A 265,839-nucleotide genomic window follows, 5' to 3' on the forward strand; every position below is an offset into this window, starting at 1 on the left:
AAATGATATCCATTACCGGATGGCAGTCGGCGGCTGTCACTGGTCATGTGATCTGCAGAGGCTCACGCTGTCATGCAGAAGTTTCCCCACCTCCTGTGTAATAACTCCCTCTAGAAGCCAGGAGTGATATTACCTCATTAGGTCACACAGATGCAGGTGTAATAGCTCTAGTGGTCAGCAGGGGTATGACATTATACCTGGGTCAGAAGGGGTAACATCACTCCTTAGGGAGACCCCATAGAAGGTGAGTGAGGAGACTTATAAGGCCATGCATGCTCCTCTGGGTAATATGCAAATAGGGAAGATGGAACAATACTTCTGCAGCGCCACCTATTGGATGGCGGCATTCCTGCAAATCAATGCTTGACCCTTTATACAGGTCTGTAGAGCAATGATTGGGAATTGAAAACCAAGCCACAATCCATACACAGACAGCTGTTCCGGGGGTTCAGACCCTCATCAGTGCAGTGTGCCGTCTGTGTGTGGATTCTGGCTATTGGTTTTCAATTCCCAATCGTTGCCCTACAGACCTCTATAAAGGGTCAGGCATAGATTTGAAGGAATGCTGCCATCCACTAGGTGGTGCTGCAGAGGTATTGTTCCATCTTCCTTATTTGTGTACCTGTGTGACAGCTCCCCCTAGAGGTCTGCAAGGGTATATCCTCATTGTCCCCATGTATCCGTGTGTAATAGGTCCCTCTAGAGGTCAGCAGGGGTAGACCATGATTGTCATGAGCACATGCATGTGACGGCTCCCTCTAGAGGTCTGCGGGGATATGACATTACACATATATGTGTGTGTGATGGCTTCCCCTAGAGATCTGCAGGGGTATATCCCAGTTATCTCACATGGATCCAGATGTAATCGCCCCCTATAGAGGCCAGCAGGGGGATATTCATATTATCTTACATGGATCCAGATGTTATAGCCCCCTCTAGAGGCCAGCAGGGGGATAACATTGCACATATGTATAGTGTTTATACCTGTGATAGCCCCTCCTACAGGTCTGAAGGGAGATGTACTCATTATCTTACATAGATCCATGTGTAATGGCTCCCCCTAGAGGCCAGCAGGGGGATGACATAGCACATGTGTATAGTGTATATATCTGTGTGTCTCCATTGCCCACTTTGGGGAAATCTTAGCGCTCCTCCTCCAGTACGAGGAATTATTTATGACCCCAGAAGACTCTCTACTCCTCGCTATCCTCTGACTGTTCGCCGCCGCGTCCTGCTGTACGTTGTATGTTATTATACTCCTATATCGTATCACGCACTCACATAACCGGAGGACCAGACTGGAAACGCTATCAGAATGGACGTCTTGATTTCCCAGCACCCTCCCTGCTCTGAGCAGTGGGACCGCCTACGATCCGCGCACCCCAGGGACGCCAACTGAAGACGGACAACACTTCGGCCAGTCGCTGTCCACCACTAGTTCGGTATTTTTCATTCTCCGCCCCGTCGCTGTATTCAGTACTCATGATGTAGGATACGTTCTGCCTTAACCCTTGTAGAGCTGGGACACTGGAGAGCGCCGGGTCTGGAGGGGTTTTGGCTCCTCGGCTGGCGCAGGGTCACGTGACCCTTTGGCACAGAAGAGGTTAAATGTCATTTTTCAGATTTTTTTGCGTCGTATTATTTATTCGGAGATCCGGTCGGATCTGTAAACTTGTATAATATTTTTTTTAACATTTCCATCGCAGTATTTATCCGTGTTACTGGTGTGTGTAGTGTAACATGACAATATTAAAGCATATCTATCAGACTCCGCCTCCTTGACTCCTTCTATTGTCTCAGGTGATCCACAGGTGGGCGCTGTGCAGGCAGTGGAAACATTACAATGGCCGCAGGTTAGTAAATCAGACGGTGGAGCCATAGACAGAGGTTGGCTATAGATTTTCATTGTACTTGCGGAAATACCCTGCTTGCTATCAATGAATGGAAGCTGAAACCCCTTCCTGCCCTACAGATACAGCGGACATGATTAACTGGATGTTTGTTACATTTTGGTAATTACCATGCTGGGAATCGAGTTATGAGGCTGTGCCAGTCATGTTAAGGATTGCTACATCTGTCTTATTTTGCGCAGCAGAGGGTTTGTTACAATGTATTGGTGCTGCCAATCCTCTGTGAGCACACATCTCTTGCGGACTCTAGACAATAGATACATTGTAACAAACTGCAGAGAGATCTTCAGCTGCATAATGTGAAGCTAGAATGGTTCCATTCACTAACAGCAAGCAGTGTTTCACTGATCCAGGACTGCCTGCACTAAGACACTGTAACAAATCTATCAGCTGTGGGAGCAGAACTCGGTCAGGAGGATGTTGTTATTTTTTAGCTTCTCAAGAATATTTCCGTTCACTAACAGCCGGCAGAGTTTGTGATAACTGGGGAGATATGAAACAAGAAGCCGACGGATGTGGGAAATTGTAAAAATTAATGGCAACTGTTAGCTAACGTAGATTTCCACTATAATTTACGCCAGTTTCTGCTGTGGGAGGCCACACCCCATTTAGGCCCTGCCCACTTTAACAAAATTAAAAGGGGCGCTAAAAAGTTTTTTAAATGTTTCACATTTCTTTACACGTTTGTGTTTTGCGCAAAAATTGGGGACGGTTTAACACCAGAATTCTGGCGCAAGAAATTTCCCACTTTGTGTTTCAATTCTTTGACATATTTAAGATATCTCTGCTGGCTGTCAGTGAATGAGAGCGCTGTGTCTATTCAGCTGAGAGGCATCCAGTGTAGACAATGCTCTGTGAGCTAAATAGCCCAGACTAAACACTGATACATTGTAGCAAACTAGCTGAGAGATCTGTGCAGAGGATTGTCTAGACCGGATGTGAATATATTCGCTAAAGTCCATTTACACCAAATGATGGTTTACATGAGCGAACGATGTCCGGGGTCATCCGCGCAGCCAGTGTATACAGCAGATACAGCGTCGGCTCGGTCAAACAAGAAATCCATCAGTTGTTCACATTCACCGTATAGGTGAGAACGACCGACGGTTAAACCGAAAGATTAGTGAAGCGGCCGGTGATGAGTTTAATGCCTACATAACCGAATGAAAAGCAAACAATTTATCATTCATGGTTGGATTGTTGGCTGCAGCTAGACAATGCTCTGTGAGCTGAACAACCCAGACTTCAGACTGATACATTGTATCAGAGATTTGTGAAGCTGCGGCTGATGTTTTTGAGTCACAGAGCATTGTCTACACTGGATACAATTCTATCTGCTTAGCTAGTCCTGCTCTAAGCTAAGAAGTGGATACAATAATATCCAGTCTAGACAATGCTCTGTGAGCTGAACAGCCCAGATTCCAGAATGACACATTGTACACAGCTAGTCCTTCTTTCAACTGAAAAGTGGATACAATTATATCCAGTCTAGACAATGCTCTGTGAGCTGAACAGCCCAGATTTCAGACTGACACATAGTACACAGCTAGTCCTGCTCTCAGTTGAGACGTGGATACAATTATATCCAGTCTAGGCAATGCTCTGTGAGCTAAACAGCCCAGATTCCAGACTGACACATAGTACACAGCTAGTCCTGCTCTCAGTTGAGACATGGATACAATTATATCCAGTCTAGGCAATGCTCTGTGAGCTAAACAGCCCAGATTCCAGACTGACACATTGTACACAGCTAGTCCTGCTCTCAGTTGAGACGTGGATACAATTATATCCAGTCTAGGCAATGCTCTGTGAGCTGAACAGCCCAGATTCCAGACTGACACATTGTACACAGCTAGTCCTTCTTTCAACTGAAAAGTGGATACAATTATATCCAGTCTAGACAATGCTCTGTGAGCTGAACAGCCCAGATTCCAGACTGACACATTGTACACAGCTAGTCCTTCTTTCAACTGAAAAGTGGATACAAGTATATCCAGTCTAGACAATGCTCTGTGAGCTGAACAGCCCAGATTCCAGACTGACACATAGTACACAGCTAGTCCTGCTCTCAGTTGAGACGTGGATACAATTGTACCTAGACCAGTGTTTCCCAAACTCCAGCCGAGTGTGATTGTTCACACTTTGCTCTACTGGTGACACCGGACCAAACCTTTTTTTTTTTTTCGTTTTACCAAACTTCAGTCCTCAGGGACCCCAACAGCTCATATTTTCAGGATATCATTTATCAAGAACACCTGTGGCAATGTCTGAGGACTGACAATAATTACATCACCTGTGCGACAGTGAGGAAGTCCTGAAAACATGACCTGTTGGGGGTCCTTGAGGACTGGAGTTGAGAGACACTGATCTAGACAATGCTCTGTGAGCGGAACACATCAGCAGGAGTTGCACAAATCTCTGCTAGGTTGCTACAATGCATCAGTCTGGAATCTGGGCTGTATAGCTCACAGAGCATCGTCTACGCTGTATACAAATATATATATGCTTAACTAGCTCTGATCTTGGCTGAGAAGCAGATACAATTGTATCCAGTCCAGACAATGCTCTGTGAGCTCAACAGCCCAGGTACCAGACTGATACATTCTAGCAAACTAGTAGACAGATTTGTGCAGCTGCTGCTGATGCGTTCAGTTTACAGAGCATTGTCTACACTGGATACAATTATATCCGCTTAGGCGGTTCTGCTGTCAGTTGTATCCAGTCCAGACAATGCTCTGTGAGCTCAACAGCCCAGGTACCAGACTGATACATTCTAGCAAACTAGTAGAGAGATTTGTGCAGCTGATGTGTTCAGTTTACAGAGCATTGTCTACACTGGATACAATTATATCCGCTTAGGCGGTTCTGCTCTCAGTTGTATCCAGTCCAGACAATGCTCTGTGAGCTCACTCTCTGTACGGCTCATTACTTTGGAAACGTCCAATAAAAAGTGCCTGAGTGCTGAAGCAGAAGGATGATGTTATCGGTCGGCTCCTGCACACGGCGCTCGGTAATTGCCTCTTTGCACGTTGGCTCTTAATGGCCGCGTCTTCCCGAGCGCAGACCCTCCTCAGGGATGAGCGGATGATCCAAGTCACAGGAAGTGGATATAAAGTGGCGTCTTCCCCACTGTGTATTACACCCAGCCGCTGTCTGTCACAGCTATCGCCAGACGCCAGCTTATGTCACATGGCTGCAGAATGGAAATGAGCGCGGTGCAGTCATGTGACATCCAGGGGGAACTTGGGCAGAACTAAAACCTATCACAGCTGAGGGTTTGTTACAATTCTATCCAGTCTGGACACTTCAATATGATCCGAACATCTGGATACAATGTAACGAACATCACAGCTATGGGTGTGGGTGGTTGGCACAAAGGACTGTCTAGACTGGATACAACTGTAACAAACCCTCCGCTGTGCCAAGTATTAAGTCAGGATGGTTCATTCTGAAGATTTCGGGTGGATTCACCCATCGAGGATTCTGCTGCGCGTCCGGATCACGGACCAACGGCTGCAGATTGGGACGCAGGGCTTCCATCGAGCGGCTGAAGTCTGCGGCCGATCCGCCACAAATGTTGCTGATTTTGTCTTGGTTTTTGCTGCAAAATTCGCTGCGGACTTTCTGCTTCGTGCGAACGCGCCTTTAACCCCTTAGTGACGCCGCCCATCATGGCCAGAAGGACGGGAGAATATTATTGGGATTTTCATCTCCACTTTTCAGAAGCCGCACCTCTTTTATTTTCCGGCGCCGCGCGGTTTTTGGGTGCATATAATGTATTGTGGAACTTTTATTCATTTTTTTTGGAGGGCAGCGAGAATTCGCCATCGTCTATTGTGGCATTTTTTGGCAGCTCTGTGAGGGCTTGTCCTTTGTGCTACGCGGTGGAGGTTTTATTGCTGCCATTTTGGGGCACATTTGGCTTTTCTGATCACTTTTATTGCATTTTTTGTGAGGAAAAATAATTTAAAAAAAGAAAGCAGCTCCAATTTTTAGCTTTTTCTCTTTTTTACAGTGTTTGTTGTGCAGGATAAAAGGCGATTATATGATCAGCATTGATTGTGGTGTGTAAGCAGTTAACAGCGGGGATCTGTGTTCTCACCGATCCCCGCTGTTGCAGTTCAAGCTTGACGAAGACCATCAGGGTTGAGACGTCGCGGCTGGGGCTGAGCTGTTTGGAGTGCTGCCTCTACATACAGATCCCCGCTGTTGCAATGGGAGGACGACTGTCAGTCGCCGCTCACTCCCGCTGCGGATGGCGCACGCTCAGCTGCTGAGCCCATTCCAGCTATAGGATGTACGGGTACGCCCATTCAAGGGAAGAACGGGGTCAAAAGCAATCTGCCAATTCTGGAGAAACAAAGATGGCCGCACCGCCGCTCTGACTACCAGATGCACGCTGTGTATTAGCATGTATTGGTAGTCTAAGACACCACATGCTGCTCTGATTGGCCAGTGCTGCTTACATACTAATACATGGTGCGCGTCAGAGAGGCGATGTGGCCATCTTTGTTTCTCCAGGATCGGAGGGTCCCTTTAAGAGAAGTGGGGGTTGATTGTAATTTTTTATGGGGCGTTCCCCTTTAATGTCTCTTCTTTCAGGGTCTTCCCTGGGTAGGAGGGTCTGCGTCCTGTATACGCCGTATATGACTTCCCATATACCAGGCGGGTCAGACACAGATTAGCCGCAGATTAGGCAGATGGTGTCAGTGGGACGATGAGACGGTCAGTAATGAGCTGCACTATGTGATCCGTCGGTGGCCATAGAGGAGCAGCAATGAATGACTGCAGCTCCCAGCAGGGCCCCTTTAAGTCCAGGATGATGGGAGTAGTAGTTCTCTTGTCCCTGCTCCCCGGGATGTCTGCACTGGAGTTCACGGTCTACCGGATGCAGCAGTTCAGTCTGGAGGGTCGCAGCCATGGTGAGTGGATCCATGTATGATGGGATCTCCTGACACACCTGGGGTGATAGCAGGAGTGAGCGGGGGAGGGGTCCTCCGTCAGATCTAGATCCACTACAGCGATGTCATCTGTATCATACGTTCAAGAAGGACTCCCATCGTGACCCACTACCTTCAGTGCAGATGACTCATTACGAGGCCTGTGAGAAGGTAGCATAGTGACTCCCATCCAATAGGTGGCGCTGTGGGGGATTATTGCATCGCTCATTTGCATAGCTTTTTCCCATGGAGCATTGCATGGTTTCTGTAACATCTTTCCTGAGCACCGGTGACCAGAACTGTACACAGTATTCCATGTGAGGCCTGACAAGTGCCTTATATAGTGGGAGGATAATGATCTCGTCCTTCGCCCCTATACCTCTTTTAATGCACCCCAAGACTTTATTAGCCTTTGCAGCAGCTGACTGGCATTGGTTACTCCAGTTTAGTCTACAATCCTCTAGTACCCCCAGGTCTTTTCCATATCACTTTTCCCTAGCAGAACCCCATTTAGTGTATATTGGTGACATCCGTTTTTGCTGCCCATGTGCAGAACCTTACATTTATCAACATTGAACTTCATTTCCCATTTTTCTCCCCCATCCCCCGGCTTATCTCGGTCCGTTTGTAGCCGCACATTGTCCTCCGTTGCATTAATTATATTGTATAATTTTGTATCATCTGCAAATATTGATATTTGCTGTGCAGCCCCTCTATCAGGTCGGTGATAAATATATTGAACAGAATGGGGCCCAATACTGAACCCTGTGGCCCCCCGCTAGCGACGGGGGCCCAATCAGAGTACGAACCGTTTATTCCCCCCCCCCCCCCCCCCCCCCCGCTGCTTTCTACCTCTGAGCCAGCTCTTTACCCAGATACACACGTTTTCACCCAATCCGAGCTGCCTCATTTTATATATTAGCCTATTATGTGGCACGGTGTCAAAGGCTTTAGAGAAGTCCAGATATACAAGATCAATAGACTCTCCCAGGTCCAGCCTAGAGCTTACTTCATCATAGAAGCTGATCAGATTGGTCTGACATGATCGCCCCCTCATGAATCCATGCTGGTGAGGAGTTATTCCGTTGTTCTCCTTGAGGTATTCTAGGATTGAATATTTTTCCAATTATTGAAGTGAGACTTACCGGCCTGTAGTTACCAGGCTCTCTTTTGGACCCCTTTTTGTATATTGGAACCACATTGGCAATGCGCCAATCCAATAGTACAGCCCTGGTCTCTATAGTGTCCATAAATATAAGATTATGGCCTAGCTATCACATCACTTAGTTCCCTTAGAACCCTTGGGTGTATTCCATCTGGACCCCGTGATTTATCCATTTTAATCCTTTTTACCCGGCTCTGCCATTCCTCTGTCGTGGTGTAGATTCCACCTGGTGATCAAACCATCTTGCAGGTATACCGGCCCCTGCGGCCAGGAAGCTTCTTGTAGTTGCCGCAGATTAGATGGCAGTACTGACATGTTCTGAGCAGCTGACAGGAAGGGGTCAGCGATTCATGCTGCTTGTGCCAAATTCTGATTTCCCATCAGCACGGGGCAACAGAAATCTGGATCCATCTGACCAGGCGAGGATCACTATAACTACCGACAACTGGTCCCAGCCATATGGACAGGTTTGAGTTGCCATGTTGGTTGTGGTAGGTCATGTGACCACACTGTACATGGGTGCCATTCTCTCTGCAGGGTGCAGGTCTGTGCAGGTCAATGCCGAGAGCCGGACTCCGGACGCTGAGCTCCTGACTCGCCGTTGTGTCCTCATGAGAGTCACTGACTTTTCTATGGAGAAATGGACCAGAATCTTGTCCCAGTCTGCAGCTGCCATCCTCATCCTGGTGCCAGCATACCTACCCGCTGAGCTGACCGGACCAGAACAGGTAGGTACAGCATCAGCTCTAACCAGGAACATTCTTCACGGCCCCAATAACAGTGCATTGCAGGTCCATGCCAAAAGTCGAAAACTGCTGCGAAACGTAGGCAGACTCTAGGACCCAGTGGGCTTCTGTGGGACCCAAAGTAATCTGGGCATCCATAATGTATGCTTGTCAACAGTGGTAAAGACTCCCAATGGCCTATGTTTGCCCCGAGTTGGCATTGCCAGCATGATGGATCATTCCAGGGCTGAACTCGGATTAAAAAGCAGCCCTGGTACACAAAATCTCAGCAGCCCACATACAATATCGCCCCTCCCCCTACTGCAGGAGACATAGAGGCGCGGAATGCATGATACAACGAGCTTTACTTTACTCTGAGCTGAAGGTATCATTGGCTGTTATTGTTTGCCACCAAAGCTGATGTCATAACATAAGTACAGGTCCAGAACCAACCTGAGGACTGAGGTTGCATAAATACAGCACCAGAACAAAGATCAACAAAGGGATACATTGTAAAGTTCGATCATCCCCGGCTATTTAAGCTTGTACCACGTGAAACTACACCTAATATGAGCTGAACGATGGTGAAGTATGATGGGAGTTGTCAGATCAGGAATAGGAGGATTGTTACCACCCATCATCACTCCACAGTGACCATATGACTGATCAGAGGCAGCCAGTGCTAGAAGAAACACATGATGTCACCCCTAATTAGTTGTGTGGTTTTCTTCTCCATCTAGTCCAGATCAACATGATAGTTTCTCCCGAACACAACTTGCCACACAGATCTCTTTTGGCTCTTTCATTTTCATATCCGTCATCCCTATATTAAGATAATCTCTCTTAATAGTGCTGCACACCAGTGCAACATACAGCGCCCCGAGTAATGAATAACAGGCCACAGTCCCCATGTAGTAAATAAGGAGGCATACTGCCCCCCCTGTAATAAATATTACACTGTACTGTCCCCTGTAATACTGAGCCATATTGGCTCCTGTAATAATTATCTACAACGAGGCACCCAAAGGAAGCGGACTCTTCTTCAGGTGGGCGGATGTTACCAGTACCGGCTTCTGTTCCTAGGTGAATGCCCACGGACCCCTCTGAGGCGGGACGCCTGCTGACGTTGTTGGCGACGGCTGCGTTCGGCTCCAGTGACTTTCATTTTTTCCCCAACATGTTTGTGATCATATGAAAAACATGCAGCTGTGAGGTTTTGTTTCCTTTTCAGCACGGAGTGAGATCAGGTGAATGCGGAGGGTGAGGCGAGGGTGTCATGGCATGGTTCATCAAAACTGTGTGAGCAAACAGGTGACTGGTCCTCCATCATGCCAACGCATCTGCCAACACAGCGCTGGGGGTTGAGCAACGTTTGATGAAAATAGCATGACACCCTTGCCTCACCCTCCGTAATCACCTGATCTAATGCCCCCCCCCCCCCACTGATCAGCTGTTCTCTGAGATGATTCCTGCAGGAAGAAGACAGCTCCATTCTCCCTGCAGTGGCCAGGCTTGGTATTACAGGTCAAGTCCCCACTAAGGTAAATTGGAACTTTTTCTGTAACACCAAGTCTGGCCGCTGTCTTCTTCCTACAGGAATCCTCTCAAAGCACAAGATCCAGATATCAGCTAATCAGCAGGGATCCCAGGCAGCAGATCCCTGCTGATCTACTGCTGATAGGCCATTGTACAGTATGTGATATTTGGGGTCCCTGTTATGGATTTTGCATCAGGGCTTCAAGTTGCGATCCTGGTACAAGTCACCAACGTAACCGGTAACCAGTATGGAAGGACAACAAGACACCTGCACACAACATGGGGCACTCTTCCAGTAGTAGTTATCATCACCTGTCCATCTTCCCTCAATGTCATGAAATGCTAAGATCATCCTGAAAATGGCCAAAGCTCCACCAAAAATGATGAAGACCTGGACTGTGGTGGTCTGACATGACTCCCCTCTATTATTCATCCACCTCATGCCATTCACAGCTTTTCATGGAACGAGAGATGGAGATACTCAGGAATGAGACCCTCCTGCCCGTCTACTTCACTCTAGAGGATCCAGACCTTCTCGAGATGTATAGGGAAAGCAGAGCAGTCTCTCTGTCACTCACCTCCTCGTCAGCCTTGGAAGGTAGGTTCATGTCGACTTGTTGGAACAGATCCGGATCTGAGGATGCCCCTGGTAAAACAGAACAGAGTGCCCATAATATGCCCAAACACCTTCCAGATAATACCACCATATAGTGCCCACAATGCTTCACTCCTCAACATTCAAATTGCAATACTACGAAGGAAAAGTCGTGAAATTATGGAAATCTCCGGCTGGATAGACATGATATATAGAGACATACTGATATGCAAATGATGAAGAAATTAATAAAAGATATTAAAAACATCTGGATTTATTTATTATCAAGTATAAGTGCCACACGCAGAAATACCCGCGCCTACAGATGCCAACAGTGAGGTTATTGAGGAATGTTCTGCTACTCTGAACGAACTCGGGCACACGAATCATTCCCTGCTGGCGGCTCCCTTTGCAATTGCCGACCAATGCCCCCCCTAGATGTACTCCATGGGAGACGAGGCCGGAGACGCTGCTGGCCATGGTACCATGTTTAGGCCACGCAGGCTGCTCACAGCTACATGAGCAATGTTTGGCCTGGCGCTGTTGTGTTGAAAAATGGTGCTTCGGTCACTTTGGAGAAATGGCAGAACTGCTCCACAACCAAATCAACGCTAAGCTGTTGGTATACCTGGGATGAAGCCCAGAGGGGTGCCGCTACCGTACATTATACCACCCCACATCATAATCTGTGGAGTAGGACCACTGTGACGTTCCCTCGTGAAGGCCTCTTCATGGTGTTGCCCACATGGTCTGAGACAAAGGCCGGACTCATCGCTGAACAGGACAGACCTCCATTCCAGCCTCCATTGCCATCTTGCTCTGCACCATTATAACCTTAGAGAGCAGTGATGTAAGGTCATGTCTGCTCGTGGCCCAATGACATGCAAGCGTCTTCTGATGGCCCAATGACATGCAAGCGCCTTCTCATGGCCCAATGACATGCAAGCGCCTTCTGATGGCCCAATGACATGCAAGCACCTTCTGATGGCCCAATGACATGTAAGCGCCTTCTGATGGCCCAATGACATGCAAGCGTCTTCTCATGGCCCAATGACGTGCAAGCGCCTTCTGATGGCCCAATGACATGCGTCTTCTGATGGCCCAATGACATGCAAGCGTCTTCTGATGGCCCAATGACGTGCAAGCACCTTCTGATGGCCCAATGAAATGCAAGCGTCTTCTGATGGCCCAATGACGTGCAAGCACCTTCTGATGGCCCAATGACATGCAAGCGCCTTCTGATGGCCCAATGACATGCAAGCGTCTTCTGATGGACCAACGACATGCAAGCGCCTGATGATCCGTCTGTGCAGAGGTTTGACTCTGAGCACCTATTGCTGTCATTCAGGTTCGTTGGTGTTCTCCCAACCACTGGGACCAGGAATGTTGGACACTGCTGACATCTCGGCCTACAGTATGCGCAGAGCAATCTGCTGGGCGATGAACCAAGATCTCTCGGTTCAAGGATTCTGTGCCGATCATGTGGCAAACAAGTGGCAATAAATGGCTCGTGGATGAACAGGAGGCATCGCACCTTCACACAACAAGAGTCACCTGATTTCTGAGGTTTCATGTGGCTGAAAAAATGTGCTTTTAATCTGGCTTTTATACCATTGAGGCCCCTCCCACATGCCACAGATTGCAGATAGACGCTTGAACATTTGCATATTTTACCTAAACGTCCTCGATTTGCATAGCCTCATGGCTCGTCCTTCTGGGTGTTGCAACTTTTAATGTTGAAGAGTGTATAAAGTGCAAACGTAAGTGTCTCTGATCACCGTGAGGTTTGATTGGTTGTCTTATGTATCTATATTGTATCATCTTAAAGGGCCAGTATACTTAGAGGGATAAAATAATAAAAGTGCAGTCCAACAAAGTCATCTGCTCCAACAATAGCAGGAAGAACGTGTCAATCGTATATTACAATGCCGAACAATATGTTCATTTGTACTTAAAGTATATTTCCATAATGGGCAGATTAGGAGGTGGGGGGAGGGGTGCATTGGGCTTTACATACACAACATGTCTATATATTAATGACCCCCTTCAGAAAGTAATCTTTTGAATGCTGCCTTCTGTTGGACCTCATGGGCCTGTTATGCAGGCCTCCATTATCATGTCACTACTTGGCCTAGTGGACCATCATTTAGCCCACTGGTGGACCAGTCCAAACATGGCCATGGGATTCAAGACACTTCCATACAATGAATACAGTGAAAAAGTGACCTCCTAATACAAGATCCTCATTTTTCAGGAGGGCAGTTGTAACCTGGGATGATTTAGTGATCCTGCACTGAGCAGGAGGTTGGACCCGATGACCCTGGAGAACCTGATGACCCCGGAGGACCTTTCCAACTCTACCAGTCTAGGATTCTATGACCTAAACAGCAGGCAGGGCGGTGGGGGAGGGGGGGGGGGTTGTAGGGATGTGGAGCTGCATGTCTGAGTATAATAGAAGAAGAATCTAGATGTGAGCAGTTGTGTAACTATAGGTGTCACTGCTGTAGGGGTTTACATACACCTAGTTTAGGTTTCCTGAGGACTGCCATATATGCATTTTAAAAGTCTTCAGCCCCTTTCATCTTTTACATCTTGTTATTTTGTGGCCTTGTGTTTCCCCATCATTCTCAACTCAATTCCCCACATAATGGGAAAGTTTGGAATAATCTATTATACTTGTCATTCATGCCTTAATACAAGGGGTCATTGTCTTGTTGGGTGACCCTTCTGCCCGGTCTGAGGTCCCTTGCACTCTCAATCAGGTTTTCATTATTTCTGCACTTTGTTCGATTCAGCTTTCCATCCCCCCTAACCGGTCTCCCCTCCCCTGTACGATGCTCCACCACCAGGTAATGAGCGGCGCCTGGTTTCCATCCACCCTGACCCGTCTCCCCTCCCCCAGCATAATGCTCCATCACCAGGCTTCACTGTAGGGATGGTATTGGGAAGGTGATGAGCGGCGCCTAGTTTCCATACACCCTGACCGGTCTCCCCTCCCTCTACATGATGCTCCACCACCAGGCTTCACTATAGGGATGGTATTGGGAAGGTGATGAGCGGTGCCTAGTTTCCATCACCCTGACCGGTCTCCCCTACCCTACCCATCATGATGCTCCATCACCAGGCTTCACTCTAGGGATAGTATTGGGCAGGTGATGAGCGGCACCTGGTTTCCACCCACCCTGACCAGTCTCCCCTCCCCCAGCATGTTGCTCCACCACCAGGCTTCACTATAGGGATGGTATTGGGCAGGTGATGACCGGCGCCTGGTTTCCTACAGACAGAATGTTTACAGGCCAAAAAGTGAAATATTGCTTCTATCAGAGCAGAGAATCTTGTTTCTCACAATCTGAGAGCCTTTAGGGTCCTTTTGGTAACTCCAGGCGGCTTTCATGTGTCTTACTGAGGAAGCTTCTTTCTGGCCGCTCTACTATAAAGCTCCGATTGGTGGAGGCTGCAGTCATAATTGACCTTCTGGAAGTTTCCCCCACACAATCTTTGGAGCTCAGGCAGATGACCGTTGGGTTCTTGGTCACCTCTCTTACCAAGACCCTTCTCCCCTTTAGTCTGGTGGGTCGGCAGCTCTAGGAAGAGTCCTGGGTGTTCTTCCATGTAAGTATTATTGAGGCCGCTGGGTTCTTGGTCTCCTCTCTTACAAGACCCTTCTCCTCCTTAGTTCGGTGGGTCAGCGGCTCTGGGAAGAGTCCCGATTGTTCTTCCATGTAAGTTATTATGAAGGCCGCTGAGCTCTTGGGAACTTTCAGGGCAGCAGAAATGTTTTTGTAGCTTCCCCAGATCTGAGCCTCCACACAATCCAGTCTCTGAGCGCTACCGTAAGTTTTGTCCTCCTCGTGGCTTGGTTTCGGCTCTGATCTGCATTGTGAGCTGTGAGACCCCAGGAGGGTCTTTTATGTCTACTCAACTGAATTTCCCACAGGTGACTCCAATCAAGGTGTAGAAACATCTTGGAGGTGATCAAGAGAAATGGGAGCCCCCAGAGCTAAAGGTCAAGTGTCAGACCACAGGCGGTGAATACTTCTGTCAGTGTAAAATGGTAGTTTTTCATTTTTTAAAAATTTCTCCCATTCTGTTGTCACTTTGTCATTTTGGGGTACTGAGTGCAGAATGAGGGGGACACAATGCCACAAGGTAACGACATGTAAAATAAAAAGTCTGAAGGCTTTCCAACTTAATTGTAAGCAGTAATATACGCTAGCGGTACTCTTAGTGACATGTGACATACTTGAACCCCTAGTTTAGGGCCCACGAGCGTTTGGAGTGCGACCTATAGCACAGGCTGGAACCTCATCGTCTCTCCCTCTATATGTTCTCAGTCATGATCGGCATGGTGATGGGAAGCGGCTTTCAGATGACGACCAGTGAGGTGCAAAGTAAGCCCATCAAGAGCCCCGCCATGGTCACCCTGGAGGTAAGAGGCCGACGCAATGGGGGTCTTGTATGGAGACAGCTGTTGTATCTAAATGCGGCTCTGGATGTTTTCGGTCACCTCCCTCATGGAGTTACCTTTCACTCTTCACATCTGATATTTTTGGTAATTTGTTTTCTCATTTCACATGTTTTTGTCTTAACACATTTTTGTTTTTATATCAGACCCCATTATAAAAACTGCTCTGTCTCCAAAAATGTATCTGGGGCCCCCAGCCTTCATGCTGCCGGAGGTGAAGTGTGAAATGCTCCCCCCCTGCAAAATGAACCCACTCATATTGCAGGCATTGAAAGCCCCAATACACAAGATACCCAACACATAACTGAACCACAGAGACTTGTCGGAAGTAATAGAGTAACAGTGTCCCCTGAAGTAATAATAGTGTATCCCTTAGTGTCACCAATAGTATTAGTGACCCCATTAATAGTCTCAGTAGCAATAGTGACCCCAAAAGTGGTCTTGGTAGTAATAGTGGCCCTATTAGTGCTCCCAGTAATGATAGTGACCCCTGTAGTATTAGCATCCCTGGACCTACAGCTGGGTGGCAACCCGACAGGCATGTTCCTCATTCACTCTGTAGTACCAGTCCAACAGCGGCCACCACTGCTGACTCTACGACTCCCGACCTCTCCAGTGTCTGCGCTCTGTACAGGCCAGTGTCTGCATTCAGGAATACAGAGATCAGGGTTTAGAGACTCAGACTGAATGATGCTGCAGACTGAAATGCCTGTCAGGTTGCTGCCCGTCTGGCTCCCAGCTGGCAATTATCTTTTATCGGCCATTGATATGGTTGGTAAAAGGTAACTATTGGCTGGGTGGCAACCTGCCGCCACCACTTTGATGTCCTACAGGCTGCCATTTGAGGCGGCAGTCTCAGATGGCTTCATGGTAGGGGCGCCCTTGATCTGGGGTAATACAGTAAGTAACATGCAGTGGGAGGAGGAGGGGGATGAAGCTGCAGTTACTCTTTCTTTCATTGAGACTGCATGCTGTGAGAGGGGAAGCAAAGCAGCATAAAAGAACATCTTCTTGGCTCTGAGCACAGAACTGTTATCAAGCAGCCTTAAGAGAAGACAAGCACATTTAGGCTTCATGTACATGGCTTTATTAAGGTCCACTTAGACACAACGATTATCGCTCAAAAGATGTCTCTCAAGCGACTTTTGAGCGATAATTGTGTCATTTGCAGCCCAAGATGATCGCTTAAGATGACACCCCGCTTGTCTTCTGCATCCTACAGTTCCCCGCTCCGAGCTCCGGCTGTTATACAGCCGAGCGCTCGGAACAGAGGATGCAGAAGACAAGCGGGGTGTCCCTGCTTATCTTCTGCATCCAGGTGTTTTCTGCACGGAGCGCCCAGCTGTTATACAGCCGAGCGCTCCATGCCAGCAATGGAGTACACAGCTGGACCGTTGTGTTCTTCATACCCCGCCTGTTATCACGGAGCAGGATACAGCTGAAACAATAGTATCAGCTGTATCCTGTGTAAATCCCTGATAAGGCTCATCGTCAGCATGCTGAAAGACAACGATGAATGATGGTTTAATGAAAACTGGACGATGTCAGTGCAGTTACAAATAACGATTATTGCTCAAAAGACGGCTTTTGAGCGAATTTTGAGCGATAATCGTTGTGTCTAAATGGGCCTTTAGAGCTGGCATAGAGGTGAATGAGGCCTTTATTGTACCCCTGAATGCCATCTGTACCCCTGATGCCATCTGACTTCATACAAAGGTTTTTCCTTTTGGATTACAGATAAAAATTAGGCATAAACCTGTCTGGTCCTTCCAGCCCCACGGCTTCTAGGGGGTATATATCTAGACCTACGGCACCTGAGGGGTCTGTAATACATGATCACAGAAGGAAGGAAAAGACCCCAAAATGTACACGTTACACACAACATTATTGATTGTAATGGTGGGGAGAGAATGATACAAAGTAACAATCCCAGTGATACAAAGTGTTGTGGGGTCTCCCCCAGCCACAGTACTGGAGAATCCTCGTGTATACAGTACGATGGCACATTAGAGGGGTCTCTGCTGCCGCCGCGTCCTTCTGGGTCAGGATGTGATGGGGAGATCCTGTGTAAGGTACCGGTAGCTGCGCACATTCTGGAGGGACGGCTGGATTACATGTAGGAATAGGAGGGTTGCCTATAAGACAGAAAACCCGGATGATGATGACTTTCCCTTTATCTAGGGCCAATTATCAGGACATGAAGGAACCGCAGAGCCCCCCACAGTTGTGGTGGTTGCACATTATGACGCCTTCGGAGCCGCTCCGGTAAATATGGTTCATGGAATGAGATCTCACAACACATCTATCCCTCTCTCTCCAATATGTCTTCCACCTCTTCCCGCAGCTCCTGGCGCACGGTGCGGACTCTAACGGCAGTGGAGTGTCGGTGCTTCTGGAGATGATCCGTCTTTTTCACTTTCTGTATAATAGCCCCCAGAGCCGCGGCAGGTGAGGCGCTCTATTCCCCTCTGATGTCAGGCGTTGGCAGTTCGGATGTTTTCTGCATCTTTCGCTTTTTTCAAGGTTACAGTCTCGCTGCGATGAGTGGAAGTCAATGGACAGAGAAGTGTCCAGACTATTGCAGAGTACCCAGGAGTGGCAGGGGTGCTGCATACAGAACCTTCTCTGGGTGTACGAGTACTAGCCTGGCTCTTCTAGGCTTCAGCAGCCATCATGAAGGGATGATGTTTCATCCATAAGAGGTCCAGCTCATTTCCCCACATACCCAGCATTGTGCCTGGTACTGCAGCTAGAGGTAGTTGAGCTGATTGGGGCAAGCAGGTCACCTCTAGGATTGGGCTGGTGGTGCTGCCACAACTCCTCGGGGGCCACAGAGTTAGAGGCGGCCACATTCTGGCTTCTTGGACTGCAAGGAGTGGAGTGCGCCCCCCACTGAGCAGACCGAGCGCACAAGGTCCTGGCGGCAGCTGGACGAACGCACAAGTGATGAGGACTCAGGAGCAACAGGATATTGGTCTGGGGTCTGAATTTACTTTAGGGGTCTGTAGCAGATAAGTCGATAAAGGGATCTCAGTTTAACCCCTTGAGTGGCACGCCCGGAAATTTTCCGGGACGAGCTCCACTGCTCATAGTGACATAGCCCGGAAGATTTCCGGGCTATGTATCACTATGGGAGCTGCAGAGCTCAATGCCACAAGCTGTGACATTGTGTTCTGCCTGCACAGACCCACATAGAGCAGTGCAAGGGCTTTGAAAAACCAGCAGAAGATATTGCCGATCTGCCGGTAATCTCCTGCTTTGTTTACAGGTTGCCATAGAGACCATCGGCTTGTCAGAAGCAAGCCGATGGTCTCTGTGGCAGGGAGAGCTGGTACTTGGCTGTCAGAGGACAGATAGGTACCAGCTCTTACAGCAGAGATCATAGAAAACCTCTGATCTCTGCTGTTAACCCTTTACATGCTGCAGTCTATGTGACTGCAGCATGTGAAGGGCTGTCACTGCAGCATGTAAAGGGCTGTCACCATCAGACCCCCGGAATGTGATCAGGGGGTCCTGATGGGTCCCTGTGGAAGTCCCCTAAAGAGACAAAAAAAAAAAGGGAAAAAAATTATAAAAAAATAATAAAAACACTTGTCTCCCGTTACTTTGTAAAAAATCAAAAATACAATCACACATGTGGTATCCATGCATCGTAATGACCCAGAGAAGGAAGTTAATACATTATTTAACCCCTTAATGACATGGCCCCTTTTTTTCTTTTTTCCCCATTTCTTTTTTTCCTCCCCCCTGTTTAAAAAATCACAACTTGTCCCGCAAAAAACAAGCCCTTATATGGCCATGTCAATGGAAAAATGAAAAAGTTATGGCTCTTGAGACGCAACTGCAAAATTAGTTGAAATTCAATGATTAGACCATTTTATAAAACCTGCCCTGGTGGGTCTGACAGGGTGGCAGGAAACCCGCCACTCAAGGGGTTAAATGTCGACGTCTTGATGAACAACATAATGGAGTCAGTATTTGATCTACTAGAGAATGATATCAGCATTATTTCATGCCGGGGGGATTTTTTATGTTGTCCTGAAGGCAAAATCACCCGAAACAGTGGTGGGAACAAGTGTCAGTACCAGGCAGTGCTCCCTCCATTGTGATGCCCACCACCCTTTAACCCCTTAACAACACAGGCCTTTTTTTAAATCATTTTTGGTTCTCCTCACCACTTTCATTAAAACATAACTCTTTTATTAATCCATCGACGTCGCAGTCTGAGGGGTGTTTTTGGGGGGACGAATTGTATTTTTCAGTGGTTCTATGTAATGTACCGTATAAAGAACTGAAAAACTTCTAAAAATTTCTAAGTGGAGTGGAATAAAAAAAAATGCAATTCAGCCATCTTTGAGCAGGGCGGGGGGGGGGGGGGTCTTGTTTTTAGAGCGTACACGCTGCGGCAGGAACAATCTAACGTTATTAGATTAACTTCAGTGCGATTACGATGACACCAAATTTATTAGTTTCGGTTTTTTTGCTGAACTCCTTTTCAAAAATATAATCTCCTTGGAAAAAAAATAATTTTCTGATTCCGTCTTCTGACCTATTTGTTGTGCGGGGACTCCGCAGGACATCCTGATGTTTGTGTTGGTACCATTTGGGACTACATACGACATTTCGATCAATTTTTATTAACTTTTTTCTTGGAGACGGGGGGTCACAAAAAAAATGTGAAATTCTAGCGTTGCGTCTCCCCCTGCGGGATAAATAATGCGTGACTTTGATAGATCTGACTTTTACGGATGCAGCAATCCCAAATATGTTTGGTTGGTTTTTCAGAAGGTTCCAGGCTGCCATGGCAACCGAACAGCACCTTGCGATCTTATAATGGGTTGACAGGGATTGACTTATTGTGGATTGACAGAACCATTTAAAGGGTTAACAGCTCTGATCACCATTTACACTGATCAGCTGATTGTGGCCGTTGCAGGCGAATGTCAGCTATCAAAAATAGGGGTTAAATTGCCATTGTTTAATGATATGGATTTGCTGACATCTCCCTCTAATCATAGTGAGGGAACTCTGTTCATTCTGTCCAAATCTACACAGCAAAGCTGACAAGTGAACTGTGAAAAACAGGACTTATCAGCCCTTTGTGACTGTTCTAGTCCTATATTTGTTGTGTTCCTCCAGGTATAACATCCTGTTCTCGCTGACTGGAGGGGGAAAATTCAATTACCAGGGCAGCAAGCGCTGGATCGAGGAGCATCTGGACCATTCCGGTATGAGATACGTGATGATATCATCTCATGATGTGGATTTTAATCTACATAGGTCTGAAATTCTGATTTCATCCTATGTCATTATTGGGCTCGGGCTAATTTTTCTGTGTTAGAGCCAGGAGTTTACATAGAACTCATAGGGCCTTGTAGGACAGCTTGGAATTTTGGTCCCCGCAGTCCCCTGATCCCCCTCCCCCCCCCCCCCCCCCCCCCCCAACAATTATACATCTATATCTCAGAGACGGCATATCTAAAAGACAACCTTTATTATACGCTGTACCTTTATACAGCAGCTTAGCCCTAACATACCTCTAAATAATACCGTCATATAATAGTGAGATACCAGTTCTACACATTGATAGTGATTACAGTGCAGTTACCTCCAGTGATCGTGATGACAGTGCAGTTACCTTCAGTGATAGTGATTACAGTGCAGTTACCTCCAGTGATAGTGATGACAGTGCAGTTACCTCCAGTGATAGTGATTACAGTTACCTCTAGTGATCACAGGTGGCATCTTTTCTGAACGGTGACATCCGGTTTATATTTTCTTCTCTTTCTGGGTGCAGAATGCCATGAAGAGCTCTTCCAGCCATGATTCAACTCTGAACACACTTCCCATTTTGCCACAACCTCCCTGGTCATCTCAGTATGCTCACCCATAGTATTACTGTCCCCTCTGTGCCCCTAAAAGTTGTAATGCCCCCACTGTGGCCTTACAAAGGAATAGTTTACCCTGACGTCCACAGCTCATCAGCAGCAGGAAAATGTTGATAAATGACACTACTGCCGGTCCAGATATAGCGTGGATCGGGACGAGAGTCTGACTCTTCCCCCAGTCTTCTGTTCTCTGGCATGGAGCCGGGTGGTGTCCACCACTGTTTATTTGCTGAAAGTTCCGTGTTTCTCTCATACAGTCATAGAGGTAAATGATAACATCTTAGCTGCCACTAGGGGGAGCTCATCGAGGACTGATTTATTACTGAGTTCAATGGGAGCTGAATAAACCCCTAGTGGTGGCTGCATGGGGACAGAATATTATCATGTACTTTGTCACAGCCTATCTGTAATTTTAGATAGAGGAGTAAACCCATGAGAATACGGAAAGAAAATACCAATTCTATGCAGATTCCCTGATTGGGTTCAAATATTGGACCTCAGAGGCGCAATGAAACAATACTGACCACTGAATGTAGCGAAGACAAAATAACAGGAGGGGGTGGAGTATGGCACCTGTCTTCTGTGCCATGACCCCAATGGCTATGAGTTGCCGCAGTGTAGAAACTAGACTGTATAAGAGGCTGAGGAGCCATAGAGACTTTATGTATACTACAACGTGAGAAACCATAGCAAGCTGATGAGTTCATCGTCCCGTATATACCAACCTGACACTATAGATCACCGGTTACTGAGTTATTCTCTGATCCTTTAGAAACAAGCATCCTTCACGAAAATGTGGCTTTCATCCTGTGTCTGGACACATTGGCCAATGGGGACTCTCTCCACCTTCACGTCTCTCGACCTCCAGCGGAGGGAACGGCTCAGTGGAAGTTCATGAAGGAGCTTCAGTCGGTTTGTGAACTTTGACGTGTAACTCCAGTGCAGTAAGCACCCATGCACACTGTGCTCTGCATTACTAGAACGTATGCTCGTTCCTCTTGTAGCCCCTCCCAACACCTTAATGTAATCTACATTCTATTGATTGCTTTCATTGTGTTTGCCGTTCAACCTTCTTTGAGGTAATCTCCTGTGAAGTCCCTCGCAGTGAACAGTTGATGATGTGGACTCTTTGGTCATTGCAGGTCGTTCTGTCACCTCCGTTCCTTGGTGTTAATTTTTCAGTTGTTCACAAGAAGATTAATTTGGGGGAGAACATTCTGGCGTGGGAACACGAGCAGTTCAGCTTACGGAGACTCCCGGCTTTTACAGTCTCCCACCTGGACAGTCACAAGAACGGTTTGAAGAACACCATCCTAGACACCAGGTAGAGGATCTTCTTCTCCTTCACTATTCGCCTTCCCCATCTTCTTACTTCATCATCGGTATCTTTTCCTCCTTGTTTTCTTCTTTGACAACTTCTTCTTTTTCTCCTTCCTTCACCTTCTTTCCACTCACCTTCTCAGTCTTCTTATTCCTCTTTTCCATCATCCTCATTTTCTTCTCCACCTTTCGTAATATTCTTCTTAAACTTTTCCTTCTTCATTATCTTCTACTTCACCTTTCGTTCCAACATCATGATTCGGTTCTCCTCTTGTCCTTCTTCTCCACCTTCTTTTTTGTTCCATCTTCATGATTCTGTTCTACTCTTCTTACTTCTTATTCTTCTTGTTTTCCATCATCATTTTATTTTCTGCATTTTCATCGTCTTCTTAACCTTTTTCTTCTCCTTCTTTGTTGCTTGTTCTGTGATCATGCTCTTCTCTTCTCCTTCCTCACTTTCTTTCTGTTCAGCGCCTCCACCCCCTTATGCTTCTTTTCCATCACCATGATTTTTCTGTCTTCCTTATTCTTCACCTATTTTTTCCTTGTTATCTTCTTCACTTTCCTTTTTCATTTCTGTTCCACCCCCATGGTTGTGTTCTCCTCTTCTCATTTTGTTCTCCTTCCACCTCACCTTCTTTGTCTTCTTCATCACCCCCAGTCTTTCATGTTTTGTTTGTTCTTAGCCTTTGTTTTTACTTCTTTGTTCTTTGCTCTCAATCTTCTTTCTCCGTAATGATTTTATCCTCTGTCTCCTTATTTGTTCTTCTTAACCCCTTATTGACGGGGGCCATTTAGGCCTTAAAGAACAACCAATTTTCAAGTTTTTTTCTGTCGTGACTCTTCTACCTAATTTTTCCATTAAAATGGCTGTATAAGGGCTCTTGGCGGGACAAGTTGTATTTTCCAAAGCCATCATTTTTGAGTTTATAGCATTTTTTGTGATTTATGGTCATTGTAGACCCACACAACATCAATTCTTTAGAAGCATTATACATTACAGTTAAGTGTTAAACTTTTCCCATTGAATGGGCTGGATCTTCTTTTTTCCGGCACATTTGACAATCATGTCCGTACGTCTGTCCTCTGGCGAGTTTGGTTGGTGAGCTGATGTTTCTCTTTTTATTCTCTTTTGTATTGCATTGTGTTATTGTATTCCATAGCTATTATTGATTTTTGGGGGGGAAGACGGGAAAAAAAATAAATTCCACAATTGTTTTTCTTTATTTCATTTTTACAGCATGCAGAATGAATACTGTGATCCCATTATTCTCCGGGCCACGCCATTCCCGGCGATCCCAGGTTTATTTTTTACGTTATGCTATTGTCGCCCGTTCTCCCACCGACGGCGCTCTATCTTCATTCATCCCATGTTTGGGAACAGACAGCATTTTGCTCACTTTTTATTTAGATATTTCTAAAGCCAAGAATAACAAAACCGCCATTCTGGCCCTTTTTTTACGGCGCTCATCGCGCCATTTAAGTGATATGTTAAATTAATTCTGCGGGTCCGTGCGATTACGTCAGTACCGGATTCATATCATTTTTAATATCTTGCTACTTTTTCACAGGTGTATATTTTCGTTTTGTCGCATTCAAAGACCCCTACAGATTTTTTGTCTAGGTGCTGTTTTGAGGTTTTTTTATTTTTCGGGACTAATCATAGTTTTTCTTGTCCCAATTCATGATCCATATGACTTTTTGATCACTTCGCATTCCGTTTTTTTTGTGAGGTGAAATATACAAAATTATCTATTTTCGCAGAATTTACCGTTCGAGTTAAATACTGCACTGACTTTTTTCCATGAATAAGTACGAATACGGTGACACCAGATCTGATATATATATATATATATATATATATATATATATATATATATGTATATATATATATTCTCTTTTAAATAGTAAAGGGGGAGTGAGAGTGCAACGGTTTTATTATATTTTTACTTTCCACTTCTATCCCTCTAGGGTACGTGAGGATCTCCACCTTTGATTGTTCTTTTAATACACTGCTCTACTTCAGTTTTATTACTATATTGCCTATGAAGCTCAGCCAGAGGCTGAACCTTATAGGCCATCATAGATAGAAGGCCTGGAGTCCATCTTCAAGCCTCCAGGTGCCATAGCAACCCATCAAGACTCCACGATTGCATCCTGGGGGTACGATGGGTGACAGAGGGAGCCTCCTCCCTCCGTTAGGCTTTTAGATGTAAAGATTTAAAGAGTGGGGATCTGAGGTTTCTCTGGTCCCCACTGTTAGAACAGATGCCAGACAGTCGGGCCGCCGTGCTTGTATGCTGATGGAGTGCCGAAAAAAGGAGGTGCATCATAATAAAGCCCTTTAGCGACCACCATCAAAAGGCATATAGACTAAGGGGTTAACTATAACTAAGGGGTTAACCTTTGTCTTTTTTGCTATTTTCTTCCCCGTCTTCCTATTTTCTGATCGATCATCAGGATTTTGTTCTACTCTTCTCCTTCCTCAACCCTAATTTTTATTCCCTCTTCAGCTTTTCTTGCTCTTTCTTCACATGCTTCTCCACCTTCTTATTCTTTTTTCTTCCCACCATCATGCTGACTTCCTTCTCTTCTTCATACTTCTACAAAACTTCATCCTCTTTTAATCTTTCAGTCATAGAATCTCCTTAAGGGAGTTTTCCTATGACTTAACAGGGTTTTCTGAGAACCCCAAATATTGGTGCCAGTAGGGGGGGGGGGGGTTAGAGGATGTAGTAAAATAAAAACATTACATACTGGCTTCACACTGCTTTCCCCCTGTTGTGCCATCCTTCTGTTTACATTGGCTGCAGCGGTGATGCGGAATGCTTACTCATGTGACCGTTGCAGCCAATGGGAGGCCAGCAGGGAGGTTACATTAGAAGCCCATGTGACAGGTTTACGGGATGTCAGCTGGCCTTCGGCGGTCCGGCGTCATGTTAAGTATATTATTTTTATATAGTTTTTGACATGGGGGATTCAAAACTGCATGAAAATAATAACTTGGAAAACCCCTTTAAAATATTTTTGCAATCACTCTGTGACCAGGACATGTGACTGCTGCAGCCAATCACGGTCGCAGGTCCTGGTCAGCAGCAACAATGGTGGACAGAATGATTGGGAAACAATTTTAAATTGTAGGAAATCCCCTTTAAGACGCTTGTGGTGATCAGGTTTGAACAGCAATCTTCAATTGTCTATAACAATGCCTCCGAGTCCTATGGTGCCAGTGGTTTCATCTTATACTCCAGGTGCCCGGGCCTAGAAATGCCCAGTGAACTGCGCCAACTACAGTAGTAGCTCTCAATAAAAGGGTTGTGGTAAGATGGCTTCCCTGTTCATATGCCATATTAGAACATATGAACGTCATGGAGCAAGAACCCCCTGTATGAAGAGATGCTCAGTAAGAGCGCCTCCTGTTCTGGCGGACCTTCAGCCATGCTGCTATCCTGCACCTGCCCTGTAGTGGCCGCTGTAGCGTACATGTGTAGCCGACCACAACCTCCCCAAACAAGATTGGCTAATTTCCAGGGGTGCTGGAAACAGGACCTGGGGTGATTAATAGTTCACATTCTGGAAGGGGTTACATCTTGGCACACCAACTTTACCAGTGCCAGCGAAGTAGTGCCCATTTACAGAACCAGCCATATCTTTTACACTAAGCTATAGCATTTCCATCTGCTCACAGGAGGGTTGCATCAACCCGAGTCTGTAGAAGCGTTTTGTGGCTACTATACAATACTGTTACATCAGCACTATATAGCACTAGTATACGGGTAACATATGGCAGTATTATGTCATTGCTGTATAGCACAAGTATGTGGCTATGATCTAGCACTAGTATAGGGGTACTCTATGGCACTGTATGACCCTATGTGAGTACCATACTGATCTATTTCAGCACTGTATGCCAATGCTGTATGGTGGCAATAGTTATACCCCTGTTATGACGTAGTACCGCATGGCAGTATTATTTGGATGCTGTAAATGATTCAGACATATGAAGCCTAATACACAAACTTGCTCCCCGTAGCCGAGGTCCTCGTTAGTTGGAGAATCCCTACACTGACAATTGCCAACAGATGATGTGATAATGTGTGCAGGTAGAATATTAGACCCCCCACCTCTCATGAATGCAGGGATGCTCATCAGTATTTTGTACCCGCACCACCCATTCCCATCGGTCTGCATCCTGCGGAGATTTACTGCACTGCCCATTCCCTCCGAAGACTGGCAGATAACAACCATCATATCCCCCCATGCAATACGCCATTTATTGTGAAGATGAGGGAGCAGAGCCCATCCCAGCCATCATCATCATCGTCATTATTCCACCAGATCCCGCGTCGATGTAAAGAAGCTTCGGAGGAACGCTGAGATGCTGTGCGAGGCGCTGGCCCGGTTTCTATACAAGGACACCATGAAGGTAACCGTAGCATGTCAGTTCTTTTCTGTTTTCCGTAGCGGCCTCTCTGCTCTCTATGGGGAGGGGAAGCCACAGCGGGATGCGGACGGTGAGACCCCTCCAGAAGGTTTGAAGCTGCGCTCTTCCAGTACAATTCTTGCGGTTTTTCGGTGCGGCCATTCCACGACAATTCCGCTGAAGTTCCATCCTGTGTGACCCCAGCCGTATTCCTCCACAGGCTGGTGGAACGTTGTGGAGCTTCATAAAGACCACAGGGGTCGGAACGTCACATCATTAAATGGGGGAATGAAAAGGAAATTACAATGTTTGCACCCCTCATTCTGCTACTTCTCTGGATTATCTCATGTTCTGACCGGCTGACAGGAAGGGGTCAGCGATTCATGCTGCTTGCACCAAATTCTGTCCTCCCATCAGCAGCAGAAATCTGGCTCCATCTGACCAGGAGGTGTTTTTCCGCTGCTCAGTGATACAAGTTTTGCGCTCTTTTGCCCGCTGGAGTCTTTCTGTTCCTCTTAGACACAATGGTGCTGGAACTGGTCGCCCGCTGTTATACCAGCCGTGCGGAGGAACGGCGAGTTGTGCGTTCGGACACGTTAGTTGGAGCTCCAGCGTTGTATTCAGCTGACTGTGCAGCCTGTTGGTCAGAACGATTCCTGACATCCTCCTCCGACCCCTTTCAGTGATGAGTTGTTCCCGCCCACAGGATCCCCTTTCGCTGGATGTTTTCCTCAATCGCGCCATTCTCTGTATACTCTCCACACTGTTACACGAGAAAACCCCCCGTGGTTGGCGGTGAGCCCCCGGCTAGTCCAGCACCGATGACCGGCCTCGTTGGAAGTCGCTCCGATCGCTGGATCTTCCATCTAATGTGGATTCACACTGAAACTGATCCACGGAAACTTGTCACGTGAGTTGATGCTGCACTCCGGGGTCACGGGGAGAATGACCATACAGGGGAGCGCCAATCATGAGAAGGCCGGGGCTCTAATAAGGGGCATATTCAGTGTGGTCAGTGGCCTCTAACCTGTGGCTCTCAGCTGATTAGTCTGTTTACTCTTTATGCTGGGTCGCGGTCAGGGAGGAGAATGTGATGACCAGCAGCATGGATGACCACTTACTCCCCCACCACTCCCATGTTGGCTATGGAGAGGATAACTCACCCAGCAACATGAACACGAACCCTTCACCACCCGAGACCACCGGGAACATAAATCAGCCGCAGCCACTGGTGGAGCGCCGTCTCCCTCCTACTACTCATCCCCAAACATCCCACAACTCCAGCAATCTCACTTCCTTTGACTACGCTTCGTACCGTGAGTTAATACTGAGCAATGAAGTGACGAAGCGGTTGATGGATCGGGGCGCGTTCAAGGCTCCGTCCCCATTATCCTCCGAAGACGACGTAAATGAGACGTTATTATTATGATGGAAAGAGACCTTCTGGATAAATGATCTGGAGATGGCGACCTCTGGGCGCGGTGATTACAGCCGGCGGAGGGCACAATGCACTGGGCGGAGCCTCCACTAATGGCGCTGGAGATAGGAGGGCGATAGATGAGCTGTAAATATATGAACCCGCCAGGACACCAGTCCATCCATGTCATATAGACATCCACAATAAAGAGGGAGGTGCGGAAGATCTAAACAAAAAGCCTTTCTTAACCCCTTAATGATGCAGCTTTTTCCCCCCACTTTTGGTTTTTCCACTCCACTTTCAAAAAATAGTAACTCTTATTCACCCGCCGCCGGGTCTTGTTTTCCGCCGGAAAACTGCACTGACTGGGCAGTTAAACCCCGGAAGATTTCCGTGGACAGCTCTAGTGCTGAAATGTGCAAAGCATTGAGCTGTCATCTGAAGTCTTCCAGGGTTTTTACTGCATACTCAGCGCAGCAAGCCCCGGAGATTTCCCTGCCATAACACCAAATGTCAGAGTAGTGCGGCACTTTCAAGTACTTGCAAGATTAAATTGCATTGTTGACTCCTTTAAAAAAAAAACTCTCCCTGTTAGGCATGACATGGTAATAATAAACCTGCCACTGAAGGGGTTAACAGCCGCGATCACTGCTGGTGTGCGCGGATGTCAGCTGTCATCCGATACCTCCTGTGCATAGAACAGGATTGACCCCATATCCCACTTTATATCAATCCCGCACCCCCATGACGCAAATATATCTCCTGGAGAGTGAAGGGGTTAAAGGGGCTCCACATCTGACCCAGGCTATGTCTGGTATTGCAGCTAAGCTCCATTCACTTTGGATTCACTCAGTGCAGACCTAATGATGGGGGAGCGGAGAGAGAATGACCATGGCCAACCCCCAGTCATTCTCATGCAGCTAGGAAGGGGTTTGGGCTGTGACATGGCAACAATCCAAGAACGCCCTGACAACCACAGATTGGCACTATCCTGATTTCTGTTGTCACTGAATGCTGCCCAGGCTACTTGCTATAGATGGTGTCAGATTATTACCAACCAATCATCTCTGTACGTGCTGCAGAGGGCGGAGCTTGCTCATTGCCTGCGACATGCTGCATGCTGCTGCACCAAGTGCAGTCTACAGCCTCTCCTGGGCGTCTTCCTGCATGTGTGTCTCTGCAGCCTGCTGATCACATTATAGAATTGTCTGTATAACTATACACTGACCGACCCCTTTATTATAGACCCCACTCCTTTATTAGAACCTCGGCCCCTTTATTATAGACCCCACCCCTTTATTAGAACCTCGGCCCCTTTATTATAGACCCCACCCCTTTATTAGAACCTCGGCCCCTTTATTATAGACCCCACCCCTTTATTAGAACCTCGGCCCCTTTATTATAGACCCCACTCCTTTATTAGAGCCCCTGCCCCTTTCATGAGTGGTGCTTCCCTGTATGGAAATTCTCCCTGTGACGCCGGAGCATAAAATCACATGACAAGTTTCCCGCGGTTCAGTTTCAGTGTGAATCCACATTAGGTGGGAAAATCCAGCGATCGGAGCGACTTTCATCTAGGCCGGGTCATCAGTGCTGGACTAGCCGGGGTCTCACTGCCAGAATGGCATGGATCAAGTAAAATATCCAGTGAAAGGGGATCCTGCGGACGGAAACAACTCATCACTGAAAGGGGTCGGAGGAGGATGTCAGGAATCGTTCTGACCAACAGGCTGCACAGTCAGCTGAATACAATGCTGGAGCTCCAACTAACGTGTCCGAACGCACAACTCGCCGTTCCTCCGCACGGATGGTATAACAGCGGACGACCAGTTCCAGCGCCATTGTGTCTAAGAGAAACAGAAAGACTCCAGCGGGCAAAAGAGCGCAAAACTTGTATCACTGAGCAGCGGAGAAACATCTCCTGGTCAGATGGATGCAGATTACATTGGTGATGGGAGGGCAGAATTTTGTGCAAGTAGTATGAATCTATGAGCCTTCCTGCCAGCTGGTGGAGGTGCAGTAATGGTGCAGGGAGAGTTCTCTTATCACATCCTGGGTCCTCTGATAGCTGGATATATATATATATATATATATATATATATATATATATATATATATACACCACGACAAATTGCTGCTGTTGTGAAGGCCAAAGGAGGTCCAATGCAATACTAGATGGGGTTTTAATAAGGTGGCCATTCAGCATATAGACTGCTGACTTTTTCTCATACTTCATCACTGCCCCCTAGTGGCAATATTGTAACATGCATGATATGAATTCTTCACTTTTCCAGAAAACTCCAGGAAACCTTCGCATCTTTCAAGGAGACCTGGTGAGTCCGATATAGAGATCTCATAATCTTATCATGTATTATCTGATCTTCTGCAAAGTTCCCCCTGATGTGTACGCAGGGGGTCGATGAGGGGCGGTTATCAGCCATTCTGGACTGGTTGACCTTGCAGCCTCGTGCAGCGCAGCTCATCACAAAGAGCCACCCAGTACTGTCCACCATGGAGCATCTGTTCAGAAGACACCTGAAGGATGTGAGGCGCCATGTCTTCAAGCCCGATGAGAGGTTGGTGTCTTCACTAAAGGGGGGATCCCACCTGAATGCATCCTTAGATCTGTCCTCTCATAGGACGACTGATCTGTCGTTTCATGACTAAGGTCTCCAGTCTGGTGAGGACCCCACGGGTCATTATTGACTGCCCCCATTGGTATCAGTACAGTGTATACTCCCCTCTCTTCCCAGGAATCCGGAGTTTATATTCTATGACCAGATGAAGCTGACGATGACATCACACAGGTGAGTCCGCGCCTCACACTATCCATTCACTGCATACAATATGACAGCTGGGACTTAAAGGGGTTGTCCGGTTGTAAAACTATTGCTGGCCTATCCTTAGGATAGTCCATGAAACTTGATTGGTAGGGGCCAGCACCTGGTATCTGGGCCATTGTGCTCATGCACTAAGCTGACAGCTCCATTCTCACTGTAGGGGCTGGGCTTTGTATTTGATGCAAGGTTTCCATTGAAGTGCATGGCCTGCAATACCAAGCCTCACCACTACAGTGGAAATGGAGCTGTCTGCTTCCTGCAAAAATCAGCTCAGTGCATGAGCACATCGACTCAAAAGCAGCTGATCTGTGGGGACACCCGGCGACACACTCCTGCCAATCTAGTATTGATGGTCTATCCTGAGGATAGGCTATCAATCAAACCCTTCAAGAGAACATATTAACCCATTCAAGACCGGAGACTTTTGGGCTTTTCCTTTTCGTTTTTTTGTCCCCACCTTCCAAGAGACTTAGCTTTTTATTAACTCTTCCATTGCCGGGCTTGCTTTTTGTGGAGCAAATTGCATATTTTCATGGTAAAATGTCAGGGACCACATAATGTCCTAAAACTTGTAAAAGTCACTTTTTTTGTACATTGCTCTTTGCCCCGCCTCCTGAACACATGACTTTATGTTTCTGTCAGCTGCGGACGGGGAGGACTACTTTTTGCAGGACAATCTTTCTATTCACAGTTTTTAAGAGGAGGGGTGCAGAGCGCCCCCTGCAGGATAAACGGGGGATATTTTATCAGTTGAGGCTTTTACAAATGCTGAAATACCAATTTAGTTTATTTTTCTGCATGAAAAATCAGAAAGGGAGTGTGGGGGGGTGATTTTTTTATATTTTGAAACCTTTTCTTATGCTTTTAATGTTTTTTAGATCCATTGGGGGACTTGATCTACAAATCCCTCGTACCATATACTAGGATACTTCTGTACAGCAGTATATAGTACTGTTACATGCTGCCTGTTCAGCATGCTGCCTGTTCATCCTGCAGGCTAATGCATGGCCACGCTCTGCTCACATCCCTCCCCGGCTAGCTACTTAGATGCTGTGGTCAGGATTGACTGCGGCATCCAGTCTGTTGAAAGCAGCTGGTGGTGGTGAAGGGGTTAAAGACCCCCTGACACCCAATACCTGGGCAATGCCCGCCATCTTTCCTCCCTGAACGACTCCAGCTTCGCTGTAAAGTCTGTGGCAGGCAGCCTGAAATCCCCTGGAGCTTGCCCTCGGCGCTCTGGTCCTCCGCCCCTCAGGCCCTGCACAGTCTATAGATTCCATGCAGGGTTAGGGGTTGTTTATTTGGATGTCTTAGGGGGGGGGGGGGGCTTTTAATTCTCCATTTAACCCCTTCTGTGTTACAGGGTGAAACCTGCGGTGTTCGATCTGTTCATGGCTCTGGTTATTGCTGCTTATCTGGGGGTCATTCACCAAGCCATTCAGGTGAGGATCTCTGCCAGACATCTAGGAAGATGTTCTAGGGGTTAGAATACTATCTGCAGTGCATACGGGGCAATAGAATGAGCTCCGCAGCGTATACGGGGGCAACAGAATAAGCTCTGCAGCGTATACGATGGCAACGGAATGAGCTCTGCAGCGTATACGGGGGCAACGGAATGAGCTCTGCAGCGTATACGGGGGCAACGGAATGAGCTCTGCAGCGTATACAGGGCAACGGAATGAGCTCTGCAGCGTATACAGGGCAACGGAATGAGCTCCGCAGCGTATACGGGGGCAACGGAATGAGCTCCGCAGCGTATACAGGGGCAACGGAATGAGCTCCGCAGCGTATACGGGGGCAACGGAATGAGCTCCGCAGCGTATATGGGGGCAACGGAATAAGCTCCGCAGCGTATACGATGGCAACGGAATAAGCTCTGCAGCGTATACGATGGCAACGGAATAAGCTCCGCAGCGTATACGGGGGCAACGGAATGAGCTCCGCAGCGTATACGGGGGCAACGGAATGAGCTCCGCAGCGTATACGGGGGCAACGGAATGAGCTCCGCAGCGCATACGGGGGCAACGGAATGAGCTCCGCAGCGCATACGGGGGCAACGGAATGAGCTCCGCAGCGTATACGGGGGCAACGGAATGAGCTCTGCAGCGTATACGATGGCAACGGAATGAGCTCTGCAGCGTATACGGGGGCAACGGAATGAGCTCCGCAGCGTATACGGGGCAACGGAATGAGCTCCGCAGCGTATACGGGGGCAACGGAATGAGCTCCGCAGCGTATACGGGGGCAACGGAATAAGCTCCGCAGCGTATACGATGGCAACGGAATAAGCTCCGCAGCGTATACGGGGGCAACGGAATAAGCTCTGCAGCGTATACGATGGCAACGGAATAAGCTCTGCAGCGTATACGATGGCAACGGAATAAGCTCCGCAGCGTATACGGGGGCAACGGAATGAGCTCCGCAGCGTATACGGGGGCAACGGAATGAGCTCCGCAGCGTATACGGGGGCAACGGAATGAGCTCCGCAGTGTATACGGGACAATGGAATGAGCTCTGCAGTGTATACGGGACATAGGAATGAGCTCTGCAGTGTATACGGGACAACGGAATGAGCTCTGCAGTGTATACGGGGCAATAGAATGAGCTCTGCAGTGTATACAGGGCAATAGAATGAGCTCTGCAGTGTATACGGGACAACAGAATGAGCTCCGCAGTACATACGGGCCAATAAAATGAGCTCCGCAGGGCATACGGGCCAATAGAATGAGCTCCGCAGTGTATACGGGACAACAGAATGAGCTCCGCAGTACATACGGGCCAATAAAATGAGCTCCGCAGGGCATACGGGCCAATAGAATGAGCTCCGCAGTGTATACGGGGCAATAGAATGAGCTCCGCAGTGTATACGGGGACAACAGAATGAGCTCCGCAGTGTATACGGGGCAACGGAATGAGCTCCGCAGTGTATACGGGACAATGGAATGAGCTCTGCAGTGTATACGGGACATAGGAATGAGCTCTGCAGTGTATACGGGACAACGGAATGAGCTCTGCAGTGTATACGGGGCAATAGAATGAGCTCTGCAGTGTATACAGGGCAATAGAATGAGCTCTGCAGTGTATACGGGACAACAGAATGAGCTCCGCAGTACATACGGGCCAATAAAATGAGCTCCGCAGGGCATACGGGCCAATAGAATGAGCTCCGCAGTGTATACGGGGCAATAGAATGAGCTCCGCAGTGTATACGGGGACAACAGAATGAGCTCCGCAGTGTATACGGGGACAACAAAATGAGCTCCGCAGTGTATACGGGACAATAGAATGAGCTCCGCAGGGCATACGGGCCAATAGAATGAGCTCCGCAGTGTATACGGGGCAATAGAATGAGCTCCGCAGTGTATACGGGGAAATAGAATGAGCTCCGCAGTGTATACGGGGACAACAGAATGAGCTCCGCAGTGTATACGGGACAATAGAATGAGCTCTGCAGTGTATACGCGGCAATAGAATGAGCTCTGCAGTGTATACGGGGCAACAGAATGAGCTCTGCAGTGTATACGGGGCAACAGAATGAGCTCTGCAGTGTATACGGGGCAACAGAATGAGCTCCGCAGTGTATACGGGGCCGTAGAATGAGCTCTGCAGTGTATACGGGGCAACAGAATGAACGCCGCAGTGTATACGGGGCCGTAGAATGAGCTCTGCAGTGTATACGGGGCAGTAAAACATACTTGGCATTACAGTCTGGACACGCTTGTTCTACTGGTGTAAGAATCAGAAAACGGGCTTCCAGGTATGAGTATTAGTCAGGAGGGAGGCTGCTCCTTCGGTGGAGGGGACATGTTTGGTGGCACTTTGACCTCCACCATATTGACCTCAGGTTTTTCACATTAGAATGGGATCATGTGACATCTCCATCTTGGCTAGAAGGTACTTAGTACCACCCCGGAGTGTCAGCTGTGCGCCCCCTTCACTTGTTTAGGAGTTACGTGAGGGCAAAGTTTCACAAAATGCCTTACATGACGTGTCGATGTGACCACCGGTCTGCCAGATGCCCGTGGGTAAAGGTCCAGTCTTCAGGAACATCCTGAACGGTGACCCCTCCAATACTGCCCCCTGTGGTACCCCACTAGTAACAGTGACCCCTCCAATACTGCCCCCGTGGTACCCCACTAGTAACAGTGACCCCTCCAATACTGCCCCATGTGGCACCCCACTGGTACGGGTAACCTTTCCAGTACTGCCCCCTGTAAAACCCACTAGTAGTGGTGACTCTTCAGATACTGCCCCCTGCGGTACCTCACTAATAACAACGTCCCCTCTAATACTGCCCCCTGTGGTACCTCACTAGTAATGGTGACCCGTCCAGTACTGACCCCTGCAGTACCGAACTAGTAATGGTGACTGAATCAGAGTATGTACCATTTCTAGCTGCCCTCTGCTCTCTATCACCGACCACTTACCCACATTCTTACCCAGACCCAGCAGTCTCATGTTATAGACCAGCCTGCCGTGGGGCACAGGATCAGACACCTTGGAGACGTCTAGATATAAGATTCAGGTTCTCCCTGCCTCTGTAGGAGTCACCATGTCAGGTGAACCGTACGGCATGTTTTATCCGCATACACAAGAGACTTTAAATGACCCCAGAATTAAAAGCCCAAGGCCTTAAGTCCGGCACCCTGACAGCTATTCTACAGAACCTCTATGCCCAAGCCAGTGCCCGGGGAGGAGCGCCATCCTGCTGAAAGTTACCTGGAGACTCCCTGAGTATGGTATTCTGCAATGGCGGAGGGCCGACAGGTTGTCATGGCCTGTGATCCCTGTGATCACCATGATCAGCCATAAAGCATTGCAGTACAGAAGTATTGCAGTGTATTATCAGAGCGATCATCGCATCACAGCTTCAAGTCTGCAGGGACATTAAAAATAGCAAAAAAAACCCTTTTGTGCAGTTTCCCCTCTTTGGTATCGTTGCATCCGTAGAATATATTGAACACGCTGTTTATCCCGCACGGCAAATGTGTAGAAACATGAAAAAAAGGTAAAAAACAGGAACACTATAAAAGTGAACAAAAAAGCCATATGTACCCCAAAATGATGATAAAAACTCCAACTCTTCACACAAAGAGCAAAAATCCCCCAAAACTCGTTGCCTCCTTAGGTCCAAAATAGGCCAAGTCACTAAGGGGTTAACGATAGAAACCCACTGGGAGTGTCAGGCTTGCCCTAAGTAAATTTCAACCAAGACCCCTTCCTATTAGAAAAACCAGAGCAGAATTCAATATGGCGGATTTCAGAATGGCCACAGAGTCCCCCCCCACCAACAATGTGCCCTCCCCCCCCCCCCTCCAATTAATACTGCCACACTGTGTGGGCAAATTTACTCCTAATTACAGCAGTTTAACAGGTGTGTTCAGACTTTTGCCTCACCCCTTATAAGGGACAATAGAATGAGCTCTGCAGTGTATACGAGGCCCTCTACAGGCACGTATGATTATAGCAGGCCCAGTCCCAGGATCAGCGGTAGTCTGACAGTTACGCGGGCCCATTAACCCTTTCTCCTCCTCCTTTACCAGAATTTCGGACCGGCGTACCGCAAGTTTATCCAACTGATCACCAAACAGAAGAAGAAATAACACGAAGCTCAACAGGAGAAGCGGAGATCAGTGGCCATCGCCTGCGTACCAGATGACTGATGACTGATCAGTGGCCATCACCCCCGCCCACCGCGCCTGCGCACAAGATGACTGATCAGTGGCCATCGCCTGCGTACCAGATGACTGATGACTGATGAGTGGCCATCACCCCCGCCCACCGCGCCTGCGCACAAGATGACTGATCAGTGGCCATCGCCTGCGTACCAGATGACTGATGACTGATCAGTGGCCATCACCCCCGCCCACCGCGCCTGCGCACAAGATGACTGATCAGTGGCCATCGCCTGCGTACCAGATGACTGATGACTGATGAGTGGCCATCACCCCCGCCCACCGCGCCTGCGCACAAGATGACTGATCAGTGGCTATCGCCCCTGCCCACCCTGCCCGCATACAAGATGACTGATCAGTGGCCATCGCCTCCGCCCACCGCGCCTGCGCACAAGATGACTGATCAGTGGCCATCGCCTCCGCCCACCGCGCCTGCGCACAAGATGACTGATCAGTGGCCATCGCCTGCGTACCAGATGACTGATCAGTGGCCATCACCCCCGCCCACCGCGCCTGCGCACAAGATGACTGATCAGTGGCCATCGCCTGCGTACCAGATGACTGATCGGAGGCCATCGCCCCTGCCCACCCTGCCCGCATACAAGATGACTGATCAGTGGCCATCACCCCTGCCCACCGCGCACAAGATGACTGATCAGTGGCCATCGCCTCCACCTACCGCGCCTGCACACCAGATGACTGATCAGTGGCCATCGCCTGCGTACCAGATGACTGATCAGTGGCCATCGCCCCCACCCACCCTGCCCGCATACCAGATGACTGATCAGTGGCCATCGCCCCCGCCCACTGCGCCCATGTACCAGATGACTGATCAGTGGCCATCACCCCCGCCCACCGCGCCTATGTACCAGAGGACTGATCAGTGGCCATCGCCCCCACCCACTGCGCCCATGTACCAGAGGACTGATCAGTGGCCATAGCCTCTGCCCACCCCGCCTGCGTATAAGATGACTGATCAGTGGCCATCACCCCCGCCCACCGCGCCTACGTACCAGAGGACTGATCAGTGGCCATAGCCTCTGCCCACCCCGCCTGCGTATAAGATGACTGATCAGTGGCCATCACCCCCGCCCACCGCGCCTACGTACCAGAGGACTGATCAGTGGCCATAGCCTCTGCCCACCCCGCCTGCGTATAAGATGACTGATCAGTGGCCATCACCCCCGCCCACCGCGCCTACGTACCAGAGGACTGATCAGTGGCCATAGCCTCTACCCACCCCGCCTGCGTATAAGATGACTGATCAGTGGCCATCGCCTCCGCCCACCCCACCTGCGTACCAGATGATTGATCAGTGGCCATCGCCCCCACCCACTGCGCCCATGTACCAGATGACTGATCAGTGGCCATCGCCCCCACCCACTGCGCCCATGTACCAGATGACTGATCAGTGGCCATCACCCCCGCCCACCCCGCCTGCGCACCAGAGGACTGATCAGTGGCCATCGCCTCCGCCCACCCCGCCTGCGTACCAGATGATGGACATCTTACAAGACTCACTTAAAGGAAATGTATATTTTTCCCCTTTTTGTGGAATTATAAAACACACCTTTTTGTAACCCGTTTTATTTCTTGGTTATGGTTTTTCTTTTGATTATTGCTCTATTTTATGTGCAAACGGCCATCTCGTCCCTTCCACAGATTTGCTTTACAACAATCACATAGACGACAGAACTCTTAGTCAGAAACGGCGCATTGCCTTATATAGTAGAGTGCTGGCGGCATGCTCTGTAGTCTATGCAGGGAGGGGGAGGAGGTGAGCTATGCCCATCACTTATTGGGCTTCTATAAGAGAGTGTTGTGGGGATGCTCACCTACTCCCTGGACAGTGACCTGTGCACAGAGTTAGACCTCTATGGGAAAATGTGTTGTGAGCATGCTCTGTGACCTGCGCAGAGAGGGGGGAAGAGGTGAGCTGTGACCATCCATTATGAATGGTGGGTCTTGTGTTATCTATGTATATAGGCATCACCCCTCGTGGTAATCCTGCCAGTGAGGAGAATGATATATAACGGTTCCAATGTTTAATCTACAGCAGAGGGAACTATGAGGCTTAGTGGTCATTGTGAGAACTACATGCATGATGCCATTGAAATAAAAATCCCCAAAAATGAAAATATAAAAACTGGATTTAAACAAGTCATGTCAGTGGTACTGTCCCTTTAACAGGCCCATAGTGTGCTTACAGCGTGGGAGAATCTCCTGCCCCCCCTTCTGTAGCCGCAGCGGGAGAAGGAGCTCCGAGGTCGCGGCAGGGAACGCGTAATCATCCATATAAAGGTCCCAGCGGTTCAGAGTTTTTGCAATAAAACTGCTACATTCATTGAGTAGAACTGCAGCACATCTGCTGAGAGTACAAGACCGGACCATCCCGAGTAGATCTTGCACACAACCCGGTCCAGCGGACAGCTTGTTCTGTAGCATCCGATGCTGCGGTACATCCACGGAGCCGCAGATCACACCCGCATGAGTCCACGGAGCCGCAGATCACACCCGCATGAGTCCACGGAGCCGCAGATCACACCCGCATGAGTCCACGGAGCCGCAGATCACACCCGCATGAGTCCACGGAGCCGCAGATCACACCCGCATGAGTCCACGGAGCCGCAGATCACACCCGCATGAGTCCACGGAGCCGCAGATCACACCCGCATGAGTCCACGGAGCCGCAGATCACACCCGCATGAGTCCACGGAGCCGCAGATCACACCCGCATGAGTCCACGGAGCCGCAGATCACACCCCGATGAGTCCACGGAGCCGCAGATCACACCCCGATGAGTCCACGGAGCCGCAGATCACACCCCGATGAGTCCACGGAGCCGCAGATCACACCCCGATGAGTCCACGGAGCCGCAGATCACACCCCGATGAGTCCACGGAGCCGCAGATCACACCCCGATCAGTCCACGGAGCCGCAGATCACACCCCGATCAGTCCACGGAGCCGCAGATCACACCCCGATGAGTCCACGGAGCCGCAGATCACACCCAGACGAGTCTTCCCCAACAAAATGAGCCAAGTCCAAAGATTCTTCACATGAGAAACTGTGCGATGAGGTTGGCGACACCGAGGAGAATTATGCAGACATGTATGATGACGGAGTACCACTTCAGTCGCTGACTGCGGTACAAGGCAATCATGTGGATCAGACTGGGGTATACAAAGACGAACGCGAGACCGCAGGCAGCTCCGGAGAACCTGGCGCAAAATAACCAAAAACAGTTAAGACTTCACAGAACGCAAATCACAAGCGCAAACACTAAAAAAGGTAGCGACTGCTGAGGGAGAGTAGCTGCATAGCATGTAGAATAGTGAGTGACGCTCTGGGGTATAATACAGGATGTAACTCAGGAGCAGTACAGGATAAGTAATGTATGTACACAGTGACTCCACCAGCAGAATAGTGAGTACAGCTCTGGGGTATAATACAGGATGTAACTCAGGATCAGTACAGGATAAGTAATGTATGTACACAGTGACTCCACCAGCAGAATAGTGAGTGCAGCTCTGGAGTATAATACAAGATGTAACTCAGGGTCAGTACAGGATAAGTAATGTATGTACACAGTGACTCCACCAGCAGAATAGTGAGTGCAGCTCTGGGGTATAATACAGGATGTAACTCAGGATCAGTACAGGATAAGTAATGTATGTACACAGTGACTCCACCAGCAGAATAGTGAGTGCAGCTCTGGGGTATAATACAGGATGTAACTCAGGATCAGTACAGGATAAGTAATGTATGTACACAGTGACTCCACCAGCAGAATAGTGAGTGCAGCTCTGGGGTATAATACAGGATGTAACTCAGGAGCAGTACAGGATAAGTAATGTATGTACACAGTGACTCCACCAGCAGAATAGGGAGTGCAGCTCTGGAGTATAATACAGGATGTAACTCAGGAGCAGTACAGGATAAGTAATGTATGTACACAGTGACTCCACCAGCAGAATAGTGAGTGCAGCTCTGGAGTATAATACAGGATGTAACTCAGGAGCAGTACAGGATAAGTAATGTATGTAAACAGTGACTGCACCAGCAGAATAGTGAGTACAGCTCTGGGGTATAATACAGGATGTAACTCAGGAGCAGTACAGGATAAGTAATGTATGTACACAGTGACTCCACCAGCAGAATAGTGAGTGCAGCTCTGGAGTATAATACAGGATGTAACTCAGGGTCAGTACAGGATAAGTAATGTATGTACACAGTGACTCCACCAGCAGAATAGTCAGTGCAGCTCTGGGGTATAATACAGGATGTAACTCAGGAGCAGTACAGGATCAGTAATGTATGTACACAGTGACTCCGCCAGCAGAATAGTGAGTGCAGCTCTGGAGTATAATACAGGATGTAACTCAGGATCAGTACAGGATAAGTAATGTATGTACACAGTGACTCCACCAGCAGAATAGTGAGTGCAGCTCTGGAGTATAATACAGGATGTAACTCAGGATCAGTACAGGATAAGTAATGTATGTACACAGTGACTCCACCAGCAGAATAGTGAGTGCAGCTCTGGAGTATAATACAGGATGTAACTCAGGAGCAGTACAGGGTAAGTAATGTATGTACACAGTGACTCCACCAGCAGAATAGTGAGTGCAGCTCTGGAGTATAATACAGGATAAGTAATGTATGTACACAGTGACTCCAGAGCTGCACTCATTATTCTGCTGGTGGAGTATTAAACCAGCGTGACTCAAACAGGACAGAAAAAAAAGTAATATGAAGAGTGCCTAATTGTGGTGATTAGCATGGAGTACAAACCGCACCCCTTTTTGCCCACATAAACCTGGTTGGCTTGTGACCACCGACAGATATACTCAGCCCTACCTGATAATGCTTCCAATATTTGGGTAGAATCTGGCCATGAGGACCCCAAAGCCAACAACGACAATGTTAAGTCCCAGAACGTGGAAGATGCTGAAATAAGAAGGTCAACAACATGAAGGAGCTGCAGAAGTAAGACCCAGCATTCATAGCGTCATTGTTGTCAGCAGACATTGACCTCTGGATACTCCGGTCCAGCGTGGAGTATCTTCAGCCTGTAGCAGACACAGATGGCATGGCAGAAAGTGTTGGCACATCACAAGGGAATGCCTATGCTTTCTGATCATGGGGGTCCCACTACGATAGACCCGAGCTGCAGCTTACTGAACAAGGGCGGAGAGAAACCCCAGTTTACAGGGAATGGGCCAGCAGGCTCCTCATTCTCAGAACTGCAGCGGTCCCAATGCTAGCAGTATGCCATAAGCCTGTACTGAAACCCCTAATATAATGCCGCCCCTCACCCAACTATTTATGTATCGTGCAACAACTCTGTAAAACTTCTGGTGTCATCAGAAGTTTTGATCCGTGGGGGTCAAAAGGGGCAGATGTGAGGAGCTGAGGGCTACGCCTCTTTGGCTATAGCCATCCTGCAGTATACAGGCCCCTAAAACTTAACGGAGGCTGTGCACCGCTCCAGGCAGAGCCGGAAATACCTGTACGGCACAGCATTCCCATACCTCCACCCCTTCACTTTAGTGATCGGTGAAGATATCAGAGCTTGAGTGGGCAAATAAGGGAGATGGAACAATACCTCCACAGCGCCACCTATTGGAAGGCAGCAATCCCTAAAGTCAATGTTAGACTCTTTATACAAGCCTTGTAACAATGAACAGAAATTGAAAGTCATTGTTACAAGGCTTGTATAAAGAGTCTAACATTGACTTTAGGGATTGCTGCCTTCCAATAGGTGGCACTGTGGAGGTATTGTTCCATCTCCCTCATTTGCATATTACCCAGAGGAGCGTAAATGGCCTTTTAAGTCTCCTTACTCACTCACCTTCTAGGTACTCCCCCTACAAAAATCTAAGTATAAAACACTTGGTATCACTGTGTCCCTAAAAGTCAGGTCGATCACAGTGACACATGGCCAGGATTGCACTTGTTTGGTCACCACGTCTCTGAGAGAATCAAAAAGTCTCATCTTATGGACTCTAACAACTAAAGGGTTAAGCAACTGGGAACAGAGGCAATTCCGATCCTAGCCGTTGGAATGGGATGTCAGCTATATATTGTACAGCCAGAGGCTTAACTAGAAGCCCTTGGGCCCTAATGCAGAATCTGTATCAGGGCCCTCTCCCTAACGAGCTTCAGTTATAACACTGGTGTCTTCTTATGTGATAGACGCACCTATTGTTACAGTACTAGTAGGGTGCACAGGTACGCGCGGCGCGGGACCCCCTGACCCTCACCAATGCCCCTTCCTGGAGGTAGCCCCAAAGGTGGACAGGTCCAGGCCGCCAACACTGACCCTACGCTGCCTAGTGGCAGGACAGGGAGGAACCGCCGTCCCTATGCAGATGACAACTTACTAGTACCGACAAGCCAGGCCGAAAGAATAAACAAACACGGCAGGAAACCACGGAACAGAGGGAGCGCTGGATGAGGCAAGGTAACCTCCACTGGAGCAGGAGCGAAGTCAGACACACAGGGAGCAGAACCAATAACTGGCAACTGCCAGACTATATTTAGGAGTCTCCGCCCCTTGGACGGAGACCAATCAATCCCGCTGACCGGAGTTCCCAGCCAGCCACTATAACTCAGAGGCAGAGCGCGCGCTTCTCATAGCAGGCACGCGCGCACCACACGCCGCGCCCGCACACCGGAACATGGCGCCGCCATTCGCCGACCAGAACGTAGGCGCAACACCATCCCAGAACGCTGCGGCGAACCGTGCCACGGCCACCCGGGGTCCCTGACCGGTCTCATGGTAACGCCTATGGGCCTGGTCTGACCTGCTTCCTCTGCACCCCCTATAGCTACGCCACAGCATCCAGGGCAAGTACAACTCACCTTGGATAAGTGTCTCCGAACACATGACCCAGAAGCTGCACCCTGACCAGATAGCCCAGCAGCGGGAACACCGTCATCATTTGGAAGAGCAAGAATATTCTTGCGATGAATGATAGGATGTCGTTACTTGGGAAATTATCCAAAAAGTTCTACACGGGGGAAAAAAAGAGATGAATTTAAAAAAAATTCATAAATAAATAGTTATAAAATTAATAAAAAGGAAAAAAAAACAAACATCTGAATATGGAAACCCTTAATAATGAGGCCGTTACCAAGGAGACCGTCGGACAGAAAAAGTGTATTTTTTGAGAGACAAACTGAAAAATTAAAGTGATGCAGAATGTACCCCAAAATGGTAACAGTAGAAACTGCAGCTGTCCACACATAAAAACAAGGCCCGACGGCTCCGTCCATGGAGAAATAACGCTCTCAGTCGTAGAATAAAGCGGTACAAAAACAGCAGCACTTTCCAAAAAGAGCTTTTATTGTGCAAGTTTTAAAGTTACATAATTCTTCATCTTCACCATCATCATCATCGGCTATCACCCGTGGCCGAGCAGGATTGTCTCCCAAGTATAGGGGCTTATTGGTGGGTCCGTAGGGGACTATAGAGACCTCTTCTTGATCCGCAGGTTCTTTCGCAGTGGGGACATCGGTTTACAAGTGGAAGACAGTCCAGACAAGGGTTGACTTGACGTTCTTTCTTCTTAATACATCTCTTCCTTTTGCCCTCCATTTGTGCCTCTTCAAATTCACAGTGCTGTTGGTAATGGCTGACCCCCAAATTGAGCGCTCAATGGCCAGGGCTTCCAAGTTCTCAATGTCTATGCGTAGTGGCCCGAAGTACATATATCTGGCTCCTCCATAATCATCATACATGTCATGCCTTCAATGTGGATGCACTGTGCAAACGGTTTTGTCTTTAGTTATGCGAATTGCACATCTGCAGCGTGTAAGAGGTTAATGTCTGTGAACGTCTGGGATATGTCTGGAAATTGTAACCAATTGTCATGTCACGTAGGTATGTAAGATATAAATATGAGTGAAAGGTTGGTGAGAATGACAGGGTTCCAGTTCGTCAACAGTAGAGTGTGGAAGGAGAGTGCCAGCCACATGGGGGTACCTTCAACCCTCATGTGGTGAAGGGATAGAACAGGAGACGTTCCCAGATGTTCCAACTCCAAGACCTCTACCCTATGTGAGAGTAAGAGAAGGAGCCGCCGTGCAAAGTCCAATTATCCATCTGCAAGTGAATGTCTGCGGAGTGTTCTGTCCTCCTCCGGGTGTGTGTCCAGGAGTGGAGTCATACAGATAACTAGGACTGTAGACCCGGTGTCATCCTGTGTCCCAGAGTGTGTGTGTCCAGGAGCGGAGCCATACAGATAACTAGGACTGTAGGCCCAGTGTCATACCGTGTCCTGGAGTGTGTGTGTCCAGGAGCGGAGTCATACAGATAACTAGGACTGTAGGCCCGGTGTCATCCTGTGTCTCAGAGTTTGTGTGTGTGTCCAGGAGTGGAGTCATACAGATAACTAGGACTGTAGGGCCGGTGTCATCTTGTGTCCTGGAGTGTGTGTGTCCAGGAGTGGAGTCATACAAGTAACGTGGACTGTAGGCCCGATGTCATACCGTGTCCCAGAGTGTGTGTGCCCAGGAGTGGAGTCATACAGATAACGTGGACTGTAGGCCCGGTGTCATCCTGTGTCCCGGAGCGTGTGTGTCCAGGAGTGGAGTCATACAGATAACGTGGACTGTAGGCCCGGTGTCATCCTGTGTCCCGGAGCGTGTGTGTCCAGGAGCGGAGTCATACAGATAACTAGGACTGTAGGCCCGATGTCATACCGTGTCCTGGAGTGTGTGTGTCCAGGAGTGGAGTCATACAGGTAACGTGGACTGTAGGCCCGATGTCATACCGTGTCCTGGAGTGTGTGTGTCCAGGAGTGGAGTCATACAGGTAACTAGGACTGTAGGCCCGGTGTCATCCTGTATCCTGGAGTGTGTGTGTCCAGGAGTGGAGTCATACAGGTAACGTGGACTGTAGGCCCGATGTCATACCGTGTCCCAGAGTGTGTGTGTGTGTGTGTGTGTGTGTGTGTCCAGGAGTGGAGTCATACAGATAACTAGGACTGTAGGCCCGATGTCATACCGTGTCCTGGAGTGTGCGTATCCAAGAGCGGAGTCATACAGATAACTAGGACTGTAGGCCCAGTGTCATACCGTGTCCTGGAGTGTGTGTGTCCAGGAGCGGAGTCATACAGATAACTAGGACAGTAGGCCCGGTGTCATCCTGTGTCTCAGAGTTTGTGTGTGTGTCCAGGAGTGGAGTCATACAGATAACTAGGACTGTAGGCCCGGTGTCATCTTGTGTCCTGGAGTGTGTGTGTCCAGGAGTGGAGTCATACAGGTAACGTGGACTGTAGGCCCGATGTCATACCGTGTCCTGGAGTGTGTGTGTCCAGGAGTGGAGTCATACAGATAACTAGGACTGTAGGCCCGGTGTCATCCTGTGTCCTGGAGTGTGTGTGTCCAGGAGTGGAGTCATACAGGTAACGTGGACTGTAGGCCCAATGTCATACCGTGTCCCAGAGTGTGTGTGTCCAGGAGTGGAGTCATACAGATAACTAGGACTGTAGGCCCGATGTCATACTGTGTCCTGGAGTGTGTGTGTCCAGGAGTGGAGTCATACAGATAACTAGGACTGTAGGCCCGGTGTCATCTTGTGTCCTGGAGTGTGTGTGTCCAGGAGTGGAGTCATAAAGGTAACGTGGACTGTAGGCCCGATGTCATACCGTGTCCCAGAGTGTGTGTGTCCACGAGTGGAGTCATACAGATAACTAGGACTGTAGGCCCGATGTCATACTGTGTCCTGGAGTGTGTGTCCAGGAGCGGAGTCATACAGATAACTAGGGACTGTAGGCCCAGTGTCATACCGTGTCCCAGAGTGTGTGTGTCCAGGAGTGGAGCCATACAGGTAACGTGGACTGTAGGCCCGATGTCATACCGTGTCCCAGAGTGTGTGTGTGTGTGTCCAGGAGTGGAGTCATACAGATAACTAGGACTGTAGGCCCGATGTCATACAGTGTCCTGGAGTGTGTGTGTGTCCAGGAGCGGAGTCATACAGATAACTAGGACTGTAGGCCCAGTGTCATACCGTGTCCTGGAGTGTGTGTGTCCAAGAGTGGAGTCATACAGATAACTAGGACTGTAGGCCCGGTGTCATCTTGTGTCCTGGAGTGTGTGTGTCCAGGAGTGGAGTCATACAGGTAACGTGGACTGTAGGCCCGATGTCATACCGTGTCCCAGAGTGTGTGTGTGTGTGTCCAGGAGCGGAGTCATACAGATAACTAGGACTGTAGGCCCGATGTCATACCTTGTCCTGGAGTGTGTGTGTCCAGGAGCGGAGTCATACAGATAACTAGGACTGTAGGCCCAGTGTCATCCTGTGTCCCGGTGTGTGTGTGTCCAGGAGCGGAGTCATACAGATGACTAGGACTGTACGCCCGATGTTATCCTGTGTCCCCAGGAGCAGAGTCATACAGATAACTAGGACTGTAGGCCCGGTGTCATCTTGTGTCCTGTAGTGTGTGTGTCCAGGAGTGGAGTCATACAGGTAACATGGACTGTAGGCTCGATGTCATACCACGTCCCAGGGTGTGTGTGTCCAGGAGTGGAGTCATACAGATAACTAGGACTGTAGGCCCAGTGTCATCCTGTGTCCTGGAGTGTGTGTATCCAGGAACGGAGTCATACAGATAACTAGGACTGTAGGCCCAGTGTCATCCTGTGTCCCGGTGTGTGTGTGTCCAGGAGCGGAGTCATAAAGATGACTAGGACTGTAGGCCCGATGTTATCCTGTGTCCCCAGGAGCGGCGTCATACAGATAACTTGGACTGTAGGCCCAGTTTCATCCTGTGTTCTCCTCCCTGACCTCTGAACTGTTTTCCCTGCAATGGTGTGTGAAGTTCTCCAGTCACTGCCCGTTCCCAGTGATTGAGGCTTCAAAGTTAACTGTGTGTGGACCCGGACATCCACTAGAGTAAGGGAACGGTGGCATCACGCATGAGATGTCTTCAGGTCCACCACACCACTATTCAGGTAACCGCTGTCACAGTGTTGCCTGTAAGAGGCCCAGCCGTATCTTGACTGAGGCTATTTGAGTCCGTCTGGGGAGGAGTTTGGTAGAACCAACGTGACAAGTGCCATCTCTACCCCGCCAGCTCCTCAGCTTGTGTCTCGGTCGCCGCATATGCCACAGTTTATATAATTTATGTATGTAATTTATAGCACATCGTTGATGACATAAAAGAAAATCCAATGGCAGGACTGGATTTAATCTTTCTTCCCCCCTTCCCCAAAATACAATGTATTATATTTGCTCCAAAACATTACCCATAAAAACTACACTCGCCCGCAATAAAAGTCCTCATATGACCAGGTCATCACCGGAAAGAAAAAAATTACGACTTTTGATTGGAGGTGAAAATCCCAAAAATCGTTGCGTCCTCAGGTGTGAACTAGGCCGGTCCTAAAGGGGTCTGGCACTGCATACATAGTCGCATGTAACCCCCCACTGACATCACAGATACTGCCAGTCATCGGACACAAGATGTGTACTCACTTGCTGAATGCAATCCTTGGGCAAAGGAGGAGACGGGAAGGAGCCAAAGATCATCACCCCGACATACAGGTAAGTCAATCCAACCAGCAGGTAAGCGACTGACAGATCTCTTATCTGTAAGGACATAAAGCACACATAAATACCGTCCTTCAGGCACCTACAGATCTAACGGCGTCTGTCATCTGATAGCGGTGTCCTCCTGTGTGATAGCTGTGAGCCCAGCCCATGGGAGAAGGCTGCTGCCGTCAGCGCTCGCTTATAGAATCTGCCATCCTACCCCATCAAACAGCCCCATCAGGAGGGAAGCATGGCGGCAAATCTATGACATCAACAAGGATTTGTGTCCTTGTGCATGGCTTCATCTGAGAGGTGTAATGAGAACAGGATCGGCGCTCCTTTACTTCATGCCCAGCATACAAGGGGAGTCCTGGGCACGTGGGGTTTGTATGCAGCGGGATGGGTAGCTGGTCCAGCTCCATACATGACGGATGCCGCGTGTCTGACAGCTGACATCGGCCCGCAGCATTTAAATGCCCCGATTGGTGTTCAAGGGACTAAACTTTTTCCCACATAGCAAAAAAAAAATATGTCAGAATTTCAGTTTTTTCGCTCAAAGACAAAATGAAATAAAAAGCAAATCAAAAAGTCATGTGATCTCCCAAATAGAAAAGGTACCAATAGAAACTACAGGACGTCCTGCAAAAACACCGGCTCTTCCACACGTAAACCAACCGAACTATAAAGGGGACCGCAGCAGAAAAGGGGATTTTTTTCCAAAGATTTTATTTGTTTATAGTACAGCAAAAAAAGGAAAAAAATCTATAAAACGTCTCGTGGTAACGGCACGGAGCCGCAGGATAAACATAGTGGCCTTTTTGTGGCAGTACCCATTCTGTAAAAACAATGGATAAGACCAAAGATGGTGGAATTAAGGTTTTTTTTCCATTTCACTCCACGTAGAAATGTTTTAAAAGTTTTTCAGTACATTGTATGGCACATTAAATAATACCATTTAAAAATACGTATCAGCCCACAAGACACAACAACAAGCCCCAGACAGCGACGGCGGGAGATAAATTAGTTATGGCTTTTTGAAAGTGGGGAAAGAAAACCCCAAAAACTATTTTTTTAAAAAGGGGCAACATTAACCCCTTAATGACACGGCCTATTTTGGCGTTGAGGACCAAGCGATTTTTGGTATTTTTCCATCTCCATTTTTCAAAAGCCATAACTTTTTTATTTTTCCGTCGCTGCGGCCGTATGAGGGCTTGTTTTTTGCGTGGCGAGCTGTACTTTGTATCGGTGCCACTTTTGGGTACATAGACTATATCGTAAAACTTTTATTATTTTTTTTATGATAATGGAGAGAAAACGCATCAATTCTGACATAGATTTTTTTTACAGCGTTAATCATGCAGCATAAATGACACACTAAATTTTTTCTGCGGGTCGGTACGGTTACAACGATACCAAAATTGTTACTTTTTTTAAGGTTTTTACACTTTTTTGCAATAAAAAGCCTTTTTTTTTGGAAACCTTTTTTTGTCTCTATAGCTGCATTCAAAGTCCTGTAACTTTTATTTTTTGATGTACGGAGCTCTATGAGGGCTTATTTTTTGCGAGACGAGCGGTAGTTTTTATTGGTACCATTTTGGGGAATGTACGGCTTTTTTGATCACTTTTAATGCATTTTTTGTGAGGCAAAATGCTAAAAATTAGCATTTTGCCTCTGTTTTTTAGCGTTTTTTTACGCTTTTTGCCGTACAAAATAAAAAGTGTGTTCAACTTTTTGTACACGTCGTTACGGACGCGTCAATACCCAATATGTGGAGTTTTAATTTTTTTTAACCTTTTTTTATGCTATTAGAAAAAGCATAAAAAAGGGTAATTTTAACTTTTTTTTTACATTTTTCTTTTTTTTTTTTTTACACTATTTGAGTCCCTCTGAGGGACTTACATCACTGTGCCTATGATCGCTGTCATAAGGCATGGCAGAGCTACTGCTCTGCCATGCCTTATCGCTTATACAGCGATCTCAGGCACTGGTAATACAGGACGCCAGTGTCTGGCGTCCTGTTGCCATGGTGACAGGCCGGGCTCTCGCGATGACATCGCGAGAGCCAGCCGGAGACACAGAGGGAGTGCGGTCCCTCTGTGAACTCTTTCCCTGCCACGATCTACTTAGATCGCGGCAGGGAAGGGGTTAACAGCGGGGGGTGGGGGGGGGGGGGTACATCTCCGATGCCCCCCCCGCTGCGGGATCATATGTGATCTCGCGCTATCCCCAGGACGTACCGGTACGTCCTGTTGCGGGAAGTACCAGGCTCCCAGGACGTACCGGTACGTCCTGGAGCGGGAAGGGGTTAAAAAGTACAGCTTGTCTTTAAGGGAACTGTACCAAAATTACAAGCTAACTCTATCCATAGAATAAGAGCTAACTTGTTGATCAGTGGGGGTCTTATTGCTGAGTTGGGGTCTCATTGCCGAGACCGTTTCTTCACTCGCATTGACATCAGCATAAAGGGAGCGTTGGACAAGCATGCGTGGTCAGCGCTCCATTCATTTCAATGGGGCTGATGGAAATATCCAAGCGGGTGCTGCTCGGGTACTTCCAGGGTCCCACTGAAACCCCAGCAATCAGCAGGTTATCCTCCGTCCTGTGGATGGCAGACAGAGTTATGGGCAGCCGGGATAAGCACATGAACTTACATTGTTCTCCGGCTTCTGGTTGTTCTTCAGTAGTGTAATGATACAGTTGTGAATGAAGAACGCCAGCGTGAGGATTCCCGATAGCTGGGGGAAGGACAGCCTGAACTCTGCAAGATACAAGAATCATCAGCCATTTAGCCTGCAGCCCTGAAGTGATCAATGACCGGTATGAGATCCGAACCCAACCGAAGCCACGATCCTTAACAACAGGCGGTGGCTGCACAGACGACCATGTGTCCCTCCGATTACTCTGCAACGTTTGTCCATATGTAGGGTTGTCTCACTACTAGGGCATATTACCAACATAGATGGGGACCCCAGGGCACGAGCCACTAACGTGGATGGCAGGGTGACAACCTCTATGGAGGTGTAAGTGATGGCACACTGGTTGTCAGTAGATACAAGTCAGCCTTCATGAGACGAGGCCTTTATGTGGTCTGGGGACAGCAGGGTGACAACCTCTATGGGGGTGTAAGTGATGGCACACTGGTTGTCACTAGATACAAGGCAGCCTTGGTGAGACGAGGCCTTTATGTAGTCTGGGGACAGCAGGGTGACAACCTCTATGGAGGTGTAAGTGGTGTCACACTGGTTGTCAGTAGATACAAGTCAGCCTTGGTGAGACGAGGCCTTTATGTAGTCTGGGGACAGCAGGGTGACAACCTCTATGGGGGTGTAAGTGGTGTCACACTGGTTGTCAGTAGATACAAGTCAGCCTTGGTGAGACGAGGCCTTGATGTAGTCTGGGGACAGCAGGGTGACAACCTCTATGGAGGTGTAAGTGGTGGCACACTGGTTGTCAGTAGATACAAGTCAGCCGTCATGAGACGAGGCCTTTATGTAGTCTGGGAACAGCAGGGTGACAACCTCTATGGGGATGTAAGTGGTGTCACACTGGTTGTCAGAAGATACAAGTCAGCCTTCATGAGACGAGGCCTTGATGTAGTCTGGGGACAGCAGGGTGACAACCTCTATGGGGGTGTAAGTGGTGTCACACTGGTTGTCACTAGATACAAGTCAGCCTTCATGAGACGAGGCCTTTATGTAGTCTGGGGACAGCAGGGTGACAACCTCTATGGAGGTGTAAGTGATGGCACACTGGTTGTCAGTAGATACAAGTCAGCCTTCATGAGACTAGGCCTTTATGTAGTCTGGGGACAGCAGGGTGACAACCTCTATGGAGGTGTAAGTGATGGCACACTGGTTGTCAGTAGATACAAGTCAGCCTTCATGAGACAAGGCCTTGATGTAGTCTGGGGACAGCAGGGTGACAACCTCTATGGGGGTGTAAGTGGTGTCACACTGGTTGTCATCCAGCTTTCCAGAGTGACGGAAGGAAATAAGTAAAGCCCGCGCGGCGGACGGATGAGAAGCACCAAGAGACACAAGTTGACATCCTTACCAGGAAGAAAGTATTCTTGTGCTTTATCCCAGTGGAAGTCAAAATGAAATCCAATGCGAACGGCTTTGTAGGTGACCAGACACACCAAGTAGAGCACCGAGGCCGTCCCTGCAAGCGAGAAGAAAAGGCTTTTTTTAAATGCATTCCATTTTCACTGTCATTATCAGATTGTTCCTTTTCTTAACCCCTTCCGCCCCAGAATGTAGACGTACGTCAAGGAGTTCCTGTGAAATATAGTAAATTTACGGCACATGGATGGCACGGGTTAAGAAGCTGAGCCGGCGCCATCCGCAGCGAGGGCCAGCTGTGACTGATAACCAAAGTCCCGCTGCAATGGTGGGGATTGCAGAAAACACCCATCCCTGCCGTTAACCCCACACATGCCATCAATGTTAATCGTTGCATGTATGAGGTCCCTCCGACGTCATTGGCCCTCTGCCAGCCAATTGCAGAAGGCTGATGGATTGCCATGGCATGTAATGGTAAAGAATACATTACCTGTGCAATCTTAACATCACAGGATCAAGTCCCCTAACAGGTACATAAAAGGTAAAAATAAAATAAGAGAGTCTTTTTAGAAAAAAAGACTAATTTAACTCATGACTGCTTTCATTTTTAGAGGGGACTTCTAATTTGTATTGCTTATAGACAGCGGGGTTGTCCGGTGAGAGATACTTTTTTCTTACAGGCTGGCACAGGTGTGAAATAAACCGGAGCTATACTCACCTGTTCCGTCCCCACGGCCTGAACCCCCCATGCCACTGCATTACTGCAGGCAGTGCGGTCACATCCCGTCTAGGCTTGTGACCGCTGCAGCCCATTGTTGGTGCCACCGAGGCCTGCGATTGGCTACAAGAATCATGCTGCAGTTTTCCACGCCTGTTCTTCATCGTTTGATTCCTGGGACCCGGCGGCTCCCCCTTTTCTGGCCATCAGTCGGCGAGCTGCATTAGAGCTTTTTTATTGCTGTACTTTCTACAGAAGTCACATGACCATGCTACTCGGCAGTATGCCGGAGGGGGCTGGAGCGGCTAGGAACCAGAGCATTGGGGGATGGGAGAGCTATAGAACTGCTATTTTACATCTGTGCCAGCCTGTAGGGGAAGAACATAAGTACCACTGGACGCCCTCTTTAGGGTCCGTTCACACGTGCTGGAAATACTGCAGATTCTCCGTGGCAAAATCCACAGCGCACACTGTTTCCCGCACTGGTAAGGTGATGTGGAGGTGGCATCACCTGCCCGGTGGCAGCAGTGGCACTCAGGCCTTGAGGCTGGCAGCATGCAGTAGTCAGAGGTGAGGGGAGCTGAATCCACCCCAAAGGTGTATGTGCTCTCAGGGAGGAGATAAGCTGCAGCCAGACACCAGGGACAGCGGGTTATCCCCAGTGAGGATACAGGATTGGGGTGTGCTGAAGTCCTTCCTCCTCCACCAGACATCTGGCATCAGGACACCCTACACACATTAGAGAACGGACCGGTCCTGCCCAAACTGGTGGGTTCAGCAGAGGCTCCTCTAATGTGTAAGGTCACCTCCAGGCTGTGTTCATACATCGGAAGCCACGCCGGATATTACCACGTGGATTCCTCCTCAAAATCCACGGCGGAGATGTTGGTTTCATGCGGAATTTCTGCGGATTTCAAGTCAAATGCACAGCAAAATCCACAGTGTGACCCGTCCTCGGGCTCTGTCCGCAGCCACGGGCGTGGGTTACATGAAGCTTTCCAGAGTGTTTGACAACAAGAATGGCGCAGTCTGCAGATTTGTGTCATCACCGCCACAATACAGGACTCGGCCATTGACTATAATGTGCCCCACGTCACGTATCGCTCTCCCGGATGATGAAAATAAACTCAATCGCAGCGTTTACCACTAAGGATGCAGAAAATAGTTCTAAGCGAAGAGTATACAAACACCACTTTCCCAAGAGCACGCCGACAGGCAGACCGCTATAGAGGAGCATCGCACAGGTGAAATATACTGATGAACAGCCGCTTACACCAGTACCACATATTGGGGGCGCTTAGTATCACACTTGGCTCCTTGCAATGATTTCTGAGTTTATTTTTCCTGACGCGTTTGCAAATATTAGTGTAGAAACTTGCAAAATAACGAGGCGCCTTGTTGTGGGCTCGCGGGCTTATGTAGTTTGGCCAAGATATGAACTAATATCTTGTATTAATCAGAATATCATTGCTCTTCTGCAGCAGGTAGTCAGGCTGTAGTTGCTGGGGAGCCCGAGGTGTTGGTCCAGTATAATTCACTTTACGGGACGACCCGCCGGGCAGAATCGTATGTGGCATTATTGCGCTTGCATGGTGCACTATGTGCAAGTATAATAAGCAGATGCCTGTTGATGGGAAGTCATGTCTGTACCGCCCTTCTGCACCCATTGCCAAAAAAATCAGTGTGCCGCTCCACAGCATAGGCAGGATTGATACGCTCACCCCTGAGATCTTCAGATACGAACATGGCCCCAAACTAAACCTGGATTCCTCGCTGAAGACACCCGATTACCCTCCGTAGCATCCAGTTTCATCGTTCATGACATCACTGCGATCAGAGGCGATGGTGGGTGTCAGAGGCCGTAGATGTAATGGGGTCCGGGAGACCAAATGTCCTTTAGCCAAGGGCCTGGAAATGGATCCGACAGACACAGGGGTGTAATGATGGCGCCCCCCATCTCTGGATGGCAGAAAACAGCTGGAGCTGCTGGTGCTTGTCAGACGATCAGACGCTCCTCTCTACTGGTGGTCTGTAGGGGGTGCCCTGAGCCCGGTCACCTTGTGTGCCCTCATCCACTGGTCCAAACACCTCCTAATAGTCGGGTCAAATGCTCTTCTCTTCTGGTGGTCTGAGTGGGGGGCCTGCTCACCTTGCGTACTCTCACATATTTGCGGGTCCTAACAGTCTGGTCAGAACGGCCCGGTGGGGACAATTCGTTGATACGACCATCCAGCTTCTCACATCCCAATAATGCGCCCCTCTCAGACTCTGGTAATGGGGGGAAATCTCTTCTCTGCGTCATAGAGGCGTCTAGTGGCCAACAAGCTCTACAAGCGGGGAGCCTCCGAGAGCCTCTTATTGGCCAAGGGGGAACCACTTCAAGGGCCTCCGGTGACAAGACCGTCCATCTAATCACCACAACTGTCATCATTTACAGATCTGCCTGAGATGGAGCCGCATGCTGAGTACTGCAATAACATGATAACTCTTTCTATGTGCTTGTTTTTTTTACATTTTGTTTTATATATCTTTGTATTAGGATGTAGATAAATATGGCCACTAGCAGTGATTTTTGAGTAGATGTTCCCTTTGCCTGATATGTTTTGGAAGCAAAGACTAGCAGCACCCCCCTTAGTTATGGGGGATATCAAATGGCACCGGATCTATTGGTTCCACTATTAGGCACCCAAACATGCGATGTATTCACAAAGAGCTGCACACGCTACAACAAGGCGCTTGGTAAGGCAACGTTTCGGGCACTGGGAGCCTTTAATCAAGCCGGTGGGATAAAAGGAACGCAGACCAGGAGCGCCATGCTGAGTAAGCTGTGCCACAAGATAATTACATCTAACACAACATGCGAGCCACATACCCAAGACGTTGAATTTAGCAAAAAATGATGGAGAGCGGAAGTTGAGGAGCGGCAAGAGAACAACTATCAGGTAGAGAGGAACGGTATTCGTTTTACTCCACCACTCTTCAAACTGCAGCAACCCGGTTCCGTTTCCCGCAGACAAGCCCACCGTATGATTGGATGGTGGAGGGTCTTCTGTGTCAGGGCAAATAACTAAAGAAAAAGATAAGCAGAACATAAGTTTTCAGTGTCACTGCTGGTCCAGTAATATGTGCAGGATGGTCGGACAGACAGAACAGTCGCTCTCTCTGCTCAGCCTTCTGTCTCTACAGATTACCATGCCGTCTGCTGGCAGAAACAAGCACCGGATTATCAAGCGTCTGGACTATTGGATGGTGGCATAATGGATGTCACAAAGTGGGATCACTGAGCTAGAATATGCTGCAATGTAAAACAGTTTTCCAGACCAATAAAAACAGATCAGCAGGGGTGCAAGGAAGTGTTAGCAAGGGAGCAGCAAAAAAGCCAATTTCGGTGGGTCTGGCCTATTATCCAATGTGCATGGACGTCTCCTGACTCTCCGCCATCTGCAGTTGGATTTCAACTGTCTGATCCTTTTGTTATCAGGAGATATGCTGCTTCCAAAAAAAGACTGCCAACAGTGGCCACAAGCAGCCTCCAGGGGGCAGCCTTCTCCCTTCTCTATTCAGAAAACTTGCATGATTGGTCAAGTCAAGCCAGCATATGTATGGGAAAAGTGGGGTGTTTGTGTTGGGCGGGGCAAGTGTCACCCGAATGCCCATGCGGCTGACAGACAGCATGAACCCGAGACAGAGATGCCCAATGCCCCCAGAAGGGTTTCATTCTGAAGCGCTGCAGCATTTCAGAATAAATGCACTTTAAAGTTTGACCCAGAGCTGAGCTCTACTTCATGGGAGTGGGATGCATCGGTCCCTCCCTGCCCGTTGCGTGAAGACTGACAGCTTATCTCCCTAGTCACAAACAGGGAGATAAGCTATTAGTCTTCATACTGCGGGTGGGTATAGGCCGATGCGTCCCACCCCCTTGACGTAGAGCTCAGCTCCGAGCTGAACGTCAAAGTGCATTTATTCTGCAGCGCTTCAGAATGAAACTCTTCTGGGGGCAACGGGCATCTCGGTCTTAGGTTCAGGCTGTCTGTGATTCAGGCAGCATGAATCTGATGACCGTCTCCCTTTAACTACCCTACTCCAGTCACACTACATACTCCCTGCACAGAGACTTAAGGGCTTCTTCATACCTCTGTCACTGCCGTTGGTGCTCAGCCCGATTTCTGTAACGTTGACGTGATGAACATAATCTGAAACAGACAGAACACAAGTCTAAGATCAGCGGGACGGCAAGGCCTCACTGCTTCACATGCTCCTCCCTACTTACTGCCCAGGGAACAATGCCATCCAAGCACCCACTGAGCATTGGGGAGCAGCTGCCTGGCATTAGCAATCAGATTGGGAAAGTACACATAGCAGTAGCATACCAAAACTGCGCACATCTTAACACCTTGAGGACACAGGCTTTATTTTTTTTCCTCCCAGTTTTCAAAAAATCCTAACTTTTTTGTCTTTTCTTCGACATAGCCGAGTTCTTGCTATACGTGGGACGAGTATTTTTCAATGGCTGTTAAAAAGGTCTATATTTTGATTGCTTGTACAATATACTGCAATGCTTCAGTATTGCAGTATAGTGTATTTGAGCAGGCACTCTAATAAGACCTGCCACTGGCAGGGCTTAATAAGCATACAGCCATGGCAGCCCTGGGAGATTCATAGAGCCCCAGGGCACCATGAGAAACAAAAAAGCTGTTTGAGCGACGGAGCCTCATCTCTCTGTCGGGCCATTTAAATGCTGCTGTCAATATTGGCTCCTTTTAGACGAGCCGATATCGTTTCAACGAGTGAGTGACATCATTGCTAGCCCGTTCAAGCCCCGCTTCCAGAAAGAAATGCTCTGTCAGCGTGGAGGAGGACGCGGCAGCCTGCAGCAGCACCGCAGATTATCGCGAGGACTGGATCTCCGGCGGTAGGCGAGTATTGAGGTTTGTTTTTTACACGTAGTGTAGTCAGTTTTCCCATTGAAATGAAACATCAGTCTGCAACTCATAAATAGGAATGCAAGATGGAAATCACATCATCACACAAAGAAGCGACGTTTTGACCATTAAGAACAGGTCTTTGTCAAGCTTCTCTGTGTGATGATGTGATTTCCATCTTGCATTCCTATGGAAGCATAAAATTGCCTTTTTGCACCTGAAACTTGGAATCTGCTGCCTGTTTTTTCTTTATTGGACTTTACATTGTTTGGGATCTGGATTCAATCCCAGTTCAGGCGTGCGGTCTATTTCTAAGAAAAGCCCCCCCCCCCCCTCATGGGTTGTGGCGAGTGCTGCTGAGTCGTCCGAATCATTAAATGGTAGCACCAAAAAAGAGTAGAGCCTGCCCCCCTGCCGCCATGAACAGGAGTGCCGCAGGACTGGCAGACGCCGACACCTACTGTATATAAATTTTCCAGTGTTAAAGAAGAAGTTGGACATGAGCACCCAATACACGATCATCGCCCCAACCAGCGACACCAGCGAGAAGAGGAGGCTGGACCAACGTCCGAAGGAGCCGAAATAATACTGGCAAACGTCCGGAAACTCCCAGTGAGAGGTGTCAATGGACGCTGCAAGAGAGAAACGAGTTAGTAGTTTACAGAGTCTATCCATGTAAACACGATGGGGACAGATCTGTGCGCTCCGACCGCTCCGGTGATCTCACAGTCATACGGATCTCCCATGTATGAGAGCAGCACAGCGATCAGAGGAGCCTTGAGGCCTGCGGCTTTATCACATACCAGAAGAGAGAACAGCAGGAAGACTTAGGAGAGCTGTGCTTACCTATATTTTAACCGTCCAAATATATAATATATATTATATATAAAGTCATTTATCTCTTACACTGCTTTTCCTATACCAATCCAGACTGACATCCTGTATTATACTCCAGAGCTGCGCTCACTATTCTGCTGGTGGAGTCACTGTGTACATACATTACTTATTCTGTACTGCTCCTGAGTTACATCCTGTATTATACCCCAGAGCTGCACTCACTATTCTGCTGGTGGAGTCACTGTGTACATACATTACTTATCCTGTACTGATCCTGAGTTACATCCTGTATTATACCCCAGAGCTGCACTCACTATTCTGCTGGTGGAGTCACTGTGTACATACATTACTTATTCTGTACTGATCCTGAGTTACATCCTGTATCATACTCCAGAGCTGCACTCACTATTCTGCTGTGGAGTCACCGTGCACATACATTACTTATCCTGTATTATACTCCAGAGCTGCACTCACTATTCTGCTGTGGAGTCACTGTGTACATACATTACTTATCCTGTACTGATCCTGAGTTACATTCTGTATTATACTCCAGAGCTGCACTCACTATTCAGCTGGTGGAGTCACTGTGTACATACATTAATTTTCCTATACTGCTCCTGAGCTACATCCTGTATTATACTCCAGAGCTGCACTCACTATTCAGCTGGTGGAGTCACTGTGTACATACATTACTTATTCTGTACTGCTCCTGAGTTACATCCTGTATTATACCCCAGAGCTGCACTCACTATTCTGCTGGTGGAGTCACTGTGTACATACATTACTTATCCTGTACTGCTCCTGAGTTACATCCTGTATTATACTCCAGAGCTGCACTCACTATTCTGCTGTGGAGTCACTGTGCACATACATTACTTATCCTGTATTATACTCCAGAGCTGCACTCACTATTCTGCTGGTGGAGTCACTGTGTACATACATTACTGATCCTGGGTTACATCCTGTATTATACTCCAGAGCTGCACTCACTATTCTGCTGGTGGAGTCACGGTGTACATACATTACTTATCCTGTACTGCTCCCGAGTTACATCCTGTATTATACTCCAGAGCTGCACTCACTATTCAGCTGGTGGAGTCACTGTGTACATACATTAATTTTCCTATACTGCTCCTGAGTTACATCCTGTATTATACCCCAGAGCTGCACTCACTATTCTGCTGGTGTAGTCACTGTGTACATACAGTACTTATCCTGTACTGATCCTGAGTTACATCCTGTATTATACCCCAGAGCTGCACTCACTATTCTGCTGGTGGAGTCACTGTGTACATACATTACTTATCCTGTACTGCTCCTGAGTTACATCCTGTATTATACCCCAGAGCTGCACTCACTATTCTGCTGGTGGACATCATGACATTCCCTATACTGTATTGATCCAGGGTGAATTAGTCGCAGGCTATAGATTTCCCTCTGTAGTAGGTGCTACACATGTATATGAAGCTCACCAATCACAATGATCTTGTGATAACACGGAGATGCGTACGCCTCTTGGCAGCAGACAATTAAAAAAATGAATGAATAAATAAAGCTAGCAAATAAGGGAAAAAAAGGCCCCAAAAAGGCGACTTTCTACCTAAAAGTGCTGTGTTAGCACCTTCAGTGTTGCAGCACAGTGGGGTTTCCTGCGGTGGTCACAGGGGGCGCCCGTCCGCTGCTACATTCACTGCTTGAACTTCAGAAGTCCATGAAGATTCCTCAGACTCTTCATCTTTTGATCTTTTCCCCAGGATGTTTAGCAGATTATAAAAAGGTAAAAATCTAAAAGCATCAAAAAACATCAGTTTAAGGTCAATCAAGTGGAACCTTACGTATCGCCCCTCGGGACTTCACAACCCTGTAGCAGCAGTAAAGAGTCAAAAGGCCCATCAGGAAAATTACAGAAACTCCAGTTGTGAATCCGGCCTGCAAGAAACAGTCAAGAAAAACAGACGTCAGACGTTTGTGTAAATGTGGACACAAAAAAGTGTAGCTAAGCTGTCAGAACAAGCGGTTACTGCGTACATGAGGGATGATGCTGCACCCACCATTGTAGGGCGGGAAGCCTCTATTCAGCTCCAGTTTCCCCTTTGTAGGTTGCACCTGTAATTTTCAGTTTCCCTGAGCTGGTGGGTGTGGACTGCTCCTACGAGGTCTCCACACACTGCACACAGAGGGGAGGAGATCCAGCTCCCCTATCTCTACTACAGTATATACAGCACACACAGAGTTCAGGAAATACTGCTCCCATATCTCACCCTCATACACTGCACACACAGAGAAGAGAAGATCCTGCTCCACTATCCCTCACTCTCCTATACACCGCACAGAGAAGACCCTGCTCACCTCTCTCATATCCCGCACACAGAGAAGACCCTGCTCACCTAACTCTCTCATATCCAGCACACAGAGGAGATCCTGCTCCACTATCCCTCACTCTCCTATACACAGCACACAGAGAAGACCCTGCTCACCTAACTCTCTCATATCCAGCACACAGAGGAGATCCTGCTCCACTATCCCTCACTCTCCTATACACAGCACACAGAGAAGACCCTGCTCACCTAACTCTCTCATACCCCCACACACAGAGGAGATCCTGCTCCACTATCCCTCACTCTCCTATACACAGCACACAGAGAAGGCCCTGCTCACCTAACTCTCTCATATCCCACACACAGAGAAGATCCTGCTCCACTATCCCTCACTCTCCTATACACACAGCACACAGAGAAGACCCTGCTCACCTAACTCTCTCATACCCCACACACAGAGGAGATCCTGCTCCACTATCCCTCACTCTCCTATACACACAGCACACAGAGAAGACCCTGCTCACCTAACTCTCTCATATCCAGCACACAGAGGAGACCCTGCTCACCTAACTCTCTCATACCCCACACACAGAGGAGATCCTGCACCACTATCCCTCACTCTCCTATACACAGCACACAGAGAAGACCCTGCTCACCTAACTCTCTCATATCCCGCACACAGAGGAGATCCTGCTCCACTATCCCTCACTCTCCTATACACACAGCACACAGAGAAGATCCTGCTCCACTATCCCTTACTCTCCTATACACACAGCACACAGAGAAGATCCTGCTCCACTATCCCTCACTCTCCTATACACAGCACACAGAGAAGACCCTGCTCACCTAACTCGCTCATATCCAGCACACAGAGGAGATCCTGCTCCCCCATCAACATCTTTCCTATACAGAGAAGCAGCATCGTCCCCACAGAGGACATTATACAGCAGTTCTGAGCTGTCTAAATGGGAGTTAAATTAAACTCAGACAGTAAAACACTTACTATTAGCGGCACAAGCGTGTCTTTTTGTTTCTCTCTCCCTACTCCTCTACAGGTTTCTATGAGCAGCATGTAATCTGATCCATCACTAAGCTGTTTTCATCAGCTTTTCAGAGCAAGTAAAGTTTATTTTTCTGCAGCCCGATCCATGGATGGCTGTACTAATTGATTTATGGATTGTTGACAGGGTAATGACCAGTTAGGTAAAAAGTAATACTAAGCCAAACCCCAAATGTAATATTGCAACACAGCGTAGGTCCAAGGAACCATAAAAGCACCCAGCGCTCCAGTACGCAAGCTTTGGGTTGCACAATGTGAAGTACTTGCTTCACAGGGGCGCCTCTGATGAGATTTGTGGACCCGATGTATCATCCAGTAGTTTATTCATAAGACACGCAATCACTGCAGGCCGTTTTGGCTCATAAAAGCCTTTTTCAAGCATATAAACAACGTGTACTTTGATAATATATATACAAAACAAGGAAGCAGGATGTACATCAGCTGTCCATGATGCCCATCAGCTCCCGTGGTGCAGCAGATGGCGCCACTACACCGCAAGAGCTGATGGGTTTTTCTGCAGCGCCACCTATTGGAGGACAGTTTCTCTACTTTCCTGTAGCTTGGATACAAGATGGGATACGGAGGGGGCATTGAGCACTAGTACCCTCTAGGGCCGCTTGTACCATGAATACAAGATGTCATGTGGGCGGACACCAAGGCACTACCCTGTTAGTATGAGGGGATACGAGCGGCCATGGAGGCATACAGGTTCTGTATGGTATCCTGCGGCATGTCACTCCATCTTTGCTGTAACTAAGCCTCTAGATCGTGTAAACCCGCTGTGGAAGTTGGCGTCCCAGATTGTCCCATACATGTCCTATTGGTGATAAGTCTGGTGACCGGGCGGCCACGGAAGTGTGACACTGTTATCATCAGTGTGGAATTCGTGCTGAAGTCCACATCAGAAGGGGCGGATTAGGACACTGATTTTGCTGAGAATTGTCTCAAAATCCATAGTGAAAATACGCTGCAGCTTTTGGTGTGGATCTGTGAACGCACCCTGGGGAATTGTTAAAATAGTATAGGAGATTGTAACTGCAGGGGTTACTGTGGGGTGGTGTACACACTGTGCGCTCATCATCTCTCCTCCAATGTCACACTGACAGGAACGTGGAGAAGAGAGGAGTGAGACGCTGATGCAACGCTGACGTATACAAACCTCCCCAGCCAGTGTTGTGATCGGCTGTCGGTGATGACATATTGGGACCTAAACCAATCAGATCCCGATGATGGTACCCAAACCGGCTTCTAGTTTTACGCACAGTGGGGAAGCCATGATCGCCTTTGGAATGGCTGACATAAATTTACGTCGCTGCTGCATAGAGCCCAGGCAGCATCAGCGTAAATGTACCGCCAGTGGTTTAGATGCTGCTCGGTTTAAGGACCCCATCATACATGTGACTGCTCTGTGAGCAGCTGGTTGGATGCACTTATTACCTACCTGCTTAATTCCCCAGGGAATACTGAGAATTGATGTTCCCATCATCGTGTTCCAGATCATAAAGCTGTAAAAGAAGGTTTCATCACATTAGCCGGTCGTCCTACTATTGAGCCCTCCCGTTCGCGTCTCGCTTACCGGGACAGGACTTTGTAAAGTACAAGTCTACAGGAACAGACGGGCATTGTTAACCTGCCAAGACTTTCTACATATGAGGCGTACCCCAAATAACAGGAGTCTTCTCCGGTTGACGCCGGGGCCTTAGTAGTACCGTCTAGGTGAATTTCGGTGGAACCCTTTGAAGGCGGTACGCCGGCTGATGTTGGGGAAGGCTGCGTTCCGCTCCAGTAATTTTTTTCCCCCTTTTCCCCGATTTGTGCAGTTCTTTGCCTACTTTGTGATGGAGGATTCATCCGACCTGCAGCTGTGAAAATAGGCTTTATCTATCTCTATTGAAAGCAAAACAAAAAAGTTGCTTGGAGTAAAACTGAATGAATACGGAGGGCAAAGCAAGGGATGTTATTTGTCAAAAACCGCCTAATGCTCAGCGCTGTGCGGGCAAACAGGTTCGTCCACCATGGCATCGCTCTGCCCACACAGCGCCGGGAAGCAATTTTTGACAAAGAATAAAATAAATACCCAGCGCGGCGCCCGTGCCTCACCCTCCATATTCATCCAATCTAGCCTCACAGCTCAAAGCTGCACGACGTTCACATGAATGCGCCATCGCAAAATAGGCAAAAAACTGCACTGGTAGAGATGAGCGAGCGTACTCGGATAAGCGGTACTCGCTCGAGTAATGTGCTTTATCCAAGTATCGCTGTGCTCGGGTCTGAAGATTCGGGTGCCGCTGCGGCTGACAGGTGAGTCGCAGTGGGGAGCAGGGGAGAGCGGGCGGGAGAGAGGGAGAGAAAGATCTCCCCTCCGTTCCTCCCCGCTCTCCCCTGCAGCTCCCCGCTCTGTGCCGGCACCCGAATCTTCAGGGACGAGCACAGCGATACTCGGATAAAGCAAATTACTCGAGCGAGTAGTGCTTATCCGAGTACGCTCGCTCATCTCTATTCACTGGAGCCGAACACAACCGTCCTCACCGCTGCCTGGCATACCGCCTCAGAGGGGTGCACAGGCATTCACCTAGCAGCAGAAGCTGGTACTACCAACGCGCTGCCCACCTTTGCTTCCCCCCTTGTAATATCAGGATTAAGGCTCTGCTCACACGGCCGTATGGGAGCAGGCTGTGTCCTGCTGCGTGCGGAGCGCTGTCTTTACATGTTCTTCTGCACTCTTGCATGCGTTTTTACTGCAGTTTTGCAGCCTTATTTCTCCCTCCTGGCGGCATAGCAGCCTGCGTGTAAAACGCAGCATTACGTGTGCAATAGAGTGTTTTTGTTGTTTTTTTTTTACCCACCCCATTCCTTTTAATGGGCGAATTATGTGTGAAATCCTCAGTATAACGTATAAAATAGGAAACATTGCATGTGATTTTGTGTGGGGGAAAATACACGGCGCAAAACCGCTGAAGTGAGACGGCGCATCGAAATACATGGAGGTTTAGTGCTGTGTGCGCGAGCGGCCGACACCGCTGCTAACAATGCCAAGTACAAAGAGGAAAAATAATTTGGTATCATTCTAGTTTCCGTTGCCTGGACACATGAAGCGCGCCTGCAGTTCCACGCGTCATTGCGGCGCGTCAAAGATCTTGCATGGTGCGCGTCTGTGGGCCAGGTCCGTGCTTATCAGAGAGGACGGGGTGATCACTGTAACCTTTCGACAGTGATAGACTCCGCTTATCCTGAGAGATGTGACCAGAGCGGCTGCAGACGCAGGGAACATATTGAAGTCCATACACTATTAACCCTGTGTTTTCAAAGTATCAGCCAAGAAGAGCCGTCCACAACGTACTCCTTGTGTCATTTTAAAGACTCTTGAACTTAGGTCAGAGTGCTGAATTCACAACTGTCACTTTTGAGGAGGGAGGGAGGAGGAAGGAGGAAGAAGAAGGAAGAAGAAGGAGGAAGGAAGAAGAAGAAGGAGGAAGGAAGAAGAAGGAGGAGGAAGGAAGAAGAAGGAGGAAGAAGGAGGAAGAAGGAGGAAGAAGGAGGAAGAAGGAGGAAGAAGGAGGAAGAAGGAGGAAGCAGGAGGAAGAAGGAGGAAGCAGGAAGGAAGGAGGAAGCAGGAAGGAAGGAGGAAGCAGGAAGGAAGGAGGAAGCAGGAAGGAGGAAGCAGGAAGGAGGAAGCAGGAAGGAGGAAGCAGGAAGGAGGAAGCAGGAAGGAGGAAGCAGAAGGAGGAAGCAGAAGGAGGAAGCAGGAAGGAGGAAGCAGAAGGAGGAAGCAGAAGGAGGAAGCAGAAGGAGGAAGCAGAAGGAGGAAGAAGAAGGAGGAAGCAGAAGGAGGAAGCAGAAGGAGGAAGCAGAAGGAGGAAGCAGAAGGAGGAAGAAGAAGGAGGAAGAAGAAGGAGGAGGAAGAAGAAGGAGGAGGAAGAAGAAGGAGGAGGAAGAAGGAGGAGGAGGAAGGAGAAGGAGGAAGGAGAAGGAGGAGGAGGAAGGAGGAGGAGGAAGGAGGAGGAGGAAGGAGAAGGAGGAAGGAGAAGGAGGAGGAAGGAGAAGGAGGAAGGAGAAGGAGGAGGAGGAAGGAGAAGGAGGAGGAAGGAGAAGGAGGAGGAAGGAGAAGGAGGAGGAAGGAGAAGGAGGAGGAAGGAGAAGGAGGAGGAAGGAGGAGGAGGAGGAGGAGGAAGGAGGAGGAAGGAGGAGGAAGGAGGAAGAGGAGGAAGGAGGAGGAGGAAGGAGGAAGGAGGAAGAGGAAGGAGGAAGGAGGAGAAAGGAGGAGGAAGGAGGAGGAGGAGGAAGGAGGAGGAGGAAGGAGGAGGAGGAGGAGGAGGAAGGAGGAAGGAGGAGGAAAGGAGGAGGAAGGAGGAGGAGGAGGAAGGAGGAGGAGGAAGGAGGAGGAGGAAGAGGAAGGAGGAAGAGGAAGGAGGAGGAAGAGGAAGGAGGAGGAAGGAGGAGGAGGAGGAAGGAGGAGGAGGAAGGAGGAGGAGGAAGAGGAAGGAGGAGGAGGAGGAAGGAGGAGGAGGAAGGAGGAGGAAGGAGGAAGGAGGAGGAGGGAGGAGGAGGAGGAGGAGGAGGAGGCACGATCACCGCAGAGAAGATCCGTGAATCTCCGGTCTTTCCCCAGGCCCAGGGGAGGGATGGCATACATTTTTGTTCATATTATCCCCCTTCTACCAATCTTTGATTTTCACATATAGGAATCTTTTTTTCTCTGAAAAGGCCTTCCTCATCTAATCCCCTCGCTGCACCATTTAACCCCGCAGATGCCACAGTTAAATGGCATCTAAAGGTTTTTTCCGTTACACAAGGCTTTAAATATTGAAAAAATAAAAAAAAAAACGCACAAAAACCTCCATATAATGGATATTGCCACATCCTTAACAACCCGGACGATAAAACAGAACATTATTTATCCAGTAAATTGCATAAAAAATGAAAATGTCAAAATAGCAGTTTGCTTTTCCTCTCAGTTCCGTAAAGCAGAAATAAAAGGTATATTATAAGAGGCCTCAAAATGGTTCAAGTTGTCCCGCAAAAAACAAGCCCTCATACGGCTCTGTGGACCAAAAAATACCACGGCTCTCGCCCTGCAATGGGCGCCACACAAGAAGGGTTTATATTGTGCAAGAGTAGAAAGACACAAATGGAGTGTCATAATTGTACTTCTGTTACTAAAGGCTTAAAAATGCCTCCAAACGACAGCGGGCTCACCTACACCGCCGGGTTTACTCCGTGAATGGACTCAATGGACGCTCACTCTTCCACGCACACCGATGGGCGGATACAGGCGTAGCCATACGCAAGAGAAATAAACGGTAGCTGCTCTGTTTACGTAGGCAGTGCCAGCCCTATACACCTGCAGGGGCTGTGTATGGTACGTCGTCCATATGCAATACATTGCGCATGGGCAGCATTTTAGAATTTAAGAAAAAGTGTCACATTGCGCATGTCCGCGTTATAGGCTGGCATGCATAGTGCTATACGCAGCCATGCGTGCCTCACGCCCGCAGCGCTGTACGCATACGCCCAGGGGCGTTATTACATTTTTGGGAGGGTTTTTTCAATTTTACCGTGGCTGTTCTGGGCTTAATGTGACAAGATTAAAGCTAAAGGCACGCAGCTATACTTCGTGTAATGCCCATGTATGCCACACACAGCCCCATTATAGTGTAGGAGGGTATTCATATGCACAATTATTCCCTCACAGCCCAAAAGCCTCATGGCACGTCCTATTCCTGTCCTCTCTCACAAAAGAGTAGGAGATGTCAGTGATTGTGCCGTGTGTCCCCGTAGATCCGACCCCAGACGGACGGGTGCCCATGTGTTGTCCAGTGCAAGTCACGCCTGAGCTTCTCGGTTGCATCTGACATCACAGCCCAACGCGGATCCCTCCCGGTCAGGTTACGTACATGGTGACTAAGCTGGAGTTCTTTTCCGAGCCGTCTCCTCCATCAATTTTTAAAGCAGTTCCCAAAGGACTGTAAACATAGATTTCTTCTGGTGCGGGAATGACATGATCCGGAGCAATCTAAGATACAAAAGAACAAAAAGAGTTAATTATGTAACACATTAACCCCTTGAGTGGCACGTCCAGAAAATTTCCGGGACGAGCTCCACTGCCCATAGTGATATACCCCGGAAGATTTCCGGGCTATGTATCACTATGGGAGCTGCAGAGCACAATGCCACAAGCTGTGACAGTGTGCTCTGCCTGCACAGACCCACAGAGAACAAAGCAAGGGCTTTGAAAAACCAGCAGAAGATATTGCCGGCATATCGGCAATGTCCTGCTTTGTTTACAGGTTGCCATAGAGACCATCGGCTTGTCAGAAGCAAGCCGATGGTCTCTGTGGCAGGGAGAGCTAGTGCTTGGCTGTCAGAGGGCAGCCAGGTACCAGCTCTTACAGCAGAGATCAGAGAAAACCTCCGATCTCTGCTGTGTTAACCCTTTACATGCTGCAGTCTATGTGACTGCAGCATGTAAAGGGTTGTCACTGCAGCATGTAAAGGGCTGTCACCATCGGACCCCCGGAATGTGATCAGGGGGTCCTGATGGGTCCCTGTGGAAGTCCCCTAAAGGGACAAAAAAAAAAAAAAGTAAAAAATTAAAAAAATAATAAAAACACTTGTCTCCCTTTACTTTGTAAAAAATCAAAAATACAATCACACATGTGGTATCCATGCGTCGTAATGACCCAGAGAAGGAAGTTAATGCATTATTTAACCCCTTAATGACATGGCCCCTTTTTTTCTTTTTTCCCCATTTCTTTTTTTCCTCCCCCCCGTTTAAAAAATCACAACTTGTCCCACAAAAAACAAACCCTCATATGGCCATGTCAATGGAAAAATGAAAAAGTTATGGCTCTTGAGACGCAACTGCAAAATTAGTTGAAATTCAATGATTAGACCATTTTAAAAAACCTGCCCTGGTGGGCACGACAGGGTGGTAGGAAACCCGCCACTCAAGGGGTTAATTGGCTGATATCAAATTAAAGAGTAAGACCGGTCATATAAGCATTCCTGTATGTCTTTTTAAAGGACGCATTAAACATTTAGCCGTATGTTTACATAGGTCTGTGTCCATTAATGGCATTCTTCACTGTAAAAGCCTCAGGACCTCTAAATGCAAATAAATGTTCTGCGGTGGTGACGGGTGTAAGCAGCGGGCTTGGGAGGCGGGCCCGCTCCGTACCCGGCCGGCGACCTGCAGCTTCTGATATCAGACAGCCACCAGTCGCTGCCGGTAATGGAACAGATACAAAATCTTCCCCACCAATAACATCGGCCCCACTACTATACCAGAGACTGTTCGGATGGAGGACGGAGCTTGCTGTAGTAGTGGATGCGTTTATTCATAGCCGCAGCGTGAGAAGTGACTCTGGGGGGGTCGTCATTGATGCTGGTGATGTATGAAGGGTCTATGTGAAAAGGCCTGAAACAGAGAAGCAGACAGGAGTCAGTTTACTCTTAGCCCCCATTCCCTCTTCACACACCGGCCCCTTCCCAGGATGCACTGCTGATTTCACAGTGCTCCAATAATTGCAAAAAAAATAATATATATATTTTAACATCCCCCCCAAAAATAAAATCATAATCCTGATTTCAGTTAAGGAAGTAAAGGTGACCTGCTTCATATAAAACCAGCCCTTAATTGTCATGGAATTAAAATGGTGCGGCTCATTTGGTGGCGGCTAGCACACCGCCGGCCCCTCTATTAGACCCCCATCCAGCAGCGTTGGACTTTGGTCTTCAGAACTGCAGCCATTCATCGCGGTGTAGATTCCACTAGATGATTAAACTGTTCTGTAGGAATATCGGCCCCCGTGGACAGGAAGCTTCTTGTAGTTACTGCAGATTAGATGGCGGTGCTGACATGTTCTGACCGGCTGACAGGAAGGGGTCAGCGATTCATGCTGCTTGCACCAAATTCTGACCTCCCATCAGCAACAGAGATCTGGATCCATCTGCCCAGGAGATGTTTCTCCGCTGCTCAGTGATACAAGTTTTGCGCTCTTTTGCCCGCTGGAGTCTTTCTGTTTCTCTTAGACACAATGGTGCTGGAACTGGTCGCCCGCTGTTATCCCATCCGTGCGGAGGAACGGCGAGTTGTGCGTTCGGACACGTTAGTTGGAGCTCCAGCGTTGTATTCAGCTGACTGTGCAGCCTGTTGGGCAGAACGATTCCTGACATCCTCCTCCGACCCCTTTCAGTGATGAGTTGTTTCCGTCCGCAGGATCCCCTTTCGCTGGATGTTTTCTTTGATTGCGCCATTTTTGGTATACTCTCCACACCGTTACATGAGAACCTCCCCTTCCCTCCCCTTCCTTCCTCCACGGTTGGTGGTGAGCCCCTGGCTAGTCCAGCACCGATGACCGGCCTCGTTGGAAGTCACCCCAATCGCTGGATTTTCCATCTAATGTGGATTTCCACTGAAACTGAACCACAGAAAACTTGTCACGTGATTTTATTCTACACTCCGGGGTCACGGGGGTCATGTCCATACAGGGCAGCGCCAATCCTGAAAGGGCCGGGGCTCTATTAAAGCAGAGGGCTGGCTGAAACGCAGTCCTTCATACCCATGCAGAGATCTGATGTTTGGCGCTACATTGCAATCACCCCATAAACAGCAACCTAGTTTTATGACTGCTCCAGTTTTGACACAAGCAGCGGGGAATTTACTACAGACTGGTGATCCTAGGCCTCCTTAGCCGCAGTGAAGCGGGCTAAGATCTGCACAATTTAGGCACATGGCTCTTAGTTTGGCACACCCTGGTATCCGGCTGTCCCTGCGCCGCCAACGCAGACCCACATAGACTGCGAGCTGCACGGATCTGCGCCAAAATGTACGGAAGCTTCTGGCATGAACAGTAACAGTCTGCCTCCGGGAACACTTGGGGAACGCGGCGAGAAAAATGATAGATTTACGCCTTTCTTTACTCCACAACTGTGACGGCTGAGAGGAATCTCCCCGTAGTGTTTGCCTTGACACTCACGAGGACATCAGCTGATGCGTTTTGAGACTTTGACCCTTGACCTCTTCCTTCCACAGGTACACATCCTGGCTGGGAAGCAGTTCCTGCTCCTGCGGATGGATCTACATGACCTCTTATGTGACCGACAGCCGCCTCCGGCTTCATCGGTGGGAACAGACATCCCTGCTGTTAACCCCTTACATGCCGTGATCAATGTTGATTGCAGAATGTAAAGGGTTCACAGAAGGAGGGCGCTCCCTCAGTGACATCATCAGCCCTCCGCCATGTGACAGGATGCCAGTATTTAAAAAACAACTTTTTGTGCTCTTTCCCCTCTGTATAAAAAAATGTAATAAACCCAGTTTAGGTATGGGTCAAATCCGTAGGCAACCCAAAAATTTGCAATAAAAAGTGATTTAAAAAAACAAACATATATACCCCAAAATGGTAGCAAAAAAAAAAAAAAAAAAGCTCTAACAGAGCTTCAGTGAGGGAGCAGTAAAGAAAAGTTATGGGGCTTTAAATGGTGGGATGCAAAGAAAAAAGGATATGTTTTTTTCCCAATAAGAAAAGAATTTTGAGTAAGAAACCCGGTAAAAATAATGTAGGATTTGTACAATATCATTAAGATAGGGTAGGTAGGTATGTAGATGGGTAGGTAGGTATGTAGATGGGTAGGTAGGTATGTAGATGGGTAGGTAGGTATGTAGATGGGTAGGTAGGTATGTAGATGGGTAGGTAGGTATGTAGATGGGTAGGTAGGTATGTAGATGGGTAGGTAGGTATGTAGATGGGTAGGTAGGTATGTAGATGGGTAGGTAGGTATGTAGATGGGTAGGGTAGGTATGTAGATGGGTAGGTAGGTATGTAGATGGGTAGGTAGGTATGTAGATAGGTAGGTATGTAGATAGGTAGGTATTAGATAGGTAGGTATGTAGATAGGTAGGTATGTAGATAGGTAGGTATGTAGATAGGTAGGTATGTAGATAGGTAGGTATGTAGATAGGTAGGTATGTAGATAGGTAGGTATGTAGATAGGTAGGTATGTAGATAGGTAGGTATGTAGATAGGTAGGTATGTAGATAGGTAGGTATGTAGATAGGTAGGTATGAGGGGTTTTGTCCCCGCCCTGCAAAAAAACGTAATAGAAGTTATATATTTCATGTACCCAAAAATGTACCAATAAAAGCTACAAATATGCAAAAAAAGAAGGTCAAATACAGCGAATACGCCGTATACCTCACTAACAGAAACGACACCCGCCCTGAGCCCTACGTCTCACCGTGACTGCGCAGCTCTCCGCACTATGATGGGGTTTCTCACCTTCCACCTCGCCGGGATGGAGTATTGCTAACGATATTCCGCCGCAGGGGAGGAGGGGCAGCGTGGTCAGGCCTCTGCGCTGAGCCCCTCTCATAGGTCGGCTCACCGCGGAGAATCGCAGCAAAACGCACCAGGCCGCGATTTCAATCCCGCGAACGGAGAATCGCTAAGATTCTCTGCTCATGGACGTCAGGCTGCGCTTTCCACAGGAAGTCCATGGAAAGTGTTCGCTGTGCTACCCGCGGGCGGATAACGCAGCGACATATCGCCCGTGGACCGGCAGTCTTAAGCTTCCTACCCAGGCAGGTGGCCAGGTTGCTGGGTAGGGCTGGTAGAGCTGAGCCACCAACCTGGGAGCTGCTGAACAGAGGGGTGTGGAGGCGCACCGGATCCAAGATGGCAGCCGCTCCCCGCACTTTCATTTTATGCCTACATAAACAATCAGCAAACGGATTACCGCTCAGTCGCCGGCAGGGTTTACGTTGAACCATCATCATTTTATTTGGCATGGCCCAGCGAATAACTGAACTATAAGAATGGTTCCCTGTGACCGGGCTCCACGGAGTCACATGGGGTAGCTTTTTCTTCTTCTTTTTTAAGTCTCCATGTCTCATTCATTCATTCATTCATTCATTCATTCATCCATCCATCCTCATCCTCATCCTCATCCTCATCCTCATCCTCATCCTCATCATCACTGATGTGTAAAACTGAAAACAACAACTGATGACCAGTTTTACTAATGAGGAGTCCCCCTTCGGCTCCTACCTCCGGGACCGGGCATCCAGGCCGCTAAAGTGATTCTTCGCACATTCTTCAAACAGTGAGGGGTAAAGCAGGGGAGACTCATCCCCCTCCATAGTCAGCCCTTCTATCGCTCTACGGAGAACAGACCTAGAAAGGAACAGACAAAGAGATTATATATATATATCCTAAATGTATATAAACCAGTTACACCAACCACGTGCGGGTCCTGAGGGGGCGGGGCATGGGATACAAAGAACCCCAGCAAGAGAATGTCTGTTGTGCTCCGCCCGCTGAGGCCTAACGTAAGGAATGACGCGGGTACAATCCTGATATGGTCAGAAATACACCTAGTCAGTAGCATCGAGATACACGGTAACATCCGCCGACGCTGATCCCCTCACTGACCGGACCACCTTGTGCCGTACGGACTCAGCAACTTGTATCATCACATTACAAGAGCCGCTGACAGCTGCAGGGGGGACACACACCTATGGTACATATGATGTGTAGTAGAGCTTCTGGGGGTGGGGGGAGGGAGCCACCAGGAGGGTTGTCATTATTTTGGGGGTTTCTTTTTATGGCATTTACCATTCAGTAGAGCGCCCCTGCTGGCGGTCCCATCTGATCGGCGCCGCGTTTATAGAGGATTGTTTGTTTTACTACTCTTGCACAATGAAGACAAGTGACTGCATCGCCGCACTCGCAGACCCTGAACACTTCTAGGTTTTCGGCGGCTCTGGGAGGTTTTTTTTTTTTTTTCCCCGAGTTTTTTTTGGTATTTTTGCAGTCTGTGACTCCTGGATTGACTTTTATTGCGTTTTTAGAGGGGCAAACAAAAGAAAAATAGCAATTCTGGGTTTTTCATTGTTGTTTTCACTGTCTGGGTCGTTACAAAGGGTTTTTATTGTATTTTATTAATTTAAAAAGGGTTTTTGTGGGAACAATAATGTGCATTTTTCACCCTTTTTTTTGTTTACGTTATTTTATGTCCCCCAAGTGCTGGTCCGATCACTAGGATGGTAGCGCATTGTCCTAAGCCTATGACAGCAGCCTGTCAGACCCTGCCGGAGGCGGGGGCTAACAGGCTCAGTTAAGGCCCTTTTACACGCAACGATTATCGCTCAAATTCATTCAAACGAGCGGAAGTGAGCGATAATAACGTGTAAATGCGAAGCCATCGCGCACCGTTGGTTCACTGGTCGTTTATCGCGGAGCTTCAGCCTGCGTGAAAATAGTTGTTTGTTCGCTTGTCGTTGGGTTTATACGCCATTCGTTTAGTCGTACAAATGACTAGCGTTATTGCTCCCCCAGCTAAACACAATGACTCGAGTAGCAGAAGACAATGACTTTTTCTTTGCACTAATTAAAAACCTCTGGCCAAGAGACTCCTCGATTAACACCCCGCCCCACCGGAGCAAACAGCATATACAGCGCTAACGAGGGAAATGGCGAGGCTTTCAGACGATTACCTTTACGTGTAAACGCTCAACATTTGAGAGCAACAGAGTTGTTTAAAGGACAATCGTTGGGTGTAAATGGGGCTTTACATGGCAGACATGGAGGCCTTTGTTAGGCTTCCGGCTGCCGTGGGAACCCATTGGCACCTTGTAATTGCAGTGCGGGGTGCCAATAGGTAACAGAAGGAGCCTCTCCCCATCATCTGCTTGGATGCTGCAGTTGCTACTGATTGTGGCATGTAAGGGGTTAAACGGACAGGCTTTGAGGTTTCGCTGCTCCTGACATGTAGGCCATATTCACACGGTATATTTATGGCTGCAATACACATTCATTTCATGGATCAGTGGGGGTGCGGGGCTCCAACGAGCTTACACACTACTGATAATGGGGGGATAATGGGTGGAGATGCGCGCGGTACGGCGAGGGGGGAGAGGCGCGCGGTACGGCGAGGGGGGAGAGGCGCGCGGTACGGCGAGGGGGGAGAGGCGCGCGGTACGGCGAGGGGGAGAGGCGCGCGGTACGGCGAGGGGGGAGAGGCGCGCGGTACGGCGAGGGGGGAGAGGCGCGCGGTACGGCGAGGGGGGAGAGGAGCGCGGTACGGCGAGGGGGGAGAGGAGCGCGGTACGGCGAGGGGGGAGAGGAGCGCGGTACGGCGAGGGGGGGAGAGGCGCGCGGTACGGCGAGGGGAGGAGAGGCGCGCGGTACGGCGAGGGGAGAGAGGCGCGCGGTACGGCGAGGGGAGAGAGGCGCGCGGTACGGCGAGGGGAGAGAGGCGCGCGGTACGGCGAGGGGAGAGAGGCGCGCCGTACGGCGAGGGGAGAGAGGCGCGCCGTACGGCGAGGGGGAGAGATGCGCGCCGTACGGCGAGGGGGAGAGATGCGCGCCGTACGGCGAGGGGGAGAGATGCGCGCCGTACGGCGAGGGGGAGAGATGCGCGCCGTACGGCGAGGGGGAGAGATGCGCGCGACGCGCGACGCGGGGAGAGATGCGCGCCGTACGGCGAGGGGGAGAGATGCGCGCCGTACGGCGAGGGGGAGAGATGCGTGTACGGCGAGGGGGGAGAGATGCGCGCCGTACGGCGAGGGGGAGAGAGCGCGCCGTACGGCGAGGGGGAGAGATGCGCGCCGTACGGCGAGGGGGAGAGATGCGCGCCGTACGGCGAGGGGGAGTGTGGGATGCTATACACATAGACAATGGTCAGGCCGTATAGTGGCTGAATCGGTATGACTGCAGGGGCGGTTTGATGGTGGCTAGCTGGGATTGCAGTCGGTAGGACAGGGGGCATGTCATCAGACAGAGGGGGTTTGGCTTAGGAGAAATGGTATGCCTCCCTTCACAGAAGCGTTTTAGAGCACACCTGAAGTTTTGAGAGTCCTGGATTGCCTGGATAGCTGTTGGTAAGGCGTTCCGGATGACCGGTGCAGCTCTGGAGAAGTCTTGGAGGCCGGAATGAGAGGTTTGAGTTAAAGGGCTGTTTAATCTGATTTCGTTAGTGGACCGGAGGGCTGGGTGGTGGATTGAGATGAGGATACAATGTAGGGCGGCGCGGTGACCGGCACAGGGCAGAGGCATCCGAGTAGGGCAGCAAGAGGAGCCTGGCTGCTGCCTTCAGGATGGATTGGGGGGGGTAGAGTCTGGTGCGGGAGGCCAATCAGCAGCGGGTTGCAGTAGTCGAACCGAAAGCGGAGGAGGCGACAGTGAGTGTTTATAGGTGAGACAAGGGCGGATTGTTGCCATGGTCTTGAGGTGTATATACATTGGTTATAATATGCGCGTAAAAAAGAACGCGGCATATTATATATAGGCATGTATTACGTTCTCTATGGGTGTGATAAATGCTGTACATACGCGATTACTAAGGTCGCGTGAGATACGTGTGACATACGCTGTCATGTGCAGTACAATATCGCTGCCATACGCACGAAACACCGGCTCAGTCAACTGTGCAACACTGCGGTATACACACATCATTTTAGGCGCACGCTCGGGCGAGCCGGCCCTTAGGGGTTTTATAAATAGCGCAGAGCGCCCGTCACGTGCCATCGTCTAAAATGCGTCAATAAGGGGAAATCTACAGCCGCTAATGTAACGGGGTAACGAGGGGCGTCCTAAACCTCCCCCCCCCCCCCTCATGTGACCTACAGAGGACACAATCAGGTGGGACGTCGGACCTCGGTGCTAGAACATGCTACATACAACGCAGGACAGGAGCCTCAGGAGGAAGCGGCACAAGTAGCGAACAGAAGCCACTGCTTTCAATAGATCCAGCACCATCATACCCTCACCCACAGCACTATAATACCCTCACCCTCACACCCTCGCCTCTCCCCCCCCCCCCAGCCCCGTCACACCCTCGCCTCCCCCCCCAGCCCCGTCACACCCTCGCCTCGCCTCTCCCCAGCCCCGTCACACCCTCGCCTCTCCCAGCCCCGTCACCCCCCCCCCCAGCCCGTCACACCCTCGCCTCTCCCCAGCCCCGTCACCCCCCCCCCAGCCCCGTCACACCCCTCGCCTCTCCCCAGCCCCGTCACCCCCCCCCCCAGCCCCTCACCCCCCTCGCCTCTCCCCAGCCCCGTCACCCCCCAGCCCCGTCACCCCCTCGCCTCTCCCCAGCCCCGTCACACCCTCGCCTCTACCCCCCCCAGCCCCGTCACACCCTCGCCTCTCCACCCCCCCGTCACACCCTCGCCTCGTCACACCCTCGCCTCTCCACCCCCCCCCCCCCCCAGCCCCGTCACACCCCTCGCCTCTCCACCCCCCAGCCCCGTCACACCCTCGTCTCTCCACCCCCCCCAGCCCCGTCACACCCTCGCCTCTCACCCCCCCCCCCCGCCCAGTCACACCCTCGCCTCTCCACCCACCCCCCCGCCCAGTCACACCCTCGCCTCTCCCACCCCCCCCAGCAGCCCCGTCACACCCTCGCCTCTCCACCCCCCCGCCAGCCCCGTCACACCCTCGCCTCTCCACCCCCCCCCCCCCCCCCCCGCCCTAACACACCCTCGCCTCTCCACCCCCCCCCCCCAGTCCCGTCACACCCTCGCCTCCCCCCCCCCCCCCCCCGAGCCCCGTCACACCCTCGCCTCTCCACCCCCCCCCCCCGCCCTAACACACCCTCGCCTCTCCACCCCCCCGAGCCCCGTCACACCCTCGCCTCTCCACCCCCCCCCCCCCGCCCTAACACACCTCGCCTCTCCACCCCCCAGTCCCGTCACCCCCCTCGCCTCTCCCCCCCAGTCCCGTCACACCCTCGCCTCTCCCCCCAGTCCCGTCACACCCTCGCCTCTCCCCCCAGTCCCGTCACACCCTCGCCTCTCCCCCCCCCAGTCCCGTCACACCCTCGCCTCTCCCCCCCCCAGTCCCGTCACACCCTCGCCTCTCCCCCCCCCAGTCCCGTCACACCCTCGCCTCTCCCCCCCCCAGTCCCGTCACACCCTCGCCTCTCCCCCCCCCAGTCCCGTCACACCCTCGCCTCTCCCCCCCCAGTCCCGTCACAACCCTCGCCTCTCCCCCCCCAGTCCCGTCACACCCTCGCCTCTCCCCCCCAGTCCCGTCACACCCTCGCCTCTCCCCCCCAGTCCCGTCACACCCTCAGCCTCTCCCCCCCCCAGTCCGTCACACCCTCGCCTCTCCCCCCCCCAGTCCCGTCACACCCTCGCCTCTCCCCCCCCCGTCCGTCACACCCTCGCCTCTCCCCCCCCCCCCCAGTCCCGTCACACCCTCGCCTCTCCCCCCCCCAGTCCCGTCACACCCTCGCCTCTCCCCCCCAGTCCGTCACACCCTCGCCTCTCCCCCCCCCCAGTCCCGTCACACCCTCGCCTCTCCCCCCCCCCCCCCGTCCGTCACACCCTCGCCTCTCCCCCCCCCCCCGTCCCGTCACACCCTCGCCTCTCCCCCCCCCCAGTCCCGTCACACCCTCGCCTCTCCCCCCCCCAGTCCCGTCACACCCTCGCCTCTCCCCCCCCCCAGTCCCGTCACACCCTCGCCTCTCCCCCCCCAGTCCCGTCACAACCTCCCCTCTCCTCCCCCCCGTCCCAGCCCTGTCACACCCTCTTCCCCGACCACCATCATGCCCTCACCCGCCTCTTCCCCGACCACCATCATGCCCTCACCCGCCTCTTCCCGACCACCATCATGCCCTCACCCGCCTCTTCCCCGACCACCATCATGCCCTCACCCGCCTCTTCCCGACCACCATCATGCCCTCACCCGCCTCTTCCCCGACCACCATCATGCCCTCACCCGCCTCTTCCCCGACCACCATCATGCCCTCACCCGCCTCTTCCCCGACCACCATCATGCCTCACCCGCCTCTTCCCCGACCACCATCATGCCCTCACCCGCCTCTTCCCCGACCACCATCATGCCCTCACCCGCCTCTTCCCCGACCACCATCATGCCCTCACCCGCCTCTTCCCCGACCACCATCATGCCCTCCACCCGCCTCTTCCCCGACCACCATCATGCCCTCACCCGCCTCTTCCCCGACCACCATCATGCCCTCAACCCGCCTTTTCCCCGACCACCATCATGCCCTCACCCGCCTCTTCCCCGACCACCATCATGCCCTCACCCGCCTCTTCCCCGACCACCATCATGCCCTCACCCGCCTCTTCCCGACCACCATCATGCCCTCACCGCCTCTTCCCCGACCACCATCATGCCCTCACCCGCCTCTTCCCCGACCACCATCATGCCCTCACCCGCCTCTTCCCCGACCACCATCATGCCCTCACCCGCCTCTTCCCCTCAGCACCATCATGCCCTCACCCGCCTCTTCCCTCCAGCACCATCATGCCCTCACCCGCCTCTTCCCTCCAGCACCATCATACCCTCACCCGCCTCTTCCCTCCAGCACCATCATACCCTCACCCGCCTCTTCCCCTCCAGCACCATCATGCCTCACTCGCCTCTTCCCCGACCACCATCATGCCTCACTCGCCTCTTCCCCGACCACCATCATGCCCTCACTCGCCTCTTCCCCGACCACCATCATGCCCTCACTCGCCTCTCCCCGACCACCATCATACCTCACTCGCCTCTTCCCCGACCACCATCATACCCTCACTCCACGCCTCTTCCCCGACCACCATCATACCCTCACTCGCCTCTTCCCGACCACCATCATACCCTCACTCGCCTCTTCCCCGACCACCATCATACCCTCACTCGCCTCTCCCCGACCACCATCATACCCTCACTCGCCTCTTCCCCGACCACCATCATACCCTCACTCGCCTCTTCCCCGACCACCATCATACCCTCACTCGCCTCTTCCCCGACCACCATCATACCCTCACTCGCCTCTTCCCGACCACCATCATACCCTCACTCGCCTCTTCCCGACCACCATCATACCCTCACTCCGCCTCTTCCCCGACCACCATCATACCCTCACCCGCCTCTTCCCGACCACCATCATACCCTCACCCGCCTCTTCCCCGACACCATCATACCCTCACCCGCCTCTTCCCCGACCACCATCATACCCTCACCCGCCTCTTCCCGACCACCATCATACCCTCACCCGCCTCTTCCCGACCACATCATACCCTCACCCGCCTCTTCCCCGACCACCATCATACCCTCACCCGCCTCTTCCCCGACCACCATCATACCCTCACCCGCCTCTTCCCCGACCACCATCATACCCTCACCCGCCTCTTCCCCGACCACCATCATACCCTCACCCGCCTCTTCCCCGACCACCATCATACCCTCACCCGCCTCTTCCCCGACCACCATCATACCCTCACCTCTCCCCCCAGCACCATCATACCCTCACTCGCCTCTTCCCCGACCACCATCATACCCTCACTCGCCTCTTCCCCGACCACCATCATACCCTCACTCGCCTCTTCCCCGACCACCATCATACCCTCACTCGCCTCTTCCCCGACCACCATCATACCCTCACTCGCCTCTTCCCCGACCACCATCATACCCTCACTCGCCTCTTCCCCGACCACCATCATACCCTCACTCGCCTCTTCCCCGACCACCATCATACCCTCACTCGCCTCTTCCCCGACCACCATCATACCCTCACTCGCCTCTTCCCCGACCACCATCATACCCTCACTCGCCTCTTCCCCTCCAGCACCATCATACCCTCACTCGCCTCTTCCCCGACCACCATCATACCCTCACTCGCCTCTTCCCCTCCAGCACCATCATACCCTCACTCGCCTCTTCCCCGACCACCATCATACCCTCACTCGCCTCTTCCCCGACCACCATCATACCTTCACTCGCCTCTTCTCCGACCACCATCATAGCCTAACCTCCCCGGCCCCAGAAGCACCATGATACCCAATTCTCTCACCCCGGACCTTCCTCTCCCCGTCCGCGGAGCTCCGGCTCCTCAGCGCTCTCACCTCAGTAACTTCCCCGCCAGCTTCAAAACAGGAAGCAGCTGACAAAGAGCCGGCTGAGGGCATTCTGGGTATTGTAGTCCTGCAAAGCCACATTGGTCGCTGTCACTGGGAAGCTACAAACTACAACTCCCAAGATGCAACGCGAAAACGGTCAAAGTGCGATGTTGTGAATCACTTCTGAGGAAAGATGCTGAGTGCGGGCTTCATGTAAGTGTGTGACAGGGGACGGCAGTGAGAGGGAGGAGGGGACGACAGTGAGAGGGAGAGGGGGACGAGTGCGAGGAGAGACGGGGCGGTGGGGGAAGGGGACGAGTGCGAGGAGAGACGGGACGGTGGGGGAAGGGGACGAGTGTGAGAGGAGACGGGACGGGACGAGTGTGAGAGAAGACGGGGCGGTGGGGGAAGGGGACGAGTGTGAGAGAAGACGGGACGGTGGGGGAAGGGGACGAGTGTGAGGAGAGACGGGGCCGTGAGGGACGAGTGTGAGAGGAGACGGGGCGGTGGGGGAAGGGGACGAGTGTGAGAGAAGACGGGACGGTGGGGGAAGGGGACGAGTGTGAGGAGAGACGGGGCGGTGGGGAAGGGGACGAGTGTGAGAGAAGACGGGACGGTGGGGAAGGGGACGAGTGTGAGAGAAGACGGGACGGTGGGGGAAGGGGACGAGTGTGAGAGAAGACGGGACGGTGGGGGAAGGGGACGAGCGTGAGAGAAGACGGGACGGTGGGGGAAGGGGACGAGCGTGAGAGAAGACGGGACGGTGGGGGAAGGGGACGAGTGTGAGGAGAGACGGGGCGGTGGGGAAGGGGACGAGTGTGAGAGACGGGACGGTGGGGAAGGGGACGAGCGTGAGAGAAGACGGGACGGTGGGGGAAGGGGACGAGCGTGAGAGAAGACGGGACGGTGGGGGAAGGGGACGAGCGTGACAGGAGACGGGACGGGACGAGTGTGAGAGACGGGATGGTGGGGAAGGGGACGAGCGTGAGAGAAGACGGGACGGTGGGGGAAGGGGACGCGCGTGAGAGGAGACGGGACGAGTGTGAGAGACGGGATGGTGGGGAAGGGGACGAGCGTGAGGGGAGACGGGGCCGTGAGGGGAAGGGGACGAGCGTGAGGGGAGACGGGGCCGTGAGGGGAAGGGGACGAGCGTGAGGGGAGACGGGGCCGTGAGGGGAGACGGGGCCGTGAGGGACGAGCGGGAGGGGAGACGGGGCCGTGAGGGGAAGGGGACGAGCGTGAGGGGAAACGGGACGGTGGGGGAAGGGGACGAGCGTGAGGGGAGACGGGGCCGTGAGGAGAGACGGGGCCGTGAGGGGAAGGGGACGAGCGTGAGGAGATGGGGGCGTGAGGGAAGGGGACGAGTGTGAGGGGAGACGAAGACGGGGCCGTGAGGGGAAGGGGACGAGCGTGAGGGGAGACGGGGCTGTGAGGGACGAGCGGGAGGGGAGACGGGGCCGTGAGGGACGAGCGGGAGGGGAGACGGGGCCGTGAGGGACGAGCGGGAGGGGAGACGGGGCCGTGAGGGACGAGCGGGAGGGGAGACGGGGCCGTGAGGGACGAGCGGGAGGGGAGACGGGGCCGTGAGGGACGAGCGGGAGGGGAGACGGGGCCGTGAGGGACGAGCGGGAGGGGAGACGGGGCCGTGAGGGACGAGCGGGAGGGGAGACGGGGCCGTGAGGGACGAGCGGGAGGGGAGACGGGGCCGTGAGGGACGAGCGGGAGGGGAGACGGGGCCGTGAGGGACGAGCGGGAGGGGAGACGGGGCCGTGAGGGACGAGCGGGAGGGGAGACGGGGCCGTGAGGGACGAGCGGGAGGGGAGACGGGGCCGTGAGGGACGAGCGGGAGGGGAGACGGGGCCGTGAGGGACGAGCGGGAGGGGAGACGGGGCCGTGAGGGACGAGCGGGAGGGGAGACGGGGCCGTGAGGGACGAGCGGGAGGGGAGACGGGGCCGTGAGGGACGAGCGGGAGGGGAGACGGGGCCGTGAGGGACGAGCGGGAGGGGAGACGGGGCCGTGAGGGACGAGCGGAAGGGGAGACGGGGCCGTGAGGGACGAGCGGGAGGGGAGACGGGGCCGTGAGGGACGAGCGGGAGGGGAGACGGGACGGTGGGGGAAGGGGACGCGCGTGAGAGGAGACGGGACGAGTGTGAGAGACGGGATGGTGGGGAAGGGGACGAGCGTGAGGGGAGACGGGGCCGTGAGGGGAAGGGGACGAGCGTGAGGGGAGACGGGGCCGTGAGGGGAAGGGGACGAGCGTGAGGGGAGACGGGGCCGTGAGGGGAGACGGGGCCGTGAGGGACGAGCGGGAGGGGAGACGGGGCCGTGAGGGGAAGGGGACGAGCGTGAGGGGAAACGGGACGGTGGGGGAAGGGGACGAGCGTGAGGGGAGACGGGGCCGTGAGGAGAGACGGGGCCGTGAGGGGAAGGGGACGAGCGTGAGGAGATGGGGGCGTGAGGGAAGGGGACGAGTGTGAGGGGAGACGAAGACGGGGCCGTGAGGGGAAGGGGACGAGCGTGAGGGGAGACGGGGCCGTGAGGGACGAGCGGGAGGGGAGACGGGGCCGTGAGGGACGAGCGGGAGGGGAGACGGGGCCGTGAGGGACGAGCGGGAGGGGAGACGGGGCCGTGAGGGACGAGCGGGAGGGGAGACGGGGCCGTGAGGGACGAGCGGGAGGGGAGACGGGGCCGTGAGGGACGAGCGGGAGGGGAGACGGGGCCGTGAGGGACGAGCGGGAGGGGAGACGGGGCCGTGAGGGACGAGCGGGAGGGGAGACGGGGCCGTGAGGGACGAGCGGGAGGGGAGACGGGGCCGTGAGGGACGAGCGGGAGGGGAGACGGGGCCGTGAGGGACGAGCGGGAGGGGAGACGGGGCCGTGAGGGACGAGCGGGAGGGGAGACGGGGCCGTGAGGGACGAGCGGGAGGGGAGACGGGGCCGTGAGGGACGAGCGTGAGGGGAGACGGGACGGTGGGGGAAGGGGACGCGCGTGAGAGGAGACGGGACGAGTGTGAGAGACGGGATGGTGGGGAAGGGGACGAGCGTGAGGGGAGACGGGGCCGTGAGGGGAAGGGGACGAGCGTGAGGGGAGACGGGGCCGTGAGGGGAAGGGGACGAGCGTGAGGGGAGACGGGGCCGTGAGGGACGAGCGGGAGGGGAGACGGGGCCGTGAGGGGAAGGGGACGAGCGTGAGGGGAAACGGGACGGTGGGGGAAGGGGACGAGCGTGAGGGGAGACGGGGCCGTGAGGAGAGACGGGGCCGTGAGGGGAAGGGGACGAGCGTGAGGAGATGGGGGCGTGAGGGAAGGGGACGAGTGTGAGGGGAGACGAAGACGGGGCCGTGAGGGGAAGGGGACGAGCGTGAGGGGAGACGGGGCTGTGAGGGACGAGCGGGAGGGGAGACGGGGCCGTGAGGGACGAGCGGGAGGGGAGACGGGGCCGTGAGGGACGAGCGGGAGGGGAGACGGGGCCGTGAGGGACGAGCGGGAGGGGAGACGGGGCCGTGAGGGACGAGCGGGAGGGGAGACGGGGCCGTGAGGGACGAGCGGGAGGGGAGACGGGGCCGTGAGGGACGAGCGGGAGGGGAGACGGGGCCGTGAGGGACGAGCGGGAGGGGAGACGGGGCCGTGAGGGACGAGCGGGAGGGGAGACGGGGCCGTGAGGGACGAGCGGGAGGGGAGACGGGGCCGTGAGGGACGAGCGGGAGGGGAGACGGGGCCGTGAGGGACGAGCGGGAGGGGAGACGGGGCCGTGAGGGACGAGCGGGAGGGGAGACGGGGCCGTGAGGGACGAGCGGGAGGGGAGACGGGGCCGTGAGGGACGAGCGGGAGGGGAGACGGGGCCGTAGGAAGGGGACGAGTGAGAGGGGACTGCTGAGTGGGAAGGGGACGAGTGAGAGGGGACTGCTGAGTGGGAAGGGGACGAGTGAGAGGGGACTGCGGAGGGGGACGAGTGGGGGGGGGGCTGCGGAGGGGGAAGGGGACGAGTGGGGGGGGGGGCTGCGGAGGGGGAAGGGGACGAGTGAGGGGGGGCTGTTCTATGAGAGAAGCGGTGACTGTGAGTGAAGTGTATTGGTGTGATGTCTGCATTGAGAAAAGGGATAAAAAGTGAAGGTATCGTACTATGAGGGGGGTGGGGGAGGTATCATTGTATCTTGTCAGCCCCGGAAGCTAGGGGTTTGACAGGGCTTGCATGCAGGAACGGCCCTTCACAGCCCTAGCTCCCGATTGTGTGAATTCCGCAAGGTCCTTGAAGGTCTTGCAGATAGGCACTGGAAAAGAAACCATAACCGGCGATTGCAGCCATAATGAATAACATACATTGGCCGTGGAAAAAGCACCCCACCTCCGCTGCCAAGACTGTTCTCCACCATCCTGCAGCTTGCTCCACCGGCACTCCGCTCACTTCACCACTGCATGAGCTGCCTTACCGGCACACAGGAACGCTTACATAGACCGCTGGCTCTATCTGCGGGCTTCTTCCCCCACTGAATCAAGTGACCCACCAGCGCTCAGAAGCACTCACATGTGTGGACCATCGGGACTGTCTGCTGCCTTCTCCCACCACTAGCAACAGGCGGCCCACTGGCGCTCTGCACCACTCCCGTGTGCTGACCGCCGCATCTGTTGGCTGGCTTCTTCCCCACAGCATGTGGAGCAGGACGGCCGACAGTGGGGCAGGATGTGTGAGACTGTTACTCATAGCGCAACTGGTAAAGGGGACCGCAAGTGCGACACTACAGGCCCCGGGGACACTGATAGCGGGGCCACTAAGATATGGTAATGGGAGATGGGTGTCCACAGTGATAGTGGCAGGGCAGCGGCGGCAACAGTCCGAGCGACAGGGAAGATGGCATAGGAACACTCACAACAGCAGACCGCAGTGGTGAGTGGCAGGATCTGTGAGGCCAATGAACGGGAGCCAGCCGGGCAGTCAATCAAGAAGAGGGGGGCGACAACGGCCTGTCAAGCACCCGCAATCTTGTCTCCACCCTTACTTCCTGGTGGTGACAAGATACAATAATACCAAGGGGGGGGGATTAATATGAGGGGACCCCATGCTGTCTGAAGAGGATGAGTGAAAGGAGAATTTTTGGTCTTTTTTCACATTGCTTTGGGAAGTGTAGTGATCACAAATAACAATTCTGGCATTGTTTCTTTTCCTGTAGTGCTTACTGTGCAGTATAATAGAGATGTTCATTTTATTTTATGGGTCAATTAATATTTTATACTACGACCGTTATAATATTACTACCTTTGCACAAGAACAGTATTTTTTCTACATTTTGTGTCAACATAATCTGGGAGCCATAACTTATTTTTTGCCTACAAAGCTGTGTATAGGTTTGTTTTCTTGTGGGGCAAGCTTATGCTAATATTGGCAGCATTTCAGGGACCAGATGACTTTTTGATCACTTCTTATTGCATGATTTGGGATCTGAGGTGTAAACCCCTACACCCCCAACTCATGCCTTTTACTATGTTTTATAATTGACGTTAACCAGATTCTATGGATCAGTGCAATTGCAGCGATACCAGATTTATATAGCTCAAAGGGGTGTTTCAGTCTTGTTTTTTCATAGCCAAGATACAAAACGGTTACCATTGTTACCCGATGGAGCCCACAGACAGCTGAAATCTGTTTCTGTAGCTCTTACTAACTCCTTAAGGACCAAGAACAGTCAATGTATGGCTTTAATCCCAGCTGATAAAAATACGGCGTGAAATTAAAGCTTCTGCAATGTAGCAGGAGCAGGTTTTGGTCCTCTGCTATTACTGACAGCTGAAAACCCGGTGGAGACAGCCAAAGCTGTTAAAACGGCCCCGTCCTTCTCCTATATAGGCTAGATAGAACTCCTTGAACGCTGTGTAGTGAAGAGAGAAAGCAGAAGTGTTATTCCGATATCTACACATCAGACACCTGCAGCCTGATCCTCTCCCTATTGTTTCCCTGTTGTCCGTGCTATACTCACTGTAGCCATCCAGCATGTCTTGCCCCAGCAGTTACTGAAGAGGTTTTCTTGTCAAGAATATTGGGGATACATTGTGTAGCAGCAGACTTGCTAATAATTGAGCCCCAGGCTTCAGTCCCGTTTAGGCCATACCCCTCCCTTTCCCTTGTGGGGGTCATGGCCTAATGTGTTGAAGAAGGTGGGGCCTGCTTTCTGCTCCTTCCTTTCTCCTCATGGTGCTGCTAGACTGCGGGGCTCTCTGTCAGGGGACTCCAGCTGCTGGTCTACAGTGGGTAAGGCTGCCATTAGGCAGCACAAGTTAACCCCTTATTGTTCTCAGCCAGTGGTAGTTATTTCTAGTCTTCATACTACCATCATGTCACTGAGATCTGAGGGAGCAGAACCTATGCCTGATCTCCCTACTTATTATGCATGTGAACACTGTCAGAAGCAGTTCTCCCATGTCCATGTAACGCTGCTCTGCAAAGCCTGCATCCCTCCGCGGCAGCTGCCCCTTGCGGTTTTGATGTTTCATATCCTTTTCCGCAGAATTTAATCCAGAAGTGGTCTGTTTCCCCTACGGTGGACCCACCGATTGCTCGTTTATCCAAGCATACCACCATACAGGTGGAAGATGGCACATCATTCACTGACCTGCGAGATAGGAAGATGGAATCCCTCTACAAGGCGATTTTTGAATCACTGGGTTTTGCTCTGTGAACGGTGTTCGCAGCAACATGGGTATGTCACAATATTGTCACAAGGACAAAACAACTTCAAGAGGTCCTCCCTGCGGACGCCTTTCCGCAAGCAGAAACGCTTCTTGCGGAACTAGAGGTAGGTGGCGGTTTTGCCTATGAGGCCACCTTAGATGCTACGTGACTGTTAGCACATGCCTTGGCATCGTCAGTGGTAGGTGTTGACTCCTCTGGCTGAAGAAATGGGATGCAGAGACCGCTTCTAAAAAAAGGCTAACTAATCTTCACTTCCTGGGCTCCCGCTTGTTTGGGGACAAGCTGGACGAGATTATTGCAGAGCCTACAGGGGGTCAATGCACTCTGTTACCTCAAAACGTACTAGGCCCGCACCAAAAGGCCACACGTCCTTTTGTCAGTTGGAAGGTGAATTATGCCAAGTAATTGTGTGTCCTATCACAACGTCTGGAGTTCCAGGGGATGACCCTGGACACACGTGTCTCTACCAATTGCAAAGTGTAATGTTCTGGGCCTTCACCAACGGCGGGATTCACTTGTGGGATCTGCAATAATGCCTGCCTTTTATTTGGTACAGGGATCTAATGATCCTGGACCAGCGAATTAGTCTTCTGGAGTCGCTCCGCCGCTCCCTGGAGTGTTGGGTATCATCTCCTTTCATACTCCAGGGTCAGTCGTTCCTCTTCCTTCACTGGAGGGTGAGCACCACCGACGCCAGCCTATCTGACTGGGAGGGAAGGGGGGGACGCTTTCTTCTTATACGACCCAGGGCCTGTGGCCAACTACGGAAATGCGTCTCCTGATAAATGTCCTGGAACTTCGGGCAATTCGATTCTCAACTTTGCACCTCGATTTACAAGGCCACCCACTCCGGGTCCAGATGGACAACGCAACGACCGTCGCATATATCAACCAACAAGGTGGAACCCGCAGCACTCAGGTGATGGCAGAAGCGACCCGCATCCTGTCCTTGGCCAAGGTCAATTTGCTGGCGCTATCGGCAGTATACATACCCTGAGCAGAACAACGGTAGATCCAGGCAAGTGGGGACTTCATCCAGACGTCTTTCAGCAACTTTGTCATCATTGGGGACGGCTGGATGTGGACCTCATGGCCTCCAGGCTCAACTGCAAGATCTTGTGGTTTGTAACGAGGTCCCAGGACCTTCGGGCCTTAGCAGTGGACGCCCTCATTATCCCATGGTCAGGGTTGCAGTTCCTGTACTTATTCCCACCGTATGGTACGTTGAATTAATGAATCTGCTCATCGACGTGCTGTGGTGCCTTCCGCTCTGCAAGGCTCTCCTTTTGCAAGGCCCCCTCTTCCGCCAGCATTTACCAACGCGGTGTTTGACGGTGTGGAAGTTAAATCCATGGTGTTGAGAGCCTGAGTAGTCACTGATCCGGTTATCTGCACTATGATTACGGCGCGGAAATAATCTTCTTAGAAGAACTATCATCGTGTCTGGAGACGCACCTTCACCTGGTGCGAACGGCAATCTGGGCATCCCATGCAATTCTCACTTTTAAGAATCCTCGCCTTTAGAGTTGGGACTCAGTCTTGGCTCTCTTAAAGGACAAGAGTCGGCACTTACCATTTTGTTCCAGAGGCCGCTGGTGACTCTTCCATCAGTCTGCACCTTCATACAGGGGGGGGGGGGGGGGCGCATATGGCTCCGCCGTACTGTTCACCTCTCCCAGTGCGGGATCTTAATTTGGTACTGGACGCTCTACAGCCACATCCCTTTGAACTCCTTGTGAAAGTGTCGCCTCGCATGATGAGCGTCAAGGTGGCGTTCCTGGTGGCCATCGCCTCCAATGGAGGCTGTCTGAATTGGCAGCACTCTCAGCTGTACCACTGTTCGTGGTGTTTCATCGGGCCAAAGTGGTTCTGTGTCCCAATCCTTCCTTTTTGCCAACGGTGGTTTTGGCCTTCCACCTCAATGAGGACATTGTGTTGCCCTCCTATTGTCTGCATCTGGTGGATTGCATGGAGAGGGCCCTTGACAAGCTTAATCTCCTCCTGTTTCCCCTGATATCCTGATCAAGAAAAGGATTTTACAGTAAGTAAAAAAAATCCAATTTTTCCTCAAAACGCGTTTGTTCTGCTCATTTTACTCTTTATATAATAAAATTTTTAGATCTTACCATCATTACCATTTTTTTTGGAGTTTTTGCGGCTTGAGCAATTTTTCTCTCACTCCCACTGTGCACTTCCGTTCGACCCGGTGATCATGTGACTGCCAGGTGCCTCCTGCTACATCAGAGATGCAGGGTCCTAGAAGACCCAAATCTGCTATGATAGTGACTATTGTCACTATGGGGGAATGTTTTTTTTCCTGTGACTGGTGTTTTTACGGATGCCCCAGCTACAGTGGAAGTATTTTTTTTTTTTGTTTGTTTGTTTTTTTTTTATTTTCACAAAATGAAGGACCCCCAGAAGTCTTACATGACGTCGTTGGTGACATTGATGTTAAAAAAAAAAAAAATAGTTACAAGGATATTTTTAAAATGATGTACAGAATAAAATTAAAATATATATAGAGAAAATAACCCACCCCCAACACCAATCAAAACCATCGCCATATGTGCCCTGTAATCCGAGACTATACAAATTATATATCAAATTGAGGAACCTATTTTTGTACTTTATTTTTAAAATTAACTCCTTAACAACTGCCTATATGCCTTTTGACAGACCGCCGATATAGGCCATGGATGAAGAGAGATCACGCGACGATCTCCCTACATATATCGCGGGCACTGGCTGTTTCTTACAACCAACACCCAGTGGCTGCAACAGCTCCGATCTACCGCGTGGTTGGTTGGAACTGTTAACCCTTTAAATGCCGTTGTCAATTCTGACAGTCATTTAAATCCCTGGAATGGTGTACCGGGGTCCTGTACGCCTCCCACCCCCCCACGATGAGATCTTCTGAAAGGCCCCAGGGCTGTCATGGCAGAATGCCTATCAAGCCATCCCCATAGGGTGGCTTGATAGATTGCCTGCCCGATTGCAGTATGATGTAATGCTATGGCATTACATCATACTGCAGGAGCGGTCAAAGCATCGCAGGGTGTTTTCCCCTCAGGTGACTAAAAAAAAAAAAGGAAAAATAAGAACAAAGTTTTTTACTAATCACTGGTCAATACTGAGATTTTTACTGACTTAAAAAGGTCCTAATCTGTAGTACGTTGCTGCGCTGAACACGAATATGACCATGAAAATTTTTTATTGCCTCTCGTTTTGAAGACATTTCATATGGTTCATTTTCCGTGTTTCACCGTGTAAATGTATTAAGTAGGACTGTAACAACATCCTTACAGTTACAGTTTGAGCCAGACAGTATCCGTGTGCTTACAGGACCTGTGATGTCACCATCATGTAATCATTACCTCACATCTAACCCCAGCATAACCAGTACACCATGTTAACTCCCACATTACCAGTGTACGTATCAACACCTAATCACTAGTGTACGAGATAAAGCCCAGTCAGAAAGGTTGAGCATTTACAATATTTTAGACTTCATGGGATACAGTTTAAGCTGCTGTTACATAAAACTATTTTATCCATTTAGTTACAATACAGAACACTAATGCCTTGAAAGTGCGTTAATACCGTATACATTTTTGCTATATTTGTGGGGAAGTGACATTTGCCAACCTGAAGAAAAGTATCACTTCTCAAGTGAAGAAGGCATATCATCTTCGGATGCAAGATTGGCGACCAAGACAAGCCTTGTGCCCCACATACACGCTGTGCTACATGTACAACACAGCTTTCACAGTCGTTGAATGGCAAAAGATCATCAATGCCGTTTGCAGTCCCCAAGGTGTTTAGAGAGCCAAGCAACCACACAAGTGACTGTTACTTCTGCTTGGTTTTTCCTCTTTTCGGTGGGATAGCGAAGCAAAAGAAGTTGAGAATACTCTACTCCAAGATACCATCTGCATTGAGACCAGTTCCATGGGATATACAAAATGCATGTGTTTCTTATGTGAGTGGGATAGCCGAGCAAGAGAAAATGTAGCAGTTTGTGAGAAGAATATCCAGCACCCAGCTCTATTCAAGGCTCACAAAATCCTACTACCACCCCTTCACATCAAACTAGGTGTAATGAAGAACCTTGTGAAAGCCATGGACCAGATTTCACCAGCTTTTCGATGCCTTCATGAAAATTCCCTTGACTCAGCGAGGCAAAGATTAAAAAGGGAGTTTGTGGGTCCTCATATTCGAGAGCTCTTCAGATGACCGATTCAACAACTTGCTGCAGAGTGATGCGAAACAAGCATGGAATGCTTTTCACCTAGTGTCTACAAACGTTCTTAGGTTGTTAGGGCAGAAAACTACAAGGAACAAGACATGATGATGCAGTATCTGAAACTTGGCTGCAATATATCTAAAGATCCACTTCATTCCCATCTGGATTTCTTTCCAGACAACTGTGGTATGGTTAGTGATGAACATGGCCAACATTTTCATCAAGATATCGCAACAATGAAACAAAGATACCAGGAAAATGCTCCAGTACCATGCTTCATCCACCAAAGTATTGCATTATTTACCCCGCACAATGAACATTGTCAGAAAAAATAAAAAATGCCAGAAGTGCTTTTTTTGGTCACCCTGAATAGTAAAGGCAACAGCAGCACTCACATGGATTCACTCCAGACCAGTCCCAGTCGTTCCACTGCAAACAATGCAGCGAGGAGCAGGTAGATGCAGCAGCCCAGCTTGGTCAGGATCACGACCTAGTAATCAGTAGAAATATACAGCAAAGACCAGGCAGCATCAGATGGATCTTCAAAACAATTTGCTTGAGAAAGGTCACAATTGTGACCGAAACGTCGCAGGTTTTACCTTTGTTGGAGGAATAAAGATTGGAAAATTGTTTTGAAGATCCATCTGATGCTGCCTGGTCTTTGCTGTATATTTTTTGGTCACCCTGTCTCTAAGAAAAAAATGCAATAAAAAGCGATCAAAAAGTCGTATGTATTCCAAAGCATACCAATGGAAACTACAGGACGTCCTGCAAAAAATGAGCCCTCGCACAACTATGTCGACGGAAAAACAAAAAAGCTATTGCGCACAGAAGATGGCGGCAGAAAATGATTTTAAAAAAATTAAATATCTTTGAAAAAAAATAAAAGTAGTGCAGAAAATAATAAAAAGAAAACTAAATAGGTTTGGTATCGTAGTAATCGTACCGACCCATAGAATAAGTTATATCATTTTTGTTGCAGTTTGTGCGCTGTAGAAACAAGTCACAACGAAAGATGGCAGAATTTTTTTTTTCCATTTCTCTCCACTTAAGAATTTTTTAAACGTTTTTCAGTACATTGAATAGTACCATTAAAAATAAAACTCATCCCTCAAAAAGCAAGCCCTCATACAGTTAGATCGATGGATAAATAACGGAGTTGTGAATATTTATTTACTTTTTTAAAAGGGGAGAGGAAAAAACGAAAATGGAAAAACAAAAGGTTTGTCACTAAGGGGTTAATCACTTTATAGTGCAGGTCATCATGATTGTACTACCAACTGCTATTAAGTCTCCTCTCAGCCTTCTCTTCAGCTAAACATTCCCAGATCCTTTACCCGTTCCTCATAGGACATGATTTGCAGACCGCTCACCGTCTTGGTAATTCTTCTCTGAACTTGCTTCAGTTTGTCTACCCAGTATTCCAGATGAGGTCTGACTAAGGAAGAGTAGAGGGGGATAATGACCTCACGTGATCTAGACTCTATGCTTCTCTTAATACATCCCAGAATTGTGTTTGCCTTTTTGGCTGCTGAACAACATTTTATGACTCATGTTCAGTCTGTGATCTATTAGTATACCCAAGTCTTTTTCACATGTGCTGCTGCTTAGCACAATTCCTCCCATTCTGTATGTGCTTTTTCCTTGTCCAGATGTAGGACTTTGCATTTCTCCATGTTAAATACCATTCTGTTAGTTGCTGCCCACTGTGCAAGCTTTTCTAGATCTTTTTGAATCCTCTCTTCTCTAGTGTTAGCTATTCCTCCTAGCTTTGTGGCATCGGCAAATTTGATCAGTTTCCCCTCAATTCCCTCCTCCAGATCATTTATAAAATGACAGAGCCTTGTGGTCCCCACTTGATACATTTTTCCACTTGGATATGCAGCCATTTATGACCACTCTTTGAGTACGATCACTCAGCCAGTTGTGAATCCCCCTAAGGGCTCCTAGCCTCTAGTGATAGTTTTTCTTGCTATGCGAGAGTGAGTGAAAACGCACGATTATGAAACAGTGATTTTCAATGGTTCCATAGTCATTTGTGATGTTTTCACTCAAGCCTCGCAGCGCTAAGAAAAATCTGCGCTATCGCCCATTGTTTTCAATGAGACCGGCGGCAGTAGCGCCAGCCCCATTGAAAACATAGGGAGTACATTGTGCTCCCCTGACACAGCTATGGCAGGGGATTCCTTCATATTTGGTCATTTTTTTCAATAGGGATTGTATGAGATACTTTGTCAAATGCTTTACTAAAGTCAAGGTGTACTTTATTAACCGCATTTGCCTGATCAACCCAGTCAGGGATTCTTTTTTTATGGAAGGAAATTAGATCCGTCTGGCATGACTTGTTTGTTATAAACCCATGCTGGCTCTCTTTAATTCCCCCATTCTCCTCCAAGTACTTGCATACATGCTGTTTAATAATGTGTTCACAGATCTCCCTCGATATAGAAGTCAAGCTCACAGGCTTGTAGTTTCCTGCATCCACCTTCTTCCCTTTTTTTGAAAATAAGTAAAAAATAAAAGAAATCTTTGTGGCTGCGCTCCGTCAATGGACCCCAGATCGTAGAGAAGAATTTGGCTTCCAAAGAACAATGGTATTCTTTCTACCCAAATTTTAATCCCATAGACAATATAATACATAACAATAAAAAGCAGGGTTATAGTACCTCTACTGTTAAATTATGCAACGCGTTTCTGCGTCATCTGACGCCTTTATCAAGCATACAGTCATTATACAAAAAACGCTATATATAGCTAAACACATACCTTAATTACAAGAGAACATAAGGGACATCAGTTAGAATCCGTTCCTCCATTCGCCGCCATTGAAGCGTGTGTAGGAGGTGGGCGGACAATCGTATAGTTCCGCTTTCGTCATCTACTAGGTGCTGGAACGCACCTGTGTTCCACAAGGAACGCGTCTCCGCAGTGCTCTGAGGAGGACTGATAGTGTACGTACAACGTCATCGCGCTATGACTATACACACGCGACGAGTCGAGGATCACATGACGAAAACTGACATCGCGTTCCCGATGGAACGCACGCTGCGTGTCATCTCCCGTGTCTAGAGGTCTACTCATTGAACTCGCTGCTTAATTTCAAAGATTCATCTATACTGATTCAAAACAGATATTACACCTAGTACGATATTTGGGCCACAATTAATACATCAGACCCCAATAAACTAATAATCAAATAAAACTAAGGACCATTAGATTCCCATAAGGGATGCCACTCACTATGAAACGTTGTTTCTCTGTGAAACGGGTAAGTGAAGTGGATTTCTTCCGTCTATATTTTCACGTGTAAGGCGCTCTCCCTGACTGTTTCTTTTTTTGAAAATAGGGACAACATTTGCCCTTTTCCAATTTTCTGGGACTTCCCTCACAATCTCTCTACTTATAGATAGCCTGTATTCTTTTATCCCCCAATAACAAAGGGAGGATCAGTTGATGTTCCATTTACTTCTTGAGATATATAAAAATAGGAATTTAAAAGTTCGGCCTTCTCAACTTCATTTTTAACCAATTCACCATTTTCATCCTATAGCATCTTTGACTCTTCTTTGGCTTTTGAACCCCCCCCCCCCCCCTTATTTTTTTTCATTGCTTTTGGCCTCTGTTACAAGCCTCAATTCATTATTAGCTTTAGCTATTCTGACACTTGCCCTACAGTTTCTGCAGACCCCATTATATTCTTCTTTAGATATTTCCCCCTCTTTCCATTTGATAAACATATTTTTCTTTGTTTTTAACGTGTACATGTTCAGTGTTAATCCATCCTGGACTCTTTAGATGCTTCCCATTCTTCCTTCTTTTAGGGATTGGTAAGGATTGTGCTTTGAGAATCTCATTTCACAATATTTCCCAACCTTCTTGGACATTTCTGTCCTTTAGAACATCCAGCCATTGGATTCTTCCTACCCTTCTTCTGAGTCCATTAAAATCTGCCTTTCTGAAATCCAAGCTTGAGGTTTGAGTTCTGTCAGGTCTTCCTCCCCTTTTTACACAAAATTCAAGCATACACCACCTCCTAAGGTCTCAGCCCCCTTCCTTACTCAACCATTTCCTCCCTGTTGGTAAGGGTGCTTTGTTACCATGCGGTGCGGGGTCCTGCGGTCAGCGCGCACTGCTCCAGCGTCCTGGAGCTGTGACGTCAGGGCTCTCCCGGCGACGTGGGGCGGCCGGTGTGCGGCGGCGTGGGCGGGTCCGCCCGTAGGGCGCCGCCCGCACCCCTTCTGCTCTCTTGTACTGTGAGTGGGGGAGTTGGCTCCTCGCACTCCCCGCCCCTGGGCGGAGTCTTGCAGTTATAAGGCTGGCAGTGACCTGAGCTCACTGCCAGTTATTGGTTCTGTCAGCTCCTAGTTAGTTCTGTCTGCAGTTCCCTCCAGTCGGTCCGCTAGTCTACTCGTCAGCTTCCTTTCCCTAGCTTTGTCTAGTGCTCAGCATTTTTCTGTTTGGTAACTCCATCTGCCTTCCTTGTCGGCACTCTGTCCCCCGTTAGTTAGTTCATCTAGGTAGTCGCCAGGTCCCTAGCCAGAGTAGGGGCCGCCACCCAGTTGTCCGCATGGGGTTAGCCAGGCAAGTAGGCAGGGACAGTGGGGTGCGGTAAGTTCAGGGCACCCCATCTGGCGCTCGGGGGTCAGAGTGCCATAACATGCTTTTTTCATGGAATGATCATCATTTGGAGTCCCATGATCAAGCAACAATCTCAACAATTATAGTTCAATGTAAATGCATGCACCCACTGAATGACCAACGGGACGTCTTTGACTTCTTGTTTGTCGTTCAGTTTCTGCAAATCGTTCCCTGTAAACAGGCAGTCATTCACTTGTTGAATGACTGACTGCTTACTGTGAATGGAGGCGAGCTGGAATGATCCCCGACCCCTGCTCCGCCTCCATTCAGTCAGCAATGCTCGTTCCTGTGTAAAAGCATAAAAGCACAGGAATGATTATTGCTGGCATGGCCTGTTGGGCATCTGTTGCCTAGCAGATCGTTCCGTGTAAAAGCACCCTAAGGCCACTTTCCATGGCCAAGAAAATCTTGCATGAATATGAACCCCATGCTTTGGAATGGGGTCATATACATGTGCAATTTTTAGTTTTTTTTTTTCTTTTGCATCGTGGTGTGGGGGGAAAATCCCTGCATGTGCTATGTTTGGGTGTTCCCTTGGAACGCATCGCCTATGGTTTTTAATGGGGCTGGAAAACACATTGCACAGTGGGGGATGTGAGGTTTCTAATTGAAAACGATGGATAGAAGGATTGCTATTCTACCTGAACTGATGGGAGGCATTTTTTAAGAAAACCGCCTTGCATCCGAGGGTAAATAGCACAACTGCTATATCGGGCTGAGTTTCACGGCCTGATATCGCGCTGAGCCTTGTGTAGGAAGCCTAAGAATTAGGTCCAAGATAGCAGATCCCCTTGTTTTCTCTTCTACCTTCTGGAAGATAAAGTTATCAGCAAGAGCGGATAACAATTAGTTGGATCCATTACTTTTACCTGAGAGAGATTCCCAACAAATGTCTGGATCGGTAAAATCTCCCATGATCACTATGTGATGCTTTTTTGAGAGCTTGTCCATCTGATGTAGAAAGAGTTCATCCATATCTTCTGCTTGTTGTCCGGCTGCCGGGGGCGCGGGTGCCTGGGCGGCGTGGTGTGCGCTCGCACCAGCTCCATTTTATTATTTTCTGTTGGGAGTTGGTTGTTGGCTTTTGTTTAAAGGTCAGGCAGGGATTTGCAATCACTGCCAGTTATTGGTTTCCCTCAGTGTGCTGGCTAGTGTGCCTCTGCTGGTTTCCTGCTTCTGTCATCTTGTCAGCTATACTTTGCTATTGTCTGCCAGGTTTTTTCATCTGCCTCAGTTCTGCTTAGTATTGTTCGTGTTGGTTATTTATATCCGCCTTCAATATCTGTATTCTACCCTTTCCATCCAGGTACGCCAGCGTCCCTTTTCGGTCCCTAGTGAGAGTAGGGACCGCCGCCCAGTTGTCCGCCTGGGGTTAGCCAGGAGTGGAGGCAAGCAGGCAGGGACAGCGGTTGTGGGTGAGATGTAGGGCTCCCGGGCTGGCGTATCAATGGTAGTACACCGTAACATAATAACTTGCCCTTAAAATTGCTCTCCAATGGAGGCCATGAGTACCCTCGCAAGTCAGCTGCGTGATTTAGTGGTGGTGATCCAAGACCTGTCCGGTCGTATGGTGGCCCAGGAGCAGCGGGAGTTTGTGCATGTTTCTATCACCCCTTCTATTCCCGAGCCCAAGTGTCCTCTTTCTGGAGGTATTTACAGGGGAAAGGAGCAAGTTTTTTGTTTTTCAGCAGGCATGTAGATTGTATTTTCGGATGCGGCCCTGCTCCTCCGGCTCAGAATCCCAGAAAGTTGGATTAATTATGTCCTTACTTCGGGGTTCCCCCCCCCCCCCCCCCCCAGACATGGGCCTACTCCTTGCCCGAGAGTTCGTCTTGCCTGTAGTCAGTGGATTTGTTTTTTCAGGAACTTAGAGGTATTTTTGATGAGCCAGACAGTGCGGGGTTGGCGATAGCTCATCTCATGTCTCTACGTCAGGGGCAGCAGTGGGTAGAGGACTATTGCTCTAAATTTAGACTGTATGCAGGTGAAACCTCTTGGAACGGTTGCGCCCCTAAAGATGTGTTCTTGTTGGGTCTTTCTGACGCTGTCAAAGATCTGCTTATTTCTCATCCCGCTCCTGTGACACTCAATGATGCGATGAAATTGGCGGAGGCTGAGATCTAGAAAAGAGGAATGTCAGGCCCGTATGGCTAGGGAATCCGGCAGGCCCGCTCCTCCTTCTCCCATGCCAACTACTGGTGCCGAGCCTATGGAAGTGGATCAGCTAAGTCCCGAGGAAAGGCAACTGTTCCGGATAACTCATCGCCTCTGCCTCTACTGGGGAAAAGCCGGACATCGGGTACCGACCTGTCCTCAGAAAAGTTTACAACTTCAGTCTGAACCGGTGGAAAACTTCAGATCCTAGGCAATCTTTGGGAGGATTGTCTAGGATCACAGGTACCCCCTAAGTTGTTGGTGCCTTGTCAGATTGGCTTCCGGAATGTCACTCGGTCCGGTCAAGCTTTTATTGACTCGGGTGCTGCCGCCAATTTGATTAGTTTAAGTTTTGTCAGACCTCTGATGACTGAATTCTCGGCGTTAAAGATTCCCATGCACTTCACTAGTATTGATTCTACCCCTCTGTCTGCAGGGGTTGTACAATGGAGGACTCCCATGTTACAGTTCACTGTGGGTGTTCTCCATTCTGAGAATCTGTCGTTCTTGGTAATGGAAAGGATGTCTGTTGATGTGCTTGGTATGGCCTGGGTGGCACTGCACAATCCCCGATTTGATTGGTCCACTCAGGAATTGACACATTGGGGGTTCCCCTGTCACAGTCACTTAGCTACTGTATCCATATGTTCAGCAGATACCATACTTATTCCTGAGTATTTGTCCGATCATCATTATGTATTTTCGAAGAAACTGAGGCTTTGCCTCCCCATAGGGAGTGGGACTGTGGTATTGATTTGATCCCCGACAGTCCCATCCCTAAGGGAGCCATTTTCAACTTGTCTGGGCGTGAGCACGAAGCCCTTAAGTCCTATATCTCAGAGTCTCTGGCCAAACGACCTATCAGGCCATCCAGGTCCCTAGCAGGGGCATGTTTCTTCTTTGAAGAGAAGAAGGATAGGACATTGAGGCCTTGTGTGGATTATCGGGCTTAGAATAAAATTACAGTGAAAAACCAGTGCTCCTTGCCCCTGATTCTTGATTTACTGAATGAGGTGGTAGGGGCTTACTGGTTTTCCAAATTGGACTTGAGCAAGGCTTACAATTTCATTCGTATCCGAAAGGGAGAGGAGTGGAAGACTGCGTTCAACACCTCCTTCGGACTTTGTAATGCCCCCGCTGTGTTCCAGGGATTTATGAACGGGATTCCACGACTTCCTGGGGGTATTTTTGGTCCTATATCTCAATGACATTCTGGTGTACTCCCCAGACTGGGATTCACATGTGCGGCACATGAGGCTGGTTCTGACCCGTTTGCGTGAGTACAAACTTTTTGTCAAGTTGGAAAAATGAATTTTTGGTACTAAGCAAGTGTCCTTCCTTGGGTTATGTGATTTCACCCACGGAGATTCAAATGGAGTCTGATAAAGTGGCAGCAATCTCCCAATGGGGCAGACCAGACAACCTGAAAGCTCTCCAGCGGTTTTTAGGTTTCGCAAATTTCTACCGTAGATTCATTAAGAATTATTCTATTATTGCTCAACCCCTGACCGATCTTACCAAGAAGGGTGCCGACTTGGTAAGATGGTCGCCTGAGGCCCCAGAGGCTTTTAGTCTCAAAAAGGCGTTTACTGCTGCCCCGGTACTAGTATGGCCTGACGCGCGGCGACCGTTCTTCATTGAGGTCGACGCGTCTGAGGTAGGAGCGGGGGCTGTATTGTCTCAGGAAGTCAGCGGGAGATCTGGGTATAGTTCATGTGCATTCTTCTTGCGGAAATTCAGTTCGGCGGAGCGTAGCTACGATGTCGGTAATTGTGAGTTATTGGCGATTAACTGGTCTCTAGAAGAGTGGCGTCACCATCTTGAGGGGGCAAGGCATCCCATTACAGTGTATGCTGATCATAAAAACTTGGTATATCTCGCCAATGCTAAGAGACTCATGGCTCGTCAGGCCAGGTGGGCGTTATTTTTTGCCAGGTTTAAGCTCGTTGTTACATATATTCTAGGGGAGAAGAACGTGAAGGCAGACGCCCTCTCACGAAGTTTCGGTTCGCCGGAAAGTGAGACAGTGCCTCCACAGAATATCTTTGCACCTGGGGTGGTGGTGGCAGCTGTAGAATCTGATCTCGTTCCTCATCTACAAAATTGTCAGCAGGACGCTCCCTCGGGGATGCCGGAGGGCAGATGGTTTGTGCCAGAGACCTTGCATCTCAGAGTTATTGAAGAGTCTCACTTATCTGTTCTCGAAGGCCATCCGGGGGCTCTGGATCTTTGTACTAGACACTACTGGTGGCCAGGCATGTCTCGGGAGATCCGCAATTTTGTTAAGGAATGTTCTGTCTGTTCACGCTGTAAAAGTCTGCATCGTCGTCCGGAGGGGCCTCTGAGACCGTTACCAGTGCCTTCTCGTCCGTGGTCGCATTTATCAGTAGATTTTATCACCGATCTACCTGAGTCTCAGAAGTTCACCACCATCCTAGTTGTTGTAGACCGTTTCTCAAAGATGGCACATTTTGTGGCATTAACGAAGCTACCTTCTGCGATAGAATTTTCCAAGATTTTTGTAAAAGACATCATTTGCCTACATGGGGTTCCCGAGAACATCGTATCTGATCGCGGGGTTCAGTTTGTTGCGCAATTCTGGCGTGCCTTCTGTAGAAACCTGGGAACGTCACTTTCCTTCTGGTCAGCATTCCACCCACAGACTAATGGTCAGATGGAGCGGAAGAACCAGGATTTAGTGCAATATTTACGGTTGTTTGCTAGCGAGAAGGCTCATCAGTGGGCAGAATTCCTGCCGTTGGCAGAGTTTGCACTAAACAACCATACTTGTTCTTCCACTGGGGTATCTCCATTCCTGTGCGTACATGGTCAGCATCCTCGCTGCCTTACAGCTGTTTCTACTCCGTCTGCCTGTCCTGCAGCTGATGTCGCCACTGAGGCGCTGCAGGGGGCATGGAAAGAAGTACAGAAGAACCTGGAAGCAACGGGGGCTCGTATGCAGTTGCGTAGTGGGAGGAGTCTGTCAGTATCTGAACCTTACAGGATGGGACAGAAGGTATATCTGTCTTCTAGAAATCTCAAATTGAAGCTTCCGTTTTTGAAACTGGCGCCACATTACGTGGGTACCTTTGTCATCACGCGGGTAGTAAATCCACTTTATGAACTTGATTTGCCAGCTACATGGAGGGTTCACAGGGTTTTTCATAAGTCATTATTGAAACCCTTTGTTCCTTCAGTGAGTAATTCTGATCTTGTTTTTTCGTCACATATTGTGCTTCATTTAGGTGGTAAAAATAGACCAATAGAATTTGTGCATATTTATTAGAAGTGCCAAAATTAGGAAAGGTTTCAAAAATAATCATTTTTTCACATTTTCAATTGCAATATATGAAATATCTCTTTGTAGTCGAGAGCAAGAAGATTTTAAATATCCCAGGCCTTATCCAGCTTTTGCGCCTGCCATTTTGCCGGCGGCGCATGTGCAGAAGGTCCATAAAGGATGATCATGTCAGGGGACAAATCCGGATGCCTCCAGTAAGAAGTTTCATCTCCAATCAAATCAGTGAGTGAAAATGAAACTTTAGAGGGATTTCTGGGGGAAAAATAGTATTTTCCTATCGATCTATCCTCAGGATAGGTCATCAATAGTTGATGGTCTGAAGTCCGTTGCTTGTGAGCTCAACAGATCAGCTAATTGTATACCTGCAAAAAGCACCATAATTACACAGGGGTTGGAGCAGAAGCAGCAGAAGACTATGCTCCGACCTCTGTGTAGTGGCCGACGCTTGTAACTGCAAATTGAAATCAACGCGATCCGTGCCTGCAGTTACAAGCGCTGGACACCATGCAGAGCAGAGACTTCCACTCCAACCTCTGTATATTTACGGCACTGACCGCATGCGCACACTCAGCTGATCGGCTGGGATCCGTAGCTTGGAACCCCAACCAATCAACTATTGATGACCTATCCTGAGGATAGGTCATCAGTAGTACTTTCCCCGTTAAACCTCTTAACTTTAAGCTTTTTTTTTTTAACTTTAACATGAAAACCGTTATCTATTAGATAATGACGAACACGTTGTTACGTTCGTGTGGGCAAATAAGCACTGGGCCCACACGAACGTGCCAGAAACGGGCTGGGTAACACAAACAAGGGACCGAAAACAGAATTCAGACTGGACATGGTGACGGAAACCCCAACTGGACAGAGAACTGCATACTGCGGACGAGACTGACAGACATAACATAGGGACTGACAAATGACCATAACTCTCACCATGCATACCTGTACGCATAAGCAGATGATATAGCTATAAAAGTACGAGGTATTAGTTCATACATTGGCCAATGAACTTGAGCTGCAAGGCCACTGCAAGGCTATTCGTGTCTTGCAGTCCCTACACTAGCAAGACACGTCTACTAGAGGACCCTAAGGGCCACCCTAGTGCAAAAATAGCAAATAAACTGAGCAGAACATACTGGCAGAAAATAAACGTACAAACAGACATGACCCAACAAACTTACGGCAACAGACAAGGATACATGACTGCTCACTCCGGACACCTAACAGACATTGGCAGGAGCTGGGTTTATATGTGAGCAAAGACCCGGGGGATTGGCTAATAGGAGATCACCACACCCAGCCAGCACAATCATGCTGCACCTGTGGGCTGTGCTGCTAGAAACCATAGTACAACAGATCCCAGCCAGGCCAGCCTAACATACGTGACCAGAAACCGTGGCCTCTGGTGACCGCTCCCGGCTCTCATCTACCGTCTGTGCATGCATTCGCCACTCGGCTGTGGGGCGTATGTGCAAAATCCAGGGAATGCCCATACAGGAAGATCACGTTGGGGGGCATCTTTGCTGGCCTCAGGCATTAAGTTTCATCCGCCCTCACGGATTGGATCTCTGAGGGGGGATGAAACTTTAACCTTTTTAATTTTTACATTTGATCCATTGGATAATGACAATCACATGGCCGGGGACTCCTGGCTTCTGCGCATGCACGCAACAGTTTTGCCGGCAGCGCGCATGCAAAGAATCTGGTGAAAGGCCCTTGCAGGACCAGATCGTCGGGGGGAATCACTGAGGCCAGAGGTGGGTAAGTTATGTGAGGGGAGATTAAACTTTCCCCCACCCCCCACGCTCGTTTGTTTCTAGCAACATAACATCACTAATAAGAAGGGACCCATTGGAAAACTCGGGCGTCACATTCGTGCGTTTTGTAGCTCATGTGAAAGCAAACTAAAGCCCAGACACCCAGGCGTGAAAACCGCAATGGGTGGTCACTAAGGGGTTAAACTGAATGATGCCGCTGCTGACTAACGATGACTGTCTGGTCTGCCTTCACAGGGGACAATTATTGTGCAAAGGGTTCAGTCTGTGGAGCGACTAGTCCTGCCGTCCAGAAGGGCCTGCACTTACTGTCAGTCATGTTTTGTGGCCACGTCTGCCTGGGCCGCCCTCTACCCGCTTTTGTGATTATTACATGGCGTGTATTGTCACATCAGTATGGTTTATCAGATATCTGGTGTATTAGAGATATGAGATATCACCCCCCCCCACTGGCATATTACTATTAGTTATTGCAGATTGAAGCTTTCAGAGTCTCCATAGCAACATTAAGGCCTCATGTCCACGGGGAAAATCAGATCCGCTGCAGATTCTACATGGAGAATCTGCAGCGGGTCCCTCCTGCCCCGCGGACATAAGTGCTGAAAATAGAAATTTAAAAGCATTTACCTATCCGTAGCGGGCGGCGAAGGTCAGCTGTTCCTCACGGCCGGATCTTCATTTTCGGCCGGCGGATGAATTCCTGACGCCGGCGGCACGTCGCCGGCACGTCGTCGACGTGCCGCGCGCATGCGCCGGGCACATCCGCCGAGCCGAAGCAAGGGAGATGCGGCCGTGAGGAAGAGCAGAGCTTCGCGGCCCGCTGCGGGTGAGTAAATGCTTTTAATTCCTATTTTAGGTCTCCCGCGGATCCGGACGGCTTCCATAGGCTTCAATAGAAGCCCGCGGGAGCCGTCCCCGCGGGAGACCCGCATGAAAATGGAGCATGGTCCAGATTTTTTCATGCTCCATTTTTTTTTAAATGCCTTTTATTGACGATCCGCGGGTATTTATCTACCCGCGGGTGGTCAATGCATCCCTATGGGGTGCGGATCCGCGCGCGGGAGATCCGCTGCGGATTTTAAATCACATTTTGCCCGTGGACATGAGCCCTTAAGGAACAACGACTTCGTGTTAACCCCGTGTGGGAGCTAGATTCCATTGTATGTAAGCTGAGGCTGTTTAACGTGACTGCAGATCAGGACTTTAAGGGTTAGGCCGGGTTCACATCCGCGCTGGAACCTCCGTTCAGAGGCTCCGGCACAAAATACCGGAAAAAATAGCGCTGCATGCTTCTGGTGAGATGCCGGGCAGCTAAGCAGAAACCAGCGGGGTCCGTTCAGCGCTGTTCGGTTCTGTCATAAGACGGATCCATTCAGCCAGGGGATTCCCCTTTCCTGCTCCCCCCGAACGAAGTAGGAGAACTGAATGGGAGAGCAGCTTTAATTGAAACCAGGTTGGTCTGTACTGGGGACATCAGACATAGAGCCGCTCATCTTGTTCCTCCCCCTACTGGGTGTGCAAGTCTTTAGGAATGAAGTAGGGGAGGGTTCCTGGTCACATGATCTGTGCTGCTTGGCAGCAGGACACGCCCCTTCCTCTGGTGCTGGGATGAGTCATGGGCGTGTTCTTAGACTCCGCCCTCTGCTGTAGCTAATAGTGCGTCCAGATGTGGCGACTGCGCATGAGCGGCACAAATCTCAGCTTGGTATGAAGTTGGGGGTAAGTACTACTGATGGGCACCGTCACCCTCCTTGGTGAGCCGGATCCTTTGACTCTTTCGGCTCTTGGTTTAGTACAGATGCAGTTCTGCCCTCCTGACTGCTGCAATGGCTGGCAGGACTCCTGACCAGTGCCATGTCACTGTGTGCGGTACTGGCAGTGGGTAGATTGGCGCAGGTCGCTGGAGCTCGGGATGCTGGAGCCGTAGCCTGTCCGGTTAACAATGGGGGCATCTTATTCTGATAGTAGAGCAGCCGGTAACATGAGAAGGGTCTTCTGTGAACTAGATGTTGGATTGAATTAATTTACATCAGTGCAGAGCTGGAGGATGGCGCCCCCTAGCCAAACATTCCTCTTATGGTGGGTCTGTTTGGTTTCCAGGCTTCTGGCTTTTTTTATTCTGTTTTTAAAGTGACTTTAGCAGTGCCGGTTCTCCATGGAGCGCTGATGTGAAGGAGCCCGGCAGCTCCTTTTATGGTTTTTTTCCCTAAAATTTCTGCGCTCGCTCAGACATATTGCAGGTTTTTTATCCTTTTTTACAACTTATGACGGGGAGTGAATGTAATAGTAAGTGCCCTAATGCTTTCCATGAACTGCACTTCCCTGTGTGGAAGACTCTCATGAACGTCCTGTCACTGCAGAAGGTTCCTGAGCTGTCGTCTGTCAGCAATCCCTCAGTGGGGTTAGTATATAATGTGCCTTCTTCACAGCCCCTATATGACTGTGGCCATTCAATGTTTACATACCCCATAGGGCTCCTTCACACAGGCTTATCTAGTTTGGGTTCACAGCGTATTCAGGCACTGAAACTGATCATATTTATTGCCTGACCCGTTATTTACAAGTGCATATACTGTGTATTTCATGCATAGATAATCCCCCATTGACTCTTTTTTTTTGCGTATTCGCATGAACCGTGTATTTACGCACTTCCGTTGGCTTCAATAGGCTATTTCGGTCCATGATATGGACCACAATAAGACGTGCTGCCTCTTTTCCCAGGATATCCTACAGCACTAGACGCCTTTTCATCACATCCATCACTGTCCATTATAGCAATAATAAGCTACATTTCCTATCTCCCACATATTCACGTATGGGACACATTCAATTTCAGACCATTTAAAAAGGTATTCCAGTGGTATAAACGTAGTCCCTATTCTGTGGATGGGGAGTAACTGATGGGTAAAGGTCCGACTACTGGGACCCCCACTGATCACCAGAACAAGGGTCCTGTGTCCCCCTTTGAGACTGGTAATAGAGTAGCCATGTGCATGCTCACTCCCGTTACATTCATTTCAGTGGCATCCTAAAGTCCTGCCAGGCACACAGTGCAGATATCCATGGCATTTTAGAGAAAACATACTTTAAAAATGCCACCTGAAATGGAGAGAAAAGTCTTCTTTAAGGGTCGCTGCTAGCTTCTACCTGCCCAAATTCACTGCCAGTTTAGCAATTGGGCAGCATTTAACTTGCCACAGCTTCCCATACGCAGTTCCTCAAATGTTTCCCCTTATTCTCTTCAGTAAATGTATTTTTTACGTGGAATTTGTGTGGTTTTTACATTCGTTCATCTTCTTTCCATTCAGGTTCCTACAATACTGGATCCTCTGATATCTTCTGTATAACATGATTATCCTGACTGACCCATTAAGAGTGGAGGACAGGAACAACATGCTGGAAAGTGTATTAAATATCACCTTCGAGATACTGTTCCAACTTACTGGAGAGGTGAGAGACTCTAATGATGTCACATTACATCATTCTTATCTATGGTAATAACAGATGACGTCACTGGAGAGGGGAGAGATTCTGATGATGTCACATTACATTATTCTCTTCTATGGTAATAACAGATGATGTCACTGGAGAGGGGAGAGATTCTGATGATGTCACAATACACCATTCTTATCTATGGTAATAACAGATGACGTCACTGGAGAGGGGAGAGATTCTGATGATGTCACATTACACCATTCTTATCTATGGTAATAACAGATGACGTCACTGGAGAGGGGAGAGATTCTGATGATGTCACATTACATTATTCTCTTTGGTAATAACAGATGACGTCACTGGAGAGGGGAGAGATTCTGATGATGTCACATTACATCATTCTTATCTATGGTAATAACAGATGACGTCACTGGAGAGGGGAGAGATTCTGATGATGTCACATTACATCATTCTTATCTATGGTAATAACAGATGACGTCACTGGAGAGGGGAGAGATTCTGATGATGTCACATTACATCATTCTTATCTATGGTAATAACAGATGACGTCACTGGAGAGGGGAGAGATTCTGATGATGTCACATTACATCATTCTTATCTATGGTAATAACAGATGACGTCACTGGAGAGGGGAGAGATTCTGATGATGGCACATTACATCATTCTTATCTATGGTAATAACAGATGATGTCACTGGAGAGGGGAGAGATTCTGATGATGTCACATTACATCATTCTTATCTATGGTAATAACAGATGATGTCACTAGAAAAGTGATAGACTCTGGAAATGTCTGTAGCGATATTTACTATAGGGAATCTGTCAGCTTGAACATGTTTTCCGGACTGCAGTCTGAATGTGATGAAGCAGGAGGAGCCGAACAGATTGATATATAGTTTGGGGAGAAAAGATTCAGTTTAACTTCCACTTGTTCTGAGCTTAGACGTCCAGTGGGCGGTCCTATCAGTGACTGATGCTATTTTTCAATGTACAGTCATAGACAGTTGTGTTTAAGCTAACTGATTCCCATTAATATCTCCCAATATACAGGATTACAAAGTAGGGAAGAAGACCTCTAGTGATGGCTGTCGGGCCCCTGTGTGTGATGAATGGGGAAGACCGCTGAACCCAATCCCTGGGCCCCCACCTCACTCCCTGATACATGAGGACATCAATGTACAGAAGATTCTAGAACTTATTAACAAGATGATTGAGCTGCTGACTGGAGAGGTGATGCTGCAGGGAATGCTGGGACATTATACAGTAACAGCACTGGAGGCTTCTGGGTAATGACTGTATATTGTGTTGTCAGGTTCCTATAAGGTGTCAGGATGTCGCTGTCTATTTCTCCATGGAGGAGTGGGAGTATTTAGAAGGACACAAGGATCTGTACAAGGAGGCCATGATGGAGACCCACCAGCCGCTCCCATCACCAGGTAATAGACAGGACTAAATCCACAGGGACTTTATTATCTGTATATAAAGAGTGACTTCAGTGTCCGTCTGTGTTTCCTGCAGTTCCATCCAGTAAGAGAAGAACCCCAGAGAGATGTCCCTGTCCTCTTCTTCCACAGGACCATCAGGTAGATGGAGATGTCCCTCTGATCTGTAGAAGGCTGTGAAGCTCTTGTCTTCAGTCTTATTAGATGTCTTCTCCTTGTGTGATGAGGCCGGTGGAGATGGCAGGATTACCGCTGACCAGAGACATTACATCTTGTCTGGATCTTCTCCCAGTGTTCTGACGGTGGAGACTGCTGGTGGGAATAAGGAGCCAACAGGTTGGATTTATATCTATCTGCTCCTTTATTTCCCCGAGACAAGCAGTGGATGTGTCTGGTAGACGCTGATCTCCTCCCCTGAGACAACGTGCAGCGTGTCTAGCCATGCCGGATATACATGTGTATGAGGTTCCTGTGTGATCATTGAGCCGCCATGTAATATCTATATCCGGCTTCTAGACCTGCAGCTATGTGGCTCAGATAACTACTCCTGTTAGGTCATTATGTCCTAAGACATTCCACACGACTTCTCCAACCGTCTGCTGACTTTTACAATATTTGTCTCACAGCTTTTGTATCCGGATGAAGATCTGACCAATATTAATACTACAGAGATAAATGTGAAGATCAAACAGGAGTGTAAAGAGGAGATTCCTACAGACGACTATCCAGGTGAGTAGTAACCACTAAATAAAGTAGAGAAGAGTCACAGAAGATGTGATCTCCAAACAAAAGATTGTCCATAACTTTCACCTGTATTCGTGGATCTCTTAAGTGGTGTAGTATTAGCAGCCTGGAGTGTTGCTAGAGTCTTAAAAGATCAGGACCACAACCTGCAAGACACATGTTGTGCCCCCTTAAGCAGTTATTAGGCCTGCTTCCCAGACTTACCTGCCTCCTGTTATTTCCGGCAGACGTAGGTGTCGTCCTGTTCCCACGGTATCCTGAACTGCTGTACACATCTTTTCAGCAATGCGGGGGTTATTTCTTTCAGTGTTCCAGTTCAGCTGTAAGGCATCAGCAATTACCTTACTATTTAGCTGATCTGGGAACTCGGTCTCATTGCCTTAGTGCTGGTGTATTTTTCTTCAGTCATCCAACCTGGTTCCTGTTTCCACGTTCCTACTTGCTCGATGTCTTGTGCTTCTTCCGTGTGTGTTTTCTCTAGTGCCTTTCTGTCTTTGTATTATCTTCATCTTTTGTGGGGAGTCTCTACTGTTTACATCTATTGTACTCTGTGGTGTTTCTAGTTTTTCAGTTTATCTCTCCTGTGCCCTGTCAGGGATAAACAAACCCCAGGTGAATACCGCAGGGTCATTCCTGTCAGAACGATTACCCTGCTTCTAGGCAGGGCTTTTCACTAACCCTGTTTAGTTTCGAGCGAAGTTTTCATCTCACATTGCCTATTAAATGACATCGGTCCTTGCTGGGACTAAGTGTTCTTTAGTACTTCTGCTCATGGATCAGACGGACTCACAGCATTGCGCTCCAATACCTCCGTCTACCGGGATCAGCTGCCAACCTTACTGTTCTGGATCATGGCCTAGTGGGTAAGTTGGCACAGTAGGCCCACACCCACCAGCCGTAACAGAGGTAGTCCATCTGACACTTGCCAGAGTTGCCTATGGGCAGTCGAGCTCTGCCTTCAATACTTTCAACTGCCATAAATGTGCACATTCAGATAATAGATTGAGTAGTTTTCTCCTAATACATAACTTCTGAGCAAATTATAAGGTGATTGGAAATAAAGTGACGGCCTACAGATGTGTTTCTGTAATGGCTCCAAAGTGATGTAAAGTTGTGGCCCATATAATTATTAAAAAATGCCTTAATAACGCACAAAGGTTACCACTACGTTACGTCCCGCAGTGTTGGTCATGGGATTATAGAACAGACTTTAACTATGTTATCTTTTCTAAAAAAAATAAAATAATTCGCCAGACAAAAGGGTGGTGGGTATTATATTTGGCTTTCTTTATTAAAGCTTAAAGGGGTTTTCCAATAAAAAAAAAAAAACATTGGTGGCCGCATGGGAACGAGTTATATATTAAAACATATACACAGGTCTCTATTCTGCACTGCTCCATGACATGTTTACATGATGTTCCCTGGCTAGAAGAGTTGGTGACGTTATGGTGCTTTGGCACCATGGGAACTACATGTATTACATGAACATAGGGGCGGAGGGGCCCAATAGTTTAAAATAACAAGTGATCCAACCCCTTCAATTAAAAAGCACATAAGATTAACCTTCAAATAACATAACGTAATACCAAAAATAAGCAGTTCAGCCATAGGCTCAGGCTCCAGCATAAATTTTCACTGAAGAGTCCATTCCATAAATGAGTGACTTTACCCAAATGACCAGGGTGTCTCACAGAGGTAGCGCAGGTGCCACATCACCAACCGCTAATTCCACCATAACTTACAAAACCACATTAAAGATGTCCAGTCCAATATCTAATGCTCAAAATAAAGGTCGGCCTCACTTACCTGAAGATCTACCTGTCTGTAGGAAAAGCCCCAGATAAGGGGCATGAGGTTACTTATGAGCCAATTCACTTACTTCCTCATTGTGTTTGTGGTGGAAGCTGTCCCATCTGAGGTATGTGGGCCGATCAGTAGGTTTACACTACAAGGATGTTTGTATTGAGCTGTTCCGAATTTTTATGGTGGTGTTCAGAAAGTCGATTTCTATATCTGAGTAACTACATGCCAGTGTTGACATAAAAAAATAACTGAATCTTTCATGGAATTTCATTAGGTCTTGTTCTGAGTTGGTCCAGATAATTGGGATATTTTCAATGTAGCAGACGTAGGCCAATGGTTGAATGGAGCCAAGAAGTCTCCCTCCAGATTTGCAATGAAAAGGTTTTTGTATTGTGGTGCCATTTTTCTGTCCATGCAATTCCGGTGAGGTGAAGAAATATCTAGTTGTAAGGTGGATAAACCTTGTGATTTGTAGCACAGTCAGAGACGATCCCATTATCCTCAAGGTGCTCCTGGCAGGCGGTTAGTCCATCCTTGTGTGGGATGTTGGAATGTAAGGATTCCACATCTATGGTGGCTAGGATGGTCCCATCGGGAGGGGACCTATGGTTCTAGTTTGTTGAGTAGATCCGTGGTGTCCAGAAGGTAGCTGGTTGTGTCTCTCACCAGTGGTTTATCCTTCATAATAATTATTTTGTTTTTAAGGCTGGGTTCACACGCGGCGGATTTGCCACGGACATTCCGTGTGGAACTTTGCCGCGGCAAATACTCATGTGGCCGCTAATCTCGGGATTAGCCAGCCATGTGGACGAGATTTCTCAGAAATCTTGTCCACGCGGGACGGCAAATCCGCTGCGGTGCGGATTTGCCGACCGCAGCATGTCCCTTTTTTTTTTTTTTCCCCCGGCCGCAGCAGAAGAGTGAGCGGCTGGGCCACTTCAAAACCGCCTTGGGTTTTGAAGCAGCGGTTCTCCCGGTGGAAAGCTCGTGGTTTTTCACTGTGGCCAAACCACGAGATTTCCGCCGAGAATCCGCCTTGTGAGAACCCAGCCTAAGAATTAATTTTATTCGCGGATAAAAGGTACAGGAATGGGTACTAAGTTCGCACAAAGTTATGCCAACCTCTTTATGGGTACATTTGAAGAAAGTAATTTTGTTTAAATCATTTTTTATTGAACTTTTTCGATAAACAAACAGTAGTACATCATACTGATCTGCAGTTACCCTTTTATCTAAACATATCCACGCTGATTCTCTCGCATCATAAATCGTTGGTTTTCCCTGCAGAATACACTTATTTTGTAGAACAAAAAACTAAAAGATAATAAATTGAGAAAGAAAAAAATAAAATAAATTAAAACACAACAACTTTACGATGCGTTAATACACGGCACATGTCTGACTAGAGGGGTGGCAGGTAGGGGAGGGGGGATGCTGGGGTAAGGGGTCGGGGGGGGGGGTATAGTTCTTGCTTGTAGGCTTATCAGGCTCTCTGGGGTCCCTAAGGGTCCAAAGTACCTGTATATAACCAGTTTTCAAAAGGTTTAGATGCTCTCATGGCAATCCACGGGCTCCAAAGATCATAAGACCTTTTGCGATCTTTTTCCTTCTCTGCTCCCTCCATTTCGTATCTCATAAGAATATTAAATTTTTCTGTCCACATAACCTTTGTGGGTGGGACCGTGGAACGCCATAATCCCGGGACAGACATCCTGACCGCCAGGATGGCCAATCTCAGGAGTTCGGTTTTGATCTTTGCCATGGACCCCGGGAGCATTAGCAGTAGGGCCATTTTTGGTGTAAAGGACACCGTCGACCTGGTCATGTTATTGTAGAGGAGCTCTACACTTTTCCATAGTTCAGCTACTAGTGGGCATTCCCACCAGATATGCAGCATAGTTCCTATGCTATTCTGGCATCTCCAACATGTATCAGGAACTTGTGCGTCCATTTGGTGCAGTTTCGACGGTGTCCTGTACCATCGTGATAAAATTTTGAAATTTTGCTCCTGAATTCTGCCGAATTTGGTACTCTTATGACACATAAGGTAGGCCCTCTTCCAGTCTATACTGGTGAACGTTACTCCCATTTCCCTTTCCCATTGTGCCACGTAGCTGGGTGGGTCGTCCTCTGTCCCACGGGCCACCAACATTCTGTATATCAGCGAGATCCCGTGGTCCACAGATGATGATGTCATGCATGCAGTTTCAAACTGGGTTAGCGGTATGCTGCCACTTCCCCTGGGCGTCAGGGACTCCACATACCCCCTCACCTGGAAATATTTCAACCATGCCCCTGGTGGGGGTCTGGTTTCTCCATAAAAGTCTCTCAGGGGTTTCACTCCTGACTGTGTGATTACGTCTCTCACTCGTGGTATCGGGGTGTTAGGTAGGGACAGGACCGGACCCCCTCCTCCAAAAGCCTGGAACTGGGGGTTGGCTGTCAGTGGGGTCAATGGTCCCGGGACAGAGATCAAACCCAATTTCCGGGCAAATGTGCCCCAGACGCTGAGCACTTCCCTTACTTGCGGTGAAAGGGAAGTTATCTCCTTCATATATTGTCTCGGGATCCATGGGGCCCCCTGAACCGCCGTAGATGTAATGTTGTGTTCTAACTCTACCCATAACTTTGCATTCTTGTCTCTCAGGAGTGACAGCACATAGTTGCTCAGGCTCGCCCTATAATACAGGGTGAAATCTGGGAGTCCCAGTCCTCCCTGATCCTTGGGGCGTGTGAGAAGCGCATATCTAAGCCGGGGTCTACGACCCCTCCAGACAAAGTTGGTTATTACCGCGCGCAGGTCAAGCAAGAATCGCCTATTGAGGTGGATAGGTAGTGTCTGACACAGGTAAAGGAATTTTGGTAGGATGTCCATTTTTACGGCATTTATTCTACCTGTCCAGGATATGTAGAGTGGGCTCCACTTTTCTAGGTCCCCTTTAAGTTTGGTAAGGAAGGGTTGGAAGTTTAAATCAAAGGTCTGGTCCGGGTTTGCGGGGAGTTGGACTCCGAGGTATTTTATAGATGTGGGTTTCCACTTAAACGGGAAAGTCTCTTCTAGATCCAGGGCTTCTCTCTGGGGGATCGTTACATTTAATATCTCTGACTTTTGTAGATTTACTTTGAAATTGCTTATCCCCCCGTACTTTGCGAATTCATTCATCACTACCGGGAGGCCTATTCTTGGGTTTGACCCGAACAGAAGGAGGTCGTCCGCAAACAATGCCATTTTATGTTCAGAGGTACCATCATGTATGCCTCTAATTGATGTATTACTTCGAATGGCATTAGCTAATGACTCCATTGACAAGATATATAGCAAAGGCGACAGCGGGCAGCCTTGTCTAGTGCCATTATGGATCATTATAGGTTCTGAAAGGGCTCCATTTATTTTGATCTTGGCTGAGGGGCCATTGTACAGAGCCATGATCCATTCTCTTGTCCTCTGCCTGAGGCCTACTTGTCGTAGGGTCCCCTCCAGGTATCTCCATCTGACCCTGTCAAAGGCCTTTTCTGCGTCTACCGAAAGCAGACACAGTGGTTTATTTTGTGCTCTAGCCAGGTTGATCAGGGACATAGATTTAATGGTGTTGTCCCTGGCTTCTCTACCAGGGACAAAGCCCACTTGTTCTTTGTGAATCAGGCCCGGTATATGCTTGCCAAGCCTATTAGCAATCAGCTTAGCGAACATTTTGACGTCGATGTTTATCAGCGATATTGGCCTGAAATTGGAACAGTGCGTTGGATCCTTACCCGGTTTTGGGACTACCGCTATATGCGCTTGAAGGGCTTGGGGGGGGAAGGGATTTTCCCTGGACACCTCGTTAAATGTTTGTACTAGGAGGGGGGATAGTTCGTCTTTGAACTGTTTGTAGAAACGTGCCGAGTAGCCGTCTGGGCCTGGACTCTTCCCTATTTTTAACTCACCAATGCATTCTAAGACTTCTTCCTGAGAAAAGTCCTGATCTAGGTTTTCTGCTATTTCCTCCTCTAATGGACCTGGTCCGAATTCTTTTAGGAACTCCTCTTCTTCCTTATTGTTGGTCTCGTTTAGTGTCTGGTCCTTTTCTATATTGTAAAGTCCGTCATAGTAGCTGTGGAATTCGTCAAGTATATCCCTTGTTGAGAAAGCTAAGTCCCCTCTGGCTTTGTGAAGTTTTGCAACGAATGTCTGAGGCATTCGTGGGTGTAGGGTTTGCGCTAACTTACTACCACATTTGTCCCCGTGTTCGAAGTCGATTCCTCGCATCCTATCTCTATAGGCTAAAGCTTTCTGGTCTAGGATTACCCTGATTCGTTGCCGTAGAGACGATATCTCTGCCTGCAACCCGCTATTTGGCGCTTTTTTATTTGCTAATTCTTGCTTCTGGAGGTTTGCCAATAAGTCTCCCAGCTCACGCGCTCTCTCTTTTTTAAGTCTTGCCCCATGCGAAATTAATGTGCCTCTCACAACGCATTTGAGCGCTTCCCATTTCACCGGGGCCCGTGTTTCTTCGTCCTGGTGGTCTATTATGTAGTTTGCTATGGTGGTTTTAATTTCTTGTATACACAGGGGATCCTTTAGAAGATTATCATTTAACCTCCAATTTTTTTGTCTTGTGTCTCCTTGCGTGTCTGCAAATTCTGCGTACACTGGTGTGTGGTCAGACCATATCAGGGGTCCTATGGAGCTGGACGGCTGGGTGTCCAACAACGAGTGAGAGACCCACACATAGTCTAATCTGCTATAGCTGTTGTGTGCAGATGAGTGGTATGTGTAGTCCCTTTCCCCTGGATGCATGACCCTCCATAAGTCAACCAGACGCATCCCTCCCAATTCCTTGAGAAGGGCGCGTGTGGCGGCCCGTGAAACAGAGGACTTACCTGAGGAAGTATCATGTTCTGGGTTGAATGCGAGGTTGAAGTCTCCTCCCAGTATAATGGTTGAGCCCTCTGCGAACCTTGCTAGCTTCTCCAATGTAGTCAGTCCAAAGGATGTCTGTCCCTGATTTGGGAAATAAACATTGGCAAAAGAGATTATTTTACCTAACACCTCTGCTTTAATAAACAGGAAGCGTCCCTCTGGGTCACGTAATACGCCAAGGGGCTGAACTTGTAAAGAATTATGGAAGGCGATAGAGACACCACCTGCTTTGCGATTGGGGTCGGGGCTGTGGTACCAAGCAGGGAACCTTTTAGTGGAGCATGTCGGGATCTCACCCGCTTTGAAGTGCGTCTCCTGGAGCAGAAGGACTTTGATTCCTTTCCTCTGCATGTGGAATAGGATTTGACCTCTTTTGGATGGTATGTTCAGCCCCTTGGCGTTGTAGGTACAGATTTTTAAGCTAGCCATGATGTTCCCCCCCCAGAGACGCTGCCCTGCCTTCATATGTACTTGACCCGTCAAGCAAGTTGGGGTAGGGGGCAAAGGGTTGGGAGAGTCTGAGGGAATGGGGATGGGGAGCGGGATGGGGGGGTGTCAGAGCATACAGTTTTCCTTTTGTTTTTTGTGCCTTAGGGAGCACCATCCATACACATAAGGGAAAAAAAAACAAAAAACAGTTAGCCGTACTAAAAAAGAAAAAAGAAAGACAAATACAAAACACAAACAATCCCCAAAACAGGAGGGGATAAAAACTCAAGTAGAACCCCATATATGCCGTGAGGGGCAGGGTTCTGCTGCCCGTCAAACTGGGCTTCAGGGAACAAACTATATCCTTTAGTGCAGCTCTAGGCTGCGTAATCTATGTGGGAAGCGGAGAGGCCAAAAACAGAGGTCTTCCCCCGACTTCACCATCGCCGTGGCTCACCCCCTGGAAAGGAGTGAGGTCTGTGTGAGCGACAGTATGCCGCCAGAGACAGAGGGGAGAAAAGAGGGAGTTTAGAGAAAATAAGAAGGACTAGTAGGAAAGTGGGAGGGGGGGGGGGGTGTGGGGGGAGAAAAGAATGGGATAGAGCGGGTGGGATAGATCGGGGGGTTAGAGATAAATGGGGGATACAGATGAGAGAAAGAAGAGGGGGGGGGGAGAAAGAAAAGGGAAAAAAATAAATAAATAAATAAATAAATTAAAAAAAAATTTTTGTGCTACTGAAGACGAATTTCCAGCCCGCCGCAGGGCCATCCCGTTAACGGGAGTCTAAGGTGAGTCTATATTCGGTCAATTAGGAGTGTGGAAGGAAGGGGTACTTTTTCCTTTCCTCCTTCTTCGACCCCAGGGTTTCGTAAGTCCGTTTAACTTGGATCTTCCAGTGAATGCGATTTCTTCAGGTTCCGTTGCTATCTTGATTCTTGGCTTCGGAGTTTCTTACTTTGCGCCCACCTTTTCCCGCTTTTTGCCATTCGGACCTTGGTGGAGGGACCGGGGGCCCTTTGAAGGAGGGCCAGTCTGGGATTGCAATGTGTGGTAATTCCAGTGTCCCTAGAAACTCTGGAAGATCGCCCAGATTCTTGAAGGTCGCCGTCTTCCCTCCTCGTCTTGCTTGTAGTTGAAGCGGAAATCCCCACCTATAGGGGATGTTTCTTTCCCGCATGGCGTTGAGCAAGGGTTTCAGGGCCCGTCGTAACTGCAGCGTGCGCCTAGATAGATATGGATACACCTCAACTGAATGACCCCTGAACGTTAAGTCTTCCGCTGTTCGCGTTCTTTGGAGTATTTGGTCTTTTTCCTTGAAAAAGTGTACCCGGCAGATGACATCTCTGGGTCTGGTTGGATCTGTGGATTTCGGACCAAGAGCACGGTGAACTCTGTCCAGTTCCAAATGGCTCTCTGCGGGTCTTTCCAGGATGTGGTTGAAAAATTCAATGACCCAGTCTTCCAGCTGGCTATTGTCAACCTCTTCTGAAAGGCCTCGTATGCGGAGGTTGTTCCGCCTATGGCGATTTTCAATGTCGTCTATATGGTTGGTTAGGTCCGCGATCTGGTGTGCTTGCATTTCTAATAATTGCGCATGTTCTTTGACGGTGTTCTGGATCATATCCTGATTCTCCTCGATTTGAAGAAAGTAATTTTAATAATGCCCATATTATATTTAAGAGCTTTAGCGACTATTTTTTATTGATCTGGGATGGGGACATGGAGGATTTAAAATCTTTTGTGATCAACTTCAATGAAAACCATTAGGGGCTCAAGTTCACTGTACTATGAACCCTACCAGTGTGATCTTCTTAGACTTGGAATTATTTACTCACAGTGACAATATCCAAACTTAAACCCACTTTAACCCCTTCAGTGGTGGGTTTCTTACCCCCCTGTCAAACCCACCAGGGAAGTTTTTTTAAATGGGCCAATTATTTAATTTCAACAAATTTTCCAGTTTCGTTCCAAGATCCATAAACTTTTCAGTTTTCCATTGACACGGCCGTATGAGGGCTTGTTTTTTGCGGGACACGTTGTACTTTTTGATGGCATCATTTTTGGGTATATATAATGTATTGCATAGTGTTTGTAAAAAAAAAAATTGTAGGGAAATTGGGGGAAAAAATAAATTCTGCCATTTGTTTTACTTGGATTTCATTTTTACGGCGTTCAGCGTGCAGAATAATTAGTGTGGTAACACGATTCCACCAATACCAAGTTTATACAGTTTTTTTATGTTTTGCTATTTTTGTACATTTTAAAACATTTTTGCTTTAAAACAGGTTTGCTTTTGTGTCGCCACAGCGCTCTAGAAGGACGTCTTTTTTTTACTAGATTCTCTGAGCAGTATAAAGAATATATTAAAGTAATTCTACAGGCCGATACGATTACGCCAATACCAAATTGTAATAGTTTTTTTTCTTTTTCACACAAAAAAAAAGAAAAGAAAAGTTTAAATCGCCCCCTTTTGCCATATATATAATAAAAATCTAAATCATAAAAGAAAAAATACATATTTGGTATCGCTGCGTCCGTAAAAGTCCGATCTATGAAAGTAGTGCATTATTTTTCCCGCACGGTGAACGTAGTCCAAAAAAAAATAAATAAAGAACGCCACAAATGCATTTTTTCAGTCACCCTGTCTCCCAGAAAAAATGTAATAAAAAGTGATCAAAAAGTTGTATGTTTTCCGACTTAGCACTAACGAAAACTACAGGACATCCCGCAAAAAATGAGCCATCTCACAACTACGTCGACGAAAAAATGAAGTTATTGTGCGCAGAAAATGCGGCAGAAAATGATTAAAAAAAATTAATGTCTGAAAAAAAATAAGTACTACAGCAAAAAAAAAAAACTATACACATTTGGTATCGCAGTAATCGTACCGATCCGTAGAATAAAGTTATCATGTCGTTTTTGTTGCAGTTTGTGCGCCGTATAAGCAAGATGCACTGAAAGATGGCGGAATGTCATTTTTTGTTTTTTTTTCATTTTACTCATCACTTATTATAGGGTATTTAAATAGCACCATTGAAAAATACAACTCGTCCCGCAAAAAAACAAGCCCTCATACAGCGACGGCGATGGATAAATAAAGGAGTTATGATTTTTTAAACTGGGGGAGAAAAAAAAGGAAAAGTGGAAAAAAAGGGCCGCGTCATTAAGGGGTTAAATAATGTACTAACTTCCTCCTCTTGGTCATTACGACGCACGGATACCACATGTGTAATTTTGATTTAGATTTTTTACAAAGTAAATGGAGACAAGTGTTTTTAGTTTTATCTTTTTTAATTTTTGTAAATTTTTTTTATTTTTTTTTTTAAACTAAAAAAAACAAAAACTTTTTGCTTTGAGGGACTTCCACAGAGACCCATCAGGACCCCCTGATCACATTACGGGGGTCCGATGGTGACAGCCCTTTACATGCTGCAGTCGCATAGACCACAGCATGTAAAGGGTTAACACAGCAGAGATCGGAGGTTTTCTCCATTCTCTGCTGTGTAGAGATAGTGCCTGACAGCCAAGCAGCAGCTCTCCCTGCCACAGAGACCCAAGGACTGGCTTTTGACAAGCCGATGGTCTCCATGGCAACCTTTAAACAAAGCAGTGCAGGAGTTTGAAAATATAAACGGGAGGCAGATCGGTAATATCTTCCTGCGTCTTTTTTCAAAGTCCTGCACTGCTCTGTGAGGGTCTGTGCAGGCAGAGCACACTGCCACAGCTTATAGCATTGTGCTCTGCAGCTCCCATAGTGAAACATAGCCCGGAAATCTTCCATGGTATATCACTATGGGCAGTGGAGCTCGTCCCGGAAAATTTCCGGGCGTGCCACTCAAGGAGTTAATCCTATCGACTCCAATAGCTATCTAAATTTTTCTAGCTGTCATGTGAAGAACTGGAAAACTAACATCCTGTATGGACAGTTTAAATGGATTAAGAGAAATTGTTCTTCTACCCAAATATATAGTGAACAGACAAATCCTGAAACCAAGATTTAAGGAGAAAGTGTATCCTACAACACTCATCTTACACACAAGTCCTGGAAGAAGACCACCACACGGACATAAATAACAAAAAAGATACCTAAGAAAGATGATTTTAGTCTAAATACTGTTTATTACCCGTTACAACTCTCATCATGCCTCAATTAAAAAAACATTTTTTTAAGCATTGGGGAATCCCTAAAGGAAGCCCCCTTTTTGTGTAATGACATCCCAGATAACCCCAAAGTTGTTTAACGCAAAAACATGACCCTAAAAACATCCTGGAACCTTCGTGTCCTTGTATTAGTCTACCTACTTCAAATAAGTGCACATTTTTGTTACCTTTTGTAGGCTCCTTTAGGTGTTGTTAAAAAGGTGTAAGTGCTGACCATGTGTACAACATGGAAAAAAGGAGATCCTAATGAATTCTGATCAGGACCAATCAACTTAAGGCAGATTTTCAATTGTGGAGTAAGCTATATCCTTTATCTTACTGAGTGCCCATGTGGCCTCAAGTATATTGGAAGGACTATAAATGCTTTAGGAACACGTATTAACAAACACTGTTTCAATATCTCCATGGATATACGAAACATGGTGTTTCCTGACATTTCTTATATGTCCATGACAGAGACGTGACAAAACTCTGTGTTACCCCTTTGGAATATGTTAAACCTTGGTCCTTTTAGCATTTAGAGTCAAAATAAATGTTTTGGATTTTTAGACTGGACACTGTTGTTCCAAATGGCCTTAATGAAGCCCTGGAAAAATTATAATCCGTCATTGATTATATCATGTCCCTGATACTTATATTGTTAACATTATATTTTTTTCTATATCTTTTACATGATTCTTCTAGTACACCAATTCACCATTACAGGTAATTACCTTATTATTATTCATATTGTCTTGTATGCTTGCCTATTTATATTCCTATATATATATATATATATATTTACTATTCCTATAAACAGAGCCATTGTAATTTTATTGTTTTATTTTACCTGCATTTCACTATCACTCCTCTACCTTATAACTTGATATTTTTAAAATATTCATCATTCTATGAGCTCCCTCATTGCAATTGTTTTTATGTAAAACTAAAAAAAAGGGGGTTTGGTACCATGTTAGTTTGTGATTTGTTCTCCGTCAGAGAAACCAAGTAATCTTGTAAATATATTACCTTTTTAATGTCTAACAAAAATACATTATAAGTAGAGATGAGCGAACCTACTCAGCCACTCCCCTTTTTCGCCCGAGCACCGCGATTTTCGAGTACTTCCGTACTCGGGCGAAAAGATTCGGGGGGCGTCGTGGGTGAGTGGGGGGTTGCAGCGGGGAGAGGGGGAGAGAGAGAAAGGGCTCCCCCCGGTGCCCCCCGAATCTTTTCACCCGAGTACTGAAGTACTCGAAAATCGCGGTGCTCGATCGAGTAATTACTCAAAACGAGTAGGTTCGCTCATCTCTATTGATGTTACAGCAAGCTTTTGGATCCTCTATTAACCCTTCATCAGGCTTAATGAAACTGTTTAGGATGAGGCACATTTATAATATACAAATGCAGAGCGGACACCCCTTTTGATCTAAATAGAAATGTTCACACACAGAAATATGAGACTGTTTTGTACTCAAAACTTAAAACACCAGACAAACTGAGCTGAGAGATAAATACTTAATCAGTCCACTGAGCTCAGGAATGTGAGAGTTTTATGATGTCTTATCTCCTTTAACCTGCACATATAAGGAGATGGAAACACTAGCCCTGCAGCATCACCTATTGGATGGCAACAATCTTACAAATTAATCTCTGTATTTTTACTACTCTTCTTGAAAGTGACATTTTATTATTTTCCTACCAACTCTCATGAGAGCAGAAAATTTTCATTTCTTGTCTCTCACCAGTGGTTTAAGGACACCCTCTACCCATCCTGAGAATCTTTCAGTCAGGTTCCCACACCTGAGACTATTGGTCTTCCTGGATTGCCAGATTTCTCTATTTTGGGAAGCATGTAGCATATTCCAATCCCGGGATTCTCGGGTATTAAGTCCAAAACTCTTTGTACAATTTTGGTCTTGTCATCTTTTACTAGGATATAAAGGGTTTTGTGGGCTGTATACATGTGAGCACACCATGATTGGTTGCTATTTGTTATACTGCTGTGCCGTGATTGGTTGCTGTGGGCAACACAGATTTTCTTTAAAATCTCAATCTAAGCTAATGTGTCTTTCGTTCAAGTTTTAACCCTTTCCAATCCACTGTCTGACATCAGACGACATTCTGATTGAAGGCTATACAGCTCCGATGTCGGAAGATGTCCAGCAGGGTATTCTTACTGTATATTACTGTCTGTTGTGTTGTTGGGGGCCTCTCCAGTATGTTCCATACCGCAGTACTGGCTCTAGCCAGCAGACGGCACCATTGTATATTGGCAGAAAGAGAAAGCCCCCTAGGAAACCCTGAATCCAAAATTGGATTGCAAAGGGTTAATCCCTGGCAATGTGGGGTATCCCTGCTTGCTTAATAACTGCAAATGTGCGGCAATGACATCTGCCCTCACGTGTCTGCCCGTTTGGGAAGGCCTAGATTATGATGTGTACCCCCTACCCCTCCGCTGCACTTAATAATCACATATGTGCAGCAACTACGTCTGCCCTCGGGTCTGTCCATTTGTGTAGGCATAGCTTATGATGCCATCACCGCACAGTGCGGCGGAGGTGCGCCTACACATCACCAAATAAATCTGTCTTGTCGCACCCCCTTTAGAACTGTATACATTTTGGAGATAAAAAGTAGCTTATGTCCTTCTTCAAGATGCAAGTTTTCTCCTGACCAAATTTCATCAAAATCGCTTCAGCCGTGTAAAAATGTAACAGACAGACAAACAGATTGTCGCATTTATAATATTAGTATAGATTAATGCCTGATGAAGAATTCTAAGTAGATACGAAAGCTCGCTGTAACATCTTCTCTTTTTGTTAGCCATTAAAATGCATCGGGTCATCGAGCGGAGGTGTGAGAATGGTAGCGCATGGGCAGAGATGTGTGAGCGGCTGCGCACAGGCGGAGGTGTGTGAGCGGTTGCATACAAGCGGAGGCGTGTTTGGAGTGTGATCCAGTCAATCTTCACTACTTCCACAAGTGAATTGTTGATCCCCATTAGGATGAGCTTCATGCCTGACAATGCCATCCAGTGAGCTACTTGTGCAATGTATGCGGTCCTTGATTAGCCGATCGAGGGTGCAAACTGTTGCGCAAGATGCATGCTCGTTGCACATTTGGAAGCCCAAATCCTGGATCTCATTGAGCGACTGGCAACACCTGAGATCCATTGACAACATGGAAAGGAGTTTGCTGCTCACTGAGCAGATGCTTGCTGGGGTAGAGGTGGGGGCGGATGGTGTAACGAAGAGCAGGGGGAGCAGGCAGCTAGCTGGGTGACAGATAGAAGGAGGGGTAGAGCGAAGAGAGGGAAACTGGTGCTGAACTGGCACAACCCAACAAGTTTGCAAAGTTGGCAGATGAGGGAAATGCCATTGCAGAGGCAGCACGGCTGCAGCACGACATGCCCTCTGAACGCCAGGGTGAGAAGGGGATGGGGAGTGCAGGGCAGGCTAGACCGATCCTAGTGGTGGGGGACTCACTTATAAGGGGGACAGATAGGGCAATCTGCCATAAAGATCGAGATTGTCAAAAGCGTTTAAACTACTAAAACAAGAAGGCAGCGAAGAAGCGCTAAAATCATACAGGGAAAAAACTAAATATGTGAAGAAAAGATCAAAATTGCTAAGGAGGCGGCAGAAAGACTGATCGCCAAAGAGAGCAAAAACAACCCTAAACTATTCTTCAACTATATTAACAGTAAAGGGATTTGCACTAAAGACACTGGCCCTTTAACAAATAATGCAGGAGAAACCATAAAAGATAATGGGGGGAAGACAAATCTATTAAATAGTTTCTGTTCAAGTGCATTAACGAACGAAAAAGAAATGTCACACGAGATGCAGGGGAATAAAACGACTCCCCCCCCCCCCCCCCCCCCCTAAATATTGCATACCTCCTACAGGAGGAAGTGCAGAGCCGCTTAAATAGGATTAAAATCGATTAATCACCAGGCCCAGATAGAATACACCCAAGGGTTCTAAGGGAACTAAGTGATGTGATAGCTAGGCCGCTATTTCTTATATTTATAGACACTATCAAGACTGGGGTTGTACCATTGGATTGGCGCATTGCCAATGTGGTTCCAATATACAAAAAGGGGTCCAAAAGAGAGCCTGGTAACTACCGGCCGGTAAGTCTCACTTCAGTAACTGGTAAAATATTTGAAGGGTTTCTGAGAGACGCCATAGTAGAATACCTCAAGGAGTAAAACCGTATAACCTCTCAGCATGGGTTCATGAGGCGTCGATCATGTCAGACCAATCTGATCAGCTTCTACGATGAAGTAAGTTCTAGGCTGGACCTGGGAGAGTCTATTGATCTTGTATATCTTGATTTCTCTAAAGCGTTTGACACTGTGCCGCGTAATAGGCTGATATATAAAATGAGAAGCTCGGATTGGGAGAAAACGTGTGTATCTGGGTAAAGAACTGTCTCAGAGATAGAAAGCAGAGGATGATAATAAACGGTTCATACTGTGATTGGGCCCCCGTCGCTAGCGGGGGCCACAGGGTTCAGTACTAGGCCCCATTCTGTTCAATATATTTATCAATGACCTGATAGGGGGGCTGCACAGTAAAATGGCAATATTTGCAGATGACACAAAATTATACAATATAATCAATGCAACAGAGGACAATGTGCGGCTACAAATGGACCTGAATAAGCCGGGGGCTTGGGGACAAAAATGGCAAATGGAGTTCAGTGTTGATAAATGTAATGTTCGGCACATGGGCAGGAGAAAAGGATGTCACCAATATACACTAAATGGGGTACCACTAGGGAAAAGTGATATGGAAAAGGATCTGGGGGTACTAGTGGATTGTAGACCAAACTGGAGTAACCAATGCCAGTCAGCTGCTGCAAAAGCTAATAAAGTCTTGGGATGCATTAAAAGAGGTATAGGGGCGAGGGATGAGAACGTTATCCTCCCACTATATAAGGCACTAGTCAGGCCCCACATGGAATACTGCGCACAGTTCTGGTCACCGGTGCTCAGGAAAGATGTTACAGTGCTGGAGGGGGTTCAAAGAAGGGCAACTAAACTAATACATGGAATGAAGGGACTGGAATACCCAGAGAGGCACCAAAACTGGGATTATTTACCCTGAAAAAAAGACGGCTAAGGGGCGACCAAATAACTCTGTATAAGTACATGAGGGGACAATACAAGGATCTCTGCCAGGATCTGTTTATACCCAGGACTGCGACGGTAACAAGAGGACATCCGCTACGTCTAGAGGAAAGCAGGTTTCATCACCAACACAGAAAGGGGTTCTTTACTGTAAGAGCACTTAGACTGTGGAACTCTCTGCCTGAGGATGTAGTGATGGCAAAATCCATGGCGGAGTTTAAGAGGGACTAGATGTCTTTCTACAGTGCTATAATATTATAGGATATAGACATTAGGTGATCAGCGGGGTGGTTCTGGGTCTTACAGTCAGGTAGGCACTATCAAAGGTTGATCCAGGGATTATACTGATTGCCATTTCAGAGTCGGGAAGGAATTTTCCCCCAAATGGGCTAATTGGCTTCTGCCTCTTGGGGTTTTTGCCTTCCCCTGAATCAACAAGGGGGTTGAAACAGGCTGAACGAGATGGACATTGTCTTCATTCAGTATAACATACTATGTTACTATATCTACCAGATTGCTTGGTTTTTCTTAAGGAGAACAATCACGTTTTACGATCTCATAGAAATGCCGGTTACAGAACACAACTCGCCGTTTCTGTTATCTAAATGAATTTTAAGGTTATATTGTTCAAAAATAGTAAAATCAGTTTTGTTCTTGGCAGATGATGGTACTGTGAGCTCAGAGGGACATCTGATATCTGTAGTTTGTAAAGAAGAAGACTGCGATATCCCACAAGATACATATGAAGAACCTGCTAATATCCCATACGTTCTCTCAACCCTTCACAGCAAAGATCCATCATCTGATCCTCCTATGCATGTCCCATCTTATTCATCACAGACCGATAAGCAGAAGAAAAGGGGAGAACATCAAAGAGCTCACACAGGGAAGAAGCGGTATTCATGTCCAGACTGTGGAAAATGTTTTAACTGGAAATCATTTCTTATTAGACATCACAGAATTCACACAGGAGAGAAGCCCTTCTCTTGTGCAGAATGTGGGAAATGTTTTACCCATCAAACACAACTTGTTTCACATCAGAGAACTCACACAGGGGAGAAGCCATTTTCATGTGCAGAATGTGGGAAATGTTTCAGTAGAAAATCGGCTCTTGTTATACATCATAGAATTCACACTGGAAAGACACCATTCTCATGTTCAGAATGTGGTAAAAATTTCAGTAGGAAATCGGTTCTTGTTCTACATCAGAGAAGTCACACAGGAGAGAAGCCATTTTCATGTTCAGAATGTGGGCGATGTTTTACTAGGAAATCTGTTCTTGTAATACATCAGAGAATTCACACAGGGGAGAAGCCATTTTCATGTTCAAAATGTGGTAAATCTTTTACCCGTCAAGCACAGCTTGTTTCACATCAGAGAAGTCACACAGGAGAGAAGCCGTTTTCATGTACACAATGTGAGAAATGTTTTACTTTGAAATCAGCTCTGGTTATACATCAGAAAATTTGCAGAGGAAAGACGCCATATTCATGTTCAGAATGTGGGAAATGTTTTAGTCAGAAATCAATTCTTGCTACACATCAAAGAATTCACACAGGGGAGAAGCCATTTTCATGCCCTGAATGTGAGAAATGTTTTTCATATAAATCACATCTCAGTGGACATCTGAGAACTCACACTGGGGAGAAGCCATTTTCATGTGCAGAATGCGGGAAATGTTTTACTCGGAAATCAACTCTTGTTGTACATTTAAGAATTCACAGAGGGGAGAAGCAATTTTCATGTGCAGAATGTGGGAAATTTTTTAATTGGAAATCAGCTCTTGTTATACATCGGCGAATTCACACAGGGGAGAAGCCCTTTTCATGTGGAGAATGTGAGAAATCTTATACTCGCAAATCAAGTCTTGTTTTACATCAAAGAATTCACACACCTGAAATCCCTTTTCTTGCTCAAAACGCGTTAAATCTTTTACCCATCAAACACGACTTGTTTCACATCGGAGACGTCACACAGGAGCGAAGTCGGTTTCCTGTACAGAACGTACGAAATGTTTTACCACGTTAGCACATCTCCTTGCATCAGAGAAGGCACACAGCAGTCGCAGCTATTTTCATGTTCAGAATGTGGGAAATGTTTTGCCAGGCAAAGACATCTTTTTATCCATCAGGGAATTCACACGGGGAAGTAGCAATTTTTGTTTCTTTCTCTAAACTCATTTTATTCGCATAAAATATAAATTAAGAATAGAAGTTACCGGCAAGATGAAGTGAGATGTCACAGAAGAGAAAGGGAAGCAATTCGGAGCACGAAACGATGAATACGAAATGTATGTAATTACCAGTAAACGTCTGTTATCTAGGAAGCAGCTAGAATCCAGATAACACATCTATCATTATGGATAAAGGCTACATAAAGCGTCTTCTCCAAACAGATTATTATTATTCCTGCTGGATACAATAAGGAGACCTACAGCATTCACATGTAATATAAACGAGTGCCATCGGTCAGATAAGAGGGGATTATATAGCATCAGACTGAAAAATTGTCCAACTGCGTTATATCTGAAGTTCCAAACAGGCGATCCAGGAGTGGGCACCAAGATGATTGAGCCCAGTGACTTTTTTTCTTTTCTCCTTGAGACAAGGCTTAAGTGGAGACTACATGGCTGCAGACGTCATAGTTAATTTTGAAGTCTTTTGTGCATTTAGAGGAACATTAAAAAAAAAAAAAGTGGGCGGAGTGCCCCTAGAAGAAAAGAAAACAATATGGCTGATGTGCTGGATTGGAGGAGTGGTGCAAAAGGGAGTAAGAGAGGTGCTGCTGGCCTATTGCACTTGGAAACCAATGGTTGTATTAGTATTTATAGAGATGATGATTGGGTAATAAGCAAGGACTCTGGAGCAACCTATAGGCAGTGGTCGAGAGGAAGGTTGTGTCGCCAATAAATCAAACCCTTTGTGGAATCCAAAGATGCTTTATTTATCCAAAATTAGAACCAGCAATGTAACGTGTTTCGAGATTCGCAGGCCTCTTCATCAGACAGCTGGCTATACATGAATTAAGTGAATTACATCGTGCTCCAAATAATATAGAGCAAATCTACCCAGAGGTCCACTTGTGTACAAGGTGCTTGGAAGCAGGAAAAGGCTTACAGTGCATATAGGCAGCATTTCTTTTAAGCTCAGCGGAATACATTTTTAAAGTGTTTTTAACCCCTTCCAATCCACTGTCTGACCTCTGAAGACATTATGATTTAAGGCTGTGCAGCTCCGATGTTGGAAGACGTCCGTCGGGGTTCTCTTACTGTATATTGCCAGCCTCTCTGCTGTTGTGAGTCTATCCAACATATCACCTCATAAAGTACTGTCTTTAGCCAGCAGATAGCATCATTGTATAACGGCAGAAAAAGAGTAAGCCCCCTAGAAAAACCAGGATACAAATTGGATTGGAAAGGGTTAAAGGGGCTCTCTGGTTACTGGACGTCATTGCCCCTATCACACCAGCTGTATTGAAATAACAGAGTGGTACTTAGCCCTACCATTCTCCCAGTGTTTGTAGTGGAGGTGATGTCATAGGAAGTCACCTGTTATTACAACACGGTGGTATGGGGGCAATGTTGTGCGGTTACTGGACAGCCCCTTAAGCATCAAAATTGTGTTACAGATAAAATGGAGAAAATTGGTAGAATTTTGATTTCTTTTATACAATATATCAGCCATGTGTATAGAGTATTTCACAATGGTACATTTAAATATGTCTCAAAACTTGACGCTAAACTAATTTTTAAAAGCAAAACGTTTGTCCTTAAAATGGTTTCCAGGGACAAATAAAAAACTTTTGCAGGATTGAAAGTGGTTTTCCAGACAATGCCCACTGCCATGGCTGCTCCGAATCCTGTGTAGTGGCCAGGGCTTGTAATTGCAGGCACAGCTGCTTTTAAAATAAATGGGAGCTGTGCCTGCAATTACAAGCACAGCGCCCAAGTGATTTCAATGACAGCTGAATCTGCAATTATGAGCAGCGCTCACTACATAGGGATCAGAGTGGCAGCTTCCACTCCCTCCGTGGTGCATCTTGGCACTGACAGCAGGCGCTGCCTTGAAAACCCCTTTAAAATAAATAGAAATTGAATACTCCTCTCTCCAAGCCGCTCCCCTTCCAGTTCTGCAGTCCCAGCACTTGCTGCATGGAATCCGAAAAAAGTGACGAGTGATTACATGCCGTTCATTGTGCGTGTGACCGCTCGACCACTCGCAGGCTTCAGCAATGATTCTGCTATGGCTGCTGAAGCCTGTATGTGGTTGAGCAGTACCATGCACAGTGTATAACACATGACTGCCCGCCACTTCTTCCAAGGCCGTAGCACTGGATACGGAGCCGCTAAGGTAGGTGAGTATTCAATTTCTGTGTTTTTAATACTGTATACATTTTTAATGCCCTTGTAAAGCCGTTTAAAAAGTATATGCTTGTTCTTTATCCTTTAGATGTTTCCTCAGAACCGCATGTATCTCAAAGGAAAAGTACTAAAGCTCTAATAGCCTCTCCTTCTGAGCCCATGCAGTGACTTGTCTTGGCTTTGGGTGCAGTATGTAGGACATATGTGAAGCCGAAAGCTGATCTCAATGTGCCTACTAATATCCGTAAGAGCATTGGCGTAGGTATATGGATTGCAGTTGCAATCGTGGGGGTGTCAGAGACCTCATAATTGCCACTAAACACTCATTCCCCTGTGACCTGGTCTTGCACTGTAACTTCTGCCACCAGTATCTGCACTCACATCACATCTTTCCTCTCACACTGGATACTCCTGCCGGACTGACGTCATTCACTAAGAACAGGAGGCCAAGGGGAGGAGATGGCCGCTTTTCAGCATCAGCCAAGACAGGGAACATGTGATGTGAGAGCAGATACTGCCAGATGGTAGACGATGGTTGCTGGGCTAGGCTGTGGAGGGGGGCACATAATAACTTTGGGAAGATTATAAGTGTTGACTCAAAAGGGTTACTAGAAGTGTATATGGAGTCAGTGGACACAGGGGTCACTATTAAGATGTCTTGGCACAGAAGTTGCTTGAAGTTGCAGAAAGGGTTACTGTAAGTATGTCTGAGTATAGCAGGGGTTACTATCCCTTTGTGGGGTCATAAAGGGAAATTATGACTGTGTGTAGGGAGCACCGCGAGGGTCATTGAGGGTCGTGGCAGGATGGGGAGAGTGTGAAGAGACGAGTTATGATTAGAGCTCTTTGGTGACGTTCATTGTCGCTTTTCTTCTCTATCCTGGCCTAAACCAATCATAGAAGTCACAACCTGTGATCACTGCAGGTATAATCATACTATAATCCCTATCACTCTTTAGACCGGGTACCTGACTATTATTTGGCAAGTGAATTATTTACAGGTATATTCGAACCTAGCCACTGTAAGCCCACTGAGTTATAAAAGCTCTCTTACAGGGGGTATGGTATGGCTATGGAGGGCTAGAGACATGTATAGCTTGATCTCCCCCACCAGTCCCGGAAACAGACCACTATTTACACCCCAAGCACTCAAATGGGCAAGCAAAAGAAATCCAGAGGGCCCAGGAAAACTGGATCTGATGGAGGCTTCTGTAATTTCATGAGAGAGGTGGAGGAAAAAGCCACTACGCAGCCTAGCATATAGGCCAGTTCCTCTACTCCCTGCCAGTGCAGCACCCACCCCCACCTGATGACATCAGTGGGTCTTCTCTCATGGCCGGAGGACACGTCCATATGAGGGGGGCGCCAGGCCTTCTGTGACCACTCCAGAGCATGTCACTGCTGCTTTTGGGGCTTCAGGCGCAGTGTGGAGACCTTCAGAGGAGCTCACCTGCTCTCCATCACCTTACTGCCTTCTGTGACGTCTGCTTGGAGGATTCGGTACCCCTTCGGACGGTGCGGTGTCCACATGGCCTGGTTCTACCCTGCTTCCGGGTTCAGCCATGGGCGCTGCCATCTTGCGCAGCTAGCATATGCGCTCTGAAGGGCAAAGATCCTCGGCGCTGATGTCATCCACAGCCTATGAGGCTGACCCCCCACTCCCTAACATGAAAACTGAGTTACAGGAACTAGTGGAGGAACTCCCTGAAATCCACACTGCCCCCCACTCAGAAATTTGGGGCCTGTACCTCCAACACATCCTCACAGGATATATGGTTTCCCATATACCATTTATACAATTGTTGCGGCTATGTCCACTGTGGCTCTTCTGCCTATTACCCCCTCAGAAATTGTCACACTACAATTCAACGCTGCCTCTGTGACCTCGGCTTCAGACAACCCAGCACATCACCCTGCACATATTTCCTCATTACCTGCACTTCTTGAAGACAATACCTTACAGGAACTTCAGGATTTGCATTCCTGCATTATTGCGATACCTACCAAAGACAACATGAAAGCCTATATTGGTCACCTAGAATTCACATACAGGTCAGAACTACCTTCTCTATGTTCTGAATTTTAGCAGGTGGAACGCAGAGTACAAAACGTGGAATCTAAGATCCATAGCTCCAACAATAAAGTCAACACTATCCAGTTAACCTTAAATGCTCACTCAATCCAAGACTTCTGAGATATGCTGAATGATGCTAAAAACAGTGGACGTCGGAATAACCTTCGAGTAAGAGGGCCACGGGAGTTAATCGAGCCCAGGGACTTATCAAACACACTGCAAGCCATCTTCAACAAATGTTTTGGGAGTCGCCTTGTGTACACTCTTATAATTGGACAGTGCTAGGCAGTTCTGGGATCGCCTCCTTTCTAAGTAATCTGGTGCAGATCTTGTATGTGTTCCCTTATCTTCTGGCTCTGGTGGGAGTGGTATTAGGTGAGACGTGCTTAGACTTACCTGTGGATAATTTGTCAGGAATATTTAAACTGCCCTGGGGCTTGGCTTCAGTGCAGTTTATTTTCTGTATGCCTTTGGCTGTGGAGGCTTGGATTTACCAGAACCGGTAACATATGTGACCCACCTGACAGGGTCACATATGTTATGTTACCTGTTCTTGCATATCCAAGGATAATGAACACCTTGGAGGCCTCGGCAGCTGATCAAACCAGTCCTCTGCCTATCCAGGAGACTAGAAAAAGATGGTTTGGTCATTGTGAGTGACGCGAAGGCGAGCCGGAAACACGATGGAATACTATATGTCTGTATCTCATAGCCTGTGCTTGATGTTGACAAATGTGACTTTTTTTGTAGGGCAGGCAAAAAGTCTGGAAAGATGGAAATGTTGGCATTATTAAATTTGCGTTCTCGGTTGTGTCTGGCTGCCTGTAGAGCGATGTCCCTATCTTTGCTGCTAAAGAGGCGGACAAATAGCAGTCTTGGCAGTACCGCTGTAGACAAGCTGGGACTCTATGGGCGTGCTGCACCACCACTAATGAAGCAGAGAAGGCAGTCCCAGGGAAAAGGTCTTTTAGCCAGTTTTCTGTGAGTTCACATGGATTTTATTCCTCAGTTCGTTCAGTCAGCCCTAGTATGCAGAGCTTGTTCCTGTGCAATATATTCTCCAAATCATCTGCACGCTAAACCCATGAGTCCGCCCCATTTTTAAGGTTAGCTATTGTGGATGGAACAGATGTCGCATTGTCCTCCAACTGTGAAATCCGGCCCTCAGCCTCCCCACCCGGCCACAAAGATTCTGCATATCCTGGCTCAGGAGGCCCACGTCGAACTTGACCTCTTATATTTTGCCTGTTAGTGATGAAGCGCTGGACTGTATGGCATCAAGAAGCTGAGCAGTAATCTGTCGTAGCATTGGCTCTGATGGAGGGTGGGAAGCAGAGTTGAGTGCTTTGGACTTCCGTCCAGCAGAGCCAGGCACCTTGTGTCTGCTGCTGGTAGACTGCCCATGGACAAATTCCTTCAAGCATTCTGCTATGGGTGGAGGGTTGTTGGTTCATTTTAGATAACTTGCGGCTTCCCCGCTTGTGAACCAGTGAAGTCAGTATGGTTGCAGATGGAGAAGAGTAGTATGAGGTTAGAATCTGATGACCAACTCAGCCCTGCGCAGCTGGGACGGATTCAGGTCTAAACCCCGTCAAGGGAAGAAGCGCAATGCAGGAGACTATGTGACAAACTCAGCTCTGTGTGGCCACGATGAATGCAGATCTCAATAACTCAGAGGGAAGAAACACAACCCAGTGGCTGTATGGCGAACTCAGCTATGCACTGCCAGTTTGGGATTGGGTAATGCCGGGCCTCACCTGACCGGCCGCCGCTCTACTCCTCTGCTTCTTCCTCTTGCAGGGAGTGAAAGGAAGTCCTCCCTCGCCCTGAATGCTGCTCCTGACATTCTTTGTGATCCGGCCTAAGGTAGGCCCAGCATGACGGCCTCTATCCCGGCTGTGGGTGGGAGCCTCCTGGACATACATCACCACCGTCAGCTTGCTCCGCAGTGATGAGGCGAGTCCTGGGATGGATTTAGTCTCCGGGGAAATCAGGATGGCCCCAGGATGATTAGGGTCTGATCAGGGTTCCAACTAGGTGTGTCTGGCCATCTTGGCTGCAGGCCCCACCCAACAGTTTTTTTCTTTCTCTAGGTTTAATCTATAATGATCCCGAAAGTGTGGCTGTCAGAGAGGATGAAAACGAAGGTTTGGTACAGTGTTAGCCAGTAGAGCAACATGTGGTTGTTCCCAGCAAGAGAAGCCACGTAATCTTGTAGATATGATACCTTTTAATGGCTAACAAAAATACATGATGTAATCGCAAGCTTGCGAACCTCTTGGGCTCTTCCTCAGGCTGAAAAGCATCGCCCTTTAAACTTAAACTTTCCCCCTCTCCTGATGTTGCCAACTAATGAGCACACTTACATGGCTGCCTCACCATCAACAGGCATAAAAGGTAAAGTAGAGCCTGACAAAGCCATTTTTGCCTGACGAAGAGCAAAATAAAAGAACTCAGGCTGTTTATAAGCAGAGAGATGGTGAGGGAACACTTAGCTAACTTAAATGAATTCAAGTCTCAAGGTCCAGATGAATTACATCATAGGATACTATAGGAAGCAGCGGAGGTAATTGCTGAACCACTCGCCTGAATCTTTAAAAATTCCTGGAGAACAGGAGAAGTCCCAGAAGATTATAAAAGGGCAAATATTGTCCCTATCTTCAAAAAAGGAAAAGGTGGATCCAGGAAACAACATGCCTGTGAGCCTGACTTCTATACCGGGAAAGATCTTGAACAAATTATTAAACAGCATGTATGCAAGTACTTGGATAAACATGAAGTAATTAACCAATGTCAGCATGGTTTCTATCAAGCAAGTCATGCCAGACTAATCTAATTTCCTTCTATGACAAAATCACCGACTGGGTTGATCAGGGAAATGCGGTGGATATCGTATATCTTGACTCTAGTAAAGCATTTGACAAAGTATCTCATACCATACTTATTGAAAAAATGACCAAATCTGGGATTGACAAGGCAACTGTTAGGTGGATTCGTACTCAAAGAGGGGTCATAAATGGCTGCACATCCAAATAGAAGAATGTATTAAGAGGGTTCCACAAGGCTCTGTCCTAGGCCCAGTGTTGTTCAACATTTTTATAAATGATCTGGAGGGGGAAAATGATGGGAAACTGATCAAATTTGCCGACAACACAAAGCTAGGAGGGATAGCTAATGCTATGGAAGAGAGAGAGAGATTCAAAAAGATCTGGAAAAGCTTGAACAGTGGGCGGTGCCTAACAGAATGGTATTTAACAAGGAGAAATGCAAAGTCCTACATCTGGGCAAGAAAAATGGAAAAAGTACATATAAAATGGGAGGAATGGGCTAAGCAGCACATGTGAAAAAGACTTGGGTATACTAATAGATCATAGACTGAACATGAGTCAACGATGTGATGCAGCAGCCAAAAAGGCAAACGCAATTCTGGGATGTATTAAGAGAGGCATAGAGTCTAGATCACATGAGGCAATTATTCCCCTCTACTTGTCAGGACCAGCGGCTCTCGGGGCTCCGCGCCCGCACCACTGATCCTATCACCTGGAGTGCGGCGCAGAGGAGCTCCGGTTTTGGTAACCTCCCTTGGACACCACGCGCACTCCCGTGCCCAGGGGGCGGGAACCTAGGTTGCTGGGGACATGGCGAGTGCCATTCCCCACTGTATTCCCGTTGCCATGACCCTGGGCCTGCTTGCTCTGTCCTGTCTCTAGCAGGCGCCGGAGGCTGTTTCTCCCAGCATCCTGTTACTGGTTCCTGCTGCTGTCAGGCTCCCTGCCCCAATCAGCTGCTGGGGCGGGAGTTCTGACAGCATTTAAACTGCTCAGTTTCTCTCAGACCTTGCCAGTGTATGTTTGGTCTCCAGGTACACCCGTGAATTCCTGATTTGATGCTCTGTTTTGCTTGCTTGGACCCGTCTTCGCCTTCGCGTGACCCCTTGTACTGCACTCTCTCCTTTTGCCAACCCGGATTGCCTGACCTGCTTCTGTGTTTGTTTCTTTCCTTTTATATGGCTGTAGTCTGACTCCCTCCAGTATTTGTCTGTTAGTCAACTTCCTGCCCCACATCCCTAGTGAGCCTAGGGACTGTCACCCAGTTTTCGCCCTGGGGCCTAGCCCAGGGGGGCAACTAGGTATGGACAGGGGTTGCAGGTAGTTTCAGGGACTTCCAGTTACCCGGACCCCAGCTCCCTGACACTACTCTTCCTTAGTCAGACCTCATCTGGAATACGGAGTCCAGTTCTGGGCACTCCACTTTAAAAAAGACATAGACAAACTGTAGCAAGTTCAGAGAAGAGTTACCAAGATGGTGAGCGGTCTGCAAATCATGTCCTATGAGGAACGGTTAAAGGATCTGAGAATGTTTAGCTTGCAGAAGAGAAGGCTGAGAGGAGACTTAATAGCTGTCTACAAATATCTGAAGGGCTGTCACTGTGCAGAGGGATCAGCCCTATTTTCATTTGCACAAGGAAAGACACGAAGCAATGGGATGAAACTAAAAGGGGGGAGACACAAATTAAATATTAGAAAAAACTTTCTGACAATGAGGGGGATCAATGAGTGGAACAGGTTAGCACGGGAGGTGGTGAATTGTCCTTCAATGAAAGTCTTCAAACAAAGCCTAGACAGACATCTCTCTGGGATGGTTTAGTGATCCTGCAGTGAGCATGGGATTGTACCCTATGACCCTAAAGGTCCCTTCCAACCATTCTATGATTCTGTGATTTTACTTCAGTTTCAAATTGAGCGTACATTTATTCTAGTGGACTCCCTCCTTGCCCCAGATGAGAGTGAAACCGCAGGGACTGAAGGCCAACTGATGTCATGAGTGCTTTATCCACTTGAGGACAAACATCCTCTCTTCGGATCCTCGTTCTCTTCAAGCCTTAATTGAGATGATTATCCTTCGTGACAGATTGAACTCGCTCCATTTGCTGGCGGTGGTATTGTTCCTTTTCTATTTTCATTGTTAGTCTGCTTACACTTGGTGGTGGGTCTCTGGATGGGGGAACTCCCCCTGTAGATAGCTTGTTCCCCATTCTGGAACACTTCTACTACATAGAGTAGTATAATTCTTTACTGGTTCCATTTAATTTCTGAACATTTTTTTTCTTCACTTTCCTCTTTTCTTTCATATTTATTCTACTGAAGGGGGAGAGGTAGAAGTTGAGAGTTGTGACCTGCTTAGCTCTAGACTATGGCACTGCTGAACATTTGTTCCTTTAATGTAATGGTCAATAAGCAGGACGGGGCAAACAATGCCCAACACATCCCTGTGATGCTCGGTCTCCACAGAAGCGAGTATCGGTGGATCGCTGACAGCGTGGCCAGCAGGGAGGCGGGGCGGCTGGAGGAGAGTTCTCTCCCCCGCTCTTCTCCCTGCTCCTCTCCATTCACTGTATGCAGCAGCCGTTCAGTACTGAACGGCTGCTGTTTACACTGAACAATGTGTTGTTCAGATTTTAAGCTGCTTGAAAGTCGTTCAGTTTCTATGTGCTTTTACACAGGACGATTATCGTTCAAAACCCTGTGATAATAGTCTTGTATAAATAGACCTTCTATGTCCTGAACTCTCCCCAGACAAGGTCATAAATTCTTCACCAGCTCTGCCGTGCATCCCTGTGGAGGGGGTGGATGGCTTCTTCCATGCTGGGCGTCAGGTAGTGGACGCGTGTCTGATGCGTTCCACCGGATGGGCCGCAGCCTGTGATGACGTTAGACGCCGGGAAATGGGCGGAGCCTAGCGGGACTCGCCAAATTTAAACATAAAAAGGACCATTTTCCCCACTGAGCTCACCCATAGGGGCAACACGCTCAGGACTTCTTCTTACATCTGGTTGTCGCAATTAGAGTCTCATATAATGCAGAAAGCTTCGACGGAAGAATTAGCAGAATGCATTCCCTTGTTAAAAAAAGCTATGGGTTTTTTGGCAGATGCTTCGGCTGAATCAGTCCGTTTTGCAGTAAAGAATGTGGCATTATGCAATACTGCTAGGCGTGCACTGTGGCTCAGCATAGTCAGGTGACACCACATCAAGGAACAAGTTATGCTCAATTCCTTTCCAAGGGAATATCTATTCGGTCCTGTGCTGGACAAAATTCTGGAGAAGGCTGGAGACAAGAAGAAGGGATTCCCGTCGTAGTTCTCTGCCAGAAGCACCGCAGGGTTCAGACAGCCCTTTCGTTCTAGAGTTCAAAGAGGCAAGGGCAAGATGGGCAGGTGGTCCTACGCGAAGGGAGGTAAGGGTAAACCTTCCCCTCTCTTTCTGCCAAGACCAGAATGTAAATAAATCTACAGTTCCAGTAGGGGGCAGGTTACGCCAATTCTCAGGGAGATGGCCTTAGATTACTGGGTGTTGGAAATTGTTTTGTCAGGGTATAGGATTGAGTTTGATTCCCTGCCTCCTAGAAAATTTTTGGTTACCCCGAACCAATCCCCCCTTTTGCAAACAAAACTAGAGGAAGGGGTTGAAAACCTGTTACAGATGGGGGCGGTAGTTCCAGTTCCTCCATCTCAGCGGGGATTTGAGTAGTATTTGCCATTATTTTTGGTGCCAAAATTTTGGTTCTTTTAGAACCATTCTTCATTTAAAATCCCTGAATAATTATATATATACAATCCACAGTTCAAAATGGAAACTGTGAACCCTACGATTCAATTAATTAATCAGTCAGACGTAATGTGTACGATCAACTTGAAAGATGCGTATTTTCATATATCTATTCATCCTGCTTATCAAAAGTATCTTAGGTTTGCAGTCAGAATAAAATCCCAAATTTTCCATTTTCATTTTATATGTCTGCCATTCTGTATTTCAACCGCCCCAAGAATTTTTTCAAAGGTCATGATTGAGCCAATAGGATTCCTTAGGAGTCAAGGAATTTGTACAGTACCTAATGAAGATGACTTGTTACTCGTCTCAAAGAATTCCAAAACCATAGAACAACATTTAGGTGAGACTTTAAGTCTCTTTACGGATCTGGGATGATTATTTAAAAAAAAAATCAAGCCTTCTGCCAGATACCAAAAAAGTATTTTTTGGGGTTTTGTTGGATTTTCGTAAGTGTTGTTCCTTTTTACCCTCTAGCAAGAGGACAGGTCTAATTCTTTCCATCAAGAAATTTCAGGGGAAAGATTGGGTTTCAATTAGAAAGACCATGGGGATTCTAGGCCAGATGTCGGCTTGTTTTTCCATGGTCAGCTGGTCCAGGATTCACTCCCGAACTTTACAACAGGAAATGTTGTCAGTGTGGGATAGAAGTCAGTCTTTCCTAGACATAAAATTTAGATTATAACTAACGGTCAAATCATCCTAAAATTGGTGGCTGTCAGCGCAGAATCTTAGGAAAGGAGTTCCGTGGGATTCTTCTCCACTATCTTACAAGGTTCCTGGTCACCCTATGTCAGATCCCTATCCTCAAATTATAGGGAACTTAGAGCAATTTGGGAGACGTTAATCCAGGCAGAAGATGCACTGCAGGGAGAGCATGTCAAAATTCTATCCGATAATATAACAGCAGTCTCTTTCATTCGCCACCAGGGCGGAACCAGGCATCCTCACCTGCAACACCTGTCGAGAAGGATATTCGCTTGGGCAGAAGAGAATGTGAGATCCCTGTCAGCGGTATATTTAAGGGGCTCTCTAAATGTGGTTGTGGATTATCTAAACCGGGAGGAAATAAATCCAGGAAACTGGTCCCTGAATATGGACATATTCTGATCTCTAAAAGCCCGGTGGGGCTCCGCGCAAGTGGTCTTGTTTTCAGACAAAAACAATGCAAAGTGCCAAAAAATTTATTCCCTAAACGCCAGGGACAGACCATTGGCATTGGACGCTCTGTCCCAGAGTTGGGAGACGGAACTGGCTTATGTATTTCCCCCTGTTCCTCTAATAGCTCAAGTCCTGAAAAAATCTTCAACAGTCAAACCAAGGTTATTCTTATAGCACCGGCATGGCCAAAAAGACCCTGGTACCCTCTGTTAAAGTCCCTGCTCATAGATGCTCCGATTGCACTTCCCTTGAGGCAGGACCTTTTGTCCCAAGGTCCAGTCTTCTGTCAGGAGATTCGCCAGTTGAAGTTGATGGCTTGGCTCCTGAGCGTTGTAGGCTGAGGAAGCAGGGATTGAAACGCTTCTTAAAAGTCGCAAAGTATCGACTTCAAAAATATATTCTAAAGTCTGAAAGAAATTTTCCCAGTGATAAAGACCTCATGTTCCGGACACCGATAAACCTGACTTGACAAAAATTTTAGAATTTTTGCAGGATGGTCTGGACATGGGTCTTAGCCACAGAACTCTAAGAGTTTAAGTTGCAGCTCTTCGCTTGGTGTTTGATCGCCAGTTGAGTAAAAATAAATGAATATTTAGATTTTTGCAGGGGGCCGACAGACTTAAACCTTTCATCAGGAAGTCCATTCTGGCCTGGAAACTTAATTTAGTTCTGGATAGCTTATGCCAAATCCATTCAAGCCAATTGAATGTATTTCTCTTAGAAATCTGTCAATCGAAGTGGCTTTCTTGATGGCCATAAGAGCTAGAAGAGTTAGTGAACTTCAGGCCCTGTCTTGTAGAGAACCTTATTTAAGAGTCTTGGACGACAGGATGATTTTAAAACTTGACCCGGGCTTTTTCCCAAAGTAGTGTCTAGTTTTTACATGGAGCAGGAAATTGCCCTGCCCTCTTTTTGCCCAAACTTCAAAAATACTAGAGAACAGCACATGCATAGCCTAGACGTCAGGCGAGCTGTAATGACTTATCTTCAGGTTTCACAAAGCTTCAGAAATTCAGAAAAAGTATTCCTCCAGTTTCAGGGTAGAAACAAAAGAAAGGCAGCTATAAAATATACCATTGCTAGATGGCTAAGATTAGCTATACAAGAAGCTTACAAATCTAAGGATTTGGAGGTTCCAGAAGTAATAAGGGCCATTCAACAAGGGCTCTCGCTTCCTCTTGGACCGAACGCAGGGAGGCCTCGAACGAACAGATATGTAAGGCTGCTACCTGGTCTAGCATGCCATCCACACCTTCACCAAGCATTACCGTTTGGACCTACAACTCCGAGAGGGAGCTGGCCTTTGGACGGAAGGTGGAAAGTAGACGGAAGGTCTACTTAACACTAGAGAAGAGCAGCAAAGGATATTAGACCAAAAACAGCTTCGGGCATGCACCCAAATTAAATGCTACTTCTATGAATCTTATAATAAATGTGGGTTTTGCCTTTGGCATGCTTCTTACACGCTAGAAGAGGCCATACTTTCATTCCTTCTATAAACAAGAAGTCTGGATGGAAAATGCTCCATCCCATAATTAGCAGAAACCTTCTGAGCCTTTTACAAAGAGTTATACCTAATCACGGGCCAATACGCTGACCTGGCGCTGGAAGGTCTACAAACCCAACTTCAGGCTTACATGCAGAAAAACAGCTTTCCCCACCATTCCCCGAGAATTATGTGATCTCTTGGGATAAGACTTCTCCAGACATAATAGAGGAAGGCATTAAAAAGTCCTCAGTGGGTAAATCTTCTGGTCCAGACAGATTTACACCTCGATTCTTTAAATTTTTTTGGGAATCGCCTTCTCCCTTCCTGTCATCGGCCTTTAATCAAGTGTCACTCTCCTCCCCATTCCCTATCCAGTCGTTAATGGCCATTATACAATGAGGAGGCAGCGACCCCTCTGCTATAATTTTGGAGAATAGCTTAATGTCTATGTTGATCCCCACACATCACACACACAGCTCTACTTCATCCATTCTGACCCCCACACATCAGACACAGCTCTACTCCATCCATCCTGACCCCCACACATCACACACAGCTCTACTCTATCCATTCTGACCCCCACACATCACACATAGCTCTACTCCATCCATCCTGACCCCCACACATCACACACACAGCCCTATTGCATCTATCCTGACCCCCACACATCACACACACAGCTCTATTCCATCCATCCTGACCCCCACACATCACACACACACAGCTCTACTCCATCCATCCTGACCCCCCCACATCACACACACACAGCTCTACTCCATCCATCCTGACCCCCCCACATCACACACACACAGCTCTACTCCATCCATCCTGATCCCCACACATCACACACGCAGTTCTACTAGATCCATCCTGAGCCCCACACATCACACACGCAGCTCTACTCCATCCATCCTGAGCCCCACACACGCAGCTCTACTCCATCCATCCTGACCCTCACACACACAGCTCTACTCCATCCATCCTGACCCTCACACATCACACACACAGCTCTACTCCATCCATCTTGACCCCCACACATCACACACACGGCTCTACCACATCCATCCTGACCCCCACACATCACACACGGCTCTACTGCATCCATCCTGACCCCCACACATCACACACACAGCTCTACTCCATCCATCCTGACCCCCACACATCACACACAGCTCTACTCCATCCATCCTGACCCCCACACATCACACACACACAGCTCTACTCCATCCATCCTGACCCTCACACGTCACACACACAGCTCTACTCCATCCATCCTGACACTCACACATCACACACACAGCTCTACTCCATCCATCCTGACCCCCACACATCACACACGGCTCTACTGCATCCATCCTGACCCCCACACATCACACACAACTTTACTCCATCCATCCTGACCCCCACACATCACACACAGCTCTACTCTATCCATCCTGACCCCCACACATCACACACAGCTCTACTCCATCCATCCTGACCCCCACACATCACACACACACAGCTCTACTCCATCCATCCTGACCCCCACACATCACACACGGCTCTACTGCATCCATCCTGACCCCCACACATCACACACAACTTTACTCCATCCATCCTGACCCCCACACATCACACACAGCTCTACTCTATCCATCCTGACCCCCACACATCACACACAGCTCTACTCCATCCATCCTGACCCCCACACATCACACATACACAGCTCTACTCCATCCATCCTGACCCTCACACATCACACACACAGCTCTACTCCATCTGTCGTAGCATTCCTTTGCGGAATCACGGCTTACTCAATTTGGAATGTTTACACCCTTTCATATTATTTCTGAATTGATAATGCGCATAAGAAGTTTCCACACTGACACGAGGTTCAGCATGCATAGCTTCCTCAATTCTAACTTTAATGATCGGCGTGTAGCCTATTTTAAGAGTTTAACAAATCCGCCCATCTGGGCAGGTCAAAGATTACATAGATACAACGTATTGTTTAATTATTGGATAAGCATCTTGCAATTCTTCCATCCTCCGGTCATCTGTGATTGGCCATCAGGTGGTGGATGAAATGAGTGGGTTGTCTTGGAGCCACGTGGGGTTCCTTCGATATGATTGGATGTTACATCATGAACTATAAATTGCACAAACCTCCCATGTTATTTGCATACGTTTCCAGTAAAATTGCTTGGGTAATTTCTGCGGTAGCTGCGGTTGTCCATGTCTGAGTTAACTGTCCTCCAAAATTGCAAAACAGATGGAAAATGTAACGTGTTTATACTATATATTATCTTGTCAGCGTTTTGAGTACAGAAGTTTTCATGTTGGCTTCCCCATGTCAGCAGAATTATAAAACAGATACTTTCATATGAGCGGAAGTACCTATTGCACAACTGTCATGAACTATATTTGTAGCAAGACAGAAAGCAAATATGTATACAGAATGTTAAATTGACAACTGTCTACTGCCAAGGCCCACCGATCCAAAATATAGAAATACTGGACTTCCACCACAGACCCCCCTTGAAACTATCTGTTTCACTAAACTCGCCCTGCTCCGTCCCACCCCAATCCCCCACCGCTGACCCTAGACTCGCATTGTGTTGTACACTGGAGCTATTGCTGTCATGGGGGTATAGGATGGTTCGACATCATCACATTCTGGATCCATGATGACGACGGTTGCTCTGACAGTGGGCTTTTTGTTGGACGTCGTAGTGGGACAGGTGGACCAGGCAGTCATCAGGGTCGGAATACACTGTATGCAACAACAAACAGAAATTAGGATGACTATAAAGGTGACAAACATAATTAGGTTAGGAGAGGTGCGACTTTTACTATCTCAGGTAAACACTGCATAACTTGTATAGAACCCCGCCTTCTTGACGTTACCTCGATTCATCAACAAGAGTGCGAAATCAGGACTATCTAATAACTGATCAACATGACTGAACCCCTGTCTCATTAGTACGTGCATTATCATATATATTAGTCTGGAAGGAAAGAGCTACAAGCTGATTATTCCCACTTCCCTTTTCCAGAGGCGGCAAGGTAACAGGACCAGGAGCGTTGTAACACCGGCATGTTGCGTGGACATAAGCAGAGTGCACTGCAGATAAAATAAAGTAAAACCTTAGCGAAAACCTATCACAGTGTTCTAAATACGCAATGTTTTAAAACTTATTTTCCTATATTTTTCCCTTCTCCTGTTAGGTACCTTACTAAGGAAAACAGACTAAGGTTAGCTCTTTTTAGTTAGTGCGGTCAGCTTCTTAATGGCAACTGCGTCTTTACCTGCGGGTCACGTTTTGTCTGGGATGTAGGTACAAGTCTCCCCTATCATCTTACGGCACTCCCTTTTTTGGCTAAAATCGTACCTAGTGCCATTCTATTTTGAAAAGTCATAGTCGAGGTAGGTCCTATTGGTCGACTAGTCCCTATAAGGCGTCTCTAGTATAATTTATAAACCGCTGTTAATTATAATAAACATAATTAATCCAGTCAACATTTATTTACCCTAATGATCGGGAAAATGGACTCGAATCTAGTTTTAACTTGGTCTCTAATTTTTAAAACTTGTCAGGTACCCCCCTTGGCTATCCTATGATGTCAATGTATACGTGTAGATCAAAACTACCACCAGGGGTCTCTCTTCTCGCTCTAGCATAATGTTACAATACTAGTAGCGTGCACAGGTACGCACGGCGTGGGACTCCCTAATCTTCACCCACACCAATGTCCCTCCTGGAGATAGTCCTAATGGTGAACACGTCCAGGTCGCCTCACCCTTGCGTCAGGGTTTTCCCACTGCCCGTAAGTCCCTACTCCTAGGGGGGGGGATCCCTACCTCACCTCAGAGGGAGGCCATGGATTCCCTGGGCTCATTTCCGGGCATCCATACCCTCTATCTGTACAAGTTAACACCCCACAGGGTGTGCCCTCGCCGGAACCTAAGGTCTTCTGCACTATCCCTTGGCAAATGGGAATTCCACTGACAATCCATCTTAGGAGATCGGGGCAGGCACAGTACTAGTACATTTCTTTTTTTCTTTGGTAGCGTATGTGGTTGGCATTATCGGAACTGGCTCTTCATCTTTTTTAAACAAGGGAAATATTGATGAGTTCCCCAAAAATCTCCCTCTACCCTGCCTAATTGCCTGGCAGGTGTAGTTTCCAGGGTAGTCAGTAATACTCTCTCCGGTGCAAAACACTTAAGTAGTTATAGAGTATTCCTTCTTCCATTTCTCACGGACAGTGTAATTAGCGGAAATGTTCGTGAAGAGACTAATAAACCACTCTTCAGCATCTACAGGGAGATCTAGGGGGACCATCCCCGAGTGTAGTCGGGCACTACCGCACACGCAACAGTTAGACTTGTTGCTCCTGTTAGCATTGTACCTCATCAACTCCAACCAGAGATTCTGGTCAGAGTAGCCAGTCGCTACTGTCAAGGTGTCCTCAAAAGGTAGGGTCGGCTATGATCATCATGTTCGTCAAGGTCTTTATCTTACGGCGGAGGGGGTTAATTATGGGCATGGGACTAAGTGAAGGCTTCCATTCGGCTGCATCTACCATACCCCTTATTTTAAACTTCCCTAAGGTACCTGTCCTCCCGTACCGGTTATGTCCCCAGACTGTAAGTCCCCCCGTCCCCCGGGCTTGGATCTCCCATGGTTAATGTAAAAACCGCATTAAAACCAAGCAACATTCTAAGTTCAAGACACGGGACCACAGTACAATAGTCGAAGGAATATGCGGCTACTTGAGCATTGAACGAGTTATACTAGAAGGTAACCATACCCCCATATTCTTCCGACTAAGGATTCCAGTTGCCACCCTCCTCTCTCACTAGCCCTATCCAGAGTAATGTCCTTGGCACAACTAAGACTGGTCTCCCGGATCTGAAGCTTTCTTACAGTATGAAGCATGGATGGATCCATGTAAGTCTTTCGGCTAGTTTCACAGCTGTGGCAGTAGTCAGAAGCACCTGGTAGGGGCCATCAAATCGGGGCTCAGGAGGGTGCTTCCTGGGGAACTTCTTGATGCGCACCCAATCCCCAGGCTGCAAGATATGTGTCCCAGTGTCTGCCTCTGAGTCTGGAAGAGAACACCTGTGTACCTTCGTTTACCTCATTCCCTTCCGGTACCCTGTATCTGCAGATCACCTCATTCATGAGCTTCTGTGTGGTTATCTGCTCATTTACCTTAGTATCCGGGTGGGCCTCCAACCTGAAAAAGACTCGAGCAACAACAAGCACATATTCATACTCCCCAACAGGTGTGAGCTGAATGTGGTCAAATTGGCAATCCCTGAAATGGGTAGAGTGGTCAAGACAAGTGTTATATGGCCACCTTACTTCTGTCCGGACTCGCATATGGCAAAGATCATGCTAACTGGACAAATGATGCAGCAGCTACAGAGAACCCAGGTGTCACCCATTCTTGTTCAGTGTCGCCGTCATCGCTGCTTTTGATTCTGTGTACCAGTTGGGCCATCATGGGGAACAGGGACCTCTGTAGGCAAGTTCTGTTGATTGTTCGCCATACGCCGTCCTGTTCTGTCGCTCCCGTATTTTAGCCCATCTGCTTTCTTTCCTCGTTGACTTGTAACTGTAAAGTCCTTGACATATCAAAGTCCAAAGTCTTTATCAAAGTCCAAAGGTTTTATCAAAGTCCAAAGGTTTTATCAAAGTCCAAAGGTTTTATCAAAGTCCAAAGTTTTTATCACTGACTCATGCTGTCAGTATCTATTCTTCTTTCTTCCACGGCTTGAGGGCCGCTGCCTTTGCTGTGTTGTCGGCGAGGGTGTCATCTCTCGCTTCTCCGTTGTAGAAATCGGTGTGGATTCTCCATTGCCAGGTAGTAGTCATAGGGTTTCCATGAGACTCTGCACCGCTGTGCCATTCTTAATTGGCTGTCCTACTGAGATAACAAGCTGTCTGGCCTTCCATATTGGGCCATAATCATGAGCTATGCCAAATGCATTCCAGGAGTCAGTGTAAAAAGTTGCCGACTTACCTTCTACCACTCCACACGCCCCAGTGAGGGCCTCCGGTTCCGCTTCTTGCCCTGAGACATGCGGAGGCAGAGCTTCTGCGTTTAGGACATCTTGTGTGACCTCTGCATATCTGGTTCGGAATCATCAATCCTCACCCTGATACCATCTACAAAGAAAACTCAAAATATGCATCATTAACAGTGTGTACATCACTACAATAATGCACAGAATTTTAAACAATTTTAAAAAATAGCTGATCTGCCATACTCAAATCACCTATGTCTCCCCTCCCCCCAGGAATACCTGATTAAAAGAAGAGTAGCCGGATTCAAGGTATTACAACATTGGGAAGAAATATTGGGGGAGGCATGGAAAGAGCACATTGTAGCCGGATCTAATAGGCCAGAGATAAGTGCTTGGGTTGCACTTGCATGAGTATGTTCTGGGTGTCATTTGGGGTGTGGACCACTAGGGGGTAGTCCAATACCAACTTAGAAGATTTGTCAACCATTGCCTGTACTGCTGCCACCGCAAAAGCAGATGAGGGAGCTCCTCAAGTCACTGGATCCACCCTCATGGCTGTGGTTGTCCTCCGTGCTTTTGTATCAATACTGTCATATGGCCGGCAGTATGAAACAAGGCCCAGAAAAGGTGCGGAATTTGGCAACGGGTGTATGTACAGGTATGGCCTGCAGAACTTGGTTAGTCTTTGGAGGCCTCCAGGCCTTACAGCCTTCTGCAAGAGAAATTAACAGTGAAATTGTGGCCGGTTGGCAGTTTTTCCAAAGCATCAGCACACAGCACCTAACATGTGTGGCTGACCCTTCACCCTTTTTTTTTTTTTTTTTTTTTTTAACTAGGGGGATACTGTTTGACCCAGGGGTGTGTATCTGGGTCTCGTATATATTATCATGGTCGATACATTCAATTTCCCTATGCCTGTCTTGTGGGTGTCCCATAATTTGTCAGGAACCGTGGAAAGCTGAGTTTGGGACAGGAGAAAAAACAAAAAAACTTTTTCTTCTGGCTATCTATGATTCTTACCCCCTCCTTGGATAAGAGACGTGTTCTTGCATCATCTAGCTCCACCCCTCTGAGTGTGGCTAATCACTTACTTCCTTATTCTCTCATTCAACGTTTGGCAGTCCTTGGGTACACATCACAACTCAATAAAGATAAAGTCTTATGCACCACACAATTTACATTTTACAAATTACGGGTCAATCTGCCCCGTTCCTGTGGATACCTGGCCTTATCGTTACCTGCTTGTTTCCTATTCCTTGGCTTCTCTACCGTCTCTTACTCCCTGTAGTTTATTTATTTATTTTATATTGTCTGTGAATATACGTTACTTGTGCTGGGACTACAGGGCAAGTAACTTCCTCTTTTTAAGTCTCTCGCTCATGTGACAGCCCAGCGACAGGATTATAAGGGAGAACGGCTAATTTTTACTTTTACAACAGTTTTTGTCCCAGACTTCCGGCGACTGGGCAGATGCAGTCTTAGATGCCGGGCATCTCCATCTGATTGGTAATGTACTGCAATTCTCTCTATTCACTAAACTGGTCTTTTTGGCGTGTATTAATACAGACGCCATTGCAGCCCACCTTCACTTCCTCTTTTCTGACACTTAGGGAAATTCTAACGTCTAATGCATAAATCACATATATTATGTTGTAACTTTACTGTCATAGTGGTGACCACCTAACATTGTATGTGGTTACAATTGAATTGGGGACTGCTAACATGTACGCTGTTGGGGACTTGGCAAACATAGACGTATTTTCTTGTGGGCATGGTGGGCTACGCAGTCTGTATTCTTAAGAGCCCCCTCAGGATGTGAGTGGCATATAACTTTTTACATTTATGACGGGCGTATCACAAAGATTAGATTACATAACAAGACATACTAGTAGTTTTAACATCCAATATTAGTTAAATAACTAACAAATGTTACAGCACAAGAATTGCTCCGCTTCTATTAAGAGTTCCACTTCCTCTTTTTAAATGAAGTTAGCAGCTTTTTTTTTTTTTCTCTCTAAACAATTACGGGCACAGTTGAGCAGGACTGATACTACTTCTATATGACCAACAAACAAACTATTCCTATATAACAACTCAGCAGGATTAGCTCTACACAACAAACAAGCACACTAACTTTATATAACGGACAGGTAGGACACACAGAAAGATTGCTTGATTAATCAATGATAACTTGACTCTCCACCCCTTCCACACTTTTCTGGAGGGTGTAAGAATTAACCTCGGTACAATGTTCGCTGCCTTTCAATTTCAATCATGGCTGCCAGATTCATGATTATAAAAGTCTCCTCAGACGCCGGACATAATATGCCCCGCCCTAGAGTCTCTAGCATTTCTGTCGCTACACAGTTTATCAATCTACCCTCAGACGGAGGGATCTACTTGTGGACATTTAAACAATAAACAAATATTTGTGGACCACCATCCTCAAACAGTGGACCGTAACCACAGCGGTGGGCGGGGTAGGAATTATTCTGACTACAGATCTCCCATCTGAGGGTACTTTTCGTCAATAACAATCCTTTTTGGCAATTTGGGCAAGACATGGGTGGTATTCTCATACAATTAGACAGACAATTAGACGGAGCACCAGTACGGCTGGTTTGGTCTAAACTGCCCCTCGGGATACTGTCTGGCAGCCCCTCTGTCCTAGATCTTTTACCAGACTTTACCGGAGCAGCGGTGCCTGTCCAGACGTTTGACCGTTTCCTGACTCTAAGGTTTTAGACACCAAACCTGACCCGAGCAAGGACCTCCTAGTCAAACTACCCCGACAGGTCCCCTTACTCTCAGGTTTTAGACTCCAAACCTGACCCGAGCAAGGGGCCCCTGTGGGGACTTCCTTTCCCTCAAAGCAATTCACTGACCTTGCCAACCGACCAGTACTCTCAAAACGACAGGCATGTAAACATTCCTTTATATCTTATGACAGGTTCTTATCGAGTGATCGAGACTTAAAGAAGTACCTGTCGATCGGGTCCAAATCATTCGGCCTTGACACGGCACATAGGCGAGCCTGAACTTAGCCACACAGGTATAGATAATTAATTTATCTTACCGTGTTCTGATGATATTTTGGGCCCACCAAGTCCAAGGTCGCATATGTCCGTGTCTTCTGTCCGAATTCTATGGAACCTGTCGATCACTCCCCGTACGGGCCACCAGCTGTCGTAGCATTCCTTTGCGGAATCACGGCTTACTCAATTTGGAATGTTTACAGCCCTCCATATTAATTCTGAATTGATAATGCGCATAAGAAGTTCCCACACTGACACGAGGTTCAGCATGCATAGCTTCCTCAATTCTAACTTTAATGATCGGCGTGTAGCCTATTTTAAGAGTTTAACAAATCCGCCCATCTGGGCAGGTCAAAGATTACATAGATACAACGTATTGTTTAATTATTGGATAAGCATCTTGCAATTCTTCCATCCTCCGGTCATCTGTGATTGGCCATCAGGTGGTGGATGAAATGAGTGGGTTGTCTTGGAGCCACGTGGGGTTCCTTCGATATGATTGGATGTTACATCATGAACTATAAATTGCACAAACCTCCCATGTTATTTGCATACGTTTCCAGTAAAATTGCTTGGGTAATTTCTGCGGTAGCTGCGGTTGTCCATGTCTGAGTTAACTGTCCTCCAAAATTGCAAAACATATGGAAAATGTAACGTGTCTATACTATATATTATCTTGTCAGCGTTTTGAGTACAGAAGTTTTCATGTTGGCTTCCCCATGTCAGCAGAATTATAAAACAGATACTTTCATATGAGCGGAAGTCCCTATTGCACAACTGTCATGAACTATATTTGTAGCAAGATAGAAAGCAAATATGTATACAGAATGTTAAATTGACAACTGTCTACTGCCAAGGCCCACCGATCCAAAATATAGAAATACTGGACTTCCACCACACATCCATCCTGACACTCACACATCACACACACAGCTCTACTCCATCCATCCTGACCCCCACACATCACACACAGCTCTACTCCATCCATCCTGACCCCCACACATCACACACACAGCTCTACTCCATCCATCCTGACCCCCACACATCACACACACAGCTCTACTCCATCCATCCTGACCCCCACACATCACACACACAACTCTACTCCATCCATCCTGACCCCCACACATCACACACACAGCTCTACTCCATCCATCCTGACCCCCCACACACATCACACACAGCTCTACTCCATCCATCCTGACCCCCCACACACATCACACACACAGCTCTACTCCATCCATACTGACCCCCACACATCACACACAGCTCTACTCCATCCATCCTGAGCCCCACACATCACACACACAGCTCTACTCCATCCATCCTGACCCCCACACATCACACACACACAGCTCTACTCCATCCATCCTGACCCCCACACATCACACACACAGCTCTACTCCATCCATCCTGACCCCCACACATCACACACAGCTCTACTCCATCCATCCTGACCCCCACACATCACACACACAGCTCTACTCCATCCATCCTGACCCCCACACATCACACACACAGCTCTACTCCATCCATCCTGACCCCCACACATCACACACACAGCTCTACTCCATCCATCGTGACCCCCACACATCACACACACAGCTCTACTCCATCCATCCTGACCCCCACACATCACACACACAGCTCTACTCCATCCATCCTGACCCCCACACATCACACACACAGCTGTACTCCATCCATCCTGACCCCCACACATCACACACACAGCTCTACTCCATCCATCCTGACCCCCACACATCACACACACAGCTCTACTCCATCCATCCTGACCCCCACACATCACACACACAGCTCTACTACATCCATCCTGACCCCCACACATCACACACACAGCTCTACTACATCCATCCTGACCCCCACACATCACACACACAGCTCTACTCCATCCATCCTGACCCCCACACATCACACACAGCTCTACTCCATCCATCCTGACCCCCACACATCACACACACAGCTCTACTCCATCCATCCTGACCCCCACACATCACACACAGCTCTACTCCATCCATCCTGAGCCCCACACATCACACACACACAGCTCTACTCCATCCATCCTGACCCCCACACATCACACACACAGCTCTACTCCATCCATCCTGACCCCCACACATCACACGCACAGCTCTACTCCATCCATCCTGACCCACACACATCACACACAGCTCTACTCCATCCATCCTGACCCCCACACATCACACACAGCTCTACTCCATCCATCCTGACCCCCACACATCACACACACAGCTCTACTCCATCCATGCTGACCCCCACACATCACACACACAGCTCTACTCCATCCATCCTGACCCCCACACATCACACACACAGCTCTACTCCATCCATCCTGACCCCCCACACATCACACACACAGCTCTACTACATCCATCCTGACCCCCACACATCACACACACAGCTCTACTCCATCCATCCTGACCCCCGCACATCACACACACAGCTCTACTCCATCCATCCTGACCCCCACACATCACACACACACAGCTCTATTCCATCCATCCTGACCCCCACACATCACACACACAGCTCTACTCCATCCATCCTGACCCCCACACATCACACACAGCTCTACTCCGTCCATCCTGACCCCCACACATCACACACACAGCTCTACTCCATCCATCCTGACCCCTACACATCACACGCACAGCTCTACTCCATCCATCCTGACCCCCACACATCACACACAGCTCTACTCCATCCATCCTGACCCCCACACATCACACACACAGCTCTACTCCATCCATCCTGACCCCCACACATCACACACAGCTCTACTCCATCCATCCTGACCCCCACACATCACACACAGCTCTACTCCATCCATCCTGACCCCCACACATCACACACACAGCTCTACTCCATCCATCCTGACCCCCACACATCACACACACAGCTCTACTCCATCCATCCTGACCCCCACACATCACACGCACAGCTCTACTCCATCCATCCTGACCCCCACACATCACACACAGCTCTACTCCATCCATCCTGACCCCCACACATCACACACACAGCTCTGCTCCATCCATCCTGCATCCAGTGATCTCTCTCCCCCCAGTCATGTGATCCCTGACTCCTCCCACAGAAGTGGTCACATGGCGACGACATCATCACAGGTCCTGGAAGCTGCTGTCCGGCTCTGCAGGTCTGTGTCCTCCTGTGGGGGTTGGAGGGTTGCTGGGACTTGTGGTGATTTATCCCCCTGTAATGTATCCCCTGTAGATAGAATTACTGATTAGCAGCAGTTAGGAGACATTTTACAATTTCTGATCTGTTAATATTTAAGTAGATTGTTTTGTACTATCATCTGTACACGACTATGGGGGGGGCGTCTCATCTGTACACGACTATGGGGGGGCGTCTCATCTGTACACGACTATGGGGGGGCGTCTCATCTGTCCACGACTTTGGGGGGGCGTCTCATCTGTACACAACTATGGGGGGGCGTCCCATCTGTACACGACTATGGGGGGGCGTCTCATCTGTCCATGACTATGGGGGGGCGTCTCATCTGTACACGACTATGGGGGGGCGTCTCATCTGTACACGACTATGGGTGGGCGTTTCATCTGTACACGACTATGGGGGGGGGTCCCATCTGTACACGACTATGGGGGGGCGTCTCATCTGTATACGACTATGGGGGGTCCCATCTGTACACGACTATGGGGGTGTCTCATCTGTACACGACTATGGGGGGGCGTCTCATCTGTACACGACTATTGTGGGGCATCTCATCTGTACACGACTATGGGGGGCATCTCATCTGTACACGACTATTGGGGGGGTCCCATCTGTACACGACTATGGGCGGGGGTCTCATCTGCTCACGACTATAACTATTGTTGAGGGTCTTCAACGGAGACCAGTGCTGATGTTGCCTGAGTCCAAATTCAAAGGAAAGTTATAACGAGTACCCGGAGAACCATAAGAACCCACTACACACACAGCATAGAGAGTCAAAATGAATTCTACTTTATTGTGAACATTGCCAGTTCTTATACAAGAGAAAGAAGGCGTATCCAAATGTTGCCTGGTACAAAGATTAGTGTTACAAAGGTCAAACTACTGTACTGGTACAAAGGCCAAACTACTTGCTGTTACAAATGCGAAACTACTTAGGACTTATTGACATCTACCAAAAAGTCTCAAAGCTTAAACAATTACCCAAGTAAGGAGATTACTGGTGAGTTAGAGAATAGTTCTATAATAATTGTCTCCTCTGTTAACATAGCTTTATTTGTCTGTTGACTCCTTATCTCGCGCCTTTGTGTCTTATCACAATGTCCTTGATGCAAGGTCCAGACTAAAAACAACATCATTGTTCTATCTATCCTTATTTTTCTTATGTTGTGTTACTTAAAAACAAGATTAACCCTTAACACTATCTATTGTGAATCCTGTGTTATCTACATATAGATGTTAACTTTCATTGTAACCCTGCTTGTAGGGCTGTGTGATCAAATTGATTTGCCATTTTAATGAACCCTGATTGGCTCTATCCATGTGGATGGAGAGGAAGCTGCAGCAGCATGAGAGACTGGCTACGGAGGAGGCGGGGTGATGAGCTGGCAGCGATGCTGGAATCAAGCACAGCTCTGATTGGACCAAGTCTCAGCCAATCAGTGCTGAACATACTGCATGTATATTGCACTGCCCCCCGCTCATCAGTGCACCGCAGAGGAGGAGGAGCGCTGTGAGGACTGAGAGGGCAGTACATGTGGGGGTGCTGATTACTGTGAACAGAGGAGTGGGGGTTGGGAGAAGTCTGCCCCTGTTTCTGACTACTTTGTAAAGTGTGTTCTCTGTACGCTGCAGCATCTCTGATAGAACCTCCATGTCTGCAGTGTGGCTGTCAGGATGTTGTGCTGCCGGCAGTTCTGGCATCATAAAACAGCTGCCCTTTAATCTCTCCTCTAATCTTTCCCCTCCTTGTTTTGTGCAGCTTTTATATTGTTTAATCTTCTTTCCCTTTAGGTTCTACAACACCGGATCCTCTGCTGAGATCCGTCTATAAGAGAATTCATCCTCGCTGACCCGGGAAGGATGGAGAAGGACAAGAGCAAGATGGCGGAAAGTATAATAAATGTCACCCTAGAGATACTCCTCCAGCTTACTGGAGAGGTGAGAGATTCTGATGATGTCACATTACATCATTCTCATCTATGGTAACAACAGATGATGTCACTGGAGAGGGGAGAGATTCTGATGATGTCACATTACATCATACTTATCTATGGTAATAACAGATGATGTCACTGGAGAGGTGAGAGAATCTGATGAGGTCACATTACATCATCCTTTCCAAGAAATTGCCAAAGGCAACAAGATAGCCTGATGGTTATACCCTGCCAAAAGAGCATACTATAAAATTATATACTTTATTGACATATATGCACTCAAAACAGGCAAGCACACATTAAAATTAAGGAATAGGTGGCTGCAAGCTATATAAAGGATGCATTTACTCCTACAGTTGATATATTGTCGACAAGGTTAATAAAATTTGTCATCTTGCTGACATATGAGGAGAACGAGCCATGGCTACATAGTATATCCAGTCCATGGGGTAATATATGGGCAGAGCAAGCAGTGGCCACATGGGGTACATGCAGTCTATGTGGTGATATATGGGCAAAGCGAGCAGTGGTCACATGGGTTACATCCAGTGCATGGGGTAATATGTGGGCAGAACGAGCAGTGGTCACATGGGTTACATCCAGTCCATGGGGTAATATGTGGTCAGAACGAGCAGCGGCCACATGGGGTACATGCAGTCTATGTGGTGATATATGGGCAAAGCGAGCAGTGGTCACATGGGTTACATCCAGTCCATGGGGTAATATGTGGGCAGAACGAGCAGTGGCCACATGGGGTACATCCAGTCCATGGGGTAATATATGGGCAGAACGAGCAGTGGTCACATGGGGTACATCCAATCCATGGGGTAATATATGGGCAGAACGAGCAGTGGTCACATGGGGTACATTCAGTCCATGGGGTAATATGTGGTCAGAACGAGCAGCGGCCACATGGGGTACATGCAGTCTATGTGGTGATATATGGGCAAAGCGAGCAGTGGTCACATGGGGTACATTCAGTCCATGGGGTAATATATGGGCAGAACGAGCAGTGGTCACATGGGGTACATTCAGTCCATGGGGTAATATGTGGGCAGAATAAGCAGTGGCCACATGGGGTACATCCAGTCCATGGGGTAATATGTGGGCAGAACGAGCAGTGCTCACATGGGGTACATCCAGTCCATAGGGTAATATGTGGGCAGAACGAGCAGTGGCCACATGGGGTACATCCAGTCCATGGGGTAATATTTGGGCAGAACGAGCAGTGGTCACATGGGGTACATCCAGTCCATGGGGTAATATGTGGGCAGAACGAGCAGTGGCTACATGGGGTACATCCAGTCCATGGGGTAATATGTGGGCAGAATAAGCAGTGGCCACATGGGGTACATCCAGTCCATGAGGTAATATGTGGGCAGAATGAGCAGTGGTCACATGGGGTACATCCAGTCCATGGGGTAATATGTGGGCAGAACGAGCAGTGCTCACATGGGGTACATCCAGTCCATAGGGTAATATGTGGGCAGAACGAGCAGTGGCCACATGGGGTACATCCAGTCCATGGGGTAATATATGGGCAGAACGAGCAGTGGTCACATGGGGTACATCCAGTCCATGGGGTAATATGTGGGCAGAACGAGCAGTGGCTACATGGGGTACATCCAGTCCATGGGGTAATATGTGGGCAGAATGAGCAGTGGTCACATGGGGTACATCCAGTCCATGGGGTAATATATGGGCAGAATGAGCAGTGGTCACATGGGGTACATCCAGTCCATGGGGTAATATGTGGGCAGAATGAGCAGTGGCTACATGGGGTACATCCTGTCCATGGGGTATGTTTAAATGTTTTTCGTGGATGCCTCTCTTCAGGGCCTGAGGGTTGTAACTACTCCATTCCAACAGATTGTGGAATTAGTTTTGCTAAATATCTCAGTTTCAATCAGGCCTTCCTCAGTTATTTTCAGTGTACGGCCTCGGACGTTGGCTATGGATGGGCTCATATCATATTTCATTCTTATTTTATGGGAGTTCAGATGTTTCATAAAGAGATTTGCCTTTTCTATACTCCCATCCCAGATTAAGATGATGTCATCAATATAACGTCCCCAGTATAAGATGATGTCATCAATATAACGTCCGCAGTATAGGATGATGTTATTGAATTGTTCAAGTTTGTCAATAGAACAATAAAAATAGATTTGCGTAAGTCGGGGTGCGTACCGTGCCCATCGCAGTGCCTTATTTTTGGATAAATATTTCAACATCGAAGACAGCAAAATTGTGTGTAAGTAGAAAATTTATTATGGTTATTCCAAATTTGTTAAGAGCACATTAATGTGTCCCCCTGATGTATAGGAAGTGTTCTACTGCTTTTCTTGTGTGTACTTAGTCTGCACGGCGTCGGACGCATGGGCCGAGGGGACTACAAATGGTGCCGCCTTGCCTACTCATGCTCCGGCGGCCGCACTCTATAAGACACACATTGTCACTATATCCCATTGGGTGGATTACTCTCTCTGAGCTGTCATGATAGAACCGCTGCTCATTGGTCCTGCATAGACAGAGCCTCACATTGGCTAGAAATCCAATGATCACACCTTCCCGCTGTAAAAAAGCTGTCGGTGCTGCGCTGCCTTCACTATAGCCTTCCTGAGCTCCGTTGATACAGCTTGTGTGGACAAAACCTGTTGGGAGTGCATGTGTTAAATGTCTTTTAGATTAGATTTAGGGATGGCTCAACTGTGCAACAAAATGATCATAGGTAGCCAAGGGTTGAGGCCATCCTTTGTGGTCTAGCAGAGACCTCTCTGACATCTCCAGCCTCTGTCACAACTGTGATTGATGCATAATCAGCAGAGCAGTTCACTGGAAGCTTATAATTCAGCTGCTTTTATAGCGCCTCTAGTAACTGACAGCCTGTGCATCCCATTATTGGTTGCCAACAGCCAACATCATTTCACCAAACACTGCATGCTGCATTATTTTTTAGTTTTTTTATGGACTCAGTAAGGATTTAGTTCAGCCACCTATTCCTTAATTTTAAAGTGTCTTTGTCTGTTTTAAGCACATCAATGTCAATAAAGTATATAATTTTATATTTTTTTCTTCTGGAAGGGTATAGCCATCTTTCTGCCTTTGGCAATTTTTTAGAACTTATGTTTCTCCTTTTCTTTACATGGCATCTTTCTAATCTATGGTAATAACAGATAATGTCACTGGAGAGGGGAGATATCCTGACATCTGTCAGGACTTGAACCTGGGAACTCCTGTGTCCCAGACGGCATCTTTCCTTGGTGAGCTTTTCAGCCTGCTAGACAGCTCCCCTACCCAACCTTGTACAATGTCTTGCTCCTGCAACCCAGCTCCTGATTGCTCCACCCCGTTTCCTTGATTGCTCAGACTATATAAACCTGGCCCTTGCCCTCCCTCCGTGATAATGGTGCTCTCAGTCCTTGCTCAAGCTCCGCTACCAACTGCTCCTCTCACTAAAATTGATGCTTCTGTGTTCTGACCTCTGGCTTCTCCCTGACTACACTACCTGCCTGCTCATTTTGAACTGCAACCGATACTACCTGTGTACCGACCTCTGGCTTGCCTGACTACTCTACCCACCTTCCGGTTACAACTAGGAACTCTGAACCCGGTTGCTACAACGTAGTTCTTCTCTACAGTAATAACAGATGATGTCACTGTACAGGGGAGAGATTCTGATGATGTCACTGTGGGGGTGATGGACGTTAGAAATATTTGTAATGGTATTTTATAAAGTGAATCTGTCACCCCTATATTACTATATAAACTAATCCTAGTTATAGATGGGCAATGTGACGCAAAATATGTTATACATACTATTGTTTTTCAGACAGAGTAGCCATAGCCCAAAACTGCCATTTTCTGATTCAATCTTCTGTATGATAATTAGTCCCAACCGGTCCGATGAGCAGTCTGCTGCCTCGGATGGATCTTGTGTTGCTTCCCTTCATTACGCTGAAACGGTGCTCCTTGCATGATGATCTCCAGCTCAGTCGGGACTTCTCGTGCGTTTCACTCATAGTGCGTGCGCCTCACTTCCCAGACTAGGTGCGCAATGTCAGTTATAATGAATGGGGCGGGTTTCGGTGAAATGATCCAAGGAAGGTAATTGGCTTACAATGCGTGCCATTGGAAAAGCAGATTTTGCAGTGAAGGCTGCTCTTTCTGGAAAAAGAGTGGTAGCTACATCCTCAGTCACATCCTCTGTGTCTGGCTAGTATTAGTTTATTCACTAACATATTGGTCATGGTTGTCTTTATTGTCTCCCCATATACAGGATTACACAGTAGTGAAGAAGACCTCTAGTGATGGCTGTTGGGCCCCTGTGTGTGATGGATGGGGAAGACCCCTGAGCCCAATCCCGGGGCCCCCACCTCACCCCCCGTTACATGAGGACATCAATGTACAGAAGATTCTAGAACTCACCAACAAGATGATTGAGCTGCTGACTGGAGAGGTGACGCTGCAGGGAATGCTGGGACATTATACAGTAACAGCACTGGAGGCTTCTGGGTGATGACTGTATATTGTGTTGTCAGGTTCCTATAAGGTGTCAGGATGTCGCTGTCTATTTCTCCATGGAGGAGTGGGAGTATTTAGAAGGACACAAGGATCTGTACAAGGAGGCCATGATGGAGACCCACCAGCCGCTCCCATCACCAGGTAATAGACAGGACTAAATCCACGGGGACTTTATTATCTGTATATAAAGAATGACTTCAGTGTCCGTCTGTGTTTCCTGCAGTTCCACCCAGTAAGAGAAGAACCCCAGAGAGATGTCCCCATCCTCTTCTTCCACAGGACCATCAGGTAGATGGAGATGTCCCTCTGATCTGTAGAAGGCTGTGAGGCTCTTGTCTTCAGTCTTATTAGATGTCTTCTCCTTGTGTGATGAGGCCGGTGGAGATGGCAGGATTACCGCTGACCAGAGACATCTTGTCTGGATCTTCTCCCAGTGTTCTGGCGGTGGAGACTGCTGGTGGGAATAAGGAGCCAACAGGCTGGATTTATATCTATCTGCTCCTTTATTTCCCCGAGACAAGCAGCGGATGTGTCTGGTAGACGCTGATCTTCTCCACTGAGACAACGTGCAGTGTGGCTAGCCATGCTGGATATACATGTATATGAGGATCCTGAGGGGTCATTGAGCCGCCATGTAATATCTATGTCCGGCTTCTAGACCTGCAGCTATGTGGCTCAGATAACTACTCCTGTCAGGTCATTTTTGGTGATCATGAAGATTAAAGGGGTTTTGTCAGAAGAAAAAAAAATTCTACACTTACCTATTCCTCCCCTGTCAGTCTTCTTACCGCATCTTCTCCTCCCCAATCTTCTCCTGGCTCCTCCAGTCCCCCATGTCATGTCACCTCCAGCCGGCCAGATTCTCTTTTTCCGGTGATGACTCGAGTGTACATTCTCGGCGTTCTCCTTCCTGCAGGTCAGTGTACCCGGTCACTTGGGACGCAGTGTTCACTGCCTAGTAGGGAATGCTGAATCCTCGGCAGCCTGCTTTATGTGCAGGCACTGGTCTCACTGACCATATTCATATGAACATGAACACTGGTGGTGAGACACCGTGCATGTGCAGTCGTGGCTTGTGGCCCCCACTTAAGCAGGCTGCTGAGTATTCGTCATTCCCCGCTAGGCAGTGAAGGCTACGTCACTAGTGACCGTGTACACTGACCTGCAGAATGCCGAGAATGTACGCTACATCACAGGAAATAGAAGAATCAGCCGGCTAGAGGTAAAGTAACCCGGTGGACTGCAGGAGCCTCGAGGAGGAGAAGATCCTTTAGGAAGACTGCCTGGGGAGGAATAGGTCCGTATAGGATTTTTTTTTTGGAATGACAGAACCCCTTTAATGATGTTTTCCGGTCATATAAAACCTTCCACACGACTTCTCCAACCGTCTGCTGACTTCTACAATATTTGTCTCACAGCTTTTGTATCAGGATGAAGATCTGACCAATATTAATACTACAGAGATAAATGTGAGGGGCGATCAGCGGTGTAAAGAGGAGATTCCTACAGGTAACCGCCCAGGTGAGTAGTAACCACTAAATACAGCAGAGGACAATGTAGACATGGACCGAGATAACAATGATCTCTGGAAGATGGAAGGTTGGTGCTACCAGTATTAGGATGCTGCTCACCAGATACGGCGAGGAGGAGACCTACAGCAGATGATAGGTCAGCATTAGCACCATAATCTCATGGCAAGCAGGGGAGACGAGTACACGTTTACTAATCCTAACTAATAGAAGAACCGTGGAGCCCGCAGTCCAGAAGTACACTGTGTCTCCTGCTGGCTCATGTTTACACCCTTTTGTCTAACTCTATACTACTTATCACATGACTTGCTTTTGAACCAAAGTACTGGAGCAGTTGTGGTGCATGTTGTCATATTTAAAGACTATGGACACCATTGACTTTGAAAAAAAAGTGCACTTTCTGTAATTGGTTGTCTAATATTTCTGACCGTTTTACTTTCTGTGTTTGCTTTCTTCCCAATATGCTGGAGGCTCCTCCTTTCTCATTAATGGGGTTGTCAAGTTTTAAACTTTTAATGACCTATTCTCAAAATAGAGTGTCATTAGCTGTTTGCCAGGCCAGGGTACCCATGGACTAAATTGATATGTTCAGGAAGCAGACAGCTCTATTCTTATTGCAGTGGCCAGGCTTGGTATTGCAGGCATTGAAATTAATTTTAACTTTGCATGCAATAGCAATCTCAGCCAGTGCTGTAGGAATGGAACTCTCTGCTTCCTGCTGAAATCAGCTAAGTGCACAAGTACACCAGCCGTGAGAACAGCTGGGTTCCAAGCAAAGGACTCCCCATCCTCACCTGTCCTGTAGATAGGCTATCAATAGTTTATAACTGCACAACCCCTCTAATCAGCATTCACTTAGAATGCAGAAGCTTAAATGACAGAGAGCCTAGAGGAGATGCATTGATGATAATACAACTGTTTTGCTAAGTGTTTGATGACAGGTCAGGAGGAAAGAGAGGGACTGCAGAGCATAACAATTACAATCAAACTACTAACGACCACTTGACCACTTGTGAGTATGTATGTATGTTTGTGTGTGGGTGCTTCTCATGCTTCACCCCTGGTGATGTCATCGCAGGTCCTATAACATATATAAAACACAGAGCCTGACCAGCAGAAGAACAACAAAGTTAAGGCTCTTGGAAGGGGTGGACGAAAATAGCAAAATAAGAATAGAACTAAACCGCTATTATGTCAGACACAACTCAGCAGTCCTGACAGGACACACTGCCCTACCACCACCACAGAGATCCGGTGGGCTGAAGGACCTGTAATGATGTCACTGCTGTGGGAGGAGCCAAGCTGTGTTTGTCTTTTGTGGTAATTAAGTTTCTGTGTGTGTAATGTGTGGGGATCATAATGCATGGACCATGTAGCAGAGCTGTGTGGCGCCTTGCGCCACCAGAAACACTAGTACTATAGTTTCCTACACAACTCAACAGTCCTGACAGAACACACTGACCTACAATGGGAAACATTTGCCGACCATAAAAGCCACACCAGAGTATTGCTACTTCCGTGAAGTGATGCGAGGCGTGTTTGACACAAAAAGGCCTTGCATTCGCAAGAAAACGCACATTGGTGACCGCGTTTAACAGCCTGATGACACATTTGCCCATGTGAAATTGGCCTTACAGAGATGTTTCTCAAAAATGCTATCCTCACCCCTTAGGGAGAGCACCTAGAAGATGAGTGAGGAGACTTATAAGGCCATCCATGCTCCTCTGGGTAATATGCAAATAACGGAGATGGAACAAGGGAGATAGAGGTATTGTTGCATCTCTCATATTTGCATATTACTCAGAGGAGCATGAATGGCCTTTCAGCCTCCTCACTCCCCTTCTAGGTACTCTCCCTATGAATAAAAGATAGCGTTTTTGACCCATGTCACAGGCCTCTCGCTAGTGAAGCCAGACTCCTACTGCACACTGATGAGGGGCAAACACCCTGAAACAGCTGTCTGTACATGGATTCTGGCTTTCAATTCCCAGTCATTGTTACAAGGCTTGCATAAAGATTCTAACATGGATCTGAAGGAAGGCTGCCTTTCAATAGCTGGCGCTGTGGAGGTATTGTCTGCCTTAGCTAGGTGAGAAGCTTATGATGTGGGTCAACAAGGGTATGGTTTACTAGCCGAGCCTGAAACTTACTGCATACTGATGAAGGACAAAACCCCCAAATAGTCTGTCTATACATGGTTATCTTTTCTTCTGGCAAAGACTCTGGTTTTGGTTTATATTCCCAGTCATTGTTACAAGGCTTGTTGAGGTTTGACATTGACTTGCAGCAATTCCGCCAATCCAAGATGTGGCGCTATAGAGGCATCTAACTTCTCATTTGCATGTACCTTGAGATAATGATCTACGGGGCACAGGAACCTAAGGCTTGGGGAGTACTCTACAAAATCCTTTTCCATAACCCCCCAGCGACCCCATATTATTGATGGCAGCCAAAATGTGTTACTTTTAAGGCCTGATTCACATCTGCAGTCTTTTGTGTTTGAAGTTTATCCATTTTTTAAGCCACAGAGTAGATTATGAAGGAATGAAAAGTATAACGGACTTATTCTTTATTGTATTGATTCTAGCTTCAGGTAAACAATAAGTGATAGAACCTACATGCACTAATCGGGCCTTTCACTTGCTCCACCGCCATGACTTCTTCATACATGACCATACTGCTCCCCTCTGTGATAAAGTACATGTAGCAGTCAGGTGTGTGTGAGATGGACACCACCTAATAGCACTGAATCACAGGGACCTTTATGGTTCCCCACTGAGCATTTACTAGATATGTTATAACAAGGAACTGCCACGTTGTGACGCTGCTTCCACGCACCCGCTGATGCGATCGGTCGCCACTCTCCTGCTCGTGGTGCCCACCGAGTCCTCCCTGGTGCTGGGTCACCTTCTTCTGCCTGTAGGGCTCATACACACTCTCACCTACTTGCTTAAAGGGCCATTGTGTGCACTGTATACATGTCACCTGTTCGGTCTGGCTAGATTAGACATATTTGCTGCTGAGTTATTCAACCTTTTTTCTAGTGATCCGTGTGTTTTCCTAGTTTTCGGACTCCATCTTCTTTTTGACCATCCTGACCTTAGTTATGTTATACTCTCTTTGCCCGCTGCTTGCTCTGACTGTGATTATTTACCGTTGTTAACCTGTTCTGCCAGCTCTGATCTCTGTATTGAGGTACATGCTGAATGTCCTGACTTCAGCTTGTCTCCTGGTTATGTCTGTGTTACACCCTTGGGTACCGCACTTTGGCCTTCTGTAGCGTCAGCTCCCTAACCAATGAAACTACTTCTGTGAGTAACACCTCGGGAACCTCACGGCAAAGATAAAATCTTAAAGGGGTTGTCCCGCGGCCAAAATGAAAAATTTTTCACACCCCAGCCCCCCATGTTAAGCAAGCATCACAAACTACCCATGTAAATCGGTTTTTTAGAGCGTTTTACTCACCATGAAGCTGTTTCATGAAGTTATAAAAATCTTCCAAGATGGCCGCCATCATTTCCCAAGGTGCAACGCTGGTCTTCTCCCATGGTGCACTGCGGGTCTTCTCCCATGGTGCACCATGGATGTTCTTCTCCAGTCTGAGCTCCACTGCTGATTACAGCTACCTCATTGGCTGATCGGCACCACGTGACGGGGCGGAGCTACGTGATGATGCTGAGAAGGGGGAGGAGCCAGGACGCAGCTCGTGAGCCCGGAGCCTCCAGGAGATGATTTTTCTCTGCGCAAGCGCGACTGTTGCGGCGACCAGAGAAGAAGGCTTCAGTCGTCGCCATGGAGACGGGGACGTCAGCACCGGAGGGGGTAAGTGTATAACTTCTGTATGGCCAATATTTAATGCACGATGTATATTACAAAGTGCATTAATATGGCCATACAGAAGTGTATAACCCCACTTGCTTCTGCGGGACAACCCCTTTAATTGCAGGGTTAAAGGGTGAAAACTGGGGTTTTCCAAGTGCTGCCTCCAGTTTTAGCCCAAGACCAATCCGTGTGTGGCAAAGCAGGTCCATGTCTGCCTTTCTGACAGGTACATGGATATGTGAACCTGTGAAGATGGACGTGAAAAGCTGCAACATCAACAAAACATCATGATCTGCTGGTCCTCACACTGAGGTCTACTGTTAGGTTGGAATGTTTTACCAACACTGTTTTAGTAGCTAACGAATTTGTGCAACATATATAGAAATGTTTTAAAATATTTCTAGATTTTTAAGGTTATAATCAAAAATAGTAAAATCCATTTTTTTTCTTGCCAGGTGACTGTACTGGGAGCTCTGAGGAATGTCTGATATCTGCAGATTGTAAAGCAGAAGATTGTGATATCACACAAGATACATATGTAGAACCTGCCAATATCCCAGATATGCCCTCAGCCATACCCAGCAGAGATCCATCATCTGATCCTCTTATACAGGTTCCATCTTCTGATTCATCACAGACCTATAAGCAGAAGAAAAGTCACAGAAGGGGAGAACATCAAAGAGCTCACACACAAGAGAAGACATATTCATGTTTAGAATGTGGAAAATGTTTTAATTGGAAATCATTTCTTGTTAGACATCAGAGAATTCACACAGGGGAAAAGCCGTATTCATGCACAGAATGTGGGAAACGGTTTTCTTACAAATCAGATCTTGTTAAGCATCACAGAAGTCACACAGGGGAAAAGCCATTTTCATGCTCAGAATGTGGGAAATGTTTTTCTAATAAATCAGATCTCGTCAATCACCAAAGAATTCATACAGGGGAAAAGCCATATTCTTGTTCAGAATGTGGGAAATGTTTCACTAAGAAATCACATCTTGTTGTTCACCAGAGAATTCACACTGGAGAGAAGCGATTTTCATGCCCAGAATGTGGGAAATCTTTTCCTTACAATTCCGATCTTCTTAAACATCAGAGAATTCACACAGGGGAAAAGCCATATAGTTGTTCAGATTGTGGCAAATGTTATTCCGATAAATCAATCCTTGTTAAACATCTGAGAATTCACACAGGGGAGAAGCCATTTTTATGCCTAGAATGTGGGAAATGTTTTACTGAGAAATCATATCTTGTTGTACATCAGAGAAGTCACACAGGAGAAAAGCCATATTCATGCACAGAATGTGGGAAATGTTTTTCAGATAGAGCACATCTTAAAAGACATCGGAGAAGTCACACAGGGGAAAAGCCATTTACATGCCCAGAATGTGGGAAATGTTTTTCAGATAAAGCACGTCTTAATCGACATAAGAGAATTCACACAAGGGAGAAGCCATTTTAGCCATTTTCATGTTCACAGTGTGAAAAATGTATTAGCAATAAATCAAAGCTTCAAAGAATTCACACAGGAGAAGACTTATTCATGACCAGAATGTGGAAAATGTTTTACTTCTAAATCAGATCTCTTTGCACATCAGAGCTTCCACACATGAGAGAAGCCATTTTCATGCCCAGAATGTAAGAACACTTTTTAAGGGAAATCCAGTTCTTTTTGAACTTCAGAGAACTTAAAATGGATTGAAGACATTTTTTAAATAATTGTTTCTTTATTGAAATTATTTTAAAACAGTTAAAGGGGTTGTCCCGCGCCGAAACGTGTTTTTTTTTTTTTTCAATAGCCCCCCCCGTTCGGCGCGAGACAAACCCGATGCATGTGTTTAAAAAAAAAAAAACGGATAGTACTTACCCGAATCCCCGCGCTCCGGTGACTTCTTACTTACCTTGCGAAGATGGACGCCGGGATCTTCACCCTCGGTGGACCACAGGTCTTCTGTGCGGTCCATTGCCGATTCCAGCCTCCTGATTGGCTGGAATTGGCACACGTGACGGGGCGGAGCTACGAGGAGCCGCTCTCCGGCACGAGCGGCCCCATTCAGAAGAAAGAAGACCGGACTGCGCAAGCGCGTCTAATCGGGCGATGAGACGCTGAAAATTAGATGGCACCATGGTGACGGGGACGCTAGCAACGGAACAGGTAAGTGAATAACTTCTGTATGGCTCATAATTAATGCACGATGTACATTACAAAGTGCATTAATATGGCCATACAGAAGTGCATACCCCAACTTTGTTTCGCGGGACAACCCCTTTAACCTAACAAAATAAACTTGAGATAACAGCCCATGTAACAGCCCATGTCTATGGCCGCCTGTAGACGGCCGGGTCGGATCCGGCAGCGAGAATTCTCGCCGCGGGACCCGACCCGAGCGCCTGCAGAGAGCAGCGCGTACTCACCTGTGCCCCGCAGCTCCGAATCTTTCATGTGCGCAGACCGGAGCTGGCGGCTGGTGAGTGACGTTTCTGTGCGGCCTATAACAAAGACTCACTAGATATATCACAATATGGGAACCATGGGTGATAAAGAGAGTGTATACATTTAAAATAATTGCATGAGTGTATAAAAACATGAGTAAAGATTAAAAATATTAGGAGTAGGAATCAAGTGTTCATCATCAGTGAGTACCATAGAAAGGGAAAAGAAACAGAAAGAAGCAGGGGTAGAAGAGATCAAAACAGACCATATTGCCTCCCATGGCATACTGGCCAAAAAGAAAACCATGTAAAAAAAAAATCTTGTTATCTGTATAGTGCCAACTTATTCCGCAGTGCTTTCAGGTAATTTATTTATTACCCCCACCAAGTTAGGTACTCATTTTTTCGACCTTGGAAGGATGGAAGGCTGAGTTGATCTTGAGCCGGCTACATTAACCAAGCGGGGATTGAACCTGCAACCTTCAGGTCATGAGCAAGAGCACTTAACACTTAAGTAATGTTTACAATATGTTTTTTTATGATTTTTTTTTAAACGACATATACCGTCCAAGGTGCCTAGGGAAAAAAAGAAGGGTTTTAGTAATGTATCAATAAGAATATAGTTACTCCAAATGATATGAAAGATCAGTGGAATTAATCACTTCGTTCAAAAAAGGTGCATCTGAAAATTTCCATTTTTTTTTTTGTCAATTACCAGTTGTGACGGAAGAAAGATATGGCCACAAAATGACATGATACAATGTAAACAAAAGCAAAAAACGTAGAGGAGGTAGGTATCCTGGAGGTCACATCCTCTCCAACAGGTTTCAGGGATAGAATTGTTCATTTTGGCAAGTCTATCAGGACTTTGATATCAATATATAAATATTTTTGGTAAGAACTCCCAATATGCCCAATTCCATGTGACATTTTTTAGTCCAAGACAGAGCCATTCTCCAGATGAAATGAATGTTTAAAGTCTAGTTCCTTTAGTTGCATATGAATAGATTTGCTTTGAGAAGCTAGAGGAAAAAGAATCATGAAAGATAGAAATGCCCATGGGTGCCCGAGTAGGCACAGAATAAAAAATAAGAACAGACTAGATTTATGAACATCTAGGCATCGAAGAGTACGTTGCAATGTTAGAAAGGCGAAAACCGCTACTAGCTATTGGAAACGACTTACAAAGTGTAGGAATATCTAATATAGAATTCTTTTCATATAAATCACTCATTTCCAGGTCGTCATCCCGACGGCCCCATTTACATATGGAGGTTGCCCTCTGACCCAGGTAGGGACAGGAAGAGTTTAAAAGCACCTCCCTTTCCACCCATGCTTCAGTGTCTTCCTGTCCCTACGGTGGGACAGAGGAGCAGCTCCAGAGCTGCAGGAGAAGGAAGAAAACTTACCAGAAGAAAACTTACCGCACGCTGTGCGATCCCCCTGGAGGGGGTAGAGGTCGGGGCCGCACACTCACGAGTCCCTGCATCCCCGACCTGCGGCGCCGACTGAGCCGTAAGTCGCCTCAGCAGCGCAGGTCTCCCTCGCGTGGTCCGCATGCTCCGGCCGCCGCTGCTGCGATGGGATAGTTCCTCCTGGCTGAGGAACAGCAGCGGCGACCTCCCGGAGCTCCTGGATCCTCGGCTCGCATAGCGGTGACGTCATCTGGCGTGGTGACGTCACGCGCTCAACGTAGGGGGCGTGGCTACTGGCGAAAACCGGAAATGGCGCCAAATTCAAAGTTTCTCCCATCTAAAGCAGGCTTTACTCCATGGAGGTATCCTGCTGACTGGCTAGAAGTGCCAAACAGCATGTCTATCCGCGACAGCTCAGCACGAGAGGGAGAAACAGATACCCTACAAGCCGTGAGTAGGCTATATGCCAAAAAACGGAATGCAAATTAACGCTGTACTGGATTGGATGCATATATGTTCCCCTTTTTCTCTCCCCTCTCCCCCATTGTGTTATGGGTTAGAGTCCAAAGAATAAGGACTTACCGCACACTGTGCGATCCCCCTGGAGGGGTAGAGGTCGGGGCCGCACACTCACGAGTCCCTGCATCCCCGACCTGCGGCGCCGACTGAGCCGTACGTCGCCTCAGCAGCGCAGGTCTCCCTCGCGCGGTCCGCATGTTCCGATCGCCGCTGCCGCGATAGCGCCCCCCCCCCCCAAAAAAACAACCCTATGCGAGGAATGCACAGGGCAGAGGCATCCGCTGTAGGATCAGGGCAGGCCTCTATGGCATCCCTTCCCCAGGCTCAGCCAGGTCTGTCACGGGTCCCTAAAAGGCCAAGACAAACCGAATTGGCGAGCCCAATTTCCGGGAATCCCTGCAGCTCCTGTCTGAAGGAGAGCTAGAGGACCCGCCAGTACTTTTAGAGGATGAGAAAAAGTATTATTTCTCCTCAAATAACATTGCGCACCTCATCAAGGCGGTGAGGGAGACAATGCAGATAGAAGAGGATCACCCGCCGAGGACAGTGCTCGCTTCGGCAGCACATATACTAAAATTGGAACGATAGACGCACACGCAAATTCGTGAAGCGTTCCATAAAACCAAGATAAAACGCTCGGCGGCCTCCGGTCAAGGGAAAATACCATGTTCCCAGTCAACTAGACTCTACAACAGGTAATTGCCGATGAATGGCAGGAGCCTGAGAAAAGAATAGCGGTATCAAGGTGGCCAAGAAAACCCTCTTGGCCCCTGAAGATACCTCACAACTGTCTTATCCAATGGATAAGAACATAGCCTCGACTTCTGTGGCCAGATCGATGGTCCTATGGATAAATAGGCTGGAAGCCTCCATCATAGATCGGGCCCCTAGAGAGGAGTTAGCCGGTTGTCTTTCCCTCCTAAAAATGGCTACCGCCTTTCTGACCGATGCATCAGCGGAGACAGTAAGATATGATGCACATTATGGCTGAAGACATGGGCCGCAGATGTGACATCAAAAAACAAGCCTTGCACCATCCCCCTCTAAGGGGAATACATGTTGGGCCCGTCCTGGACAAGATCCTAGGGAGCAAGCGACAGATAGCCTTACAGGAAACCATCCTTTCCAAGGCGCCAGCCACCTCCCGAAGTTAAAGGGAAGACTGGAAGATGGTCGTACCCCAAGGGAGGTCGGGTTAAGGAAGCTCAACCCTCTCCTGAACAAACAGGGGGTAGATTAGCACGCTATCTAAGTCAGGGGCAGGGGATAACATCTAACCCCTGGGTACTCCGAATAATTGAAGCAGGGTAACGAATTGAGTTCCACTCTCTACCCTCTAGGAGATTCCTCATAACCTCCCCTGGGTTCCTACAAGAACAAGGGAACCTCATAAAAGGTGTACACGAACTCAAGGACTTAGGGGTCATTGCACAAGTCCCTGATTATGAAAGGGGTGAGGGATTCTATTCTCCCTTATTTCTAATCAAAACCAAACGGTTCCATTAGGACTATCTTTAACCTTAAAGGGGTTGTCCCGCGCCGAAACGGGTTTTTTTTTTTTTTAACCCCCCCCCGTTCGGCGCGAGACAACCCCGATGCAGGGGTTAAAAAAACAAACCGGGTAGTACTTACCCGAATCCCGGCGGTCCGGCGTCTTCATACTCACCTGCTGAAGATGGCCGCCGGGATCCTCTCTCTCTGTGGACCACAGGGCTTCTGTGCGGTCCATTGCCGATTCCAGCCTCCTGATTGGCTGGAATCGGCACGTGACGGGGCGGAGCTACACGGAGCCGGCATTCTGCACGAGCGGCCCCATTGAAGACAGCAGAAGACCCGGACTGCGCAAGCGCGGCTAATTTGGCCATTAGAGGCCGAAAATTAGTCGGCACCATGGAGACGAGGACGCCAGCAACGGAGCAGGTAAGTATAAAACTTTTGATAACTTCTGTATGGCTCATAATTAATGCACAATGTACATTACAAAGTGCATTAATATGGCCATACAGAAGTGTATAGACCCACTTGCTGCCACGGGACAACCCCTTTAAGGCCCTAAATAAATTTATTTCATATAAAAAAAATTTTTTAAGATGGAAACAGTGAGGTCTATCGTCTCACTAATAGACCGGGATACTGTAAAGTGCACTATGCATCCCAAAGATGCATACTGTCACGTCCCAATAGCTGCAGTCCATCACAAGTACTTGAGATTCGCTCGGCGGGAGGAGACAGAATCCAACATTATCAGTTTATGGCCCTTCCATTCGGAATCTCCTCTGCTACTCGGGTGTCCACAAAGATAATAGAGATGGTAGCCTATTTCAGACGGAACCAAATCCGTATATTCCCATATCTGGATGACTTCTTGTCAGTGTCGAGGACAGAAGGACTATACGTATAGACCTATCTATGGTCCTGTCTATCCTAAACAGTTTAGGGTGGATAGTCAATAAACAGAAGTCCGACCTGAACCCTGGTACACAGAAGGTATACCTGGGTGTATTATTAGACTCCCACATCCAGGAATCTCGGCTTCCATCATCTAAGAGGAAGACCTCATCCAAAGAGTAACCTCCCTCTGTCAGGCTACGACGATTTCTATCAGAGAAACAATGAAGGTGCTTGGCATCCTAAACAGCCTGCATACAGATAGTACCATGGGCACAAGCCCATACTCGACAACTACAAGGGTTCATTTTTGCCAGGTGGGACAAATGGCAGACCTCCCTGGATAAGAAGGTGAGCCTGTCCGTCCGAGTCAGAGTCCCTACGCTGGTGGACCTCATAGAGGAACCTAAGCAAAGGTACCTCCTGGTCGCAAGAACCTACTATACCCATCACAACAAATGCCAGCAAAACAGGATGGGGAGCGCAAGTAGCCAACCTAAATCTACAGAGAATCTAGGACTCCAAAGTAGCTAAGCGCTCATCAAGTTACAGAGAATTAAGGGCAATCTAGGAGGCCCTTCAGGCAGCAGAACCCCCTGTAAGAGGAAGGCATATCAAAATTCTGACTGATAATAGGACAGCTCTGTCGTTTGTTCGCCACCAAGGGGGAACGCGACCCACACCTGCAACAACTGGCGATAAAAATACTCCGCTAGGCGGAGTCCAACGTACTGTCTTTTCTCTCAGCAATCCATCTAAAAGGGTCCACAAGCGTTGTTGCCAACTTCCTGAGCAGACAAGAGCATCCTTCCAGGAGAATGGGGGCTGAACCAGCGAGTCTTCGACCAACCAAGTTGCCGGTGGGGAGAACCGCAGATAGACCTGTTCGCCTCGAGGGAAAATTCAAAATGCCGGGACTTTTACTCTCTGAATCCAAGAGCCAACCCGTGCGGGATAGATGCCCTGTCCCAAAGCTGGGACATGGACCTAGCATTCGCCTTTCCCCCTTTTCCCACTGATCCCTCACATCCTCAGGAAAATCCAGACCAGCCGGGTGTCAGTCATACTAGTTGCCCCTATGTGGGACAAAAGGCCCTGGTATCCCCTGCTAAAAGCCTTGACTATTCGGGGTCCACCTCTACTACCAGTAGTGGATGATCTCCTGCTCCAGGGCCCGCTAACATATCCGGGGGTCGGAAAATTGAATCTAGCAGCATAGATGCTGAAAGCATGATATTGCGTGGGAAGGGACTCTCCCATAATACCCCGACAAAAAGCTGTAAACCTATCACGACAGCCATCTATGATAGGATACGGAGGAAGGTCACAGACTTCTGCAAAATAGATCCAGGGGAAATCCCAGGGATTGACATACCCGCAATCCGGGAATTTTACAGGCAGGCCTAGAGGAAGGCCTTAGCCCAAGAACCCTTAAGGTTCATACAGCAGCACTAGGATCCTACCCAGACTTCCCCTTAGCAGAACACCGCGGGGTGCGTAGGTTTCTCAAAGGGGCAGAAAGACTTCGACCCTTTATTAGAGAAACCTTCCCTACCTAAGACCTAAACTTTGTCCTAAATAGTCTTGCCAACCCCCCTTTGAACCCCTCTCCCAACTCTCCCTGAGACTACTTACGCTAAAAGTTACCCTTTTAGTCGCTATAACTTCGGCTCGGAGAATAGGGGAATTACAGGCCTTATACTGTATTGAACCATACATGATAATACAAGATGACAGAATTACCTTTAAACCGGACCCAGCCTTCCCACCGAAGGTAGTGTCAAAAATTCATAGGGAGCAGACAATCACTCTGCCCTCCTTCTGTCAAAATCCCCGCAATGGAAAAGAACGAGATTTTCATAGCCTAGATGTTAGGAGAGCCGTTCTAGTGTATTTAGAGGCTACCTGCTCCTTTCGCAAAAATAACCTCTTTTTCCAATTTCAGGGGCCGGAAAAAGGAAAGACGGCATCTAAGGGCACCATTGCGAGGTGGATCAAGACTGGCATCCAGGAGGCATACAAAGCCAGGGGCTTCGATCCCCCGGGGAAAAAATTAGAGCCCACTCCACACGCTCTCTCTCCTCTTGGGCAGAAAAAGGCCAGGCGTCTGCCGAGCAAATTGCAAAGCAGCCACCTGGTCTAGCAACATACGTTTATCAGACATTTTAGGGTTAACGTCCAGTCGGACAAAGACCTGGGCTATGGACGAAAAGTCCTTCAGGCAGTAGTCCCGCCCTAAAACCACGTATAATTTGGTATACTCCATATGTAATGGGGCCGTCGGGATGACGACCTGGAAAGATACGGATTACTTACCGGTAGTCCCATTTCCAGGAGTCATCACGACGGCCCATAGTTCCCTCCCTTATAGAATAATTAATGTTCTTTCAATGTAAATATGACCCAATAAAGGTAAAATTTGGTTTAGTAAACATTGTCCACCGTAATAATTTGTAAGCCACTGAAGCATGGTGGAAAGGGAGGTGCTTTTAAACTCTTCCTGTCCCTACCTGGGTCAGAGGGCAACCTCCATATGTAAATGGGGCCGTCGTGATGACTCCTGGAAATGGGACTACTGGTAAGTAATCCGTATCTTTCCCTTATGCCGAGAGATTCCCAAGCTCCATATTCAAAGGTTGTGAGGATAGAGGATAAAAAAAAGTAAAGGAAGGACCAAGATCAGAACCAGAGATACTGATGAGGAAACGTAATGCCAGACATGGCCCGAGATTAGCAAACTCTTTATGGAGTGAGACAAGGGAGAGATTTAATCTCCAAAGGAGAAATCAGAGGCTCCTAAGACAGTTGACTCAATACCCTTCTCTTATTTGAAGATGTCCACCAAAATCGCTGTGTGAAAATAACATGAACCATAATGTCAGGGGCTTTCATACCACCTATCTCATAGCGCATAGATAAAGTAGGACATTTAATTCTAGCATGAGTGCTGCCCCAAATGACATTATTAGAAATACTCTGTAGCATAGTAAAGAAGGAATTTGGGATGGAAATCACTGCAGTTCTAAAAATATAGAGGATGCATCGTAAACCCATAATTTTAACTGTTGCTACCCTTCCTGGCCAGAAATAAAGGGGTTTAAGGAAAATATTTAAGAGTTGTGGAATGTAATATACGATTTGTATGCTTTAGCAGCCATTAAACCGTGGGTTCCCTGTGTCCATTGGGCAGACCAGGGAACAATGGCTGCTAAAGCATAAAAATCTGATTCGTGTCAGAACCCCTTTAAAGTACTTATCAGTTAGGTATGACTATCATTCTTGCCAATGGAGGACCATTCTTGTGTAATCCAAGGTGGGAGCCTGCTTGCTGAAGGAGGTTCAGCTTGATGAACAGGAATGCCCCACTGCTTTAGGAGGGATAGTCCGTCTATCACAGAAGCTGCTAAATAGGACGCAGTAGTACTTCCCTATGAACTTGGTGGGGAACCCTTATTTATATTTAATGTTGGCACCACAAAAAGCAGAGGTAACTGATGAGAATTGTCTTTGGAGTTGCAAAGTCGCTGGAAAGAGATCAGGGAACATCAGTATGGCATTGTATGGGTCTGGTAAAGATCCTCTTTAATCTCCTTCATTTAGAAGTTTTTTTCCTTTTGGTCTGATAAACATAGGGCTAAGAGATAATAATAATCTTTATTTGTATAGCACCAACATAGACAGGGGAAATACAGAAAGACAAAAGCACAACAATTACAGAACCACGGTTACATAGTAATCAGCTGAGGGAAACAATAGGGGTGAGGGTCCTGCTCCAACGAGCTTACATACCACAAGTAATGGGGGATACAGAAGGGAAAGGGCTGGAGATGGGCACTGTATGGCGAGGTGGAGAGTGAGGGAGTGATATACATAGACAATGGTCAGACCTTGAGCCGTGTGATGGCAGAATCGTTATGACTGCAGGAGAGGTTTATGACGGCTAGCAGGGATTGCAGTCAGTAAGTCAGGGAGCATGTTATCACCCTTTGGAGCAGCACCTGGCACAGAATGAGCTTTAGGAATTCCGTGTGATCCTTGGACCAGGAGATTTGGTATGCCTCTCTTAAGAGGTGCGTTTTTAAGGCGCGTCTGAAGTTCCGTGTCTCGGGGGCTGTTTTGGGGTAGTGTGTTCCAGAGGACTGGTGCTGCTCTACAGAGGTCCTGGAGGCGAGCATGTGGGGATCAAATTAGAGGGGCATTTATTCTCAATGTGTTGGCTGATCGGAGTGTGCGGGTTGGGTGGTGTACGGACAGGAGGGAGGCGATGTACGGTGGCATGGCACCATGGAGAGTTTTGTGGGTGAGGGTGATAAGTTTGAATGTAGTTCTGTAGTGGATGGGCAGCCAGTGCAGTGACTGGCATAGTGCAGAGGCATCTGAGAAACGACTGGATAGAAAAATTAGTTTAGCTGCCACATTTAGTATGAATTGGAGAGGGGAGAGTCTGATGCGGGGAAGGTCAATGAGCAGAGACTTTCAGAAATGGATGAGAGTGACGAGTTTCTTTAGCGTGTTTGTGTTTAGCAATATTTCCAGGTCGTCATCCCGATGGCCCCATTACAATGGAGGTTGCCCTCTGACCTCGGTAGGGACAGGAAGAGTCCTTAAAAGCACCTCCCTTTTCACAATGCTTCAGTGTCTTCCTGTCCCTACGGTGGCCAGATGAAGCAAGCTCCAGGGAAACAGAAGTACTCACTGGCACGCTGTGCGAAGATCCCCTGGAGGGTATAGATCGGGGCGCACACCCTAGCAGTCCCTGCCTTCCCGACCTGCACTGCCTGGAAGCCGTAAGCCGCCGCAGCGGTGCTGGTCTTCCTGTGAGGGTCTGCATCTTCAGGCCACCACTGCCGCAATCGAATAGTTCCTCCTGGCAGGGGAACGGCAGCGGCGGCCTCCCTGGGTAATGTGGCGGCAACATCCGTAGCCAGGTCCATGGTCTTATGGCTGAACAGGCTGGAAACATCTATCAAAGACCGGGCTCCTAGGGAAGAGTTAGCCAGCTGTCTCCCCCTTCCAAAAATGGCCACCGCCTTTCTAGCAGACGCATCGGCAGACACCGTTAGATACGGCGCAAAAACCGGAGTCCTCAGTAACACTGCAAGAAGGGCGTTATGGCTAAAAACGTGAGCAGCAGATGTAACATCCAAGAACAAACTCCGCCATTCCGTTCCAAGGGGAATACATGTTTGGGCCCGTCTTGGACAAAATACTTGAAAAGGTTGGAGACAAGAGCAAGACCCTTCCAGACAGAAAGCCCTACAGGAAACCATCTTTTCCAAGGAGGACACGGCAGCCACCTCCTGAAATCAAAGGAAAAGGGAAGACGGGAAGATGGTCGTACCCCAAGGGAGGTCGGGGTAAGGAAGTTCAACCCACTTCTGATTCAACAGGGGGTAGACTAGCACGTTACCTGAGCCAGTATCTGATAACATCTAACCCCTGGGTACTTCAGGTAATTGAAGCAGGGTACCGAATTGAATTTCACTCTTTACCTCCTAGGAGATTCCTCCTAACCTCCCCCGGGTCCCAGCAAGAACAGGGAAACCTGCTAAAGGGCATCCAAGAGCTTAAGGACCTAGGGGTCATTACGCAGGTTCCTGATCACGAGTGGGGTGAGGGATTATATTACCCCCTTTTTTTGATAAAAAAAAAACCAAACGGCTCTATCAGAACCATCTTCAACCTCAAAGCCTTAAAGGGGTTGTCCCGCGAAAGCAAGTGGGGTATACACTTCTGTATTCGGCGCGGGACAATGCCCTTCAAATAAATTCAGTTCTTACAAGAAATTTAAGATGGAAACTGTGAGGTCCATTGTATCACTAATAGATCCCGATAGCGTCATGTGCACTATAGATCTCAAAGACGCATACTATCGCGTCCCAATAGCCGCAGTTCACCACAAATACCTGAGGTTCGCCCTGCGGGACGGTGACGCAATCCATCACTATCAGTTTACGGCTCTACCCTTCGGGATCTCGACTGCCCCTCAAGTCTTCACAAAGATAGTGATAGAAATGATAGCTTATTTCAGACGAAACCAGATTCTCATTTTTCCATACTTGGATGACTTTTTGTTGGTGTCAAGAACAACAGAAGCCATATGCACAGACCTGTCCATAGTCCTATCTACCCTGAATGATTTAGGGTGGATAATAAACTAACAAAAATCCGATTTGACCCCAGGTACACAGAAGGTATATTTGGGCTTACTACTAGACTCCCACATCCAGTAATCTCGGATTCCACTATCCAGAAGGGAAGACCTTATTCAAGCCGTAACCTCCCTGTGCCGGGCTACTACGGTGTCCATCAGAGAATCATTGAACGTGCTGGGCCTTCTGACAGCCTGCTTATAAATAATTCCATGGGCACAAGCCCATACCCGACAACTTCAAAGGTTCATCCTTGCCAGGTGGGACAAACGGCAGACCTCCCTAGACAAGAAGGTGAGTCTGTCCGTCCAAGTTAAAGAATCCCTACGCTGGCGGATCTTGCAGAGGAACCTGAGTAAGGGTATCTCTTGGTCACGGAAACCCGCCATATCTGTCACAACAGATGCTAGCAAAACAGGATGGGGAGCGCAAGTAGCTGACTTAACCCTACAGGGAACTTGGGACTCGCAAGCAGCAACACGCTCGTCCAATTATAGAGAACTAAGAGCAATATGGGGGACCCTTCGTGTGGCAGAACCCCACTTAAGAGGAAGGCATGTAAAAATAACTGATAATGACAGCCCTGTCATTTGTTCGTCACCAGGGGGGGGGGACATGACACCCACACCCCCAACAACTGACGGCAAAGATACTTCGCTGGGCAGAATCCACCGTGGAAAAAGTTCTCTGAATTCTGTAAACTAGATCCGAGCAGAATTCCAGAGATCGATATACCCACAATCCTGGAATTCTTGCAGGCGGGCCTAGAGAAAGGCCTTAGCCCAAGAACTCTTAGGGTTCAGGCAGCGGCATTAGGATCATACCTAGATTTCCCCTTGGCAGAACACCGCTGGGTTGTAGGTTCCTTAAAGGGGCAGACAGGCTTCGGCCCTTCATTAGGGAAACTTTCCCTACTTGGGACCTAAATCTAGTCCTAAATAGCTTCTGCCAACCACCGTTTGAACCCAACTCCCCCTAAGATTACTTACACTAGAAGTTGCTCTTTTAGTCGCCATAACTTCGGCCTGGAGAGTAGGAGAACTACAAGCCTTATGTTGTGTCGAACCACATATGCTAATACAGAACGACAGAATTATGTTTAAATTAAACCCAGCTTTTCTTCCGAAAGTGGTATCCAAATTTCATAGAGAGCAGACAATTACTCTGCCCTCTTTTTGCCAAAACTCCCGTAACTACAGAGAACGAGTTCCACAGCTTAGATGTCAGAAGGGCCGTTCTAACGTATTTAGAGGATACCTACTCTTTCCGAAAGAATAACAACCTCTTTGTCCAATTTCAGGGGCCGGGCAAAGAAGAGACGGCATCTAAAAGCACTATTGCGAGGTGGATCAAGACTGCCATCCAGGAGGCGTACAAAGCTAGGGGTCTTGATACCCTGGGGAAAATCAGAGCCCACTCCACACGCTCCCTCTCCTCCTCATGAGCAGAGAAGGGCCAAGCGTCTGCTGAGCAAATTTGCAAAGCAGCCACCTGGTCTAGCCTACACACCTTTATCAAACACTATAGGGTTAACGTCCGGTCGGACAAAGACCTGGGATATGGATGGAAAGTCCTCCAGGCAGTAGTCCCGCCCTAAAGTCGCCTATAATTGGGTATTACTCCATTGTAATGGGGCCGTCGGGATGATGACCTGGAAAGATATGGATTACTTACCGGTAGTCCCTTTTCCAGGAGTCATCACGACGGCCCATAGTTCCCTCCCTTTTAGAATAATTATGTTCTTTTCAATGTAAATATGACCCAATAAAGGTAAATTTTGGTTCAGTAAACTTTGTCCACCGTAATAATTTGAAAGTCACTGAAGCATGGTGGAAAAGGAAGTGCTTTTAAGGACTCTTCCTGTCCCTACCGAGGTCAGAGGGCAACCTCCATTGTAATGGGGCCGTCGTAATGACTCCTGGAAAAGGGACTACTGGTAAGTAATCCGTATCTTTCTGAGGTGCAGGTGACATGTTCAAGCCAGGGATTGGATGTGGGGGGTGCAGGAGAGGTCAGAGTCCAGTGTGACTCCAAGACAGCGGGCATGCTGTTTGGGGGTTATTATGATGCCAGACACTGGAATGGAGATGTTGGGGGGAGGTCAGTTGGTAGGCGGAAAGATGAGAAGGTCAGTTTTAGAGAGGTTAAATTTGAGAAAAGGCGAAGACATAGTATTGGAGACCGCGGACAAACAGTCGGTGATATTTTGGAGGAATGGTTCAGAGATGTTGCAGGAAGACGTGTATAACTAGGTGTCATAAGTGTGGAGATGGTATTGGAAACTGAATTTGCGGATGGTTTGTCCTATTTGGGCTGTGTAGATAGAGAAGAAAAAGGAAGCGAAGACTGAGCCCTGGTGGACCCAACAGTGAGAGGAAGTGGAGAGGAGGTAGAGCCAGTGAAGGAGACGCTGAATGAGCAGTGAGAGAGACAGGAGGAGAACCAGGAAAGAACAGTGTCCTTTAGGTTGATAGAGCAAAGCATAGCGAGGAGGACCATGCATGCGGCAGCGATGTGATATAATTCTCTTTAAAAAGCATCGCTGATGGGGGACAATGGCCGTGAATGTGTGAAACTATTCCCGAAGGGCTATTCCGAGGCTTTTACTATTGGTGACTGCGAAAGGATTAGGGTTCATTCCCAGGAGTGTGGACCCTTCGCCGGCTTTACCAACACTACGCTAGGGAGCAGGAGTTTGAAAGAAGCCACGGGGAGATGGGTGCAGTCCCCCCACCGGACCCCCCGCCTATATACACTATGTGTGGTGAAGATTAGGCGGGTCTTATCTTCACGCGTTGTCCATAAGCTACGGCGCCGTGCTGGCGTGGAGTTTATAAAGCCGGCAGGGTTGAACAAAAGAACATCCCGCTGAGGCGCAAGCATACTCCATACTAGCACGCATGGTTGCACTTCTGGTCGTAGGAAACCGCCCCAATCCAGACGTGAAGCGAAAGCTCTGCGGTCAGTCAGCCTTTCCTGTACACGGGAGCTGCCCCTCTCCACCCGGGCACGGGAAGTGCTTAGTGTCACGTCCACGCTGCGTAAGCTGGCCCCACCCACAAGTCACAAATGTGAAGAAAGAAAGATAAAAGATGGGTTTTATCGTACGGTATTGGCGAGGTGCCATCATATACATCGCGCACAAACCCCAGCCGTAAGGCATATATATTAACGGGCAAAGAAAAGAATGGAGGAGAAGATTCCTGAAAGTGATCCGAAGACGGGGCAGCGGGCCGAGAAACCCAAAGTAAAAGCACATGGACCATGCCGTCAGTACTCATCAAAGGATAGGATTTAATTCATGTAAAGCTATTCATCTGCAATGCATTGTGGTCCAAGGATTTACATGTACAAAAGAGTAGAATCCAAATGACACGACAGAACGCGGCGCACTCTCCACAACGTAGGCGGTGTGCGAGGAAGCACGGTCAAGAATACCCCTGGCTCCAGTAGGGTATACAGCTGTCCTTACAGTAGTGAGATAGCTGCACTCTGTTGAGTCGTCGTCCAAAGTCACGCAGTGCATTGTGGGTGCGTGTCGCCTCAAGCCTTGGAAGGCTGGGCTGCAGGCAAAACCTGTTTTGGGTTATCACTTCTCGGTACACCCCCAGTCCTATACTTGTGTGCAAAAGCAGAAGCTCCACGTGAGACGTCCAGCGTAGCAGCTGCTGCTAACGAAGCACTTGATTTACACCCTGCCTGCCGTGGATGATTCTAGGGCTTTTCCCACAGGTCGCAACATTGTATCCAATGAGCAGCTGCACCTGGCAGAGTGTGTGCGCACACAGGGACTGTTGCCGTGTTTCCCCGATAGTAAGACACCCCCGATTGTAAGACGTATCGGGGGTTTCAGGGGGGTCGGCCAATGTAAGCCGTACCCCGAAAGTAAGACATATGTCTTACTTTCGGGGAAACACGGGGGTATTGCCGCCTCCCTCTCATCTAGCTGCGCGCCGCCTCCTGCCCACGTCCGCACCGTCCCCCTCTCCATACGTCGCCGCGTCTGCCACCTCCCTCTGATCTTAACCCCTTCCTGCTCCAGGACGTACCGTTACGTCCCGGGAGCCTGGTACTTCCCGCAACAGGACGTACCGGTACGTCCTGGAGATAGCGCGGGATCACATAAGATCCCGTGCTATCCCGCAGCGGGAGCCGGCTGTCACTCACAGCCGGCGTCCCGCTGCAACAGCGGGGGGGGGGGGGGCATCAGAGATGGGCCCCCCTGCTGTTAACCCCTTCCCTGCCGCGATCTAAGTAGATCGCGGCAGGGAAAGAGTTCACAGAGGAATCGCGATCCTTCTGTGTCTCCGGCCGGCTTTCCGATGTCATCGCGAGAGCCCGGCCTGTCACCATAGCAACAGGACGCCAGACACTGGCGTCCTGTATTGCCTGTGCCTATAATCGCTGTATATAAGACATACCCCGAAAGTAAGACATAGTGGGGCTTTTGGGGATAAAAAGAAAGTAAGACACTGTCTTACTTTCGGGGAAACACGGTAGAAGCGAAACCACACAGCAGTTAATATGCCAATGACACTCTATAGTTGGTACCGCTGCGCTAATAGTCAAGTTGGAAACATTGGTCAGGCGCGGCGTCATAGTACTCATCAGTTACAGCATATCGCGTCTGCGTGTTCTGGGTATTCGGGTCATGGGCGTATATATAGGGGGTGCGGTCGCACCAGGAACCTTAGGGGCCCCATAAACTCTCTTCCCCATGTTACAAACCGATACTATCGATGAAGCTTTAGAGCTGGGGGCCTCAGTTCCAGATTTCGTAGGTATTATTTTATCTTGACGCCACCAGGAAGTCCTGGGGGAGTCAAGATTGACAGGGGTGGATGACGCCCCCTGTACCTGATTGGCTGCACAGCTGGCTCACCTGGAGGTCCTGAGAACTGAACCTACCTGCCTATTTCTCTCCATGGAAGAACTGAACCTACCTTAAGGGTGACTACCCACTACAATTTTTTTCACAGTGAAATTTGCAGCGTTTTTATTTTTCTGCAGGGGTCTATGGGACTTGTAGTGTTAAAGTCGCGATCACGCAAAATCGCAATTAACCGCGAAATTGCAATTAACCACGAAATTGCGATTTTGCGCGATCGCGATTTTAACATTACAAGTCCCACAGACCCCTGCAGAAAAAAAACGCTGCGAATTTCGCAGTGAAAAAAAACTGTAGTGGGTAGTCACCCTAAAAAAGAAAATGCCTCTGCAGCGGACAATTAGACTCTTGTAGGCCACTGTCTCCCTCTTGTGGGCTGAATTAAAAAGGCGCTCCGTTAAAAACACAAATTATCCAGCTCCTGTGGCTTCTCGGGGGAGATAGTGGAGGACACATCTGCCCACGTCCAGCTGCAGCGGAGACTGGCTGAGGATGGCCGCCAAGCTCTGGCCTTTGGGGTTCTAGACTGATGACATCACAATGCAGTTTCATATGCCTGGCGGCTGGCTCATTTCTGTAGTATTGTATTTGCTTCGGATGCTTTTGTGTTTGGCCGTTTTCGTCTCTCATGGATGTGATGTGTGTGTTGGGATGCTGTCCTTTCACTAGTCGCGCCAGAAGCCGGCCTGCTTTGTTACTGTTTGTATAGCTTGGCTTGTAGCTACTTTTGGTGCAATCTTTCTTTCCTATCTAGCCAGAGATCAAAGTCCGCTTTAGCAAGATGCCATTTTTTTTTTGTTTTGCGTCATCTATGTTTGCAAAAATGTCGTGTAGGTTTTGCATAGTTTTAGACTTGCCTCATCATAGTGTGTATTTATCTTTTTGTGTAGATTGAACATGTATCCTATTATATCACCCCGGATGACAGCTTTTGCTGCTGCCCAGAATAGGGTGGGGTTTGCCATGTGTTATGAATAGAGATGAGCGAACCTACTTGGCCACGCTCCTTTTTCGCCCGAGTACCGCGATTTTCGAGTACTTCCATACTCGGGCGAAAAGATTCGGGGGGCGCCGTGGGTGAGTGGGGGGTTGCAGCGGGGAGTGGGGGGGGAGAGGGAGAGAGGGCTCCCCCCTGTTCCCCGCTGCTACCCCCCGCTCCGCTATGCCTCCGCCCGCCCCCCGGCGCCCCCCGAATCTTTTCACCCGAGTACTGAAGTACTCGAAAATCGCGGTGCTCGATCGAGTAATTACTCGAAACGAGTAGGTTCGCTCATCTCTAGTTATGAACAGTGTAATGTAGCCGCCACATTTGGAGTGCTGGTTTTCATCTCAGGTTAAGACAGCTGAAAATCTCCATATGAAATCAGTGCCCTTTGGGTATTCGTTTTGTAGCTTTATTACTGGTACATGATTGGAGGTTATCACGTCTAGTATTTCTGCTTCCTGCACTTTGTGTACCAAATGTTGATGAGTATGTAGTCAATATGTGACCATGATTGATGTGCATGTAAGTAAAGTGAATATTCCTTGCTGTCAGGATGTAAATATTTCCATGTATCACATAGGGCGGCTACTTGTGTGAGAGCTTTCAGTATTTTACCTCTGTTGCAAACTAGTTGGGATGTTCTCCTTCGGTCTTCTAGGTTCATTACAGTTTTCATGTGTCCACCGACCACTTTTTGGTCCACGGAATCATTGTGGAGTAATCATTCTATTTGTGTGAAGAAAGGTTTGTTCTCTCCATTTGGGGCATAAATGTTGTATATGCTATAGTTGGTTCCCTCATGTTCTAAGAGCACGTGGGACCATCTGCCCTCCTTGTCATCGTTGTCCATAATCAGGGTGCCCTGAAAGGATTTGTTAATTAGAATAATGACCCCTTCTCTCCCATTCACAACCAATGATCCGACTGCTGTGTACACCCATGATTCATTTAGGCTATAGAATCCTGTCTGTAAGAAGTGTGTTCTCTTGTAGCAAAACTAGATCAGGTTGACATTGTTGGGAAAGCCCAGGCCCTTAATGTTCCACGACATGATGCGCATGTTGTGGGTTTGTTGGTTCTGTTGGTTTTATATGTTGGTATTACAACTATTCTGTTTAAATGAGGTTCTGGTTTGGGTATGGGGTGGAAGGAAAGGCGTGGAATTAATAGGTGAGGATTGGGGAAGGTGTCTTGGAGGCAAGCCTGGTTTATTTCCAGGTAGATGCCTTTAGTTAAGGTTTCTAGCCACAATATAACATTCTAGATAGCTATATAACCCTACAAGAACTGCTATTCTAATGTGTTTGACCTCCTTTAATCTAACATGAGGGAGCTGCGTCTGCCCCGGCAAGTATAGCAAAAACAGGTCACTTCCTACTCACCTGTGGCTTAGCAGATACTTCTCAATCTACCCAGGCACAGGGTGATGGCACAAAAGTCCTAGAAAGTTTATTTTCTCATTTTTCTTCATCCTTTTTCTTTTTCTCTTGATCTCCTTTTATCAAACTCCTGTATTGCGAAACAGTTCTCACTATGTGTACTTTTTCTGCTCTAATCATGTGAATTTGTGTGTATACTCACTGAGTCCAGAGCTTCTTGGACGGAGGTGTGCCAGTGATGGTGGTGCTTGCTGTTGACGTCTGCGAGTTCTTGACTTGTTGCATTTAGTGGTTTTGTCGATCCGCTTATCAGTCCCTCCTTCGCGTTGTTTGGTGTGGTTCGAGGCAAAGAGTCACCTCATCTCGTCGTGGTGTTTTGAAGATTCTATAGGTGCCATCCTCCTTGAAGACTTTGAGGAGCTGGAAGCGGATTTTCTTTCTGTATAGTGTGGTGCAGGAGATGTTGAATGCATGCCTTCGATTTGCCACTCTCTCAGAAAAATCCTGAAATTGCAATATTTTGCGGTTTCTGACACGGATTGCATGGCTTCTGGTTCTGAGGGCCCTCTTCAGGGCTGTTTTGTCGTTGAAGTCTAAGAAGCACATGATTATTTGGTGTGGTCTTTGTTGTGTTGGCTTTTCCTTTTGAGGCCCCTCTGACAGTTGCTGGTTCCAGGCCTACATGGTGAACCCTTTCTACTCTGCAGTGATCTTTGAGGCCAAGTGCCTCTGGGGATTCTTTTTTACAAATTTGTAAGAAATTCTCTTAGCGAATTGATCCAGGCAGACCCACTAGTCTCAGATTGTTGCGTCTTGATCCGTTCTCCAGATCGTTGATTTTGTCTGCCATACTCTGGATATTGATAGATTGTTCCAGCCCTGTTTTAGATTTTCCATCTCTCGTTGCTGTTGTTGTACTGATTGCTCCAGTTTATCTTTTCATTGAGTTTGATGTCAGTTAGGCATGAATTTGAGTGAGAGACGTTTGCAGGACATATTCTAGGGGTTTTTGTACTTCGGGCATTATGCACGCTGCCATTTCTGATGCAATTTGGTATAGATCTAGAGAAAGGTTTGGGGTCTGCTCCTTTGTTGCATGGTGCTTAGTTTGCTTGCATGTGCACGGTGTTAGTTTTTTCTGGGCCGTTGTGGTGTCAAGCACCTTTAGAGTCAATGACATTTTAGACATGTTCTTAATGCTTGTGTCTCCCTTTTTGGTGGTTGTTCGCTGTTGGCCACTTCTTAGTATGCATTATTCCATACGAGTTTTTGTTTTATGTAGTTGGAGACAGTGAGATGGGTCCCTTTGTCAAGTTTCATTTTACTTTTTGGCCTCCTTACTTGATTGTTTTTAGGTGTCAGTATTCTGTTGTTTCAGGAGTTAACTCTGTGGGCTAGCGGTCTTGTCTGTGCAGTTGCTGTTGCCGTGAGCCACTTCATTCGGACATGTCCTACTGGATTGATGAAGTCCGGTGCGGGTTTTAGACTTGGTTCTGCATGGTTTCCACTGTAACCTAACTCCGGGTGGCTCGTGTGGTGTGGCTTCACCATCCGTTAAGTGTGGTATTTCATTTGGTTTTCCTCAAACAGCAGTAAGCTGTCCTGAGGGCTTCTATTAAGGAGCCTATGATCAATCTTCCGGATCGTTTTTCTGGAAATAGGTTAAATTTTTTTTTAAAGAGTCCAGCAAACTTTATTTCAGGTTATGCCCCCTGTAGTCGGGTGACGAGCTTCAGAGGGTGGGAATCATTATTTCCAGGTTGCAGGGTGCCCCCCAGCCATGGGCATTTTCCTTGCTCCCCTCTTCTGAAGCCTTGCTCTCTGTGGATCGTTTTTTTGAGGACTTAGGGTTAACCCTTTCCAATCCACTGCCTGACGTCTAAAGACATTATGATTTAGGACTGTACAGCTCCGATGTTGGAAGACGCCCGTCGGGGTTCTCTTACTGTATATTGCCAGCCTCTCTGCTGTCGGAGCCTATCCAACATATCACCTCATGCAGTACTGGGTTCAGCCAGCATATAGCGCCATTGTATAACTGCAGAAAAAGAGTAAGCCCCCTAGGAAAACCAGAATACAAATTGGATTGGAAAGGGTTAATCTATGATGACCCTGATAGGGTCTCACTAGCAGAGGGGAAGCTCAGGGGCTTACGTCAGAGAGATTCTCCTATTGAGGAGTTCTGTGACGAAGTTCACCGCTGGTCAACAGACTAATTGGAATGACCCTGCACTGCGGAGTCAGTTTTATTGCAGCATAGTGGATAAGATTAAGGACTTTTTGGTGGGGTATCCCATGCCTCAAAGCCTTGATGTAGCAATGTCTTTAGCCATTAGAAAGATGAAAAAAAGAAAAATGACCCCAGCGCTCGCTGGGTAAAAATGTTCCACTGAATAATAAGAAGTATTCCTGGTTTATTTGCAACGCGTTTCGGCCATTAGATTGGCCTTTTTCAAGCATAACTCGGTATTATGCACGCATCAGCAAGCAGAATTCTGAAATACATACCGTAATTAACTATTTTCAGTAATCACTTCTTATATGAAACCTAAATAACCGTATTACACAAAGATCGGGCAAATTCGCAATCAGAAATATAAGAACAAGATGCGACTTGAAGCGATTGCATCAGACGAGTGGTGATCGGAAAAAAACCTGATCCTACCCATCGGAACAGACTATTCCCTCATCTTTATTAACACGCAGTTATGAGCGCGATTTATGAAACTTGATTTTTTTGAACTTTTGACCACTGTTATAGAAATTCTGGCCCACAGTGCAGTGGCGTGGCTATGGTCCTGAGGAGAGGACATGAGTGCCAGCAGCAGACGTCCATGTGGGCCGACTAGTTAGAAATTTTCACATGCTGAAACGTAAGCAACCTGGTTCTAAGGGTCCTGGGGCCCCTTCTGGAAGGGGAGGTATTGTTGCAGCAGTGCTGAGATTGCCGCTGGATTGAGGAAGTCTGGTGCGGGTTTTAGACTTGGTTCTGCACCTTCTAGCTCAGTAGGTGAGACGTAATGTAGTCACATCTGTGGGTGATTAGCTGGCTATTTGACTGGACATTGAACTAGGTGCTGTGAATTGTCAGTTGCTGGCTGTCTGAGCTGGCAGTAGTGGCTTCCGTGGGCAGCGTGGTTTCCGCTGTAATTTAAATCTGGATGGCTTGTGTGCTGTGGCTTCACCATCAGCTAAGTGTGGTGTTTCATTTGGTTTTCCTTCAGTATGCCATGTTAACAGGGCTCTCTCCCTCATCGTTACATATTTAGGGAAAGACTTCCCATTTCATTTGTGTTGTTTGTATTGGCTGCTGCATGTTGGGTTATTATTTGTGTATACCTGCAGGTGCAAGTCCAGTTCATCATTGGTGGATGTAACAATTACAGTCTCTGTGGTTGATGCCTAGTAGTCAGCCATGCCCCAGCTTCAGATGGAGAGGAGAAGAAACGAATGTGGTCACCATCCACCACTCGCAGGCATGTCGGATATGCCAAGGAGTATGGCAGCTGTATGTCTCTGAGTTGCCTTTTTAATCTATGCTTTTGAAGATCCGCTCAAAAGTCTGGGGAGATGGATATTGCAGCATTGTCATAACGAAGCGGGCCTGCTTTCCTTGCAGCTTGTAGGATCGCATCCCTATCCTTAGAGTTAAGTAATTTTGCCAGCAGGGGTCTGGTCGGAGTACCTGGTATAGGCTGTTTCATGGGTACGCGGTAGGCTTGTTCAACCACAAAGACTTGTGATAGGTAGACATCTAGGAGAAGTTCACGCAGCCAGAGTTCCATAAACTTACAGCAGTCTTGTTTGGAGGAATATGGACGTACCATGAGTATATGTTACAATTAAAGAATAGAGCTTTATGAAACAAAGAAGGACGCGTTTCGATTCAACCGAATCTTGTTCACCTCTAGCATCAGCCTCATCTCCTGTTCATTTAAATGCGTCCTGGTGGGCCCACAACCCGAAGAGTATTGCGCTCTGAACAATTTTCCAAGTCATCTGACGTTTGCCTCCAGAATTCTGCTTTCTGCGTGAACTCTTTTACAGTGGCTGACATCAGAGACATGGTGTCGTCCAGCGCAGAGATCCTGTATTTCATATTAATGACCTGTTCCCTTAAATTTGGAGATTCTGTCTCAATAGGCTCATGTCCATTTTGATCTTTTCGATTTTGCCCATAAGGGTAGTATGTTTGAATCGCTGACAAGAGCTGTTCAGATAATTGTTGCAAAGTCTGACCTGACCCAGCGGTTCCGAACAGGCAGCCGATGCAGAAACCATTTCCACTGGAATAGACGTATATTTCGGGTCAGGGTCCATGTGGATTTTCCCCCTTCCAAATGCCTTGAGTTTATCAATCGAAGGATTTTGTCTGGTGGGGCCCATGACGGGTCCACCTCTGTGTTTTTTGCCTTTGGAGGGGATTTTGCAAATTGTGCTGAGGTTCCCTGGACACAATGTCAGGAGGCTCAGGGTTTACTCACCCGGGTGAGGGGAGGGAGATCACCTGGATGCTGAATGCACACTCCCCTCAAGACATCCAGGGTCGCCTGGTATACATAAATACGCTGTCCAGGGTATGAGTAACACAGGCTCAAATTTATTGATACAAAGTGCAATAAAAGCTGGTCTCTGGCATGAGACCTGCAGTACAATGTGCAACGCGTTTCGGCTAACTGCTTTAGCCTTTTTCAAGCATAAATACAAAATAAAGTGATAAAACAGCTATGGAGCTATATATAAAAATGAATTTACATGAATTTAGTGAGGAGTTGGTATGTCTACACTGGCCGGCGCCATTTAAGAGCCCCTGAATGATGTGAGCAACGGGAGCGCATCATGTGACCAGCAAGTCACGTGGCTGGCCCGCTACTGCTGAATGCAGTGACATAAAACTTTGTTAACAAAGAGAACACTACTGGCATATCGCTTCCGACAGGTGCGGACCCACAACTCGTGCCTGGGCCACTAAATATTCCCTACCAGGGAGCCCTGATACAAAAAAAGGGAACAGAACACCATAAATGCAATGATACTTAGCTTAAAGCAAAAATGTGGAGGAGCCCCAATGGCAGGCTGTGCTCCTCAGCAGCAGTCCAGGTAGCAACTGAAAATTGACCAGCACTGAGGTCAATTCTAGCATGGCTTACATAGGAGCAGAGCAACTCAAAAACAGGTGAGGACTGACGTCACTCATCCAACCACCACACCCCTCAGCCTCAGGAAAGGTAGAGACACTGCTGGTCCGGCCTGAAAGCAAGGAGAAGACTTCAGCACGGCTGCAACAATATGGCTAGTGAGGGGCCAGTTGATCGACTTTTTTTTTTTGCTGCAGTCCTCATTGAACGGCTGGTATTGTGGTGGCAACTTCTTGTTTTCTAGAGTAGCCCTCTTGGGGTCTTGCCCCTGACTAGAAATGGGCAGCATGGATCACCAATTAACCTTACAATGCTCTGAAGGGAAGGTGATAGTTCTTAATATCTAGTTGATGGCTGGATTGTGAGTAGAGAACCAAGGAATCCCTAGGATGACTGGAAATTTCATACAAGATATGAGATGAAAACTGATCATCTCATGAAGACCCAGCTCAATATGAATTTCCAGTTCACTTGTCTTCTGAGTGACAGGCCCAGAAACCAGAGGGGATCCATACACTGTTTCCTTGTCAACGGGTGTAGTTTTAGCTCTGGTTGCAATATGGTTATTAAGAGCGTACTGGCCGTGTATGTAGTTCCTTCCTGATCCTGAATCTAACATGGCAGTACCAAAGATCTTGCGGCTCTATCTTGATAGAGATAACAAAATGGAGGGATTGGTGATGCCTCTTTTTGTCTTCTTGGGTGACGGATGGAATGGTTAGCAGAGTAGTATCCAGCTCTTTTGGCATAAATGACTGAACCCCCTGCATTATAGGCAAAAACATTCTCAGAGCGGCTCCTCTTTCTCTGCCATGGAGAGGGGTTTGCGGATCTGGAAGTAGATGTGGCATTGGTTTAGAAACCTTCTGTATTTGCGGTGGTCCCCACCAAATCTGGATAGTAACAGCATGCAAATGTCGCCCTCTGAATTGTGTGACTCACGTACTTGACAATGTAATATATCTACCTCTTTTTCTGAGGTAGAGACCTTCGCCTAGTACATGACACAGAACTCTTGGAATTACGAGACTTGTTTCTTAATGTGGCTACCAGTTTTGCGGGCCTGTTTATTCTGTCACGACTTCTGGCACAGGATTGGAGTCTCTTGTAGCCACTGTGGGAGGGTATCGTTATCAAGGATTAGCCGAGGTCTGGTGCACAAGATGGTGGTGCAGTACAGAGGATTCAAGCAGTAGAGGATTCATGAGATAGCCGAGGTCTGGGAATGTAGTAGGATGATCTAATTGAAGGTATGAAGGGAAGCAGCATAACGAGGAACATAAGACAAGGAATCAGCATACTGGATAGCTCAGTATGGAGGGCTGCTGCTCGGAGTGCAGGAGGTCACAGGTTCAAATCCTAACACACACAGTCTAAAATGGAATTGCTTCGGTTAGGTTCACTTAGGCACTCTATAAATTTAATCGTGTCCTTTGGCGGTCTGGTCTTTTTTTTACATTGATCTTTCCAAGCATTATAGATGTTTCTAGTGACTCTGCTCGCGTTACATGGCCAAAATACGTGAGTCTGCGTCCGGCCATCCTGCCCTCCAGTGATATATCAGGCTTATACAATTCAGGACTTCTTTCTTACTCTCGCTGTCCAGGGCATACATATAAGCTTTTGCCAGTACCACAGCCTGAACGCATCCACCAAAACAGTGGTTTGCACTATGCTGTGTTTAGTTTCTATTAGAGATGAGCGAACGTACTCGTTTCGAGTAATTACTCGATCGAGCACCGCGATTTTCGAGTACCTCAGTACTCGGGTGAAAAGAATCTGGGGGCGCCGGGGGCGGGGGGAGGCGGGGCGGCGCGGGGGGTAGCAGTGGGGAACAGGGGGGAACCCTCTCTCTCTCTTCCTCTCCCCCCACTCCCCGCTGCAACCCGCCACTCACCCACGGCGCCCCCCGAATCTTTTCGCCCGAGTACGGAAGTACTCGAAAATCGCGGTACTCGGGTGAAAAAGGGGTGTGGCCGAGTAGGTTCGCTCATCTCTAGTTTCTATACCAATATCCCAGATTTTGTCCACGTTTAGCCTTGTGCTTCACCACAATGCTATCTTACATTTTATCTCTGGTATGGATTCTCCAGCCTGGCAAATTTCTGAGCCAAGGAAGATGAAGTCACACGCATTCTATGACCTCATTGTCGATTTGATTTGAATTTGGCCACTTTTTGCAGTTGTCATAATTTTAGTCTTTTTTAAATTCAGGTAGAGGCCCATTTTTTCCCTTTCAGTTTCAAGCTTACAATAATATCAAAAGTACAGAAAGAAAAAGAGAACTAGAGCTTCTCAAAACAGTGGAAAATAAGAATGATAATCCTAATAGAAGGACTTATCTGAGTAGTCGGTCCCCTGCCCTGGTGACCCCCTACATGAGAAAAGAAACAAATGTGTGTGTCCCAAGGTTGGGAATCCAAAAAATAGTCCTGGTAGTTCTTTTAAAGGAATATCAAAGATGTTATATAGAAAGAAATTCATTTATGAGAAGAATTTTTGAGAGACCTAATGTGGTTACTATTAGAGATGAGCGAGCATACTCGCTAAGGCTAACTACTTGAGCGAGTAGTGCCTTAGTCGAGTACCTGCCCGCTCGTCTCTAAAGATTCGGCTGCCGGCGCGGGTGAGAGGTGAGTTGCGGCAGTGAGCAGGGGGGAGCGGGGGGAGAGAGGGAGAGAGAGTTCCTCCCCACTCTCCCCCGCCGCTCCTCGCCCCCCGCCGGCAGCCGAATCTTTAGAGACGAGCGGGCAGGTACTCAAATAAGGCACTACTCGCTCGAGTAGTTTGCCTTATCGAGTATGCTCGCTCATCTCTAGTTACTATGCATACATAATGTGGTGCATAGGGTGTCACGAGAAATTGCCCAATTGTCCTAAAGTAGATGTTAAGGTTAGTCCTATTTCATTGGAGTGACCCAATTTAAACCAAACTGGATTTGGAAAAACACATAAAGAATGTAAAAGTAATAGTAACAGTTTCATAAAAATTTCTCAAGGACCCCATTTAACCCATTGCGTACCAGGCTGTTGAACCTGAATATCCAGAAAATCTTTTTGTTTTAGTTTGTAGAAATTTCCCCGATCTGTTCTCTCTAGCAGAGTGACGCTTAGACCTGATGCATCTAGCGTAGACCTGATGCATCTAGCGTAGACCTGATACATCTAGCGTAGACCTGATACATCTAGCGTAGACCTGATACATCTAGCCTAGACCTGATGCATCTAGCCTAGACCTGATGCATCTAGCGTAGACCTGATGCATCTAGCGTAGACCTGATACATCTTAGTTATGGAAGATTAGAAAATGTTTTGAAACACTATGTTTTCGGTCACCATTAACGATATTAAATCGATGTTGATTTAACCTGCTCCTAAGTGTTTTCGTAGTCTAACCTACATAACACAAAGAACGGGGGCATTCTATTAAATGTATTATATACTCAGAACTGCAAGTCAAGCGTACTTTAAGTTTAAAAGTCGGCTGATCTGGTGAAATGTGGATTTTGTTGACACCATGCTGGATATTATCACAGCTTTTACATCGATTTGACATCAATAGGATCCACCCAATTCAGAAGGGGGGCAAGTATGCACCACCGTGCCTCATAGGCAAGAGAGGGCTAATATATGGCTCTTATGGAATATAATTCTTGGGTTCTCGGGGATGCTTGTTACCAAGAATGGGTCTTTTTTAGGATTCCCCAATGTTTATTCAGAATGGATTTTTAATTCTCTCTGTCTAGTGTTGAATTGGGTTGTAAAAGCAGAGCTACAGGAATTTTGTTTTCTATCCATTTCATGGTGTCTCTCAGGGCTATTGGTCTCCTGAGCAGAACGATTGCTGACGAGGGCTGCAGTATGAGATGCTTTCACCAGAGCTCTTGGGCACCATTTTTCCTTAAAACGCTCTTTTAACATCAGTGATTGCTCATTAAAAGATTGAACAATGGTTTAGTTTCTATGGATAGGCTTAAATTGCCCAAATGGTATATTCGTTTTCCAGTGTCTTAAATGTTCACTGGTGAAATCTAAATAACTGTTAGTGTCAACCGATTTAACTGTATACAGTTCTATTTACTACATGTAGCTCCAGATCCAGAAACACAATATCCGTTTTACTTACAGTACCGGTGAATTCTAGATTCCAATCATTTTTGTTCAGACTTTCAATGAATGTTGAAAGACTTAAAGGGGTTGTCCCGCGCCGAAACGGGTTTTTTTTTTTTTTCAACAGCCCCCCCGTTTGGCGTGAGACAAACCCGATGCAGGGACTTTAAAAAAAAAAACGCACAGCGCTTACCTGAATCCCCGCGCTCCGGTGACTTTTTACTTACCCGGTGAAGATGGCCGCCGGGATCTTCTCCCTCGGTGGACCGCAGGGCTTCTGTGCGGTCCATTGCCGATTCCAGCCTCCTGATTGGCTGGAATCGGCACGTGTCGGGGCGGAGCTACACGGAGCCGCTCTCCTGCACGAGCGGCCCCATTGAGAAAAGAAGAAGACCGGACTGCGCAAGCGCGTCTAATCTGGAGATTAGACGCCGAAAATTAGACGGCACCATGGAGACGAGGACGCTAGCAACGGAGCAGGTAAGTGAATAACTTCTGTATGGCTCATAATTAATGCACGATGTACATTACAAAGTGCATTAATATGGCCATACAGAAGTGTATAACCCCACTTGCTTTCGCGGGACAACCCCTTTAACTCGTCCCCATCCCATACAAACAGGGTGTCATCAATGAAGTGTTTATAAAAAAATGATATGGTCATAAGTCCTCAGACCAGAAGTCCTCAGACCGTGCATGGTTTCTGACCGAGAAGGTTTTCTACAGAAGTTAAAGGGGTTGTCCCGCGGCAGCAAGTGGGTCTATACACTTCTGTATGGCCATAATAATGCACTTTGTAATATACATCGTGCATTAATTATGAGCCATACAGAAGTTATAAAAAGTTTTTCACTTACCTGCTCCGTTGCTAGCGTCCTCGTCTCCATGGTTGCCGACTAATTTTCGCCCTCCGATGGCCAAATTAGCCGCGCTTGCGCAGTCCGGGTCTTCTGCAGTCTTCTATGGAGCCGCTCGTGCCAGAGAGCGGCTCCGTGTAGCTCCGCCCCGTCACGTGCCGATTCCAGCCAATCAGGAGGCTGGAATCGGCAATGGACCGCACAGAAGAGCTGCGGTCCACGGAGACAGAGGATCCCGGCGGCCATCTTCAGCGGTAAGTATTGAAGTCACCGGAGCGCGGGGATTAAGGTAAGCGCTCCGGTAAACTTTCTTTACTTCCCTGCATCGGGGTTGTCTCGCGCCGAACAGGGGGGGGGGGTTGAAAAAAAAAAAAAACCCGTTTCGGCGAGGGACAACCCCTTTAAGAACCGTGAGTTCTATTCCCTTCTTCAGCAGATTCTTGTACGTATAGGAAATATACTAATACTATATAGTGTCTGTTGTACGATGATGTCATCACATCATGAAAATAGGTTTTCTGCCATTTTGGTTTATAAATATAAATCTGTGTCTTTGGAAGGCAGCATAAGATGGAGGTGGAACAGAAGTTTGTGATAACATGTAAGCCAATCGTAACATGTCATATTTGCATGAGAAAGTGAAGGTATGTTATGCTATATAAGGCACTCTTTTCTTTTGTTCTAGGCACTCAGATTTCAGAATGTGAATTCCCTGGGTGCCTGCCGGCATCATAAACACCTCACGTCCTGAGACTAGTCATTGGGGTCACTCTGTTCCTATTCCACCTCTCTGCCTCTCTACCTTTTTCATTGCCTTTTTTAAGGTTATGGACTGGGGATGGAGACGGGGTCTTTTTACTTGTACACAAGGTGTTGTTGACTGTGTTGTCTGGGGGTGTAGTGATCTTTAATCTGACTGCATTAGGGACTATAATGGGCCATAGATCCAGCTTTGTAGTGAAAGCACTTTCCTTTATACATTGGGCTGCTGATGAACCAGGAACACATTGAGCAGGGGCGTAACTATAGAGGGTGCAGGGGATGCGGTTGCACCCAGGCCCAGGAGCCTTAGGGGCCCATAAGGCCTCTCTTCTCTATATAGGGAGCCCAGTACTATGAATAAAGCATTATAGTTGGGGGCCCTGTTACAGGTTTTGCATTGGGGCCCAGAAGCTTCAAGTTATGTCTCTGTGCAGCACGGTTTAGGTATGGGTACGGGTACAGATACAGATAGAGGGGGCCCCAGCTCACGTTTTGCATCAGGGCTCCTGAGCCTTTAGTTACGCCCCTGACGTTGAGTCAATATTGTCTATTTGAGTCCGAATATTTTGGCTGATTTTACCTCCATTTGAGTAGAAAGGTCTCTATTTTTGAGGCAATTATTGCTTTTGAGATTTAATAGTCCTTCTACCATTATTACCCCGCACATTTCTACCATATTAGAGATGTTTAACTTGAGTCAGTCTTCTCCTTAGTTTAGTATATATTGGTGACGTCCGTTTCTCCTGCCCATGTGCATAATCTTACATTTATCCACATTGAACTTCATTTCCCATTCCCCCCCCCCCCCCCGATCCCCCGGCTTATCTCGGTCCGTTTGTAGCCGCACATTGTCCTCCGTTGCATTAATTATATTGTATAAGGGTGTAGATCCTGCAAGAGGAGAGATTTTATTATAAAAGGTACAAAGTGCAACGCATTTCGGAGCTTTAAGCTCCTTTTTCAAGAGCATCGATGTGGCGGTATTACAAGATTATATCGTTCACACCTGATACTCAAACAATGTAGAAGGAAGACAAAAATATAGAAAATAAAAAATGTGAAAATCTTTTTTATTTTTTTCACATCAAATAAAACACGATTTAAAACAAGTGGTTGCAACACATAAGTGTCCGAAGTGGTGGGCACGGCGTCTCCCCGCACTCCTCTCACGATACCTCGGCATCCCCCTCCGTCTAGGCACCATCTTTCTCCATTATACTCAGGATCTACATCTTTTATTCTCATCTACCACGAATCGACGTCCATCTCTGTTCTCCATGATGTTATACATGATGTTATACATGATGTTATATATGGTGTTCAGCTTGCAGAAGAGAAGGCTGAGAGGAGACTTAATAGCTGTCTACAAATATCTGAAGGGCTGTCACAGTGCAGAGGGATCAGCCCTATTCTCATCTGCACAAGGAAAGACTAGAAGCAATGGTTACCACGGGAGGTGGTGAGTTCTCCTTCAATGGAAGTCTTCAGACACAGGACGGACAAATATCTGTCTGGGATGACTTAGTGATCCTGCACGGAGCAGGGGGTTGGCCAGATGACCCCGGAGGTCCCTTCCAACTCTACCAGTCTAGGATACTGGTTTTCTTTCCTTGGGTCTCCCTGGGTTTTCTCCCCAGGTCTCGGCCAACCAGCCAGCTCCATAATGACTCTTCTCTGCTGCTCACAACAACCTTGAAAGCAAAACTTGCTAGCAAACTCCACAGTGGCTCCTCCCACACAGGTGGTCACATGGCTGTGACATCATCACAGATCCTTTACCATCTCCATGAAGCACATGGCTGCTGTCGGGCTCTGCAGGTCTGTGTCCTCCTGTGGGGGTTGGAGGGTTGCTGGGACTTGTGGTGGTTTATCCCCCTGTAATGTATCCCCTGTAGATAGAATTACTGATTAGCAGCAGTTAGGAGACATTTTACATCTTCTGGTCTGTTATGTTCTATCAGTACACGACTATGGGGGGACGTCTCATCTGTCCACGACTATGGGGGAGGGTCTCATCTGTCCACGACTATGGGGGTTCTCATCTGTACACGACTATAGGGGGGTGTCTCATCTGTACACGACTATGGGGGGGGCGTCTCATCTGTACACGACTATGGGGGGGCGTCTCATCTGTACACGACTATGGGGGGGCGTCTCATCTGTACACGACTATGGGGGGGCAGCCATCTCATCTGTACATGACTATGGGGGGGGCGTCTCATCTGTACATGACTATGGGGGGGCGTCTCATCTGTACACGACTATGGGGGGGGGTCTCCTCTGTACACGACTATGGGGGGGCGTCTCATCTGTACACGACTATGGGGGGGCAGCCATCTCATCTGTACATGACTATGGGGGGGGCGTCTCATCTGTACACGACTATGGGGGGGCGTCTCATCTGTACACGACTATGGGGGGGGGGCGTCTCATCTGTACACGACTATGGGGGGGTGTCTCATCTGTACATGACTATGGGGGGGGGCGTCTCATCTGTACACGACTATGGGGGGGCGTCTCATCTGTACACGACTATGGGGGGGTGTCTCATCTGTACACGACTATGGGGGGGGGGCGTCTCATCTGTACACGACTATGGGGGGGCGTCTCATCTGTACATGACTATGGGGGGGACGTCTCAGCTGTACACGACTATAGGGGGGGCGTCTCATCTGTACACGACTATGGGGGGTGTCTCATCTGTACACGACTATGGGGGGGTCTTATCTGTACACGACTATGGGGGGGCGTCTCATCTGTACACGACTCTGGGGGGGTCTCATCTGTACACGACTATGGGGGGGCGTCTCATCTGTACAGGACTATGGGGGGGCGTCTCATCTGTACAGGACTATGGGGCGGGGCGTCTCATCTGTACACGACTATGGGGGGGCGTTTCATCTGTACACGACTATGGGGGGTCTCATCTGTACATGACTATGGGGGGGGTCTCATCTGTGCACGACTATGGGGGGGGTGTCTCATCTGTACATGACTATGGGGTGGGGCGTCTCATCTGTACACGACTATGGGGGGACGTCTCATCTGTACACGACTATGGGGGGGGCGGCGTCTCATCTGTACACGACTATGGGGGGGGGGGCATCTCATCTGTACACGACTATGGGGGGGGGCATCTCATCTGTACATCCATCATTCTATCCCTCTTTGCAACCATCCATCCTTCTTTGCAGCTATCCATTCCTCTTTGAATCCCTCTTTCAATCCATCCATCCCTCTTTGCATCCCCCTTTCAGTCTATCCATCCCTCTTTGCAACATTCTTTCAGGCCATTCATCCATCACTCTTTCAGTCCATCCATCTATCCATCCCTCTTTGCATCCATCCCTCTATCCCTCTTTGCATCTCTCTTTCAATCCATCCATCCATCCATCACTCTTTGCATCCATCCCTCTTTCAATCCATCCATCCATCCCTCGTTCAATCCATCCATCCATCCCCCTTTCAGTCCATCCATCCCTCTTTGCAACCCTCTTTCAGGCCATTCATCCATCACTCTTTCAGTCCATCCATCTATCCATCCCTCTTTGCATCCATCCCTCTATCCCTCTTTGCATCTATTTCTCTTTCAATCCATCCATCCATCACTCTTTGCATCCATCCCTCTTTCAATCCATCCATCCATCCCTCTTTCAATCCATCCATCCCTCGTTCAATCCATCCATCCATCCCTCTTTCAATCCATCCATCCATCCCTCTTTCAGTCCATCCATCCCTCTTTCAGTCTATCCATCCATCCCTCTTTCAGTCCATCCATCCATCCCTCTTTCAGTCCATCCATCCATCCCTCTTTCAGTCCATCCATCCATCACTCTTTCAGTCCATCCATCCATCACTCTTTCAGTCCATCCATCCATCACTCTTTCAGTCCATCCATCCATCACTCTTTCAGTCCATCCATCCATCACTCTTTCAGTCCATCCATCCATCACTCTTTCAGTCCATCCATCCATCACTCTTTCAGTCCATCCATCCATCACTCTTTCAGTCCATCCATCCATCACTCTTTCAGTCTATCCATCCATCACTCTTTCAGTCTATCCATCCATCACTCTTTCAGTCCATCCATCCATCCCTCTTTCAGTGTGTCCATCCATCCCTCTTTGCATCCATCCATCCATCCCTCTTTGCATCCATCAATCCATCCCTCTTTGCATCCATCCATCCATCCCTCTTTGCATCCATCCATCCATCCCTCTTTGCATCCATCTATCCATCCCTCTTTGCATCCATCTATCCATCCCTCTTTGCATCCATCTATCCATCCCTCTTTGCATCCTTTCATCCATCCATCTTTCAATCCATCCATCCACCCCCCTTTGCATCAATCCATCCATCCCTCTTTGCATCCATCTACCCCTTTTTTCATCCCTCTTTCAATTTGTTTATTCATCCCTCTTTGCATCCATTCATCTATCTCTCTTTGCATCTATCTATCCATCCCTCTTTGCATCCATCCCTCTATCCATCATCCATCCACACCTTATGCATCAATACATCCATCCCTCTTTGCTTCCCTCTTTCAATTTATCCAACCATCCTCTAGCAATTCATCCATCCCTCTTCGCATCCAACCTTCTTTTAATCAATCCATCCATCCATCCCTCTTTGCATCCCTTTTTCAAACCATCCATGTATCCCACATTGCATAGATCTATCCATCCCTTTTTCAATCCATTCATCCTTCCATCTTTGCACCCATCCATCTATCCCTCTGTGCATCTATCCATTCATTTCTTTTTGCATCTGTCCATCTATCACTCTTTGTATCAATCCATCCCTCTTTGCATCCATCCATCCATAACTCTTTGCATTCACCCATCAATTCCTCTTTGCATCCATCAGCACTAGTCCTTCTGACTTCACTACCAAAGGCTATCCGGGCAATCCAGGACTCGTAAAACTTCAGCCGTGCTCTAAAAACGCCCCTCTTCTGGGAGGCATACCATATCTCCTAAACCAAACCCTTCTGTACCCCCCTGATAACATGCTCCCTGTCCTACTGACTGCAATCCCTGCCAGACACCATCAACTGCCCCTGCAGTCATACCGATTTTTCCATCCCACAGCTGAACGTCTGACCATTGTCTGTGTATAGCATCCCTCACTGTCCACCTCGCCATACCGTGCACATCTCCGCCCCGCCATGCTGTGCACATCTCCGCCCCGCCATGCCGTGCACATCTCCGCCCCGCCATGCCGTGCACATCTCCACCTCCCCATACCGTGCACATCTCCGCCCCGCCATGCCGTGCACATCTCCGCCCCGCCATGCCGTGCACATCTCTGCCCCGCCATGCCGTGCACATCTCCGCCCCGCCATGCCGTGCACATCTCCGCCCCGCCATGCCGTGCACATCTCCGCCCCGCCATGCCGTGCACATCTCCGCCCCGCCATGCCGTGCACATCTCCTCCCCGCCATACCGTGCACATCTCCAGCCCCTTTACCTTCTGTATCACCCCATTACTTGTAGTATGTAAGCTCGTTGGAGCAGGACCCTCACCCCTATTGTTTCCATCCGCTGATTACTATGTAACTGTGGTTCTGTAATTTCTGTACTTTTGTCTTTCTGTATTCCCCCCGTCTATGTAAGCGCTGCGGAATATGTTGGCGCTATACATATAAAGATTATTATTATTATTATCCCTCTCTTCATCCCTCTTTCAATCTATCCATCCACCACTCTTTGCATCAATCCATCCATCCCTCTTTGCATCCCTCTTTCAATTTATCCATCCCTCTTTGCATCCCTCTTTCAATTCATCCATCCCTCTTTGCATCCCTCTTTCAATCCATCCATCCCTCTTTGCATCCCATTTTCTATCCATCCTTCTTTGCATCTCTATTTCAAACCATCCATCCATCCATCCATCCCTATTTCAATTCATTCCTCTTTCAATTCATTTAACAATCCCACTTTGCATCCATCCATCCTTCTTTGCATCCTTCCCTCTATCCCTCTTTCAATCCATCTATCAATCCCCCTTTGCATCTCTTTCAATCCATCCATTCCTCTTTGCATCCCTTTTTCATTCCACCCATCCCTCTTTGCATCTATCCCTCTACCCATCATCCATCCATCCCTTTTTGCATCTATCCATCCATTCCTCTTTGTATCCATCTATCCCTCTTTGCATCCCCCTTTCAAACCATCGATCCATCCCTCTTACATCCATCCATCCCTATTTCAATTAATTCCTCTTTCAATTCATTCAACAATCCCACTTTCCATCTATCCCTGTTTGCATCTATTCGTCTTTCAATCCATTCATCCATCCATCCATAAATCTTTGTATCTATCCTTCTATCATTCTTTCAATCCATCCATCCGTCCCGCTTTGTATCCATCCTTTCCTCTATGCATCCATCGATCCCTCTTTACATCCATCTCTCTTTTAATCCATCCATCCATCCCTCTTTTAATCCATCCATCCCTCATTTAATCCATCCATCCCTCTTTGCATCCATCCATCCCTCTTTCAATCCATCCATCCATCACTATTTCAATCCATCTATCCATCCCTCTATCAATCCATCAATCTCTCTTCGCATCCATCCCTCTTCACATCCATCCATCTTTACATCCATTCATCCATCCAACGATTCCTCTTTGTATCCATCCCTCTACCCATCATCCATCCATCCCTCTTTAAATCCATCCTTCTATCCCTCTTTGCAACCATCGATCTCTCTTTGCATCCATCCATCCCTCTTTGCATCCATCCATTCACCTCCTTTGCATCCCACTTTTAATCCATCCATCCCTATTTCAATTTATTCCTCCTTCAATTCATCCATCCCTCTTTGCACCCATCCATCCCTCTATGCATCCACCCATCCCTCTTTGCATCCATCCATTCACCTCCTTTGCATCCCACTTTTAATCCATCCATCCCTATTTCAATTTATTCCTCCTTCAATTCATCCATCCCTCTTTGCATCCATCCATCAATCTATCCATCCCTCTTCCCATCCATCCATTCCTCTTTGCATCAATCAATGCATCCATCCATCTATCCCTCTTTGCATCCATTCATCCCTCTTTCAATCCATCCATTCATCTCTCTTTGCATCCATTTGTCCATCTATCTTTGGATCAATCCATCCATCCCTCTTTTTTTCTTCCTTCTTTCAATTCATACATCCATCCCTCTTTGCATCCATCAATCCATCTATGTATGCATCCATGTCTCTAGCAATCCATCCATCCCTCTTCGCATCAAACCTTCTTTCAATCCATTTATCTATCTTTCTTTGCATATATTCATCCATCCCTTTTTACATCCATCCATCCATAACTCTTTGCACTATATAAATAATAATTATTATTATCCCTCTTTCAATCCATCCATCCATCCATCGCTATTTCAATTTATTCCTTTTTCAATCCATCCATCCTTCTTTTCATCCATCCATTAATTAGTCCTTTTTGCAAGACTAAAGCTAGCACTGAAATGAGCTCTGTAAAACGGCCCCTGTGTGGTCATGTGACTGCGGTCATGGGGCACTATCCGCTTCCTTGGCAGTGCTGAAAATGCAGCAAAAATGTCAACGCTGCTGAAAACACAGTAAACTGGAGAGGTGACGCTGCTGGGAATGCTGGGACATTATACAGTAACAGCACTGGAGGCTTCTGGGTGATGACTGTATATTGTGTTGTCAGGTTCCTATAAGGTGTCAGGATGTCGCTGTCTATTTCTCCATGGAGGAGTGGGAGTATTTAGAAGGACACAAGGATCTGTACAAGGAGGCCATGATGGAGACCCGCCAGCCGCTCCCATCACCAGGTAATAGACCAGACTAAATCCACAGGGACTTTATTATCTGTATATAAAGAATGACTTCAGTGTCCGTCTGTGCTTCCTGCAGTTCCATCCAGTAAGAGAAGAACCCCAGAGAGATGTCCCCGTCCTCTTCTTCCACAGGACCATCAGGTAGATGGAGATGTCCCTCTGATCTGTAGAAGGCTGTGAAGCTCTTGTCTTCAGTCTTATTAGATGTCTTCTCCTTGTGTGATGAGGCCGGTGGAGATGGCAGGATTACCGCTGACCAGAGACATTACATCTTGTCTGGATCTTCTCCCAGTTTTCTGGTGGTGGAGACTGCTGGTGGGAATAAGGAGCCAACAGGTTGGATTTATATCTATCTGCTCCTTTATTTCCCCGAGACAAGCAGCGGATGTGTCTGGTAGACGCTGATCTCCTCCACTGAGACAACGTGCAGCGTGTCTAGCCATGCCGGATATACATGTGTATGAGGACCCTGAGGGATCATTGAGCCGCCATGTAATATCTATGTTCGGTTTCTAGACCTGCAGCTATGTGGCTCAGATAACTACTCCTGTCAGGTCATTATGTCATAAAACCTTCCACATGACTTCTCCAACCGTCTGCTGACTTTTACAATATTTGTCTCCCAGCTTTTGTATGAGGATGAAGAGCTGACCAATGTTAATACTACAGAGACAAATGTGAGGGGCGATCAGCCGTGTACAGAGGAGATTCCTACAGGTAACCGCCCAGGTGAGTAGTAACCACTAAATAAAGCAGAAGAGATGTACTCTCCGAACAAACTTTCCCCTGTATCACTGGGCCTCCTAAGTGGCCTATTGGTGTAGTATTAGCCGGCAGGAGTGTCACTAATTCCACCAGAGCTTCCAGAACCGTTAAAGATGTCTAGTCCGATATCTGATTCATGGACACCATGCTCAAGATATGAGCGGCATGAAGTACTCATGAGCTGATTCACTTACTTCCCCAATGTGTTTTGGGTGGAAGCTGTCCCATCTGAGGTTTGTGGGCCGATCAAAAGGTTTTCTTTTGTTTAGTTTTTACTATTGTTTATCATTAATTCCTTCAGAAGGGTCGGTGATCTGGGGATTATTCCAGATTGGAGTCAGGAAGGAATTTCTTCCTTGTACCCTTAGTGACCAAGCCTGTTTGCACCTTAATGAGCAGGCCAAATTTTGCAAATCTGACATTTTGAAAATTTTAACATAGAATAACTCTGTAAAGGTTTTGCAGATCCCAGTGATTCTGATATTGGTTTTTCACCACATGTTGTACTTCATTTAGATGGTGAAAATACACTGATAGAATTCACGTATATTTATTAAAAGCGCCAAAACTACAAAAATATTGAAAGAATTGTCTTTTTTTTTACAATTTCAACTGCAGTTTCTCAAATATGTGCAAACATACTGTACATTTTTTTGCTATGATATGTATTTCCATCTGTTTACTTTATTCTGGATGCACATTTGAAAAACTTTAGTTTTTTAAAAATATTTTGGAGATGTAATAATAATCTTTATTTGTATAGCGCCAACATATTCCGCAGCGCTTACATAGACAGGGGGGAATACAGAAAGACAAAATACAAACATTACAGAACCACGGTTACATAGTAATCAGCTGATGGAAACAATAGGGGTGAGGGTCCTGCTCCAACGAGCTTACATACTACAAGTAATGGGGTGATACAGAGGGTAAAGGGGCTGGAGATGTGCACAGTATGGCGAGGTGGAGAGTGAGCGATGCTATACACATAGACAATGGTCAGACATTTAGCCGTGTGACGGCAGAAACGGTGTGACTGCAGGAGCGGTTTATGATGGCTAGCAGGGATTGCAGTCAGTAGGTCAGGGAGCATGTTATCAGGCGGAGTACAGAGAGGTTTGTTTAGGGAATGCGGTATGCCTCCCTGAAGAGGTGCGTTTTTAGAGCACGCCTGAAGTTCTGCGAGTCCTGGATTGCTCGGGTAGCCTTTGGTAGTGCGTTCCAGAGGACCGGTGCTGCTCTGGAGAAGTCTTGGAGGCGGGAATGAGAAGTTCGAATTAAAGGGGCGCTCAGTCTGGTTTCATTAGCAGAGCGGAGAGCCCGGGCTGGTTGATGGATTGAGATGAGGGAGGCGATATAGGGTGGCGCTGTACTGTGGAGGGCTTTGTGGATGAAGGTAGCGAGTTTGAATTGAATTCTGTATTTAACGGGCAGCCAGTGCAGTGACCGGCACAGGACAGAGGCGTCCGAGTAGCGGCTGGACAGGAAGATGAGCCTGGCTGCCGCATTCAGGATGGACTGGAGAGGGTAGAGTCTGGTGCAGGGGAGGCCGATCAGCAACGAGTTGCAATAATCGAGCCGGGAGTGGATGAGGGCGACAATAAGCGGTTTTAACGTCTCCACAGTGAGAAAAGAGCGGATTCTTGCGATGTTCTTGAGGTGCAGCTGACATGTTCGGGCAAGAGATTGGATGTAGGGGGCAAAAGAGAGATCAGAGTCAAATATGACCCCAAGGCAGCGGGCGTGTTGTCTAGGAGTTATGGTGGCGCCACACACTGAGATGGAGATGTCAGGATGAGGTCGGTTAGTGGAGGGTGGAAATACCAGTAAGTCAGTTTTAGAGAGGTTTAGTTTTAGGTAGAGAGAGGACATGGTGTTAGAGACAGCGGACAGACAGTTAGTGATGTTTTGGAGGAAGGGTGCAGAGATGTCACGGGAAGAGGTGTATAGCTGGGTGTCATCAGCATACAGGTGGTATTTGAGGCCAAAACTCCTGATGGTTTGTCCAATAGGGGCTGTGTAGATAGAGAAGAGAAGGGGGCCAAGGACCGAGCCCTGGGGGACCCCAACAGCAAGGGGAAGAGGAGGGGAGGTAGAGCCAGCAAAGGAGACACTGAAAGAGCGGTCAGATAGGTAAGAGGAGAACCAGGAGAGGGCAGTGTCCTTTAGGCCAATGGAGTGTAGCATACTGAGGAGGAGTTTGTGGTCAACAGTGTCAAACGCTGCAGAAAGGTCGAGGAGGATCAGTAGGGAGTAATCGCCCCTCGATTTGGCTGTCAGTAGGTCATTGGATACCCTAGTAAGGGCAGTTTCTGTCGAGTGTTGAGGTCGGAAGCCAGACTGTAGGGGGTCTAGGAGAGAGTTCTCTGATAAATAGCTTACAAGGCGGGAGTAAACTAGGCGTTCTAGTAGTTTGGAGATGAAGGGGAGGTTTGAGATGGGTCTGTAGTTGGCAGCATCAGTCGCGTCCAGAGTCGGCTTCTTTAGCAGTGGGGATATGATGGCGTGTTTGAAAGAAGAGGGAAAGATGCCAGAGGTCAGAGAGAGGTTGAATATAGTGGTGAGATGGGAGATGACCACTGGGGAGAAGGAACGGAGGAGGTGTGAGGGGAGAGGGTCGCTAGCGCAGGTGGTGGGGCGAGCAGAGAAGAGCAATTTGGAGACTTCTTCCTCTGATGTAGAAATTTAACATTATTTATCAACATTTTGAGGAACATTTTGTTTTCCTGCACCAAGCCAAGATTGCAAAGAATCATAGGTGTCAGAATGATAGAGACCCCCACAAATGAAAACACTTTAAAACCAACACCCCTAATATAATTACTGAGGGGGGTCATGAGTATTTTGACCCCTATAGTTTTTTTCAGGAGTTTATTCAATTTGGAGGAGAAAAATATAATGTCATATTTTTGCAAATATGTAATTTAAAAGACATATTTTTTTTCTATAGTGCACATGAAAATGATGATTTGCACCCCAAAATGCATATCCCTGTTTGTCCTGTGTTCAGAAACATACCCATTCTTGCCCTAATCTTCTGTTTGTAGGCACAACGGGGCCCAAACTGAAAGGAGTAGTCGGTGGCTTTCAGAACAGACATTTTGCTCTAAGGTGATTCAGGCCACATTGCCCACTTGTAGAGCCCTTGAGCGGCCAAATTGATGGAGAAGCCCCACAAATGACCGCATTTTGAAAACTAGACCCCTTAACGAATTCATCTACAGGGTTAGCACTGTGTCCGGCAAGCAGATTAGGCTACAATGGGTATGTTTGGGGATCTGTTTGGTGGCACAAGTCTTCACTCATATGTGTGCTGTATAAAAAAACAGCTTTCAAAATTGACACAATTGCCAAAAAAATGAAAATTATAATTTTTTTCATTTTGCTTTGCTTAGATTCATTCAAAAAGTGTGGGTCAAAATACACGGTACACCCCTAGATTAAATTGACCAGAGGGGAGTATTCTTAGTGGAGTGAAGTAGAATCAAAGGAGCCACCTGGGCTGCTTGATGGTATTTTAATAGATTTGGGTCTCGTAGTCCTCCCATCAGCATATGTCTATAGAGATTGGAACGTGAAACTCTTGTTTTCAGGATATATCCTCGGACCTGAACAGGCAGTGCACTAAAAAAAAAAAAAGAGTACAGGAGTTTGTGAAGAAAGTCATTTTCAGTGTTAACTCCTCCCATCCATGACAAGTGGTATTGGTTCCAGCTTTCTAGAAGTATCCTGGTAGTACCGGTATGTTAGGGATAGTAGTGTGGGGAGCGGATATAATCATCATTTTCAGTGTTAACTCCCCCTATCCATTACATGTGGTACCGATTCTGGCTTTCTAGAAGTAGCCGGCATTCCTGAAGGAGAGGAGGAAACTTTGGGGTGTATAATTTTGCGTAAGAATCAGTTAAACGGACACCAAGATACTCCAGTGACCTGGATTCCCAGTGAAAAGGGAGATTTGATTGCAGTTGATAGACCACATCCGGGTAATGTGAGGATAAAAAGTTGTGATTTTGTGTTGTTAATTTTCATACCTGAAAATGACTCAGATTTGGTCAGTTCTGAACTTCTAACTAGTTCTGCCAGTAGGTTAGGGATAGTAGTGAGGGGAGCGGATCTAATCATTACAATGTCTGGTCTGATGGTGAACAGATGCCACCTCAATTCATTCTATACTTGGGTTGTCTTGGATTTTAATTGCCAATGGTTCCATGACGAGGATAAACAGAAGGGGGATAAGGGGCATCCCTGCCGCGTGCCTCGAGGAATAGAAAAGGCATCAGATCAGAAGCCTTAGTAATGTACAAAGGCTTTACGAGAAGCATATATCACCGGCAGCCATGTAAGGAACACAGTAGGAAGTTTCCAGTGCTCAAGAACTGAGAAGTATGACCAGTTAAGGGCATTGAAGGCTATACATTACATATATAAAGACGAAGGCCCTCCCTGACTGACTCGCCACTAATTCTCTCACTTCCCGATGTCGTAGAAACATGAAATTTGGCACGAGCATTGATTATGTCATAAATAGGAAAAGCTAATGGGTCCCAACTTGAGTATTCAATTCTAGCACAAAAGAATTAGCGTCCAAATTTTATGTACGTAATCTAATTCTCTCACTTCCCGATGCAACAAATAATTACACAAATTTTTACCACACAAATGTGAAATTTGCCATGACCATTCTTTGCGTACTAAATATTGGAAATTTAAAGAAATACAACTTGATTATTCAATCCTATGCATAAAAGTAAGTGACCCCCTATGTAATGTAACTAATAACACACATCTGTACTGCACAAACCTGAAATTTGGCATGACCATTCCTATGTTATGTAACTAATAACATATCTGTACCCCGCAATATATGAGACAAATATCTCAGCAAACAAAACGCATTTAGAAATTTGAGCATATACTGACAGGAATAAAACTGACTGTCGTATGTATGGAAGGCTGTAAAGTACAAAAGGAAGTGGACATGGACTGCTGGGATGGAGTATGCCTTTAAGTATAACAAGGGCTGCAACCTTCAGTCTGGGTAGGAAATTTGAATAAAAAGGGGCATTACCTTTCAGGGTAAAAATTAGGAGAGTGTGTGAGGAATCTATCTGATCTGTGTGTTATGAGCAGCGTGTGAGAGGTGGACATTCTGTGGGGTGACATTTTCACATACAGATAAATCTCTCACCTATCTGCCTATACACTGAGGAAACGTCATATGTAGAGAAGAGCAAGCACTAAAATGCTTGGGTGCTTGTTGCTTGAGTCAAACTTTTCGTAATGCTCGAGAGCTCGTTTCGAGTAATGAACCCCATTGAAGTCAATGGGCGAATCAAGCATTTTTGTATGGGACCGATGCTCCGCATAGCTGATGACTTGTCAAACACCAGAAAACATCCGAAAGCCATGGAAACACCACAGAAATAGATAGGGAAGGGCAGGGGCAGCATGCATGGCTGCATCTGAGGCTCCCAGGTCCCACTATTAAGCCAAAATGGGGGCAAGAGTCTGGTGTCACCCCCCCTAACAATTGACTTCTGACAAACCCTCATTAGCAAGGCACACGCGCTGGCACATCTTAGCCAAGCACTACACTACCTGCAACCAAGGACAATCATCGCCTGCAGGTGACACCGCTGCCTCTTCTCCTGGGTTACATTCTGGCATTGCTGTCTAACCCCCCCCCCCCCCCTCCGCATGACCCTGCGTCCACAGCGCACACAAAAGTTTCCCTGCGCAGTGTTCAGCTGCCCTTATGCCACACGCTCGCTTCATAGCCTCACCACCCTCATGTCTATTTATAAGTGCGTACTGGATGGTGAGGAACCGGAGGCACACACTGCAGAGGGTTAGCAGAGCCAGGCAGCGACCCTCTTTGAAAGTGTGGGTGATAGCTCACAATGCTGTTGAGAATTGATTATAAGTTGACATCAGTTGCAGCAATACTCTGTGTGGGAAGCACGTGAGCGGGCCCAGGGTCGGGCTCGGTCCCAGCCTCCATCTTGTGTGACCCAAGGTGCCGCGAGTTGCATAGCAATGGGAAATCCCTGTGTCCCCACACAATTCATTCTGTGTAGGTGTCAGATAGCTCAACACCGCAATGGGAAGTCTTTGAGTTCCTTGGGCTCGCCTATGCTGTCGGTGCACAAAGATGGTATTACACAGGAAGAAATGAGAGTGCCCAAACATGGTAGAGTTTCACCCCGCCAAGGACCTCGGCCTTTGGCCCACATTTCTGCCCAAGTCAGTGTATTTGTGCCAGATAGGTAAAACACTGCGATGGGACTTCTTTGTGCACCCACAGCATAGGCAGACCCCAGTAACATTTCTGTAGCAAGAGTGTAGGCGAACCCCTGACACATTGGTGTGCCAAGAGTATAGGCGGACCCCAGTAACATTTCTATAGCAAGAGTATAGGCGGACCCCAGTAACATTGCTGTTGAAAAAGTATAGGCGAACCCCTCAAACCATTCAGTAGAAACTGCATAGGCGGACCCCAGTAACATTTCTGTAGCAAGAGTATAGGCAGACCCCTGTAACATTTCTGTAGCAAGAGTATAAGCAGACCCCAGTAACATTTCTCTAGCAAACGTATAGGCGGACCCCAGTAACATTTCTGTAGCAAAAGTATAGGCAGACCCCTGTAACATTTCCATAGCAAGAGTATAAGTAAACCCCTCAAACCATTCAGTAGAAAAGGTATAGGCAAACCACAGTAACATTTCTTTGGTAAAAGTATAAACGGACCCCAGTAACTTTTCTGTAGCAAAAGTATAGGTGAACCTCTCAAACCATTCAGTAGAAACTGCATAGGCGGCCCCTAGTAACATTTCTGTAGCAAAAGTATAGGCGGACCCCAGTAACATTTCTCTAGCAAGAGTATAGGAGGACCCCAGTACCATTTCTGTACTGGCCAGAAAAATTGGTTTACCAAGAGTACAAGTGCACCCCTGAAAAATCGCTCAACCGCGAGGGCAGGTGCGACCCATAAACATTTTTTAAAGATACAGCTCGCTGTTGCTTTATTTGTAACAGAGCCTGGAGGCAGCCCTGTGAAAAAAATTAATTTATGTTAAAGTATCAATACATTTGAAATGTTGAAAAATTGTAAAAAACTTTTAAACAGAACTTTTTAGGACGCAGAAAAATTGGCAGTTCAGCGTGATGACATGCTGTTTTAGGAGGAGGAGGAGGAGTAATAATATCCGAGAGTGATTGACAAAGCTAATTTCCCCTTTTTTGTGGTGATAGAGGATACATTTTTCGCCTGTTGCAGCGAAAAGAATCATTAGGTCCGGCTGCTTTCCGCCGGTGGAGAAGATAAGTCTGGGGAAATCCAGGCTTTGCTCATTTTTATGAGTGTAAGCATGTCGGCACTGTCAATTGACAGGCGGGTACGCTTATCCGTGATGATTCCCCCAGCTGCACTAAACACCCGCTCTGACAAGACACTAGCGGCAGGGCAGGCCAGCACTTCCAGGGCGTACAGCGCAAGTTCGTGCCACGTGTCCAGCTTTGACACCCAATAGTTGTATGGAGCAGAGGCATCACAGAGGACGGTGGTACGATCGGCTACGTACTCCCTCACCATCTTTTTACAGTGCTCCCTCCGACTCAGCCTTGGCTGGGGAGTGGTGACACAGTCTTGCTGGGGAGCCATAAAGCTGGCAAAGGCCTTGGCGAGTGTTACCCTGCCTGCGCTGGACATGCTGACTGATCCCTGCTCCTTCCCTGCTACTTGGCCCTCTGAACTGCGTCTTCTGCCACTAGTGCTGTCAGATGGGAACTTAAGCATCACTTTTTCCACCAGGGCCCTGTGGTATTGCATCACTCTCGTACCCCTTTCTTCTTCGGGAATGAGAGTGGAAAGGTTCTCCTTATACCGTGGGTCGAGAAGGGTGTACACCCAGTAATCCATGTTGGCCAGAATGCGTCTAACGTGAGGGTCACGGGAAAGGCAGCCTAACATGAAGTCAGCCATGTGTGCCAGGGTCCCAGTATGCAACACATCGCTGTCCTCACTAGGAAGATGACTTTCAGGATCCTCCTCCTCCTCTTCAGCCCATACACGCTGAACAGATGGGAGGCAAGCAGCATGGGTACCCTTTGCAGTGTGGCCAGCTGTCTCTTCCCTCTCCTCCTCCTGCTCCTCCCCCTTTAAAACGTGCTAAGATATAGACATGAGGGTGGTCTGGTTATCAAGCGACATACTGTCATCCCCCGTCTCCTGTTCCAACAGCAAAGTGTCAGCCTTTATGCTTAGCAGCGAACTTCTCAGCAGGCAAAGCAGCAGGATGGTAACGTTAATGATTGCTGTATCGCCGCTCACAATCTGGGTAGACTCCTCAAAGTTTCCGAGGACCTGGCAGATATCTGCCATCCATGCCCACTCCTTAGTAAAGAATTGCGGAGGCTGACTACCACTCCGCCGCCCATGTTGCAGTTGGTATTCTACTATTGCTCTACGCTGCTCGTACAGCCTGGACAACATGTGCAGCGTAGAATTCCAGCGTGTGGGCACGTCACACAGCAGTCGGTGCTCTGGCAGCTGAAACCGACATTGCAGGGTCCTCAGGGTGGCAAAAAGATGCGCAGACGCGGCTCACTTTGCTGAGCAGGTCAGACAAATGGAGGTAGTTTTTCAGAAACCGCTGAACCACCAGATTGAAGACGTGGGCCAGGCATGGCACGTGTGTGAGGCTGCTGAGCTGCAGAGCCGCCACCAGGTTATGGCTGTTGTCACACACGATCATGCCCAGTTGGAGGCTCAGTGGCGAAAGCCAGAGGTCGGTCTGCTCTGTCAGACCCTACAGCAGCTTGGGGTCTGTGTGCCTCTTGTCACCTAAGCTGATTAGTTTCAGCACGGCTTGCTGACGCTTGCCCACCGCTGTGCTGCTGCGCCGCGTGCTACCAACTGCTGGCGACGTGCTCACACTTCCTAATTGAGATGTAGAGGTGGCGGAGGAGGGTTCAAAGGAGGTGGCATAAACCGCTGCAGATACCAGCACCGAGGTAGGACCCGCTATTCTGGGTGTGGGTAGGACGTGAGCAGTCCCAGGCTCTGACTGAGTCTCAGCCTTCACCAAGTTCCCCTAATGTGCCGTCAAGAAGATATAGTGGCCCTGCCCGCCTGTACTTGTTTGTGTCCGTGGTTAAGTGGACCTTCCCAGTAACCGTGTTGGTGAGGGCACGATTTATGTTACGGGAGACGTGCTGGTGTAGGGCTGGGACGGCACACCGGGAAAAATAGTGGCGACTGGGGACCGAGTAGCGCTGAACCGCCGCCATCATCATGTTTTTAAAAGCCTCCATTTCCACAAGCCTGTACGGCACCATCTCCAGGCTGATTAATTTGGCAATGTGCATGTTTAAAGCTTGTGCATGCGGGTGGGTGGCGGTGTATTTGTGCTTTCGCTCCAACGCTTGTGTTAGCAACAGCTGAACGCTGCGCTGAGAGACATTGCTAGATGAAGTGGAGGACGGTGGAGGTGAGGGTGTGGGTGTAGGCCGGGAGGCGCTCGTGCCTGTGTCCTGAGAGGGGGATTGGATCTGTGTGGCAGGCTGGGGCACAGGGGAAGAGGCTATGGTGTGACCTGGAGGCGGTGAATGGCCTTCGTCCCACCTTGTGGGGTGCTTGGCCATCATAAGCTTGCACATGCTGGTGGTGGTGAGGCTGGTAGTGGAGGCTCCCCGGCTGATCTTGGTGCGACACAGGCTGCACACCACTGTTCGTCAGTCGTCCGCGCTCTCACTAAAAAACATCCACACCTTTGAACACCTAGCCCTCTGCACGGTGGCTTGCCGCGAGGGGGTGCTTTGGGAAACAGTTGGGGGATTCTTCGCACTGGCCCTACCTCTACCCCTGGCCACTCCACTGCCTCTTCCAACCTGTCCTGCTGCTGCACTTGCCTCCCCCTCTGAAGCCCTGTCCTCAGTAGGCTTAGCAAACCAGGTGGGGTCAGTCACCTCATCGTCCAGCGGCTCTTCCTCCGAATCCTCTGTGCGCTCCTCCCTCGGACTTACTGCCCTTACTACTACCTCACTGACAGACAACTGTGTCTCATCATCCTCATCCACAAAAAGCTCTTGAGACAGTTACCGGAAGTCCCCAGCCTCATCACCCGGACTTCGGGAAATTTCCAAAGGTTGGGCATCGATCACGACAAACTCCTCCGGTGAGAGAGGAACTGTTTTTTCCCACTCATGGCAGGGACCCGAGAACAGTTCCTGGGAGTCTGCCTGCTCAGAATATGTCATTTTCATGAAATTAGGAGGCTGGGAGGAAGGAGGAGCAGCTGCCAGAGGATTCAGATTTGCAGTCGCTAGGCAGGGAGTAGTGGGCTGCGTAGAAGACTGGGTGGTCGATACATTGCTGGAGGCGTTTTCTACCATGGACGACAGGACCTGCTCACACTGCTCTGCTTGTAATAAAGGTCTACCACGCGGACCCATAAATTGTGATATGAAGCTGGGGACCCCAGAAACTTGCCTCTCTCCTAATCCCGCAGCAGCCGGCTATGATTCACCACGCCCAGGAACTCAGCCTGTGCCCACACCCTCACTTGGACGTCCGCGTCCACGTCCTCGACCCTTACCCCTACTCCTCATCATGGCGGATTAAGAATAGAGCAGGGTCCAAATAAATTACCCTACTGTACAGCACTGACAACTGTGGCTAATTTACCGCACACAGAGACTTGTAGATAGCGGAGGCTCTATGCTGTGACTAGAAAAAAGTAACCCGCTGTCTTGCGCTGATACCTAGGGGTAATTTACCGCTCGCAGAGACTTGTAGATTATAGAGACTGTGTGGAGTGGGAGAAGACTCTAAAGCCAATGGATAGTGCTGGTAACTGCGGTAGCACCGGTAATATTACAGTACTGTTTAGCGGTGAGACCTCTGTGTAATGCACTGCAGACACAGAACGGTATAAACAAAGTTGTACGCAGTAGGCTAGGAAATATTTGACAGCAGTTTCACGGTGAGAGCTGGTTGTACGGCCCTGCAGCCTGAGAACAAGTTTACTGAAAGGCTGGGAACAGGCCTAGATGCGTAATACAAAAATTAATGCACTACTACTCCCAGCCAGCCACAACTATAATGCACACGGTCAAATGTAGCCCTAGGAAGGACAGTTGGGGTTCTTGAAGACAGGATCCTACTCCAACACTTTCCCTATATCAGCAGCAGCACTTTCCCTAAACTCTGTATAATACACTGCAGACTGAGAACGCAATAGCTGAAATGGCCTGCACAGCCCGAGATGCTTAAAAAAATGGGTGCACTACTGCTCCCAGCCAGCCACAACAGTAATGCACACTATGAAGAGTAGCCCTAAGAAGGACCATTGGGGTTCTTGAAGACTGGATCCTACTTAAACACTTTTCCTATATCAGCAGCAGCACTTTCCCTAACCTCTGCGGTCACCTGATTGGCTCAGCCACTCACTACTGTGGGGGGCGGGGAGAGGGCTGGCACATCACAGCAGGAAATGGTAATGCCTTCCCCGCATCTCTATTGGCTAGAAAATGGCGCTAAACATGCAGGGAAGAGAAATGCAATTGACTCGAGTACCGCGTGGTGTTCGTCTCAAGTAGCGAGCATCTTGAGTACCCTAATGCTCGCACGAGTGTGCTCGCTCATCTCTAGTCGCATGGTTACCTCCCCGTGGTGTTTTCTGGGTAACGCAGAGAACTATGCAAAATGGTGAGCATATGTTTTTCCTCAGTATCTCTAAAGTAACCACGACTTCATAAGATTTTCCGTGTGAACACCAGATAAACACCAGTACCAAATTAACTCGGGCGAAGCCGGGTATATCAGCTAGTATCTATATCCATGGGAAGCAGCATGGCAGGAATTTTGGTCCTTTTCGACCTTGGACAAAACCTACTTGGTCTTTCCCGACCATCCATGGTAGAGTTGTATTTAAACATGGGGCTAAAATCTTAGTAAGAGGTTTTATGTCTATACTGATGCGGGGGATGGGGCGGGAGCTTTGTTTATCTGGTGGATCTTTCTTTGATTTGGGGATCGTAGAGATCGCTGCTAGAAGAGACGTCTGCCCTACTGGGAGTCCTCCTCGCATAGCATTAAAAATATAGCAAGATGCACACTTGGAATTGGGGATACATTTTTGTAGTAGGAGGCTGAAGGTCATCAGGACCTGGGCATTTAGTAGTTATACATGTTATAATGGCATTAGATACTTCATCGGGAGGGATTTTCAAAGCCATATGAAAAATATGTCTGCCAATGTAGGAAGTGTAATATCTTGGAAGTATATAGATAATTGTCCCGGGAAGGGGGGGGGGAGGGGTGGAGTTATAAGGTTTATCTAAGACGTGTTTAAATACTGGAAGTATAGTAATTGGTTGGCCGTCATCACACCTTGTTTGGTGCACAGCTTATAGAAGGCGGTCCTAGGAGGGTCTGAGCGGAGTCCGCGGGTCAGAGGAGTAGATGGCTTGTTGTACAACACATAATAATGTTGGCGAGACCATCGGATTTTACATTCTATTATGTCAGTAAGTGATGGATCTAATTCAGCTCTAGCCTGAGAGAGCCTGAAGATTAGAAGCCGATGGGTGTTTTTCTGCCTCCAACCGTTAGACTTTTTGTTCTAGTTCTTATCGTTGTTCTATACGTTTATGTCTGGCAGCTTATTGGACAAGGAAGCCTCGGAGTACGGCTGTATGCGCTTCCAATAAGGAAATCGGAGAGGAGACGGAGGGACCATTTATTGTGAAATATTCTTCTATTGGTGGTAAAGAGGACAAAACTACAGGGATGGTTAAAAGGGAATCATTAACCCCTTAGTGACCAAGCCTGTTTGCGCCTTAATGACCAGACCACATTTTGGAAATCTGACATGTCACTTTAGCATAGAATAACTCCGTAAAGGTTTTGCATATCCAAGTGATTCTGACATTGTTTTTTCGCCACATGTTGTACTTCATTTAGGTGGTAAAAATAGTCTGATTAGAATTTGTGCATATTTATTAAAAGCCCCAAAATTGGGAAAATTTTGAAAACGTTTTCATTTTTTCACATTTTCAACTACGATATCTCAAATATGTGCGAACATACTGTACAAATTCTTGATAAGATATATATTTCCATCTGTTTACTTTATTCTGGACACACATTGAAAAAAAGTTCAGTTTTTTTTTAAACCATTTAGGAGACATGCAAATTTAACATCGATGTTTAACATTTTGAGGAACACTTTGTTTTCCGGCACCAAGCCAAGATTACAAAGGCTCATAGGTGTCAGAATGATAGATACCCCCACAAGTGACCCCATTTTACAAACTACACCCCTTAATGTATTCACTGAGGGGGTCATGAGTATTTTTACCCCACAGATTTTTTTTCAGTTATTAATGCGATTTAGAGGAGAAAAAAATAAAATTTCATATTTTTGCAAATATGCAATTTAAAAGGCAGGATTTTTTTTCCTATAATGCACATGAAAATGCGTATTTGCACCCAAAATGGATTCCCCCGTTTGTCCTGTGTTCAGAAACATACCCATTGTGGCCCTAATCTTGTGTCCGTATGCACGACAGGGCCCAAACCGAAAAGAGCAGCCGGTGACTTCCAGAACAGACATTTTGCTTGAAGGTGATTTTGGCCCCATTGCCCACTTGTAGAGCCCTTGATGGACCAAAACGATGGAGGACCACCACAAATAACCCCATTTTGAAAACAAGACCCCTTAAGAAATTTATGTGGGGGTGTGCTGCACATTTTGACCCCATTTTGACCCCACAGTTTTTAAATGAATCTAAGCAAAGCAGGAGGAAAAAAATGAAGATTTTCATTTTTTTGGCAATTATGTCACTTTTAAAACCATTTTTTTGTACAGCATACATATGAATGAAGACTGGTACCACAAAGTGGATCCCCCTATTTGTCCCGTGTTCAGAGACATCCCCATTGTGGCCCTGAAATTATGTCCGTATTCAAAACGGGGCCCAAAACGAAAGGAGCAGCCGGTGGCTTTTAGAACAGACATTTTGCTTGAAGGTGATTTAGGCCCCATTGCTCACTTGTATAGCCCATAAGCGGCCAAAACGACAAGGGACCCCCACAAGTGACCTCATTTTGAAAACTAGACCCCTTAATGAATTCATCTAGGGGTGTACTGTGTATTTTTACCCCACCATTTTTTAATCAATCTGAGCAAAGCAGATGGAAAAAAATTATGATTTTTATTTTTTGGGCAATCGTGTCATTTTAAAAACATTTTTTTAGTATAGCACTGATATGAATGAAGACTTACACCCCAAAATGGATCCCCGCCATTTGTCCCGTTTTCAGAGACATACCCATTGTGGCCCTAATATTATGTCTGTATGCACAACGGGGCTCTAAACGAAAGGCGCATCAAACTTCAACTGTGTCTTAACTTTTACGTAATCACCATTATCTATTGGATAACGGCGATCCTGTGACTGGGGACCGCTCACTGCGGCCCTCAGTCACTGCTCCAGGCTGTTGGCTACCTTTAGTGGCCAAGAGCAGGGAGACTTTGAATTTCCTGGGCCCTCCATAGCTTTTGCGCTTGCGTCCGCCATTTTGCTAATGGGCACATGCGCCAAAGTTGAGGAAAGGTCCGCGGCTAAAGATTCCATCGGGGGACATCGCCAGAGGCCTTAGGTAAGTAATTCCACCTCCCCTCTTGAATCTGATCTGTGAATGGAGGTGAAACTTTAACATTTTTAACTTTTCTGTGATCGTCGTTTTCAATTGGAAAATGGCGATCACATGACGAGGGACCGCGTTTTGCGGGCCCCCGTGAAATCTCCAGGCTCTCGGCTACATTTGGTAGCCAGGAGCAGGGAGACATTAAATTACCCTGGCAATCTGCAGCTTTTGCACATGTGTCTGCCGTCTTGGCAGTGGGCACGTGCGCAGAAGCCGTGGTGAAGTCCATGGATAAATGCGGGGCCTTAGGTACGTTATTTCATCTCCCCTCACAAATATGATCTGTGAGGGGAGATGAAACTTAAACTTTTTTTTCTTTTTTTAAGCTTTTTTAAAACATTTTTTTACTTTACATGAACGCTGTTATCCATTGGATAGCAGCGATCATGTGACCGGGAAGTGCATACAGCGGCTCCCGGTGACATCTCTCTGTTCTCGGCTACACATGGGAGCTGGTAGCAGGAGAATTTTTTAATTTCCTGGGCCGTGCGCACCTTCTGTGCGCGTGCCCAATGTATGACGCCTGGCGCGCATGCGCAGAAGGTGCCGACGGGACCGTGAGGCCAGGACACCGCGGGTCATCGCGGAGAAGGCAGGTGAGTACTTTCAGCTGCTCTGATAGATCCGATCCATCGTGGCAGCTAAATCTTTAAGTGTTTTAAACTTTTTATTAACTTTTATATGATGCTGGCGATAATGTGACCGGGGAGGGGACCCGCGGCAAAGAATGGCAGCTCCAGGTTGCCGGCTACCCCTGGGAGCCAGCAGCATGGAGCTGTCATGTCCTCAGCTTGCAGGGCCTTAAAGGGGTTGTCCCGCGGCAGCAAGTGGGTCTATACACTTCTGTATGGCCATATTAATGCACTTTGTAATGTACATTGTGCATTAATTATGAGCCATACAGAAGTTATAAGAAGTTTTTCACTTACCTGCTCCGTTGCTGGCGTCCTCGTCTCCATGGTGCCGACTAATTTTCGGCGTCTAATGGCCAAATTAGCCGCGCTTGCGCAGTCCGGGTCTTCTTCTTTTCTCAATGGGGCTCCGTGTAGCTCCGCCCCGTCACGTGCCGATTCCAGCCAATCAGGAGGCTGGAATCGACAATGGACCGCACAGAAGCCCTGCGGTCCACCGAGGGAGAAGAATCCAGCGGCCATCTTCAACCGGTAAGTAAGAAGTCACCGGAGCGCGGGGATTCAGGTAAGCGCTGTGCGGTTTTTTTTTTAAGTCCCTGCATCGGGGTTGTCTCGCGCCGAACGGGGGGGGGGGGGGGGGGAATTGAAGAAAAAAAAACCCCGTTTCGGCGCGGGACAACCCCTTTAACCCCTGCAGGAAACATGTTTCTACGTCCTCGGGGAATAAGGCCCAACAAGCTAGGATGTAAAAAGGCAATGGGCTGGTCACTAAGGGGTTAAAGCACCAAGACGTATTAGTAGGTTTAGGTATTGGGGAACTACATGTGATTGACGCCGGCTGTGGTCGGACCAGGGTACCGAAGGGATTTCAGTGTGTTGTTTGCGGTAAAAAGGGAGTAGATACTATAATATGGTCAGTATAAAGGAAGGGGGGCCAAAAAATGTGTATCATCTATAGTGGTTGGATTCAGTTTGCACCAGGGGTCAGCTAAATGGTATTGAAGGCGTTTGGTAGTGGAACAGGTAGGGAGATGGTGTTCCATCAACACAATTGGAATCCCTAATAAAGTGGGTCTGCCTAGTGTTTGGGGTGTAATATGAAACAATGGTCACTGGGTTATCTTTTATGCAGCCTGTTATAAGCAGTTAGCAGCCTTCAGGGTCTACAATAGTTAATATATGAGTAAAAGAGACTCGCTGTCTTGGCTGTCATCATATCTGACAGTTTTGGGGACGACGTACCATAACAGCCCCACAGAGGGTTTATATTATGTACATTGTGTGATAGATTTAAGAGGGAAGAGAACCGAGGATAGAGGGAGAAGAAGACAGGGAAGGAGAAGAAATCTGGGGGCGTCCGCAGCAAATATCGTCCATAGCATGCCATGGAAAAGTGATTCTTCCTGCACACAAGCAGAAGCGATTTTCGCTCATGAAGGAAAAATCACAGCATGCGCTATGTTTAAGGACCGAGGTGGGAGGGCGAGGAGGGGTCTGTCTACAAATCTGCCCCTGCAGCTCTCTGTCCTGGCCTCCAGCAACTAACGTCATCTCCTAATCCAACTTCTGATATCTGCAGCACCCCGCGGCTCCAGGATCTTGAGATGTAATACACAGAGGGGCAGAGAATAGGCTCTTTTCTCTGTCCATCTACAATCAGTCCTGCAGTTCTCATTTTTGGCCGACAACATTCTCTGATTGGCCTGCCTGTGTATATAACAATGGGAAGCAGCCATAATAGTACAAGTCCTCCTGGCCGTATACTGCTGCTCTATATTGTTAGTAGACAGACAAGTTATAAAATAGAGAAGCAGTGTAGTATTGAAGGTACAAATACCCCTCTCCCCACCCCCTCCTTAATATCTACGTATATAGTGCATTATAGTAAAGCCCTCCATGTCCCTATATCAGAGTGTTGGCCGCAGATGTTCTCCTAAGAGTGTCTCTGCTTCAGATTTCCCCATAACAGTGTGTCGGCTGCAGATGTCTACTTTGTGAAACATTTTTGCACAACATTTGGTTTGAAATTTTTTTTATACTTCCAGCGTAAACTTTGGTGTCTCTTATGGTCTGAAAAATACGGTATATTGTTCAAAAATAGTAAAAATCTGTTTACTTCTTAGCAGATGTCGGTATTAGGAGCTCAGAGGGATGTCTGATATCTGCAGATTGTAAAGCAGAAGATTGTGATATCACACAAGATACATATGAAGAACCTGCCATTATCCCAGATATCCCATCAGCCCTTCACAGCAAAGATCCATCATCTGATCCGCTTATGCAAATAAGGGAGTTGGTTATGCAGGTCTCATCTGATCCTCTTCTGCAAGTCCCATCTTCTGATTCACCACAGACTGAAAGTCGCAGGAGGAATGCTAAACATCAAGGAGATCCTACAGGGGAGAAGCCCTTTTCCTGTTCAGAATGTGGGAAATGTTATAAATGCAAATCATATCTTGTTCAACATCAGAGAATGCACACAGGAGAGAAACTATTTTCATGTGCAGAATGTGGGAGATGTTTCACCCATCGCACAAGTTTTGCTAGTCATCTGAGAATTCACACAGGAGAGAATCCATTTCCATGTACAGAATGTGGGAAATGTTTTAAATGGAAACCATATCTTGTTATACATCAAAGAATTCACACAGGAGAGAAACCATATTCCTGTTCAGAATGTGGTGAACAATTTATTCAGAAATCAAGTCTTGTTTTACATCAGAGAGTTCACACAGGGAAGAATTTATTGTCATGTTCAGAATGTGGGAAATGTTTTAACAGACCATCACATTTTGTTATGCATCAGAGAACTCACACAGGTGAGAAGCCGTTTTCTTGTTCAGAATGTGGCAAACACTTTGCTCTGAAATCAGGCCTTGTTTTACATCAGAGAAATCACACAGGAGAGAAGCCATTTTCCTGTTCAGAATGTGGGAAATGTTTTAAATCAAAATCTTCTCTTGGTCAACATCAGAGAAATCACACAGGAGAGAAGCCATTTTCATGTGCAGAATGTGGGAAATGTTTTAAATCAAAATTTTTTCTTGGTCAACATCAGAGAAGTCACACGGGAGAGAAGCCATTTTCATGTACAGAATGTGGGAAATGTTTTACCACTCAATCGCATCTTATTAGTCATCAGAGAATTCACACAGGAGAGAAGCCATATTCTTGTTCAGAATGTGGGAAATGTTTTACCACTCAATCGCAACTTATTAATCATCAGAGAATTCACACAGGAGAGAAGCCATATTCTTGTTCAGAATGTGGCAAACATTTTGCTGTGAAATCAAGTCTTGTTTTACATCAGAGAAGTCACACGGGAGAGAAGCCATTTTCATGTGCAGAATGTGGGAAATGTTTTAAATCGAATTCAACTCTTGTTATACATCAGAAAATTCATACAGGAGAGAAGAAATTTTCATGTTCAGAATGAGGGAAACATTTTTCTCTGAAATCTAGTCTTGTTACACATATGAGAATTCACACAGAGAAGAAGCCATTTTCATGTGCAGAATGTGGGAAATGTTTTGCCCAGCTAATACATCTCTTTAGGCATCAGGAAATTCACACGGGGAAGTAGCACATTTTTTTCTTCAAACTAGTTTTATGGACAAATAGTACAAAATACTTGCATTCTGTATATGTGTATCATTCTGATCAAGACTAGATTTCTGAAAAGGCTAGTTACTGATTAGGGGTTAATTCACAATTGGTTTTAATTAAGTAATTAATAAAGTTTTTAAGCATGGTTAACAGATTATGATGTAGAGGTGAACAAGGTTCTAGTAAGAACTGAAATGCGTTCTCCATTATTTTTGTGAAATGCACATTTTTTATTAAATAAAGCAGGAAGAGTGACACACAAGCAGTATTCCTGACCATGAATTTTACTTGTATGAGGAAGCCAGAGTAACCGGATGGCTGATTAAAGTCTTGTGAACATACCTTCTGAAAGGAACTGGGAGCAGTGAATTGACTAAGGTGGGACAAAAAACTTTATTATTTCCTGAGGACAGTCTGGACACCTGTAGTCCCCATCTGCATCTTACGCAGACCCCCTCTCCCCTTCGACAGGCGTGGCCTCCAAATATCTGATGTTTTGCTAGTTGTCAGTGTCTGACACTGTTCCCTGTATGTCAGTTCGGTGTCTGACTCTTTCCCCTTGGTGTGAGGACACTTATGCTAGCTATTGTTTGATATCTCGTTATCTACGATTGCCAAATAATTGTCTCACTAAAAAATAGCGAGACTTTATTTGTATTCAAAATCCAGAGATGCCATATTTCTTACCCAAGATACATAAAGCCTAGAGATGAGCGAGCACCAAAATGCTCGAGTGCACGTTGCTCGAGTCGAACTTTCAGTGATGCTCGAGGGCTCGTTTCGAGTAATGAACCCCATTGAAGTCAATGGGTGAATCGAGCATTTTTGTATGGGACCGATGCTCCGCATAGGTCATGACTTGTGAAACTCTGGAAAACCTCAGAAAGTCACCACAGAAACAGATAGGGAAGGGCAGGGGCAGCATGCATGGCTGCATCTCAGGCTCCCAGGTCCCACTATTAGGCCAAAATGGGGGCAAGAGTCTGGCGTCACCTCCCTAACAATTTTTACATCGGACAAACCCTCATTAGCAAGGCACACCTTAGCTAAGCACCACACTACCTGCAACCAAGGACAATCACTGCCTGCGGGTCACACCGCTGCCTCTTCTCCTGGGTTACATGCTGGCATTGCTGTCCAACCCTCCCGCACGATCCTGCTTCCACAGCGCACACAAAAGTGTCCCTGCACAGCGTTCAGCTGCCCTCATGCCACATGCTGGCTGCATAGCCACACCACCCTCATGTCTATTTATAAGCGCGTACTGGATGAGGAGGAACCGGAGGCACACAGTGCAGAGGGTTGACAGGGCCAGGCAGTGACCCTCTTTGAAATTGTGGGCGATAGCCCAGAATGCTGTTGAGAATTGATGATAAATTGACATTCGATCATCATTCCAATCCCGTGCCACCTCCATCGCAAAATTCTCAGGAGCCGCAAACGTGGGCATAAAGGGGACTCAGGTGCCAGCACTTCTACACATCTCCGCAATGCAGCAATACTCTGTGTGGGAAGCACGTGAGCGGGCCCAGGGTCAGGCTCGGTCCCAGCCTCCATCTTGTTTGACCCAAGGTGCCGCGAGTTGCATAGCAATGGGAAATCCATGTGTCCCCACACAATTTATTCTGTGTATGTGTTAGATAGCTCAACACCACAATGGAAAGTCTTTGAGTTCCTTGGGCTTGTCTATGCTGTGCGCAAAGATGGTATTACACAGGAAGAAATCGGAGCGCCCAAACATTGCAGAGTTTTACCCTACCAAAGACCTCGGCCCACATTTCTACCCTAGTCAGTCAGTGTATTTGTGTCAGACAGGTAAAACACCGCTATGGGAAGTTTTTGTGCACTAACAGCATAGGTGAGCCAAAGGAACCCAAGGAAAGTATTAAACATGAAGCAATTACAGTGCCCAAAGATGGCAGACTTTCACTCCGCCGAGGACATAGGTCTCTGCCCACACCCTCAGCAATCATGGGCATAAAGCAGACTTTGATGCTAGTACAGCTCTGAACATCTCATTTAATCAGTTGCGGTAGCTTTCACCGCTCCAAAGACTGGATTAACCAGGAAGAAGTTCCACAGGCCCAACCTGGCGCAGTTGCATTTCCCCCAGGACACAGGACTCTGCCCACACCCTCAGCAATCGCGGGCATAAAGCGGGCTCTGATGCTAGTACAGCTGTGAACGTCTCATTTAATGCAGTAACGCTCCTCTTGTTTGGCCCAAACTAATGCCTCAGATAACTGTGGTTACATGAGAGAAAATACATGTTGCTCAGTGCTAATCCCCTGACCCCAAGCAGGAGGAGGTGGTGGCATTACAAGGCCAAGAAACCATGACCAGGACCCGCTATAGTCTGTGTGGGAAGTATGTGAGCTGGCCCTGGGTCAGGCTCGGTCCCAGCCTCCAGCTTGTGTGACCCAAGGTGCCGTGAGTTAAATAGCTATGGGGAATCCATGGGTCCCCACACAATTCATTCTGTGTAGGTGTCAGATACCTCAATCGACACCACAAGGGGAAAGACATCTACACTCTGCACCCTACCCAAGTCAGTCAGTGTATTTGTGCCAAACATGTAAAACACCGCTATGGGAAGTCTTTGTGCACCCACAGCATAGGTGGGTCCCAGGAACTTAAAGATGGTATTATGCATAAAGAAATTACAGCGCCCAAACATGGCAAAGTTTCACCCCGCCAAGGACCTCGCCCACATTTCTACCCTAGTCAGTCAGTGTGTTTGAGCCAGACAGGTAAAACACCACAATGGGAAGACTTTGTGCACCCACAGCATAGGCGAGCCCCAGGAACGTAAAGATGGTATTACTCATAAAGAAATCACAGCGCCCAAACATGGCCAAGTTTCACCCCGCCAAGGACCTCGGCCCGCATTTCTACCCTAGTCAGTCAGTGTGTTTGAGCCAGACAGGTAAAACACCGCTATGGGAAGTCTTTGTGCACCCACAGCATAGGCGAGCCAAAGGAACCCAAAGACAGTATTAAACCTGAAGAAATGACAGTGCCCAAGCATGGCAGAGTTTCACCCTGCTAAGGGCCTCGGCCTACTTTTCTGCCTGAGTCAGTCAGTGTATTTGTGCCAGAGAGGTAAAACAGCGCAATGGGAAGTCTTTGTGCACCCACAGCATAGGCGAGCCAAAGGAACACTAAGGCCGCCTGCACACGAGCGGAATTTCCGCTGCTGGAAGCCTGCATAGGATTGCGTTAACAAACGCAATCCTATGCAGACGACCGCGATTTGGCCGCGCGAAATATCACACGGCAAACAAAACGCGGCATGCTCTATTTCTGTGCGGGGCTCTGCCGCCGGTTCCGGTCTGCGCTTGCGCCGGCTGCCCGGCAAGCCGACACATTAAACAGCCGGAATCGGTGGGCGTGGGTGAGTACTCGCTGGTACCTGCAGTTGCTCGGGTCGGGTCCCGCGGCGAGAATTCTCGACGCCGGATCCGACCCGCCCGTCTGCCGGCAACCAAAGACAGTATTAAACCTGAAGAAGAGAATAACCTACAGTGCCCAAACATGGCAGACTTTCACTGCGCTGAGGACATAGGCCTCTGCACACACCCTCAGCAATCGCGGGCATAGAGTGGACTCCGATGCTAGTACAGCAGTGAACGTCTCATTAATGCAGTAACGCTCCTCTTGTTTGGCCCAAACCAGTGCCTCAGATAACTGTGGTAACACGAGAGAAAATACATGTTGCCCAGTGCTGATTCCATGACCCCAAGCAGGAGGAGGAGGTGGCATTACAAGGCCAAGAAACCATGACCAGGACCCGCTATAGTCTGTGTGGGAAGCATGTGAGCGGGTCCAGGGTCAGGCTCGGTCCCAGCCTCCACCTTGTGTGACCCTAGGTGCCGCGAGTTACATAGCAATGGAAAATCCATGTTTCCCACACAGATAGCTCAACACTTCAAGGAGAAGTCTTTGAGTTCCTTGGGCTCGCCTATGCTGTCAGTGCACAAAGATGGTATTACACAGGAAGAAATCAGAGTGCCCAACCATGGGAGAGTTTCACCCCGCCAAGGACCTTGGCCTCGGCCCACATTTCTGCCCTAGTCAGTCAGTGTATTTGTGCCTAATAGGTAAAACACCGCGATGGGAAGACTTAGTGCACTCATAGTATTGACAGACCCCTGTAACATTCCTGTAGCAAAGGTATAAACAGACCCCAGTAACATTTCTGTAGCAGAAGTATAGGCAGACCCCAGTAACATTTCTGTAGTAAAAGTATAGGCAGACCCCAGTAACATTTCTGTAGCAGAAGTATGGGCGAACCCCAGTAACATTTCTGTTGTAAAAGTATAAGCAGACCCCTGTAACATTTCTGTAGTAAACGTATAGGCAGACCCCAGTAACATTTCTGTAACAGACGTATAGGCAGACCCCAGTAACATTTCTGTAGTAAAAGTAGAGACGGACCCTAGTAACATTTCTGTAGTAAAAGTAGAGGCGGACCCCAGTAACATTTCTGTAGTAAAAGTAGAGGAGGACCCCAATAACATTTCTGCAGCAGAAGTAAAGGCAGACCCCTGTAACACTTCTGTAGCAGAAGTATAGGCAGACCCCAGTAACATTTCTGTTGTAAAAGTATAAGCAGACCCCTGTAACATTTCTGTAGCAGAAGTATAGGCAGACCCCTATAACATTTCTGTAGCAGAAGTATAGGCAGACCCCTATAACATTTCTGTAGCAGAAGTAAAGGCGGACCCCTGTAACATTTCTGTAGCAGAAGTATAGGCAGACCCCTGTAACATTTCTGTAGTAAAAGTATAGGCAGACCCCTGTAACATTTCTGTAGCAGAAGTATAGGCAGACCCCAGTAACATTTCTGTAGCAGAAGTATAGGCAGACCCCAGTAACATTTCTGTTGTAAATGTATAGTCAGACCCCAGTAACATTTCTGTAGTAAAAGCAAAGGCAGATCCGTGTAACATTTCTGTAGCAGAAGTATAGGCAGACCCCAGTAACATTTCTGTAGTAAAAGTAGAGACGGACCCTAGTAACATTTCTGTAGTAAAAGTAGAGGCGGACCCCAGTAACATTTCTGTAGTAAAAGTAGAGGAGGACCCCAATAACATTTCTGCAGCAGAAGTAAAGGCAGACCCCTGTAACACTTCTGTAGCAGAAGTATAGGCAGACCCCAGTAACATTTCTGTTGTAAAAGTATAAGCAGACCCCTGTAACATTTCTGTAGCAGAAGTATAGGCAGACCCCTATAACATTTCTGTAGCAGAAGTATAGGCAGACCCCTATAACATTTCTGTAGCAGAAGTAAAGGCGGACCCCTGTAACATTTCTGTAGCAGAAGTATAGGCAGACCCCTGTAACATTTCTGTAGTAAAAGTATAGGCAGACCCCTGTAACATTTCTGTAGCAGAAGTATAGGCAGACCCCAGTAACATTTCTGTAGCAGAAGTATAGGCAGACCCCAGTAACATTTCTGTTGTAAATGTATAGTCAGACCCCAGTAACATTTCTGTAGTAAAAGCAAAGGCAGATCCGTGTAACATTTCTGTAGCAGAAGTATAGGCAGACCCCAGTAACATTTCTGTAGCAGAGGTATAGGCAGACCCCAGTAACATTTCTGTAGTAAAAGTATAGGCAGACCCCTGTAACATTTCTGTAGTAAAAGTATAGGCAGACCCCTGTAACATTTCTGTAGCAGAAGTATAGGCATACCCCAGTAACATTTCTGTAGCAACAGTATAGGCGAACCCCTGAAACATTGGTGCACCATGAGTGTAGGCGAAGGCCAGAAAAAATTAGTTAGATAACAGTATAGGCGAGGGCCAGAAAAATTAGTGTACCAAGAGTACAAGTGTACCCTTGAAAAATTGCTCAACCGCGAGGGCAGGTGAAACCCATGAATATATTATTTAAAGATACAGCTCACTGTTGCTTAATTTGTAACAGAGCCTGGAGGCAGCCCTGTGAAAAAAATTGGTTTCTGTTAAAGTATCAATCCTTTTTTTTTTTTAACAAATAATTTTTTTATTAGTTTTTTGGTAAAGCATGAGTACATACAAAACATTGCGTATACACAAAGTAGTTGTAGACATCCTTACATACTTTTCTAATATATCGATAAGAGTTTTTAAAGTTTACAATTTGTGCAACGTTATATGCAATAGATATGATTGTTTTCTTTATGTTGTTGAGCAGTAAAAGAAAGAGGTAAACAAAACATTTTAAAACATATCAAAATGTATTTTTCAACTCGAATTGCTGCCATTTCTTCCAAGTACTATTAAAATTAGTGAGGCAGTTGTTAAATTTTGCGTATATTTATTTCGTAGCAGTAATGGTCTGAAATTGCGTCCAAGAGATCTTTGATTGAGGGGGGAGGTTTCTCTCCACTTTCTGGCTATAATGTTTTTAGCGGATAGTAAAAAATGGCATATCCATTTTATTTTATTTTTGGGGATTGATTCGCAATCAATGAGAAGAAGTGCTAGTTGAGGCGAACAGTTTAGGCGTAGACCAGTAATAGTTTGAATGGTATCAAATACCTCCTTCCAGTATTTGTGGATTTGGGGACATTCCCAGAATAAGTGATATAGAGTACCCTCTTGTCCGCAATTTCTCCAGCATGAGTTAATAGAGGCCGGAAAGAACTTTGCCAATTTTGAAGGTGTGTAATACCAATTGGTTAGTACCTTGTAATGGGTTTGAAGAATGTTAGCAGAAAGGGTGGCTTTATTTGCCCATTCGAAGGCTTTCAACCACTTTGGAAGTGGTATATTTTCTTTTATTGCGTGTTCCCAATTTAGTAGGTGTATCTTCTTTGACTTATTGGTATTCTGGATGATTGTGTTGTAGAATATTTTGATTTGGGAATCTTGGGAGTTTGTGCACTTAATAAATATATATTCCAATTCTTTCGGAAAAGAAGTTATGTATATTAGCGTGTTTGAGAAAGGAGAGAATTTTTATATAGGAGAAGACTTCTGAGTCAGGTATATTGAATTTGTTTTTGATTAGTTGGAATAGAGGGGCTTTCCTTTATTTATTATATCTGAGATAGATTTTACTCCTTTCGTTAACCATCTATTGAGATTTAAATCTCGTATGAAGTAGGAGAGAACATCCAATGGGAGCTCAGTTGGGGGGCTATTAGAGTCGGCTCTACATCCAAGTGCCAAATGGTTCCAGCAGTGAAGGGTGTTTAGCATTAATGAAGAGATATCGCGGAAATATAGCAGCGATGAAATCTCCAGAGTCAGGGGTCCAAGAATTGAGGCTTTAATTAGGGAGCCTAGGGATCTGTCTCAGTTTCTGTTTTTCTCTATGTGACACCAAGAGGGGTTTTGTTGAGATTTCAGCCAGACACTGGATTGGCTTAGCAAGGATGCTTTGTAGTAAGCTTGAAGGTTGGGAACTAACTCCAAGGCCCCCTTGTTTCCTTTGTTGGTATGATATTGATGCAGCTAACCTAGGTTTTTTGTTATTCCAAATAAAGTTAAGTAATTGTTTCTGGAATTTTTGTACCGTAGGAGGGGGGATTGGATAGGACAATGTGCGAAAAAGATATAAAATTTTCCGGAGTATTAGCATTTTATAAAGTGCTATTCTTCCGAACCAAGAAGGCTCTTTTTTACCTAACTCCTCCAATTCCCCTTTGAGGGAGGCAAACAGAGGGTCAAAGTTTGCGGAGACTGTTTCGGATAAGTTTTGGCATATTTTTATGCCTAAGTACGGTATCTCGGTTTTCCATTGAAAAGGGAACTCCCTCTGTATAGCCGATTTTAGATCTGGTTGGACATTAAGACCCAATATCTGAGATTTGTCAGAATTTAATTTGTATAAAGAGGCACTGCTATATTGAGTGATACATTTGTATACGCCCCTTAGGGAGTTCAGGGGATCTGTTATAGAGATAATAATGTCGTCGGCAAAAAGACCGATTTTGTGCTGTCTTAGACCCATTGACACACCTCTAATCTCCGGAGAGACTCTAATCATTTCCGCAAGGGGTTCTATCGTCATGACAAATAGCAATGGGGACAGAGGTCAACCCTGCCGGGTACCATTCATTATGGAAAAAGGTGAGGATAGTACTCCATCAACTAGGACCCTAGCAGAGGGTCTCGTGTAAAGGGCCCGGACAGCCCGGAGAAAATTCTCACCAACTCCAAACCTTCGGAGCACCTCAAATGCAAAACCCCAATGGACTCTACCGAATGCCTTCTCTGCATCCAGGGAAAGGAAGAGAGAAGGCGTCCGACTCGAGGTGACTCGTTCCAGCAGGTTCTGGATCTTGCATGTGCCATCCGTGGCACTTCTTCCTTTAGTAAATCCCACTTGGTCGTTATGGATGACCGTGGGTAGGACCTCCAGAAGTCTATAGGCCAATATCTTGGCATCTATCTTTAGATCGGAATTCAGAAGAGAAATAGGTCTAAAATTTGCTGGTGTTGTGGGGGGCTTTCCTGGATTAGGTATGGTGACGATCGTGGCCTGGAGCATTTCTTCATGCATAGAGCCCCGGTCCATCACATCGTTAAATAACGAAGTTAAGTGGGGAGATAATAAGTGGGCAAAGGTCTTGTAATACTCTTGTGACCCTCCCCACACTAGAACCAAAAAGATTTTTTGAACAAACCAATTTCCAATACAGAAATTTATAAGGCCATTCAAGATTTAAAAAACCATAAATCCCCTGGACCTTTGCCAGGGGATTTATGTATTCTGGTAGAAAGTTCGGTTTTAGCAGTCTATGCGCTCTATCGATTGTGCAATCCAATTCTGAAGCATCTGGAAGGATGCTTTTGATTGGCTTGGTAAGAAAGCTTTTTAGGTCGTGTTGTGGGACACTCTCCGGGATCCCTCTGAACTTGACATTACATCTCCTGCTTCTATCCTCCAGGTCTGTGAATTTTTTCTTTATATCTTCCACTTCATCCTCTAAGGAGTAGTGTGCATTGATTAGTTTTGTTATGGAATTCAATGTTCCGTCAATATGCTGTGAGGCTCCAAATCAGAGGTGGTTATGGCGGCCGCCGTGAGAAAGCAATGAAACACAGAGATCAGGCCTGTGTCTAGAAGCAATCTGTGTTTATTCTGTACATTGTCATTTCTTATACAAAAAATAGAAGGAGTATCAGTAGGCGTATCAGTAGGCGTATCAGTGCAAAGGCTAGTGTTACAAAGTTCAATCTGTTATACTGAGGTCAAAGTACTAAGGTGGTGAATAATTGCGTTTTCTCAATAAACATGGCTTCTTTTGTTGGAATGTAGACTGACTGTCTAGTACCTTGATTCTTTATCACAATCTACATTTTAATCACATGCCCTAGACAGCAGTTAATGATCGAAGCATTCCATTATCCTTTGATCATTGTAACGAGATTAACAAGATCTTGGAGACATGATGGACATTTAAGATTACACCTCTACTTAATGTAATTAAGTACTAACCTAAATGTACAAGCATTTATCAGAGCTTTTCATAGGACACAGAATAGAGTGTACAATTTAGGCCTAAAGCCTCCGGAAACGTATATCAAAGATACATACATATATAAATTAGTATGTTCATAACCCTCACAGTTTATTATGGGATGCGGTAACTTCTCTCATTTTTTTGTCAATGTGATCAGTTCTCTCCTCCAGATCTTGTATGGAGGAGTTGATTGTGCTTGACAGGGATTTAATATCTTTTTGCAGTGATCCTCTTAATGCTAGAATCATTTGCTTGATAAAATCTTCTGTAGCAGGCATGTTAGATGATGGAACGCTGGTGATGGGATCAGGTTCCTGTGTGGAGTCCCCATGAGATTGATTTGTGTGAGGGGGGAGACGGGGGCGCTGCTTTTCAGGGCTCACAGAGGACGTGGAGGGGGCAGATGGAGGCTGAGAGCCCGTCAGCGCCATTTTGCGGCCATGTGGAGCGGCAATATCATCTTCCCCGGATGAAACACTCACCCTGCGCCGGGATGTGATCAGCGGTGTCTCCTCTCTCTGCAGCTCTTGGTCGGCGTCCTGGTTTATATCACCGGGTAAGAGAGAGGGTGAGTCCTCCGCTCCTCCTCCGGAGCTTGTGGAAGAGAGGGAGCCATCTTTATGCAGCAGTCTTGGTCTCCTCGGGCCACGGGTAATGAAGAAGTCTGAGACTTTGTTCAGCGGGGTTTTTGTGCTCCTTCTTTTAGGCATCTTCTTGCAGAAGGTCTCCGGTCCCCTTTTGTATGCTTTTTGTGAGGCTGGAATAGCTTTAAGTCACTATGCAGGCTGAATATGAGCAGAGCTCCGGGTTATGTGACTGTCTCTGTCTGCATCTAGGCCACGCCCCCAAAGTATCAATACTTTTGAAACTTTGAAAAATTGAAAAAAAAATTGTAAGCAGAGCCTTTTGGGCCGCTGAAAAATTGGCAGTTCAGCGTGATGACATGATGTTTAAGGAGGAGGAGTAGGAGGACTAATATTCGAGAGTGATTGACAAAGCTAATTCCCTTTTTCCGGTGATAGAGAATGCTTATTTCTTTGGTTGCAGTGAAAAGAATCTTTAGGTTCCGCTGCTCTCCGACGGTGGAGAAGAGAAGTTTGGGAAAATCCAGGCTTTGTTCATCTTTATGAGTGTAAGCATGTCGACACTGGCAGTTGACAGGCGGGTGCGCTTATCCGTGATGATTCCCCCAGCTGCACTAAACACCCTCTCTGACAAGACGCTAGCGGCAGGGCAAGCCAGCATCTCCAGGGCGTAGAGCGCAAATTCGTGCCACGTGTCCAGCTTTGACACCCAATAGTTGTATGGAGCAGAGGCATCACGGAGGACAGTGGTACGATCGGCTACGTACTCCCTCACCATCTTTTTACAGTGCTCCCTCCGACTCAGCCTTGACTGGGGAGTGGTGACACAGTCTTGCTGAGGAGCCATAAAGCTGACAAAGGCCTTGGAGAGTGTTCCCCTGCCTGCGCTGGACATGCTGCCTGATCTCCACGCCTCCCCTACTACTTTGCCCTTGGAACTGCGCCTTCTGCCACTAGCGCTGTCAAATGGGAAGTTTAGCATCACTTTTTCCACCAGGGCCCTATGGTATTGCATCACTCTCGTACCCCTTTCCTCTTCAGGAATGAGAGTGGAAAGGTTCTCCTTATACCGTGGGTGTACACCCAGTAATCCGTGTTGACCAGAATGCGTCTAACGCGAGGGTCACGAGAAAGGCAGCCTAACATGAAGTCAGCCTTTTTTCCCGGGGTACCAGTACGCAAGACATGGCTGTCCTCACTAGGAAGATGACTTTCAGGATCCTCCTCCTTCCCCACAGCCCATACACGATGAACAGTTAAGAGGCAAGCAGCATGGGTACCCTCTGCAGTGTGCCCAGCTGTCTCTACCCCCTCCTCCTCCTCCTGCTCCCCCCCCCCTCCAAAACGCACTGAGAAATAGACATTAGGTTGGTCTGGCTATAAAGCGACATACTCTCATCCCTCGTCTCCTATTCCAACCGCAAAGCGTCAGCCTTTATGCTTTGCAGCGAACTTCTCAGCAGGCATATAAGAGGGATGGTAACGCTAATGATTGCAGCATCGCCGCTCACCATCTGAGTAAAATCCTCAAAGTTTCCCGAGGACCTGGCAGATATCTGCCATCCAGGCCCACTCCTCAGTAAAGAATTGAGGAGGCTGACTACCACTAGGCCGCCCATGTTGGAGTAGGTATTCCACTATTGTTCTACGCTGCTCATACAGCCTGGCCAACATGTGCAGCGTAAAATTCCACCATGTGGGCATGTTGCAGAGCAGTCGGTGCTCTGGCAGATTGAACCGATGTTCCAGGGTCCTTAAAGTGGCAGCGTCGGTGGTGGACTTGCAGAAATATGTGCAGACGCGGCGCACCTTGCCGAGCAGGTCAGACAAGTGAGGGTAGTTTTTCAGAAACCGCTGAACCACCAAATTGAAGACGTGGGCCAGGTATGGCACGTGTGTGAGGCTGCCGAGCTGCCACCAGGTTACGGCCGTTGTCACACACGACCATGCCCAGTTGGAGGCTCAGTGGCGAAAGCCAGAGGTCGGTCTGCTCTGTCAGACCCTGCAACAGTTCGGGGCCGTGTGCCTCTTGTGACCTAAGCTGATTAGTTTCAGCACGGCCTGCTGACGCTTGCCCACCGCTGTGCTGCCGCGCCACGCCATACCGACTGCTGGCGACGTGCTGCTCACAATTCTTAATTGAGAGGTAGAGGTTGCGTAGGAGGAGTAAGAGGGGGAGGGTTTAGAAAAGGTGGCATAGACCGCCGCAGATATCAGCACCGAGGTAGGACCCGCTATTCTGGGTGTGGGTAGGACGTGAGCGGTCCCAGGCTCTGACTCGGTCCCAGCCTCCACCAAATTCACCCAATGTGCTGTCAGGGAGATATAGTGGCCCTGCCCGCCAGTACTTGTTTACGTGTCCATGGTTAAGTGGACCTTCACAGTAACCGCGTTGGTGAGGGCACGATTAATGTTGTGGGAGACGTGCTGGTGCAGGGCTGAGACGGCACACCGGGAAAAATAGTGGCAACTGGGAACCGAGTAGCGCGGGACCGCCGCCGCCATCATGTTTTTGAAAGCCTCCATTTCCGCAAGCCTGTACGGCAGCATCTCCAGGCTGATTAATTTGGCAATATGCACATTTAAAGCTTGTGCATGCGGGTGTCTGGCGGTGTATTTGCGCTTTCGCTCCAACGGTTGTGTTAGCGACAGCTGAACGCTGCACTGAGAGACATTGCTGGATGGGGTGGAGGACAGTGGAGGTGAGGGTGTGGGTGAAGGCCGGGAGGCGCTTGTGTCTGTGTCCTGAGAGGGGGATTGGATCTGTGTGGCAGGTTGGGGCACAGGGGAAGAGGCAGTGGTGTGACCCAGAGGCGGTGAACGGCCTTCGTCCCACCTAGTGGGGTGCTTGGCCATCATATGCCTGCGGATGCTGGTGGTAGTGAGGCTGGTAGTGGTGGCTCCCCGGATGATCTTGGTATGACACTGTTCGTTGGTCGTCCACGCTCTCGCTGAAAAACATCCACACCTTTGAACACCTATCCCTCTGCACGGAGGCTTGGCGCGAGGGGGTGCTTTGGGAAACACTTGGAGGATTCTTCGCTCTGGCCCTGCCTCTACTCCTGGCCACTCCATTGCCTCTTCCAACCTGTCCTGCTGCTGCACTTGCCCCCCCTCTGAAGCCCTGTCCTCAGTAGGCTTAGCAAACCAGGTGGGGTCAGTCACCTCATCGTCCAGCTGCTCTTCCTCCGAATCCTCTGTGCACTCCTCTTTCGGACTTACTGCCCTTACTACTACCTCACTGACAGACAACTGTGTCTCATCATCATCATCCTCCTAACCCACTGAAAGCTCTTGAGACAGTTGCCGGAAGTCCCCAGCCTCATCACCCGGACTCCATGAACTTTCCAAAGGTTGGGCATTAGTCACGACAAACTCCTCAGGTGAGAGAGGAACCAGTTTTTCCCACTCATGGTAGGGACCCGAGAACAGTTCCTGGGAGTCTGTCTGCTCATCAGAATATGTCATTTTCATGGAGTGAGGAGGCTGGGAGGAAGGAGGAGCAGCAGTGAGAGGATTCAGAGTTGCAGTCCCTAAGCTGGGAGTAGTGGGCTGCGTAGAATACTGGGTGGTCGATACATTGCTGGATGCCTTTTCTGCCATCCACGACAGGACCTGCTCACACTGCTCTGTTCGTAATAAAGGTCTACCACATGGACCCATAAATTGTGATATAAAGCTGGGGACCCCAGAAACTTGCCTCTCTCCTAATCCCGCAGCAGCCGGCTATGATTCACCAGGACCAGGATCTCGGCCTGTGCCCACACCCTCAATTGGACGTCCGCGTCCACGTTCTCGACCCTTACCCCTACTTCTCATCATGGCGGATTACGAATAGAGCAGGGGCCAAATAAATTACCCCACTGTACAGCACTGACAGCTGGGCCTTAATTCACCGCACACAGAGACTTGTAGATAGCGGAGGCTCTATGCTGTGACTAGGAAAAAGTATCCCGATGTCTTGCGCTGATACCTAGGGGTAATTTACTGCTCGCAGAGACTTGTAGATAATAGAGGCTGTGTGGGGTGGAAGAAGACTTTAAAGCCAGTGGATAGTGCTGGTAACTGCGGCGATCTCAACCCCACCAACGGAAAGGGTATTGTGAGACGCTCTGCACAGCGGCAGAGCTGAAATACTTTGCAGTGGCCCCGGTAATATTACACTACTGTTTAGCGGTGAGACCGCTGTCTAATTCACTGCAGACAGAGAACGGTATAAATGAGGTAGTTCACAGCAGGCTAGGAATTATTTGAGTGCACTTTCCTGGTAAGAGCGGTATTGTACGGCACTGCAGCCAGAAAAAAGTCTGACTGAAAGGCTGCAAACAGGCCTAGCTGCGTAATACAAAAATGGATGCACTAATACTCCCAGCAGCCCCGAATAAAATGAACATGGTCAGATGTAGCCCTAAGAAGGAGTTTTGGGGTTTTTGCACAAAGGATATGGACTGTATAGTGCATATAACTTTCCCTATAGAAGTGGCTGTTGCTCCAAACACTGCGTCTAATTCACTGCAGACAGAGAACGGTATAAATGAGGTAGTTCGCAGCAGGCTGGGAATTATTGGAGTGCACTTTCACAATGAGAGCGGTATTGTAAGGCACTGCAGCCAGAAAAAAGTATTACTGAAAGGCTGCTGCAAACAGGCCTAGCTGCGTAAAACAAAAATGGAAGCACTACTAGTACTACTACTCCCAGCAAGCCCCAAGTAAAATGCACACGGTCAGATGTGGTTCTAAGAAGGACCGTTGGAGTTCTTGAAGACAGGATCCTACTCTAACACTTTCCCTATATCAGCAGTAGCACTTTCCCTAATCTCTGCCAGTGTGTGTCTGAGGTGAGCTGCGGGTGGGACCGCTTTAAGTACTCTGTGGTCACTTGATCTCACCAGCCACTCACTGCAGGGGGGTGGGATAGGGCTGACACGTCACAGCAGGAATTTGTAATGCCTTCCCTGCATGTCTATTGGCTAGAAAATGGCGCTAAATATGCGGGGAAGGAAATGGAATTGACTCAAGTAACGCGTGGTGCTCGTCTCGAGTAACGAGCTTCTCGAGTACCCTAATACTCGAACGAGCATCAAGCTCGGACCAGTGTGCTCGCTCATGTCTAATAAAGCCCCACTTAAGCCTCCTGGTCGACCAATTCTCAGGCTTTAATTCTATTACATGTGGTCTTCGCAGTACATTGACCAACTTTTACAAAAAGACGTGATTAATCCCCCCATATATTTGAGGTATACCGGCCACCTTCTCTCTGTAATTAAGGGATTGCCTTGGAAAGATTCATATATTTGGTGTCCGCTAGACGTTAGGGCCAAATGCACACAACTGGATTTGCATTACAGAATCTGGAGCAGGCGTCCGTCCCTGGGTTCCACAGCAAATACCTTCCATAGCATGCTATGGAAAAATGATTCTTCCTGTACACAAGCGGAAATTAATTGTAATTTCCGCTCATGGAGTAAAAAAATGCAGCATACTCTATTTTTGAGTGGATTCTGCTTGGACGGCTTCCATTGAAGCCGTCTGACCCGCAGGCCTTCCGCAATTAACATTGCGGAAAGGTCGTGGGACCCTGCATATCGCCTAGCGATGGCGCAGGAAAATCTGTACTGCGCATGTCCCACGGCGAGCCATCCGGACCATCTGCAGTACAGCAAACAAGACAATTACAGGTATGCAGGGTCGCTGGCCATGGTCAGGGCTGGATTCTGCATGCAGAATTCGGCTCTGCCATGTGCAGGTGGCCTAAATCACTTTATCCTAACATCCACCATGCTTTAGGTCTCAATGCAGTTAAGCACCTCCTGGATAAAGATGTCCTTATGCCCTAACGTCAAAAAACCTTCATCCTTGATTCCATTCATTCTGTTTTAAAGAACAATTATTTCATTTTTAATTATCAATTTTGCATTCACGTAACGGGTACCGCAATGGGTACTAATTTTGCACCTAGTTATGCCAACTTATTTTCTGGCACATTTGAAAATTCATTGGGGGACACAGATTGGTATTTTTCAAGTGGCAAATTGATGACATTTTATTACTTTAGGATGGGACCATAAAAGCTTGAAGTGTTTTGTCGAACAATTGAACAACGACCAATGGGGTTTAGAATTTGCAGGTACTTTATACCCATTCAGAATAATCTTCCTAAATATGGATGGCTGGAGGCTGCACATTTCACAGGGAAGGGAAGGTAAGAGGGAGTCTGCTGATGATGCAGACAAGAACTACAGGTGTCCAGACAGTCCTCAGGGAAAGAGAGAAACACTACAGCCTAGACATGCACAACACAGCTCTGAGTGGGATTAACACAGAGTGCATCAACAGAGTAAAGCAGTAAAATGACCAGCATCAACTACTAAGAGATTCTGGTATATATGTGCAGAAGACCAGAGCCAGCTGAAATAACCCTCCTGCCTATGACTTACACCACCCTCTATTTCTGGCACGCCAACAGTGAGCACATTTAGGGCTAATGCACACGGACATATTTGCACTGCGGGATCCAGAGCAAATATTACCCATAAAATATGCATTGAAAACCGCATTTCCATGCCCACGAGGGGAAAGCAATTGCGATATTCTGCTCGTGGGGTGAAAAGCGCAGTATGTCCTATTTTAGTGCGAGTCTCGTAGAGGCTCTTACTAACAGTGTCATCGCCAGGCTGACGGCTCTGCACTGCGCATGTGTGGCTGTGCGCCAGCCGGCATATCCGCAGAGCAGAGAGAAGACGCCAGACAGGTAAGCCAGGGGTCACTGCAGGGGCATAGGGTCCCATCTCGCTGCAAGAATCTCGCATTTGGAATCTGACCCGGGCGTTTTTAGATGCGCGAAAAGAATGTTTCATTTGCCCACAACTATAGAGTTGCCATCTCATCTGTATGTGACTTTAGGGGGCCTTCTTATCTGTACAGGACTATAGGGGGGGGGGGGGGCGCATCTCATATGTCCAGGACTATGGAGGGGGCATCTCATCTGTTATGACTATGGGGGCAACTGTCTCAACTGTATATGACTATGGAGGGCGACCGTGTCATCTGTGCATGACTATGGGGGGTGGCCATCTCATCTGTACACGACTATGGAGGGCAGCTGTTTCATTTGTACATGACTATTGGGGGCGTCTCATCTGTACATCACTATGGGGGGTGGCCATCTTATTTGTACACGACAATGTGGAGGGTCATCTCATTTATCCATTACCATATGGGGGGGGGATCTCACCTGTATGCGGCTATGAAGAGGGACTTCTCATCTGTACACGACTATGGGGAGGCGTCTCATCTGTACACGACTATGGGGGCGTCTCATCTATACACGACTAGGGGGGGGGCGTCTCATCTGTACACAATTATGAGGAGGATCTTCTCATCTGTACATGACTATGTGGGGCGTCTCACCTCTCCACGACTATGGCGGGTGTCCGTCTCATCTGTACACGACTATGGGGGGGGGCGTCCATCTGATCTGTACACGACTATGGGGTAGCTGTCTCATCTGTACACGATCATGGGGGCCAACTATCTCATTTGCACATGACTATGGGGGGCGGCAGTGTCATCTGTACACAACCGTATGGGGGATCATCATATTTGTCCACGACTATATGGAGGGCCGTCTCACCTGTACACGACTATGGGGGAGGGGCGTCTCATCTGTACACAACTATGAGGGCGCTGTCTCATCTGTACCTGATTATGGAGGGGTCGTCTCATCTGTACATGACTATGGGGGGTGGCTGTCTCATCTGTACACGACTATGAAGGGCAGCTGTGTCATCTGTACACGACTATGGGGGGTGGCCGTGTCATCTATGCACGACTATTGGGGACATCCGTCTCATCTGTATACCACTATGGGAAAGGGCGTCTCATCTGTACATGACTCAGGGGGGCCTCTCAGCTGTACACCACTATGGGGGAGGGTGTCTCATCTGTACACCACTATGGGATGGCTTTCTCATCTGTACATGACTATGTGGAGGGTCATTGCACTTATTCAGTATCGCCATGTGTAGGAGGCGTTAGTGAGTTGAGAATTTAGTGGAAGTCAGTTGGAGAATAGAAATGGAGAAAGCGGAGAGATAGTCTGCCGCTTATGCTAGAGCCAAGACATACCAAGAGCCCTCCTTCTAGAAGCTGCCCTTAGGGGGTAAGAAAGCCCGGGCATCTTATCTATACATGACTATGAGGGGATGTCTCATCTGAACACAACTCTGGGGGGCCTTCTCATCTGTTCATGAGTATGATGGTCCAGAGGTGTGCGTGTGAGATGCGCGCATTTAATAGAGCTGTGTGTGATGTGCTCATGTAGAAGAGCTGTGTGGGATGCGCTCATGTGGCGGAGCTGTGTGTATGTGTGTGACACACATATGTAGCAGAGCTGTGTGCATGTTTGTGACACTTGCAAGTAGCAAAGCTATGTGTGTGTGACATGTGCATGTAGCCGAACTATATGTGTGACCTGTGCATGGAGCAGAGCTTTGTGTGTGTGACGTGTGCATGGAGCAGAGCTATGTATGTGGTGTATGCATGTAGCCAACTTGTGTCTGAGGTACATGTAGTAGGTCTGTGTGTGTGACACGTGCATGTAACAGAGCTGTGTTAGATGTGAGTATGTAGCAGTGCTGTGTGTGTGTGGGATACATGAACTCGTGTTTGTGAGAACACGAGTTCTGTGTTTGTGTGTGACATGCGCATGTACCAGAGCTGTTGTAACATGCACATGTAGCAGAGCTGTGTGTGTGACACCCATGTAGCATAACTCTGTGTGTGGGCTGTGTGTGACTTGTGCATGTAGTAGAGATGTGTGACATGTACATGTAGCAGCGCTGTGTATGAGGCGCACAAGTAGCAGAGCTGTGTGTAACGTGCATGAGCAGAGCTGTGTGTGATGCGCATGTAGCAATGCTTTGTGTACGTGATGCGCCCATGCAGCAAAGCTTTGTGTGTGAGGTGCGCATGTAGCAGAAATGTGAGTGCGTGTGATGCCAGCATGTAGTAGAGCTGTGTGTGACATGCATGTAGCAGTGCTTTGTGTGTGTGACGTGCCCACGTAGCAGAGCTTTGTGTGTGTGAAACGCGCATGTAGCAAAGCAGTGTATGGGAGATGTGCGTATGCAGCAGGGCTTTGCGTGTGAAGCACGCATGTATTAGAGCTGATTGTGTGACACACACATATAGCAAACCTCTAAGTGTGTGATGCACACAAGTAGCAGAGCTCTGCGTGTGTGAAGCGCACATGTAGTACAGTTCTGTGACGCGCACATGTAGCAAAGCTGTGTGTTTGTGAACTAGCTTGCAGCACGGCACAGCTCTGTGTATGCAATGTGAACATTTAGCATAGCTTTGTGTGGGAGTTACGTGCTCTTGTAGCAGAACCGTGTGTGTGATGCGCGCATATAGCAGAGCTGTGTGTGTAACTGGCATATACCAGAGCTATGTGTATGTAACATGCAAGTATTATAGCTGTGTGTGTCTAAAGCACACACAGCAAAGCTGTGTAACGTGCATGTAGCAGAGCTGGGTGTATATGTCACGTGCAGGTAGCAGAGCTGTGTGTGATTGCCATGTTACAGAGCTGTATGTGTTTTGCCATGCATGTAGTAGAGATGTGTGTGATGTGCAGGTAGCAGAGCTGTGTTTGACACGCAAGTAGCAGAGCTGTGTGTGTAACGTGTGCATGTAGCAGAGCTGTGTGACTTGTGCATATATAGCAGAACTGTGTGTGACACGCACATTTAGCAGAGCTGTGTGTTAAGTGCACATGTTCAGAGCTATGTGTGATGTGCGTATATAGGAGAGCTATGTGTGTGTGCCTCACACATGTAGCAGAGCTGGGTGTATGTGAAGTGCAGGTAGCAGAGCTGTGTGTGACGACCATGTTGCAAAGCTGTATGTGTGTTTGGCATGCATGTAGTAGAGCTGTGTCTGATGTGCGCATTTAGCACAACTGTGTGTGACATAATAATAATAAACTTTATTTATATAGCGCCAACATATTCCGCAGCGCTTACATAGACAGGGGGATACAGAAAGACAAAAGTACAAACATTACAGAACCACGGTTACATAGTAATCAATTGATGGAAACAATAGGGGTGCGGGTCCTGCTCCAACGAGCTTACATACTACAAGTAATGGGAGGATACAGAAGGTAAAGGGGCTGGAGATGTGCACGGTATGGCGAGGTGGAGAGTGAGGGGTGATATACACAGACAATGGTCAGACATTTAGCCGTGTGACGGCAGAAACAGTATGACTCCAGGAGCGGTTTATGATGGCTAGCAGGGATTGCAGTCAGTAGGTCAGGGAGCATGTTATCAGGCGGAGTACAGAGGGGTTTGTTTAGGGAATGTGGTATGCCTCCCTGAAGAGGTGCATTTTTAGAGCACGCCTGAAGTTCTGCGAGTCCTGGATTGCTCGGGTAGCATTACAATACGCAATCCTATGCAGATGGCCGCGTGAAAACAGACGCAGAAAACAAATCGCGGCATGCCCTATTTCTGTGCGGGTCTCGAAAAGAAAGAAACTTCTGTGAGTAAATTTTTAAGATCCCCATTAGGATGAGCTCCATGCCTGGCAATGTATGCGGTCCTTGATCAGCCCTTCGAGGGTGCATACTGTTAGACTAGATGCGTGCACGTCGCACATTTAGAAGCCCAAATCCTGGATCTAAATGAGCGACTGGCAACACTGAGAGTCATTAACATCATGGAGAGTAACATAGTATGTTAGGCCAAATGAAGACAATGTCCATCTAGTTCAGTAGTTTGCTGCTCACTGAGCAGGCACTCGCTGGAGTAGAAGTGGGAGCGGAGGATATTATGGAAGAGCAGGGGGAGCAGGCAGCTAGCTGGGTGACAGAAGGAAGGGTAGAGGGGAGAGAACCAGGGAGGCTAGTCCTGAACTGGCACAACCCAACAAGTTTGCAAAGTTGGCAGATGAGGGCGATGCCATTACAGAGCCAGCACCGCTGCAGCACGACATGCCCTCTGACCACCAGGGAGAGGACTGCTCCAGTGAGACGGGGATGGGGGGCGTAGGGCAGGCTAGACAGGTCCTAGTGGTGGGGGACTCAATTATAAGGGGGACAGATAGGGCAATCTGCCATAAAGACCGAGATCATCGAACGGGGGATCGGATTGACAGATAACTGGGAGGGGCTGGTGAGGATCCAGCGGTCATGGTGCATGTTGGCACCAATGAACAAATTAGAGGTCAATGGAGGGCCCTCAAAAATTATTTCAGGGACCTAGGATCCAAGCTTAGGGCGCGGACCTCCAGGGTAGTTTTCTCGGAAATACTACCTGCACCTAAAGCCACACTAGAAAGGCAGCAGGATCTTAGGGAGGTAAACAAGTGGCTCCGGAGTTGGTGTAAGAAGGAGGGATTTGGGTTCCTGAAGAACTGGGCTGACTTTGCTGTCGGCTACAGGCTCTACCATAGGGACGGGCTGCATCTAAATGGGGAGGGTGCAGCTGTGCTGGGGGAGAAGATGGCTAGAAGGCTGGAGGAGTGTTTAAACTAGGGACTGGGGGAGGGCAACAAGAGAGAGATAATGTACACAGCGACCTGGGACCAAGCAATGGGAATGGGGGTGGAGCAGGAGGTGGGGTTAGTACAGTTAGAAGTGACAGAACAGCTTATGGGACCAGAGGTAGAGCAATAAAAATAAAGAAAAGCACCCACTGTATAAATTGTATGACAACGAATGCAAGACGGTAACAAGAGGACATCCGCTACATCTAGAAGAAAGCAGGTTTCATCACCAACATAGAAAGGGGTTCTTTACAGTAAGAGCAGTGAGACCGTGGAACTCTCTGCCTGAGGACGTGGTGATGGCAAAATTCATAGAGTTTAAGAGGGACGAGATGTCTATCTAGAGCGCTATGATATAACAGGATCTAGACATTAGGTGACCAGCGGGTTGTTGATGAAGGGATTATTCTAACTGCCATTATGGAGTCAGGAATGAATCTTTTCCTCCAAATGAGCTAAATTGGCAACTGCCAATTGTTTTTTTTTGCCTTCCTCTGGACTAACAAGGGGTCGAAACTGGCTGAACCAGATGGACACTGTCTTTATTCAGTCTAACATATTATGTTACTATCCGTTTCTGTGGCGTTATATAGGACTGCAGGTGATATCTGCTGTACGACAGTACATCATCTGTCCTCAGCGTTATCACTGTGTTCTCTGAGCTGTTACATAGGACCGCAGGTGACATCATTATCTGTCCTCAGCGTTATCACTGTGTTCTCTGTGCTGTTACATAAGACTGCAGGTGACATCATCATCTGTCCTCAGCGTTATCACTGTGTTCTCTGAGCTGTTACACAGGACTGCAGGTCACATCATTATCTGTCCTCAGCGTTATCACTGTGTTCTCTGAGCTGTTACACAGGACTGCAGGTGACATCATTATCTGTCCTCAGCGTTATCGCTGTGTTCTCTGTGCTGTTACACAGGACTGCAGGTGACATCATTATCTGTCCTCAGCATTATCGCTGTGTTCTCTGTGCTGTTACACAGGACTGCAGGTGACATCATTATCTGTCCTCAGCGTTATCACTGTGCTCTCTGTGCTGTTAAATAGGACTGCAGGTGACATCATTATCTGTCCTCAGCGTTATCACTGTGTTCTCTGTGCTGTTACACAGGACTGCAGGTGACATCATTATCTGTCCTCAGCGTTATCGCTGTGTTCTCTGTGCTGTTACACAAGACTGCAGGTGACATCATTATCTGTCCTCAGCATTATCGCTGTGTTCTCTGTGCTGTTACACAGGTCTGCAGGTGACATCATTATCTATCCTCAGCCTTATCACTGTGTTCTCTGAGCTGTTACACAGGACTGCAGGTGACATCATTATCTGTCCTCAGCGTTATCACTGTGTTCTCTGTGCTGTTACATTGGAGTACAATTGTACAGTACTGTACTAGTGTATTACCCATCGCCGATGATGAGAAGGGTGGGTTGCATTAGCAGGAGGAGGAGGGGACGCTGAGCAGGAAATCACGTGGGTTCTGAAGCAAGGTCACATGGGCCGACACACGTCGGTGTTATAAGAGGCAACCAATGCTACTAGAGACACAATTGTTGCAAAAAAAACAGCCTTACTCGAAATTAGCCTTAGAGGTCAATGCTAGTAAAGGTTTTACTGTACTGCAAGCCTCTATTTAGAGGTTATCTTATAAAGATGTGTGCCGTATAGTCTGATGTCGGAGGGGTGTTGTCTTCCCCTCTCGCCTCTCTCTAGCCAAGCCAGGATCCTCCTGCGCACTGAAGAGGGGCAGACCCCCCGGACAAGCTGTCTGTGGATGGGCTCTGGCTTGGTTTCTATTCCCAATCATTGTTTAGACTTGTATAAAGGGTCAGGCATTGATTTGTAGGAATGCTGCCATCCAACAGGTGGCGCTGCAGAGTATTGTTCCATTTCTTTAAGGGTTCTTACACAGTTGCCCTTTTTTCACGCAATTTTGCTGCGTTTTTTAAATGCAAAAGGTCAAAGACTTTCTAATGTTAAAAACGCATCGCTGTATGACAGAAAGGAAAATATAAGATCAACCAATCACAGAGAACGGCCGGGTACTTACTGATACAAGAGGGCAGAGAGCTGCACCCCTCAACATGCAGGAGGCCAGACTGCGCAATGAGGGAGCAGATTATACCTGCGCTGGACACCGATGAGACCGCCACTCACACAGCCTCCTATAGATAGGAGGGGGGGTGGCTGCTTGGTGTATACTCCTGCACATAGTGCATACAAAGTGCCAGACCTTCTGATACATGTAGTGCACCATGCAGACCAGCAACCTATTAATGACGCCATAATAGTTTGGAGGGCTGCCCTGCATCTCAATAAGTGAACCACATTGGTACTGCCACCCTGGGCTCCCCCTGGTGTTTAAAAGCCGCACTGCATGTGAATAATATGTAATAAATGCGAGGTACCAAATACTTCCTGATACAAGAGGGCAGAGAGCCGCACCCCTCAACATGCAGGAGGCCAGACTGCCCAATGAGAGGGAGGCTGTGTGAGTGGCGGTCTCATCGGTGTCCAGCTCAGGTGTAATCTGCTCCCTCATTGGGCAGTCTGGCCTCCTGCATATTGAGGGGTGCGGCTCTCTGCCCTCTAGTATCCGGCCGTTCTCTGTGATTGGTTGATCTTATACTTTCCTTTCTGTCATACAGCGATGCGTTTCTAACATTAGAAAGTCCTATTGACGTCTGTGTAAAAGAAAAACGCAGCAAAATCACGCGAGAAAACGGCAAGCGTGCGGAGCCAAATCAGCGTGCAGAGCCCTCATCAGCGTGCGCAGCCAAATCAGCGTGCCGAGCCCTCGTCAGCGTGCCGAGCCCTCGTCAGCGTGCCGAGCCCTCGTCAGCGTGCCGAGCCCTCGTCAGCGTGCCGAGCCCTCGTCAGCGTGCGGAGGCCCTATCAGCGTGCGGAGGCCCTATCAGCGTGCCGAGCCCTCATCAGCGTGCCGAGCCCTCATCAGCGTGCCGAGCCCTCATCAGCGTGCCGAGCCCTCATCAGCGTGCCGAGCCCTATCAGCGTGCGGAGGCCCTATCAGCGTGCGGAGGCCCTATCAGCGTGCGGAGGCCCTATCAGCGTGCCGAGCCCTCATCAGCGTGCCGAGCCCTCATCAGCGTGCCGAGCCCTCATCAGCGTGCCGAGCCCTCATCAGCGTGCCGAGCCCTCATCAGCGTGCCGAGCCCTCATCAGCGTGCCGAGCCCTCATCAGCGTGCCGAGCCCTCATCAGCGTGCCGAGCCCTCATCAGCGTGCCGAGCCCTCATCAGCGTGCCGAGCCCTCATCAGCGTGCCGAGCCCTCATCAGCGTGCCGAGCCCTCATCAGCGTGCCGAGCCCTCATCAGCGTGCCGAGCCCTATCAGCGTGCCGAGCCCTATCAGCGTGCCGAGCCCTATCAGCGTGCGGAGGCCCTATCAGCGTGCGGAGGCCCTATCAGCGTGCGGAGGCCCTATCAGCGTGCGGAGGCCCTATCAGCGTGCGGAGGCCCTATCAGCGTGCGGAGGCCCTATCAGCGTGCGGAGGCCCTATCAGCGTGCCGAGCCCTCATCAGCGTGCCGAGCCCTCATCAGCGTGCCGTGCCGAGCCCTCATCAGCGTGCCGAGCCCTCATCAGCGTGCCGAGCCCCTCATCAGCGTGCCGAGCCCCTCATCAGCGTGCCGAGCCCCTCATCAGCGTGCCGAGCCCCTCATCAGCGTGCCGAGCCCCTCATCAGCGTGCCGAGCCCCTCATCAGCGTGCCGAGCCCCTCATCAGCGTGCCGAGCCCCTCATCAGCGTGCCGAGCCCCTCATCAGCGTGCCGAGCCCCTCATCAGCGTGCCGAGCCCCTCATCAGCGTGCCGAGCCCCTCATCAGCGTGCCGAGCCCCTCATCAGCGTGCCGAGCCCCTCATCAGCGTGCCGAGCCCCTCATCAGCGTGCCGAGCCCCTCATCAGCGTGCCGAGCCCCTCATCAGCGTGCCGAGCCCCTCATCAGCGTGCCGAGCCCCTCATCAGCGTGCCGAGCCCCTCATCAGCGTGCCGAGCCCCTCATCAGCGTGCCGAGCCCCTCATCAGCGTGCCGAGCCCTCATCAGCGTGCCGAGCCCTCATCAGCGTGCCGAGCCCTCATCAGCGTGCCGAGCCCTCATCAGCGTGCCGAGCCCTCATCAGCGTGCCGAGCCCTCATCAGCGTGCCGTGCCCTCATCAGCGTGCCGTGCCCTCATCAGCGTGCCGTGCCCTCATCAGCGTGCCGAGCCCTCATCAGCGTGCCGAGCCCTCATCAGCGTGCCGTGCGGAGCCCTCATCAGCGTGCCGAGCCCTCATCAGCGTGCCGAGCCCCTCATCAGCGTGCCGAGCCCCTCATCAGCGTGCCGAGCCCTCATCAGCGTGCCGTGCGGAGCCCTCATCAGCGTGCCGAGCCCCTCATCAGCGTGCCGAGCCCTCATCAGCGTGCCGTGCCCTCATCAGCGTGCCGAGCCCTCATCAGCGTACCGTGCCGAGCCCTCATCAGCGTGCCGAGCCCCTCATCAGCGTGCCGAGCCCCTCATCAGCGTGCCGAGCCCCTCATCAGCGTGCCGAGCCCTCATCAGCGTGCCGTGCCGAGCCCTCATCAGCGTGCCGAGCCCCTCATCAGCGTGCCGTGCCGAGCCCTCATCAGCGTGCCGAGCCCCTCATCAGCGTGCCGAGCCCCTCATCAGCGTGCCGAGCCCTCATCAGCGTGCCGTGCCGAGCCCTCATCAGCGTGCCGAGCCCTCATCAGCGTGCCGAGCCCCTCATCAGCGTGCCGAGCCCCTCATCAGCGTGCCGAGCCCCTCATCAGCGTGCCGAGCCCCTCATCAGCGTGCCGAGCCCTCATCAGCGTGCCGAGCCCCTCATCAGCGTGCCGAGCCCCTCATCAGCGTGCCGAGCCCCTCATCAGCGTGCCGAGCCCTCATCAGCGTGCCGAGCCCTCATCAGCGTGCCGTGCCGAGCCCTCATCAGCGTGCCGAGCCCTCATCAGCGTGCCGAGCCCTCATCAGCGTGCCGTGCCGAGCCCTCATCAGCGTGCCGAGCCCTCATCAGCGTGCCGAGCCCTCATCAGCGTGCCGAGCCCCTCATCAGCGTGCCGAGCCCTCATCAGCGTGCCGAGCCCTCATCAGCGTGCCGTGCGGAGTGCGTACTTACATGCAGTCTGATAGAACTGTAGGGGAGACGAGTTGGCTCAGTTTCCTGTGTTCCACGAGGCGATCAAGGAGCCTGTAGACCGTCTCCAGCACTCCTCCCCCCATTACATGCCTGCCGACCCGTCTTGGCCTCGTCCTCCGTACTCCCATTATTGGAGACCGGCTGTCTGGCACAACGCTGCCGATCCACACTTGTGCTTTACCTTTCCTGGTCATGTGATCCCTGGCTCCTCCCACAGAGGTGGTCACATGGGTATGACATCATCACAGGTCCTGGAAGCTGCTGTCCGACAGGTCTGTGTCCTCCTGTTGGGTTGGAGGGTTGCTGGGACTTGTGGTGATTTATCCCCCTGTAATGTATCCCCTGTAGATAGAATTACTGATTAGCAGCAGTTAGGAGACATTTTACATCTTCTGGTCTGTTATTATGTATCAGTACACGACTATGGGGGGGCGTCTCATCTGTACACGACTATGGGGGGGCGTCTCATCTGTACACGACTATGGGGGAGCGTCTCATCTGTACACGACTATGGGGGGGCGTCTCATCTGTACACGACTATGGGGGGGGCGTCTCATCTGTACACGACTATGGGGGGGGCGTCTCATCTGTACACGACTATGGGGGGGGCGTCTCATCTGTACACGACTATGGGGGGGGGGGCGTCTCATCTGTACACGACTATGGGGGGCGTCTCATCTGTACACGACTATGGGGGGGACGTCTCATCTGTACACGACTATGGGGGGGCGTCTCATCTGTACACGACTATGGGGGCGTCTCATCTGTACACGACTATGGGGGCGTCTCATCTGTACACGACTATAGGGGGGGCGTCTCATCTGTACACGACTATGGGGGGGCGTCTCATCTGTATACGACTATGGGGGAGCGTCTCATCTGTACACGACTATGGGGGGGCGTCTCATCTGTACACGACTATGGGGGGGGCGTCTCATCTGTACACGACTATGGGGGGGGCGTCTCATCTGTACACGACTATGGGGGGGGGCGTCTCATCTGTACACGACTATGGGGGGCGTCTCATCTGTACACGACTATGGGGGGGACGTCTCATCTGTACACGACTATGGGGGCGTCTCATCTGTACACGACTATGGGGGGGCGTCTCATCTGTACACGACTATGGGGGGGGCGTCTCATCTGTACACGACTATGGGGGGGGCGTCTGATCTGTACACGACTATGGGGGGGGCGTCTCATCTGTTTACGGCTATGGGGGAGGGGGCGTCTCATCTGTTCACGACTAGGGGGGGGCGTCTCATCTGTACACGACTATGGGGAGGGGACGTCTCATCTGTACACGACTATGGGGGGCGTCTCATCTGTACACGACTATGGGGGGGGCGTCTCATCTGTACACGACTATGGGGGGGGCGTCTCATCTGTACACGACTATGGGGGGGGGCGTCTCATCTGTACACGACTATGGGGGGGCGTCTCATCTGCACACGGCTATGGGGGGGGCGTCTCATCTGTACACGACTATGGGGAGGGGACGTCTCATCTGTACACGACTATGGGGGGCGTCTCATCTGTACACGACTATGGGGGGGCCGTCTCATCTGTACACGACTATGGGGGGCGTCTCATCTGTACACGACTATGGGGGGGGTGTCTCATCTGTACACAACTATGGGGGGGGGACGTCTCATCTGTACACGACTATGGGGGGCGTCTCATCTGTACACGACTATGGGGGGGGCGTCTCATCTGTACACGACTATGGGGGGCGTCTCATCTGTACACGACTATGGGGGGGGCGTCTCATCTGCACACGGCTATGGGGGGGCGTCTCATCTGTACACGACTATGGGGAGGGGACGTCTCATCTGTACACGACTATGGGGGGCGTCTCATCTGTACACGACTATGGGGGGGGCGTCTCATCTGTACACGACTATGGGGGGGGGGCGTCTCATCTGTACACGACTATGGGGGGACGTCTCATCTGTACACGACTATGGGGGGGCATCATCTGTACACGACTATGGGGGGCCATCTCACCTGTCCACGACTATGGGGGGGCGTCTCATCTGTACACGACTATGGGGGAGGGGGGGGCATCTGTACACGACTATGGGGGCGGCGTCTCATCTGTACACGACTGGGGGAGGGGGGGCATCTGTACACGACTATGGGGGGGCGTCTCATCTGTACACGAGTATGAGGGGGGCGTCTCATCTGTACACGACTATGGGGGGGTAGTCTTATCTGTACATGACTATTGGGGGGGCGTCTCATCTGTACACGTCTATGGGGGGGCGTCTCATCTGTACACGACTATGGGGGGGTGTCTCATCTGTACACGACTATGGGGGGCGTCTCATCTGTACACGACTATGGGGGGGGGGGGGGGCGTTTCATCTGTCCAAGACTATGGGGGGGCGTCTCATCTGTACACGACTATGAGGGGGGCGTCTCATCTGTACACGACTATGAGGGGGTGTCTCATCTGTACACGACTATGAGGGGGGCGTCTGATCTGTACACGACTATGTGGGGGGCATCTCATCTGTACACGACTATGGGGGGGCGTCTCATCTGTTTACGACTATGGGGAAGGGGGCGTCTCATCTGTTCACGACTATGGGGGGGCCTCTCATCTGTTCACGACTAGGGGGGGCGTCTCATCTGTACACGACTATGGCGGGCGTCTCATCTGTACACGACTATGGGGGGGCGTCTCATCTGTACACGACTATGGGGGGGCGTCTCATCTGTACACGACTATGGGGGGGCGTCTCATCTGTCTACGACTATGGGGGAGGGGGCGTCTCATCTGTCCACGACTATGGGGGGGGCGTCTCATCTGTTCACGGCTATGGGGGGGGGGCGTCTCATCTGTACACGTCTATGGGGGGGGGGCGTCTCATCTGTTCACGACTATGGGCGCGCGTCTCATCTGTCTACGACTATGGGGGAGGGGGCGTCTCATCTGTCCACGACTATGGGGGGGCATCTCATCTGTACACGACTATAGGGGGGTGTCTCACCTGTACATGACTATTGGGGGCGTCTCACCTGTACACGACTATGGGGGGCGTCCCATCGGTCCAAGACTATTGGGGGGGGGGGGCGTCTCATCTGTACACGACTATGACGGGGGGTCTCATCTGTGCACGACTATGGGGAGGTGTCTCATTTGTGCACGACTATGGGGGGCCGTCTCATTTGTGCACGACTATGGGGGGGGCGTCTCATCTGTACATGACCATGGGGGGGGACTGTCTCTTCTGTACACGACTATGGGGAGGCGTCTCATCTATGCACGACTATGGGGGGGGGCGTCTCATCTGTACACGACTATAGGGGGGTGTCATCTGTACACGACTATGGGGGGGGGGTCTCATCTATACACGACTATGGGGGGCGTCTCATCTGTCCACGACTATTGGGGGGGGCGTCTCATTTGTACACGACTATGGGGGGCGTCTCATCTGTCCACGACTATTGGGGGGGGCGTCTCATCTGTACACGACTATTGGGGGGGGCATCTCATCTGTACACGACTATGACGGGGGGTCTCATCTGTGCACGACTTTGGGGAGGCGTCTCATTTGTGCACGACTATGGGGGGCCGTCTCATTTGTGCACGACTATGGGGGGGGCGTCTCATCTGTACATGACCATGGGGAGGGCTGTCTCTTCTGTACACGACCATGGGGGGGCTGTCTCATCATTACACGACTATGGGGGGTGGGGGGGCGTCTCATCTGTACACGACTTTGGGGAGGGCGTCTCATCTGTACACGACTATGGGGGGGGGGGCGTCTCCTCTGTACACATCTGGGGAGGGGCGTCCTACCTATACATGACCATGTGGGGGGATATCTCTTTTGTACATGACGATATGGGGGGCTGCCTCGCCTGTCAATGAGAGACAGGCTATGGGGGAGGCGGGGTGATGAGCCGGCAGCGATGCTGGAATAAAGCACAGTACTGATTGGACCAAGTCTCAGCCAATCAGTGCTGAACATACTGCATGTATACTGCACTACCCCCCCCCCCCCCCCCGCTCATCAGTGCAGCGCAGAGGAGGAGGAGCGCTGTGAGGACTGAGAGGGCAGTACATGTGGGGGAGCTGATTACTGTGGACAGAGGAGTGGGGGTTGGGATAAGTCTGCAGGGCCCGCCCCTATGACTCTTCTCCCCATTTCTGACTACTTTGTAAAGTCTGTTCTCTGTACGCTGCAGCATCTCTGATAGAACCTCCATGTCTGCCGTGTGGCTGTCAGGATGTTGTGCTGCCGGCAGTTCTGGCATCATAAAACAGCTGCCCTTTAATCTCTCCTCTAATCTTTCCCCTTCTTGTTCTGTGCGGCTTTTATATTGTTGATACATGCGGTAATATATAGTGTCGGCTCGACGTGTGATGCGTTTTCACCGACTCGGCGCTCTGGATCATATCTGGCATCCTACTGCTGAACACACATTAAAGCTGACGGCCCTCACATGAGGCGCTGCGGATCCACAATCTGTCTAGAAATCATTCTTCAGTTCCTTTCAGTAAACCGTTTTAGCAATAATGATTTTTCTTTAAGCAACGGCTGATCTAGAAGATGCCTGAGGTGTGAGTAGGGATCTAACACAATGTATCAGCAGTATATATAGTATCAGCAGTATATATAGTATCACCACAATGTATCAGCAGTATATATAGTATCAGCAGTATATATAGTATCACCACAATGTATCAGCAGTATATATAGTATCAGCAGTATATATAGTATCACCACAATGTATCAGCAGTATATATAGTATCACCACAATGTATCAGCAGTATATATAGTATCAGCAGTATATATAGTATCACCACAATGTATCAGCAGTACATATAGTATCAGCAGTATATATAGTATCACCACAATGTATCAGCAGTATATATAGTATCACCACAATGTATCAGCAGTATATATAGTATCAGCAGTATATATAGTATCACCACAATGTATCAGCAGTATATATAGTATCAGCAGTATATATAGTATCAGCAGTATATATAGTACAATGTGACCGCAGCCTCTTACTACTAGCACTGTGCAGTCCCACCATCTTCAGAGATCCCCTAGCATCGTCACATTTACCCCGGTGAGGTGACTATATAACTACTAACAAAAACACCCGATGAGACCTGCGCTCACCCACGGCATCTATTTTATATCTGCGGGTTGTTTTCATTTCCAACCTTTTGCATCACAATCTTGTGTCTTCACGTCTTCTTGATTTCATATTTCTTAGAAATGCTGTTTTTGACACCCAGTTATAAAGGTAATAGACAATGCTACAGAATACACATAAACAAGCCTTATAGGATAGTTTATGGAAGATATACATACTGTTAAAGAAGTACGCCGGATAAGGTAAACTTAAAGGGGTTGTCCCACGAAATCAAGTGGGGTTCAGCACTTCTGTATGGCCATATTAATGCACTTTGTAATATACATCGTGCATTAAATATGAGCCATACAGAAGTTATACACTTATCCCCTCCTGGTACTGGCGTCCCCATCTCCATGGCGATGAGCAAACTGCTTCTCTGGTCGCCGGAACAGTCACGCTTGCGCAGAGATAAATCCCCTTCTGGAAGGTCCTTGCTCACGAGCTGCATCCTGGCTCCTCCCCCTTCTCAGCGGCATCGCGTATCTCCGCCCCATCACATGGTGGCGGTCAGCCAATAAGGTGGCTGGAATCGGCAATGGAGCTCAGACAGCAGAAGAACATCCACAGTGCACCATGGGAGAAGACCCGTGGTGCATCGTGGGAGAAGACCAGCGGCAGCCATCTTGGAAAGAAGATTTTTTAAAGTTGCTGAACGGGGATTCAGGTAAGGGAATTTTTTTTTTAAATAACACCTGGCAGCAGTATTCCTTTACAGGTACTGGGGGATTGGGCAAAAAAAAAATTCACTTTAGGCGCTGGACAACCCCTTTAATAAGTATAAGTTACATCTGACTACGCCCTTAACAGAAACTCAGACAAGCAGCTCTGAATTGCAGTCCATGATGACAGGTTCTGGGCCGAAACTGCCCATTCCTGTGTTCTATTAGAACCAAAAAGGAGGTGTACCTACCATATAGATTTGGAATGCCTTAAACCAGTTACATAATCAAGGTCTATAATTACATACATTCTTGGCTGCAAAATTATCTTCTCAGACTAAAAGAATGTTTTGGCGTAAACAGGCAAACCTCTGCAGATATCTATCTTGCAAAAGACTGGACAATTAAGGGATAACTTCTCCACATTCAACATTCTTGGCGGCATCCTGAAACCATTTCTGAAATAAGTTGGCACATCAATATGTCTCCACAATTCTGAGATACATATGTGATCAAAATTAACTCAAGGCCCATGGAGAGGTCAAGATAACCTTCTCCGATGCCTTAAAAGCATCAGCCATATGAACCAAACTAAATTTCTTGAACAACTCCCTCCTTTTATCTCAGAAAGGGTAACGACAGGATGCCATCAATCACCTTGGGCATTCCATACCTGCATACATATTCTTACAATAATTTTTTTGCAACCGTTCTTCATTTGCCTTGGCACAAGGCCAACCTTCTGGCCAATTTGAGAAGACATCCACAGAAAGAAGAACATACTCATAAGCCCTACTCTTAGGAAGCTGGATGAAATCAATCTGAAACAGGCTAAAAGGGCTTTGGAGTGCATTTAAGTGGGACCTTAACAGGCTTCCTAACATTGACAGGCACAGATCACACAACCTTGCACAAACCTGGCAGCAGAGTGATGGAAACCCAGTTCTACCCAATGCTGGTTTATCAGACTCACCATTGCCTCTTTTGACTGATAGGTTGGTCCATGTGAAAGGGCACAGGTCATAGGGTGGAGGAACCTAGGTAAACACAACCTGGAGCCTACCCTCCAGAGTCCATCCACATCTCAGGACCCAGAGTGCCTGCGCCCGCCACTTCTCCTTCTCCCACGTCACAACCTGGTTCTGAAGCTTCTGCAAAAGGCACAGATCTAGCTTTCCCACGGCGGAATTCCGCAGCCAACAAATAAAGATGGTTGGGCAAAGGTAAGAGTGCTCCTGCTTTAGTTGCCAGGTCTGCTTTGCGATTCCCTGAGGCTCCCTGGTGATTGCTCCCTGGTATGGGCACGAACCTTAATAATACCAACTTTTCTAGCCAGCTCAAGAGCCCTCAGCAACTGAGTTACCTTTTTGGCATTCTTAACAGGTTTCTTGGAGGAGGAGGTAAAGTCTCTGGCCCCCCATAAGGGTAAGTAGTCATGACATATACCAAAGCTGTACTGGCTGTCATTGTATATTGTTGGCTACTTTATGCTCTGCCATTGTAGATGCTTCAGCCAATGCAGTTAGCTCCACCTCCTGTGCTGACATAGAGGGAGGTAAAGGTGGGACACTATGGCATTACCCTGTATGCAATTTGCCATCCTGGTAAAAACGGGAACCATCTACAAACCGTTCCATGTCTACATCTGGAATTGGAGTCTCACTTACATTATCAAGGGGTTTAGTCTCGGTGTTCATTAATGCAATACGATCACGTTCAGGGGTTTCATTGTCATAATCATCATCCTCCTTTGTGTCAGGTAGCAGAATTCAATGCAGTACACCTTTTAATGGTGACATTTGGTGGAGTGAGAAGAGCCATCTCACACTTTGTCAGCCTTGCTATTGACAGGTGCTTAGTTGTCACTTGTGACAACACTTCCTGTACTGCATGTGGTACTCGTACCGCTAGAGAATGCTCTGGCACCATATCTGCAACTTTTTGTTTGGTTCAGCACAGGCTACAATGGCCCTGATGCATGTGGGCGCTCCTCTCACAACCACATCCAGCCTTACTGAATAATATCCAACAGGCCTTTGTTTTACTCCATGCTGCTGAGTGAGGACACCCTTAGCATGGTTAAATGGCAAATCATAGTTTGGGATTCCCAAAGCAGGAGCTGATACAATTGCAGCTATCAGCTTTTTGAACCCCTCTTGTTCTTCAGGCATCATATAGAATGGCTGTCCCTTGTTGCAAGCTATTAGTAAGTCGAATAGAGGTTGCATCATACTTGACGCATTCCCATCATACTTGACGCATCTGCAACCCATTCTCTACAGTAACTGATTAGGCCCAAAAGGTTCTGAGCGCTCGTGCAGTTGTGGGCGGTGACGCCTGAGCAGTGATTGCTTTTCTGTCATCACCAGTGATATGTTTCTTTTGTGCTGAAATGCAATGTCCCAAAAGGACCACCTTAGTCTATGCAACTTGCAGTTTGTCTCTTGAAACCTTACACCCTTTAGTTCTCAGAAACAACAGAAGGGATCGGGTCTCCTCCAGACAGACACTCCTAGTTATTGTGCAAATCATCAATGTACTGCAACAACTGTGTATGTCTGTCATCCGGGTGCCAGGAAAATAGCACATAGGCCAAAGCCTTGGAGAACTCGGAGGGGGAAGTTGCGCCTCCCTGCTTTAGTCTGGTCCAGCACAATTGTCTGCCCTCATGGGTAAAAGCTAGCAATAATTGAGATGCTTCATTGACTTTTACACTGAAAAAGGCATTGGCCAAGTTGATAATGGTAAAGTAGACGGCATTTGAGGGAATCTGATTCAACAATGTACCGTATATACCGGCGTATAAGACGACTTTTGAACCCCGAAAAATCTGCTCTGAAGTCGGGGGTCGTCTTATGCGCCGGTAATACAAAAAAAAAAGTGTAAAAAAAAAAATCATTACTCACCTCCCCCGGCGTTCTGTCGCGCTCCGGCAGGATGTCGCTCGCTCCTCGTCCCCGGCGCAGCATTGCTTTCTGAATGCGGGGCTTGAAATCCCCGCTTCCAGAAAGCTAATACACACGCCGTCAGCCGGTACAGCTATTCAATGACAGCATTGAATGGCTGTGATTGGCTAAAACACACGTGGCTTCAGCCAATCACACTATTCAATGACATCATTGAATGGCTGTGATTGGCTGAAGGCACACGTGTGTTAGCAATCACACCCATTCAATGATGTCATTGAATAGTGTGATTGGCTGAAGCCACGTGTGTTTTAGCCAATCACAGCCATTCAATGATGTCATGGCTGCCGGCGTGTGTATTAGCTTTCTGGAGGCGGGGATTTCAAGCCCCGCATTCAGAAAGCAATGCTGCGCCGGGGACGAGGAGCGAGCGACATCCTGCCGGAGCGCGACAGAACGCCGGGGGAGGTGAGTAATGATTTTTTCTTTCTCCGTTGTAATACCGGCGTATAAGGTGACAGTTGGGGGGTCGTCTTATACGCCGGTATATACGGTATGTGGGTTTGGTACAATGGGTGCATCAATAATTTTTAGTTTGATTTCACACAAGTTATGTGCCATCCAGTATGCTTGCGGTTGCCTAGGTAAGCATTTCTTCTTTACAGGTAAAAGTGGTATAAGGGGATCTGCAATCCTTAGCACACATACTTTTAGGAAATCCTCCACCTGTATTGAGATTGCACCTGTCTGTGCTTTGCTCAGGGCGTATTGTCTCACACACACTATGTCTGCTTAACAAACCCACATCCGTTTTTTCTTTAGCCCATAGTACCTCTGGAATGTCTTTCAACATTTCTTCCACATCTCTTTCAAAGATTTGGACTTTCTCCTGGATCTGTACAATTCCCATCAGGGTTGTCAACATTCCCTCAGACATAGGGAAACACCCTTTTTTCCAAACCGCAAAACTGTATTAATGGCACTCAGTATATCTGCACCAATCAAATTCACAGGGCAGTTTTCAGAAACCAACAGCTGGATACAGATGTCAACCATATCTGCTAACTAGATTTGGAAGGGTTTTGTTTGTTGCAACAAGCAAGGTCCATCAACTCCTACTCCCCCCCCCCCCCCACCCGGCCAGGTTCAATTAGACTGGAAGGTATATCCTATTTTCGTATTAGCGATCAGACAGTCCCGATATCACTCATAAATCTGTTTGTTCCCACAGGGAAGCATTAATTCCACACTAGCATGTGATCCTGGTATGGGAGGAACAAACAAAGTGGGGCTGCCGATTTCCTAGCCAGAATGGGGGGAGTTTGTGCCATGCATCTGCACGTATGTCTGACTTCTCCAGGGTGGACCATCTCCCTTCATGTGCCCCCTCCCTCCACAGCCAAATACATGACTGCCTTTCCCAGATCCTCTCTCCTTGGCTGTGGACAAGGTGCACGTGTCATAGCCTCTCCCTCCCTTCTGAGCTGCCTCACTCACGTTTTTGACCCTCCCTTCTTGAGGTGGAGGTATTACAATTTCTGGTGGGGCGGCTACAGAGATCATTACAGGCGTCTGTTTCCGACTTTTCTTCAATTTCTTCTTGTTTTATCTGTCCTCTATTCTTCTCGCAACTACTAAAGTCTGCTCAAACGGCACATACATCCACTCTTGGCACACTTCATTCAGTTCAGTTTTTATGTCCTCACGCAAATAAAACATGTACAGAACAATTGTGCATCCTTACTTGAAGCTGTTAATATCATACCCCTGATCATCTAGCATGATATCGATCCACTGATTCATCTGGCCCTTGGACTGCTTCTGGTAAGCCAGATGATAACTAATTAAAAATGTGCTCATTTAACACATGCAAACATTTAACCAACTCAACACCCGAATCTGTCGTCTTTTTGTCATCTGGCACGTCTCCAACATCATCACTTACTGGAACACTTCAAATCTTCAACAAAATTAGTGCTCCAGCAGCAAGAGAGCATAAACCTGCCAAGTCACTTCAGGTTGCGTCATAGTTTTTCTGAATAGGTCTATATGCTTATAGAAACCTATAGGATTTTTATAGGAATCTGGCAACTTGCTGACCATGACCAATTGCTCTTATTGACTCCACAGCTTTAACCACCTGGTCACTTCAGTTTTTCGTTCCTCCCCATCTTCCCCTGGGACCAATGTCTCTTGTATAATTACTGGGTGTCCTTCAGAAGCAACCTGAGATGCTAAAGGGGAGTTCGCTGATTGAGAGGCAAAGGGAAGATTTCGACCAGGTTTTAACATATTACACTTCCCGCACTGACTTATACCACTTGGCACTGCCTTACCGCATTTACAAATCCAAGAATTAGAACATGTAGATCTAACTGGCGGGTATCTCCTTTCTCTCTGCTCCTCCTCCCTTTTGCAGTCTCCTCGCTCTCAGGATCCACCTGTGGTGCATCCCCAAGCCAACTCGGAGTATGAGTTACTGCCCAACCTCCCTCCTTTGTTCTCATCTCAATACTTGACGTATGAGGAGAAAACACAGGACTCCTGACATCAGTCATGGACCCTGTAAGTTCTGATTATATGGAGGAGACTGTGCAGTAGGTGATTCACTTGTGTTTAATCTCAATGAATCAAGCCATTCACACAAGCTATTATCAGACATCAGGAAAGGCTTAACATCTGCCTGAGATGCAAATGGATTGTGCAGGAAGGGAGAAGGAGCTGTCGGAGTATGTAAGTGAGAGATGACCGGTAACCAAGAAACGTGCTCCTGCATATTAGGATATACAGATTGTATAGAGTGCTCAGGTAATGACATACACCCTGTAGAACAGGCTCACTATATTGAGAGGGCTGTATGTAACCTTCAAAATGAGTAGGACTACCAGACACATCAAACCTATCTGCATTCCCTCCCCCCCCCCCAAACGGAGTAAACAAAGAAATAGCCCGCTGATGTACTACAGGGTTAACTCTTTGTTCAGAGGAGGAGGACACCTCCTCTACTGAAGAGGGCTCCACTTCTACCACTGATCCACCAGGAGGTTCTGCAGGATCAGAAACAGAGTTTGTCACACACTTTTTATGGTGTAACTCTAAATCATCATCACTATTCATTAGGGGATCATAACGTAAGCACGTGATGACCCAAGCTTGGACTTGCTCGGCATACCCATTATCGTCAATCCACCATGCTCCCTTTGAAGAAAAATCTCTCCATGCCTGTAAGTCCAGGCTACCTGTTTTTTCCATGCCAGCTTTCCGCAATAGAGGACTTGCATTTTTCACTGCTGCTTTCCTGAATGTGATCTTCACCAAATCAATAATTGTAGGCTTACACTACAATTCTATTGAATTTGGTAAGGATCCCCCACCCCCCATAACAATTTGTCAGGGAGAGCCGGATATCCAGCTGTGTAAATAACCCTTTTTTCCCCACAACTGTCAATGGGCGGCTATCCCAATGCCCAGTTATGTGCACCTACACTTCTAGCGGCAACCTTAAAGGGGTTGTCCCGCGAAACAAAGTGGGTCTATACACTTCTGTATGACCATATTAATGCACTTTGTAATGTACATTATGCATTAATTATGAGCCATACAGAAGTTATCAGAAATTTTTCACTTACCTGTTCCGTTGCTAGCATCCTCGTCTCCATGGTGCCGTCTAATTTTCAGCGTCTAATCGCCAAATTAGACGCGCTTGCGCAGTCCGGGTCTTCTTCTTTTCTCAATGGGGCTCCGTGTAGCTCCGCCCCGTCACGTGCCGATTCCAGCCAATCAGGAGGCTGGAATCGGCAATGGACTGCACAGAAGCCCTGCGGTCCACCGAGGGAGAAGATGCCGGCGGCCATCTTCACCGGGTAAGTAAGAAGTCACCGGAGCGCGGGGATTCAGGTAAGCGCTGTCCGGTGTTCTTGTTTAACCCCTGCATCGGGGTTGTCTCGCGCCAAACGGGGGGGCTGTTGAAAAAAAAAAAAACCCCGTTTCGGCGCGGGACAACCCCTTTAACTGCAGAGCCATAGAGAAACACCGAGAAAGCCAGCCGTGAAAAAGCAAAGCTGCTACAGAAGCGATTACAGAACGGAGCAGTTCAGAACCGATGCGTCTATGCCAGAATCTCCTTCCGAGACATCAAAATTATTTGCACATTCAACCTCACTTATCCAGTAAGGCATATACCATCGACTATCAGTTATCTGATTCCAGAAACAACCAGCAGTCGGTATAGAGACCGTGTGACACGGTATGTCAATATAAATGCAATTATGGATTAATAGGTACAACGCAAGGAAATACTACTACGTACTTGGCACAATACCAAGGGACCATTAGACGTTTCTCTACTCAAAATAGCGGTTCAAATACAAAGACATCACACCATTCCTATTCTAAACTAGTCTAGCAAAAGGAAGGGCTCATTTCTGATTCTGATAAATCTTGTATGCCGCACTGTCATCAGCAGAATTAAACACAATGCAGCTACAAGTCCTTCCAAACAATAGACATCCACCCACTGTAGAGCTGCCACACAGGGGGGCGTAACATTACTCATGCTGTCATACTGTGTAAGGGCTTTTACCCACTAGCGTTTTTTTTTAACTCTGCGATATCGCTGCGTTTTTTTCAATGAGACTTTGTAATGTTAAAATCGCATCACACAAAAATCGCAACTGCACAAACTTGCGATATTTGTGTGATGCAATTTCAACATTAGTAAGTACCATTGGAAAAAAAACAGCGATATCGCAGATTTAAAAAAAAAGCTAGTGGGTAAAAGCCCTTACATTCTTGTCAATGACAGTATAATTAAGACACACAACGGAACGGAACAGAGAGGCAGGGCAGGAAAATGGTTGAATGGTTAGTCAAGTAACAGTTAAAGCATGTACAAGGCAGGAAATAACATATAACAAGTAACAGAGAAAGCGCTCTGAAATAAAATATGTGAAGAGCACAGAGAAAGCAAAACAGACAACCAGCAAAAAGTACTTTTATCTGATGGCCAGGGGCGTAACTATAGAGGGTGCAGGGGATGCGGTTGCACCCGGGCCCAGGAGCCTTAGGGGGCCCATAAGGCCTCTCTTCTCCATATAGGGAGCCCAGTACTATGAATAAAGCATTAGCGTTGGGGGCCCTGTTATAGGTTTTGCATTGGGGCCCAGAAGCTTCAAGTTATGCCTCTGTGCAGCATGGTTTAGGTATGGGTACAGATACAGATATAGGGGGGGGGCCCAGCTCACCTTTTGCATCAGGGCCCCTGAGCCTTTAGTTACGCCCCTGCTGATGGTGATCAAGTTCAATAATGCTGAAGGCTTTTCATCTCGCACTGACACCGCAGACGACCACCTCCCTATGGAGAAGTCAAGAGAAAAATCTCTTGGCCCGGGGTTCTGCTTCTTCCGAGGGGAGAAAGCCTCTGCTCTTCATTCAGTAATAAGTATAAAGGTACAGCATCTCGCGAAAGAACTCCAACTGTTAAAGAAGTACGCAGGATCAGGTAAACTTAATAAGTATGAATCACTTGTGACTACGCCCTAACCAGAAACTCAGACGAGCAGATCTGAATTGCAGTCCTGGCTGAACCTGCCCATTGCTGTGTTTTATTAGAAACCAAAAATAAGGTGTATCTACCAAATACATATGGGATGGCCTAAGCAAGTTACATAATAATCCAGGTTTATAATTACATGCATTCTTGGCTGCAAAATTATCTTCTCTGACTAAAAGAATGTTTTGGGGTAAGCAGGCTAACATCTGCTGATATTTGACATTCTTGGTGGCATCCTGAAACCATTTCTAAAATAAATTGGTACAGTATGTCTCCACAATTCTGAGAAATGTACATGATTAAAATTAACTCAAGGCCCATGGAGAGGTCAAGATTACCTTCTCTGATGCCTTAAAGGCATCAGCCATATGAACCAAACTAAAGAACCAAA

The 265,839-nt window shown here is 48.1% G+C and overlaps 3 protein-coding genes and 1 pseudogene across 4 annotated transcripts; 3 read left to right on the forward strand and 1 right to left on the reverse strand.

Moving 5' to 3' along the window:
- The first annotated feature begins 6,687 nt into the window (after positions 1 to 6,687).
- On the forward strand, positions 6,688 to 36,827 carry LOC136628688 (BOS complex subunit NCLN-like). Its single transcript, XM_066604794.1, has 15 exons — positions 6,688 to 6,832; positions 8,553 to 8,743; positions 10,730 to 10,874; positions 15,206 to 15,300; positions 17,518 to 17,601; positions 17,681 to 17,784; positions 20,476 to 20,564; positions 21,997 to 22,136; positions 22,367 to 22,548; positions 26,883 to 26,970; positions 30,679 to 30,717; positions 30,797 to 30,960; positions 31,138 to 31,191; positions 32,588 to 32,666; positions 36,768 to 36,827. Exons 1-15 carry the CDS (start codon positions 6,688 to 6,690, stop codon positions 36,825 to 36,827), a joined length of 1,659 nt encoding a protein of 552 aa, XP_066460891.1.
- Positions 36,828 to 38,470: 1,643 nt separating this feature from the next.
- SLC38A9 (solute carrier family 38 member 9) lies at positions 38,471 to 81,355 on the reverse strand. Of its 2 annotated transcripts, none has more exons than XM_066605136.1 (15): positions 81,218 to 81,355; positions 73,407 to 73,532; positions 69,643 to 69,775; positions 68,253 to 68,371; positions 63,800 to 63,863; positions 60,816 to 60,909; positions 58,605 to 58,775; positions 57,355 to 57,414; positions 56,094 to 56,288; positions 52,496 to 52,603; positions 51,094 to 51,200; positions 48,385 to 48,498; positions 43,767 to 43,915; positions 41,760 to 41,849; positions 38,471 to 40,120 (listed from the first exon to the last, which is right to left on the reverse strand). In XM_066605136.1, the coding sequence occupies exons 2-15, from the start codon at positions 73,496 to 73,498 to the stop codon at positions 39,955 to 39,957; spliced, it is 1,662 nt and encodes a 553-aa protein (XP_066461233.1). In that variant the 5' UTR covers positions 73,499 to 73,532; positions 81,218 to 81,355; the 3' UTR covers positions 38,471 to 39,954. The 2 variants fall into 2 exon arrangements, with proteins under 2 accessions (XP_066461233.1, XP_066461232.1); XM_066605135.1 differs by having other exon boundaries at positions 81,166 to 81,322.
- Positions 81,356 to 105,659: 24,304 nt separating this feature from the next.
- Positions 105,660 to 167,367, forward strand: LOC136629075 (zinc finger protein 420-like). The gene is made up of 10 exons (XM_066605199.1): positions 105,660 to 105,728; positions 107,318 to 107,459; positions 108,515 to 108,694; positions 108,777 to 108,900; positions 108,983 to 109,047; positions 109,533 to 109,635; positions 121,632 to 121,652; positions 126,728 to 127,935; positions 135,062 to 135,066; positions 166,608 to 167,367. The coding sequence occupies exons 2-10, from the start codon at positions 107,358 to 107,360 to the stop codon at positions 167,314 to 167,316; spliced, it is 2,517 nt and encodes an 838-aa protein (XP_066461296.1). The 5' UTR covers positions 105,660 to 105,728; positions 107,318 to 107,357; the 3' UTR covers positions 167,317 to 167,367.
- Positions 167,368 to 177,791: 10,424 nt separating this feature from the next.
- Positions 177,792 to 224,676, forward strand: LOC136628690 (zinc finger protein 182-like; annotated as a pseudogene).
- The last annotated feature ends 41,163 nt before the right edge of the window (positions 224,677 to 265,839 follow it).

Source organism: Eleutherodactylus coqui, chromosome 5 (assembly GCF_035609145.1).
Source record: "Eleutherodactylus coqui strain aEleCoq1 chromosome 5, aEleCoq1.hap1, whole genome shotgun sequence".
Lineage (NCBI taxonomy): Eukaryota > Metazoa > Chordata > Amphibia > Anura > Eleutherodactylidae > Eleutherodactylus > Eleutherodactylus coqui.

Bases quoted from the DNA above. Each gene is read 5' to 3' on its own strand.
- LOC136628688 (XM_066604794.1), top strand. From the start codon at position 6,688: ATGAATGACTGCAGCTCCCAGCAGGGCCCCTTTAAGTCCAGGATGATG. The intron at 22,137-22,366 runs GTTTGTGAACTT...TGGTCATTGCAG, and splicing joins TCATGAAGGAGCTTCAGTCG to GTCGTTCTGTCACCTCCGTT. The intron at 30,961-31,137 runs GTTGGTGTCTTC...CTCTCTTCCCAG, and splicing joins GTCTTCAAGCCCGATGAGAG to GAATCCGGAGTTTATATTCT.
- SLC38A9 (XM_066605136.1), bottom strand. From the start codon at position 73,498: ATGGAGGGGGATGAGTCTCCCCTGCTTTACCCCTCACTGTTTGAAGAA. The intron at 68,372-69,642 runs GTATAGTAGTGG...TTTGTATCTTAG, and splicing joins CTCCATCCGAACAGTCTCTG to ATTGCTCCGGATCATGTCAT. The intron at 57,415-58,604 runs GTAGGTGTCGGC...TGTCTGTTTCAG, and splicing joins CACTGGAAAATTTATATACA to ATTATGTTCATCACGTCAAC.
- LOC136629075 (XM_066605199.1), top strand. From the start codon at position 107,358: ATGATTATCCTGACTGACCCATTAAGAGTGGAGGACAGGAACAACATG. The intron at 107,460-108,514 runs GTGAGAGACTCT...CCCAATATACAG, and splicing joins TGTTCCAACTTACTGGAGAG to GATTACAAAGTAGGGAAGAA. The intron at 109,048-109,532 runs GTAGATGGAGAT...TTTGTCTCACAG, and splicing joins TTCTTCCACAGGACCATCAG to CTTTTGTATCCGGATGAAGA.